The sequence below is a fragment of the Triturus cristatus genome, chromosome 3_1 (genome assembly GCF_964204655.1).
Source record: "Triturus cristatus chromosome 3_1, aTriCri1.1, whole genome shotgun sequence".
NCBI classification, from domain to species: Eukaryota; Metazoa; Chordata; class Amphibia; order Caudata; family Salamandridae; genus Triturus; species Triturus cristatus.
The window spans coordinates 47,150,143-47,438,500 of NC_140583.1; the positions used below are offsets into that span (position 1 = coordinate 47,150,143).

General features: G+C 45.8%; 1 protein-coding gene across 4 annotated transcripts; it reads right to left on the reverse strand.

Moving 5' to 3' along the window:
* Nucleotides 1–49,224: 49,224 nt before the first annotated feature.
* Nucleotides 49,225–182,301, reverse strand: LOC146859669 (embryonic protein UVS.2-like). 4 transcript variants are annotated; one of them, XM_085643423.1, is made up of 13 exons: nucleotides 182,158–182,301; nucleotides 160,744–160,768; nucleotides 157,823–157,888; nucleotides 148,334–148,474; nucleotides 148,114–148,231; nucleotides 135,728–135,903; nucleotides 129,583–129,664; nucleotides 127,640–127,767; nucleotides 124,781–124,896; nucleotides 53,858–54,083; nucleotides 52,208–52,326; nucleotides 51,462–51,684; nucleotides 49,225–49,544 (listed from the first exon to the last, which is right to left on the reverse strand). In XM_085643423.1, exons 1-13 carry the CDS (start codon nucleotides 182,224–182,226, stop codon nucleotides 49,534–49,536), a joined length of 1,500 nt encoding a protein of 499 aa, XP_085499549.1. In that variant the 5' UTR covers nucleotides 182,227–182,301; the 3' UTR covers nucleotides 49,225–49,533. The 4 variants fall into 4 exon arrangements, with proteins under 4 accessions (XP_085499549.1, XP_085499548.1, XP_085499551.1 ...); XM_085643422.1 differs by having other exon boundaries at nucleotides 182,138–182,275; XM_085643425.1 differs by lacking the exon at nucleotides 157,823–157,888.
* Between the last annotated feature and the right edge of the window lie 106,057 nt (nucleotides 182,302–288,358).

Genomic DNA, 288,358 nt, shown 5'->3' on the forward strand with positions numbered 1-288,358 from the left:
CTCTTCCTCATCGGCTACTCTCTCCTCTTTAGATTCAAGTTCATCATCTGTCTTCCCTGAAATAAGTAGTAGCTTTTCTGCTAACGGCCAGGTGCCGCCTATGGACTAGAAGCAAGTGCCAATATCTAACTCAGACTTTCACTAATATAGAGGTGCATTCTCTCATGGAAAATTCCAGCTCGAAACCTGCCGCCCACCAAATTCCTGTACCTCCCCGTGCCAAGGACACGTTCCCAGCCGGCCGGCCTGATGTAGTGTCTTCGGCAGGGGAAGAATACACTCCTTCGATAAGGGCTGGCCTGAACCGGTTCTCTCCGAGCGAATAACACCTCATAACTAAAATATCACCCTTCACCTAGAAATGTCCCAAGCTGCCGGGGCAGAAAGAAAGATGGAGTCTCTCCTGTCTAAGGCCTACCAGGCCTGAATTCAGCACGACTCCATGAAATACCCTCACTATAGGGCAGGTTATCCTTAATACTAACGAATCTATCCCCTAGGCTATGTATGTAAGCCCTGATCTATGGGGAGGAGCACAGGATCGTGTCAAAGTGTCTAATAAATAGGCTCTATTCACTACTCTAATCCTTAGACTTGGATGGAAAGACACTGAAGTCATATTAATCGCTCTACAACACAAGAAGGCCGGGAAAATCGAGCAGTACATTTCACCCTTGACTTCAGTCTATTATACATCCATTAAACAGAACTAACATCGGTGGAAGAATAATATGAAACAAAACTAACTGATCTATGTCTAGTACCGAGTGTACAGAAGTGAAGCAGTGAAGGGATACACTGAATAAAGCAACAGATAGAAATCAAAACAGCGATAGCAATCAAAATGCCACCTAATGTGTGGCGTAACATATGCACGTCCGGTAACCAATTAAAGAGCCAGTCAAACCAGCCCTGATCAATGTGTTTTCTAACTTCATCCGTTAAGTCATGCAACTTATCTAGGTGTGCACGAATGGATTGTGTATGATCAGATAAGTTAAAACAGCAGAGGCCTTCAAAGTCCGAGCAACCATGTCCATGTTTAAGCAAAAGATAATCAATGGCTGCTCTATTTTGCAAAATGGCCCTACGTTCACCCTGGGCGTCCAATAGCAAGTCAGACAAGACTGTAGAAGTATGATTAATAGATTTCACCATCCAGCAAGCCATTTTCCCAATAGATTTGGCATTATAAACCGCCAAAGCAGGAACACCAATAATTGAAACAGCTAGGCTAAGATATTCAGACTTGGAATATAAATGCAAAGATGAGTCACAATCCTCCTGTAACATCATAGTATCTCGAAGCACACGAGAGTTGGCATTTGGATGTGATGAGAACATCAGCAAACTCAGTCTGGTAATGGCACACGGGCCTCCGGAAATGTTTGCAGGGACATATGGCCAGGAAGTGTTACCACATGAGAAAAGCCATCCGGCAGGTAGCAACATCGCACGATAGTGACTGGGAGTAACTACCAAACTATTGCAAGTCATATTGTTCTGGACTGAGACACATGTGGTCGGTGTCCTCTGAAAACACAAAGTCCGTTCGTGAGTTGTGAATGAAGTGGCGCCTCTTAACTTGAGGCGTAGGCATTCAGAAATTGCATTAGGATTACATGTAAGAAAGAAGCATAGGTCACCTCGTGTGATATTATACGTAATTATTTGGGACTGGATGGGGAGTTGCTCATTCGGCAGTTCAGTGCACAAAGGACAATATACATGGGTAGCAAAATCACCCAGGATAATATTCGGACGAGCCTTCGAAACGTTAAAGATACTAATTAAAGTCTCCAGTGAGGCGGGGACAGCAACTAGACAAGTCGCTAGAATGTCATGCACAGATCTCATCGGTGTCAAGCAGAAGTGAGGGGCATCAGTCACTCTCTTGGCCAGTAATGTCCAAAAGTTCGATGACGAATCCCACGCATTGAAGGAACGCAACACTTGGGTTCTCAGTTCATCCCGGGTTGACGGGATCCCTTCTCTCTCGCCGAACCAATCCAAAAGGAGTCCAGTTCCGACACATCCTGCAGCAACAATCCAAAGAATGATCTGAAAAAGAACCAAATACAGGCATTAATCATTCTCGTAAATAACATTTATCAGCTGGGACAGCTTCCCAGCTATCTTTCCCTGGCCTCATAACCAAAATGGTATTGTCCTGACCGGTGGCAATAACCTCTGCTTGTTCAGGGGGATTGTTAGGCGATTGCACCCAAACCCTGGCCCCAGGGTTATCCGTAGAGCCAAAGCCTTTCTGGCCACGTACAGTTAGCAAAGTTGGGGCAGTGCCTTTCAATATCTCGCCACTGAAAACAGGCATAATGAGTAATTGAGCCACTCGGTCAGTGCGGTGTATCAGTAAGTCAATCTCACTGCTATTTAGCAGAAGTACCTTAATCTCTCCCTGATAGTCACTGTCGATGACACCTCCAAGTACCTGGATGCCTTTTACACCAGCCCCGATCTAGGGGCGATCAATCCAAAATTCCCAGGTGGTATATGAATACCAACACCAGTAGCAATGATGACCCGATTCTTACTCTCCAGAACGGTGTCATCCATGGCATGCAAGTCTAAACCTGCCGACCCTGGGGTAGCTCTGCATGGAGTCAGAGCTCCGGGAGTAATTTCCCAATACATCACAGTTTCACTGATTACATTAGGCATAGTCTCAACATTTGGGGGAAACAAACGCATAAGTGGAGATTCAGCATTTAAAAAAGGACGATTATTCAGAATCAATAGTGCTTGTGGTAAAAAGTCTCGCCAGTTTTTATACTTGTCATCTGTTAACTTTCGTAATTGGTCCTTTAACAGGCCATTCAATCTCTCCACCAGGCCCGAGGCCTGCGGGTAGTAGGGTATATGAAATATCCATTCAATATTATTTTCCACACAGAATTCTTGTACCAATCTTCCACGAAAATGGGATGCATTATCAGATTGAATTTGGAATGGCACACCATAATACATCATAATTAATTCTAATGTTTTTATGGTATTCAATTGGGTAGCTTGCTTACATGGAAGAGCTACCAGCAAGCCACTATATGTATCGACAATTGTGCAAACATATTGACAATTCCTACTCATGGGAAGGGGTCCGATGTAATCAATCTGCCAAATTTGAGCGGGCAATTTCCCGCGATGTAAATGGCCTCTAACAATTTGGGGTACCTTACGCTGTCTGATATGTTGACAGACGGGACAATGTAAAATAACATTTTTGATTAGATCCAGGGGAATATAAATTCCTCTATCAGCAGCCCACCTGCTAGTGGCCTTCTCTCCAAAGTGTCCTGCCTTCTGGTGTGCCCATTTCGCCAATCCCGCAATATCAGGATCTTGTCTGTCCACCACTGCCTCAGCAATTTTAGATTTTTCATCTGCAATGTTATGAAAAAATTTGTCAAGGGAGTCTATTGGAGTGTGAGCATCTACATGGAAGATTGTAACAGTACTCTGTGGGAGCATCTCCCAAATCTCTTGCCATAACTCTTTTCCCCACAATTCTTTGGAATGTAACTTCCAATTATGGGAATGCCAAGTTGGCAACCAAACAGCCAGTCCATTGGCAGTTGACCAAGAATCGGTAAAAATATGACATGTACCAGGTAATTCTTGTTTCAAAACTTGGTAAACAGCGTAAAGCTCGGCAAATTGGCTACTCTTCCCTTCACCAGTTGTGCTCAACAGTTTCTGTGTGACCGGATTATAAGACACCGCCTTCCAGTGCCGTGTCGTCCCAATAAACTTCGCCGACCCATCTGTGAACCAAACATGGTTTCTGTCCTCAGCGGACAAATCATCAAAAGGTCTACCCCACTTAACAGGAGACTCCTGTTCTAAAGGTACGGAACACTCACTCTCAGTCTCAGTCGACGGTGCTTGCGCCACTTGCTCATGTAAGGACGCAACTCCTTTCGGGCCCACACGTGCCCTGTCTTGTATGTACCATTTCCATTTAATCACGCTCGCCTCTTGAGCATGCCCAATTCGATGAGTTTTCGGTGAACTCAGAACCCACTGCATAATAGGAATTTCAGGACGCAAGAATATATCATGTCCCAAAGTCAATTGCTCGGTATCCACCAAAGCCCAATAACAAGCAAGTAGCTGTTTCTCAAAGGGTGTATAACGCTCACCAGCATCAGGTAGCTTTTTGGTCCAAAAACCTAACGGTACCTTACTCCTGCCTTGTTTCTGCCACAAACTCCAATTTGCATAAGGGCCTTGCACAGACACATTCAAATCCACATCACCATCACGTACAGGCCATAGATCCATAGCATGTTGAATTGCCTCTTTCGCCAGACTAAATGCATCTTGCTGTTGCTTATCCCATTCAAATGCATTCTTTTTACGTGTAATTCGGTACAAAGGGGCCAATATTTGACTCAAATGAGGAATATGCTGGCGCCAAAAACCAAATAAGCCAATGAAGCTCTGGGCTTCCTTCCTATTCCTCGGAACCGAAAAATCAAGAATCTTCTGTTTAACTTGAGGGATCACCTCGCGGAGTCCCTCATGCCAATTAATACCTAAAAATTTTACAGCTTGGGACGGACCTTGTAATTTATCCGGATTGATCTCCCAACCTTTCTCACGCAGACACTCAATGACTCTATCTAATTGTGTCTGAACATCCTCTTGTGTTTCGCCTTGGATCAAAACATCATCAATATAATGACATATCTGAATTTTGGGATGAACTGGTACCTCAGCCAAATGTTCTGCCACCAGCCGGTGACAAATCGTAGGACTATGCACATAGCCCTGAGGAAGACTTCTAAACGTCATCTGACGCCCGTTCCACGTAAAACTGAACTGTTCCTGACACTCAGGGGCAATTGGAATAGAAAAGAAAGCATTAGCAATATCGATGGACGCATACCATGTACCTGGATGTGTTTGGATTCTTTCAATCAGGGTAATAACATCCGGTACTGCAACAGTCAAAGAGGGCGTGTGTTTGTTCAATTCTCGATAATCAACAGTCATGCGCCAAGAATTATCACTCTTACGCACCGGCCAAACAGGATTATTCCAAGCAGAAGTAACTGGAGTTATAACACCTGCATCAACCAACTCCTGAATGGTGGTACTAATCTCTTCATGACCACCCGGAATACGATACTGCTTCTGACAAACCACTTTGGTCGCCTGGGGAACTTGTATGGGGGGCATCCTTAAACGACCAACCCGTATAGGTCTGGACGAGATATAATGCGTCGTTCCAAATTGGTAACACCCATCATCAAGATGCAACGTCATTCCCTTCAAAATATCAATTCCAATTATGAATTCTAAGAGTGGCACCACTAATACAGAATATTCCTTTCTAGGGATTCTACCTATTCTTATTTCAAGCAAAGTTTGAACTGCAGGGGTTTCTTTTCCTCCTAATCCGGTAATAGTAAAAGGCTGCCCTGTAAACTTCTTTGATTTTCCATGAATAAGAGTGGCCTCCGCTCCTGTATCAACTAATGCTCGGGCCCTTTGGATATTACGATGTCTCCAATAAATATCAATATCTACATAGGGTCTATTATCTCTATGAGCCCATCTGTGTACCGGAGCTTGACCTATTTCCTAGTCATTCTTACTGCATTCTGTGTACCAGGACAAATCAGGATAAAGACTCTCACGTTTCTTAGGTATCGGTACCTCCTGTTCATATCCATTCCCCGTACGGAACGGATTCAAGTCTTCAGTATTATACCGTGGGTTACGATCAACCAAGCTGTGACGATTCTCTCTCCTCCTCAACTCAGGAGATTGATCCCTATCATCTCTACGCCTGCTGTAAGCATGATCATTTCTCCCCCTTTCCTTTTCCCCCTCTCTCTCCCTGTCCCGCTCTCGACGGGGGGACAGATCACGTACAGGACACCGATCATCACGACGATCAGAGCGCCCACGGCGATCGTCATCACCGCTACCATCAGAACAACCACGATCACACTCAGTCGTTCGAACACGCCGGGCACCCTCCTTCCGATCCAAGCCCCGTTTGCGAAACAACTCCCACAAATGAGCAGTAGTCTCACCATCAATGTCCTCCCGACGTACACCATCAGCCAAAAGACCAGTAAAGATATCACGTCTAGTAAATTTATATTCACCAGGAGTACGAGTGTCAGACCGGGGCTGACGTTCAGGTTTAAACCACTCACCCAACTCACCGAGTTGGCGCACCGATTCCAACACCGTAGATAGCACATTACCAGTCAGGTTAATCAACAAAGTCATCATGACCTGCTTGTAGGCGACAGGAGAAGAGCGAATGATACGATTCCGCACAGAAGAAGTCAACATCCCATCAAGCAACCTGTCAGCAGTGCCCAGAAAAATAGCCGTTTTCATCACTTCCTCCTTAAGACGTTGCGCAGCATCACGCAAGGTATACCACGGCTTGTCATTGACAGGCCAGTCAGATTCAGTAGGATACTTCAAATTACAACCCTCAGTCGCCAATTGGAGCAAAGAAATTTGACCACCACCATTATAGTTACGAAAATGATCTTGCACAGTAGAATCCAAACTCAAAGAACAAAATTTCAAACAGTCGCCAGTATCCAGCATAATACCGGCAGCGCCCAGTTCATAAAGGCGCACCATCCATGTGAGCAAGGCCTCACCAGTCCGCTGCCGAAAGCGCTGCAAAATATCACTAATTTCTTGTTGAGTAAAATCTTCTAAACAGTCCAAAGAAACACCCTGCGGAGCATTAGGAGATTGCTGCAACTTCCGACGAAAAACCGGATGCGCAGAGACCACGGGACGAGCATCACAAGGAGCCCGAGCAGTACTAGTAGAGGGACAATCAGTGTAAGAAGCATCGATCCCGCCCGAAGAACAAGCATAATCACGGGGTGCACCATCAGAGGTGCGAGAAGCAGACTTACATTCATGACGGGAACGAGAAAACTCGTGCGTAACAGACTCCTCACCCGAGGAACAAGAGGTACTCGAGTCCCAGATATTACCATCCCATTCATCAGGATTCCAATCTAGTCCAGCTTTCGCCACGACCAGACGCACCTTATGCGTCGAAACTCGACCACGCCTGTTCTTGTACTTATAACGAGCAATCCGCACAGCCGCCCTTTCGGCAACCGTTTGGTAAGTGTCAAGTTTGTCAGAAAGCAACTTATTTTGACATCGCAGTAGAGTATTAGAATTCTGAATCTCAACAAAGTGTGCCTCCACATCCTTAAGAGAGATCTGTAATTTCAACAATCTCTCATGCAGAATCCGATACGCAGACAGAATAACCCAACCTCTGCGCCCCAAAGCGGGAACCTCCTCACCCTTCAATACAGGTGCCGTCTGCAAACAAGTAATCACGTCAGCCGGTTCCGCCGACTCCAAAGAAGAGTTCCAATTTTCACTCAGACCAGTAGAGTCAGCCCATTCACGGGCTAAGGCTCCATAAGGCGTTGAATCCCATCCGGGAATATCAACGGACAATTTAAGAGTAGATTTAGATTTCTTAGAAAACATCGCGAAAAAAGAAAGAAAAAGAAACGCAGAGAAAAGAAAGGAAGAGAGAAAGAGAGAGAGGAAAAAAAAAACTATACACGCAAATATATAAAAAAGAATGCAAAGAAAACCACGCACACACCGAAAGCAAACATAAGACAAACAAAACGCACACAGGTTTCGTAAACAGTTCGTGACGCCAAATGTTCTGCTTGGGTTTTCGGATCAGGTGGAACCCGCTCAACAGAGCCTTTCTAACCCAAACCAGAACGTTACCCCCTCCCTAGGGCCTTTTTACACCTAAATAACCACATATATATGTACCACCTAGGGACAGGGAATGCCTATTATATATATATATATATATCAAGACCTCACAGCCTCGCGATCTCAGACAGACCCAGAACTTCCTACCCAGACGGCAGCCACAGTCTCGCGGTCTCAGACAGACCCAGAACCTCCTACCCAGACGGCAGCCACAGTCTCGCGGTCTCAGACAGACCCAGAACCTCCTACCCAGACGGCAGCCACAGTCTCGCGGTCTCAGACAGACCCAGAACTTCCTACCCAGACGGCAGCCACAGTCTCGCGGTCTCAGACAGACCCAGAACTTCCTACCCAGACGGCAGCCACAGTCTCGCGGTCTCAGACAGACCCAGAACTTCCTACCCAGACGGCAGCCAAATTCTCGCGGTCTTAGACAGACCCAGAACTTCCTACCCAGACGGCAGCCACAGTCTCGCGGTCTCAGACAGACCCAGAACTTCCTACCCAAACGGCAGCCACAGTCTCGCAGTCTCAGACCTCACAGCCTCGCGGTCTCAGACAGACCCAGAACTTCCTACCCAGACGGCAGCCACAGTCTCGCGGTCTCAGACAGACCCAGAACTTCCTACCCAGACGGCAGCCTTAGCCTCGCGGTCTCGAACGGACCCAGTACTTCCTACCCAGACGGCAGCCTTAGCACGAGCTCATCCTATTATCACCGCAGTACACGATAGGGGAATCGGGGTTACTATGTATCAGATCACACAAAGACTATTAGTTGGGCACAACCTGTTCTTTAGTTCGAGGGGCTCTTTTCTCCCTCATTCAGTTACCACTTACCTGATCAGGATTAACATCTGTTCATGTCAAGTTGAATCTGACTAGAAGAATAGGCTATCCTCCTATACAAGGATACACACTACATGCTGACTCACAACAAGCTAAATACTTTATTTAATTGCTACATGCACACTCACAGAATACATCATATATACAACCTGCAAGGAGAGTAAAAGGTTAAGTTATACACTTCAATAAAAAGGGGTCGACATCACCTTAGTCGTATGTAGCCTGTGCTCAATGGTCATCTAGGTTCCCTTCTCGTCTGTGCCTCGGCTTCGCCTGGAAGTCACACCTCCGCAGTCTCGGATCTACTCCCTTCTCCCTCTCCGAGTCACTGGAACCTCTTCCTCATCGGCTACTCTCTCCTCTTTAGATTCAAGTTCATCATCTGTCTTCCCTGAAATAAGTAGTAGCTTTTCTGCTAACGGCCAGGTGCCGCCTATGGACTAGAAGCAAGTGCCAATATCTAACTCAGACTTTCACTAATATAGAGGTGCATTCTCTCATGGAAAATTCCAGCTCGAAACCTGCCGCCCACCAAATTCCTGTGCCTCCCTGTGCCAAGGACACGTTCCCAGCCGGCCGGCCTGATGTAGTGTCTTCGGCAGGGGAAGAATACACTCCTTCGATAAGGGCCGGCCTGAACCGGTTCTCTCCGAGCGAATAACACCTCATAACTAAAATATCACCCTTCACCTAGAAATGTCCCAAGCTGCCGGGGCAGAAAGAAAGATGGAGTCTCTCCTGTCTAAGGCCTACCAGGCCTGAATTCAGCACGACTCCATGAAATACCCTCACTATAGGGCAGGTTATCCTTAATACTAACGAATCTATCCCCTAGGCTATGTATGTAAGCCCTGATCTATGGGGAGGAGCACAGGATCGTGTCAAAGTGTCTAATAAATAGGCTCTATTCACTACTCTAATCCTTAGACTTGGATGGAAAGAGACTGAAGTCATATTAATCGCTCTACAACACAAGAAGGCCGGGAAAATCGAGCAGTACAGGTGTAGAGCTCTGATAATCTGACTCTGATAGTCTGCTGTTTGAGTGCCACATTTCTTTCTCAACTAACTAATTTTAAAGGTGAGTTATGAGTTTGAGAGGGGATGTATGTGGTGATTTTTGAGATAAATATTAGAATTGTGAATCTTCTTCAAAAGTTATGTTTTATATTTTGAGGTTTGGGAGATATTTAACTGTTTTGAACTTGTAAGATATTATGGAGTATGTTTTCACCATAAGTTAATGTGTACTGGTAACAATGAGGAATACTGTTTTGTGCCTACCATCTAACCATGAGTCTGTGTGCAGAGAAGAATTGTTGACAGAGATTTAATTTGTGTTGCTGTTGAAAAGTAAGACTTGCAGTTGAAAGGAAAGGACAGCTTCTTTTTAATTGTGATGGTTAGGATTTAGCAGAAATCACTTTGAAAGAAAAGAGAGGAAAATGGCAACACATTTGAAATTAGCATTAGTTCTGTAAGAATTGCAGTCCCAGGAAAGGGGCAGCCTGTGTTTTGTGCCTACCAACACAGCATGAGTCTGTGTGCATATAGGAATTGTTGTCTGAGATTTAATTTGTGAAGTTGTTGTTCTGTAAGGATTGCAGACCCAGGAAAGGGGCAGCCTGTGTTTTGTGCCTACCAACACAGCATGAGTCTGTGTGCATATAGGAATTGTTGTCTGAGATGTAATTTGTGTTGCAGTTGTTCTGTAAAACATGCACTTGCAGGAAAGGGACAGCTTGTTTTCTTCAAATGTGGTGGTTAGCACTCAGCAGAAAACACTAAAACGCAAATGAGAGGTAAAAGCTAAAACATTTGAAACCAACAAGGTAGATTTCCCTTTCAAAATAGCAAAGGCACAGGTAGTTGCCATATGTTCTGGTTACAATGAGGAATACTGTTTTGTGCCTACCATCAAACCATGAGTCTGTGTGCAGAGAAGAATTGTTGACAGAGATGTTTCAAAGGTGTGCTGAAACTATGCACTGTTACATACATCCCAGCAGTCTTCATGCATTTGGAAAATGGCAACACATTTGAAATTAGCATTAGTTCTGTAAGAATTGCAGTCCCAGGAAAGGGGTAGCCTGTGTTTCGTGCCTACCAACACAGCATGAGTCTGTGTGCATATAGGAATTGTTGTCTGAGATTTAATTTGTGAAGTTGTTGTTCTGTAAGGATTGCCGACCCAGGAAAGGGGCAGCCTGTGTTTTGTGCCTACCAACACAGCATGAGTCTGTGTGCGCACAGGAATTGTGGCCAGAGATGTAATTTGTGTTGCAGTTGTTCTGTAAAACATGCACTTGAAGGAAAGGGACAGCTTGTTTTCTTCAAATGTGGTGGTTAGAACTCAGCAGAAATCACTTAATCTGAAATGAGAGGCAAAAGCTAAAACATTTGAAACCAACAGGGTAGATTTTCCTTTCAAAATAGCAAAGGCACAGGTAGTTGCCATATGTTCAAAACTGAAAATAACCCTTAGCACACATGCACTGTTACATACATCCCAGCAGTCTTCATGCAGTTTTGGAAGTCTCTTTGCTCATCTGTCTTGCACCAGACAATACACAGTCTCCAGAAACACACTCTTGGCACACACGCAGCAGCTTCTCCAACACTCCCATGCGTAGTACTCAGCTCTGTGTGGTGTTTCAGATAGCAGTGTGTAACGCAAACACATTCAACGTCACCAAGGCCTCATTTTCTTTGATCTAGTCTAATCACTCACCCTGTAACACATGGTCATGGTCTCAAGGAGCTGTTAGGACATGTGCTGTTTTCTGCCACTGTAAATGAGAAGGAAAATGTGTCAGGCTGTAACAGTAATTTGGTACTATCCAGGAAAACTGTTTTGTGCCTAAAAACACAGCATGAGTTTGTGTGCATAAAGGAATTGTGGGCAGAGATTTAATTTGTGAAGTTGTTGTTCTGAAAGAATTGCAGTCCCAGGAAAGGGGCAGCCTGTGTCATGTGCCTAAAATGACGACATGAGTCTGTGTGCGCACAGGAATTGTGGGCAGAGATTTAATTTATGAAGTTGTTGTTCAGTAAGAATTGCAGTCCCAGGAAAGGGGCAGCCTGTGTTATGTGCCTAAAATGATGGCATGAGTCTGTGTGCGCACAGGAATTGTGGCCAGAGATTTAATTTGTGAAGTTGTTGTTCAGTAAGAATTGCAGTCCCAGGAAAGGGGCAGCCTGTTTTCTTTACTCCAATTATCCCTTAGCACACATGCACTGTTACATACATCCCTGCAGTCTTCATGCAGTTCTGGAAGTCTCCTTGCTCATCTCTCTTGCACCAGAGAATACACAGTCTCCAGAAACACACTCTTGGCACACATGCAGCAGCTTCTCCAACACTCCCATGCGTAGTACTCAGTTCTGTGTGATGTTTCAGATAGCAGTGTGTAATGCAAACACATAAAAACATCATCAAGGCCTCATTTTCTTTGCTCTAGTCTAATCACTCACCCAGGTTGCACATGCTCATGTTATGAAGTAGCTGTTAGGAAATGTGCTCTTTTCTGCCTCTCTAAATGATAAGGGGCCCGATTCACAGAACAAACTTAAGACTAAATCCTAAACTTAGTACCATTCTGGTATTCACAGAATGCACCTAGTACTTCTGGTATTCACAGAATGAACTTACTACTTTTGCTATTCACAGAATGAACTTAGTACTTTTGCTATTCACAGAATGGATTTACGACTCCTAAACTTACGTCCGCACTCGGGCCGGAAATTCCGGCCCGGAGGCGGAGCTTCCGGCCCGGAGGCGGAGCTTCCGGGCCGGAGGCGGGGCTTCCGGGCCGGAGGCGGAGCTTCCGGCCCGGAGGCAGAGCTTCCGGCCCGGAGGTGGAGATTTCAGCCATAGCTAAATCGGCCGGAATCCCCACCTCCGGGCCGGAAGCTCCGCCTCCGGCCCGGAAGCCCCGCCTCCGGCCCAGAAGCTCCGCCTCCGGGTCGGAAGCTCCGCCTCCGGGCCGGAATTTCCGGCCCGAGTGCGGACGTAAGTTTAGGAGTCGTAAATCCATTCTGTGAATAGCAAAAGTACTAAGTTCATTCTGTGAATAGCAAAAGTAGTAAGTTCATTCTGTGAATACCAGAAGTACTAAGTGCATTCTGTGAATACCAGAATGGTACTAAGTTTAGGATTTAGTCTTAAGTTTGTTCTGTGAATCGGGCCCAGCGAAAATGTGTCAGGCTGTAACAGTAATTTGGTACTATCCAGGAACACTGTTTTGTGCCTAAAATCACAGCATGAGTCTGTGTGTATACAGGAATTGTGAGCAGAGATTTAATTTGTGAAGTTGTTGTTCTGAAAGAATTGCAGTCCCAGGAAAGGGGCAGCCTGTGTTATGTGCCTAAAATGACGGCATGAGTCTGTGTGCGCACAGGAATTGTGGGCAGAGATTTAATTTGTGAAGTTGTTGTTGAGAAAGAATTGCAGTCCCAGGAAAGGGGCAGTCTGTTTTCTAAACTCAAATTATCCCTTAGCACACATGCACTGTTACATACATCCCTGCAGTCTTCATGCAGTTCTGGAACTCTCCTTGCTCATCTCTCTTGCACCAGAGAATACACAGTCTCCAGAAACACACTCTTGGCACACACGCAGCAGCTTCTCCAACACTCCCATGCATAGTACTCAGCTCTGTGTGATGTTTCAGATAGTAGTGTGTAATGCAAACACATAAAAACATCATCAAGGCCTCATTTGCTTTGCTCTAGTCTAATCACTCACCCAGGTTGCAGATGCTCATGGTATGAAGTAGCTGTTAGGAAATGTGCTCTTTTCTGTCTCTGTAAACTATAAGGAAAATGTGTCAGGCTGTAACAGCACTTATCACTTGCTCTACCACAGTAGTAAATGTGCATTTAAATTGCCAATCAAATATTGTTTTCTGCCTAGAATCACACCATGAGGCTGTGGTGGTTAGCACTCTGCACAAATCAGTAAATCACAAATGAGAGGCAAATGGTAAAACATTTGAAATTAATGAAAAGCTTAAAAAATATTTAAATGAATTATAATTACAAAAAAGAATTTTTTTTAAGTTTCTTGCAGGTATTGCTGAGCAACAGTGAAAAAATAAAAAAATGCCTTTAAGGACAAGAAAGAGGAAAGAAAAGCAACAACAAGTATATCTGGACAAAACTGGGGAAAAAAATAGGAGGAGAAGCTTGTGATGGAAAAAAGAAAAACTCTACTGGTAAGAAAACTAAAGTTTTCTTTAAAAATATCTTCAAAAAAAAGAAAATGGCAAAAATAAATGTAAAACAAACAGTGTTTTATGTACAAAGCAACAACAGAGTCAACAGCAAAAAACAAAAGCTAATGTACAATCAGAAGTATGTAAAACTGATTTAACACGAAAATTAAATTTTAAAAACATTAGTCGAAAAATGTTTCAGAGAAGAGTGATGTTAAATTTGCTAAAGGATGTGAAAAAATATAAGAAAAAATCAAAATTTATTAAGAAAAAAAATTTATAGAAAATATTGTAAGTAAGGCTTTGGAAATAAAAAGAAAACTTTTTATTCTAATTTTGAATAGGATGCGTAGATTAGATAAATTAGTCAATGCAATGAAGTCACAAAGCAAAAGGAAAAGAGAAGTGAAAAAAAGTAACTTTTGTAAAGTGTTCTTGGGAGAATGGAAGCACAGTTCAAGTACTGAACCATTTTTTAATGAAGAGAGTTATCTTCAAAGTAATAGTTTGTTGCATGCAGTTGACACCAATGGTAGAGCATATGAAGTTAAGGATGGTTGTGTGATGGAAAAAGAGAAAATAGTCCCAAGAAATGAGGAAGAAGTAATGGCTGCTGAGGCTATGGGGAGACGTCCAAAAGCCCCAGTGTACACTTGGAACTGTAGTAGTATTTGTACTGTGCGTCAGGAATCTATTGATAAATTACGTGACTTTCTAAGAGAATATAGTAAAAAGAGTGTAAAACAGAAGATGAAGGTGCTTCAAACACTAGATCCATGCAGAGTGAGAGAGAATACTGGTTTGCAAGGACATTCTCTGGCTTGTCTATCTAGAAAAGTTTGTAAAAGTGTTTTTCATCATTTTAGGATGCTGGCTGTTCATCATACTGAAATGAGAAAGTTTGTGAGAACATTGTATTTTGCTAAAAGTCCAGCAGTAAAGTTAAATGAGTTAAATAATGCTCTGTTCCGTGGATCTGTATCAGATGTAGTGAAGGTTACCGATGAGATTCAGTTTTGTTACTTCGGTCCAGAACAAGAAAGTGCAGAAAAGGACACAGTTAATGAGGAAAATGAGGAACAGAATGTAGAACTCATTATTACTAAAAATTTTGAGGATGAAATGACAAAATTTACTATCATCTCTAATGAAAGACCAAATATTACTTGTATTTGTTGCCGAAGAAACCATTATAAAATTCAAACAAGGAATGTTGATCTGTATAAAAAAAGTGAAAATGAAGATAATTATAAGTGGAAGGATTTTGCAACATATATATTTCTGGAAAATTGTTTTGAATTGGGTGAAGATCAGCGTATTTGTAAATACTGTTATAATACGTTAGAAGAAAATAGAATGCCGACCAGAGCTGTACATAATAATTTAGAATTGGATGCTATTCCTGCCGAACTTTCTGATTTAAATACATATGAGTCTATACTCATTCAATGTGTTCATCCGTTCCAGACCATAGTACGTATGGAGCCCAAAACTGGTAAATTACCTCCTTCAGATTTACTGAGAGGTTTAAAAGGAAGAGTGGTGTATTTGCCCTTGGATTTGAAAAAAAATATGGAAACTATTGATGCAGATACTTTGGAAACTGAACCATTAGTTATTCTGGTTAATGGTGTACCTACAAAGAATAAGAAGATTTGGCAGGAGCTGGTAGATGTACGGAAAGTACAAAGAGCAAATTTATATTTGAAAAGGAATAGTAAATGGTATGAATCAATTTATATAGATGAAGAAGAAGAAGATTTACAAGAAGACACAGAAACACCAACTGGACAAATTGAAAAAGTGGACAAGTCAAAAGAAGAAGAAATTTATGAACATTTTAGCATACATCCTCTTCATTCAAAAGAAGTTATGGGAGACACTATTGATCTGTTTCAGATGAAGAAAGCAAAAGGAACTCCCGTGAGTGTATGGGAGAAGAGCTTGGAAGCTCGATGTTTTCCTCAGCTGTTTCCTACAGGAAAAGGTGGACGATACGATGAACGTCCAGAACAGATTCCAGCTTCTGAGTATCGGACTACAAGATTATATGCAGAAGATCCAAGATTTCGTCAAAGTATTCCTTATTTGTTTCATCTTTTATTTGAAAGCGACTTGTCTGCATTATCTTATGCAGTAAATCACATTTTAAAAAGTGGAGTACATCTACATAATGTGTCTGCTAAGGATTTTATGGAGAAAGTGCAGCACCGAGATGATCATTTGGAAACACAACTGATCAATCTGATGGCTTGTCAGCGTGGGACAAATGAATATTGGTACCGACGCCATGGAGAATTAAAATGCATGTTACGGAATTTAGGAACTCCTACATGGTTTGTAACCCTAAGCTGTGCCGAGTACGCTTGGGATGATTTATTGGATTTTCTACGAGAGGCAAATTCAAACATTAAAAACATTGAATACAAGACAGCAGGAGAACTGTGCTCATTGGATCCGGTTAATGTTTGCAGATATTTCAATCATAGATTTGAGGCTGTGATGTCCTTCATCTGCAATAAAAAAAATCCACCTCTTGGAGAAGTAGTGGATTTCTTTTGGAGAAAAGAGTACCAAGCAAGAGGTGCTCCTCATATTCATATGCTGTTGTGGATCAAGGATGCCCCAAAATTTGGAACAGATGCTGATGAAGCAGTGTTATCTTTCATTGAAGAATATGCAACATGTGCTATACCTAAAAGCACACAAGAGAAAAAGTTAAAAGAGCAAGTTCTACGTTTTCAAAATCATCGGTGTGGAAAATACTGTCGGCGAAAGTACAAGAGCAAAGATAAATTCTACACAAAATTTCGATTTGGATTTCCACGACCTGTTCTTTCAAAAGGAAGAGTAAAGAGTTTTATGTCAGCTGTGCGACATACTATTACAAGAAAATCACCTAAGAATATCTACAACCTACGAAGAAAAGAAGAGTCAAAATACATAAATGACTACAACCCAGTCATTTTATCCATGTGGAATGCTAACATGGATATTCAGTATGTGGCAGACAATTCTATTGCTGTTGCTCGGTATGTCACATCTTACATCACTAAATCTGAGAAAACAGAATTGAAGGAAATGTGGGAAGAGATTTCTCACGAGAAGACTGTCAGTAAGAAGCTGTACAGTTTCAGTTTAAAGATGTTATCGCATCGAGAAATTGGATCCTACGAATGCTCAGATAGGTTATCATCTGCAAGTCTTTACTCGAAATCCAGAAGAATAATTTGGGTCAGTTTAGGCCTTGCAGGAATGCGAAATCGGGTACTGAAATCTGTTGGAGAAATGGAATATTTGGCTGAGAATGACCCAGAAAGTACAGATATTTTGAAAACAAACATGTTGGACACATATTACCCAAAAAGAAGTCATCATCTTGAGAACATGTGTCTCTATGAAGTGTTGCAGAACTACATTTTTTCACGGAAAGCCACAGAAGACATCAACAATGGAAAATATAAAGTCATTGGTGAGGAAGGATGTTTGGTGAAGCAAACAAAAGGAAGTTTGATAAATCACAGGAAGCTGAGTTGCGACACTACTGACAAAAAGGAATTTTACTACTTGGCTCTTTTACAGCTGTTTAAACCATGGCGTTCAGAGGACGAAATACTGGGAGAATTTCAAAGCTATGAAGATTCTTTTAATGCTAGCAAAGACAGCATAGACTGCAGTACTTTCACAACTTATGTCCAAATGTTAAATGAAGAAAATGAACAGGAAGCAAAAATTGCAGCTGAAGTAGCTAGAGACAGTTCTCAAGACAGCCAAAGTTCAGGAACACTTAGTCAAGATCCCCTAGGACAACCAATCGTAGAAAATGAAGCTGCAGTAGCCATGACTGAAGTAGAAATGGCTATGAATCAAGCACAGGAAGATTCAATAGACTTACTAAATCTGAAACAACAACTAAATGAAGAACAAAAACAAATTTATGAAGAAGTCACCAAAAAAATTGATCATGGATTACTACATGAAAAAAAAACAGTGCTCATGCACATCATTTGAACAAATCAGGATGTATGTGAGTGGACAAGCTGGAACTGGTAAAAGTTTCTTAATAAAAGTCATCAGAAGCTACCTACATCAAAAAACAGCTTCAAATTTGTCATGTGTGGTAACTGCTCCAACTGGGTTAGCAGCCTATAACATAAAAGGAATTACCTTACATCGCTTGCTAATGTTACCAGTGGAGCATGAGAATAAAATAGAATACCACAAGCTAACTGGAGAGGCATGCTTCGAAGTTTCAAGAGTGTTGAAGAAGAAGCAAGTTCTCATTATTGATGAGGTGAGCATGGTTTCAAACTTAATGCTTGCTTTTGTGCATTTAAGAATGCAACAAATTCTTAAGAGAGACTATGACGTATTATTTGGAGGTAAACACATCATAGTTTTTAGAGATCTTTTACAGCTCACTCCAGTTAAAGGACAACCAGTGTTTAATACTGTGACACATGAAGACACGAAGAAGTCATTAGGAAGCATTGGTAATGCGAATATTTGGTCGTTCTTTGAGTACAAAGAACTCACTACCAATATTAGACAAGCAAACGATGAAGATTATGCAAGTATTCTGAAAGATATCAGAATTGGACTACTCACAGAAGTTGGCAAAAAAGTATTACAGAGTAGGATGCTACATAATTTATTTCCAAATGAAGAAATAGTTGCAGAGAAAATATACAAGAACATTGCTGAAAAAAATACTGTAATCTGCTTAATGCCAACACTACGTGAGTGCTCAATATTCAATGAGGAACTTTTGAAATTGGAAAAGGAAGAGATTAAGAAAATGGAAGCAGAGGACAAAATTCAGCATGAAAGAATGACTATTACATTAACAGGCAAACTGAAAAATAAATTGTATTCACTAGAGAAGAACATTTCCAAAACAGCTGGATTAGAAAAAAATCTATATGTTTGCATGAATTGTCGAGTGATTTTAAGGAGAAATTTGGATGTAGAAAAAGGTTTAGTGAATGGAGCTATGGGAAGAGTTGTGGGTTTTATTAATTACCAGAAAAAAGATGGAATTGAATGTTTAAAAATAAAATTTGATCAGCTAGAAGAAGTTAAAGACATTTGTCGTTGTTCAGTTCGTTTCATGCTTGTGAAAGACTTATATGTGCGTAGAAAGCAGTTTCCATTTTCTCTAGCATATGCTGTAACTATTCACAAGTCTCAAGGATTGACTGTAGATAGTGCTTTTGTAAACATTGGTTCTACTGTGTTCAAAGAAGGTATGGCATATGTTGCTCTGTCACGAGTAAAAACATTATCTGGTTTATTTATGATAGACTTTGATGACTCAAAAGTTAGTGCTGATACAAACTGTGTAAAGGAGTATAATAGATTAAGAAGAACCTATGCTCCTCATTTAGGTCAGTATCCTGTGATTGAAAAACATGTTGTTTCTCGCAAAAGGAGATTTGAAAATATCTGTAATGTGGATGAACAGAACAAAAAAAAAAAAATGACAGTGATGTGATAGCAAGGAAAAAGAAAAAGGACAGTGTTGAAGAGGTTATTGGTTGCCATTTTGAAAATAACTCTGGTGTCAACTGCTATGCAAATGTAGTGCTGAATGTTGTATTTTATCTTGAAAAGTTGCAAGAACAGATAATAGTAAATCATGGAAAAAGATTGTGTTCTCTGCTGAGTCTCCTTTATGAGAAGCTGAGTAATGATAAAACTAAAATAGAAAGTGCTTCTGATGTTAGAAATCTTTTAGATGTATGTTCTGGATCTACACAGTTTAAAGAAAATGTCCAGTAAGATGCACAGGAATTCTTAATATATATACTGAGCGTACTTGAAGATGAAGGAGTAGAAGTAGAAAACTTATTTGGTGTCTCTTACAAATGGGAACATTGCTGTGAAAACTGTATGAACACATGCAGTAGTAATGTTGATTCAGAAAGGTTCATATTTTTACCATTACCACAAAGTAAATCAGTGACTTTTAGTAAATTAGTTAAAGATGCCAATCACAACATGGAATGTTCTGAATGTAAATCAGACATGTTTTCCTCGTTATTTTTACAGAAATATGGACAGTATGTAATTTTAATGATGCAACGTTGTAGAGCTGATGGTTCAAAATTGGATACTTTAATAAAGAAGTTTATAGGACAACAATTATCAATTTCTGGAAAAACTTTTGTTACAGTTGCAATAATTTTTCATGAAGGACCTACTGTAACTTCTGGACATTACACAGTTTATCTTAAATGTGAAAAAGGCTGGACACTGTGTAATGATTCCCAATTGATTTTCAAGCAACGTTTGCCTTATGATTTACCCAGTGCTTACTTAATTTTTCTGAAACCTAAATTTTGAAAACTAAAAACTGCATCTGAAGAAAGCATTTTTTGTAATTTTAAAGGATTATAATTGAAGATATCACTTAAAAAGGATTTTGAAATTACTATTTGGCCTAAAGGAAAAGTAATAAAAACAATTGTGGACTCCTTTGACAGAAATTATTTTGGCATGTGTGCTTTTGCGACAAGGTTTAAAGACGGTTTATCTAGAAAATTTATATTCATCTAGAAAAGTATTTGTAATATATATGTAATCTTTCTTTCAAGGTATATTTTATTGAGGATAGTTTTTGGGCTTTTTTTAAACAATCTTTCAGATTGTTTTTTTTTTGCCCGCTGTTAAATGATGAATAGAATTTTTTTCACTATTTTAAGTGAAAATTAAAAAATTCTGAAAACAGCAAAAAAAGGGCAAAAAATGGCTTTGTAAAATATGTAAAAACATGTAATGCTTTTTGAAATGTATGATTGAATATTAATACTTTTTTTCTTTTTTTTCAGAACTAGAAAGAAAAATTAAAAAACGAAATTCAGTTCCCTTGCAAAATTTCAAAAATTTATTTTTTCCAAATAAGTTATTTTTTTTTTAAAAATAAGTGAAAAATATTTGTATTTCTCAATCCTCCCTTTTCATGCTTCCATTTCATCACCTCTCTTTGTACATTAAATTTTTTTTTTTTTAAAAACACTATTTTTTTAAAAACATCCTAGGGTGCGCGCAGGGTGCGCGCACCCCAAAAAACAAAAAAATAAATAAATCCCCCAAAAATTTTTGGGGGTTTAGTTTTTAAGTGGCTCTTGAAAGAGCCCTTGAGTTAATGTAGGGAAACAGGAACAGAAAAACGAAAAAAATGAAAAAACATCTATGGCCTACTGCACTCATGCGCATCAAATTTTCTCTGAATGAGATCAAGACTGGTCTCACCCACAGAAATAAGTCGACCGCAATTAGTGCAGCGTGTGGACAACCTCGCCAAACAAGGTGGTCCAAAAAGAGGTGTGGAAGAAGGCAAAGGCACCACTGCAGAAGAAGTGCTCGCCTGAGCTGCCGAAGATGTGCTCGGCTGAGCTGCTGCAGATGTCGTCGGTTGAGCAGGTGGAGGGTTTGCTCCAGAAGCTCGACGAAAAGATACTGGATGCATTGCCTCAACATGCCTCGTCATTGTGTGTATGCTAAAAGAATATTTCTTGTTAGCATTCCCACGTGATAAGACTTTTTGACACAATGTACAAGTAAATTTCGGTGCATTTACCTTTTTTTGTCCCTCTGGGAAAGTAAAAAACTGCCATATAAAGCTGTCTTTCTGCTTCCTGTTCCTCTGCCTCTCAAGAGTGTCCTGCTCAGTGTCTGAAGATGGTTGCTGTTCAGCCATTGTCTCTCAACAACAGAATAGCTCCTTCTCCAAAGGAATCAGAACTAATAATGAGGGGAGTAGGTGTGGTTTGGGAACAATCTGGAACTGAAAGTACTTCAAACCAATCAAAAGTGATGATTCTTGATCACATGACTTGCCATGAGGGGATTGGGTGTGGTGTTGAAACAATCAGAAACTGAAAGTAATGTTAACCAATTAGAAGTGTTGTTTTATTATGCATATAACCCGAGGTGCGCGCACTGAGCAAGCTCCGAGCGCGCACCTTGTGTTTTTACGCATGCGCGAACGTGTAGGAGCGCATGTGCATACGTCATATGCGTGTACGTAACGCGCATACGTTGCACACGCGTATACGGGAACGTTCACGCGCGTAATTTAAGCGTATGCGGAAGTGAACCGCGTGGAGCGCGTACGACGCACGCACGCATGCGTACGTACGCATACGTACGTACGCATGCGTACTGGGTGCGCGCTCCCAGCGCGCACTGAAACGTATGTATGCGTACGTAAATAACGTACGACGGTATTCATAAAAAACTTACGAAAACGTACTAGGTGCGCGCTCTGAGCGCGCACCCCAAGAATTTATATAAAAAAAAAAGTGGAGAAAAATTAATTGCAAAAATTTAATAAACTGTTCAACTTTATCCTAATTGAAAGTTTAAAAAAAAGAGCAAAAACAAATAAAAGGATACAGATAATGTATAAATGAATACATAGGAATTTTTTTTTATATAAAAAAAAAAAATAATAATTTAATAATTCAAAAATTTGCATTTAAAAAACAATACAAATTCACTGAAAAAACCATAGGTTTCACACACGTTATAGTTAGGAATTAGCATTTAAAAAACCTTGCAAATTCACTGAAAAAACCATAGGTTTCACACACGTTATAGTTAGCTGGACATTTCTCTCATAAAAAACCAATGAAATTCCCCCGTTATAGTTAGTACAGCTAACTATAACTTGCGCGACCGCAATCCACTGCTGATGACCTCACATATTACATCACTCATGACATGGTCAGTGACATCACTCATGACATCACTCATGACATTTCAAATGACATCACTGATGATGTCACTGATGATGTCATCCAGTGAACGTTTAATTTGCAAAAAATTTTATAAATATAGAGAAAGGCCTGTTAAAGAATGAGTGGGTGTACAAGTGTGTAAAGGGATGATTTTCTGTGCTCCTAGTTTGGTATGCAACAGCTGCGCGGTACCAATACACGCGTTACGTCATCTACGTATAGGGTCGCGCCGGCTGTGCGTTCCGTATGCGACGAGTGCACGCTGCCAGGCCCTGTGTTCCATCATAGAAGTATGGTATCGCGCCGGGTATGCCATTCCCTCATTTATTTTTTTATCTCAAAACTATATCTAAATAAGTTTAAAGTGTATATGAGAGCAAGCGATAATCTAAAATATTTTTTCACCTTTATATATTATATATTTCTAACTGTAAATAACTTATATTATGGTAAATATATTTTCTCTAAATTGTGTCGGGTGCGGCCTCCTTGAGCGTTCGGTGCGTGCTTGCCATGTGACCTTAAAAAAAAGCTTTTGATTGGTTCATAACATTTCCCATTGTAACAGTTGGGGGACCCCACCCTTTTTAGTCATTCTCTCTACACCATTTGATGAGAGACACCTCTTCTGCTGACAGAGCTTTTTTGAAAACTTTTTTGCTGTGTACACATATCTTATAGTACACACAACATGCAACGATCATCTTGATCAATAATCATGATCTGTACAATAGCCTTCCACGTGTGATAGCCATGCATCTGAAACGTTACATCAAAAAACAAATGTGTGCTACACGATGCCCCTGGTGTGTGTGTGCATGCATTATTGTGCTGTCTTTCGGCCTGGGTATTGGTGGCTCAAAGGGGTATCATCAGCCACGGGCAGAGTGCACATCCTAGATCACATATGACAAACAGTAAAGAGTAATGTGTAGATTTGTGTTGCAGTATGCTCTGTTGTCAGGCTCTATCAGTATAGTAGTGTGTCATATATGAGACTTTCAGATTCACGTTTGACATGCATTGCTTGACTGTAATGAGCGTTATCACTGTGTATGACGTAGCCTAATGCTGATCCTCCCTCCATCCGAGCACATTCACATGTGTGTGCTTCGCGATAGCAACACTTTGAATAATACCGCACACCATTGACATGCGTGTCTGCACATATCCACAAGCTTGACAACGACATTCAATGTTTTCAGACAGCATCTCATTAGCGATTGTTGCCGTCCTCCCGGTACATGCTACATTAATGTAAATTGAGGATTGTGCGACGTCAAAACTGCAACAGGGACACACACATAAGTATACAATGCCCAGGTCACCGGAATAATTGTTCACACCCCTACTCTGGCCTGGTGTACGCAAGCCCAGCCCACTTTGCGTACGTATAAATAGGATAACCACACCGCAACATGTCCAATTTCTTCCACACTGCTTCAGGTGATATGGCTGCATCCACCTTGCATATCACAATGCGCAATAAAAAAAAAGGGATCCATGAGGTGTACATCATCCTGGCAATCAAAACTACATCTGAATTTTGAACCGTGCTGGCCGTCGTGTTTGGACACAAACCAATGACAGCAGGTGAGCAGTGGGGCCTGCGTGCACAGGGGTTGCAATTGAGCTCAGTGCAGCGGAATGGATGGGGTGCATCAGCCTGGGTGCACAGGTGCAAACAAGCGATGTTGCCGAGCGTAATGATGTGATCTCTGACCTCATTCAGTCACATCTCTCTCTCATTTTAAGGACCTGCTGGACCGTACAGTAGGCTGAGCCAGCAGGCAGCGCTGCCCTACAGACACGTGGCATTGGCTCGTTTTTCCAAGCGGAAAGTTATATACTGGTGTGTCTGCCGACCACTCAAAGATGGAGAGAAAGGGGAGATTCCACAGTGCATCATTGGCCTGGTACCGGGAAAGACCCTGGAGCAGATAATGCACACGACAGCCTTGATGTAAGTCTCTGAGAAACATCCTAGCGTGTTATTGCAGGTGGCTTTGAGTGCGTGACGAGAATCAGACCGGGCCATCGTGAAAGCAGCCTCCACTGCTGCCATGAGGGGAACGGCTGGATTTCTTTCTTTCCCGGCCGTGAGGGGAACGGCCCAATGACACTACATCCCCCAGAGGCCCTTGCGCTCCTGCAGCATCGTCACTGCGCCGGAGAGCGCGATATAGTCGCAGCGGCCCACCCGCAGCGCGGGACGCGCGGGGGCGTGCCCAGGCCGAAGGGCAGGCTCGTCTGCACCCGTCAGCGACCAGAGGAGGCGGGGCTGGGCCAGACATCTTGGCCATTTACAGACTGAAATACGTGAAGAGTGCCCTGAAGCTAATGAATGTTTTAGTCCCAGTACGGCAGTGAGTTAAAGCAGCAAGGTAACTTTGAACCACTTTGTTTATTGAACTCAAAAATACTCTGAAGTATTTTACAGAGGGCCGTGAACAGAGATTGGGGTTTTCTTTCATGATCTACGCCGTCATGGGTAAAAGGAAAACACTCGCTACACAAGGGGGCGCCCAGGGGGGGATGCATGGCGGGCAAAATTGATTCCTTTCTGACCAAAGCCGCACATTCAATCACGCAAGAAATAGCCTGAACTGAGCGAAGGCTATCCATTGAGGCAAGTAAATGTCTCCATAGCCAAAATATTAGCGAGGAGAGAGAACAAAGGGACTCTGAGGCTAACATGGGCCCCTCAGAATGTCCTGTAGTTTTATCAATTTGTGCACCTTTAAGCGAGCCACCCATTTCTGGCGAGTCAGATATACCTTTCAAAATCTTAATTGATAAAACACCACAGGATATCAAAGTGGCCCCGGACCTACCACCACCGAAGAGAAAACAAACTGGTTGTAATAAGCCTATAAGGAAATCCCCACGGTTACAAATGCGGACTCAATTATCTTCACAATCTGATCTAGGTCAAGGGCAGCTATTGGATTCTTTTTTTTTAAAGTTGAAACGTATGATGAAGGCTCTCTTAGTGCCAATAACACAAAAAATAGAAAAAGGAGAGGAGTTGGTTCAAAATGTATTAATCAACTGTAACATTAGCTCTCCGTCCAGGGGGTGGAAATCTTTAGCAAAATAAGTCTCAAACTCATACTGAACCCGTCCTACCTGGTCGAAACTTAAGCATCCCCATTATTCCAGGGAGTAATGGTGGATTAAGTGGCCCAAGTCAGTTAAATACACTTGTAGTTACAGAATCTGCAGCCCAGAATGCTGAGACAGCGCAGGTCAAAGGACTCCTGGATTAACATAGGGTATCCTTACCCATACGTCGTCAGTTTACTCACGACATACCTAAAGTGATGAATCGAAGTATCCTTGACTTACCTCCAGCATCTGCTTTGTTAGTAGCAGTTTTAATAGAGGTTCCCCCTCTCTCCCAAGAAACTAGGCAAACTACCGAGGACTTATTTCACAAAGTGACCCATTGGTGTACAATTTTTTTTATACATGGCCAATACATATCATCTGGCATTATAATGGCCAGAAGAGTGGGATGGATAGGCCAACAAACTAACAAGGCTGGTGTAGGAGATTGCATAGTTTCACATTTTAAAGATCCAGAGAAAGCCAAGATTCTAATAGACAGTGTATCCCAGAGTAATCTAAATTCCCAAATAAATGTAGTCTCACTACAATACTTTTACCCCCAAGACAGTGTGGAGGTTTAATACAAGGGCAATGGCAAATACCACGAAAGTTAGGGAACCCGGAAATGAGCTGCCGTTATACAATAGATTTCAAGCCCTGGCAGAATGCCAAAATTTGGATGAGAATGACTGACTAAAGCAAGCTGATAAATTTTAACAGGCTTCTTCCCTATTTAATAGGATAACAAATTCATCAACATCAGTAACTAAGGTTCATGCTGCAATAATTACTGCAGTCCCAGATTCTCTCCAGTCTCAAAATATCACAGGAGCCAAGTATGGTAAAGTTCTTTCATGGAACATAGCGGGCATAAGGGTTAAAAGAGGAAATATATGTTGGGAAAATGTACACCTTGTTATTGCCCATCAGGAAACCTGGGACGCAAACAACTGTTTTTATTTAGATGGTTTCACCTCATTTCATAAATGTGCCACTCCGTCAAACATGGTCAGAGCGCGAGGAGGTTGATTGTTAATGATTTCACTCAAACTCTCTTGAAAAACATGTTTGGTTAATTTTAAATCTCAGAATATTTTGGCAGTGGAACTGTCTTTTAAGGATCGGCTGACTGTGTTAGTGATACATTTTGCATGAGCTGGAACATTTGCAAGAATTTAAAAGACTTTTTGGAAGATTATGAGGAGGGTAAATCAGCCTATTTTGAAATAATAATTTTTGGGGACTTCAATACTCATCAATGCTTTTCTAAATGTTTTTCAAACAAGGATCAGGGAAATTTTATCTCACCCTTACATCCTTTTGAGCACACATCCTCAGGCAATTTTGCTGAGAGTATTTTAGCAAGTCAAAATTTATGTTGTCTCTCACAGCCGGAAAATATGTCCCCAGTACCCACTTATATAGGAAATGGTAGAGCTAGCACTATTGATTATATTTTAATGTCTGCTTCGTTAGTCCCCTTTACTGAGGATTTATTGGTTAATTGGTCAAGTCTAAGTGACCATAACCCGCTTGCGGTTAACATACTACTTCCTACCACTAAAGTGGGAGAATCAGCATCCTGACTGACAAACACTAATATCAGTACTAAAGATCAGGCTCACAGGCTAAAATGGGAAAGGATAGCCCCAGAACATTTTTTAACCAATTTATATACAGTCTGTGCTCCTGAAATTGAGCTTTGCTTAGACTTTGGCAAACAGGATAGCTCCACTATAAAAGCTTTCGAGAAATTAACAAAACAGATCCAATCAGATCTCACGATTATTGGCGGATCTAGACACCCGAAGGCTGTTAAATGGTTTAATGGAGCATGCTTGGCAAAACACACGGACCTTATATTAGCCCTAAAACACATCCCAAGAGATAAAATAGAAATTAGGGATAAAAGGAAAGCATATCAGATAGCACTTAAAAATAGGAAGAAGGAGCTTAAAGACCAAGCCTGGGATGCACTACAACAAGCAAGCATATTGAAAGACAGTGCAAATTTTTGGTCGGTAGTTAATAGCCCATTCCTTTCTGAAACCCCAAATTTAAATACTGACTGCCTGTTTCCAGCAGATAAATGGGTATCGCATTTTGGAAACATCTTTAGCGATGCAAATTTGACAGCAAAAGAGGAGTTAAGGGAAGGTGGACAAATGAGCACATCACTGTTCGTCAGGGTAGAAGAGGTTTATGATGCCATTGTAGCTACAGCTCGTGGAAAGGCCCCAGGCCCCGATGGGGTACCGGCCGATCTATATAAAGCTGACCCACTTGTATGGGCAAGCATTTTAACCAATGTTTTTAATGCTGTGTCTTCTCAGGGATACCCAATATCTTGGGGGAAAACAGTCATAGTTCCTATTTTTAAATAGGGTGCAAGGGATGAGCCTATATGTTGTAGGCCAATCTCACTTTTAGATTTTGCAGCCAAAATCATGGGAAAAGTCATATTAAACCATTTAACAACATGGCTGGATGGCCGAAATATCATTTCCAACCTGCAATATGGCATTAGGCCAGGTAAAGGGACTTTGGACCAATGTCTAAACCTACACTTAATGGTAGGCAACTACACCATCGCAAAAAAAGGACCAATCCATTTGGCATTTATGGATCTAACTTAAGCGTTTGACTGTGTCAACAGATCAAAGTTGTGGTCCATTTTGAGGGATATGGGCCTCGAACCAGAGTTAGTGGACTTTTTAAATGCCATCCACAAAAATAATACAGAGGTTGTTAGGTATAATAGTAATGGGGACTTGACATCTACCTGGGATGTGAAAAGAGGGGTACGCCAAGGGTGTATCCTGGCCCCTCTCTTATTCACACTATACATAAAAGTCTGGGAGATTCCCTAATAGCCATCTGGGGATACATAGAAGGGGGGGGGGCATTCAGCAGGAGGAAAACAAATTTCTTTGTAAGGTTTTGGCAGTTCCGTTTTCCACGCCCACATACATAATACATGAAGAACTAGGGATGGGATACATTACAGATCAGATTGCTGTGGCTCCACTGATGCGATGGTTGAGAATTTGGGAAAGTCCCATTATAACCTTAAATCAAATGATAATTACTGACTGTTTAGCATTAGATAGAGGCAAAGACATCCCCTGGTTTAGGTATCTAAAGGAACTGACAACTTGGCTAGGTTGCCCTGATTTATTTTTAAGCCCCAAACCCATAGATAATCTTTAATTGAAAATATTAGGCTGCAGTTTTTGTCTAAGCGCCAAGGTTTGAGGGAAGAACAGGTGCTGCAAAAACCATCTGTAAGACGTTAGGTCACATTATCTATGAACAATCAAGTCCAACCTTACTTATTAAGTGTTGGCAAACCTTTCCATCGTTTTATCTTAGCTAGATTTCGTCTGCAGATGGCTCATTGGCTTTTATCTGTACCTCAGGGTTTTTCCAAACCTGGCACTCTGAAACCATGTCTGTGTGAACATTTTTCAGACCAGGATATTATTCATTTTGTCTTTTTTTGTGATTATTATGTCCTTTTACGCAAGAAATTTATACTACCACTGCTTAAAGATTGTCACTTTGTCCAAACCAAGCCAGCCCTATTGTATCTTCAGATGTTAGCATCCCCCTTGGTTTGTTTTGGAGTGGCAAGTTTCCTAACTGGAGCCATTAGGCGTAGGAAAAAAATGTTTTTTTAAACTGATATTAAGGCTTAAAATTTGTTTTTATATGGAGGCCCATAATGTGTTAAGATTTTAGAGATTATCTTAAAATTTTGAGTTTGTCCTATATGCACTTAGCACTTTATATAACGTTTATATATTGTATGTAGAGCAGCCCTTGGCACCCTGTATGGCCGTTAGGAATGACATTTCTGTAGCTTACCCTGTTTGGAGTATTTTTTTTAGCACTTTATACTCTATAAAACCTTTTGCACTTTAAGATGTATTATAGAGAAAGAAACGTGAAGTTTTGTGTTTTAATATGTTTGCCCTTTTGCACTTTGAATTTTTATCTTGAGGACTAACGTGTTATTTTAATTTATGAGCTCGTTTAACTGACTTTGCACTTTATATAACATTTGTACTGTATGCTTAGCAAAACTTTAGCATTATAAGATGGATCATAGGAAAAGCTAATTGTAGTTTTGTATCTTTGAATCCTGCTCACTAAGTTTCTTTTTCGCATGGATTATTATGTGTTGGCTACCCAGCTGATATTAGGATGGCCTCTTTTTAAAATGACATGTAGTTTTGAATGTAATGTTTACTTTTATGACATTAAGTTGTCAAATAAAGCATTCTTGACTGACTGACGTGGCGTTGGCTTTTGGGGCACTTTAGTGAGCTGATTACTAAGTGTACATGCACACAGGCATGCCCAACTGCATTTCACGCCCACATTATCCTTCTAGCATGCGCTCTGTTCCTTTGTATGTGAACGTTGGAATAATATATTATTATTTACCCTTGTGTATTCTTGTGCACTTCAACTCCTCTTTGAACCACGATTACCACTAACAGTTGATAGATCGTACTTCAAGAAGGAAGGATGCACTCAACTGGTGCTCTCTCTTAAGCTTGATATAAACCTTCATTTACCTTAAGACATTTCCACGATTATATTATTTCTCCCTTTTCAGACACTGAGTTAGTTGCACGAAAAAGAACGCAGCAGGTACTCAACCAGTGCTGATGCTCTGGCCTTTCTGACGCCTTCCATCGTGGTATGAAGACACTGTCCCCGACCGGAGACCTGCTGTGCCACCCTGAGCTGCACCCCGGAGTTGGAGCTCGCACCGGCATGTCGTTGGACACACCGGTTGTGGCAGGTGAGCAGTGAAACCTCGGTGAACAGGAGCTGCAATTGATCACAGTGCGGGGGAAGGGGCTGGGGTGCAGCAGCCTTGGTGCACAGGTGCAGACAAGCTATGCTGCCGTCGATAATAATATAAACTCTGGCCTTATTCATATCTCTGTTTCATTTGAAAGACTTGCTGGACCAAACTCTTTCTCAAGGACCCCAGCGTCCCAGACACACGGGTGACTGGAGGTGAACAGTGAGGGCTGGGTGCAGTAGGCTGACGCTCTGTCTCCTCCTCGCTCTGTTCTTTTGACACTCCCTCCCCTTCTCCCTTCTACCCACTCGCTCTCTGTCCCATTCTCACTTTCTTCCTTTCTTTCTGACTACCTTTCTTTTTAGGTCTCGCCTACGCAAGTCGTGCTTGTTACGGCATACGGCTTGTGGGAGTGCGCAGCCACGCTCTACAACCACGAGTATGTGCTTTGAAAAAGAGCAGGATGCGCGATCACGCTTATCGCCAGCACACTCACTCAAGCGCCTCTGAGCACCACTCATGTGCTTTTTTAAATTTTCTTTTAGCGCGCACACACAACTCCCAGGCTTGTTATTTCATTGTATTTATTTTGATGTTTATAGAGCGCCTAAGTGGCACCTTACGAGAACTTCAGGGCGTGTGCTGGTATTGCCTCTTTTCTGATGCCAGCTCATGAGGCTGCCTCTGGTTTCATGGGGTGAGCCAATGGTGGTGAGTTTTAGGGATAGGACCCTCATACTGTGAGCAGGAGCCAGTGTCACTGGGAAGGGTGCCTTGGGTCAAAGGGCAAGGAGCCTTTAGTCTAGTGCAGAGGGCGCTTGCTTGAAACGTACAGTGCGCAGGGCTTTACGTGGACTGGGTCTCTCCTGGTCGTAGACCTGCCAGCAATTAATAAGCATTTGCAATGCAATAGGTCTCGCATTTACGCAAGTTTGGGCTATTTACAATGCAAATAACAATGACTTTTATTTTTGTTTTTGTTTTTAAAACATCAATAAAATGAATTACAATGTCAATAGCTTAAACTTACGTTAATGCGAGACCTATTGCATTGCAAAGGCTTGTTCTCTTAGACATGGCACACATACTTATGTTTCTTTTTTCTCTTGCAGGTTTTGTACGCTGCTTCCGGAGGAGTCCCCCCCTCTTCTTTCATGTTTTACTGTTGTTCGAATAAAGTTACGTTTTTATTTATTTGTGTTGTTTTAATAAAAGTTATTTTTTTTACCAATAAATAAGTCAGTGTATGGGTCTTCTTTTTCTGACAACACTTGTCTGTAGTTTATTGTGAAAATCTGCGGTTGATAGTAGGTTATGAGGGAAAACATTTTTAATTTTGCGGTGCACCTATCAAATATAAACCAACAGACTATTACATAAATGAAGCCTGGGTAATTCTACAATGGCAAGGGTTCTATGAGTGTATCACTTTATAACACCATGAGTACTGCCCAGGTGATTTCAGAACCAATAAGGCACTGCCTAGGGCCACCGAGGCTTCAAGGACTGGCGAGGCCCAACCTGCATATTTAAGTAAAGCCCTGGAGGTTGCCGATCCCCGGTCTTGAGTTGGCCTCGAAGCCCCCCGAACAATTTGTAAACAATACCCGGGGAGATGTGAATCCCCTAGTGTGCGAAACGTCTATGTGCCCTCCCGCGCCTAATTTACATGTGAGATTAAGGTCCCCAGTGCTGCAGAGACCACACAATATAATAATAGGATTGGCCCCGGAACATTACCCACCAGTGGGCTCATTTAAATGAACGGGTGAGATCCCGCTTCATTTTTTTTTTCTCCATTTTTACCATCTGAATCCGCTTTGTTGAAGCGATATGAGGTTTTCCTCCTCTCGCTTCAACGAGACAAACAAGAATTTACTATCACAGGGTGGAAGCAATGCTTTTGCCCTGTAAAAGCAAACATAAATGTCCTGCGGTGAAGAGGCAGAGGAAGCACAAAATCAAAAAATATAAATCCTACCAGAGGTAGGATCACATAGTTTTATCAGCCGATGACCCTGGGATGAGTAGAAACAGCTTCACCAAGAAAACGGGTCTTCAGCAGAACGCAAGCAAGCTCAAAATCTTGGTGAGTGCTACCTTCTTTGTACCTTCTCCCGCTCGTCGCCAAATTTATGTAGTGAAGAGAAAGACAGCAGTGGATCCGATAAATAGATTTATTGCAGGAAAAGAAGACAGCTTAAACAGCCACCTACAGGACCAGACAGAAAGGCAACCATCTTCTCTAGCACCGTGTACAAACTCCCCAAGATTCCCCCATGACAGCCCTACATTCTAACATTACATACTTACATTATAGTAGCATTACATATTAACATTCTACTATGACTTACATTGGAATACTACACAGAGCACATGACTTTACAGCAATGAGCTCATGGTTTCATCAACGAGTCTCGAGACTGGTAGGGGTGAATAGTTCGCTTCCCACTCCCTGTATTGAATAAACGCAAACTAACACTACTTCCACAGGTATGCTACAGTGCCCATAGCGCATCACTTAACAGCAATGAGCTCACAGTTTAATCCCCGAGTCTTCAGACCAGTAGGGGTGAGTAGTTCGCTTCCCACTCCCTGTATAGTATAAACGCATACTAACACTACTTGCACAGTTATACTACAGCAGCCAGTATGCTACAGCACCCACAGCCCATCACTTTACAACAATCAGCTCAGTTTGATTTCCGAATCTTTACACCGCTATGCGTGAGTACTTCCTTCCCACTTCCGGTATAGTATAAATGCACGGTAGAGGTCAGTAGTTCACTTCCCACTCCCAGTATGGTATAAACTCCTACTAACACTACTTCCACAGGTATGCTACAAACACCAGAGCACATCACTTTACAGCAATGACCTCACGGTTTAGGCTCTCGGTTTCATAATCGAGTGTAGCAGCATCTCATCTCAGCATCATGTCACTCTGAGCAACACCGCACTTTCAGTCCAGTAGGAGTGACTGCTTCGCACTCCCCCACAGAAGTTACAGTGCTCCTATCCTCCTGTTTCCTACTCTCTTCGCCCTTTTTCCTCCTTACTCGTTTCAACTGAATCACAAAATGGCTGCCAACAATTTTTAGTTGCAACCGCTCGCACCGCTCCCAGCCGATAAGCAGCAAGCTCGTGCTCATAACGCCTCAGCCAATCAGATGGCAGAATTTCAAAATATCGATATCTGTAAATGTTATCATTTCTCCAAAACTATAGAACAGATTTACACCAAATAAACAAAAGCGTGCTTTCTAGACCAAGACCCTTCTCCTTGCCAAATATGGGGTAATTCCGTTCACCCGTTCGACCTGTAGCCTTGTCTAAAGTTTCCTATGGAAATTGAATGAGAAAACACGTTTTGGGACCTTATTTTTCTTCGGCCCCCACTTGATGAATCACCTCCAAACTTTCAACATAGGAGCTGATATGAACAAAGAATTAGTTTGGAAAATTTCATGAAGATTCATCAAACGAACACGATACTCCATTCCCCAGTAAAAGCAATTTAATTGGTATGCACAGCTTCACTTCTCAGTTACTGCTAGCATGCGACTGTCACCCAACGCGTTTCGTATTACACTTCCTCAAAGGCACAACAGACGAAGGAAGCAAGCCGGGCCAAATCCTCCTTTTCAACCCCATCGTACGCTGATATGCAGCTGCTCTGGATGAGCCAATATGCAATGGTCAGTGGTAGATGAAGTCCGTAGTTACTGTCCCTGGATGGTTGCTTCCTTTAATAAATGCCAAATTCACAGCTCTGCAATGAGCCCCAGGGAGCGAAGTAGCGCTCAATCCATGCACTGTGCTCCACATCGGGCCCGCATTTTCGGAGCTAGTGGCCCCCTTCACATGGGGTGGTGCTTGCTCAGCGGCTGGCCTGCCGCTTTTTACATCAAGGCTCCGTGGGGTGACCAACAAGAAAGCAGCACTCGAACACAACACTCTTTTCCCCCGTAAAAGTAATTTAATTGGTATGCACCGCTTCACTTCTCAGTTACTGCTAGCATGCGACTGCCACCTGATGCGTTTCATATTACACTTCCTCAGAGGCACAACAGTCGAAGGAAGCAAGCCGGGCAACATCCTCCTTTTCAACCCCATCGTATGCTGATATGCAGCTGCTCTGGATGAGCCAATATGCAATGGTCAGTGGTAGATGAAGTCCGTAGTTACTGTCCCTGGATGGTTGCTTCCTTTAATAAATGCCAAATTCACAGCTCTGCAATGAGCCCCAGGGAGTGAAGTAGCGCTCAATCCATGCACTGTGCTTCACATCGGGCCCGCATTTTCGGAGCTAGTGGCCCCCTTCACATGGGGTGGTGCTTGCTCAGCGGCTGGCCTGCCGCTTTTTACATCAAGGCTCCGTGGGGTGACCAACAAGAAAGCAGCACTCGAACACAACACTCTTTTCCCCCGTAAAAGTAATTTAATTGGTATGCACCGCTTCACTTCTCAGTTACTGCTAGCATGCGACTGCCACCTGATGCGTTTCATATTACACTTCCTCAGAGGCACAACAGTCGAAGGAAGCAAGCCGGGCAACATCCTCCTTTTCAACCCCATCATATGCTGATATGCAGCTGCTCTGGATGAGCCAATACACAATGGTCGGTGGGAGATGTAGTCCGTAGTTACTGTCCCTGGATGGTTGCTTCCTTTAATTTATGCTGAATTCACAGCTCTGCCATGAGCTCCAGGGAGTGAAGCCGCACTCAATCAATGCGCTGTGCTCCATATCGGGCCCCGCATATTAGGAGCTAGTAGGCCCCTTCACATGGGGTGGTGCTTGCTCAGCGGCTGGCCTGCCACTTTTTACAGGGGGCAACTAGCTCTGAATATATAACATGACCGCTTGGACGTGCCCTTTGTAGCACTTTATGAACGATGCAATTTACGAATATAGCATCTTTCATCGGACGGCATCTTTGCACTACAGTTGGTAAAATGTACTTCATGAAAGTAATCAGCTCACAAAGAGGTTTAACAGAACCCAAACTCCATGCGTCAACGAGACTGGACACACTGCAAACTAGGTCACATGAATTCATGCGTAATGAGATGCAGGAAGAATTTTCTTCCAAGTCATTTAATTACTGGGATCCATCCGTTAAATCAGCTTGCATCCGCTCACTGCTCAAAGCCTTCCCCCCGCGCAGCTGGCCCAGAACCTCACGCGGACGGACAGACACGGTGCACCCGCATCCTCCAGAGAGGCTCGAGCCAACCTTTTATCATAGTCGCGCTATTTCTTCTCTCTAATCAGGAAAATGTTCCTCACCCCTTATGCACATAGCCACGGAGCACTTTCTGGGAAATCCTGATTTCCATAATACCATACCTCCAAAACATCTCATCTTATCTCTTTTTAATTAAGTGTTGCCTTCACTGGCATTCAAGCAACAGTCTCCTACCCAGACACAAACAATCAAAAAGATATGAAGAAGAACAGGATATTGACTTTGGCTGTGCACTCTGGGTCCATCCACAGCTTTTTGTTTATAACTTGTTTTATTGATTTCACAGATTATAACATAGTGTTTGGCAGGTGTTGGGTGAGGCACTGAGTAGATGTGTCTAAAGGTTGGCTGCTTATCAAAAAAGGCACTGTGGGAAGGTAAGCTTGCTTTGAGAACATTTGGCAGTCAATGCACCACACATTTTCTCCCATATGCAGTATGAAAAGTGCAGTGCGTAATAACACTTTAGATTAGGCACACAAGTATTTTAATGCTTGTCAATATCGGCTGTGCTAGCGGTGTGCATTCTACACACATTTCTGGGTTATTGTTCTCCATCAACAGTGGAGCACATAAGTATAGAGGTGCTTGTTAAATCTACTTAAAGTACCACTCCCAGAGGTATGATGCTGTCGGAGGGCGTGGTCAGACCGGTAACTCCACGAGGAGGCCAATCACAGGGCGGTAAAAGAGCACACCACCTAACACACCAGCACAGATTTTCTCCTAAGTGTATTAAGGTAAAAGCAGTGCATGATGATACTCTGTACCTTCCTAGCAAGTCTTCCTCATCCCATTCTCACATGAGCCTTCAGTCTTCCTTGGTACAGATTTCCCCTATATAAATACAACATGTAACTAATGCACCTCCCAACATGGCACACACAGAACGTCCTGTTGTGAGACCCATAAAAAGAAGCCCCACCACGTATACTTCCTGAGTTTTTTTCTGGATCCACCGGAACATTAATTTCACCCATAACATAAGTTGTGTCAGTTATATTGTTAAATGAGAGTTTGGACCAGCAGCTTTAGCTGCAATCCAGTGATATGTTTAGGTTGCAACAGAGATTAGAGTGTAAAACGATAACTGCCGGCATATAAACATGGAATACATGCCTGCAAAAGAAACAAGCATTGGCATAACCAATAGGTCTCGCCTTTGGGACCTTATAAGTGTTTAGCCATGCAACGGTTGATATTGTTGTACCGAGGATATTGTGCTGCATAACTAAATACTTATAAGGTCCCAAAAGCGAGACCTATTGGCTATGCCAATGCTTGTTTCTATTTTCGTTTGTATGCAAGTCACATGTGAATTGGTCCGGTGAATTCCTCTGTTAATTACCTTAATTTATGCATTGTGCAGTTAGATATGTAGGATTTGTTCTGGTGACTTGAACGGAATTATACATGTATTTGTTTTTGTTTTAGCAGTCTTACATACATATTGACTGTGTAGCGAATCTGTTTACAATGGCTACTTTTCAAGTGATGAGTCATTCATTTGTGACCACATGGGGCCTAGCTGTAATAATGCACTTTGTGGTAAAAATAACGTGAAAAATCTTTTAAAAAGTAGAAACAAATTTACCTGATTATTTAAGACGTTATATGCATGTAGTGTGTTATGTGATCAAGGCCACAGGTTGGGGGCCAAAACACATCATTTTGACCTTGTTTTTTGTGAAATAAACATGCACTTCAGATGGAGTCTGTGCCCGTGTGTTTTTTCTGTGCGGTGGAACCGGGGATCTTTTGGTATTCACTGAGCAAATCAAAGGTTACAGGGATGTTATAGTTAGGCTCACATTCCACTCAATACAGCAGTTATAGTTAGCTGAGCTAATTATAACTTATGACCCAGTATATGACCTCACATATTACATCTCTGATGACATGGTCAGTGACACACTCATGACAAACTGAAATGACATCACTGATAACATCATCCAATGATTGTGAGTATGTACTAAAAGAATGAGTGTCAAACATATATAATGAGGTATGTGACTATGATAGTGCCTGTATGGGTGAGTGAATGGGTATGTGAGTGGTGCATAGAAGAGTGTGTGGGTATTTCATAGACTGTATACATGAGTGAGTGGGTGTGTAAGTTTCTGTGAGTGAGGGGGTGTCAGTAGGGGTATACATAAGTGAGTGGCTGTGTCAGTTTCTCAATGGGTCAGTGAGAGGGTGTGTATGGTTGTAAAAGTGAATGAGTGGCTGTATAGGTGAGTGTGCAGGTGTGTCATTAGTTCTAAATGATGAATGAGATTGTGCATGAGTGGCTGTGTGGTGACTGAACAGGAATATAAGCATATGTATGGGTGACTGAGAAGGTAAATGAGTGCATGTATGGGTGCATGAATGTGGGTGCAAGTGGGTGTATGGGTAAGTAAGTGGATGTGTGAGTGCCAGTATGGTGAGTGAATGGGTGCATGAGTGGGTGTATGAGTGAGTGTGAGAGAGGTTGTATGGGAAAGTATGTACGTGTGTCAGTCACTGTATAGGTGAGAGAGTACGTGTATTATTATATGTATGAGTAAGTGAATGGGTGTGTGAGTATCTGTATGGGTGAGTGACTGGTTGTGTGAGTGACTGTATGGATGAGTGAGTAGGTGTGTGAGTAGCTATAGGTAACTGATTTAGTGTGTGAGTGGCTGTATAACTGAGTATGTAAGTATATGTCTGTATGACTAGACGCGTGAGTGGCTGTACTGGTCAGTGAGTAAGTGCATGAGTGACTGTATATGTGAGTTAATTTTTGCTTTAATGGATGTATGGATGACTTGATATGCAAGTGGTTTTATGGACCAGTGAGTTAGTGTTTATGCGTTTGTATGAGTCTGTGAAATGGTAACTCACTGGTTGTGTGGAAGTAGGTTATGAGATCTTGTACTGAGCTATAAGTGGGTGTGGGAGTGTTTCTGTGGATGAGGTAATCACTTACATCATCAGTGATGTCATTTGAGATGTCATGAGTAATGTCACCGACCATATAATGAGTGATGAAATATGTGCGCTCATAAGCAGTGCATTGCAGGGGCGTAAGTTATAGTTAATGCAGGTAACTATAACAGCTGAATTTCTCTGGGTTTCTTCTAATGAAATGTCAGCCGAAATATAATGTCCCTGTAACCTTAGGTTTTTTTTAGTGAATGTCTACGTTTATTAAATTCGATTTGCTAACTATAACGTCCCTGTAACCTTTGATTGTTTCTGTGAATTTGTGTTCTTTTTTACATTTTAATTTTATTAGTATAACATTGTTCTAACCTTTACTAGTTACCAATCAGTTGAGGCAGATTATAGGTATTATTTAAACATATGTTTCATGTTACCAAAGTAGATAGAAATTTAAAGTCCACAAAAAGATCCAAGATGTTCATCGATTTTCATTATTTTATTTTTCTTTCTTGTATTGTCCAAGTATCATTACAAAACATAACAGCCGACACGTGTTTTGTCCATCCGGACTTTTTCAAGGCTTGCTGAAAAAACAGTGTTTCTCTACGTGTTTATTGGATTAGAAGTACAGCCACTCCTTGAAATAGAAGCTGTGGAGGAAAGCGCCGAGATTGAAACAGGTGTATTATTACCTGCTGGATACGGCGATAATTCGGCCGTGAAAAACCGATTACGACTGAGTGAACTGTTCATTTTACAAGAAAGATACCCATTATAACGGGATATTGACCTGCCTAGCAATAAGACTTAACTAGTGAGAAAAGGAGTGGCTGTACTTCTAATCCAATAAACACGTGGAGAAACACTGTTTTTTCAGCAAGCCTTGAAAAAGTCCGGATGGACGAAACACGTGTCGGCTGTTATGTTTTGTAATGATACTTGGACAATACAAGAAAGAAAAATAAAATAATGAAAATCGATGAACATCTTGGATCTTTTTGTGGACTTTAAATTTCTATCTACTTTGGTCACATGAAACATATGTTTAAATAATACCTATAATCTGCCTCAACTGATTGGTAACTAGTGTGGTGACCTTAGTTGAATACCCTTTGGGTTCTTCGACGGGTCTATTTTTCCTCCTAAAAGCAGAGGGGGAACCTTGGTTTGAGAGCACTATAGGATTATCAGGCGAAAAAGCATTCCTATAACTGATGTGAATGACAAAATAGAAAACGTGTAATGTGGATGTGCATGTAATTTCTGGCTTACTGCTGTTAGGTTCACGTGCGTTAAGATTGTTTTAACCTTTGTTTTTAAACAAAATTACCATAGCTTTTTTAATTACGTTTTCTAAATATATTGTCTCACTACTTTTGTTTAAAATCAATTTTTGTTATTTTTTAATGCTGTAGTATATTGTTTACAGGAAGTGTGCTAAAGACACAGTCTTTGGACAATCCCATAGATTAATATTAGTTTATATACTATAAAAAAATAAAGAATAAACAGATGCAGAATATGACAGTAAAAACTGGAACTATTTCATAGAAAAATAGAATGAGAAGTACGGTAAACGATACAAAAAGAATGAGTTGAAAGCAGTGACAATGATGCAAAAAGGTAGGAAACAATATAGTACATAGAGTTAAAAAATAGATGGCAAAGACTGGGAATCATTAAAAAAATTGGATAATGATAGTACACTGTTTTTGGGAAAATTAAATGAGCACTGTTAATATTTTACATATAAGTATTATAACTGTACTTAAAAAACCTCCATGCTTCTTTGGTTCCAACTCTATGGTTTTTCGTTCCGATCATGTAATAGCAACAAACTTGTGGATTCAATCAGCAGACTCATCTAAAATATTAAACAATTAATTTAGGGGTTTAGGAACTTTATAATTACATCACAGGATTAGGCTGAAGATATTTAAACCTTTTTTAATGTTTCTTTTCAATTTTCTGCTTAAACAAGATGTTTTATTAGTATGCTAATCTGAGGATTTGCGGCATATATTCATCTGTCCACTCCGTTCTGTTGTCATTCTCTATATATACAAGACTTTTTGTTCTAAACACCTCGCCAGTATGTGAGGATTAAGTTTCATGTTTGCATTAGCTTCTTGTGGCTTTCCTTCAACACGTGTGTTCTTCTTTTCTTTTTCTGGTGGTGTTTCACAGGTCTATAATGTCACTTTTATTTCCCTTTTTTTAGGGGGCATAAGGTGATCACAATTTTGTTGATCAGTTATTTTCATCATCTGTATATGATTGATACTGTTTGAGATATTTATGCGCATGTCAACATCATTTGCAGCCTTGAAGAAGTTACACTAGTAACGAAACACATGTTGGCTGCCATCTTCATACGCTAACAAAGAAAGTTCAAGAATGGGACCTCTACGTGTTAAACTGTAAACAGTGTTATATGATGTGAAACAATTTATGTTTTTGGTCTATTTATTACTACTACTCTTTGAGTGAAACATTGTCAATAAGAAATAAATAGGAGTTTTTTGCATAATTGACTCACTAAACTAATATCCCTGTGAGTTGTTACTTTGATTTTGGATAAAGAGATATGCTTTACTATACATGAATAGAAATGTAAAATCTGAGAGAGCCGAGGTCCAATCGTTTTGTCTAATCTAACAGGTGAGTTTGGTTGAACTTCCTTGTGGTGACATCCGTGGTAGTGGGGTGTCGTCTTCCTGTTAACTTGAGGGGCACCATTATTGATGAGCTTCTATAGAAAAATTTGAATTGAACTATTTATGTTTCTTAGAATTAATGTGCTACCTTATATCCCACCACTACCTCTTGTATATATTGTGAATCTGCGGAGTACCTGTCGGCAAATCAGCATCCCTATATATACAAATTTGTTTCAAGCTTAATATCTCTAAAACTATTGAACAGATTTACACCAAATAACAACAAGCAAGATCTGAGTACCCAAAATCGAACTTCCTGCCAAATTTGGTGTAATTCCGTCCAGCAGTTCGGGCTGAAGTCATGTCTTAAGGTCTTATGGGAATTAACATGGCGAAAACGTGTTCAAGGCAGAAGCTGAATTGAGCATCAAACTAGTGTTAAACATTTTGTGAGATTCGTCAAACCACGCCAAAGTTCTTGGCAAATGAAAAAACGCCCTTCCTATGGAAAATACATTCTCACTATAACTGCCTACTGGCGACCGCCAGTAGATAATATCTATCTATCTATCTATCTATCTATCTATCTATCTATCTATCTATCTATCTATCTATCTATCTATCTATCTATCTATCTATCTATCTATCTATCTATCTATCTATCTATCTATCTATCTATCTATCTATCTATCTATCTATCTATCTATCTATCTATCTATCATCTATCTATCTAGATAGATAGATAGATAGATAGATAGATAGATAGATAGATAGATAGATAGATAGATAGATAGATAGATAGATAGATAGATAGATAGATAGATAGATAGATAGATAGATAGATAGATAGATAGATAGATAGATAGATAGATAGATAAATAGATAGATAGATATATTACCTACTGGCTATTGCCAGTAGGTAGTTATATTTAGGACCTCGGTTGACGAATCTTTGTGACATTTTCAAAACTAATGGTGCGCTCTACTCAGCTCCTGTCTTGAACGTTTTGGGGTGATTTTGGGGTGATTCATCAAGCGGGGGCAAAGAAAAAAGGAGGGTCCTAAAACGAGTTTTCCTCATGTTAATTTCCATAGGTAAAAGGAAAAAGGTAGGTCTTGGTCCAGAAAGTGCCCTTTTTTTTAAATGATGTAAATCTGTTCAGTAGTTCCTGAGAAATTAGAAAAAGAAAAGTTTTCCTCCCGAGCACGAGCTGGCTTCTAATTGGCTGCCAACAATCCAAACCAGGAAGAGTTGGCAGTCATCTTGTGACTCGGTTACCGAGTCACAAGAAAACAGTGATAAAACACATTAAAAAACAAGGAAAGGGGGCAGGTTAGAAACACTCTGACCCCCCAGCCCTGCTGAGGGGGTCCCACAGGCATTTTTGTTTTAAAACAGCAGAATTCACGCTGGGTGCTCGAATCCTGCAGAGAAAAAAAAAAGAAAAAACAGGCGCGGGCCCCCACGCTTCGTTATTGTTAAGCCAACGGGTAGGTCAAGTCCCGGCGGCAATCCCATATTATATAGCGGGGGTCCACGGGGCCTCTGCAGCCCCGGGGACTGCCACCTCCTTCAGGCTTCATTGATGATTTGGGGGGGGGGCACGCAGCTCCCCCCCCCGCAACCCCAGGGACCACCACCTCCCCGGGGCTCTCATTTTGTTAAATTAAAATGTGTGTGGGTGCTCAAGCATCCCCCAATGCTCCAGGAACCACCACCTCCCCAGGGGTTTGCCAATTAAATGTGGGGGCACACAGCCCCGCGGCAGCCACCTCCCCGGGGCTCTGAGTTTTAAAAAAACATGTTTGGGGGGTGGGGGGCTCGAGCCCCCTCACATGCCCCAGGGACTACCACCTCCCCGGGGCACTAAATATTCAAATTCAGGGGACCTTTATGGACCCCGGCCCTGGGGACCACCACTTCCCCGGGTGTTTAGAAATGAAGGGAGGGGGGCCGCATAGCCCCCCTCCTGGAGCCCTTGGGGGCCCTGGCTCCTGCAATATCCCGGAGTGCCCACCCCGGGACATTGCCGTTTGCTATGGCAGGGCGGGAGCACGGCTCCCGCCTTGCCATTGCAAACTCTGCTTTGCTTGATTGAAGCGAGAGTATGTAAACCTGCTCTCACTTCAATCAAGCAAAGTAGTATTGCTTTTGCACAAAAGGAGCTGCATGTCTGCAGCACACCTTGTACAAAAGCAATGCCGGCTCCCACAGGAGGCGGGGAGCCGGTGGGACCATGGGGGCATTGGGGCTCCCCACACGGTCCCCAACGGAGAGGCCAGCCCTGAGGGATGGGGTCCCCTGGGCCAGAAGTGGCCTGGGAGGAGGCCACATGGCCCCCCTCCACCGTTATTAAGTGATCAGTGATGTTATTTGAGATATCATCAGAGATGTCACTGACTATGTCATGAAAGATGTCAAATGTAACCTCATCAGCAGTGCATTGCGGGGGCGCGAGTTACAGTTAGCTGAACTAACTATCTATCTATCTATCTATCTATCTATCTATCTATCTATCTATCTATCTATCTATCTATCTATCTATCTATCTATCTATCTATCTATCTATCTATCTATCTATCTATCTATCTATCTATCTATCTATCTATCTATCTATCTATCTATCTATCTATCTATCTATCTCTCTCTCTCTCTCTCTCTCTCTCTCTCTATATGTATATATATATAATAATCCAAAGATGCGGCACTTGGGAAGGAGGTGATTTCAAACAATTCTTTATTATTTACACAGCTCAACCAACGCGTTTCAGCCAACGGCCTTGCTCACGGTTAGTGAGTCCTTCTTCTATGGCACTATATATACACCCAGCTAGCCTGAGTATGGCATTGTGGGAAATGTAGTGCAATCAATACAATGTTGTGCAATTTAACCAAAAGAAACTCGATCTTATATTGTATTTAACAGGTAAATGAATTAGCATCAACGGGTCATGGTATAGTACCTAAAACGCAAAGGTATTCAAACAACTTATAGGTCATAGAACATATTCAGCCTGGTGTCTCTGTATAGTACAAAGTATTGACAAACGGCGGAATATCTGAACTCAGAAAGTAAAATAGGTAAGAGAAAGTACTGTGTAGTGTCAAAAAAGAATCAGTGCTTCAAGTGCATGAGAGAGGGAAAAAAGGGTGAGAAAGAAAAAGAGGAAAAAAGGGGATAAAGGAGACGGGATGAATACTGCTGTCTCAAAATGTCATTGATGGCTAAGGAAAACTGAGTTTATGCCAAGTGCACGTAAAGTTCTTCATCATTGTTCATCCCTTTCGGGGTCTTAGTTTGTAATCTGATAATGTAGCGGGATTCCAACTGTCGTAGTTTTTTAGTTCTATCGCCACCGCGTTCGTTTGGCATGATAGTGTCAATTCCATAGTAGCACATCGCTCGCCAGTCTCCCTTTTGGCATGATATCATATGTTTGGCAGTTGCATATGCAGTATCCTTATTTTTAACTGCTCGGATGTGCTCCAAAATGCGCTTTTTGAGTGGGCAGATAGTACTGCCTATGTACTTGTGACCGCAGGTGCACTCAATTATGTAAATGGCGAATTTGGTGTTGCAGGTTATTCTTTTACTTATGTTTATAGTGTTTCCATTTGGCTCAGCAATGTGTTTCACGTTTTTTCCAATTTTGCAAGCCTTGCAAGAGTTACATTTGGTGAACCCATTTTGTTGTTCAGTTAGCCAGCTGGTTTTTTCTTCCTGAACGAAGTGGCTCTTAACAAGCATATCCTTCAATGATGCTGTTTTTCTGTACGTTACTGTCGGTCTTACTCCAACTAGTTTCCCAATGTCAGGATCTTTTGTGATCAAGTGCCAATGTTTCTTAATTTTGCTCATAATGAGCGCACTCTCTTTGCTGTACGTGGTGATAAACCTAGGAACTTGTTTTTCATCTTCAGAGGTTGGTTTGATTTTGGGCATAAGAGTATCCGCTCTTGTTTTGGCATCAATTCTATTTTTGTTCCGCTTTAAGATGGACTCAGTATAACCTCTTTGTTTGAGCCTTTCCATGGATTCATATATTTGGCTCTCTGCATCTTCTGGTTTAGAGCAGTTACGTTTGAGTCTTATGAATTCTCCAAAGGGAATACTGTTCAACAATGGTTTGGGGTGAAAGCTGGTTCCATGTAGAATGCTATTAGTAGCCGTTTTCTTCCTGTACAGAGTTGAATGGATCTGATTGTTTTCAATGTAGATCAGGGTGTCGAGAAATGGAATCTTTGATCTGCTCATCTCATATGTAAAAGATAGGCCAATGTTGTTATTATTCAGTTTATCAAAGTAATTTCGAAAGTCCCCATCTGTGCCATTCCAGATGAGGAACAGGTCGTCGATGTAACGAACCCATAAAATGATTTTGTCCATCTCTTCCTGATTGTCTGAGTTCCAGGCTACTGTCTTTTCCCACCATCCCATAGTTATGTTGGCGTAGTTTACAGAAAAGGAAATGCCCATTGCCGTTCCACACATTTGTTTAAAGAGTTCTTTGTTGAAACAGAAGATGTTGTTAGTAAGGCATATCTCGATCATACCGAGTAACATTTGTGTGTGCTTCATTTCAGTTATTTTCCTTTGTTTTAAAAAATAGGTACATGCTTGCATCCCCACTTCATGACGTATTGACGTATAAAGTGACACAACGTCTATGGTGACTAGAAGGTATTGATTGTTCCAGGAAGTTCCATCCAGGATCCGTAGGAAGTCACCAGTATCCCTGATGTAAGAGCTCATACTCTGAGCAATTGGGGCAAGAAAATGATCCACATATTCTGAGATATTTTCATATAGTGATTGACATGAAGAGACGATCGGTCTGCCCGGTGGGTGATTCAGGGTTTTATGAATTTTGGGTAAAAAGTAAATGGTCGGTATGACCGGAAATTCATTCGTTAAGAATTTAAGTTCTTCGTCGTTGATTAGGTTGTCCTTGTGCCATCCTGTTAGTTTGGTCTCTAGTTCATGTAACATTTTATTCATCGGGTTGATGGTAATCCTGTTGTAATTTGTGGAATCATTTAATTGCCTATATGCTTCAACTAGGTAGTCCGTGGTGTTTAGCAGTACGGTGTTACCACCTTTATCAGCAGGTTTGATAGTTAAGGTTTTATCTTGCATCAGGTGTTTGATTGCTTCCCGTTCTTTTTTACTTAAATTTTCTCTATTGGTGTTGTTTCTGGTGTTTCTGATTTTGTTTAGTTCTTCGATTACGGCTTCGCTGAATTGGTCAAAGCGGTTCCCTGGTGGTAAAACAGGGCAATACTTAGACTTTCTTTTTAGCCCACTGTTTGTTCTCTTATCTGTTTCAATTGACAGATGGTCCAAAACTTGTTCTTCTGTCATGTCGTCATCTTCTAGATTGTATAGGAGGTCAAAAATAGTTTTTAAGTCGGTAGCTTGATCGATGTTGAGCATCGGATCCGAATTGGATGTCTGGTCATTATTGTGTGCAGGATCAATTGCTGAGTCTTTAGAGGTTTTATTGGCATGAACTTTGGCTAGTTTAAGCTTGCGGATGTATTTATATAGGTCTATTCCCACTTGTGTGTGATCAAAGTGGCTCTCTGGGCAAAAAGATAATCCTTTGTTTAAAGCAGAAGTTTCTTCAGGTGTCAATATATGCTTTGAAAGATTGATAATTAGATTGACATCATTCATTTTCGACTTCGTAGTGGATATTGCCTTTTTGCGTTTTGCGCGTCTGGTTTTTCTAGTGCTTGCGAGGCATTCTCTCCTCGTCCTCTTCCGCGCCTTTGATGCCTTCCGCGGCCTCTTCCTCGTGTTAGGGTTTGGTCTACATGCATCAGGCGCATTTCCTCTAAAAAATTGGTTTTTGGTCCAGGTGTAGCCCCAGTGTGTAGTTCTCCTTCACTGAGGTCTGATTCGCTTGCCGTTGTGCTGCCTGTAGCTCCCAACGTGTTCACTGGGTAATTTTTCTTTAATGTTTCAAATCGTTTGGCAAATGTAAGGATTCTGCCATACCGGTAATCCTGTTCATCTCTAATGAATTTGCGTTTTTTCCGCTCCTGGATTTCATTTTCATAATTTTCTAATCTTGATTCCATTTCTTTACGCAATTTTGTAATTTCCTCCACAGTTTCCGCGGCCAGGATCCGGCCCGTCATGCTGAGCACCCGCTGCCTGTGTGCCCCGGAATTTGGATCCCTTTGTTTGGATGTATATATATATATATATATAAATATATATATATATATGAATATGTTGTGTTACCAACAACGTCCATAGAACGAGGTCGCACTCTGTAGAAGATGTCTCCAGACAAGAGCTTTTATTGTGCACGCGTACACCCGGAGGCCCACTGGAGGGCTTTATTAAAATGAAATATAATTTTGAAGGGAAGGAAATCGAGCACACCCACTGGAGGGCGAAAAAGAAGCACTATTGCACTACATGTTCCAGCATGCCAAGCGGAATTACACTCACCTGAGAGGCCTCACTGACGGGGCTTGAGCAACAAGAACATGCAGTTAATGTGGTGTCTTAGAGGCTGGTGCTGCGACTTCTCTTCACTGCCTGTGAACAAGAGCTGTGTGGCTCGAAACGCGTTGGGCGTTATGAAGATTCCGGATGTAAATGCCAGTTCCACGCGTGCACAACAAAAGCTCCTGTCTGGAGAAATCTTCTACAGAGTGCGACCTCGTTCTTTGGACGTTGTTGGTAACATATATATAAATATATATATATATCTTTATTTAACAAGGAAGCGACATGCTGACGTGCACATCAAGAGAAAAGGCCTGCACTCTGAAACGTGAGGAATCACTTCATTTTATTAAGACAGCACTAGTCTCTGAGAATGGGTTTCAGCATTTGTCAACTCACAAGCGCCATTTCTAACCAATATTTATATGTCCACCTCACATCATATTATAAGTGTTCCGTCAAATCACAATCAGTATTGTGTGAATTCATTTCAATAGGAAGCTTGCAGATATTCATGAGTAAAATATTCAAATTTTGTAATCCATTAACATGGAGATCAAAACAAATTTTCCAACTGCATAACGATGCTAAAAAGTCAAGTGCCGTGTTTTAAAATGTCAAGTGTGACATTTTAAAACACTTGACCTTTTAGCATCGTTATAAAGTTGGAAAATGTATTTTGACCTCTGTGTTAATGTATTACAAAACTTGCATATTTTACACCTGAATATTCGCAAGCGTCTTATTGAAATTAATTCATACAATATCGATTGTGATAACACGGAATACTTATGATATTATGTAGAGGGGCTTGCAGGAGGGACATAGTATTATTTTTATGTTCACCATAATAAAACATCGTGAGATGGACATATAAATAATGGTTAGAAATGGTGCTTGTGAGTTGAAAAAGGCTGATTGAGCAGCTGCAAGGGTATCCTCCCAATGATTAGATGGGTGTGTGTCTAGCCCTGTCTATGGTAGACTGGTTATTAGAAAAACTAGGTATTAAGCTTCTTATGGAATTCAGGAAGAGGTTCTAATGTGGAGTGGAATGTTTTTCTATGCTTTGGGAGCGCTGTTAGAGAACGCCCATCCTCCTGATCTGGATATATCTTCAGACAGTCCCCATCTGACGTCACTTCTGTATATAATGAATGATAATGCCAAAGAAACCCCACCTAAGTTCCATTATTAGTGGCCAGGTCCTGATTCACAGCATCCATTCATCCTTTGTACCTCTTCGAGCTGACACAGACGGTGTGCGTGCACATGCATACATGTGCACAGGCCCACACTTGTGTGCACACACATACACACACCTACCAAAAAGAGAGAACCCAAACAGAAGGGCAGGGCCCACTGTACCAATATAACACTGGTTCTATGCTACATGATCTGCAAAAGAGTCTAACACTTTATTTTATATCTTTATTTCACTTCACATCAGCACAACATTTCACACTTAGTATAATTCAGGAGCCAAATGTCAGGCAGGTTGAGAATACTTGATTCACACTTGGCAACCACTGTTGGCAACATACTTCTTACTACATGTTATAACAACACGGAACAGAACACATGTGATAAGTTCAACAAGAGAGAGAAGCAGGAACATCAAAAACTTAGACTCATTGAGAAACAAATGCAGCACTTAAACCATCCACCCATTCTTTACGTGGAACAGATGTACTTCCTGAGTCCTGGCCTTCTGTGAAGCTGTGGCATGTCAGCTTCTCCTGGGTTAGGCATTCACTGCAAGTAAATATGAGAAAACACTTATACGTTGTTGAAGTGTGAGAAGACTCTTCCACCGACTGAATAGCAAAATTCACTCAGGTTTTCATGATAACCAAGGAATATGTACTGTGCACATTTACTGAGGTGATTATTTGAATATTATTTGATCATTCTAAACTATGAATGGGTTTTATTGTTATTGTGAATAATTGAGCCCAACCCCATGATAGAGCTGGTCAGTAGCACTTTGGGATCATTCAGACCCCAGCAGTCAGTGAATGAAGGCTGCAGGGGCTGCAGAGGCACTGTCTCCACCCATGCCTTGACAGACCACCCATCCTAATTAGCTGTAACAGTTGAAGCCAAATTATTTTTGCTGCTCACAAACAACCCCCATTAACAAACAAACAAAACCAATGTCCCTGACATGCAATGTGTTTTCCCCAATCCACTGGAGACCACTTTTGTTTTTCCCTGCACGATTTTGCGTTTTCTCCCATGGCAGACACTGGCACGGCAGATCTGCTTTGGGAGGCCCACCCTAAATAGAGTAGGTTTAATGATGCAACAAAGACAGAGACATGTGGCCGATGGATTGCAGTCAGTAGAGGCTGCACCAGCAGTTGTCCGACTCCAAATAAGAAGGGGGACTAAGAGTTTCCCCGAGCAGGACCCCACTAATTCACAACAGGACTCCCCCTCGTTAAAACGCTGATACTCTTTGTCTTCCATATTAAAATGGTGGGAGAGGAGGATATTTATTAACTGGCACTAGTGCCCGTCTTTACAGGGCATCGACAGTAGATGCGATTTACTCTGAAATGCCAATTAGCAGCAGGACTGCCATTCCGCCAACTGCTAAATGACCCCATTTGTCTTCCACTGAAAGGGCAATGACACATGTCACTACTACCAGAGTTAGATGGTGGGAGATGAGGCTATTTATTAATTGGCACTAGTGCCCTTGACACATGTCACTACTGCCAAAGTTAGATGGTGAGAAACAAGGTTATTAATTGGCACTAGTGCCCCATGATATGTCACTACCACTGAAGCTAGATGCAAGTGATGAAGCTATTTATTAATTTGCACTAGTGTACCTTGTTATAGGCATCCTCAGGAGATGTGAAAAGGTCCAACAGTAGCTACAACTGTATATGAATGTTTATATGAATACCACACACTCCCAGGAGTGAGTGAGAAATTATTTCAGAGATCTCAGGAATTCAAGAATGTTGTTTTTTATTAGGTATACTTATATGTGTATGTTAATCCTTTTCTGCTGCTACCTCACCAATCTCATTCACTTACAGAGTGGTGCTCATTGATCAGGCCTCGACAATCCTCCACATATGGACCTTGAATGCTGAGTATTTAAGGTCAATTTATACTTGCACACTATAGTTTCTCTGCCACTGCTACCCTATATATTGTGTCTTGCTCTGTGATCTAAATTGGACAGCCATTCACTAATTGACATCACATGTGATTGCCAAGGTAGGACCTTCACAAAGTAAGGTCCCAGGTGTTGGAACTTTGAGTATTGGTGGACATGTGAGTTGTTTTACCTTCCAATGCACTAGGGTCACACCCTTACATCCATTCCGTGTACATTTTGTATCAATATCTTCAACTGATTCCTAAGCCAAGAAAAACAACTTCTTGACCCTTGTAGTTAATGGGTGGAAAAAAGGACCAACGTGTGCTTTTTGTACACACTATATTCTTGCTAGAGCATAGAGTAGCTCTTCTGTGTAGGCTCAGCATACAGCAGAGCGTACAGGCTAACCCCATGAACAGTAAACTAGAGCACATGCCTTGGTTTAACACATGCCTTCTGACACTTCTTCTCAGATAAGAACAAAAAAATCCTGCTGTGCTCAGTCTCAGTGAGGAAGAAACAGTACGTTACTTTACTGCAGATAGACTTACCAAAAGAGTAGGTGGCCTGGAATCCCTTCATGTTCAATGAGCCATCACTGTGGAACTGGAGCAGAAGGGAGCTCCCGGTGGAGGTCACTGGTGGGACTATGCTGGATCCACAGTATTTGCCAATAAGCGGGGAGGTGGTTTTTGCACCATTGAAAATAGACAAGTAGTCATTGGCACATGTTGAATCAGGTTCAACGGCAAAAGATGTGAATGTCAATGAGACCTGCAGTGTGTAAAAGAAGTATATGTTAGCCCTTAAATGATACCTCTGTCATGCCAGCAGGAGGCAGTGTGCCATAAGGATGAAGACAATGTGACAGCTGTTTCTGACCATCTTTTTCATGGCAGTAGGGGGCTGTGTGAGGTATTGAAGGAGAAATATGCATTGGCCCTTATTTAGCATCACTGTCCTGCCAGCAGGAGGCAGTGTGGCATAAAGAAGAAGAAGTATGTGTTTGCCCTTGTTTACCATCGCTGTCCTGTCAGCAGGGACCTCTTGAGTTTTTATACATACAGTTCAGAGGCTAGACACCTTCATCACCCAGAAGTGGCATTTGATCATCTGAGGGCTTGGCAAGCTAGATCAATTTTTTTAACATGGCTCTGATTCCCTGTTCTGGAAAGCCATGATCCCATGGCGCCCTCTCAGTCAGACATTCTAGAAGGTTCTTCATGATTCCAGGATCTACAAGGCTTGCACTCTTATTGTCAGTACTAGAATTAACTTGGATAGCTCCAGCCCTTACCTTGTATCCAGCTGGAGCCATGATGTAGAAGCCACAGTCCATGTTGGCACGGTAAACGTTAGGGAAGTAGGGGGATGAGACAGTACCTGGAGAGCTGGTGAATGTGCCCCCGCATTGTACTGTCAAAAAGGAAAAAAACAATCTTAAGTCCTCTGCAGCATAGAGTACTAGTCACAAGTGTATAATGTTCACATGCACAAACCACAGAACACCATCTCAGCTTTAGCCCTTCAACAACTGTGTGCCGAACCGGAGCCAGGAGTAGGTTTCTGCCTGCTGCCCCTTGCGCACTGTTTCTACCTCAGCTCAAATGTCCCCTAAAATTGTGGTAGATGGCAAGAAATTGAAGGTATTAATGCACATCTGGGAATCACCTGCTGTCATGTTATGAGGTCCTAGTCAGAAAGTATAAATTTACATTAAGGATGTTAAATAGAGCTCATGTGAAAAAGCGGTTCTTCCACTAGAGGACCCCACTATCAGACATCCTTGTCAGTACACTCCGATATCACTAATCATATGTGTACCTATACATTTTGTGCATAGTGTGTTCTATGCCAACCCCGGATTATCAGTAGGCAAGATTTTACAGGCACAGAAAAGAGAAAAAACCACCACTAATCCTCCCCCTTCCCTGGACTCAAGCGGATATGTCAGCGTACTGGGCCCTCAACATCTCCTTGTATTCCATGGTGAGACTTCCATTGACTGAGAAGCAAGCACTTCCTGCATGAAACCTGATGCCAACACGCCCAGCTATCCTGAGAGCACAGCTCACTGGGCATCTACAAGAGGCATTTGCGTCCTCTCTCTCCTGACTGAGACAGCTTCCCACCAAGGACCATACCATTGCTGTAGGAGCCTTTTGAGTCCTTCCTCCCCTCTCTGACAGTGCTCAGAAATCAATGACCATACCATTGCTGTAGGATTCCTCTGTATTCCTCCTCCCTCTCTGAAAGTGGCCTGACACCAAGGACCCTACCATTACTGTAGGAGGCCTCTGAGTGCTCCGAACCCTGTATGAAAGCACCCTGACACCAAGGGCTGTACCATTGCTATAGGAGGTGTTTGAGTCCTCCCTCCCCTGTCTGAGAGTGCCCCAACACCACAGACTGTACCATTGCTGTACAAGTCCTCAGTATTCCTCCTCCCTCTCTGAGAGTGGCCTGACACCAAGGACCCTACCATTGCTGTAGGAGGTCTCTGAGTCCTCCATCCCCTGTATGAGAGCACCCTAACTCCAAAGACTCTACCGTTGATGTAGGAGGCTTTTGAGTTCTCCCTCTTCTGTCTGAGAGCAGCCTGACACCAAGAACCGTACCATTGCTGTAGGAGACCTCTGAGTCCTCCGTCTCCTGAGAACGACTTGACACAAAGGTCCGTATCACTGCTGTAGGAGGCTTCTGCATTCCTCCTCCCTATCTGACAGTAGCTGGACACCAAGGACTGTACCATTGCTGTAGGAAGCCTCTGAGTCTTCCTTCCTGCCTGAGAGTGCCACGGCACCAAGTACATACCATTGCTGTAGGAGGCCTTTAAGTCCTCCGTCTGCTATCTGAGAGCACCCTGACACCAAGGTCCGTGAAATTGCTGTAGTAGGTCTCTGAGTTCACCTCCCTGTCTTAGGCAGCCTATCACCAAGGATCGTACCATTGCTGTAGGAGGCTTTGAACCCACTGGCAGTGATGGAGCTGTCCGTCACAAATTCCAGCAACATCTCATTTCCGGAAGAGGTGAATATCAGGGGCTGCATGGTCCCACACGCTTTGCTGAGTAAGACTGGGGCCGTCTTGTTGTTGCCATCGTAAATTGTGAGGTAGTCCGAGGCGCAGTTTGTGGATGATTGGAGATCGAAGGCATCAAACTGCAGAAGAATCTGAGAAGGAAGAGCATTAAATTAGACATACGATCTCCAGAGTGTCTAAAACTATCTATCCTTCAATTCTTTAAAAGGGTATTATTTTCAGTATATGAAATTTGTACGCGGACTACACAGTGATTATGCATTCAATCTCAGACAATTCCTGAACCCTTTTATCTTGAGTCTTTCATTCATTAACTTCTTCTGTTTGCAGCCTCCTTTGCCACATACCTCCAGTTAAATTGTGTGCTTAAAGAGACACCATCATGTTATCCCTGCTCCTCCTGTCTTCTCTCATGGTGCCTCTAATAGTAACCAAACCTCTGCTGAAGCTCAGGTACGTCTTGTGAAGAAGTAACACACTGGATTTTTGATTGCTTGTGCTAAGCTGAGGCTGGCAGTCAAGTTAAAGGAGCAACAAAGAGAGATACGCTGGTGCAGGCTTCAAGAAACATGGTACAGTTGGTTCCTCACTGGTCTCATAGTGAAGACCCTAGACCTCTGGGGCACTGCCTCTGGATTATCAAGAACCTGTGTTTGTACCTTTGAATGTGAGTGATGCCCAACAGCAGACCATGAAATGCAGAATGTTTCAACTCTTCAGATGAAATCTCACAAAGATTTCCACGTTAGAAATAGAAGTTCATACTTCGTGCAAGGATTGTACAGTAGAACAGAGAAATATCATGTAGTATCACATACAAAGGCAATGTAGCCCGAATATCAACTAGAGAAACATCCTGCGTGTGTATAGCTAAGTATAGATTTACTACTCTCCACGTCACCTCACCATGAACCTATATATATATATATATATATATATATATATATTACCTACTGGCGGTCGCCAGTAGGTAGTTATAGTTAGGACCACGTTTCCATAGGAAATCCGCAACATTCTATTTTGAATAACTTTTGCGCCGGTCGACGAATCCTTGCGAATTTCTCAAAATAGGTGGGGCGCTACGCTCCGCTCCTACCCTGAAAGTCTCGGGGGGATTCGTCAAGCGGGGGCTGAGATAAAAGGGGGGTCCCAAAACGCGTTTTTCCCATGCATTTTTCCATAGGACCTTTAGACACAGCTACAGCCCGAACGGCTGAACAGAATTACTTGAAATTTGGCAGAGAGGTAGTCCTCAGGTCAAGGAAGTGCCTTTTGTAGGTTTGGTGTAAATCTGTTCAGTAGATTCTGAGAAAATAGCCTTTAAATCAATATATATATCTGAGCCAGCTTACGGTGCGCTTACTGTGCGCTTACCGTACGCGTACGGTGGCGTGCGCGAGCGCGATTCTGATTGGCCCTTAGATCTTAGTAAACATTCGAATCGGTCGAAACCAGGAAGCGGCGGCCGCCATTTTCTCTCTCGCACTCTGAGGGGGGAGCTGATAAACAAATACCAAAAACATATAAAGGGGCTGTTTAGACAGCGCCCATGCACATAACCATGTTAGTTGAGTCTTCAAAGATCCCCCAAGGCAAAAAACGGTAATTTTTTATTTTTTGAAAATTTCGCCGATTACGCTTACCGTACGCTTACCGTACGCGTACGGTAAATAATTATTAAAAAAAAAAAACCCCACTCTCTCCACCCCGTGTGCAAATGGTGTCCGAAGGCCACCATTTGTGCATGGCATATAAGAGCACAGCATTTCCCCAAAAAATTTCAACAGATTACCTATCACAAGGAAGCGCATAATATGTCCTCCATGTGCGCACTGTGCGCGAAGCGCATCGTGCGTACATGGCCCATCTAGCGTAACGTGGGCACGCGGTGCGCGTAGCGCACCGCGTGCCCACCGTGCGTGCACGGCACTAACTGCGTAAAGTGGGCGCGCGGTGCGCGAAGCGCACCGCGTGCTCACTGTGCGCGCACGGTGCGTGAAGCGCACCGTGCGCGCACGGAACGAACTGCGTTAAGTGGGCGCGCACGCCACGAATGGCGTAAAGTAACTTAGCATTTAAAAAACCGCACAAATTCACTGAAAAAACCATAGGTTTCACACACGTTATAGTTAGGAATTAGCATTTAAAAAACCTTGCAAATTCACTGAAAAAACCATAGGTTTCACACATGTTATAGTTAGCGGAAATTTTACCGATAAAAAACCAATGAAATTCCCCCGTTATAGTTAGTGCAGGAAACTATAACTCACGCGACCGCAATCTTCTGCTGATGACATATGTGTCTTTATGAAAAAAAAATATTTGTAATATATGTATAGCTAAAAATTTATGGAAGAAGACATGGGCAAATAAGTGTCTAAATACAGTATTAGCATCAGCAGAGGATTGCGGTCGCGTGAGTTATAGTTTCCTGCACTAACTATAACGGGGGAATTTCATTGGTTTTTTATCAGTAAAATTTCCGCTAACTATAACATGTGTGAAACCTATGGTTTTTTCAGTGAATATATATATATATATATATATATATATATATATATATATATATATATATATATAATTATTTTTTTCTTCCAGAAACAAACAGTCCGAATTCAGTGCGTGCTTCGCACAGTAGGTGCCAGGTGTCGTAATTAATGAATCCACAAAGAATCACCGCACTCCTCGAGTCTCAGTTCTTAGTTTCAGTTATTTAATCAGCATCACCACCACCATTTCGACCAAGAAATGGTCTTGTTCACGGTTTACGTGAGTCCATCCTCTATTACATATTCCTGCCATATTAGCCCATTATGAGGCATCATTGGACTTGTAATACTGGGTTGCCAAAGTTCTCTCATGGGGATGTTGTTGTCAAGTTCAATAAACGGGTCTTACTATGTTCAATTCACATATATAGAAACAGTAAAGAAATAATTACATCTTATTTCACCTAGTGAGTTTTGCATAATGTTCATCCCGTGTAATTTTTTCACAGATTAGGAAAAGGTGTTGTAGAGTATCTTTTCACTTCTTTTTATGACATAGTGCACCCTGGAATATCGCTGTAATGCACTGTACGTTTCCCTATTTCTTAATCCCATGTGGACTTGAATATATCACTGTCAGTGCTCCGTATTACTTTACAAGGATATTGGTTATAAAGAGCTCAGTGCTCAGTTGTGCCTTTTCCATTTTCTTAGTGTCTTATACAGGTGAATATGTAACTCTTCGTCCCCGTTGAGGCCAAAAGGAGTCTTTGTTTTAAATCTCATAATAAGACTTGATTCAAGTCTTCTCAGTTGAAGGGTGCGGTTCCCTCCTCTCTCATTTTTCGTTACTGTAGCTATTTCGAAGTATTTGATGTTGCGCCAGTCTGCCGTATGTTGTGAGTGTATATGTTTGGATATTGCATAGTTCATATCTTTGTTTTGGATTGCCCTCAAATGTTCTAAAATTCTGTTTTTCAATGGACAAATTGTTCTTCCTATGTACCTCTGTCCACATAGGTATTCAATCGTATAGATAACATACGAGGTGTCACACGTTATTCTCTCTTAATATAAAAAGTTCTTCCTCTGAAGTCTCTCACTTCTTTAGTGCTTTGACCAATTTTGCAGGCTTTGCATTTACTGCAATGTGTAAAGCCTGTCTGTTGCTCACTGAGCCAATTGCTGGAATTTTCCCTAGAGAAATGACTTCTGACGAGTTTGTCCTTCAAAGACGGCACTTTGCGATAGGTTATCATCGGTCTCTCACCTATCCTATTTCCAATGTCTGGATCTTTTCTAAGGACATTCCAATATTTTGGGAGAATTTTCACAATCTTAGAGCTTTCTTTGCTGTAAGACATAATCATCCTTGTTAAATCTTCATCTTTTTTACTTTTGATTTCTTTGTCTTTGTTGATTAGCGTTGAAGCACGTGTTAGCTTAAGCGCCCATTCTTGCCCATGTTTCACATCTCTATATTTGTATTTTCTGTTCCTGAAACGCTGTTCTGTTTCTTTGAAGACTTCTTGCACTGCTATGTCTTCTGAGAAATTTCTCCTAATCTGAACAAATTCTCCGTAGGGAATGCTTCTTTTCAGTTGGTTCAGATGAAAGCTCAGTCCATGTAGAATGCTATTAGTGGATGTCGGTTTTCGGTACAGTTTGGTGTAGATTTGATTGTTCTTAATATATACAGTCACATCCAAAAAATGAATCTGTTGTTTGCTCATGTTGCAGGTGAATTATAGGCCCACTGTGTTGTTATTTAGAATTGTAAAATATTCTTTGAATTCATCTTTGCTGCCGTTCCAGATCAGGAAGAGATCATCTATATCTCTCAGCCATAGTTATATCCTTGTGGTGTACATTTCATTGTCCTCGTTCCACACTATGAACTTCTCCCACCAGCCCATAGTGAGGTTGGTACGGCTTTGGAGAAAATGAAACTCCCATGGCAGTTCCTCATGTTTGAGCATAGATCTGGCAGTCAAAGAGAAAGATGTTGTTTCTTAGGCATAGTTCAATCATCTGCATAAGCATCTTTGTATGTTTTAATTCTTGGAAGTTCCTTTGTCTTAAGAAGTATTCCACTACCTTTAGTCCTAGGTCGTGGCTGATTGAAGTGTATAATGAAACAACGTCTATTGTTACTAAATAAAAAACATTTTGCCATCCAGTGTTGGTGAGTGTTCTCAAAAAGTATGCAGTATCCTTGATATAGGAGCTCAAATTAGTGACCATAGGTGATAAGAAATGATCGACATAGATAGACATGTTCTCATATAAGGAATTGCAACTGGAAATGATTGGCCTGCCTGGAGGTTTGATCAATGGCTTGTGTTACTTACTTACTGGACTCTCATTATTTAAGAATAGCGCTTCTTCCTCACTAAGGAAGCCTTGTTGCCAATTTTGTATTTCCAATTCCAAGTCAAGAGTTAACCATCTGATAACCAAAGCTCTCAAGGGGTAGCTGTGGAGCGCTGCAAAGGAATATCCAGGAGGGAGTATTTACCACACAAGTCCGTCAGTGAGAATCACACAGGAAAGAGCCACACCAATGTTAGAAAAATACTGCAGTATTTATAACAAACCAACATTAAATTAGTTTGGTATATCTCCTCCCCGGAGATATGCATACACAAAAACAATATCAGTACAACAGGTAAGTAAACACATAAAAAAACACCTAGGCCCCTATGGTGGGGCTAAACTATATACTAAGTAAGCGGAATGCGAAAGGGGTACCTTTACAAGACTACCACCCAAGGATCTGTAGGCCAGGAGCACAGAACCACCAAAGGTAAGTAACTAGGAGTTCGTAGATGTCAGGGTTCAGAGGTGCTACCCCGACTCAGTGTCCATAGAACAACATAGGGAAGTCACAGTTAGGATTTTCAAGATTCAGGACCCTTCCCAGAGGACCCAGAGGAAACCCTTTGAAACCAGGGTGGTTGGCAAGCATCCCCACCTGTGGATACCCAGAGAAGCAGGATACCTACACTAGGGAGCTTGGGTGCATAGGTGTGAAGTCGAGTTTAAGTCAATGGGGATCTTTGGGAGTCCAGCTGCTACCGCAACCTGTAGACCAGGTCAGAGGAACTCAGGTAGGTATTCCGGATGAGAAGCACTTGAGGAAAAAGGATACAGAATTCAAGCCACCCGGAGTCGCCCAGGAGGAACAGAAGCAAAGTGCCCACCCTTCTTGGGGGTACTGCACGGTAGGATGGAAGTATTGGAGTTGCAGCTGTGGAGACCAGGTGACCATGTAGAAAAACAGGAACCATCCACGAGCAGTGCAATGACAGTTGACGAATTGCAGGAGCGTCAGTGGCTGGCAGGACCACCTACAAACCTTGTAAAAGCAGTAGAGGCATTGCAGGGAGAGTTATAGAAAGGAGGACCAGCAAGGTCAAGGGAACTCACAAAGCACAGGTAAGTTAGGGCCAGCACTCAGCAAGCAGGAGAACCAGTAGGAATCAATGGAAGATCCTGGGGGGACCCTCTGCCAGCAGGCATGTGGAGTCACAGGGAGGTCTCAGCAGCACAACAAAGATGGATACCCCTGTTGCAGGAGATGCAGTGAGGACATCACTTTTGCAGCATGGTGATGCTTGAGGCTGGGGCTTTTTGGAGCTCAAAGCTCTACGGACTGGAGAGTCAACAAGCCTTGGCAATGGCAGTCAGACGCGGTGCACAGGGGTCCGGTTCCAGCAGCTCAACGAGGGATTGTAGTCTTACAAATTGCACAGGAGACAGGTCAGGCCTTGGGAGAGCTACCAAACCACCACCTGTTTTGTAGAGCCTTGAAGAGTCCACAGGGCAGCAGAATCCACAGACTGGTTGTCAATGTTGAGGTGCCTGTGGCTGAAGGGGAGTGACACCTTCACTCCAAGGGAGATTCCTACCAGCTGTCCTTAATGCACACTGAGTCCTTGTAAATCTGGAGAATGCATGGCCACTGATGTTGCAGGATGGGTGCAAAGCATGGAGACAAAGTTGCAGTAGGAGACTACGTACCAGGAGCAGTCTTGTCTCTAAGCCAGCACAGTCCAAAAGCGGAGTCCAGTGTCCAGGTGCAGAAGCGTCTTGTGGAGGATACAGAAGATGAGTTTTAAAAGTGGAATCCTTGTTCCAGTCAAATCCAGGGTCCCACCCTCAGGATAGCCCTTAAGTAACCCAGGAAGGGGATTGGACATTTTCTGCGGGGACCCACCTAATGGGAGGCAGGGGGGGATTTCAGGGATGCTACTCTGATGATCTGACCAGTCAGATGCTCCCAGGGGCCTCTGTTAATCTTGCTTTCAAAATGGCAGAATCAAGCAGCTACCTGCTGGAGGTCTGGGCACCTCCTTTGTGTGGTTTCGCACCGGAGTGGAAGCCAAGGGTTCCTGCACTGGTGCAAACCGGTTTATGCAAGGAGGGCACCAAATGTGCCCTTCAAAGCAGCCTGTTGGCACTTAGAAGCACCCCCACCCTAGCTCAGAGTCACTTAATTATAAAGGAGAGGCAGCTACACCTCTCCTATACAGGAAATCCTTTGTTCTGTCTTCCGCTGCCTGAGTTAGGCTTATCAGCAATAGGGCAGAACAATGTCTAGGGTCAGCAGCAGCACTGACTTGCATGCAGGCCCTGCAGGGCTACACAGGAAGACATGGAGGATTCCTCTAAGAAGGCCCTCAGTACATGGTATTATGCACCTAACACTAGAATCAGTGTAATTGAATGATTCAACATGTTTGATACCAAACATGACCAGGTTAGGCGTAGCCATTATGTAGTTGGACATTTCGAGTTTGGCAGTGTCTACTACATACCTTAAAATGGCTTCACTGAACTCAATTTAGAAGAGAGAGCACCAACACTTGGGGCCTGGTTGGCAGGATCCCAGTGTACTACAGTCTAAACACACTGACACCAGGCAAAAAGTGGCAGCAACCATGTCAGAAAGATCCTACTTTCCTACCATATATATACAAACACACACAGAAAAAAACAAAGGTTACAGTGATGTTATAGTTAGGCCTATATTTCACTCGTATAAAACCGTAGAGCTTCAGCAGTTATAGTTACCTGAGTTAACAAGTGTTAAAAATATATACCAAGGTACCACAAAAGCTAAATGAGTATAGTTTGTTTACTACTAATGAGTGATACTTTTTCTAACATATATTATGTGAGTGGCTGTGTGACTGTTTATATCTGTGTGTGAGTGGGTATGTGAGTGGCTGTGTGGGTATTTGACTAGGTGTGTGAGTGCCTGTATTGGTCAATAAGGGGTGCACGAGTAGCTGTATGGTTGAATTAGTGGTTGTGTGACTAACCATATGAATGACTAAGTGGGTTTGAGCAGCTGTATGGGTGACTGAGTAGCTGTGTGAGTGGGTTTATTGGTGAGTGAGTATATGGGTGGGTGAATGGGTGCATGAGTGGCTGTATGGGTGTCTGAGTGGTTTTATGGCTGAGTGAGTGCCTCCGTGAGTGGTTGTACTGGTGAGTGAGTAGGTGTATGAATTGCTCTATAGGTGGGTGAGTGGTGTGTGTGGCTGTAGGAGTCTGTGAGTGGGTGTGTGAGTGGCTGTATCAGTAGCTCAGTGGCTGTGTGAATGGCTCTGTGTGAGTGACTGAGTGTGTAGTTTGGTAGCTGTTTGAGTGGGTGTGTGGGTAAGTGAATAGGTAAGTGAGTAGCTGTATTACACAGTGAGTGGCTGTCTTAGTGGCTGTATATGCGAGTGAGTAGGAGTGTGAGTACTTATCACCCCAGCTAAAAAAGTTAACTGGGGTGGTAGAAGCTTTGTCACATGTGCCGCTCGGGCATGGAAGGAACTTCCTTTCCATCTCAGGAATGCCGCGGAGTTGCTGACATTCAGGAAGGGGCTGAAAACCTGGCTATTTGCTACATAGGCAATTACACACTCTGCTAATCGGAAGACAGTAGCCAGCGCCAGGACACCCTCGGGTAACCGTGCGCTCAAGAAATAAAATTAACATAAAATTAACATAACATAACAGGTATGTAAGTGGTTGTGTGAGTGGCTCTTTTGAAAGGCTGCATGGGTGAGTGACTGGGTATGTGAGTGGCAGCATGGGTGAATAAGTGGGAGTGAGAGTAGCTGTATTGGTGACTGAGTGTCTTTGTGAGTGAGTGTATGGGTGAGTAGGTCACTGTGTGAGTAGGTGTATTGCTTGAACATTAAATACTTTGAAAAAACAAGAAACAAGAGACGTTTGACAAAACAAGAGCAATTGTTTAATTAAAAGTGCAGCTAGGATAACATTTACAGGGATAGGGTCTGAGGACTATCTCAATTTACAGTCGATCGGCCATGTTTTTTTTAACAATTTGTTGAATGTAATAAAACAGGTCAGATGATCCTTTTTAGGTAAGGAATGTGAAACATTGCCTGTGAAACCATAAATGTGGGTATTTGATGAGGAATCCAGGTGGGCCGTGACCTTGTGTGGGCACAATGCGGCCAGTTGGTAACATGTCCAGATGTCTGGCATGGGGAGTGCGTGATCACTGGGTGAACTGTGTGTGCCACTAACCCTGTTCAACGCCAGCCAGCGATATGTGGATGAGGGACCAGGACTACCCTGCGGACCAATAGGTCCCATATCCAGCACCTAGGCGCAAATCACGAATGGCAGAGTCCACACCACTGGTCGCATGGAGAGGAGTAAGAGGAAGATGCGGCTCAGTCCGGACGAAACCTGGGTCACATACACGGAGGTGTCCCAACACGTGGTGCCACTGAACCTGAACTACGCAGGCTGGTTGGGCTGTCCAACCTATGCCGGCGACACTCGGTGAATGGGCCGTGCTGACCGCTGCCTCAGGCCTACACCACAGTTAGGTAGGTCACACATTTGGAACCGACTCTTGATTACACCATGGCAGTGAACGCCTTATAAGGCATAGGACAAGTCACTATTCTCACTTTGATGTGGTGCCAACAAGTCTGTGCATGGCATCACAACCACACGTGTAAGTGGCCCTACGCGGACGACTGCCCTCGGCCTACGCTGCGCTCAAGTGGGTCACAGATTTGGAACTGAGCATCGGTTATTCGAAAGGCAGAATACATGTCATCGCACGCATGGAGAGGTGTAAGAGGATGACGTGTTGCAGTCCGGAGGGAACAAGATCATAGCTATGGAGGTGATCGAACACTACCGACAACTGCCCTTGTGTCACTAACTCTGTGCCTCACCAGCCAACGACATGTGGCTGTGAGCCACTGCTGACTGCTGCCTCCATCCTACACTGCGGTCCAGTGGGTCACAGACTCTTCATTTTGCAATGGCTGAGTTCATATCAGCGTACGGGCATCATCGCAGACAGCATCCCCTCTCAGCCCCAGTGCCACTATGTCTGTTCCCCGACAATCATGGGCACTCTCTGGTCGAACTTTGGTGGCGTCTGAGTCTATGGACTGGGGGCAGTTTTCATCCTCATGTAGCTGATACCTAATTGGTGGTGGCAACAAGGCTGTCGCATTCCACTCCTCCATTTGCTGCTTCCGGATTAAATCAAACCTTTCGGCGTCATGCCCTGGAGGACACCTTCCACTGTCCCCCGATACCCTCCGCAACATACACCTCGGACATTGATGGTGACCCGCACAGGTTGCATGGATCATCTGACTGCACCGCAAGTCACTGTCCCATGGCTGGGTGCCTGTGCCGGCTGCTGTGCATCCGGGGCCACTAACTCTGTGCTGGTTAGGTTCGGGACCCTTTCTTTTGAGATATTGGATGGCCCCTGAAGCATTGGCCGTGGGGTCATCAACACCATTTCTCTGTGGCCCTGCACTCTACGCAGCCTCCGGGCCCAATAGCGTCCCACCGGGCTCACACACCAAATCGAATCCTGACCGGCCCGGACATGGCATCACCGCAGGAGGCACACACCACCACCGCCAGGACCACCTCCAACAGCGATCAGTCGACACGGGGGTCCTGACAGACTTACGGAGTTGCTCAGACCTGTCATAGATGCCATCATCGGCCTGATACCCTGCTCAGCACTCCAGGTGCTAGTGACTCAGTGCACCGCAAGCCATTGTCTGTTACTGATTGAGTTTAGAACTGTGGAGAGGTTTCGCAGTTATGTCACCTCATACAGTGTGGGGGCCCTGAAACGTTGAAGGGGAAGTTGATGCAGGTATGACACACCCCACTGTGTCTGTCGGAGGGACACAATCCAAGACTTTTTCTTCACATGGGCGTGCTCATCTCTAGTGTCCCATCCCCAGTGCACTGCAACTCATGGACACTTCTGTTTGCATGTTGGCTGTCCTCTGTACTTTCTCCGGCTCCCTCCATGTTGCTCAGCAGTTGAATCTTTTATGCATGTGTTTTCTGTTTCTGTTGCACTGGTGTCTAATGTTCAAGTGGTTGCCAGCACCAGACATTCCATGCGGAATGTCTTACACTCCCCACACACCTCCAACACAGGCATCACTGTACATGTGGCCCTGCCAATAAAGGGGCCGGGTGCATGTGCCCGTAGCCCGTTCAACGTGATATCTGTGTGTGTCCCTGTGGTCTTGTTGTATGCATGAGGGCCCTGGGCCGGACACCATTACATTGTGCTGTGTACACCGGATGCAAACGTGTCACCGCAGGCAGAGGGTTGTAGTTTGGACATGTAGCTTTGTCATCACCCACTCAATTCGTAAGGGGAGTGGCCAGGGCTGTTGTATGCAGAGCCAACACGGGTGTGTGACTGCAATTTGAGCGCCCCTGCCCGTGGTTCTGTACTGTGAATGTACAACTGCATGTGTTTCTATAGCAGTGTGGGTCTCCTTAGTGGGGTGTTGGTGGCCCCTGAAGGGTGATGGATACCTACGTATGTGTCCTGGTTCGCATTCCATGGGTTCAGCCCCCACCCACACCTGTTGGGCCACCTCCTTTTGGCATGCAGGAACATGGCATTGGGGTGTGATGTGTGGGTGGGTGAAGTGTCGTGAGCCAGCTGTGCTTGCGGGTGCTTCCTGCTGTGTGGTCTGTTGCAGGCTGGGTGTTCTCTGATTAGCTTAGCTGTCCGGGTCCTGGTGGGGGGTTTCGTGGGATATCCATGTGCTGTTGTAGGGCATTGGTGTCAATGGTGTGGTGGCCCTCTCCGGCATCACTGATGTGTTGTATTCTGTGCTCGGCTGAAGGTGGTGAGTGCCCCACTGCGATGTAAAGGGGAGGTGCATATTGACTTTGAGTTGATATATATGTTGGCGCATTGTGACTGTTTGGGGGTGCTGGATTCTTCTGCGGGACAGTGTACATTTGGTCTACATGATGGTTGTGATGTCTTACATGTACATTTCCATTTCACAGTTTCCGGCTCCGTCATATGTAGTAGGCATGTTTCTGTGCATGTGTAGAGCCAGTTGTGTCCTCTGTTCTGCAGTCTATGCATGTTGTTCCTCGTTGTCGTCAATGTGGGTGTGCTGTTCGTGCTATGTGTGTGCTGCAGTGTGCCAAGGGTATCGGACCCATGGGCCTGGGTGATTGTGAGTGTGCAGTGTACTACGCCTCGTTGTGCATGTATGCCATTGTGCCCACTCCCCGTCCCCCCAAGCCCTGTTCATTGTACTCCCTGTTGATGTTGTGCCAGGTCCTCTCGAGCTGTGTCCGTACTCCCTACTCCTTGCACCATCTCCACACTGATGACTGTGGCCTGGGTTTCCTTCAGCTCCTCCGGTGGCGCTGGACTGCCACCTCTTGTCGCCGTTGCTGCCTTCCTGTTGGCAGCGGGTTTGTGCCTGGTTTAGGTAGTCATGTCATGCTGGTGCCTATTGGCCTCCTGGATTGGCCTCCTGGGCAATCTGACTGCAATCCAGGTGGTCTGATAGTGGGTCAGTTGCTGGTAGTGTTCTGTCACCTTCGTGACGCTGGTCATGTTTTACTGCGGTCTGCACCCCGTCTTCCTCTCCCTCTTCTCCTTGGCCTTCCCTGACCCCGTTGCTGGTAGTCTGTAGGGGTTGTGGGGTTCGAGTTGGCCCCTGCGCTGTGTCAGGGTGCATCTATGTTGCTACGGGCTTGGATTGTTTCTGGTGTTTTTTTTCAGTGGTTTTTATGGTGCATTGTTCCACCAGATGCGTGGGAATTTGCAGACCTGTGGCTGGTTTTCGCTACTTTTTGTACCGCGGTTGGCCTCATCACGTATCGCATTTATGCGGCATAGTGTTGATTTTCACTGGAGATTTGAAGGGTTATCTTGTGACTATCGCATGCTACGGCCTTGTTGTGAATTCCACGTTGGCAAGGGGTTATTCTCCCGCAATGGGCTGCGATATTGAAAGTTGTGTTACACTACACTTGCGGTAGTTATCACAAGTTCTTGTGAATATCCCCCAAGAACTCTTCTTCCCATGCTGTCTGGAATGCCCTGTCTTCACTCTGTATGGATCTTAGTCTTTTGCAAGGCTTGGTAACTGGACTCTAAGCCATTGTGGATCTCTCCAGCTTGATTGTTACTGTGCAGTAAGTGATGCGGACCAGGAATCAGATTTTCCGCCTCATGACCGATGGACTGAAACCGCCTCACAACCGATACCTTCGATGGACCAGCACCGCCTCACGACCGATGGACCGACACCACCTCATGACCGATACCTCGGCTTATGACAAAAGGACCAACTACAGACCTCTGTGAGCAACTCCAAAGTATTGTTATTTGTTTAATCATACAACGTAATGTGTAAAAAGAGAGGCTTGCACATTGTGATTCAACATTTAATTGTATACACACATATTGGCCTTGGTCTATTCCCAGAGAAGCATGTTATAAAAAGGAATTTTTGCAATTATGCTTGCAAGAAGGCAGTTATCCTAATTTGATGGCTACAAGGTACCCCACTTGGCCACATCTAGTTTTGTCTGCTCACCCCAGAGGCAAAAGCAGCAGACACAGTGTCAAATTGTATACATTTGTTACCCAAATGCACATAGAAACTATGCCTAAAATTTTGGGCTTATTTTGACTATAAAACCACACCAGAGCAGTTACACCGTGTAATTTGTATTAACATGGGCTGTTCTGCTTCTTGGAAGAATAGTGTGTCAGGAATCCCCTCCCGCACATGGATTCCCTCCCACGATGCCACTTCCGTGAACCTGGTGCGCTTGGAGGAGAGCGGACTACAACTCCCAGAATGCCCTCCGGCAACAATTGCCTTATGCAACTCAAGAGTTCTGGTTACATAACACCAAGGGTAACGCCTAGTTTTCATGTTATGCAACTCAAGAGTTCTGGTTGCATAACACCAAGGGGAACACCTAGTTTTCATGTTATGCAATTCAAGAGTTCTGGTTACATAACACCAAGGGTAACGCCTAGTTTTCATGTTATGCAACTCAAGAGTCATGGTTATACAACGCCGAGAGTACTACTTAAGGAGAAGATCACTGGGACTCGGCGTTGGATATTCTGATCTTTGCAGGAGTACCTGGTTGAGGTACACGGACCCGTTGGTGAGTTGAGCGGCGGAAGGAACATTCTAAGGAGCGGAGGAGAGGTGCTGGTGTGTGCTTCCTGCCCGTGTCCTGTCCCGTTCTGAGAGCCGTATTCAACGTCATTGGGCACAAGTCCTGTTGGTAGAGCCGAAGCTCCCAACGGCCTGACAATTTGGAGAAAACGAGGTTGGTGCGAGCCGAAGCTCCAAACCCTCGTTCCTTGGGTAAACACACGCTTATAGCTAAGACGCTATCCAGGAGGTGTTTCCGCGTCTTAGCCATCGACACTCGTAGGAGAACTGGGATAGGTAGAGCGGCTGCTCCCATCCATTCTCTGCGCCACCTTGGGTATCATCACTTAAACCCGGATACAAGAGACGCACACTAGGAGGTGTTCCCAGCGTCTTTGTGTTGTGGCAGTACTCTGGGGGATACTGGTAGAGCGGCTGTTCCCAGGTGGTAGAGAGCCCGGCCGGGTGACTCCCACGTGCCCCCCCGTAGATTCCACAACCTTGGAACTACCCTTCACAGCGGTCGAGTGGCATTGTCGGCCACTGCTTAGCACTGTGCCCTCCGTTGGAGCATACCGGGTCCGGTGTGCATGCGGAGGACGGTTAGACGAGCTGTGAATGGGTATCGTACTTTAACTGGTGATTCCAGTACCGGTATTCTTTGTTGTCTGTAGTTGTTTATCTGTTTATTAAATCATCCCTAAACCTCCATTTCTCTGGTCCGTCGTCTGTTTGTCCCAACCCCGAGAAAGCCAGGACGTTACATAATATCCAACCCCTTCCTACACCGACCAAACCCTGGGAAAACATATCCTTAGACTTCATTGTCGGGCTACCAAAGGATCAAGGAAAGACGGCCATACTGGTGGTGGTGGACTATCTCACAAAGATGGGGCACTTCCTCGCTTGCAAAAAGGTACCTTCGGCAGGAGAGCTGGCGTCGTTGTTATTGAAGAATGTAGTGAGACTACATGGCCTACCCAACGTGATCGTGTAGGACAGGGGGTCTCAGTTCACGTCGCACTTCTGGAAAACTTGGTGTTCGGCGTTACACGTCAAGTCTGCCATGTCCACGAGTTATCACCCGCAGACGGACGGCCAGACGGAGCGCCTGAACCAGTCGCTCAAACAATATCTACGTTGTTTTGTAGAGCAAGGGAAGGATGAGTGGGTGGACCTACTTTGGATCGCGGAAATCGCGTACAACAACGCCACACATTGTTCCACCAAGGCCTCCCCTTTTTATGGTAACTACGGCCATCATCCCCGGTTCTTGCCGTTTCTGCACCCGGTCAGGGAAGACAGATTGCCGACAACAGCCAAGAGGGTGGCCCGCATCAAGGAGGCCTTGATGAGTTCTCGAGTTGCCCTGGAGGGGGCTAAAGCCACGTATAAAGCCTTTTCTGATAGGAGGAGAAGGCCTGGACCGGTCTACAAACCTGGAGATTACGTCTGGGTCTCTACACGGCACATGAGATTCAAGAAAAGTAGCGTGTTCCATCCCCGCTTCATGGGCCCGTATAGGATCCTTCGATGCATCAGCCCGGTGAACGTGAAAGTGTGCCTGCCCCAGTCCCTGCGGATCCATCCCGTGTTCCACGTTTCCCTCTTGAAACCCGCGAAGGGGGTGAGGCCTCGTACGCCGGTGTCGGTGACTGTGGATTCGGAGGTGGAGTACGAGGTGGCTGGTATCTTGGATTCCAAGTGGCGCAGGGGCAAACTATGGTATCTGGTGGCATGGAAGGGGTACGGACCCGAGGAGCAGTCATGGGAACCTGCGGCGGGGGTTCACGCTCCTCGTCTGGTATCGTCGTTCCATCGTCGATATCCTTCCTGTGCTGGTCTTGATGGGGGGCGCTGATGGGAGGGGGATATACTGTCAGGAATCCCCTCCCGCACATGGATTCCCTCCCACGATGCCACTTCCGTGAACCTGGTGCGCTTGGAGGAGAGCGGACTACAACTCCCAGAATGCCCTCCGGCAACAATTGCCTTATGCAACTCAAGAGTTCTGGTTACATAACACCAAGGGTAACGCCTAGTTTTCATGTTATGCAACTCAAGAGTTCTGGTTGCATAACACCAAGGGGAACGCCTAGTTTTCATGTTATGCAACTCAAGAGTCATGGTTATACAACGCCGAGAGTACTACTTAAGGAGAAGATCACTGGGACTCGGCGTTGGATATTCTGATCTTTGCAGGAGTACCTGGTTGAGGTACACGGACCCGTTGGTGAGTTGAGCGGCGGAAGGAACATTCTAAGGAGCGGAGGAGAGGTGCTGGCGTGTGCTTCCTGCCCGTGTCCTGTCCCGTTCTGAGAGCCGTATTCAACGTCATTGGGCACAAGTCCTGTTGGTAGAGCCGAAGCTCCCAACGGCCTGACAATTTGGAGAAAACGAGGTTGGTGCGAGCCGAAGCTCCCAACCCTCGTTCCTTGGGTAAACACACGCTTATAGCTAAGACGCTATCCAGGAGGTGTTTCCGCGTCTTAGCCATCGACACTCGTAGGAGAACTGGGATAGGTAGAGCGGCTGCTCCCATCCATTCTCTGCGCCACCTTGGGTATTATCACTTAAACCCGGATACAAGAGACGCACACTAGGAGGTGTTGCCAGCGTCTTTGTGTTGTGGCAGTACTCTGGGGGATACTGGTAGAGCGGCTGTTCCCAGGTGGTAGAGAGCCCGGCCGGGTGACTCCCACGTGCCCCCCCGTAGATTCCACAACCTTGGAACTACCCTTCACAGCGGTCGAGTGGCATTGTCGGCCACTGCTTAGCACTGTGCCCTCCGTTGGAGCATACCGGGTCCGTTGTGCATGCGGAGGACGGTTAGACGAGCTGTGAATGGGTATCGTACTTTAACTGGTGATTCCAGTACCGGTATTCTTTGTTGTCTGTAGTTGTTTATCTGTTTATTAAATCATCCCTAAACCTCCATTTCTCTGGTCCGTCGTCTGTTTGTCCCAACCCCGAGAAAGCCAGGACGTTACAAGTGTTTCAGTTCAGACAGCAGGCATGCTGTGTGGCCACATCATTCATTCAAATGGGAGAGTGTAATTCATAATTCCAGTCTGCAAGGAGGTAATCGCCAACAGGCACAAAACCAGTTCTTTTAAGCCTTTCTCTTGCTTGGCAAATGTGACATGATGTTAAAAACTCCCTAGAAGCCATCTCAGGTTTTATGGGTCCTGCTGAATGTTTCTAATGCGATATATGTATTTACTCTTAATAAATACTGTCAATATTTTTATCTTTACTGAAATTGGTATGTTTTTGACCATAGTTTGCCATCTTTGCCTTGTTTTGATAATCACTCAGTTACCTGCTCTAGGGTCCTCAATCATGCAGAGCAAATCTACCACATGGTGATCAGCAATAAATCTTCTTTCTTACATTAAAGGTTTACGGGATGTGATTTATCAGCTAATAATAGAGTTGGTCATAGCTGTCAAGTGTTCAGACTGCCCATGTGTGACCTCTTCATTTTTTTCAGAGTGCCTATGTGTGCCATTTTGTACAGAGCACAGGGGGAGAACAAAATGACAGGGACAGACAGCACGGGGACAGTGAGAGAAGAGATGGCACAGCTCGAAGTGAGCTAAGATAGTGGGATAGAGTCCATGAAATCAACTGTTCCACGCAGTGATGGCCCAACACAATGAACTATAAAACAAGGCAAATATGAGCCAGCACCTTCAGCTAGAGCTAAAACATCTACAGATTACTAGATATCTCTACTATCAGCTATTTTCCACAGCAAGGACCCAACACCACAGCTACAAACTAGAGGTCATCTCTAGCAAGAGGTTTTGTCCATTGCCCAGGCCTAACAATCACATTGCCAGGATATACAATGGTCCAGAAGACTGGTGCAGGGTCTTTTACCACTGAAGGCATGGTCCACGTACACATACATGTGGCAGTCCATAGACAAATGAACCACATGCATGCATGTCATTAATATAGCCATCTGCACACCCAGGGCAAACAATTCTGAACAGCTAGGTTTTCAGACAGTTCGGCAACAGCAATTTTCCTGATTCAGTTTGGAGTATGATTTCACGTTGGTATTTCATAAAATAATGTGCTTTCTCTCACTTAATTCCCCTCCCAATCCACATTCTTGTCCCTTTCTGCTGCCCCTTAAGCCACTCTTGTGCACCTTGCTTGTCATATTATGTATTATATTATCATGTGCCAGCGTGATTGCTGGTAAATATGAAGCTCCCCCCCTTCACCCAGCCTTACTGACCAAGCTACGCCCCTAGTTGGGTCTCAAATCCACAATGAAAATTTCACAAAAGTGCAATGCTACTGAACAGACATTAAGAAAACAAAAAAACAGACTTTCAAGTAACCAAATTTGGGAAATGTTACAAATATCCCATGAAAACGAGTTGCAGCTCATACACAGAAAGTCTCTTCCTCGTTAGCAGAAAATGTTATGGTGTGAAAAAGCACTGCCACATATAGCTTTGCCCAAATACCACCTAATGAACGTGCACACCTGGAAGCCCACAGAATAATAAAAGGACAACAAAGAAAAATCCCTTCCACAGGAGCTCGCAAGGTACCGAATCCTATATGCTGCACCACATCACCTTGCCCACTCTAACTGCATTTGCGTGTATTATAATATTGTGCACCATACCTGATATGTAAAATAGGTGGCCAAAGATGCTGGGCTGTGGGCAGTGAGGAGGAGAGCAGGCTTGCCTCCTGCTGCAGTCCTCAATGGCGGCAGATAGTGCTGGCTGCAGGCGGCACGGGGAGAAGAGTCTGCATGCAGAAACGTTGTCAGTGAAGGCGGCGGAGAGTGCTGGCTGCAGGCAGTGTGAGCTGGGCAGCAGGAGGAAAGCAGGCTGGCCCCAGGCTGCTGTCCTTAATGGCAGTGGAGAGTTCTGGTTGCAGTAGGCGTGAGTTGGGCAGCGAGGAGGAAAGCAGGCGGGCCTCCTGCTGCAGTCCTCAATGGTGGCAGATAGTGCTGACTGCAGGCGGCGCGAGGACAGGAGGCTCTGGGTGAAGACATCATCAGCAAAGGCAGCGGAGAGTGCTGGCTGCAGGCAGCGTCGGTTGGGCAGCAAGGCGGCACGAGGAGAGGAGGTTCCAGCTGAAGACGTCATCAGCAAAGGCAGCAGGAAGTTTTCCAAAAGGTCTGGTAAAAGTTGGCTGTGAACGTGCACCAGCTGACTTTTAAAGGGCCTTTGCTACCCACCAGTGCCAGGTATGTGACATTATAGAGGCTCTCTAAATACAGAAGTTGGGCTCTGGAAAAGTTGCTATTGCACATGCTCCAGAGGCCAACTCTGAGTACCATGGCTCTAAAGCGTCTCCTGTGTGCATTTAGTATTAAATCCAACACTGGCATCAGTGAGGATTTATTAACATGATCTTTTTGCTACCAAACATCTTAGGGTAACATGAAGCCATCATGGAGCTAGGAAACTGGTAATGACAAGTATCCAGCTCATGTACTCTTTATGGCTTCCCTGTGCACTTAAAATACCCAAGAATGCTCAAATATTGCAGGGTCCTATCTGCTAATGTAGATATGTCCACATTTGAGATAGAGTGCACCCTGACTTAGACTGCAAGGCCTGCAGTAGGGGTGAGTTACCTATATCTCATGCAATGCATGAGGGCATGGCACACAGGGCTGTGTCCCATGTCGACCTTCCGCATTTCTCTGCATGGAGACACACGGCCTGCAATGGCAGTTTGCATGGTCTTGGTGAAGCGACTCTGGGGTGGCACAATTCATGCTGCAGCCCCAGAGGACTCTCTTCAGTACCTATGCCCTTGGTAACAGGGGTACCACTTGCTAGGGTCTTTCAAGGATGGATGAAATTGTGCCAACCACGATACAGTTTTGGGAAGAAAATCTGGCACTGGGGACCTGGTTAGTAGGGACTCAAGGCACTTGTTTTTTTCAGTGAATTTCTAAGGTTTTGTTTTCTAACTATAACGTCCATGTAACCTTTGATTTTCTAAGTCAATTTCTAGAGTTTTTACATTTTATTTCCTACTGAGACCAGTAACCTTTGAGTGTGAATGCAGGAGCATTTGAGTGTCACAATGGGTGTTTGAGTGGGTGTGTGAGTATCTGAGTGGGTCGGTGAGTGGATGTGTGAGTGTCTGAGAGGGTATTGGAGAGGGTGCATGAGTGGCAAGTGTCTAAATTGGTCTGAATTGGGTGTGAGAGTATCTGAGTGGGTTTGCAAGTGCCTCCATAAGTATATGAGTCAGTCTGTGAATGAGTATCTGAGTGGGTGCGTTAGTCTCTGAGTGGGTCTCTGAGTAGCTGTGTGAGTAGCTGTATGGGTCTGTGAGTTGGTACAAGAGTGTCTGAGAGTGAGTTTAAGTATCAAAATGGGTCTGTGAGTAGCTGTGATAGTGGATGTATGGGTCAGTGAGTGGGTGCATGAGTATCTCAGTGAGTGTCTAAGTGTGTCTATGAGTGGGTGTGTGAGTGTCTGAGTGGGTCTGTGACTGGGTATATCAGTGTCCGAGTGGGTCTGTCAGTGAGTGTGTGAGTGCCTGAGTATGTGAGTGGGTATCTAGGTGTCTGTGTGTGTATGTCAGTAGCTATATGAGGGACTCAGCCACGAAGGAACCATCCCTGCCCTTTTGTCCAACAAGAGTCCACAGTTTCGCACAAAATGTCTACCCAGGTATAGTACATCTACTGTTAATTATTAAGTGCTACCTCCTTGGGTAAATGTCCAGTGCATATTCTATACTACAGCTGAGTAATGTAGCATGAGGAAATGTCACCAGTGACTTGTATGAGTTTTAGCAATGTGATTGTTCCTGGTTCATCTTTATCCAGAAATAAGTGTAACATGTAGCCAATAGAGAAGATGGTGAGACTACAAAGAGGCAAATCTCCACCAACCAAGGAACTCTCCTCTTCACTATATGAAGTAAGTTCTTGCTTATTTGATGGAGATGTCCTCATATTCCTCAGCATCAAGAACTCCTCATCAAAATTGGCAGAAAACACGCTGGGGGACCACTTGTTAAGATCTCCATCATCTTGGCAGAAGCCAGGAAGACCTTTGCATACTACTAAGGCAGGTGGGGCCAACCAGGCAAAGCGTTTAAGTGATTTGCACATTTGCATACTCACATTAATTTAATGGGAGAACCATGGATTCTGCTCCCAACACAAGAGAACAAGAAAGAAACCACTTGTTACAGTCACATACAGATTGTGCACCAATAGATCAACAATGCAGTCACCTCCATGAAGGATTTCAGACCATTATTCAATATGGAATTGCCGAGAAAACAAACTTGCTTTGCCTTTGCTGAGCCTATGAGTTAGGATCATTTGACCTTTACAGAAGTAGAATTTCAACAGGGGCACCTGCTATGTTTATACTTGTAAGTGCCTCCCGTTGAGGTGTCATTTCTGTGAAATGTGCAATAGGATTTAACATGGCCCTGCTATAATGTAATGGGGACGCGGGGCTGCACGGCTCCCCTCCCCAGGCCTATTTTGTCCCCAGGATCCCATTCCCTAGAGTCCAGCCAAGTCTCCCTGGTTGCTCTCGAGCCCACCAAGGGGACCCAGTATGCTATGGGACGGTGCGGGGAGTCTCATAGCCTCCTTATCCAGCCATCTCCCAGCCTCCTGCCGGAACCAGCACAGCTCTTGCGCACAGGGGGCTGCTTGAAATGCAGCTCCCTGCATGTGAGAGCAATACATTTATCTCTTTCCCTTCCTGCATGTCTGCGGGCAGGGAAGGAGATGCTTCCAGCAAGCAGTAGTAGTTTGGCAGGTCCCGCTTACTGGAAGTAGAGTATTTGCTTTTACTCGGTGGGAGCTGTCACAGCTCCTGCAAAGCAAAAGCAACAACTGCCACACTCCTTTATTGTGCATGGGAGAGCGCTGAGTATGGCCCTGGGGGTCAGGGGTCTGTGCTGCCCCCTGTCAATATTTTTAAATATAGAACCATGGAGGTGGTGGTCCCCTGAGCATAAAAATGCCTTTGGAAGGGGGCCCCATGCATCCCCCTCCATGTTTTACAAATCTCTGCATGCGCCTGGGGACCTGGCCCAGCCAGGGGCTACATTAAAAACAAGCGCAGGAGATCCCTTTTGTTTTTTCTTTTTTTAAATGCATGGCGATATTCGTGAAACTTTGTGAAAAACACATTATATTCAAAAACAAAAATGCATTTTCCCCTGCTTGGATCCCTCTGCGACCCCAGGACCAAGGCTAGGTGGTTAGGGCAGTGGTTCCCAAACTTTTGACTCCTGAGGACCCCCATTGAGTCACCACTGGAAGCCGAGGACCCCCAAGCAATTTGTAGGATTTCAATTTCAAACATTAAAACAGTCATTCGAAAAAAAATAAACAAACATGTGCACTCAAAACAAATACTCAAATTACTAAGGATTTTAGGGGCATATTTACAAGTCCCTATCGCCATGGGAACGTCACTTTTTGCGATGTTCCTGTGGCAATAGGGGCTTTGCCTTATTTACAAGGCAGCGTTAAGCCACTTATAGTGGCTTAACGCTGCCTTGTAAATAAGGCCCCCTTTCACGCAATGCTTAGCGTGAAAAAGGTGGGCAGTGGGAGTTGCAGTGGGCGTTTCACTCCAACACCCGTTGATTTTGACGCTGCCCTCTATTTACAAGGTCAGCTTAAATAGGAGACCGCACCAAAATTAAGATCGTGAAAAACCTGGTCTTAACTTGGCGAAATGAGAAGTGGCTTATTTCTCCTCGTTTTTGCTTTTTCCAACAGAAAAAGCAAAACACCTTTGATTGTTTATGTTCAGGATGGTGACCCTTTCTGCACATAAACAATCTTTAATAAAAATGATGTTTTGGAACTTCCATGTGTGCTGCATTAGGCAGCACACATAGAAGTGACAAAAAGGCATTACAAAATTGTTCATGTCCAAGAAGTGGGAACATAGCAGCATCAGGATAATGATAGACTGGGAATAAACATATGTTGCTAACTTTTACCATGCAGTTTGCAAGCAGCTCTTTGACAGTTTATAGGACACTGTGCTAGATTACGATTTTCCCTTATGAATTGCACAGTGACAAAAGAATCTCTGTGACAAAATCAGTAGCTAACTGACCTATGCACATAAAATGCTGTTTTTAAAATGCATTGTACACGTTCTTTGCAGTAGGCATATTAACCCTCTGTGTCATATTAGATAAGGCAAAGCTGCCACTAGACAAAACTTTCCTCTCTCTCCAGCAGGTACATTAATCACTGGCATTTTCTTGACACTTTTATAGTTACTGAAACTGCTAATTTTACAAGGAACTTTGCAGTGCTTTTAAAACTGCTGCCTGCGGACCCCCTGGGAATGTGCCACGGACCCCTGGGGGTCCTCGGACCCCAGTTTGGGAAACACTGGGTTAGGGTATTTGTACCCTGCCCTCTTTTCCATTTTTCTATGTTATCTTTTTAGGAATTGGCTGAAGTGTAGGCAGCCAATTAGAGCTCTGCATATTGCTTCCCAAGCTCGTCATTATTCACATGGATTGGCGCTCGTAGATTTACAAATTTGGATTTCCTTTAATTTCTTGAAAACAACTGAACGTATTTACACCAAATAACTGACAAATCTTCAAGCAGCGCCAAAGCTGTAAATTTCACACAAATGGATCCTTTTCGCAGTGCGCTCCACATGGGTGGAGACGTAGTGGGCTGAATCCAAGCCCTAGCGTTAATTTTAAATAAAGGAAATGCTGCACTCTGAAGACTTTGACTGTTCAGAAATGTATTCTATTTCGATTACACCAACGCCCTTTAGCCCTCCTAGGCCTTTGTGACAAAAGTCTATAAACAGCATGTATATAGTGTAAATAGTAAATACATTGTAACGAGCACTACGTTACCCACAATGCCGCATTGAAGGCTAATGTGAAAGATATCAATTGTGCTAAAAGAAAGACTCACCTACCGTGACAAAGGCCTAGGAGGGCTGAAACGCGTTGGTGTAATCGAAATAGAATACATTTCTGAGCAGTCAAAGTCTTCAGAGTGCAGCGTATCCTTGATTTAAAAAATAAAAAAATATATATATATATATTCCACCAAAGGCCCATGTGCTTGAGAGGGCACTCGACGATGCTTTCACCTAACGGTATTATTTGCCTCCTTGCAGCTCGCTTTCTTTTAGTCCAGCATTTTGGCCATGCCCGACGCGTTTCGAGGCAACCACGCCTCTTAGTCATGGGCTTCTCCACAGAGGCACAAAAAGTATCACCTGTTTAACATTCTCCTTTTATTGAATGAAAAGCGCCCCAGTGGGCGTGGCTTACAGTGATGCCGATTGGCATGATGGTTATTGTAGTCCAACAGGTGAGTTTAGTACATATCCTTTAGTAGGCTTGATGCCCCTGTGTAATCTTCGAGCTTGAATTGAATCCTATAGTAGGAAGGACATCTTTGAATGCGAGCTTGATTTAGCATAAAGCATCGTGCTGACACAGACCGGGATCGTGCCTGTCCACAGCCTTCCTTTATGTACAAGAATGGTGCACCTCTCCACGCCTCGGACAGCCGTACAAAATAATATTCCACCAAAGGCCCATGCGCTTGAGAGGGCACTCGACGATGCTTTCACCTAACGGTATTATTTGCCTCCTTGCAGCTCGCTTTCTTTTAGTCCGGCATTTTGGCCATGCCCGACGCGTTTCGAGGCAACCACGCCTCTTAGTCATGGGTTTCTCCATAGAGACACAAAAAGTATAACCTGTTTAACATTCTCCTTTTATTGAATGAAAAGCGCCCCTAGTGGGCGTGGCTTACAGTGATGCTGATTGGCATGATGGTTATTGTAGTCCAACAGGTGAGTTTAGTACATATCCTTTAGTAGGCTTGATGCCCCTGTGTAATCTTCGAGCTTGAATTGAATCATATAGTAGGAAGGACATCTTTGAATGCGAGCTTGATTTAGCATAAAGCATCGTGCTGACACAGAATGGGATCGTGCCTGTCCACAGCCTTCCTTTATGTACAAGAATGGTGCATCTTTCCACGGCTCGGACAGCCGTACAAAATAATATTCCACCAAAGGCCCATGCGCTTGAGAGGGCACTCGATGATGCTTTCACCTAACGGTATTATTTGCCTCCTTGCACCTCGCTTTCTTTTAGTCCAGCATTTTGGCCATGCCCGACGCGTTTCGAGGCAACCACGCCTCTTAGTCATGGGCTTCTCCACAGAGGCACAAAAGTATCACCTGTTTAACATTCTCCTTTTATTGAATGAAAAGCGCCCCTAGTGGGCGTGGCTTACAGTGATGCTGATTGGCATGATGATTATTGTAGTCCAACAGGTGAGTTTAGTACATATCCTTTAGTAGGCTTGATGCCCCTGTGTAATCTTCGAGCTTGAATTGAATCCTATAGTAGGAAGGACATCTTTGAATGCGAGCTTGATTTAGCATAAAGCATCGTGCTGACACAGAACGGGATCGTGCCTGTCCACAGCCTTCCTTTATGTACAAGAATGGTGCACCTATCCACGCCTCGGACAGCCGTACAAAATAATATTCCAGCAAAGGCCCATGTGCTTGAGAGGGCACTCGACGATGCTTTCACCTAACGGTATTATTTGCCTCCTTGCAGCTCGCTTTCTTTTAGTCCAGCATTTTGGCCATGCACGACGCGTTTCGAGGCAAGCACGCCTCTTAGTCATGGGCTTCTCCACAGAGGCACAAAAAGTATCACCTATTTAACATTCTCCTTTTATTGAATGAAAAGCGCCCCTAGTGGGCATGGCTTACAGCGATGCCGATTGGCAGGCATGATGGTTATTGTAGTCCAACAGGTGAGTTTAGTACATATCCTTTAGTAGGCTTGATGCCCCTGTGTAATCTTCGAGCTTGAATTGAATCCTATAGTAGGAAGGACATCTTTGAATGCGAGCTTGATTTAGCATAAAGCTTCGTGCTGACACAGAACGGGATCGTGCCTGTCCACAGCCTTCCTTTATGTACAAGAATGGTGCACCTCTCCATGGCTCGGACAGCTGTACAAAATAATATTCCACCAAAGGCCCATGCGCTTGAGAGGGCACTCGACGATGCTTTCACCTAATGGTATTATTTGCCTCCTTGCAGCTCGCTTTCTTTTAGTGGAATATATATATATATATATATATATGTATATATATATATTCACTGAAAAAACTATAGGTTTCAGGAACGTTATAGTTAGAAATTAGCATTTTAAAAACCATAGAAATTCACTGAAATAACCACAGATTTCAGGGAAGTTATAGTTAGTTGGACATTTCACTCATACAAAACCAGAGTAATTTGGCCCTTATAGCTAGTTGAGCTAAGTATAACTTCCGCCCCCACAATCCACTGCTGATGACATCACATATTACAACACTCATTGCATGGCCAGTGACATCACTCATGACATCACTCATGACATCTCAAATGACATCACTGTGGACATCATCCACGTGATAATCTGATGCACCTCCTCACACCCTAATATAACCTTTGATTATGCCTTGGTGTAGTGTGCGTAGCGGGGCTACGTGGAGTGCCACAGAGTTGGCAACAAACTCAGCCGCCCACCTCCAACCCCCTGTTTAAAAAATGCTTAACAGTGAATTAAAACAATTAAAAAACACACGTACCTCTAACCGTGGCGTCCCCGGGCTGCCCTCCTCCTCTTTCTCCCAATTGGATATAGCTGAAGACAGTCCCTGAAACCTGTGGCTTTTTCAATGTATTTCTATGTTTTTTAAATGCTAATTTCTAAATATAACCTCCTTGAAATCTATGTTTTTTTCAGTGAATTTCTACGTTTTTTTAAATGATAATTTCTAACTATAACGTCCCTGAAACCTATGGTTTGTTCAGTGAATTTCTAAGGTTTTTTAAATTCTAATTTCAAACTATGCCTACAGAAGTATGACATGTGCAGAAAAAGGAAGAAAGGAGAAGAATAAAGCAAGAGAAATGCAGAAAGAGGCAACAGAAGTCCAGAAAGAGGAAGAAAGGTGCAGAAAGAAGCAAGATATATGCAGAAAGAACAAACAGAGATGCAGAAAGAGGCATTGATGCAAAGTCATCCTGTGCCCCGGGCACCCCCCAACTCTTACTGACTGATACTAGTGGTAACTGACTCTGACTGACCCTGGGCTCTGCCTAACCAGGCACAGATCCAGTGCTATGCTGAAAGACACTTAGAATATAGTGAAAACACCTACATACACAGGGTACACTATAGGTTTGGGTACCCCTGTGAATGGCATGATCTCCCCTGTATGGCCCATGTACATAATAGGGCAGGGGGATTAAAACTACCTCTAAGTCCCTAGCATATAAAAGGACATAGCATTTTAGAGGCCAGCGGCCCTTTTCTGCACTTGCATGTGTGCACTGCTGAGCCTGAGGTAAGTTTTAAAGTGACCCTGTGTGTGCAGAAAGAGGCAAGAGAGGTGCAGAGAGAGGCAAGAGAGGCACAGAAAGAGGGATAAAGGGTGCAGAAAGAGGAAAGAGATATGCAGAAAGAAGCAAGAGAGGTACAGAAAGAGGCAAGAAAAGTGCACAAAGAAGCAACAGAGGTGCAGAAGGAAGCAAGAGAAGTACAGAAAGAGGCAATGGAGTTGCAGAAACAGGCAAAAGAGGTACAGAAAGAGGCAATGGAGTTGCAGAAACAGGCAAAAGTGGTACCGAAAGAAGCAAGAGCAGTGCAGAAAGAACCAACAGAGATGCAGTAGGGGGCAAGAGGAGTACAGAAAGAGGCAGGAGAAGTGCATAAAGAAGCAAAAGAGGTGCAGAAAGAGGCAAGAGGGGTGCAGAAAGCAGCAAGAGAGGTGAACAAAGAGGCAAGAGAGGTGCACAAGGAGGGAATAAGGGTGCAGAAAGAGGCAAGTAGGGTGCAGAAATAATCAAGAGAGGTGTAGAAAGAAGCAAGAGAAGTGCAGAAAGAAACAACAGAGGTACAGAAAGAAGCGCGAGCAGTGCAGACAGAACCAACAGAGGTGCAGAAAGAGGCAAGAGGGGTGCATAAAGAGACAAGAGAAGTGCAAAAAGAAGCAAAATAGGTGCAGAAAGAGGCATGAGGAGTGCATAAAAAGGCAAGAGCAGAGCAGAAGGAACCAAAAGACATGCAGGAAAGGGGAAGAAGGGTACAGAAAGAGGGACAAGGGTATAGGAGAGAAGGATCTGCGTCTTATGGTTACCCCCACTGTTTGCTGGTGTTTCACTGTTTTTTTACTTTAGTCTGGCTGGGACCCTGCTATTCAGGGCCCAATACTAGCTGCTTCCTCTCTAAATTGATTGCATGTTCTTTAGGTAGACCACAGATTGGATCCTGAGGTACCCTTGTGAGTCCCTAGTATATGGTATACTATGTACCCAGGGCATAGGTACCCCAGAGGCCGACCAGGGGCTGAAGCATGTATTATGCCACCCCTGAAAGGCCACCCAAAATGACACCACAGGCCTGTTACTGCAGCCTGGGTAAGGTGGTGCATGCACTCCTTACTGAGGTATAGGTTCACTATACCTCACCTATCACTGCACATACAAACCTATCAGTCACTCCTATGGCAGGCCTTAACAATCCTGAGGGCAGGGTGCTTGGTTATATGAGAGAGGGTGCCCAGGCATGAGCTGAGCCCCTCTGCAGCCTTCAGAATCTCTTCTCCGGGGTTGTCAGTGGTGCAGCCTGACCATATACTCTTAAGTGCATTATAACCAAATGGTAAATGCTAACTTTGGACTGGCTACATGGAAACATGTCGTGTTTGGTGTCAAACACCTAGGAGACATGGCAGTACTCGCATACCCGGTAGAAACTTAACAGAGCCCTGGCATCACAAAATGGATGCTGCAGCCACAGACACAAGTCTGGCCTCCTGCTGCTGACCGAAACTCCGGCAGGGGAGGCCTGGAAAATAGGTTTCCTATCACAGGGAGGTGTAACCACCTCCCAGACAGGCTTATGTGTATTGGGGCTGGGTGGGAGCACTCTCAGAGTGCTTTGAAGTCCTGCACTGGGCGCACACTTGGTGTCCCTGTGCATAGTCCAGCTCAAACCGGTTCAGGGGCTTCCAGCCCCTGCTCTGGCATGAAACTGGACAAACAAAAAGGGTGTAGCCACCCCTCTTTCCAAACTCTCCCATTGGTGGGTCCCCAGAGCTAGTCCAACCCCTTCCTTTGGTATAAGTAAGGAACCTTTGTAACCAGAACTTTAGATATCCCAGGACGAAACTCTGAAGCTGAATCCTGGAACTTCGACGCTCTACTAAAGACTAGAGGACTGAAGAAATCTCCCTTGGGGTCAAGGAGTGACTCCCCTGCTTGGCAGGCACCAACAAATCATTTTGCCGGTCTGTATTTCCAAAGCTCCCGCCGGACTCCGAAGTATTTGCAGCCCAGGAAGAGAATTTCCAGACATCTCAGAGGCTGACCCAAGTCCCCAGAAAAGCTGAGACCCACAGCCCTCGTGAGTAGCGTGGAACCAGAACACCTGGTCACCGTGCACTCTTGCAAGTGCATTGACTTCTCAACGTCTCTTGAAGTCGTGCTTGGGGTTACTTGGAGCCCCTACCTCGAGCAGAGAATCTACTGAAGATTGTCAGCCTAGTCACCCCGAGTGACTCGTGGGCCGCCATTTTGTGTTTCCTCTTGAGGTCCCTTCGCGATCCCTGGTCCATCGACTGGTGGGTCCATGTGAAGGTAACTTTCATTTTCCTTGGGCTTCTCTGGTTGCTCCAGACGTGCTCTGACTCCCAAACAAGTGGTAAGTCCCTCAAACCTTTCTGGTCTGCACCGAAGCATATTTCTCCTTTCTGCGTGGGTTGCTGTTGCTAAGGCTTGTTGTGTCCACTCCGGGCACCGACATTGCAACACTCGACATCTTTTGTGGGACAGCTCGAATCCAGCTTCTGGTTGTCCTCGAAGCCTCATGGTCCTCTTGTTTGAAGAGTCAAGCTTCACCTTCTTCACCTGAAACACCCGAAATCGGTGGGCATTCACCTATCATCCTCCTGGTCACTGGCAAGTGACCCAGACTCTGTCCCCTCTGCTTTCAGGTTCTTCTCATCTTCGATCCAGGCTTGGATCTCTTCGGACACTTTGCATCTTCCCGGCACCATCACTTCTTTGCCAGCTTCCATTAAAATCGACAACGCGACCCAACACCATTTTACACCTATGCAGCCGGATTCCCTGGGTGAGGTAACACGCGTAATCCGGTGCTCCCATAGGTGTTCACCCTAGAACTTCCTAAGTCCCAAAGGATTTGGTCCTGACTCACTTCTAAGTGTCCCTAATCTTTAAAAATCTAACCGCGACTTTCCCCATAGAATCTAACACGAGCTCGTGGCTGTGTTCTCACACTGCACATGGCCTCCGTGGGTCCCCTGTGTCACTACCTTGGGTGGTTCCTTGGGTTCCCAGCGATTCTACAGGCTCTAGGCCTTGTGTCTAGTTAAGTCGTGGTTCTTATACCACTATTTTAGTATATGGTTTGGCTCGTCCCTAGGGCCTGACGTGTATTTGTGTTATTTTACTGCCATATTTGAAGTGTAACTTATGTGTTTTTACCTCTAGCCTCATAAAGAGACTAGGAGGGAGTATTTAGAAATAAATACATATATTTTATATATATATATATATACCTGGTGTGGTTGTCTTTCATTTAGCCATTCAAGAGATTATAGACTGGTAAAACAGGCTGCTCTACATTCCTTCAAGACTTAGCCTGAAGGCTGCTCTCCATAGCTACCACTAGGATAGCTTTCAATAAAGGTTGTCTTTAACCTATCATCAATAAGGGGTTGTTTGGACTGGTGCAAGGTGCCCACTATAACTAGTGGACAGCATATACCAGGCCAACTTCGCACATTGGTGTGCAGAGTGTGGGATTTCAGCTTGCTATTGTTTTACCAGATAATCTCAATTGAATGACTAACTGAAAACCACTAAAGGTATCCTAGGTACATATAATACAAGCTTTAGAATACAGTAAGTTCTACTGAACTTAGAGTTGTGTGTTAAGGGCTTAGCACTAAGGGTAGACGGACAACGCCGTTCCGACCACGGAATGTGCGGAGATTTGCTCTTCCGCGATAATAGGTGGAGAAACAGGGCAAATCTCCGCACACTCGGGCATAACGAAAGTTGGCTGCCAGCCTCCTGCCCGTAGTATTAAATACATTAAAAAAGCAATTTTTAATTATCCTTACCTTATCGGCGGCGTCCCCGGGCTTCCATCCTCTTCCAGCGCGTCTTCTTCTGGAAACTGCGCATGCACAGGAGCCCACGCTTGCGCATTCCTTGTCAAGAATGCGAATGCGTGGGCTCCCGCGAATGCGCAGTTCCCAGAAGAAGAGGCGCTGGAGGAGGGTGGAAGCCCGGGGTAGACGCCGATAAGGTAAGGTTATTTAAAAATTGCTTTTTTAATGTATTTAATACTGCGGGTGGGAGGTGGGTGGGAGGCAGGCGGGAGGAGGGATGTGCGCAACGGAACTATGCGGAGAGTGTGGAGATTGGTTGAATCTCCGTGCCTCTCCGTGTAGGTCCCTTACGCACATTACGCCCACCCTTATTTAGCCCACCCTTTCTACAACTCAAGAAAGTTTAGTAGGCCACGCTAGAGTAGGTAGTGCAATACAGCACACCTCACTAGTAATGTCTTCAAGGCCAGGAACCAGTGGGTCCCTGCCAGAAGCCAAAGGGCTTCTAGTTTCTAAGTATGATAACCTCCCATTCTTGGAACTGAGAGCATTATGCACAGATAGGAAACTGAAGGCAGGCAAAAGTCGAACCACCCAGCATCTCATAGAGGTGCTCAGGCTGGATGATCTCAGAAGACCTACAGGTTCTGAAGGGGTAGGCAGAGTGGGTGGGACAGCACATGAGGAAAGGCCTAGGGGTGAAATCCCCATGACCTGACCTCTAATGCTGACCAGGACGATGACAATGAACTTGACCTGGAAAATCCAGCTCCCCTGGAAGGTGAGGGGGTGGGCCACACTGGCCCCCTCTTTGTCCCTCCTGGAAGAGTTGGTGGTGGACCTAGAAGGTCTATATCTCCCTCAGTGGAGTCTAACCATTCTGGTTCATTTATGGGGGCCCCCATTTCCTCTCATAGGAAGGAAACCTCTCAAGAGACTGCTTAAGTTTGAGGCGGCACAGCTCAAAATCAGAAAGCGGCAGGTAGCCCTAGATAAGGAGGCCCTAGAGCTCTACAGACCTAGAAAAAAGATGGGACTAGAGTCCCATGGTGGCAGCAACTTCCCAAGAGATAGGGAGAGGTCTCATGACCATAGGAACATGAATAAGATTGTCCCTCCCTACCAGAGTGGGGATGACATCCACAAATGGATAACTGCACTGGAAAGGGCCTGTAAAGTTCAAAGGGTCCCCCAGGAGCAGTGGTCAGCAATCTTATTGCTCTCCTTTGCAGACAAAGGTAGAGATAAGGGTGTATGTATATTGTGTATGTTGTTTAGGTCCACGATTATTTTCATTTTTCCTCATTTATTTTGCTCACACTCGATTAACACACCCTGATTTAGGAAATTGTGACAGCGGTACCCTTATTTTTGCACCCATTGTCTCCACAGCCTGTCTGTCTGGGGTTATATTCTCTCCCAATTTTTATTGTCTACACTAGATCACTAACTCTATCTGCACTTTTTTCTGTACATTTTATTCTATATTTCTGGTCTGCACACATCTTCTTAAGATATCACATCTGCATTCCCATCTAGATATTACTACCATAGGTCACTGGACATGATCATCTAGCCACCCTGTGGCAGATATAATCTACCGTCCGGCTCAAGGCGTCATTATGGATAAACTACTTACGTTCGGTTTTTCTGATGAGGATTTTGCCTATTTCGTAGGAGAATCTATCTCCGGCAATAGCTCAACCACCTCAACCTTGCAAAACATTGAGGACATCCAGAAATATATATCTTTGAAGAAAAATACCAAATGAATAGAATTGCATGGGCAGTTTATGCTTGAGTACCTAAAGTCTGGAGTCATCCCGCAAGGACTTAGAGTACAAAACATACCTGGTCTATTCGTTCAAATCCACAGATTTCTAGAACGGTGGTCTCTTATAGCCAAATGATGCTCCCGAGACCTCATGATTTTAATTGTTGAAACCACCAAAGAGTTGGTCCAGACACTTCTACAGGAAGTTCAAGAACTGGAAGCCAAAATTAAAAATTGCCAAGCTGTGGAAGAGCCACAAAAAAGCTAGAAGAAGTGGAAAAAGAAATGAACTCCAATAATGATTACCTACTCAGGAGAAAAACAGATAAACTTAAGAAAGACATCAGATTATTTAGCCAAGAAAAAGTGTATCCTTACCTGGCAGATAATTTCTACCATCCAGAACCTAATGGGGAAACACAAGATCAACCCCCACATAACAGACTTCCCAGAAAAATAACAACTTTTTCAGACACTGAAGGATACAACCAATATCAAGAGCAAGGCCCAGGCAGGAACACGCCGGGAAGCTCTAGAGCAGATCGCTCTCCTTGTTTAGCCAGGCGAGGGAACCAACGAACCCGCTGGCGGACCAGATACCAACCCAGGTTCAGGGGCAACTACCAACAGCCACAGAACCAGCAATACCCTCTACATCAGAACTACCAAAAAGGACAGAACATGTATCAAAATCAGGACCAGTACCTGGTAACAAGACATGCATAGTACTGGCGCGACTGAAGGAAATTCCAATTTTTAACCTCAGTAGCCACAGACTAGACCACCCTACAGTAACCCTTTTAACCAAGGGCCTCTCTTTTGTCCCACATTGTAAAATCAACAAGTTTGAAATTTTCAAGGATCTGATGGTCTTTTTTTTAGAAAAATCAGACTTCAACATTTATTTGAAGGACAAGACGATCAAACACAAAATATGGACAATAGGTCAGGCCTAAAGCTGGTATCCACTTTTCTCCCCACCTTGGAGCAAGTGGCACCTGAAATATCCGTCTTTGAACATGTGGTTTTCAATAAACTCACAGCAGCCACAAAATATATCCCTCCACCCAGATTCAATATATATTGCGAAGAACATTCGGCTCTTAAATCTCTCGCCCAAAATAACAACTTAACAATTAAATGTTGTGATAAAGGGGGAGGCATAGTTGTACTAGATAGGGATCAATATATCCTCAAAATGAAATATATGTTAAACATCAAACTCCACTATACCCCCATTCAAAGAGACCCTACCAAAAGAGTGCAGAAACTAGTGCTCCAAATAACGTCACCCACTTATACAGAACCTCATTTGTGAAAAAGAATGGCAATGCCTCAACATCCAACATCCTAAAATAGCAGCCATTTACGGAGTCCCTAAAATACACAAACATAGCCAGGACCCTCAGTACAGACCGATAGTTATCACCGTTCGGTCTGTCACAGAGCCCCTATCCAAGTATATAGACACCATCCTGAGGCCTTTTGTCCCCAAGATTCAATCATACATCAGAGATACAAGAGACATCATAAATAAGGTGGAAAACCTACACTTTAACGCCTCTGTACACACCATGGTCACCATGGATATAGAGGCATTATACTCTAACATTCCACAGACAGGAGCTATCGAAGCAGTCACATGGTTTATGAACACTTTTGAGATTGACTGCCCTAGACAGTTTATCATCGAATGCCTACAAATAGTTCTGACTGAAAACACCTTTGAGTTTAATGGATCTCGCTTTAAACAAATGAAGGGAGTAAGCATGGGGGTATCCTGTGCCCCAACATTGGCGAACATCTACATGGCCCTATATGAAAAACGGTACATCTACAACGAGGTTGCCCCATTCAGTGAATCAATGCCATCATGGTCCAGATTAGGCCTGAGCGGTAAATTCCGTTCCGCTCGCGGAATTCGCGGAATTTAAGTAATTTCGCGTTCCGCGGAGAACGTGGAATTGCCCAAAATGTTGCTTTCTGCGGCTTCGCGGAATTTTTGCTTGTTCGCAATCTCAAAATGCGTGTTCGTGAGATATTTCCCCCCGAGCACGCAAACAGCGGTCGCGAACAGGAAAAAAGCATCGCGAACAAGCAATTCCGCGTGTTCGCGGAATTTCTGCGTGTTCGCGGAGATTTTAAACCATTTCGCGGAGATTTGCGTAACGCGACTATGCAAATTCCGCCCACCCCTAGTCCAGATATATAGATAATGTTTTCTTCATCTGGACAGCTGACACTGAAGACATCATTGAATTTGTATCTTGGCTTAACCTATGTGACATCAATATCAACTTCACAGCCAATTCTAGTAAACACAAGGTGGAATTTCTGGATATTATTATCCAAAATAGAGAAGAGCATTTAGAAGTGGAATTGTACATCAAGCCCACAGCCCCCAACACCTTGCTACACTTCGAGAGTTACCACCCACAGATACAAAAGACCGGCTACGTAAGAACTGCACCAACGTACAAGATTTTGACATCTGAGCAACAGACATGAAAGTGAAATTTGTAGCCCATGGGTCCCCAAACGCCTAGTGCGTGATTCGTACAAACGGGCACAGTTTTATGAAGGCAACACCTACTCACACAACAAGCCAAACAATCTATCTCTAGGTTGGTATTTGTAACAAGACATTCAACCATGAATGAGAAAATTCGCACACATCATCAACTCCAATTGGCAAATCTTAAATGCCACCAGAGCCAAGGGCAGTGAATTACTTAAACCTCTGTTTGCATATAGAAAAAATAGGAATCTTAAAGATCTTAATGTACAACCCCGCATGCCAGGAAAGTCCACCTACACCATCCAAACTTCCATTACAAGCCATACATTTCCCACCGGTAACGTTAAATATATGTCCTGTGTGGCTTGCCAGTTTGAGATTGAAACAAAAGCTTTTTCCTTTAACCCCTTCCCCACTCATGACGGAACCGCTCCGTCATGAGCCACGGTTGCCGTGTGCTCATGACGAAGCGGTTCCGTCATGCCACGACCGTTGGAGGCCGCTCCGCCCACACGGCGCTGTTTCCCCGCCTGTGCGGGGGGACAACGCAACTGGGTGGAGTCATGACGGAACCGCTCCGTCATGAGCACAGCTCAACCGTGGCTCATGACGGAGTGGCTCCGTCATGAGCACAGCGCCACCACGCTGCCCCCCCCGCACCCCCAGCGCTGCGGCGGAATTCCCACCGCAGCGAAGGGGTTAATAACACCAACCTACAATTGAACACATTAACGAACTGCAAAACTTCTAACATCATCTACTTGATCCTGTGTCCCTGCAATAAGGGATATGTAGGCGAAACAGCACGCGCTATATCAACACAACTCACGGAACACAGGTCAGCCATTCGAACCCAAAGATCCAAGCTCCATTGGTAAAACACCATATGGAAGCACAACAAACCCCGGATGACATACGGTGGATCATATTGAAAAAAAATCCGAATTAATACTGCCACCACAAGTACAAACATAGGTAAGTGTAGAGAAGTATATTGGATCTTCTCTTTGAACACCTATCAAAATGGCAGAATAATTAAATCCCATGGGATCATATCATAAAGCACAACACTGGATGAATTGGCCACACAACTGTTAATGGCCTCTATATCTAGCCAACCAGGTTTAGTTGACAAGTTCTTGGCGGAATTCTTTTTTTTTTTGCCTGTGGTCCAACTGAAAAATTCTCTTTTAGTCATTCTGGTCCACCCTCCAAACCTAGCTACACACCTTATTTTGGATCAAGTCTGTCTATGATCACTGACTTTAACTAAATAAGCATTAGTACCAGGCCGTTTCTTTTGCCTATTCTAAGATGGCTGCCATATTTATTTAGATTTTAGGGACGCGGCTGATGTGTAAGTTATAAAGTACAACTCTGGTCGAACTGGCCACATAATGTTAATGGTCTTTTTATTTAGCCAACCAGGCTTTGTTGACAATTTTTTGACCGCATTTTTACCCTGTAGACCAACTAAAAAACGTTCCTTTAGTCATTGTGGTCTACCTTCCAGTCCACACACCTAGCCACACACTTTAATCTGGATTAAGTCTGTCCATGATCACTGGCTTTAACTATATAAGCATCTGTTGGTTCTCTGTGGATCCATCCCTTTGGCTATCAGTATGAATAATTAGTACCAGGCCGTTTCTTTTGCCTGTTCTAAGATTGCCGCCATATCCATCTAGAGTCACGGGACGCTGATGGTGTACACATCCCCGTACACCACTATGAAACATTTCCGGTTCGCATTGTCTGCATCCGCCTGTGCTGGCGCGCTCTTCAATATTGAACAGGGTTTAAATAGCCCTCAGTGTTTATTGTTGGCGAACTCCCTCTGACACGCATTGCGGCGAAGATGGTTTGGACCGGAGGCTCTATGGATGCTCGGACTTTAACCGAACATTTAGCAGTTTCCAGGAGTTTGTCTCTGTTTCAGATCTACCTAAATAGACGGTAAGCATATCGTCGCATCTATTGCTGCCCCAATAAGGTCCGGCACTACCACGTGCCGTCACTGCTATTTTTAACAAATAGGTCCTCACTATTGTATTTTTCTCAATCTTTCTTCTCCTATAGATATCGTGAGCCCATCTTGTTCCCCCCTTCTCTCCCGTATATGTATTATTGCTACCTGTCCCCTATCTGGTTCCACATAGCAGGTATTCTGTTCATCTATTTTATGCATCTATTTTGGTATTTAGTTCATGGGAATTGCGCTTTACTCCCAAGTATGTGTTGCCCCCAAAGGGGTAGGTGCACACACATTGTTTAGCATGTGCACCACTTGCTATTATGCTCAGTCAGTCCCAGCGTGTTAATGAATATATTTACTTTATTTTTTTAATCATATGTAATCTTTCTAGCTTCACATTTAAATTAGCGGCTATACTCATCAGGAACCTACGACCTCAATACACCCCTCAGGTCCATTACAGGGCCCTGCAGATTTAGGTAGGCATTCACCTACTGTATTGTCTGCCTATTACATGTTTACGTTGCTGGTCCTTCTACAACATTTCTACTGTTGTTCTCTAATCGTAGTGGACCCACCACGACACGTTGATCAATTTTGTGTCCTCACTACACACTAGTTTGTGGCCTACTTTGGATCTCATCAACTGGACTGCTTAGGTCCTTAGACTCTTCTCTTTATCCCCGGAGTTGGGCAAACCATATGAGAGGTAATATGCTCTCATTACTGCCAATTTGTTACATCATCTAAGCATAGTTTTACCGTTCACAGGATTAATTTTAATTATTCTTTTGTCCTTAATAGAATCCATTATACAATACCAGCATCGGGCCTTACATTCCCACAAGCCCAGAATTCAAATCTCCTGCAATATCTTATGAGGTAAACTACTGTAATGTGCAATAATAGTTCATTCTGTGGTATCTTTATGGTTTCGGAGACCAGTTTGTACACACCTTGGGGCATATTATCAAGCATGGAGTTAAAATTATCGCCGCTTTACTTCACATCTAACATGGGCTTCAATTGGAATTCCATAGAGCATATTAGAGCATATTATCAAGACCATTATTGCCGTTTTAGCGGCAGTTTTCTGCCGCTTAAGTGGCGATAATGTTATCGCCTGTCTTGATAATATGCCCCCTTATTCTTTTCAATCACTTTGCGTTCTGGAACTCTATGACGGCAATGTGAGTTTTTCACTCTGAATATCATTTCTTCTGTCTCTTACCTCACCCTCTTTTTCTCAAATAAAGACTCTCTATTTCAAGTTCTTTGCCACCTGGTGACGGGAACTAAGTAACACCGACCTGTTAGCAACACCATCAGTTGTTCCCATTTACTTAACATATCTGTGCTGATTTGTAACTAGTGTTTTTAAACTTTTCTCCATTAGTATGTTTTCTGACCCATTATTTGGGCATTAAAATGCAGTAGGACCTTTACATATCATTGATACATGTCCTTTGTTTACATGCACCCTGTTTAGGTTTTATTGTTTATGTACATGGCTTCCTGATGAAGGCGTACAGCCAAAACGTGCGTAGGATACAGATATTCAAGAGCCATGCCAGAAAATGAATGTTTTCTACATTAAATGAAGTGATAATTTTTGTATTTCTTGACCAATATTGAACCATTTGATTTTTTTTTTTTATAAAGACATGCACTATTGACACTGTGAAAAATGTATTGAGTTATGCCTGGATTCATGATAGGAAACATAACCATTTCATGTAATCTAAATGTATCATTATAGTGCAATATTGATCATAGAGGGTGATAACACATCCCCTTTCCTCTTTTAATGTGTATATGAAGAAATTGTTTACATAAATAATAAATAATATTCCAGTGTGTATGTATATTGTGTTTGTTGTTTAGGTGCATGATTATTTTCATCTTTCCTAATTTATTTTGCTCACACTCTATTAACACACCCTGATTTAGGATATTGTGTCGGGGTACCCTTATTTTTGCACACCTAACCACTGAACAATACAGGTTAAAGTTCAGGGATACCCAAAAGGCACAGAATCAAGACTGGGTAGACTTTGTAGATTGTGCTTCTAAGGCTCAGAAGAATTGGTTACTTGGCAGCAAAGTGCATGGGTTTCAAGGATTGTACAATTTGATTATGAGGGAGCAGATCCTTAATAACTGTCAAAACCAGCTGTTTTACCAGTACCTGGTGGACTCAGATCTGACCTCTCCCCAAGAATTGGGAAAGAAGGCAGAAAAGTGGGTCAGAAGAACCAGGGTGAGGCAGAAGGTACAGAACCAATGTGGTGAACCAAAGAAGCAAGATTGTAAAAACTCTGACAAGGGTGAGGAAAAGGGTAATGACCAGAAGTCTTTACAAGGTCCCCAAAAATCTTCTTCAGGTGGGTATTCACAGTCTTACAAGGAAAAAGGCCAAAAGAAACCATGGTGTAAAATCTGTAAACAGAAGACGCACTGGATAAGTGATTGCACCAAGTCCAAAGACTCAACTCCAGCCACCATTGCCCCTAAGGCAACTGTTCCCCCTAGTACAGCTACAATTGGTGGTGGTAATTTTCAGAATAAGGGTGTAGTAGGGTTGACTCTGGGTTCTGAGATGGACTCTGGCCTAGTCAGAGTTCCAACTCAGGCTGTCCTGATCTGTGATGGGGGCATGGATATGTCCCCCTTTGTGAGTCTCAGTAACCTGGGCAAATACAGACAGCAGCCTTTGATAAATGGAAAGAGGCTTTGGCATTCAGGGACACAGGAGCAAGTGTCACAATGGTGACACAAGATGTTGTGGATTCTGGGCAGATTATACTTGGTGAAATGTACCAAGTGACCAATGCTAGCAATGTCAGAACAGACCATTCTCTGGCAGTTGTTAACTTCTCCTGGGGAGGGGTAACTGGCCTTAAGAAGGTTGAGGTAAGTGCCGACCCACCAGTACTGTGCTTGCTTGGCAATGATCTAGAATCTTCCACTTGGGCTGAAGTGGAGCTCAGAACACATGCAGAAATGTTAGGGATCCCTGCTCATGTCTTTGCTGTGACTAGGTCACAGGCCAAAATGTCAAACACTGGACAGGCCCTGGATTCTGGAAGAATGGACCAGGTGCCTCCCAAGAGGAGGAGCAGTAGGGTTAAGGCAGTGCCTTCCCCGCTGAATCAGAATGCAGATCAGTTTCCTCAGGGAGATGATCTTGAGCCTGAAGAAGGAACAGTCCCAGAGGAGCTTGAACCTGACCAGGTTGAGTTCTTGGGGACAGGGGGCCCATCCAGGGAAGATCTGAGCCAGGAGCAGAAAATCTGCCCCTCTCTTGAACCCCTCAGAAAGCAAGCTGCTGATGAGGCTGCTGGGAATGCTAGTGGCACCCATAAGATATATTGGGATAATGGACTCCTTTACTCAGAGAGTAGAGACCCCAGGCCTGGTGCTACCAGGAGGTTGGTTATACCTCTGAAGTTTAGGGGCTTCTGATTAACACTAGCCCATAATATTCCTTTAGCAGGACACCTGGGCCAGACCAAGACTTGGGACAGAATTGTCCCTCACTTTCACTGGCCCCACATGTCTGAAGACACTAAGGAGTTTTGTCGCTCCTGTGTGACCTGCCAAGCCAGTGGCAAGGCAGGTGGAACCACAAAGGCCCCCCTGATACCACTACCTGTGGTGGGGGATCCCTTTGTGAGGGTAGGGATTGACATTGTTGGTCCCATGGATCCTCAGACAGCATCTGGGTACAGGTTTATACTGGTGGTGGTGGACCATGCCACCAGGTACCCAGTGGCCATTCCCCTCAGGACCACTATAGCACCTGTGGTGGCAAGAGCTCTCTTGGGTGTATTCTCAAGAGTAGGCTTTCCTAAGGAGTTAGCATCTGACAGAGATGCAAACTTTATGTCAAGTTACTTAACTGCAACATGGAAGGAGTGTGGAGTGCATTACAAATTCACCACACCCTATCACCCACAATGCAATGGTTTAGTTGAAAGATTCAACAAAACCTTAAAGGGGATGATCAAAGGTCTCCCAGAAAAGCTTAGGAACAGATGGGACATCCTTTTGCCCTGCCTTTTGTTTGTTTGCCTACAGGGAGGTGCCACAAAAAGGGGTTGGTTACAGCCCTTTTGAACTTTTGTTTGGCCATCCTGTTAGGGGTCCTTAGAGTCTGGTGAAGGAGGGATGGGAGTTACCTCTCAAACCCCCTAAACAGGACATAGTGGACTATGTACTTGGTCTCCGCTCCAGGATGGCTGAATACATGAAAAAGGCAACTAAAAACCTTGAGGCTAGCCAGGCATTACAAAAGGCCTGGCATGAAAAAAAGGCTGTACTGACTGTTTATCAGCCAGGACAGAAAGTGTGGGTGTTGGAGCCTGTTGCCCCAGCAGCCCTCCAGGACAAATGGAGTGGCCCCCATACAATGGTTGAACAGAAAGGGGAGGTCACCTACTAGGTAGACCTTGGAACCCCTAGGAGTCCCCATAGGGTACTTCATGTCAACAGACTAAAACCATATGTTGACAGGGCAGACATGGGCTTGCTCATGGCTACAGACGAGGGACAGGAGAAAGAGAGTAACCGGACCTGCTCTCTCAGAACCCTGATGATGGATCAGTAGATGGTGTAGCCTTGGCAGGCAGCCTCACTGTCTAGCATCAAACTGACTGCAGAAAACTTCTCAGTCAGTTTAGACATATGTTTTCTCTGACTCCAAGTCAGACCACCTGGTTCACCCATGAAGTGGACACTGGGGACAGTCTGCCTGTGAAGAATACGATCTACAGGCAACTTGATCATGCCAGGGACTGTATAAGGACAGAAGTCCAAACGATGTTGGATTTGGGAGTCATTGAACCCTAAGATAGCCCTTGGGCTAGTCCAGTAGTCCTGGTACCTAAACCTCACACCAAAGATGGCAAGAGAGAGATTAGGTTTTGTGTGGACTACAGGGGTCTCAATGCAGTCAGTAGAACTGGTGCCCATCCCATCCCAAGGGCAGATGAGCTAATAGATACTTTGGCCTCAGCCAAGTTTCTAAGCACATTTGACTTGACAGCTGGCTACTGGCAGATCAGACTAGCTGATGATGTAAAGGCAAAGACAGCATTTTCTACCCCTAGTGGGCACTATCAATTTGTGGTAATGCCCTTTGGTTTGAAGACTGCACCTTCCACTTTCCAAAGGTTGGTGAATCAAGTCCTTACAGGCCTGGAAGTCTATAGTGCAGCATATCTAGATGATATTGCTGTCTTTAGCTCCACCTGGGAGGATCACCTTGTCCACCTGAGGAATGTTTTGGAGGCCCTGCAAAAAGTAGGCCTAATTATCAAGGCTGCTAAGTGCCAGATAGTGCAGAGTCAGGTTGTGTACCTGGGCCACCTTGTAGGTGGAGGCCAGGTTCAACCATTGTAGAGCAAAATCCAGACCATAATGGACTGGGTTGCTCCAACTACCCAGACTCAGGTGAGAGCCTTCATAGGCATGACTGGGTATTACAGAAGATTTGTCAAGGGGCATGGATCAATAGTGACACCCCTGAATGATTTAACCTCCAAGAAAATGCCCAAAAAGGTTCAATGGACAGTTAGCTGTCAAAAGGCATTTGATGACCTGAAGCAGGCCACGTGCACTGCTCCCATTCTGCAAAGTCCTGATTACTCCAAAAAGTTAATTGTACAAACAGATGCATCTGAGTTGGGGGTAGGGGATGTACTGTCACAGTTGAATGATGAATGTGAGGATCAACCAGTAGATTTCATAAGCAGAAGGTTGATCCCCGAGGAGAAACGTTGGTCAGTGGGAGGCCTTTGCTGTGGTTTGGGCTCTGAAGAAGTTGAGGCCATACTTGTTTGGTACTCACTTCATTGTTCAGACAGACCATAAACCCCTCTTATGTCTAAAACAGAAGAAGGGTATAAACCCCAAACTTCTCAGGTGATCCATTTCCCTACAGGGAATGGACTATACAGTGGAACATAGACCTGGGAGTAACCATGCCAATGCAGATGGACTCTCCAGATATTTCCACTTAGAACATGAAGACTCAACTGGTCAAGGTTAGTTTAATGTCCCTGCATTTGGGGGGGGTTGTGTAGGGGAGTAGTATCTGCTCCACATGGTTACCGCTACTTTTTGCTGCTGTAACAATGTTTTTCGACTTTAGTCTGGCTGGGGCCCTGCTATTCAGGACCCCAGCCTAGCTGCTTTCTCTCTAAATTGATTCCATGTACTTTAGGTACACTCCAGATTGGATTCTAGGGTACCCTTGTGAGTCTCTAGTGTATGGTGTACTATGTACCAAGGGCATAGGTACCCCAGAGGTCTATCAGGGGCTGAAGTATATATTGTGCCACTCCTGGAAAGCCCTCCAAAATGACACCACAGGTCTGCTACTGCAGCCTGGGTAGGGTGGTGCATGCACCTATCACTGCACATAGAAACCTATCAGTCACCCCTCTGGCAGGCCTTATCAATCGTGAAGGCAGGGTGCTTGGTTATATGTGAGAGGGTGCCCAGGCATGAGCTGAGCCCCTCGCAGCATTCGGAATCTCTTCTCTGTGGTTGTCAGTGGTGCAGCCTGACCACATACTCTTAAGTGCATTATAACCAAACAATAAATGCTAACTTTGGACTGGCTGCACGGAAACATGTCATGTTTGGTGTCAAACACCTTAGAATCATACTCACACACCAGAAACTGGTGTGGGAGTATGATCCCACCCTTCTAGAGGGAGAGACATGACAGCAACGGTATACCCGGTACCAACTTAAAAGAGCCCTGGCATCACAAAATGGATGCTGCAGCCACAGACACGGGTCTGGCCTCCTGCTGCTGACCGAAACTCCGGCAGGGGAGGCCTGGACAATAGGTTTCCTGTCACAGGGAGGTGTAACCACCTCCCAGACAGGCTGATGTGTATTGGGGCTGAGTGGGAGCACTCTCAGAGTGCTTTGAAGTCCTGCACTGGGGGCACATTTGGTGTCCCTGTGCATAGTCCAGCTCAAACCGGTTCAGTGGCTCCCAGCCCATGCTCTGGCACAAAACTGGAAAAAGGAAATGGGTGTAGCCACCCCTCTTTCCAAACCCTCCCATAGGTGGGTCCCTAGAGTTAGTACAACCCCTTTCTTAGGTATAGGTAAGGAACCCCTGGCAACAGGACTTTAGATATCCCTGGACGAAACTCTGTAGCTGAATCCTGGAACTTCAACGCTGTACTCAAGACTAGAGGACTGAAGAAATTTCCTTTGGGGTCAAGGAGTGACTCCCCTGCTTGGCAGGCACCTATGAAGCATTTTGCCAGTCTGCATCTCAGAAGCTCCCGCTGGACTCCGAAGTATCTGCAGCCCAGGAAGAGGATTTCCAGACTTCTCAGAGTCCGACTTGAGTCCCCAGAAAAGCTGAGACCTGCAGCCCTCATGAGTAACATGGAACCAGAACTCCTGGTCATGGTGCACATTTGCAAGTGACTTCCCGACGTCTCTCGAAGTTGTGCTTTGGGTTACTTGTAGCCCACGCCCCGAGCACCATCTGCACCGAAGATTGTGGGCCTAACTCCATGAGTGTTCCGTGAGACCGCTTCTTGCATTTCAGCTTGAGGCTCCTTTGCGATCCCTTGTCCGTTGACTGGTGGGTCCCTGTGAAGGCAACTTTGATTTTCCTTGGGCTTCCCTGGTTGCTCCAGACGAGGCCTGACTCCCCACCATGTGGTGAGTCCCTCAGACCTTGCTGTTCTGCACCGAAGCATCTTTCTCCTTTCTGCATGGGTTGCTGTTGCCAAGGCTTATTGTGTCCAATCCAGGCACCGACACTGCAGCACTCAACTTGCTTTGTGGGACAGCTTGAATCCAGCTCCTGGTTGTCCTCGATGCCTCCTGGTCCTCGTGGCTGAAGAGTCAAGCTTCACCTTCTTCATCTGAAATCACCTGACATCAGTGGGCATTCGTCTATCATGCCCCTGGTCACTGGCTAGTGACCCAGACTCTGGCCCCTCTGCTTTCAGTTTCTTCTCATCCTCAATCCAGGCTTGGATCTCTTCGGACACTTCGCAACTTCCCGGCAGCACCACTTCTTCGCCAGCTTCCATAGAAACCGACGACGCGACCCGACACCATTTGTCACCTATGCACCCGGCTACCCTGGGTGAGGTAACTCGTGTACTCCGGTTCTCCCATGGGTGTTGACCCTAGAACTTCCTAAGTCGGAAAGGGTTTGGTCCTAGTCCATCTCTAAGTGTCCCTAATCTATAAAAATCTAACTGCGACTTTCCCAATAGAAACTAACGGGAGCTCGCGGCTGTGTTCTCACATTGCACAAGCCCCTGTATGTCCCCTGTTTCACTACCTTGGGTGGTTCCTTGGGGTCCCAGCGATTCTACAGGCTCTAGGCCTTGTGTCTAGTTAAGTTGTGGTTCTTATACCACTATTTTAGTATATGGTTTGGCTCGCCCCTAGGGCCTGAAGTGTATTTGTGCTATTTTACTGTACTATTTAGAGTGTAACTTATGTGTTTGGACCTCTAGCCTCATAAAGAGACTAGTAGGGTGTGTTTAGAAATAAATACATATATTTTGTATCTATAGCTGGTGTGATTGCCTTTCATTTAGCCATTCAAGAGATTATAGACTGGTAAAACAAGCTGCTTTACATTCCTTCAAGACTTAGCCTGAAGGCTGCTCTCCATAGCTACCACTAGCTTTCAATAAATGGTGTCTTTAACCTATCATCAATAAGGGGTTGTTTGGACTGGTGCAAGGTACCCACTATAGCTAGTGGACAGCATATGCCAGGCCAACTTCTCACATTATTTTGTGGTGTGGGGATTCCAGCTTGCTATTGTTTTACAAGATAATTTCAATTGAATTGACTAACCGAAAACCACTAAAGGTACCTGAGGTACATATAATACAAGCTTTAGAATACAGTAAGTTCTACTGAACTAAGAGTTGTGTGTTAAGGGCTTATCACACCCTTTCTGCAACTCAAGAGAGTTTAGTAGGCCACACTAGAGTAGGTAGTGCAATACACCACACCTCACTAGTAATGTATTCAAGGCCAGGAACCACTGGGTTCCTCAGGGAACTGATCCTACCCCTAGTGACGGAACTGCCCCAGAGGTAGGCAGGCCTGTCCTGGCAACACCTCTGATGGCAGGGGACCTTTCCAATGTGGTACCCAGTCTGGAGCAGGTGACCTGCCCCTGTCTACCCTGCCTCAGTCAGCCCAGGGCTGCAGAGGTCAGGGAGGTCAGTGGACCCCACAGGGCCCCCTGTCCAGAGGAACCCCCCCATCAGCAGATTAGGGGCACCCAGTCTAGTAGCCCTAGCCTGGTGAAACTTCCTCAACACACTGAGGGATCTCCCATACTTTTGTGTAGGGACCTCCCCCACGCAAACCTGGGACCAAAAGGTTTCAAACCTACCCTGTCCCTCCAGTGTTCCACTCAAAGGGACCCAACCCCCAGCTGTAGGCAGCCAAAGGTTGACCCTGAGAGCAAAGTGCAACTCCGTCATGGAAAGAGAGGCATACATGGTGACCAGTGATCTGAGGAAGCTGAGACCAACATTATTAGGGCCTAACTTCCCTACTCAGACAACTCACCAGCCTTTGTCTTTACCAAAACACACCACAGCCTATCTGCTTCTCTTACAAATGGATTCCTAGTACCTTAGGTACACAACAGATTGGATTCTGGGGTGCTCTTATAAGTTCCTAGTATATGGTATACTATGTACCAAGAGCATAGGTACCCCAGAGGCCTACCAGGGGCTGAAGCATCTATTATGCCACCCCTGGAAAGCCCTGAAAAATGACACCACAGGTCTGCTACTGCAGCCTGGGTAAGGTGGTGCATGCACTCCTTACTGAGATATAAGTTCACTATATCTCACCTATCACTGCACATAGAAACCTATCAGTCACCCCTATGGCAGGCCTTATCAATCCAGAAGGCAGGGTGCTTGGTTTTATGTAAGAGGGTACCCAGGCATGAGCTAAGCCCCTCTGCAGCCTTCATAATCTCTTCTACGGGGTTGTCAGTGGTGCAGCCAGACCATATACTCTTAAGTGCATTATAACCAAACGGTAAATGCTAACTTTGGACTGACTGCACGGAAACATGCCGTGTTTGGTGTCAAACACCCTGAAATCATATCCCCACACCAGTAACTGGTGTGGAAGTATGATCCCACCCTTCTAGAGGGATAGACATGACAGCACCGGTATACCCGGTACCAACTTAAAAGAGCCCTGGCATCACAAAATGCATTCAGAAGCCACAGACACGGGTCTGGCCTCCTGTTGCTGACCAAAACTCAGGCAGAGGAGGCCTGGACAATAGGTTTCCTGTCACAGGGAGGTGTAACCACCTCCCAGTCAGGCTTATATGTATTGGGGCTGGGTGGGAGCACTCTCAGAGTGCTTTGGAGTCCGGCACTAGGGCCACATTTGGTGTCCCTGTGCATAGTCCATCTCAAACCGGTTCAGGGGCCTCCAGCCCCTGCTCTGGCGTGAAAGGAAGTGGGTGTAGCCACCCCTCTTTCCAAACCCTGCCATAGGTAGGTCGCCTGAGTTAGTCCAGCCCTTCTTAGGTATAAGTATGGAACCCCTGGCAACAGGACTTTAGATATCCCTGGACAAAACTCTGTAGCTGAATCCTATAACTTCGACGTTCTACTCAAGACTAGAGGACTGAAGAAATCTCCCTTGGGGTCAAGGAGTGACTCCCCTGGTTGGCAGGCAGCAATGAAGCAATTTCCGGTCTGCATCTCCGAAGCTCCCGCTGGACTCCGAAGTATCTGCAGCCCAGGAAGAGGATTTCCAGACTTCTCAGAGGCCGAACCGAGTCCCCCAAAAAGCTGAGACCAGCAGACCCCTTGAGTAACGTGGAACCAGAACTCCTGGTCATTGTGCACATTTGCAAGTGCTTTGATTTCCCAAAGTCTCTCGAAGTTGTGCTTTGGGTTCCTCGTAGCCCATGCCCCGAGCACCATCTGCACTTTGAAGGCAACTTTGATTTTCCTTGGGCTTTCCTGGTTTCTCTAGACGTGGCCCGACTCCCCACCATGTGGTGAGTCCCTCAGACTTTGCCGGTCTGCACCGAAGCATCTTTCTCCTTTCTGCATGGGTTGCTGTTGCCAAGGCATGTTCTGTCCAATTCGGGCACCGACGCTGCAGCACTCGACATGCTTTGTGGGACAGCTCAAATCCAGCTCCTCGTTGTCCTCGACGCCTCCTGGTCCTCGTGGCTGAAGAGTCAAGCTTCACCTTCTTCACCTGAAATCACCCGACATCAGTGGGCATTCGTCTATCGTGCCCCTGGTCACTGGCTTGTGACCCAGACTCTTCCCTCTCTGCTTTCAGTTTCTTCTCATCCTTGATCCAGGCTTGGATCTCTTCAGACACTTCGCATCTTCCCGGCAGCAGCACTTCTTCGCGAGCTTCCATAGAAAACGACGACACAACACCTTTTGACACCTATGCACCCGGCTTCCCTGGGTGAGGCGACTCGAGTACTCTGGTGCTCCCGTGGGTGTTGACCCTAGAACTTCCTAAGTCCAAAAGGATTTGGTCCTAGTCCATCTCTAAGTGTCCCTAATCTTGAAAAATCTAACCGCAACTTTCCTCATAGAAGCAAACGGGAGCTCGCGGCTGTGTTCTCACACTACACACGGCCCCTGTGGGTCCCCTGTGTCACTACCTTGTGTGGTTCCTTGGGGTCCCAGCAATTCTACAGGCTGTAGGCCTTGGGGCATATTATTTAGGGATGGTGATAATTAGCGCGCTTTTTGTTATCGCCGGCTATCGCTGGAACATCTCGCCATGCTAGCGCTGTAATACCAACGCTCAGCGCTATGGCGATATATATTCCAGCGATAGCGGGGCATATGGCAAACATCGCCTAAAAAACAGCAATGTCCCTCCCAAAACAGCGATGATATTGGTGATCAAGGCCCTGTGGCCTTAACCCCATAATCCACCTCCCATGTTAGGTATGCCTAACACAGGAATTTAGCAGACATTAAATTCCTGCGTTAGGCCAGAGGTAGCGAGATTATTATCATCGCTACCCCTCCTTGCTAAGATCGGGAAGCTGCCTTCGCAATATTTTCCCATGTTCTTTCTGTCAGCCACGCCTATTTTGCATCTCATTATCGATGCGTCGCGAGTGGTGACAGAAACGGCAGATAAATCAAGGATACACGCGCTAGCGTGTCCTTGTTTATAATGCAATAGAATTATCGCTGCTTTTCCCCCAAAAACGGGCACTAAAGTGGCGATAAATCTATTGCCAGCCCTATATAATATGCCCCCTTGTGTCTAGTTAAGTTGTGGTTCTTAGACCACTATTTTAGTATATGGTTTGGCTCGTCCCTAGGGCCTGACATGTATTTGTTCTATTTTACTGTACTAGTTGAAGTGTAACTTATGTGTTTGGACCTCTAACCTCATAAAGAGACTAGTAGCGTGTGTTTAGAAATAAATACATATATTTTATATATATATCTGGTGTGGTTGCCTTTCATTTAGCCATTCAAGAGATTATAGACTGGTAAAACAAGCTGCTTTACATTCCTTCAAGACTTAGCCTGAAGGCTGCTCTCCATAGCTACCACGAGGATAGCTTTCAATAAAGGTTGTCTTTAACCTATCTTCAATAAGGGGTTGGTTGGACTGGTGCAAGGTGCTCACTATAACTAGTGGACAGCATATGCCAGGCCAACTCCTCACAGCGAAGATACATGATCAACCCTCACAATGTTTGTTGCATTGCAACCCGGCCTGGAATTGGACGTGAGCGGCCAGACCATTACGCGGATGGCCGGGGCTTTTGATTACAAGTGTGAACGCACATATGAAGAACGTTTAAACAGCTGGAAGTGTGTACAGGGTGTGGGCAGTGAAGTGGCCTTTCATTTCAGAGCCAATTGCCATTCCAAGGTTGGAGGGAGCTCCCTGGTTTGCCAGCTGATGCCCTCTTCCCACCTCAGGCTAAAGGTAGCGCAATGAAGCTGCTCTTAAGGAACGTTTGCCGCTCACACATGTTATTCATACTTTGGGCCATCAGCGCATGTGAGCACACGCTGTTGGTAATTCACTGGCTGATGAGGCAGCCAAATCTGCAGTAGCAACTTGTTCAGTAGTAGCAGTCACTAGGTTTATGACTAAAATTGATGATTATATTTTGGCGGCTATAGCTGCATCGAAGGGGGGAATAGAGTTTCCCCAAAGTTTCCCTTCATGTTATTCATATCACTTGATCCCATTTACAAATATTCAGTCTTTTGAGGATCGGCTGATTCCCAACAAGGACCGCAGACTATCTTTGATCATTGCCGCTCATGAAGGCGTAGCTTCTGCGCAAGCTGGAGTTACAGCGACAGTGTCTCTTTTACAACAAAACTTTTGGTGGCGTTGTTTATATCAACAGGTACGTAAATATGTACTTTCCTGTGACATTTGTCAACAGATTAAGCCTTCTACTGTTACACGTCCACCACATACACAACTTTACATTTCAAATTAACCCTTTAGTTGTATTTATCTTAATCACTGCGGTCCTTTGACATCAGACACTGCCTTTAAACATATCTTGGTTGCAGTGGATTCGTGCACTAGATTCCTTTGGATTTGGTCACGCGGAGTGCTGATGCTGGAACTGTCATAAAAGATTTGCGTGTCTTTGTCGGGACATTTGCCTGTGGCGCCTTTCATTCTGACCAAGGTCCTGCGTTTGCCTCTAAGGCTTACCGGGATGCGATGAAGTCACTGGGGGTGCAGGTGCAATTTTCTTCTCAATACCGGCCTGAGGGCAATTCTGTTGTGGAACGGATGAACCATGACTTAAAGCAATCTTTGACAGCTAGAGTCTTAGGTACTAGCAGGGGTTGGCTGACTCATCTATATGGAGTCCAACGTGCACTAAATATTCTCCCTAGAAGATCTCTGGGTGGGTGGACCCCATACGAAATGCAGATTGGCATTAAAATGTTTGTGTCAGACCTTGATGGCTTAGACATTGTGGCGCTGCTGCAACCTTTGATGTAGATAATCATTGTGCTGTGTTACAGGATCTACAAAAAGCTCATGATTCACAAGTGAAAGCCCAGTTGCCCTCTTCCGCGGATCCAGTGGTGCTGATTCCAGTTTCTGGCTGGCTTCCTAAAGTTGGAGACCTAGTGCGAGAGAAAGTGGATAACAAAAAATAATTTGGTCCATCATACCGTGCACCGGTCAGAGTCCTTGGCTTAAAAAGCACCTACACTGTGATCCTGCCTCTTTTACCTGGTCGTAAGGAGAATCGTTACATTTCTATCGATCATGTTAAGCTACACCATATGGTCAATACTGAACAGTATGCCTCAAAGTATTCCACGCCAAGATCTTTCACTGACTCGGATAGCTTCAACTTTTTCGACTACTCCCCAAATAATGGAGGTGGAGATGGAAACTTCAGTTGATTTATTGCCTGTTTTACCTTCTGCTTCCAACACTGCAAATATTGAGTATGCTTCTCCTCCAGTTGAGGTCATAATTGACATTCCTGAGAGTACCATACACGAACATTCCAATGCTGCACAACCCCCGTTGTTTTATTTGGGGTCCAGTGGTTATTATATGGACCATAACAGCTTTTCTTCTGCAACATCTTCTTCGCCCTCGTCTGTGGCAAAACCCCCTACATGTACCAGTCTTTTCATTCCTGGTTCAAAAAGACTTACCAGTTCTGCCCTGTATATATATCTGGATGGTGCTTATGATGATATTCCTCTTCATGTGGATTGGGTTTGTAACTGTGTTTTTCCTTCTCATTAATAGCTATTATTTCCCCGAATGCTCTGCTGTTGATTTAGTTGACGAAGTTGTGGCTCCTCATACATTGTCACATAGAATGAAAAACGATCAAGCCCTTGTCAACATTTCAGCTTTCCCTGTTGTTGAAGGCATTGTTTGGGATAAAGTATCATATGATATATGTGGCCCGACTGAAATTTTAAACATTCCATAAGGTTTCCGTGTTTCCTTAGGAGATGTTGTTTTGCCGGCCATACACTCTGATGACTGGGATGTTCATGCCGTTCATTCATTGTTCTCTGATTTGAAATATTATGCTGTTTTTGACACTGAAGACTTGTAAACTGTTCCGGTCACGTGACAGACGAGCGGAGCAGAGCGGACGAGCTGACGAGCGGAGTGAGCCTCTGAGCTCGCAGCCCCTGGAGCTGCGGAGCGTGGTGTGTCCAGCCGTCCGGCCCGACCAGCCCAGCACGACCAGCACGGTACGACTAGCCCGGTCAGCCCGGTCAGACCGTCCAGACAGGATCAGCAGCAGCAAGGCAGAAGTACGACGGGGCAGGATCAGGAGTAGGAGCGAGAACATCGGTGAGGCCATCGGTAGCGGTAGCGTAGCAGGCTGGTTGCAGGCTGGGTGTAGGCTAGCTCTTGAACCCGGGCTTTGGTCGTGAGCCAGTTTTTCAAAATATTACGGCCCTATGTGCCACGGGAGCTGGTCATTTCCTTAGCCCTTCCCAGCCTCCCCTGTCTCTGCCCCCCGCCTCCTCCGCCTCACCACCCTCTTCTCCCCAGCCCCATCAGCCTCTTCCAGCAATCATTCCGGCAATCATTTAAACCACCACAGTGGTCATGGGTCATGGGCTGCTGCACTGACCGCGCTACTGGACACGCCACGCCATGCCACGCTACGATGCATCAGTAGGGTATGCACGGCTGCCTTTTAGCAGGCGGCCGCACTAAGTGAGAGCCCGGGCTACCTGCTAAGGCAGCCTGTTAGATCAGGTCTGGCCTGAGTCTGCAGTAGCCTTGTGAGCCCTGCTTGCCAAAGCCATACGTGTACCCGCACCTGAAGCCGTTTCATCAGCCTTAAACTACTTATACTACCTAAAAGTCCGGCAGTATTCAGCTTACAGTTTTACTGTCCTAGGATTGGTTTTTAAAAAAACTGACAACTGAAAAAAACTGACAAGAATCAAGAGTCAAGAATCATTACTTTGAAATACCTCATTACCTCGAGTCACTTTAATCTTGCTGTTACACCCAAGCTTGCCATGCATTGAAACACAGTCCGAGCACCAGCCTAGCTTAGGAGCGCCTACTTCATTGGAGTCCACGCACGACAAGGGACCAATAAGGGAAATCTGGGCGCACTTAGCCCCCAGCCATCTCAGCCATTACAGCATCTGAGTCGTGTCATCCAATTTGCATCAAACAAGGGCCTCAGTCAACACTCGCTGTAGCACACTACAGCGGCCATTAGTTATTTTTTTTAGTTTTGCACTTTGACAGGCCCTTTGGGTTTACCAGTGATAATATTCGGAACATCCAGTGCAGAGTACCCTTTAATTTTGAGTACAAAAAAAACCTCATAGGAAACTGGTTGTTGGTGGTACACCGTCCCCCCCATAACAAGAGCTTCCCAAACTTCTCTAGCCTCTCAACCATGAGATCAGGCCAGGAGAGGAAAACACCATCAAAGTCCATAAAAAAGATTGGAAGGTAAAAGTAATCTCCAATAGTTCGGAAGCATCGACCGACCCTCCTACGCAGTTCCAATCTCAATCATCTGTAAGTCCAACATTAGATCACGATCTTGATTCCGGATATAAATTTAAACTTCGGCAGCCCTCAGGGCAAGAGCAACTCATTAATACTCACTTGCCGCATTCAGCTGTAGGGGGGACGGCCACATCGCAGGAACGTATGAGAAACGAGGTGCTAAAACGGGGCTCAACAGCCCCCACAAACCTAGCGATAAACCAATCCTCAATAAGGGACTATTTTAGGAAGCTTGTGCCATCGGCAGCCCCAAAGAAAAACTCTAGTCCATAGGGCTTTCCCTCATGTTTCTCCTTTAACAAGAGCAGTTGCAACCCCAAACAAAATTTTTATCCAGGCTCTGATCCACGTGGCAGTTAACGAAGGCGAAATATGTCCGCAGCCATTTTCCATAGCAACTACGGAACCAAATAATTTGGAAATTTCAGCAACTCCAGAAGGCAGTCGATCACCTCAAGCCCCAGGACAATCTCTCCCGGATCAACAGTTAGTTCAAACAGAACATGTTTCAACCCAAGTCCTCAGTCTCAAAGAAGTTAGTTCTTCAACTGTCCAGCCCGCACAGTCCCCAAGTCAATTCTCCCCATTACCATCAAAACCATTCATTGTATCTGACAACCAAAAAACAAAAGCCAGCATAATGATTCCTCAAGTTGTGTCTCATCATTATTCCCAACTTAAAAATCCAGTACCAAAAACACAACCAGAAACGCCCACCTCAGGAATTTACAGGGGGAATCAAAAGGGGTCAGGAGACAATTTTACCCTCACCCCCTTAGACCTCTCATTTTTGCAAACGATCAACAAAAACCAGATGCCCATGAAACCTCACCAGTTCTAGATCAAACCGATCTTTGGACTCAGTTACTTCAGACTCTCCAAAACTCGGCAGCCGCCATAACTTACCACTCTGGCAAAATGGACATGCAGGTGCACCTCTTGAATACGCTAGCGGTGTACACCGCTGGTATAGATTAGAAACTGAGGCACTAAATCTGCTCATCACAAAAGCTCAATCCCAAGCCAAATTGATCCAATCAATATGCTGCTGCTCCCCCATCATCGATTCATTATCAACTCTTCCACAATTTCTTTCCCCTGTGATAACAGAAATTAAGAACATACCGTTGACAGGGTCATCAGTCTCACTAACTCCATCCTGTAACATAGTTGAGGGACCATTTGCCACGGAAGATCAGTCCCTATCCATTCCACCGCATTTTACGGAGTTAGAAGACAGCAAAGCAACCCCCACTATTTCAGTTGAAGAACACCACAACACACAGGTTGTCCAAAAGGGAAAAAAAAACATTACGGAAGAGTCGGAACAAATACACAATAGAAACCAAAACACAAAATCCCAGAGACTCGGCCGATATCACTTCAGAGCACGCACGAGAGCAGCAGCTCACCTCAGGTGTAAACCCGAACCCGAATTTAGCACCACAAGTCCCGACTCCCCACAAAGATCGCTGGCAACAAAATATCCATCAAGAGGGTGGGTCTCAAGGACGTGTGTTGCTTTTTGAGCACCCAACGCAAGTAGAATCTGGACCTGGGACATCACCAATAACTGATCCTGCACCAGTAACATCGCAATCGGGAACCCAAAACCCTTTGACGCAGCTCTTAGACACCACCCCCAATAGTCCACCATTAGTGGAGTACAACCCACATGCTCTGCAACATATAGTTATCCAGCCTATCCATCAAAATTTAAAAAAAAGTTCCAGTAGCCACCCACAAACGTCTTCAAGCAGAAGAATCCTTGCTCAGTCATCAATCAATAACCAATGTGAGCTGTTTTCATTATGCGCTGCCACACGTACAACCACACAGGTTTCCATTGAAAACTCAACGAAAAAAAAGTCCCTAACGGATGATAAAGCTCTTAAGCAGCCAAATCCCAACTCAGGTACCATACTATTGCTAACCCCAGAGTACGTCTCAAGAGGCCCCCGCAACATTTTAAATTGTGAAAACATATTAAGACTCTTTAAATCTATTCCGGACTTGAGCACTCTGCAGTCTAACTACATAATTGCTATCCAATTCATTCCATCACTAGGAACCAATGCGGTCGAAATAACCCAACTAACACTGGCAACTCCAGCAATTCGAGAATTGGTTCAGTCAAATGCAGATCAATTAAAAAATTGGGGCGTTCTAATATCCTCATTTAGTGCCCCTCGTTACCCATCAATTTTGGAGACCAATAAGGACCAGGTTTCCAGTGTAAGCCCGGTCCCCTTCTCAGTATTAAAAAAAGCAAGGAGCTGTTCTCCGAAAGCAACCCAGAAGTACAAACCAAGTTAGCCAAACTCGGCAACAGTAGATTGGTCTTGGCTCCCAGGGGCACTAGTTAGAAGCCAGAATGATTGAAATGCTTCCAATCCAGGCATATCAATATGTTCTTGGAACATTAACGGCCTAGGACACAAAATGCAATCAGCAGCTACTAGTGGCTTCTTAAAGGAGCGCGATATCATTCTACTGCAGGAAACCCGGGCAGTCGACAACATACCTATAGAAGGCTATCTCGAATTTGCGTAGTTTGCAACAAGACAGTCCAAGTTCGGTAGGCCAAGCGGCGGCCTAGTTATTTACGTGTCAACCAAACTATCTCTGCATACCAAGCAGCTGAAATTCAAGGAAGATTGGCTCCATGGGTTTTTAATGGGAAGCGGACAGATCGAATGCCAGTTGCTTCTTCTTAACATCTACATATCCCCACGTACCTCAGAGAAAAAGTCCAAATTGGATAGCCTGACCAACATTGTATGTAATTTGCTTAGCGAGGACGGCAGTGTATCAAGTGTAATCTCAGGTGATTTTAACACCAACCTTTACTGTAATTTTTTTGAGGACCCAGAAACTACTCTGCAAATGGTTCCATCACACCTAGTCACACAGTCAATTCCCATAGACAACAGACCATCTAAACTGGGGGAGTACGCAGTCACCCAGCTCAGCAGCATTGGTTACACCGTACTGAATGGTCGTTTCCCCATGGACACACCTCCAGCTTGGACACGATCCGAAGGCCGAACTTACACTTTTTGGGATTTTTCACTAGGGAGCATAGGAATCCTCCCACTGATTGAGAATTATTACATTGCACCACAAGGCGAGAGTGATCATCGGCCACAAATAATAACACTTCTCGCGAAAATCCCGCGCCACCAAGAGCTAGCCTACACCCACGTAGGCACCCACACAGAGAATTTAAAAAGATCAAAATGGTCTGCCGATAAGGCCCCCTCCCTGATGGAAAAATGCAGAGCACTGTTAAGTCAACAACCAGACATTGATTCCACAGCTATTAGCAGCTGGGCAAATTTTACCAACCAATTGTTACACGCAGTGCCTCCAAAGAGGAACACTGGGCAGCAGGTATTTCAACCATACACTTCACCTGCAACAAAAAAATTAAAGCTTCACAGAAATCGAGCCTTTCGGCAAAAAAGGAAGAGCCCAGACAACAAAACTAAATTTCTCAACTATAAGCAAGCTCAAGCAGCCTTCAAGTCCGCCGTACGCAAGGAAAAACGAGAGGCCTCTGATCAATTTTGGCTGACGCTCTTCCATGAAAGCAGGAAATCAAACTCAAAACAAATCTGGTCCCTGGTGAACAGGAGCCAGCGAGGCGGAAACAGCCATGGCACTGCAAACATTGGTGCTGACGAATGGACTCACTTTTTATCCTCTCACTTTAAGATCAGTCATCACAAAGATAACTGCCCTACTTCACCAAGCATAAATAAAGCAATGATACTCTTACCGGAGGCCACAAACCAAACAGGGCTGCGCCCCAGCCCTTTACCCATTACCACATTTGAAGAGCCTGTACACACAAGTAGGAACAACATCAACTCACTTACTGAAAAGTTAACAGCGACACCAGAAGGAATAAAACACAGGATTCTACGCTTAATAAAGAAAACCAGGGCTGATGGCTCACCCGGTCCAAATGGTCTCCCCCAGGCAATGTTCAAATCAGATATTGAACTTTGGTCAGAGCAATTGACCCCCCTGTTTTTGGATTGTCGATCAAACAATGAAGTTCCTGAGTCCTGGAGAGGCACTATCATCCATCCCAATTACAAAAGTGGGAAGAGAAACAACCCCAGTAATTATCGGATGATAGCCCTCCACGACGTGGAGTCCAAACACTACGCCAGTACTCTATTGGAAGATCTCCTGACCTGGGCCAACGAAACAAAGTGCCTCCCATTCAACCAAACAGGTTTCGTGGCCAAATTTGGTACAACAACCAATCTACTAACATTATCGGTCTTAATAGAGAAAGCAACCGTCCAACAAACTCAATTACAATGTTGCTTTGTGGATTTCAAAGCGGCCTTCGACCGTGTGCCCCGGGCCCTATTGTGGCAAAAACTAATGGGCTGGAGAGTTCCTCAATCCTTGTTTCTAGCGATAGTTCAACTCCAATCCAAAACGTGGATAAGAATCAAGCTGGGTGAAGGTTCCCATGTTTCCAGGAAGATCGAGACCAGCAGTGGAGTAAAACAAGGTTGCGTGCTGGCTGCAATTCTTTTTAACTTGTTCATATCAGACCTTTCGCCAATCCTTGATAGCGTCAATTGTCACCCCCCCCCAATTAGATGGAGTTCATATCAGCAACCTCCTATACGCTGACGACCTGGTGCTGCTCAGCCATACGAAGGTGGGCTTACAGAGGCTACTTGATGAACTGCTCCCTTATATCAAAAACAACCTCTTAGAGCTGAACCTATCAAAAACAAAAACAATCACCTTTGGGAAACCTAAGAACACCTCATTACAAGTACCTGGGAATATTTTTAGACTCCAGAAGCTCATTTGCCAAGCAAAAAGAAGCAAAGCACTGGCTTTAGAGGCTGCGGAAACAAAATTGTCAAAAAATCTATTAGTTCCCAACTTTATCCCACTGTTAAAAGTGATGAAGGCAAAAACATCGAACTCTCTGACGTACGGCCAAGAGATTATGAAGGGAACCACAAACATTCTTCTAAACAAACTGACAACCAAAATCTTCAAATGAGCATTCCATCTGCCAAATTCAGCATCACCGGCACAAGTCCGCCTCGGATTTAGCTTACTTGACCACCATGGCGTAAAGGCTGGGGCATTTATAAAGCTTTGAAACAGACTGCGTCAAGCCCGAGAAGATTCACTGGAGGCTAGACTTTGGCAAGAAATTCAGAAAAGTCATGCCAGTCACAGATATCGGCTCCAGTTGGACCAAAGTCTACAATTATTCGGTATTAAGGAATTTTGGGCAACAAACCCCCCCCAAGTTGGCATTAAAGTGAGCTATCAAGAAGAGTGCGAGGTTGTGGTCCTTTCGCTCCGTCAGGGCAACACGGTCAAAAAGAAAACACGCCTGGCCAGTAATCACTAACTTTAATCCAGGAGTCGAATCCCTTCATTTTTCAAGCACCTAGGCACTTTACTTGAAACGAAAGTTCCTGGCGCTGAGGCTGGGTGAATGGCCCTTTTTGAAAAATCTTCCTGAATGGCGCCAGAAAGACCGCGACACCCAATGCAGGTTGTGCGGCTACCACACTGAGGAGTTGGAACATATAGTTTGCCTATGCCCAACAATGCTCTCTTTCAGACATTTATTATTGCGAGAAGAATGGATAAGACTTGGAATCCGATCTTGCCATCAAGCCATAATAGCAGCCTTTAACCCGGACAACACAAAGCTGAATATCGGGTTAACGAAATTTATTATTAAAGCATTAAGCCAGTTGGAAGTTATCGGGGCCGCCAACCCTGCCCCATTATTGTAGTGGGAAACTCCACCATTGGCCATATCAATGGCTTGTCGGTCATAAACAAATTGCTGAGTCGAATTTGGTCTGCGAGACTTTTAACAGCAGCTAATAAGCTAAGTAGAGCTTTAAATAAAAATGTAATCATTGTTTTTAACAATTTTAACAAATGTATCCATTTTAGAAAATGATGTCAGTTCTTTTATATTGTAAGGGTTTTTTATTTACCAACAATAAAGTTTTCAACACACTGAAGACTTGTATTTGAATTCTGCAAATTATGCTGATTTATTCTGTTATCAATATTATGGCCATCAATTTTTACATAAGACCAACACTCTGACACCATTTTTTAATTATACACAGTGGGAACATTGCCCGACACCTTTACAGGGGAGTTCAAACACCCAACAAAGTAAATTTATATATTTTTCTGGGTACAATCTTTCAGATCCATAGCCCTATTTTTATAAACTAAAGATGTCGTCGTGAACTAAGTTTATGTTGACACACACTAAATTAGTTTACTCCATGTCCTTCAGAAAGTATTTGTCCTTAAAGGGTTATGAGCATTGGAAAGATGCAATTGATTTAAAATGTATTTGGAGTACTAAAGATCGGCAAGGCACTGCAGCTTTGCATCATGCATGTCTGATGCAGTTTCAAATTTTATATTTAAATGACACGGTACAACAGAATACTTGTTTTGGTTTAGCCACTGCCAAAAATCTAAATATTTCCTCCATTTCATTATTGGCTTCATATGATACATGGCAAACACACACCAACTACACAATTGAAGATTTGACTGTCATGTTTCAAAATGGCACACTAAATTCTTCTAATATTGACCCCTTGGGATGGTTATCTGGACAACGAGCTCTAATGCATGCCAATTGCGTTTTCTGAATGCCACAAGAGGGTTTACACAAAGTAGACCTGATCCACATTTCTAACATTCCCATAGAGTTACCACATATTTAGTGGGTAAATTGTGTCAGCAATGGTTGGAATATTCCACACTTTCATCTATGAAACAACACCTTTCACTTTTGTCAGGTGACACTGATCTTGCTGATTTCCTTTTAGGTCCTAAATCCCCTCGAACAAAACAGTTTATTTATTCGGCATATAATGAATTTTGGAAACTATCGCAGATGGAAGCTGCGGTGCGTCTCCACCAAATTGACCAGGCTCACTTAGAAAAAGTTCTTGCAGTAGTTGATAACAGCATTAATACATTGTTTTCCCGTATATATACCTTGGATAATATTGCATCATCCATCATTGACATTGTACAATATGAGGTGTCTGTTTTGTATCATAGTCAAAATCAGTATCGCAGCGCCTTGGGGATCTTCTGTATTCTTCACCGAACGGCTGATTCTTGCTGAAGAGGGCCATTTGTGACCCTCCGCTCCAGGTACCCTTTTGGTTTTGCCTGTTTTGTGCTGTATTGGCCCTTCGCGACGATCGCTCCTGGGATGCTGCCTGTACCTGCCTGACTTTGAAATGGTGGCTGAGGTTTCCCTCAATCCGTGTCGGCCCTCATCTCGTCGCAAGATTTGTTTCCAGTGTTATTGCGGATCTCAAGGTTTGCCAGCGATCTCTTCACTCTGTGGCCTCTTGACCCGCTGTAATCTGCTCACTCATTCATTTTGGTCCACAAGTGTAGCAGCTGATGAAAAGGCTTTGACCAGGGTGATCCCTAACACACGTTGATTTGCTGTACTTTACCTGCAATATTGTTGCCACCAACACTTGCTGTATTGGGGTAGCTGATTCCCATGCAGCTAAGTCCAGCAAACTGGCTGTCAATTCCCCCTACAGCCGTGAGGGTCATTCTTAACAGCCCAACTCTCCCTAAAATGACCGCCATGAGTGGGCCTTCCGCAAAAGCACTCCTCCTCCCCTGTTGGGGGGGGATCCAGCTTTTGTTCCCTGGAGATTCAGAGACCGCTCTGAGAGTGACCACAGCGACAAGAGAGACACACTCAGAGGATTGGGAATGGTCCCACTACCACTGGGAGCACAGCACCGTGCACTGTGACCGGCGCTCTCGATGGAACTTCGGACGATGCCCCTAGGTGGAATCCAGAACCTTCTGTATGTACTGTGGTGCCCGAGCAACCTTGGTCGATGACCGGTGGAGCTGTCCTTTGCAGCTACATGAGCTTGGCTCTGGTTCACCCCTTGGCCGTCACCTACCCAGCCAGACATCGGACATTGTTTTCCTCGTCTCCCCGTTGTGTTTCTTTCCCCTCCCCTTCCTCCTCCTTCCATGATTCTTTGTCTGCCTCCCCTGTTCCAGGATGACTTTCCTGTTTACCCTGAATTACTTTCCCCCTTGACGTTTTTTTCTAATGTTTATGCTATGCTTTTGTAACTCATGTATCTACATTATACTGTTCCCTCTCTATGTTATGCGATGCTCCAGCAACTGGTGTAACTTTGTAACTATGTTCTGAAACAATGCCCTTCCTCATGTAACGTGCTCTGATACTTCCGGGTCTAACCAGCGCTATAAAAAACTTTTCAAATAAATAAATCAGTTACGTTCTGTAATGCAGTTTGCTTGGACATTGCAAACACTTAAAAATGGAAAAGTGCCATGGGAATATTTGAACGCTTCTTCACTGTTTTTGCCATTTAATTTGACTGATAAACAGAAATTAATGTGAATGAAAGACGCCACATACACATTGTTACATATTGAACAATTGGAACAGTTACCATTTTCTGTAGCAGAGACTGATTCAGCAGTATGGTTAAGTCATGGGGTTATTTCATTGCCTATTTCACTTTTTCAGTTCACGGCCTGCATGAAGCACTATCCGGTTGGTAGATTTGAGCCCCTCGGCGATACTAATATTCATGAATTATGGTCGTTACCTTGCACCTATAGATGTCAGTGTGTGGATCAGGAAGTTTTCCTTACAGGGGAGCAGTGTGACTCCACAGTAGGACATTCCCTAGTTTGTAAACAAGTTAAGCTTCATGGAGCCTGTAACGTTTCAGCCCCGAATCTGGCTTGTTTTTTAAAAGGTACACCTCTCCCAGCTATTATTCCCGCACTAACTTTGCTTTCAAATGGCAGTTATCTTATTCTAAATAACCATGACTGCTGCAGTTTACGGGCAGACGTCCCGTATATAGTAATAGTTTCACAACATGTTACATGTTGCAGCAAATTCCTGTTTCCATCCTGCATGGTATTGTAGATAGTTTGCTTTGGCCTTCCATTCCAGCTTTGAAAACAGATTTCAATAAACTAAGCAAACTCAAAGCGCTATTATTTCATCAAGAAGTGGCTGTCACATCAGCTGGAGAGACCTTTGAATTGCAGGTGGTGAGAACCGCAAGTGAGATACACTCGCTACTCAACATGAATCTCCCACTCCATTTTGGAGAATTAATACACCAAATATTTAATGCATCTAATACAGAGGGCCTTGCCCACTTTTTAAAACTCATGGAATCCGGCCTTGTTTCTTCCTTTCAGACTATTCTTGGAGTAATACCAGCCTTTATTCATTCTATTTTTTCCATCGCCTTTGGAGGGTTACCCCTGGTGCTCCTGTTGATTTGCGGCGTCCTTGTTCTCCTATTATTGCTTCGCAATGGCTGCTCGATCTGTGGAGCTGCCAAACCTGGTCCAGTTGCAACTGTACCTTCATTGAATGCTGCAGCTTTTTGGGGCTATGCCAGTGAAGTCCTTTCCCATCAACTATTGGCTCACCTTCTGTTATGCCTACTTCACCTATGTGCAAACTGCGTTCCACTGCCTCTCCAATACCACCCACGCTGCCCTGGATTATGATCTTTTATTGGGTCAGTTGAAGGCCCATGACCAGATATGCGGCAGGGGTAGGTGTTTGGTGTGTGATCCCCCACTTGGACCAACAGCGGACATGAGTACCCGTGCTCATAGACGTGCATTTCATCGAAGGTGATGCAGGATGCTGTGACATGCTCCTAACCACCGCTAGAAATGAGGAGCATGTGTGCTCGTACAATCCACTCAACTGGATGGCATACCTTTATATAATGGAAGAAACAGACTTGTAAATGGGGGCTACTTACCCGTGAGGGTCTTAAGACGTTGGGGGAGGTGGGCTGCCGGTCTGACTGGGTTGAGGATCATTTGAAGAGCCAGGTCTTGAGGTCCTTCCTGAATTGGGTCAGCAACGCGGATTGCCTGAGGTGCAGGGGCAGGGTGTTCCTGGCCTTGGCGGTGAGGTAGGAGAACAACCTTCCTCCTGTTCTGGTCTTGTAGATCCTGGGGACGGAGGTGAGGGCGTGTTGGGAGGATCAGATTTGTCTGACGGGTACGTGGAATGTGAGGCAGTGGTTCAGGTATGCTGGTCCTTTGTCGTGTAGAGGTCTGTAGGCGTGTGTGAGGAGATTGAAAGTGACTCTCTTGTTGACTGTGAGCCAGGTGGAGTTGTCAGAGGTGTTGCGTGATGTGACTGTGGCAGGGGATGTGGAGGACCAGACTGGCTATAGTGTATTGGACATTCTGTAGTTTCTTGATCTGTTTCTGGGTTACGGCGGCATAGAGTGTGTTGCTGGTGATGAGTGCATGGGTGACATAATCTCTGGATTCTGTGGGGATCCATCTGAATGTCTTTTGAAGCAGGCAGAGTTTGTGGAAGCAGGCTGAGGAAACTGCGTTGATTTGGCAGGCCATAGTGAGTGATAAGTCAAGTATGATGCAGAGGTTGCGTTCAAGGTCTGTCGGGTGGGGGGAGATCCCAGAGCGGTTGGCCACAAGGAGTCATCCCAGGCTGAAGGGGTGGGTCCCAGGATGAGTATTTCGGTCTTGTCCAAATTGAGATTGAGGAAGCTGTCTTTAATTCAGGTAGCAACGACCTACATTCAACTGTGAAAGTTGGTTCTGGCGGTTGTGGGTTAATTGGTGAGGGACAGGTTCAGCTTGGTGTCGGCGTAGGAACCAATGTTGAGTTTGTGACTATTGACAATGACTGCGACGAGTGCCATGTATACGTTGAAGAGGGTGGGGCTCAGGGAGGAACCCTGGGGTACTCCACAGCTGATCTCCATGGGTTCTGAGAGGAACGGCATTAGTTGACTTTCTGGGTCTGACCTGTGAGGAAGGAGTGGATCCAGTCCAAAGCTTTTTTCGTGGATGCCATAGTCCTGGAGTCTTGTCATTAGGGTGCAGTGGGAGATGATGTCAAAGACAGCTGAGAGGCATAGTAGGATGAGGAGTGCGGTCTCGCACCGGTCAAGGAGGGCGTGGATGTTGTTTGTGGTGGCAAGGAGTGCAGTGTCTGTGCCATGGTTGCCTCGGAGTTCATCGAAACAAATCACATCCTGGAGACCTCCCGATCTGAGAGTTGGGTGTTGATGGCCTTCTCTATGACCTTGGCTGGGAAGGGGAGGAGTGAGATCGGTCTGAAGTTCTTGAGGTCTGTCGGGTCTGAGGAAGGCTTCTACAGCAGGGGGTTGATCTCTGCGTGTTTCCAGTCAAGTGGTATTTTCGATGGAGCAGTTGATGGTGCGGCGAAGCTGGTGTCGATGGCGGCCGCTGCTCTGTGGAAGATGCGGTACAGGCAGGGATTCGTTGGGGCACCTGAGTGGATGCTCTTCATGGTCTTGAGCGTGTCCTTTGTTGTTAGCGAGGTCCAGCACAGCATGTTCTGTTGGGGTGCAGCTTGGTTGTGTGTGATGTGGCAAGTGTGGAGGCCGGGTCCAGGGTGTCGCAGCTGTCATAGATCTTCCTGGTCTTGTGGTGGAAGAAGGTGCCAAGTTCCCGCGGGGAAGGTGCCATTCACTTGGGCCAGCCTCTCTTTTGGGTGCCCTGGTCCTACCCAGGTCACCCTGTTACTTTTGTTGGGGACTGCAGGGAGAGCATCAAGGCCCCTGCGGTCCCTGCTAGCTCCCCACCTTCTACGGGAGATGGCATTGCTTTTACAGAGAGGGAGCTACTGAAAATGCAGATCCCTCTCTGTGAAAGCAATTTTTAATGCTCCAGCTTGCTGAAATCAGATTACAGTTTGCCATAGCGTGGCAGAAGAGGTTCGGCTTTGTCACCGGGGGTGGACATCCTGGGATATAGCAGGAGTCCGCCCTGAGTGGTGGCATTAATCCGGCCCCATATTGGCTCCATGAGAGGGGCAGTGCAGCGCCCTCCTTTCTTCAATTTTGCCCCAGGGAGGTGGCGATCCCCGGGGTTGCGCAGGGGCCGTGCACCCCCGGCATTCCAGTTAGCAAAAGCCCCGGAGAGGTCACTGTCCCTGGAGCTGTGGGGGGTCCATGTGGCCTCCCCGCATTAATGCAAATTAAGGGCCCGGGGAGGTGATGGCTGCTGGTGCAGTGGGGGGATTCACATATGCCCCACATAGTTGAAGGGTAATGTCCGGGGAAGTAGTGGTCCCCTGGGAAGGTTCAAGAGGCACCCCTATTTATAAGTAAATAAGCCCTGGGGAGATGGTGGTCTCAGGGCAGTGGGGGAGGCATTGCGGACCTCCCTTGCAATTATTTGAAAACAAACCCCAGGAAGAAGGTGGTCCCCAGGGTTTCAGGAAACCCCAGGAAGGGGGAGCCTGAGTGCCCCCCTTTATTATTAAAATGCCACAGGGACCTGGTCCACCCGGTGGCAGATTAGTAGCAAAACGCAAGAGCCTGTCGGGATGGGACCTCCCCTCCCAAGAGGCCTAGGGGGTCAGGGTGTTTCTACCCTGTCCCCTTTTCTTTCTTTAAAAAGATTTTTCTGTGACTCAAGCCGAGTCACAATGTATCCTATGGGAATTTCTATAGGGAAAACGCATTTTGGGGCCCCCTTTTTATTAGCCCCTGCTTGACGGATTGTCCTGAATCTTTCAAGACAGGACCTGGAGTAAGCATCTCATTAGTTATGAAAATTTCGTTAGGATTCGTCAAACAGTGGCAAAGTTATTGGCAAATGAAAGCACGCTCTTCCTTTGGAAACTAGCTCTTAACTATAACTACATACGGGTGACCATGAGTAGGTAATTCATATATATATTTATATCGCCCAAAACTGGCTTTTTAAATGCAGCACCTGTCGTGCTTGCAAGTTTGGGGTGAATACCTCGTCTTATTCTTCCGCTTTTTCAGATACACTCATCAAACTCAAGGGACACTATACGTGTTCGCTGTCTATGTTTTAAAATGTGTTTGTGGGTTGAACTACATCGGTAGCACTAAACTACAGGTTTTTACTTGCATACTACAGCACCTCCGTCCCACTGTCAATTCTGATCCTACATATCCCGTTGCAAGACATATCAAATTGGAGCACAATAACAATCTCAATGGGCTCCAATATTTTGTCATTGATAGTGTGCCCATCAATAGACGAGGAGGAAACCGGGAGAAAAAGCTTAGGCAGTTGGAAACTCAATACATTATTGAACTCGACACTAAGGCCCGCCGAGGATTGAACATCTGTGAGGATTTACATCATTTCCTGTAGTTTTGAAATTTAAGTTTTTTAGCCATTATACATTTTTATCTGTTGTTGAATTAGTTCCTTCGATTTTATAACTTTTACCTAAAGTTCTTATCCACCTCTCATGAATTTAGGTTTTAGTTTTTTATCTATGACATTTTGCTGAGGGAACTCAGTTTGGGTTTGATTGCATCTCTGCATTATGTCTATACGACATCAAGTCAGGCATATCTTTGTCAAACTGATACATTGAGTTTCCATTATTCATCATCTACATGATATAATAGGGGGATCCCTGAACAGTATTTCTATTTCTGTCTGTTCTTTTCGGGACAACAGTTTCAGGATCACAGGCAGTAGACCATCCACTTTGGTCTACTTATGATGTTATATGTAGTATCGAAGCTGCTTTTCCAATTAACTTTTTTATTCTCACTTTAGTACCTTTGCACACTTTTTTGCACATTTGCACATTCATTGTTTACTAGGCACTTAGCACTTTAGGCTGGATAGCATCTGATTACTTAAGCACACAATTGATATTTAATCTCCTCATAATATCAATGTGTTTATATTTCGATTTGAGTATTTGTAATCTCATTTTTGCACTTTTGTATATAACAGCATTACTGGGATATTTTAGAATTTTTAAAAACATATTTTTTTTAAATTCCTATATATTCGTAATATGTTCTTGATGTTTACATAATTTAATATTGAGTTGGTGCATTTTATATTTTATGTCATTCAGGCAGGTTATGTTTATATCTAACATTCTTGACTATGATTTATTTGAATTTATGTCATGTAAATATCAATTATGCCTCTAAACGTATTTCCTATTATTTCCCTGTATTTATACATGTATTCTGCTTTATCAAAATATTAAGGCGATAACATTTTCCAGTGCAGTATTTTGCTTATGGCTTTTCCCATACAAAGTATTTCTTCCATGTCTATCGTGTCAGCTGACAGACTATCACGTGGTATGTGGGTTTTCTATATTTGTGTCACTAGCCCGTCATGCGCTCATGTGATCAAGGCCACTGTGTTGGCCGAACGCGTCATGACCGCATTGCACCTTTAAAACTTGGAAAATAAAAGGACATTTTCCGCGCATTGGAGTTGTCCGTTTCTCGTTTCGGTGCCGGATAGCACCATTGAGTGATGATTGAATATATATATATATATATATATATATAAATATAGAGAGAGAAAGAGATTTCTCTCTCTCTCTCTCTGGCGACATATATATATATATATATATATATATATATATATATATATCTTCACTGAAAAAAACATAGGTTTCACACACGTTATAGTTAGGAATTAGCATTTAAAAAACCTTGCAAATTCACTTAAAAAACCATAGGTTTCACACAGGTTATAGTTAGGTGGACATTTCACACGTAAAAAACCAATGAAATTTCCCCGTTATAGTTAGTTCAGATAACTATAACTCGCGCGCCCGCAATCCACTGCTCATGACGTCACATATTACATCACTCATGACATGGTCAGTGGCATCATCATGACATCACTGATGGCATCATCCTTGTGATAGAGTGGCGGTCGCACGAGTTATATTTATCTGAACTAACTATAACGGGGAATTTCATTGGTTTTTTACGTGTGAAATGTCCAGCTAACTATAATATGTGTGAAACATATAGTTTTTTCAGTGAATTTGCAAGGTTTTTTAAATGCTAATTCCTAACTATAACGTGTGTGAAACCTATGGTTTTTTCAGTGAATTTGCAAGGTTTTTTAAATGCTAATTTCTAACTATAACGGGTGTGAAACCTATGTTTTTTTAGTGAATTTGTAAAGTTTTTTAAATGCTTATGTATGTATTATTATATTTTTTATATATTTATTTTACAATAAACTACCTATGTATATAGTTATAGAATGACTGTATCCTGTAATATGGAATGGCTCAGCTCTTTCTTTTTGAATTTGGATAAAGTTAAACAGCATAGTTAATATCTTCTATAAACTTATAAACAGTTTAAAATGTATTTTTTTTAATTAAGGGTTTTTCACGGTGCGCGCACCGTGCTCGCACCGTGCGCGCAACCCGCGATTTTTTGAAAAAAAAAAAAATGTTTTCTTCACCCTTTGGGGTCCTTCAGGGACACCCTGACAAAGGCTAGGGGTCAGGAACTCTCTACCCTTCCCCCTTTTCACGTTCTCCACCTTTCTTTTCACTCTCAAACACAAAATGGCGTCCGACACTACCTGATTTCGACGGATTGGAATGCGCATCGTGCTCGCACCATGCGCTCACCGTGCGTGCACCCCGCGATTTTTTGAAATAGTTTTTTTATTTTTTTCACCCTTCGGGGTCCTTCAGGGACCCCCTGACAAAGGCTAGGGGGTCAGGAACTCTCTACCCTGCCCCCTTTTCACGTTCTCCACCTTTCTTTTTCACTCTCACACACAAAATGGCGTCCGACACTTCCTGATTTCGACGGATTGGAATGTTGACTGACATCTAACCACCAATTAGAATTACGCTCGCGGACATTTGGTGCGCGCACCGTACGCGCACGGTGCGCGCATATAGATATTTATGTACTTTTAACTGCAATTTTCTCAGGAACTACTGAACAGATTGACACCATATATGCAAAAGTCACATTCCTGACCTGAGGACTACCTCTTTGCCAAATTTCAAGTAATTCTGTTCAGCCGTTCGGGCTGTACCTTCGACTAAAGTTCCTATGGGAAAATGCATGGGGAAAACGCGTTTTGGGACCCCTCTTTTTTCTCAGCCCCCGCTTGACGAATCACCCCGAGACTTTCAGGGTAGGAGCTGAGCAGAGCGCCCCATTAGTTTTGAAAATTTCACGAAGATAAGTCAACCGGTGCCAAAGTTATTCAAAATAGAATTTTCAGATTTCCTATGGGAACTCAGTCCTAACTATAACTATCTACTGGCGACCGCCAGTAGATAATATATATATATATATATATATATATATACATGTGATCAAGACCATGGTAACGCGGTCGAAATGCGTCAGGCTGGGCACTTGCTTGTTCCTTACTTGATGCACTTCACTTTGCAATAAAAAAGTGAAATATTTGGAACTCCATACTGTGGTCTGTACCTGCTTTTTACTACTGAGGTGGTAGCAATAAGGACTGTGTTTGTTTCATATATATATACATATACACACTATACACTGACATATACTCTCATTTTTCATGAAGTACCAATAAAATTCCCCTTTCTTTTACAAGTGCGTGGTCTCCAGTTTCGCTGAGAGTGCCGCCGTATCCGCTGGTATATAAATATATATATACAAGTTCAAAGTGTGCTTCAAAGACAGACCACATGGGGGCAGTACACAAAGGTGAGAAAGAATGTCAGTGTAGTTCCCCAGAGGATATGGGCATGTAAGGGTTAACCTATTATTGGACAGTGTATCAGAAGAGAAAACTGGGAAACACAGCTATAGGTTTTACCCCTTGAGAGTATGGTACAAAAATATGGAGTTTAAAATAAAAATAACACAATTTGAACTTGAGTAATGTGTCTAACTTAGTTGTATATATAGTACTATGGCAGGAGGAAAGCGTGACTAGCTTCATCAGCTTCTCTTTGAATGTCGTACCTTATCAGAAGGCACTTGGATGAGGTAGACACAGTTGACGTTGTTTGGGTACGAGGAAGGGTTATTGGTAGATGCCAGGGTGCCAGTCGGGTCAGAGAAAATAGTGCTGCAAACATCTGAAACGAAATATGAAAATGTAAATTCTTTAAATATTAATGTCTTGAAACTACACAATGACCCTGACAGGTAGAGTTTCCTCCCTCCAACGCCTCCTAATGAGAATTTCTCAGTTAGGTTCACTAGTATTTGAAGAGGCATTCTTATACCTCCACCAAGAAGTAGTCCCTTGGCCTAAACAATGATCTTTGTGGCTGGTGCATGTCTTAGCAATGATATGGAAGCACACACAAGAGTATAAGTAGGTTCCAACATCTATAATTGGCACATAGCGATTCAAGACAATCAGCCCAAGCGCTGATAAAAACACAGTAGTGGTAGGATAGGTTTTCGAAAGCATACATAAAAAGAATCTCTGCGAAAGCAAATTATTTTGAACCAAGAGCAAAATATTTCTATCACTTCAGTCTCTCTTTACTGGTCTGTAGTGAGTTGTGTATTCAGATCAAAGGAACATCCATGGTGTACAGAGCTATAAAGCCACTTAACTCCTAATGCAATGAAAACATGGAACCCAACGGTAGGTACATTTTCATACCTAGGAATCCAAAGTTCATACTCCATAAAGGGAACACCTAGGGGCATAGCAGAAATCTAACATTAACACCATCTGAAACACCAATATAAGAGGAAAATTGTGCTCAAATCCCATCAGGTTAAGAATTTTGGGATTCAGTCAGAGGATAAATTATGGCATTTCCCTGTTCACCAAATAATTAATAATCGGATTCCCCCAGTGGATAAATGGAAGGATCCCATCAGTGAATGGATACTGGGATCACGGCATGATATGAATTCCAGGATGTCATGAAAGGGAGAATGATGATTTTCCAACAAAGGGATAGATGGAAGGATACAAACAGTAGATGAATGCTTGGATCCTATAAAAGAACAGTGATGGGATCTCATTGGTGGATGTAGCCAGGATGTTTTGAGTATGTGAATGCTGCGATTCCATTGTGTGTCAGTTGTTCAGTCAAATTAAGGCATTAGTACTTAGATCCTATTAGGAAATATGTCCTGGTATCTCATCAGGAGATCAGTAAGGATCCTGTCAGGGAAAGTGCAAAACAACGCATTGCCTTTGCAATGCGGAAGGAACAACAAATGCGTCGGAACCACTCATTCCATTTACAACACAAGTTGTTACAACGACATGCATTGGGTAAAGCAGCGTTGTACTTTAAAGTCCAACACTTTCCCTAGTGTTGCAGGGACTGGAGTTTGGATTCGTAAATTATACAATTCCAAATTTCAGTTCCCCCAAGTGACGCCTTGCATTGTAAATAGAATGCGTGGTTCAGATGCATTTGTTGTTCCGCCCCGTGTTAAGGAACACATGGGAAAGGAAAGTGTGGTTGTATCAGGTATCAGGTGGTAGACCCGTCAGTAGACTAATACTGAAACTATAGCCACAAATAAATAGTTAGATCCTGTTTACATATGATTTCTGGGATCTAATTAGTAGCAAACTCCAGGATCCACTGAATCTATGCTGGAAGTTAAATACTGGGAACCATAAGTAAATTAACGCTGGGATACCGTCATGGACTGAATGCTGACATCTCACCAGGGATGGATGCTAAAATCCAATAAGAGAATAACTGCTGGAATCCAATCAGGGAATACATCATGGAATCAAATCAGAGAATAACTGCTGGAATCCAATCAGAGAATAACCACTGGAATCCAATCAGTGAATAAATGCTGGGATTCAATCGGGATAAATGTTGGGCTCTTATCAGGGGATACACACTGGAATCCCAGTGGTAGATAAATGCTGGCATCAAGTCATGTGATAAATGCTGGGATCCAATCGTGATAAATGCTGAGATTTCATTCTATCAGCAGGAAGAACAGAGATTGGCGATTGGAGCAGGTTTTAGGTCTCAGCAGTCAGTTGGTCAGTTCTATTTGTCTGCCTTAGCTAAAGATAGTAAAACATATTTATCTTGGCTGATACTGTTAGATTTATCAGCTTCATTCCACACAGTAGACTATGACCTACTGCTTGAATGGCAGCCACTGTGTTGAATGCAGCGCTAGAATGGTTCAGATAATTTACTGACAGAACAGACACAAAAGGGCTTAATTACAAGAGACCAGAGCGTCACTTTTTTTTACGCTCCTGTGGTGCAGGCCTCTCAATAATATCTATGAGGCGACGCAAAGCCTCCCTACATGGCTTTGCATGACCTCATAAATATGGAGTAAGGCAAGTCAGCGCAAAGTGATGCACTGACTTACGCCGCATCAAGAACACGTTCCATGGGCATTGCGGTGGGTGTTCCCACGTAACACCAATGAAATTTGATGATGCCTCAGATTTACAAAATCACTTGGATCTGGGACAGCTCCAAAATCTTACACCTCCCAAGGGCAGGCGGAACGAGGAAAAATGTTTTCATTTCTCCCATTTTTTCTTCTCTCCACGTGTGCTACATTCTGCAGTACATATAGAATGAGAAAAACGCCTCTCTGGATTGTTTTTGTGCAGGAAGGTGTCTGCAAGGGTGTCTACGTTGGTGCTAGGTAGCAAATTGTGTGCCAGCACAGGGGGACAGGACAGGAATGCACCATATTTCATCAATACAAATAAAATAACAAAAAAAGTCCCATGATGAATGATATTGGTGGATATTGAGCTGGAATCATTAAAAATGTAATATTACAGCCTAGGAGGAAAAGATGATGTGACTGTTATTAAGTTTCAGTATCTATCTGTAGACATCCACTCCTTACCGCATTGGTATAGGGTATTGATTTTGGAAACATCCAGGTTGCTAAGCCCAATTCTCTGTCCGATGGGTACGCCAGGATTTGGCTTGGGCACGATGGACGGCTGTCCAGATGTGTTACTGAAAGCAAACCTGGGGAAAGAAAGACATCACAGGTAAACACACAATGTATGTGCAATTATAGTTAATTATTAATACAGTTCATATAAAACACTACTGCAAGTTAAGGTGAGTCTACAGTGGGAACAGGTGAGGGTCAAATATTTTGTGTTTGCTTAAAATATTGCATATCTTAAAATATTGCATATTTAAACTCAATGATTCTCTAGAATTAGCCCCCTGCAGGTCCTGCCCAGCTCAGTCTAAAACGTTTCAGTTCTCCTTTTCATGAGTCTCTAAGCCAGGGGGCAGCACACGCCCACCTCAGTGCCTTTGCCCTCACTTATCATATAAAATACTAAAAAGCACTGATATGAAAAATTCCTCCAGTGGAGTCTCATGACATTTCCTCTTTTGACAGAGGTTGCATCAGCACTGAGGCATCATCCTCATGCAATTCATCAACAATGGCACTTCCACTCCAAAGCGAGTTATTCACCAATTCAGACAACACATAGATGCCCTTCCTCACATGTGAACATTGCACTCTATGGGAAGATGTTCACTGACACAGCCAAGACTCAACTTCCCTTTCTCACTTCATCATCTATGGCAGTTCAACACTGTGGCAACTTCATACGCCAGCCCAGCCATCATTCCGTACCCCGCTTCATATACAGAGCGTTGGTCCTAACAAATCGTGTTCACCAACACAGCCATGATGGTTCTACTCTTCTTCACCCATGGACATTCAACTCTACGGGAACATGTTCACTGACACACCCATGAATATACTGACCTTTCTCACTTTTATCACCTTAGCCACTTTCTGGCACTCATGACACCAACACAACCATCCTTCCACTGCACCTCTTCTATTCTAATAGACACAGTCAGCACTCTGTTGCCCTTCCTCTCATATACAGATTCTAATATGACCATGCTCTGCTACCTGTACCCCCACCACCATCAAATGCAAAATATACACCACCCTCTACTTCCCCGGTCAAGCAATCTCAGCGCTGATCAAAGAGATCACATCAGAATGGGATCAGAATCACTGGGTGTGATTTAGGGTTTGATGGATGGAGAATAAGGTGGGTGGCGGAGGACATAACCTATGCCATCCCAACAGTATTCCATCGCCAAATTTAGACATGACGGCCACCCCAGAAGTCATCTCTGCACATAACAAGGATATCACCATCACAGCGGTTCCTTTCAGTTACTAAAAGGTTTCACCCAGATTGTGGGTGATTCTCCCTGTCCCTCATTGCTATGGGGCATATTATCAACAACGGCGTTAAAATTATCGCCGCTTTAGCGTCAGAAAACTGCCGCTAAAGCGACGATAATGAACTTGATAATATGCCCTGGAAATTTCCCATAGAAGCCCATGTTCTGGTGTCAACATGGGCTTCTATGGGAATTCTCTGCGGCATATTATCAAGCACATTATCGCTGCTTTAGCGGCAGTTTTCTGCTTGATAATATGCCCCAGGTTTTTCCTGGCAGTGATGGACAGGAAAAAAAGATATTACACCATCCACCCTAAATAGGTCTGGCATTGTAATGCCATTCTTCAGATGGCCACTACTACATTGGGCTGTCGGAGGAAGTACTTCATCAACAGAGCCAACAGGGGCTCTGTCAACTGGATACCTAGGGTCTGCCCATCTCTAAATGACGCGGGCTGTCCTAGGGTTTGGCGAACAGGGTAATCCGTCATATTTGCAATGGAGTACACTGTCTGCCTAAATCTAAGTAAGGGTCACTGTCTATATGTAAAAGCCTTTAATGAGAGTTTTAAACAGAACATCTCTTCTTAGCTGAGCATCGGAGACTTACTTCCCATAATGCATCACTGAGGAGTAGTCGTATGGCATGCCAAGGTTGTTGGTGTTTTCTTTGCCGAAGTTGACGGTGTATTCTGTTAAGATGAACAGACGGTAAATATGAGTTAGTGATGACTGAACCTGACATGGCACATTTCAATAAAGAGAAAATCCCTGCTCTATAGGGGGCAGTGCTGCTCTATAGGGGTTAGAAATAGTCTAATGGCCAAAGTGTTACATTTGGAACAGGGGGGGTTGGGTTCAAATCTCAGCCTTGGAACAAGTTTGAAAAGCATGTGATTTATGTTAATTCACTTAATCGCATCGGCATTTGAAATTAAATTGTGTGATTCTAAATTTAAATCCTATTTGATGAAGAGCACCATCTTACTCTCAAGCGAGGTTCACACTGAATAAATACCAAAGCCTCCATCCATCCGGGAGGGGTGTACTGGAGTTTCGGCCATGTTGAAAGAGTACTTACGGTTGTCTTTTTGAAGGGAAAATCATCATGTTTTATCCTTAGGAAAACGTTTTTGCCTCATAAAATGATCCAACCCCCTTGATAATCTCCATGGTGCACCCTTCACCTTAGATTGTATTGTATTTTATTGTAGTTGCATTTATATAGCGCTTACTACCCCTGACAAGGCATTGAAGCAATTTTTTGCTGGGGAGCACAATGATCCGGGCACCCAAGGTTTAGCATTAGTCTTGTGCTCTCAAAAAAAACCTTCCATGCATTTACTCCAGTTTCGTTGAGGAGGAGTAAATTATTAGGAGTTAGGTGTAATCATTTTGGAAGTGGAGGGTATGTGCGTTCTAATAGATGATTAGTGGGATTAATACATACAAGAGGAGATTAGGTATTATTAGTTTGCAGGAATTGCTTTCAAAGCAGAGGTGGTTTTGTCAAAAATTTGAAATAAATGAGGACATAAGCAGTAATACAATAATGAAGATTAAGGCAAACATGCCTGTGACTTAAAATAGGCTGTGCTCAGAGAGAGGAGACACACAGAATATGACAAATAAGGAGATAGGCGGTCAAATGAAAGGTTGAGGGGAGTTTTCATGCAGAGTTTTGGGACTGCAGAGGAGGCTTTTTGAGATGCTATGAAATCGGAGGATGAAGAAACTGCCCACAGAAACACTAACATGTGTATGTGAGATAGTGGAGTGAGAAAGCGTGATGCTCAATGTGCTGTACTTCTCATCTGGGCCCAGATGAAAACACACGCTTTGTGCTTGGGTTTGTGTTACTTTTCTAGTGCAAACCTGATGAAAAGTGTTCAGGTGGGATTTACAATCCAATGCAAATCTCAATTTCCATTCCAAAGTAATGCAAAGTCGCTTTTTGCACTGTCTTGCATTACTTTGAGTCAAAAGGGCAGTCCATGGGTGGTCCATGGGTGGTCCTATGCAACCACCCAGGGGTTTTGACGTAAATCCCTATCTACAACAAATTGTAGACAGGGATTTGGGCCAAAATCCTGCGCTTCCTCGAGGGAAGTGTAAGAAGGTGAAATGTTTTAATTTCTCCTTATTTCTCCCACTTTGCATGTGTGCTGCATTGTACAGTATACAAACAACAATTGAGAAAAGTTTTAAAGCATAGTTTTTGTATTGAAAGGGATGCTGCAGCCCAAAATTAATTTGAACACTTCTGTTTAAATCTGGGCCCGTCTCTCTGTAGCGGGGCACTGTAGTTGTCATTCAATGACCCTCATTATCAACATCATGAAAATGCATTTAAACACACTTTACGTTTCATCCTGTGCAGGAAATTCTATGGTATGCAAAGGACAAATGGTTTCAAATGAGACATTGCTTCAGTTAATCCCCTCAGCAGTAGGCCACGAGCCAGGACCAGCAATGTAGGCCATTGGTACCACTCGGGCTGGGTTCTAACATGAATTGTTTGCAAGGTATGGATGCCTAGAGATGGAAAATATGTGATAGCAAGTTATCACTCTTTGCCTTTTGACTGTTATTATTGGATTAGCAACCATAGCCCAAAAATAAAAATGTTATTCGTATTCTTGATAAATATACAAATTCATCATAATATGTGTAAAAATAAATCTATATCCACAAGATTAGTTAAATTCAATATTATTTAAAAAAAAATAGGATTATTAATTGTAATAATAACAATACAGTCCTTAAAAAAATACCAATAAAAATTAATTGTATTTGTTTTATATTGATATAGATTATATGCATAATTTTCACTTACTATTTCAAATAATAATAGTTGCTATATCTTACATAGGCAATGTATGTCATGAGTGAACATAAACCCAATTGTATCATTCAGATTTGTTGTCATCATCTTCTTCATCTGAATCGGTGTCGTCATTGTCTGCGTCTGTTTGATTTTCACAGACGGGAAGTCTGCACATGACAGTGCACTTGAGGTCATTTAGACTGCAGACACATGTTGGCAGTTTGCCGTTCCTAAAGCAGTTGCTAGTTGATCTAACACAGCCTAAGGTGCTGGCTGCCCCTCCATCCAGTCCACTACCAGTTGCTCTGCTCCCCCGCGTGTTTCCAAATTCCTCCCTCTCCCAATTGGACTAGGTGTCTGTGGATCATTCAGAAGACATCTCTTGCTTATACTTGCTTAAATATTTACACGTTCTGCATGTTTCTTCAGACCGTCCCTGCAAGAGGGAAGTTGACCCTCTATCTCACCCTTCTTTACACAGAATAGGTGATATATCAAGTAATTCACTTGATGAACCAAAGTCTTTGGTGTATACAGCAAGCACGAGAATTGTTCCAATTTGTCCATTAGTTCTTCAGAGAGATCCCATTCATCTCTGAGCTGCGAAAATGTGTCCTGTGTATGTCTGTTAGCAGACAGGATTTTGAATGCACTTACTTTTCCTTTTCCCGCAAATGTGCTTAATGTGACATCCGGTAAACGTATCACAGCTCGACAAACATGAAAGTTATTTTCCCAATGTAAAGGACTCTCACGCATATTTTAATGCCACATCTCAGAAACAATTTCGCCATGATTCTGTCATGGAATCCCAAACACATAATAAACACATTGGTGCCATCTGAGCTTACCATTACTGCCTCATAACCCTCATTAGCAGCGTGTGCAGCATGCAGCAACAACCAACCATCTGATTCTTCGAGTGTACTGTTGAGATCGGGCATTTTGTGGCTCCTTTCAGATGTGATTTTGTAGCATTTATCTTCACAGTTCGCGAGCAGTGTTTTATTTTCAAGTTTTAGAAAATACTCTGGTTCCCTCCATTCAGTAACAAGAAATGCAAGGAGAGCTGTTTTATTCCTTACATGGCTTAGGACTTTCCTCCACTGTCTGACAATCTGGGACGGTGAGATGCTCTGTAACTGGTGCCCGAGTTCTTCCCCTCTGATTGTCCTTTCGCTGTTCTTAATAGACGTCTCATTGTACGTATCAAGCACAACATTAATTCTTTGACTCCTATTTCCTTCCTGCAAAGCCATGGACATGGCAGACATAGCCACCTTACCGAAGTTTGATTCCTCTCCTTTTACTCTCCTAAGAAGAACCATACCATGAATCACCGTGGCTAAATTTCCAGGTATTTCCTCAGAAGGGGGTAATATTTTTCTGCAAGTACGTTGCTAAAACAATTTTGTTTCACTTTCACAAAAGACCTCCTGGAGTTGCTAAAGCCCAGGGTAAAGGTCCTAAGGGACAAGAGAGTACATCCGCCATTTGAAGGTTTGGATTCTGTGCTGTCACAATGATTCAGATAGTGCTTTGTCTGCTTTTATAATGATTATTCTAACATTGCTGTTCACTGCCTTCTTCTTCAAATGTTAGTTTATGTTTTTAGTTTGTTCATTTTCATTGGGTCATTACATTTTTTAATAGGTGGACTATTCTCAAGTCGCTCAAGTTTGAAGTCCTTACAGCACTGTTCACCTATTTCATGTGCCTCCATTATGTTGGATACTATGTTTTGTGATTACTATTTTGCCGTGGATAGACTAATGAGATCATTTGGCCCAACAAATGAGTTTATCCAGCTTTGAACCAGACTAACAGCTCTAGTAATAGTATTTTCGTCTTTATTAATTCGTGACTTATGTAGGTCTGCGTGAGTAAGATCTGATCTGTTGTTACAAACTATTTCTCTTATCTGACACAAAAAGGCGCTCCGTGTTCAGCCGTCAGATAATATGATTTCACAGCACCCACCTTGAGGTTGAACCTTGTCGTACCACCCAGAGTCTGCATGTCTTTGTTGACTGTTACCTCCATAGCTTGATCGACCGACCGGAATTCGTCCAAACGGATTAACATCTGACAGTTGAACTGAAAAGCATCTGATGATGAAGTTGTGGTTTATCTCTAGATGTTTCACTGCAAGTAATGTTATTTCAGCATAGTATATAGGAAGATATCTAGCGTAGTTAATCCTGTCATACGCAAAACACCATGGGATCATGGAGCGAATGGCGGTAAGATGTAAATGCCAATTTACTTCTTGAGCAGCACGCAGCAGAGCCAGCAAGACATATTCAACCATATCCACATACGACATCCAAAATGCAGAGATCCATTCTTATGATGAAGATGTTCCAGGAATACATACCAAAGCTGTTTTACTTCGGCAAAGGCAACATTCTGCAAGAGGTCGTCTAATCTGTTGACATAGGTATTTTGCAAAGTCATTAACATCCTCAATGAAGGAGTAGACTACTTGAATTTTCTCTTTGTAATTCTTCTCCACCCAGGGGGTAAGTTCCAACCAAGACAGTCTCAACATTGCTTCATGCACACAATTGTGTACTCGAACAGCATGATTGTACATACGACCTTCTAGTACTGATGATATTAAAATTATACATATGACTTTTTAGTACTGATGATATTGATCCTTCTGCTATCATATTTGCTTCAATGCAAAGGTTGCAAAGTCCAAATTCTTGAAAGCGGCTCCCAAGAAAGGACATGACATTGCAAATGATGTGAAAGATGCCCATTCGAAGAATGATTCTGTTGTACTTTGCTTTATTCTTTCACACGATCTCAGTTGCTTTTGTGTAGAGAGCTTGATCCATGACCACTACGATTTTCGCCAAATACAATAATTCCCTTATCAGCTCTGACTGTTTCAAAATTTCAGAAACAGTTGTCAACTCAGTTACAAGGGCATTAATGGTGGGCAAGTAGCCAGTAGAATCCTTTGATACACTAACTAGGTCTCTAGTACTGATGTTAAATCCTGTCCAACTTTATATTATCTGTGCAAGGCTAACTTCTTGTCTTGTAACAACCCAGATTATGTTCCTATTTTGTACAAGCTTCAATTGGGCAACACATTCTGGCATGACTTCTGTACTCGTTATCAATGGCTGAGGCCCAGCTCGTTCACCAGAGACATACTTGAACAATTCTTCAGTATTTGTGGTGGTCGATGTTTAAACAACTTGGGCTGCACAGCTATACCATTAACCCGATAAGTTGTGCCCTTACTAGTAAGAGTCTCCTCCATCCTATCAATGTTATCCCTTGCTAAGTTAGTGAAGACATGTGCTGAATGTCGACTGGAAGAACAATTTGCTCATTATAGTAGCAGCAAGTTTCTGAAGACATAAGGCAGCATCATTTTCTTTCATTTGTGAATATGAAATACCATGACCAAGTATGTTCAGAGCACGAATGATTTCAACATTGTCTGTCAACGTTTTATGGTGTATGGGAGCAACAAATGCTTGGGGGGTTTCTGCTGGCCATTTTCACTGCATATATAGTATACTGACTGAATGATTGCATAAATAAGGTGACCCTTTTGGTTGGCTTTGTGTTTTCTGGATCTACATCAAGGTATCTTGGGAGTGGAGTGGTAACACACAAAAGGCAAAGAGTTATGACTAGCTGTCAAATATTTTCCATCTCTAGGCATCCATACCTTGCTAATAAATTATATAGTGATAACTTTTCGGCGTGTGACAATAACGAATATTGATCACCGTTACCAAGACTCAGATTGGTAGAAAAAGTGAGTTAGTAGGTTTCTATGTTCAAATTTTAGCTGAACCAATGAGGTGTTTAAATCAGTGCAAAGGTGTGCCCATCGGGAATCTGAGTTGTATTTAGTTTTCCCTCTTAGTGGTAAGTGGAGCCCGGGGGTGTCACTGACCGGGTGAGATGTACTGCCACATAATGGTCACGTAATTGTCGCGGTCGCTGCGGTTCTGCTCATGGTAGAAGCCCAGAGCGTGGTTCAGCTCATGCTGGATGGCTCCTTTCGACATACATCCCGCGGAGAGAGATACCTGCTGACCTCCTCCTGACTTCCCGATGACCGACCAGCACCTACAGGAGAAGATGAACAAGGGAGATCAATAAATAACTGCAATGGCACCTTTGGAGAAAGAATATTACAATCTTACCTCATATAAGGAATCGGCCTGTGCATCTACTCTCTGACTGTCACTGTCTGTAAGGGAGGAGGGATTCTAGGACAGTGACACTGTGCAGTATAGGTTGTGATAAAAGACCTTGCATGTAAAGTAAAGCTGTGTCATTCTGAACCAGTTTGATTCATTTCTGGCCTTTCATGTGACAGTCTGCCTGTGAGGGCAGATCTACCAGCTGTCCATGGGTAAATCTGTTCAGCCGGGTATGGTGGCTCAGTGGACTAATGCGTCCATTTCAGGGACCTGTGTTCTACTTCATGGTCACAGGTTCAAATCCCGGCGGGTCCACTCAGCCTTTCGTCCATCTGATGTCGATAAAATGAGTACCATTGAGTTGGGTAACAATGAACATCTGTTATTCAGCGCCAAGAGATCTCTGGGTGAACGTGTGCTTTACAAATACACATGTTATGTTATAGCTACGATTCATACTCCAATGAAGTCAGTGTTCCGGTTGTGTGTGGAATGTTACGTGTGTTGTGTAGCTAAGAAAGCATATACATTAAGGGTGCTGTCTTAAATGATGGGTTGCTTTAGGATGTCTTTACCCTTTATAGGCTTATTTCTGCCTCTGGAATCTTGACATGGAGACCTCATGGATCTATGGGTGGGTCTTTCCTGTTAGGCCCAACATTTTTGTTCAGCAAAAGGACTCAAGACCTACTTCTGCCCCTTTGTTGTGATGGCCATTGCCCAGAAAGACCAGTCCAATTAAACATCAGGCATATCAAAGCCTTGCTGATACGTTGCAGCACTTTGTCTGGCACCTTTGCTCTACTGACCAGGAGAATTATAAACACCACCATAATAAAAGAGTGAAGACCCATTCCTGGCTGTAGAAGAGAACAGTATAACATCCTCCTATAGTATAACCCCATGCATGGACTCCAACTGCACTGGCATACTAGAAGCATGCTAGGGTATTGCTTGAGGTTGTATTTTGGTCACTTGAGTAGCTAGGACCTTCTGTGTTTTAGGTGTTCTCTATGGTAACTTCCTTGCATTCCTTTGTGTAAATGCAATGCACATTCAAAATCAACAAATAGCGTTTACTGGGTGTTTAGTTAATTGTGTGCAATCCCTTGTATTGTACCGTGAGTTTCAAACCCTCAACCACCTCCTGGAGCAAGCCTCGGTTACTCACCCTTGCTGCTCTTATGCTTCCATTAGGACAATAGGAGGAACTTAGTGTTAGACCCGGCTTCCTTGACGTTGTTTCTACTAACAATTTGACTTCAGACCTCCCGTTTTTACAGACTTCGTTTCTGCTGCCCAAAGTATTCTGCACACTTTACCACTGCTAACCAATGCTAAGATGGTTGTGGTATTTCCCTAAGTTGTGTTAACATTGGCTTATCCACAAATGGCATATTTAATTTACTTATAAGTCCCTACTAATGGGTACTTCCTGTGCTCAGGGCCTATAAATTAAGTTCTACCTATGGGCCTGTAACACTGTGCCAGCCACTTAAGTAGCCATATAAACATGCCTCAAGCCTGCCATTGCACAGCCAGTGTATGCAGTTTTAAACCACCATGTCTCCCAGGCAAGTTAAAATTCTTGACAGCCCGAAACCTTTTTCTTTTTAATACCTATACATCACCCCCAGGGTAGGCCCTGAACAGCCCAGAGGGCAGGGTGCAGTGTATTTAAAAACAGGACATGTACTTTTAGGTTGTACATGTCTTGGTAGTGAAAAATTCTTAATTTATTTTTCACTACTGCAAGACCTACATCTTCCGTAGGATAACATTGGGATTACCTTATGACATTCTATTAGTGTAATTTCCAAATGGGAAGATATGATTGGTTCAAGTTTGGTGTCTCTGGAATCTTAATTTAAACTGCTAATTTGAGGTGAATTCGGATTTTAAATTACAAGCTTGAAAATGCCTCTTTTAGAAAGTGGGATTTTTTTTGCCTTATCCATTTGGTGCCAGCAGCCTGTCTCTGATCACATGTCTGGGATGGGTGAGAGCTGGGCTTTGTGTATTCCTCCTAGACAGCCACACACAATGAGAGCTTAGATGTGACCTGATTGGCCATCCTGACAGAATGGAAGGGAGGAGCCGGGCACAGCCTCACATAAACCTGAATAGGCAGCGTCTTGTCCACACACTAAGAGCTCCATACACCTCCCTCCCCATGGTGATGCTGGAGCCAGGGCAGAAAAGAAGGGAATCTGTTCACTTCAAATGCATCTCTTTGAAGTCCCCTCAGTTCAAAGGCATCACTGGGTATAAGAACTGGACCTCAGGCACCACAACTTCAGTGTATTTTTGGACCTGTGGATACTCTTCCAGTATACTCCACTGCTATTCTGCTGGACTCTAGCTTTGCTGTGCTGACCTGTTGGCTCCTGCCCTACATAACAGGCTTCCAATAACCTTGCATCTGCACCTGGACTCTGTGATCTGAGTCTACCCTGCCAAGTGGACCCTCGAAAGTGGTGCAACCCTATTCTTGGACCTTTCGGAATTTTGGCCTAATGTGATTACCAGCAGAACCAATACTTCTTTTCTGCTGAGCGGTGTATCTTCCAGCCAAACTGACACATCTCCTCAGCTGAATTTGACTGTGCAACGCTACTTGTCTCCAATCCATGCAACGCTCCGCAATCAGGATTTAAGGTACTTTGTTCAGCTGGCCTAACGTGGTGCTTGTAGCCGGCCTGTGCTCCATTGCGGGCAGCTTGGACTTGTGACTTTGTCCTGATCTGGCATGACCAGATATCTCTTTTGGAGCTTTGTTCTTTTTGGAGCTATTTTTCTCTAAATATTTCAAATTCAATATCTGTGGTTTCCTTGATTGGATTTTAGTTGTTTTGGTCTGGTTTTATTTATTAAAATATTCTCTATTTTTCAAAACCTGGTGTGGGATCTTTTAGTTTGGTGCTTTCACTGTTTGACTATTTGAAGTGTTGCACAAATACTTTACGCATCACCTTCAAGTTAAGCCTGACTGCTCTGTGCCAAGCTACCAGAGGGTGAGTACTGGCTAATTTGGGGATTAATGGTGCCTTACTCTCCCTAGGACTGTGGTTACTGTTTGACCAGGGAACTCACCCCAGTCAACCAGAAACCAAATTTCTAACACTTAGGGGGATATTCACAAGGATCTATATCCGATTTAACGGCACTTTAGTGCAGCCAAAGTCATGATAAATTTACCTCCCCATTCACAAGCTGGCGTTACCAGCCCACAACACCAGTTAACTCATGATAGCAGCCACAAAAAACATCGCCATGGATTACCCCCGCAATTATCGCTAATGAGATGCAGAGTAGGCGTTCCTGTGCCAAAAGCCACGACAACACAACTCCACAACATTCACAATGACCAAACAGAACTGCGATAAGAACACAAAACAGGCGATAAGGTGCGTTAGCAGCAGGAAAATAACACCTGCTCTGACCTGGTGCTAAGTCAAACCGTAGCCTGCACCACAAAAGGGAGCACAGCCCACAGCCACATCGGAAAGGCAGCAGATGCCATGGAGCCACTGGTCATGCGACCTGGACACCCAAGAGTGTCACAACACCCACCGCTACCACCCCAGGACCCCATACAGCACCAGGAACTCCCCTCCATGGACCACCACCCAGGCAGCGCTGACAAAGATAGCGGATCCCCAGGAAACACACCAGCCTCACAGACCCAACACCTGACAATCTTCTTGCCCAGCACAGGCTCAAAAGGACAACCATTGCACTCATCATGACCAACAACGCCCAACAGGCTGATGGCACCAACACAGCAGACAAGCAATATCCCACCCCACACAAACCTGCTGGCTGTGCTGCACCTGTAGGCCCTTGGCACCCCCCAACCAACACCCGCCACAGTCGAAGGAGTCATTCAGCCAGCCACATCCAAGTCACTCACACCTGTCCTTGACATCACCACAGCCTGGTACCCCAGTCCCCATACGTCAAACATAATGTGCAGGATCCGCTGGAGACCAAGCAAGGACCATACGCCATAGCTGGATGCACGCACATGTTGTGGGCAATCCACAGCACACATGTCATACCTGTGCCCCCTGACGACACAGCACACAATCACCGCAACAGAAAGCACATACTCACATCAATGTGCAGGCAACAACCGAACACTGTGTAACCTCCACCAATCTCGCCTCCAAATACCCAGCCACTGTGCATGATCCCTCCATCCTCCGACAGTCCATCAGCAACCAGCGTCCCCAGGATGGCACCAAGGGAAATGCACAGCCCCTTGGCAAGTTCAAAATGAACACCCCACTAACCCCAACTCCACAACCATGCAACTCACAACTCTTGCAATGCACACGTCACAAAAATAAAACCAACATGCAAAACAACATGCCCACCCACCAGATACAACAGGACACCTCACAATGGAAACCTTGGCAAGCCATGAACATGAGCCATCAATGGCATGGCATCTCAGCCACACAATAGCCAATTGTGGGGAGAGGTGACAACCAGGCATCTGTGAAGGATGCAGGAGAACCATGATTGGGAAACTGCACATTGCCAAGAGTGGCGGAGATGTGCTGGACAGACCGCAGTATGCAGAATGCACCCATATCCATGGCGACAAACACCACTGGCGTATGGATTGTAGTGGACAGTGGACGCAACCATGTCACCCTGGCCAGTGGGGGAGTTTGTGGAAATGTTGCCTGTTACGTCTCCCCCGTAAGCGTGAGCAGAGTGGGATGGTCCTCTTCCGGAAAGCCCAACGTCTCTGCTAGGTGGCGCCACTCAACAGACTACGAGACCAACGGGGTCCCCATGAGCAGAGTTGCCTGCGATCTTGTGTGCATGCCGTACCCCGGACCGCTGAACCCTAAACCTGTCAGGCCCGCCCCTGTGCCGCCAGGCCACACTGATCACCTGCTGACACCGGTGTGTGTCACGGTGGGCCCACCACGTGCAGGTGCAAGCACCAAGCCCGAGGCCAGCGACCTTGGCATCCTCCTCAGACTAGGCCTGGGCGGTAAATTCCATTCCGCTGGCGGAATTTGCAGTATTTGGGTAATTTCACGTTTTGCGGAGAACGCTGAATTGCCCAAAATTCTGCGTTCCGCGGCTTCGCGGAATTTTTTGCTTGTTCGCGTTCTCAAAATGCATGTTCATGAGATATTTTCCCCGAGCATGCAAACAGCATTCGCGAACAGTAAAAAAGCATCGCAAACAAGCAATTCTGCGTGTTCACAGAATTTCTGTGTGCTCGCGGAGATTTTTTACCATTTTGCGGAGCTTTGCGTAGTGCGACTGCGCAAGTTCCGCTCACCCCTACCTCAGACCATCACGGGCTCCACAACAGAGGCCCGCTTTAGTCCTTTCTCGTTCACACATTTGGAACTGAGTCTTGATTACACCATGGCAGTGAACATTATCCAAGGCAGAGTTCATGTCACTATACTCCCTTCGATGTGGTGCCACCAAGTCTGTGCATAGCATTACAACCACACGTGTCTGTTGGCCTTCGCAGACTATTGCCCTCTGCCAACTCTGCACGAGTAGGTCACAGAACTGGAACTGAACATCGATTGGTCAACGGCAGATTACATATCTATGCACGCAAGGAGAGGCGTGAGAGGATGACGCGTTGCAGCCTGGAGGGAATAGGATCATCGTCACGGAGGTGATCGAACACCACCGATAACTGCCCTGTTGCCACTAACTCTGTGCATCATGAGCCAACGACAGCTGGCTGTGGGCCCTTGCTGACCGCTGCCCCCGGCCTACGCTGCGGTCGAATAGGTCCCACACACCTTCGAATTCAGCCTCTGTATGTTTATGGAAGACTTCATGTTATTGTACAGGCCTCATCACAGACTACATCCCCTTTCAGCCCCGGTGCCAAGATGTCTATTCCCTAAAACCCATAGTCACTTTCTGGTTGGACTTTGGGGTGACTGAGTCCATGTACTTGGGCTTGTCGTCGCCATCATGGTGGTGATACTGACTTCGTGCCAAAAACGAGGCCGTGGCATTCCAGCCCATCATTTGCTGCTTCCGGATAACATCATACCTTTCGCCTCATGCCCTGGAGGACACCTTCCATTGTCCTTCGCAACACTCCACAACATACACCTCGGACATTGATGAGGACCCACTCAGGTCACATGGCCTATCTGACTGCGCCGCAAGTCACCGTCCCGTGGCAGGATGCCTGTGCCAGCTGCTGTGCATCCAGGGCCACTAAATTTGTGTAACTCACATCAGTGACCCTGTCTGATTGAATATTGGATGACCTCTGTGACGGTGGCCCTGGGGTCATTGATGCCATGTGCATGTGGGCCCGCCCTGTCCGCTGACTACAGCCTCAAATGCGGACCACCAGGGCTCACACCTCAAATCGAGTCCTGACCGGCCCAGACGTCACACCACTGCAGGAGGCACATGCCACCTCCGCCAGGACACCCTTCAAATGCCATCTGCTAGAGTCAAAACTGTGGTCCTGAGAAACCTACGGCGTTGATAAACACCTGTTGTGTATACCATCATCAGACTGATACCCTGCTAGGCACTCGAGATGCCACTGACTCAGTGCCCCGCAAGCCATCGTCCGTTACTGATTGTGTTTTGTGCTGTGGAGAGGCTGTGTAGCAATCTCATCTCAAAGAGTGTGGGAGGCCTGGGACGTTGTTGAGGAAGCTGATGCAGGTCTAACACACCACACTGCATCTGCATCAGGAATACCTCGAAGGGACACAATCCGAGACTTTTTCTTCAAATGAGCGCGCACATCTCTAGTGCCCCAACCACAGTGCACTGCAACTCATGGACACTTCTGTTTGCATGTTGTGTGTCCTCTGGACTTTCTCCATCTCCCTCCATGTTGCTCAGCAGTTGACTCTGTTATGCAGGTGTTTCTTCCATTTTCTGTTGCACTGGTGTCCACTGTTCAAGTGGTTGCCAGCACTAAGCACTCCGTGCGGGCTGGCTTACTCTCACCCCACACACATCCAGCACAGGCGTCACTGTACATGTGTCCCTGCCAAAAAAGGGGCCGGGCGCACGTGCCTGTAGCCAGTTCAACATGATATCTGCGTGTGTCCCTGTGGTCTTGTAGTATGCATGAGGGCCCTAGGACATTACATAGTGCTGTGCACTGCGGATGCAGACATGTCACCGCAGGCAGCGTGTTGGAGCTTGGCCATGTAGTTTTGCCGTCACCCACTCAATTCATAAAGGGAGTGGGCTGGGCTGTCGTAGGCAGAGCCGACGTTGGTGTGTGACTGCTATTTGCGTGCCCCTGGGTATGGTTCTGTACAGTGAATGTGCATCTGCATGTGCCTCTATGGCTGTGTGGGTCTCCTTTGTGGGGTGTGGGTGGTCCCTGAAGTGTAATGGACACCAACGTATGTGATCTGGTTTGCCTTCCATGGGTTTGGACCCCAACCACACCCGTTCGGCCACCTCCTTTTGGCGTGCTGACACTTGGCAATGGGGTGCCATGTGTGGGTGGGTGAAGTGTCGTGAGCCAGTTGTGCTTGCGGGTGCTTCCTGCTCTGGGGTCTGTTGTAGGCTCTGTGACCTCCTCTGAGTAGCTTGTCTGCCCAGGTTCTGGTGGTGGGTTGTGTGGGATGTCCATGGGCTGTTGTAGGGTGTAGGTGTCGAAGGTGTGGTGGTCCTCTCTGGCATCACAGATGTGTTGTCTTGTGTGCTCTGCTGGAGATGTTGCTCGCCCCTCTGCAATGTGAAGGGGAGATGCATGTTGACATTGTGTTGACATGTATGTTTGCGTATTGTTCTGGTCTTCATGCAGACTGTATGACAATGTACAATGTGACTGTTCTTGAGGTGCTGAATTCTACTGCGGGACTGTGTACATTTGTACTACAGGACGGATGTGGGGTCGTACGCGTATATTTCCATTTCACAGTTTCCTGCTCTGTCACATGTAGTAGGCATTTTTCTGTGCATGTGGGGAGCAAGTTGTGTCCTGTGTTCTGCAGTGTCGGCTATGCGCATTGTACCACTTTGTCGTCAATGTGGGTGTGTTGTTCTTGCTATGTATGTGTGTTGCAGTGTGCCAAGGGGATGAGGGAAATGATCCTGGGTGATTGTGGGTGTGCAGTGTGCTATGCCTCGTTGTGCATGTGTGCCATTGTGCTCATCTCCCCCCGTCCCTCCAGTCCCGGTTGATGTTGTGTCAGGTCCTCTCGAGTTGTGTCCGTACTCCCTACTCCTTGCACCGTCTCCACACTGATGACTGTGGCCTCGGTTTCCTCCGGCTCCTCCTGTGTTGCTGGACTGCCACCTCCTGTCGCCATTGCTGCCCTTCTGTTGGCAGTGGGTTTGTACCTGGTTTCAGTTCTCACGTGATGCCGGCACCCTTGGCCTCCTCGATTGGCCACCCCGGCACTCCGACTGCATTCCAGGTGGTCTTCTTGTGGGTCAGTTGCTGGTAGTGTTCTGTAACCTCTGTGACTCTGGTCTTGTTTTCCTGCGGTCTGCACCCCGTCTTCCTCTCCCTCTTCTCCTTGGCCTTCCCCGAATCCGTTGTTCCTTGCTGGTGGTCTGTGGGGGTTGTGGGGTTCGCATTGGCTTCTGCGCTGGGTCAGTTTGCATCCATGTTGCTCCATGCTTTGGCTTGTTTCTTGTGTGTTGTTTCTGTCTTTATTTGTGGTGCATTTGCCCGCCAGACGCATGTATTTGCCGGCCTGTGGCTGGTTTTTGTGGCTTTTTGTACCGCGTTGGACTCGTTGCATGTTTTTTTGCGTCCGCGTTTTGCATTTTTGCTGTGTGGCGTTGGATTTTGTGCGGCCAGTTGACGCGTTATCTGGTGACTATCGCATGCTACCTCCGCGTTGTGAATACTTGGTTGGCACGGCGTAATTTTCCTGCGTTGGGCAGCGATTTTGGAAGTTGCGTTAGGCTACACTTGCGGTAGTTATCACACGTTCTTGTGAATATACCCCTTAGTTATTCAGTTGTAGTGCAATAGAACCTGTGGCCTTGGGATACCATCAGTAAATGACAGTACACACCATTGATGTGGAGCAGTAAGCGCCAACCACTGACACTGCCCAGTAACCACTAACTGCCCAAAAAACCTTATGAAAATTTTGGCAGTTTATTAAAAACAACTGTAAGAAAAGTATCAGACTTCAATGGCCACCGCTGAACTGCCAAGGATCACTTTTGTCAGCTAGGTAATTACAGCATCAGTGAGTGAACACATCCAAAGCATTTTATATTTGAGGGTCAAATGATTCACTTACAGAAATACACCATATACTGAAACAATAAGAGGATCGCTTAGACAGACCCATGGAGAGCACAGTGGTGGGAGCCACATCACAACACTAGGGAATGAACAAAGCAGATAGAATCCAAAAATCAGAACCTCTAAGTTATTTATAGTCCAGTGTAGGTTCAGCATTAAGAGTTTAAAATGTTACATAGAAATGATGGAAATGCGGATCCCCCACACAGAGACCACGGGCCCTTATGGTACATTTTCACTGAGAAGTCAAAACCATTTGGTATTATTTCTTACAAAGATGTGATATCACATGGAAGGTCCATCACTGAGTTCACTTCACCTTGAAAGTCTTTCAATGAGAGTCCACTGACCATGGAACTGAGAGTCCACTGCGCATGAAATGTCTTTCACATAAATTCTACTGCTCATGGAGGGTCATCTCCCACAGAGAGTTTTCAGTCATTGCGGGTCATATCTCTGTAGAGGACCTATCGTTAAGACTCCACAGAGCATGGACAGCCCCTTGATGAGTGCTCGCATCCCAAGGAGGACCATCTCCTACTGAGAAGCCATAGCCCATGGAAGGTATATCACTTAAAATCCACAAACTATGCATGGTCTTTCACTGTGTGTCCACAACACAAAGAGAGTCATCAGCAGTCGTGGAACCATGGGGATCTTTCACTGTGACTCCATAACCCAAAGAGGGTCCTGATGCCCAATAATGAGCCCATGTGGGGTCTTCTACATAGAGAACACAACCCCAGGGGATACCTCGGTATGAGCTCACAGAACATTGATGGTCATTCACAGAGGCACCACAAACCACGGAGGGACTCTAAGTGGTAGTCAGCAGCCCACAGATGATCAGTAACTTAGAGATGTCAGCCCATGTAAATTCATTGCTCATTTAGGGTTTTGCACCATGTTATCAAGTTTTTTTTATATTGACCTCAAAAGCCACAAAGTATAGCCATATTATTCTATACTAAACATCTATACAACCTGAAGATATACATAGCAATATATAGTCCCATTTGGGTGCATTGTGAATCAATTGTTTTGCTGGGTTTTGTACATGTTGTAATTTGTGGATCAGAACGCAGGAAGACCCATTTAGACTGAGTTACAAACAACCAGTAGATTTAATGTCAAGGACTGGACCAAGATCTTCTGGGAGTCAAAAGGCAGAAGGAGGGCACATTTCTGGAATATTTTTAACATAAAATACCTGGTAGATATGAATTTGAAAATTAAAAGATAAATTGGAATAAAAAATCACTCTCAGATTGTGGACTGATTCTGCTGGAATTGATGGGGTATCAAAGAAGCTACACCAACAGTGAGAGGACCATATATCCGGTTTACCAATCTGATGATCTCAGTATTATTCGCTTTACTCTTTAAGGAACAGCAGACCTAAGTCACAGAGGAGGAAAGGGATTCTCTGAGGCTAGATGTCCCACTGGAAGTTTAGCTTTAGTGAAAACACAATGTGGTGTGAACTTGGAACAACAACCACCTTTCATCTCTATACAAGACTTTTTCCAATGCCACAAAAATACAGTGGTGAATGTAACTATATTCACATCACTACCTTTACCCCCTTCTATGCATCTTAACTGTGCTGTGTGAAGATAGAAGGGCAATTTTATGAGAGCCTTGCGTCACGTTTGCACCATACAAAGTGGTACATGAGGGATGTAAGCATCTAAGAGACATTTATTTAGCCATGCAAAGCCAGATTGTGTGCCCTTGAATGGCTTCATAAATCTGAAGGTATGCAACGCAGCGCAAATCGGTGTGTTGCCTATTCCTCTGCAAGGGAGGCATTCCATGGACGCTGCGGTGGGTGTCTCCACGCAAATCTCATAGTTTTGTAAACATTCCCAGATGTACCAAACCTGGTAAACCTAGGAATGTGTCAGAAAAATACGCCTACCCAGGTCAGGTTTTTCCTCTTTCTATGTGTACTCCATTCTGCAGCACGCATAGAACGAAGAACACACCTCTATGTTTCCTTCTGTGCAGGAAGGTGTCCCTTCCTGCACAGAAACAATCCTGCCTACTACACAGGCACCCCTGCATCATAACATGGGGAAAGGAAATGAATGTGCTGCATTGCTTAAACACTGCACATTCCTGCTTTTTCCCAGTGAGTCAGGGCAGTGCAGCAAAGTGACTTGCTATGGTGGCCTGCACCACTATTTTCATAAATAGGCGCCAAAGTGTTCTACCTTGGGTCCTATGAGATCTGGAGATCATGCACATTTATTTGCCTTGTCCTTTTACTATCAGGGAAGATTACACAGTCTGTGTGATTGATCCCTTCTGGTGTGTTGCTGACTATAGGATCAGTCCTTAGAGTGTCCTGTGCTCTTACCCATCTATTGGTTGGAACTGGAGGTAATCAGGCTCAGTGATGGATCTGGCCTGATGCTGAATATAAGGATCAGTCCTTAGGGTGCCCTGTGCTCATACACCCCCTTTCCCCCACCACAAGCAGTATCTGGAGGTAATTAGTCTATGTGATAGATCTGTTATGATGCTGAATGTAGGATCAGTCCTTAGTGTGCCTTGTGATGTTACCCATCTGCAGACAGGGTCTAGAGGGAATGGGTCTATCTGACGGAGCCCTACCAGCTGTGATGCTGAATGTAGGATACAACCTTAGGGTGCCCTGTGCTCTTACTCATCCAGATGCAGGGTTTAGAGGTAATGAGTCTGTCTGATGGTACCCTACCTGGTGTGAAGCTGAATGTAGGATCTGTCCTTAGGGTACCCTGTGCTGTTGCCCACCCACAGAATGGACCCGGAGGTATTGAGTCCCTCTCATGGAGCTGTACCTAGTGTGATGCTGAATGTGGGGTCAGTCCTTAGAGTGTCCTGTGCTCTTACCCATCCACAGGCAGGATCTGGAGGTAATCTGGTTCTGCCGTGCGGGTCACAAAGCTGATACAGGTCATTGTTGCAAACACACTCATTGCATTTTTAATAGCAGCCAGATCTTGTACACCTGAGAGACAACAGAGGAAATGAGAGGATGACATAAGTTCCAAAAACATGGAAAGGTATCTATGAAAGACAATGTTGAGCCTTGGTGTAAAAGTGAACTCACTGTAAGTGGGACTGAGGGTGTAGGGCACACGGACGGTCCCATCGCTGGATTTAGGCCAGAAGCAGCTGTTGTCTGGACATACGAGGGCATTGCGGCCTGGGCGGATGGCAATGTCCCCTTCGTGTACCAGCTGTGAGCTGCCTACAACAGTAAAATACAGCAACAGTATTCAGTGTCTGTTATAAACCGGAAGGAACAAGAGCACACGGAAGAGAAGGCAGCTGATTTTAGACCTAAAGCGCAATGTCAAGATTTTTTTTTTAAATACACAAATTCACCCAGGTGGAGGACTTTTTTTTTAAATACACAAATTCATCCAGGTGGAGGACGATGTGGCCATTTCAGATACATCAAACCAAAGCGAACAAATGACCCTAATCACTGAAAAAAGGCCTCAGCACACAGGCAAGGACAGAGAGTGATTGCAGCTGCTGATATTTACTGGGAATGGTTTCCTGTTATCTTAACCCCTTCAGTGCCCATGACGAGCTGGACTCGTCATGGGCTGCGGTGGTGCTGTGCCCATGACGAGTCCAGCTCGTCATGAACTCCGCCCGCTAATACAAAGCGCGGCACTGGGCGGGGAAAGGGGCGGGCATGCAAGGGGTTAAAATAATTTATTAAGCGCACGTTCACCAAACTGTTTCTTGGCGCTGAGCGGGGACCGTTGCTCGGACAGAAACAGTGGAATTAATTGTAATCCGGTGCAAATAGCCATGTTTTGAGGGATTTCCTGAACTTGGGGTAGGAGGTGGCCAGACGCAATTCAGGAGGAAGGGGCTTCCAGAAATGGGGTGCAAGAGCCGAGAATCTTAGGCCACCGTGTGTTTTACATTCCTACAGTGTTGTCATCTTGTCATATCAGGAATTATTTATGGCACCACTAAAAGCAATCCTGGCTTACCATAATAGCATGGAGCATATGAAGACAGAATTTCCTATTAACCTGTGTGATCGTCAACTGCCTTCTAAGTGCTTTCTATCTTCTCTCAGCAAACACCAGCAACGACATCACACATGTTGTAAGACGCAGCCATTCCACCCTGTCACCACGCTAGAATCCGTGTAATTCTTCGTCCACACATTTGTATTGATTAAGGACCAGATGTATGAAGACACCGGTTTGCGATTTCCTAATTGCGAATCCTTGCGATTCGCAATTAGGAAATCGCAAAACGGCATGCATGAAAGTGTGTTGAACACTTTCTGTGATTCCTAGGGGACCGCCAATGACCTACCTCATGAATATTAATGAAGTAAGTCACAATGTCCAACCCCACTAGGAATCGCAAAATTCACAGCGATAGTGGCCTGCTGGGGTCAGCAGACCACCATGTCCGTGATTGTTTTTAAATAAAGCAATCTTTTTTTCCTTTAATTTTTTGAGAGTAGGCAATGGTCCATGGGACCACTGTCTGCTCTTAAAAAATGCTTTAAAAACATTCACAAAAGGGGGAAGGGTCCTTTGGGGACCCCTTCCCATGTGCAAATGGGTTACAACCTACTTCAAGTAGGTGGTAAAATGAGAATGTTTTGTGACTGCATTTCGGTCGCAGAACATTTATACATACCAACGCGATTCGGTATTAGAAAGAGACGCCCTAAGCATGCCCCTTCCTAATAGCAAATCGTAATCCCATTTTGTGATTCCGTAACATGTTACTGAATCGCAAAATAGGCTTTGCAACATCTGAAAAGCATTTTTTGTGTCGTAAATTGGCCGATTCTCCAAATTAGCCCATTTGCGTTCTCAGAAAGGCTTGATATATCTGGCCGTAAAGGATTATACATGTCATTATCTGTGTCACATACAAGTATGAACCAATGTATAGAATTCTTTGAATATTCACTAACTGAACTAAACCAGCGAGCAGATTTGATTTACACAATTCGTACCACACAAATGTTAGTTTAATTTTCCTTGATTTGATTGTATTAACACAATCCTTCAAAATGTATACCAGTGTGGGCCAATCATATGCTCTGAATAACAATAGTAGTAGTGTGGTGTTAACATGATACGTATCTGTATGTTGTTACCAAATGTTTCTATGATATTGATTTAAAATGTGTTTGGGAGGACTTTCTTTCCAAAAATGCATTTCTTTTTAAGTGTGTTATTCCACTTATCTATATGTTTTTATGTTTAAAACGTTTTTATTGAAACAAAACAAACCATGGGGGAGGGGGATAGCAGGTTAGGGTACATATAAGACAATCAAAGAAAAAAGGTGCAACTCAAGAGGGCTGTCGATGGATAGCTCGATGGGCCAGGGGAAAAGCACAGTAAATGAAAGGCTAGAAATGCAAACTGTGGAATCCCTGCGTGCATATCCAACACCCCAAATCTGAGCAATGAAAGCCAGCAGCAACTCGACAAAGCACAATCCACCCCCCCCCCATCCCCCAACCCCCCAGTAAAGAAAGGAAGGAAAAAAAAACAATACCCCACCCCCCCCGTCCTATGGTCCCGCGTCAGATTAGTCCTCACCAAGAAGCCCCGCACCCCCCCCCCCGGAGGCCTCTGTCTCACATGTGATCTAGTCCGCCGGTATCACCGGCGGCGTCAGCCTGAGAAGCCTAAGATACCTCGGACAGGTGAGCTCCCGGAATTCGGTGGACAGCAGCGCTAGAAAGGGTTGCCACAGCTCTTCAAATTAGTCTATTTCCCCCGCCACCGTGAGCGACAGCTTCTCCATTCCCAGCACATGCCAAAGCCTATGCAACCAACCCGTGATGGAGGGGACAGTGTTGGTGCGCCAGTGGATAAGGATGTTCTGGACCGCAGACCCCAGCGCAATCGCGATCTGCCTGCCCCTGCGGGACTTCAGTGGGTACATTAGGTCATTGGGGAGGCCCAGCAGGACATACGCCGGGAAGCGCGGCAGCTCTATCCCAAAGTGCTTATCCACCTCATCCAAAACTTCCTTCCAGTAAGCGGTCAGCACGGGGCAATCCCAAAGAATGTGTGAGAGGGTACCCTCCTGCCCGCAGCCCCGCCAGCACCCCTTGTCAGTGTGTTTATGCATTTCATACAGTCGCTCCGGGGTGTAATACCAATAAGTGGACACCTTAGTGAAGGTCTCCGTAAGGCCCGTGTGATATGCAGAGTGCCGCGCCCGATACGCAATTTTGTCCCATTCCTTGTGGCTAAGTGTCCTACCCAATTCCCTGTGCCAGCGCTCCCTCCCCAGATTGTAATAGTGAAACGGCGGGGGTTGTAGGTACTTGTACAGATCGGTAATTAGCTTAGCGTCAGAGGTCCGGGTAGCCAGCCACCTCTCATACGGTGTAATTTGACGAGCCGCGGTGTCACGCACCTGGGGCTGGAGGGCCCAATGCCGAACCTGCATGTAGCGCAATCTGTCCAGCTCCGTCAGGCCGAACTCCTGGCGGAGTTGCTGAAACGGAATCACTCCCTCCGGGCCATAGATCTGGAAGAGCGCCCTGCAGCCACCCTGCACCCAATGGGAGAAAACTCCCGGCTCCATCCCTGGGGAGAAGTCCGGGTTGCCCGCTATGGGTGTGAACGGCGAAGGGAAGGTGGTGAGGCCCCGAGCCTCACAGACTGCGTCCCACACCCGCAGGGGGACCCGCGTAATAAAAGAAGCGTAGAGGTTAAGGGGGCGGTGCGCGCGGCGCAAGAATGGAACCTCTTTTAAAGTGCGGCCCGCCACTGCCTGGTCTTGAAAGAGCCAGTGTTTGTCGGACTCCCACCTGCTCCACTCCACCAAATATCGCAGCTGTGCCGCCTGAAAGTACTTACGGAGGTCTGGAATACCGAGGCCCCCCGCCTCCGGAGCAAGCGTGGAGAGGACCCTCTTCATTCGTGGCTTGCGGCCCTGCCAGATAAAGCGGGAGATGTCAGCCTGCATTTGTCGTCTCAGCCCACCGGGGGCTGGAGAGGGAGGGCCCGGAAAAGATACAGTATCTGGGGCAACACCGTCATCTTAACCGCCGCAATTCGCCCCAACCAGGACAGTAGGCCTTTGCCCCAGCGACCAAGCTCCTCCTTGATCTTCCTGCTGAGGAAGGCATAGTTAGCCGTAACCATCTCCGGTAATGTGGGCGCCAGCAGAATCCCCAAGTATGGCACCGTGGAGGAGGACCACTGCATGGGGAAGAGTCGCTGAAGGTCCCTCCTGGTGTCCGCAGCCAGGGACACGTCTAACGCCACCGACTTGCTCATATTCATTTTGAAGCCGGCCACACAGGCAAAGGCGTCTAGTTCCTGGAGGCAAGCAGGCAGCGACCTCCTAGGGTCGTCCAAGGTCAACAGGACATCGTCCGCGTAGAGACTGACAGTGTGGACATACTGGCCCATCCGGACCCCAACCGCATCCGGGTTATCGTGAATCCTCTGAGCAAACGGCTCCATGTAGAGGGCAAACAAGAGCGGCGAGAGGGGGCAGCCCTGCCTCGTGCCGCGTTCGATGGCAAATCCACCGGAGCTGCACCCGTTGACCCGCACCGACGCTGAAGGATGCTTATAACAGTTGAATACCATGGTGCGGAACTTATCCCCGATTCCCAATTTCTTGAGAACCAGCTCGAGATACGGCCAGTGAACTCTGTCGAAGGCCTTCTCCGCGTCGACGGACAGCAACATCCGCTCCCCCGGGATCCGCGAGGCCTTCTCCAGAACATGCGCCACCCGCTTGGTATTGTCAACCGTCTGTCTGCCGGGTACAAAGCCAGCCTGGTCCGCCTCCACCAATCCGGGGAGGTGTGGACCCAGCCTGGACGCTAGAATCCCTGTATACAACTTGAGGTCGACATTTAGGAGCGAGATGGGTCGATACGAACCGCAGAGGGCCCGGTCCTTCCCAGGTTTCGGAATTACCGCGACCGTCGCCCTCAGGAGATCCGATGGGATGGCTCCCGGTTCGGAAAAGGAATTAAATAGCCGAGTAAGGACAGGGGCCACAGCCGTGCAAAAAGTCTTATAAAACAAAGACGTGTACCCGTCCGGGCCCGGGGCCTTACCATGCTTCAGCCGCGCGATAGCGGAAATCACCTCCTCAACATGGATATCCCGCTCCAGGTGGACCGCCTGAGCCGGATCCAGCACTGGAAGGGTCACCGACTCCAAATAGCCTTCGGCGTCCCGTGGCGAGGAGGGCTCCTCCGCATACAGCGCCTCGTAGAAGCCGCGGAAAGATTCCGCTACCGCTGCGTCCCCGGAGACTACCACCCCGTCCGTGCCCACCAGTTCCCTCACGACGCCACGCTGTTGCGTGACCCGGAGCCGGTGTGCTAGAAGCTTGCCACATTTGTCCCCCCCAGTGTAGAAGGCGTGTTTCAAGCGCAAGGCAGCATACTCCGCCCTATCAAGATCCAATGCCGACAGGAGCTTCCTCGCAGCCTTCAACTGCCTCCACACCCTTGGCGCCCCGGTGCGTCGGTGGACCTGCTCAAGCTCCCGGACCTGAACGGTCAGCTCGTCCCTCTTCCGTTGCCGCTCCCTACTTTCAGCTGCGGAGATAGAGATAAATTCCCCCCGGAGGACTGCCTTCAATGCCGCCCACTGTGTCGCCTGCGAAGTGTCGGTGTTGCTATTGTGAGTTAGGTAGTCCTGTATGACCTCCCCAATACGCTGCACTACAGACTTTTTGTGTAAAAGGGTATCCCGGAGGCGCCACACCCCCCGAGAGGGGGAGGCCGCCGGCCACTGGAAAACGCCGGTGACTGGTGAATGGTCAGACAAGGTCAGGACCCCGATGTCCGCCGCCGTGGCAGCGGCATGCATCGGTCCACTCACCAGAAGGTAGTCCAGCCGTGAGTAGGTTCGATGTGCGTGTGAAAAGTAAGAGTAGTCCCTATCCGTGGGGTGCATGGAGCGCCAAAGGTCGTGTAAGTCCATTTCCGCAATCCGGGCCTTCACAGCCTGGGACAGTTCACCCGTCTGCGGGAAGCGCTGCGCCGATCTGTCCATCACAGAATCGAAGACAATATTAAGGTCTCCCCCCACAATGACGTGGCGGTCGGGGGAAGCAGTGACATCCACCAACACGGAGTCTAGGAAACGCTCTTGGTGGTCGTTTGGGCTATAAACGGAGCCGACCGTAAACGCTATGCCCCCTAAGCGCATGCGATACGCAAGAAGCCTCCCCTTCTGTTCAGCACACTTATACAAAACCTCCCCCCTAAAGGAGCTCGCTAGAAGAATGGCTACCCCCGCCGTCTTGTTCGCTGCCGAGGAGAAGAACTGGGTAGGGAACTTAGCAGAGCGCAGCCTATGGCAATCCCGGGACAATAAGTGGGTCTCCTGTAAAAGGCAAATGTCCGCCTGCGTCCCCTCCAGCAAAGATAAGATCGCTCTGCGCTTCACGGGGTTATTCAGACCCTGAACATTAAGGGTCACTACCTTTAGGGCCGACATTCCTCTCGGGGATCGGGAGCGCCGTGCAATGGGCAGGGGATCAGCGGGTGGGGCGCGCGGGGCAGCCGCACAGGACAAGCCATAACATACCAAGCGTGGGCATGGACAACATCGGACGGGACCTCCCCAACCCCAGAACAACCCCTACACCCCCCCAAAACACAACCCTGGCAACTAGCCAAACGCAAACTCAAACACCCCATTGTCCCAGTCAAGCCCCAAAACGGGCAAGTCCGTAGAAAAGAACGAAGTGGACGTCCAGCCACTCACCTCCAGCCGCTCCCCCCGACCCCCCCGCCCCGTACCCAGCATTTAAAGAAGCTAAAGGCATCTCCCCCCGGAGTGAGTATTAGGCCGTCAAGGCCACGCCGGTGGAGCCGGCCGAGTCCCTGGCCGCCGCCCTCAAAGCGTCGGCCATGTCCGCCCTGATGGTAGGGGAATCAGGACGCCCTGCGCTGGCCGCTGATCGTCGCCTCGCCGACCTCCGCCGGCTCCGTCTCTCCGAGGCCCTCCACGACGGTGTAGCTCCTTCCTCCTCCGCCGCCGTAAGCCCCAAGACTCCACAAATGTCCTGCAAGGAGCGTAGCTGGTGTAGCACCCCGTTCCATCGAAAGATCCGGCGGAAGGGATGACCCCAAGAGTACGGCGTCTCGTGTTCGCGCAAAAAGTCAGTGGCAATCCTGAAGGACCTGCGTTTCTGCAGCGTGATGGCGGAGAGGTCCTGGTAAAGCGCCACCGGCCGTTCCCGGAAAGTCAGGGGCTGTTTCCTGCGGGCCTCAGTCATGATGCGTTCCTTCAGCGGGAAATCGGGCAGGAAGGCCAGAATGTCCGGTGGAGGTGCCGATGATTGGCGCTGCCGGCCAACCCTATGTGCCCTATCAATGCTAATGGGGAAGTCCGCAGCTTCCCCCAGGATCTCTCGGAACAGGTCCCGCAGGTAGCTCCCCAGATCGGACCCCTCGTCTGCAGTCGGCACACCACGCACTCGAATGTTGTTCCTCCGTGATCTGTTCTCAAGGTCCTCAGAGTGGGCCTGGAGCTCAACACACTGCTCCCGGAGGCGGAGAACGTCCTGTTGAAGATGGACTATCTCCTCCTCCCGGCGTTGGGCCTCCGTCTCCACCGTTTCAACGCGCTCGCCAAGGCCCTCCACTTCCCTGCGCACTTCCCGGACCTCGCTGGCCACCTCCCGCTTCAGTGTCTGGAAGTCCTCTCTGAGGGAGCTAAACAGTTCCTCCATAAAGGTCCTCGTGACGGGTGGCTCCCCCCCAGTCACGTCCGCCGAGGCCTGGGAGGTCCCCGGCGAAGGCTGTGTTCTGTCCCGCAGTTGCTGGGCCCTGCCAAGCATGTCCGGCAGGGTGCGGTCCCCCTTCTTCGAGCCTCCTCTTCCAGACATCGCAAGCACTACGGTCGGGCACTGGTCCAGCCGCCCCAGGGATGCCTAGCTGCTGGCAAGCACTCGACGTGGGTGTCCCCCCACAAGCAGGGTCGCTGCGTCACAGGTGACAAAATGGCGGTCCAGCCCGGTCACCGCCAGCCGCGGGTGCCCATCCGAGACAGGAATGGAGGCTGCAGTGGGGGGTTCCTCATCAGCACATCCCCCAAAAAGTCAGCCCGGCAGCAGCGGCGGTCACATACATCCGCCAGCAAGGGCTCCGGCGAAGGCCAACACCACTGATCCCACGGGGACAAGATGGCGGCAGGGCGAGGCAGGGCAGAGCGACCAGGCCCGGCGACACCACCGGGGCCCCCAAAATGCACAGCAATCAAATAGGTTCCACCGCCGGTTTCAGTCTGTCACACGCAGGGGCCCAGATGGTCCGACCCCAACAGAGAGTCCGCCGTACTTCGGCCAAGGGACAGGGGCCTACACAGTGCGAAGTGTCGCCGACACAGGTCTGAGTGCCAAAGCACCCGTCCTAAGTCTTCCGCACCGTCGGGTCCCCTCCCGCAGGGCTCCTTCACCCTCCGTCGAGCGACGGGCCAGATTCCCTCCAGATCGCAACTTTCAGCACCAGGCCCAGCCGGGGCGCCCGGACAGCACTCCGATGCGCTCCGCCTCTCAGGCCCTCCTTCGCTCCTCGAGCTCGATCGGACTTTTTGGGGGCTTCCCCCGAGGCGATCAGAACCAAAACGGCAACAACGTGCGCACCAGGTGCTCCGCCACGCACCTCTTCCACGCTGAGCCTCAGCGGGGGGAGAAAAGCATAAGAAAAGGGCTCAAGCTTGGCCGGGCCGGAGGAGCTACGGGAGGAAGCGTCCGCTCACCCCGCCATCTTGGCCACGCCCCTATCTATATGTTTTTAAATGGATGGCATCTGTTCCCAGATATACTACATTAGTAAAATATGAGCCAATGATTGTGTATTAAGACCAGATTGAGATGGCTGCTTCTATCTGCACTACAGCTGCAGAGGCAGGCCTGAGACATGTTTAAAAGCCTACTTTAGTTTTCTGCTGCCCAGTAGTAGAGACTAATGTATAGGGGTCCGGTGGCTCAGTGGACTACAGCGTCCACTCTAGGGACCTCTGCTCAACCTCATGGTCACAGGTTCCCATCCAGGCAGATCCACTCAGCCTTTCATCTGAGGTCGATAAAATTAGTACCATTGAGTTGGATAACAATGAACATCTGTTATTCAGCACCAAGATACCTACGGGTGAACGTGCACTTTACAAATACATGTGTTAGGTTTTGTTACACCCTGAATATACATAGCACCAGGGACTTATAAGTAAATTTAATGTGCCAATTACGTGTAGGCCAATGTTATTATGTTTTAGGGAGAAAGCAGAAGCACTTTACCACTGGTCAGCAGGGAAAAAGTTCACAGAGTCCCAAATCCGATGGGTTAAGAACAGGATGACAGAGGAAGACATGAAACTAGAGTGACCCTGCAGAAAGGACCATGTCCAGGACCTTGGTTGTCTTTGGTGATGGTTGTGAAGACACCTGGGCGCAGGCTACCAGCTGACTATCTTGTAACAAAGTATAGCGCCAAGAGGCCTGAAGTTTTCTATTACCTTTGTTCTCTTTGGTGATGATCTGGAGGGCATCTGAGCTCAGGCTCAAGTCTAGTGCCCAGAAGCCGGAGGTTTTCTCTTACCTTTGTTCTCTTTGGTGATGATCTCGAAGACGTCTGGTATCAGGGGCTTCTCTGAATCCCGGGTGTCTGAAAGACAAGGCACATTCCCAGCTTCACATCAGCTGCTAGTGCACAGGAATAGGCGGATTCAGAAATCAATTACAAAAGATGAAATATTAACTGGATCCAAGTGTGCATCTGAATTTTCTTTGCACAAAATGCGTATTTCTGCGAAATCAAACATATTCATGCATATTGTGTGGGAGGGGGTGAAATGCGCAGAGCCCTGTAGGTGCTAGGATATATGTAGCAAACAAGGAAAAATATGCATGTCCATCTTTCTTATGGGGCAGGAGCTCCTAAAATGTGTAACTTTCTAAATTCTTTCCCAGATACCGGTTGTAAATACACAATGGAGTCGTTCGATCAACAAATTGCTCTATTTCTATCAACCAGCCAATGGGTTTTGGTGCCAGATGTATCAAGCTTTTTTGAGTTTGCAAACAGGCCTTTGCAAACGCAAAAATATTTCTCAGATGTAGCAAAGCCTATTTTGTGATTCGGTAACATGTTACCTAATGGCAAAATGGGATTATGATTTGCTATTAGGAAGGGGGGTGTTTAGGGCGTCCCTTCTTATTACCTCATCGCATTGGTATGGACGTATGACAGTACTTTTTGGCATCCATACTATGGTACTACCACTAGGTTACCAATTTTTATTGTCTTCAATTCATAACTTTTCTCACCAGCTTATTGTTCCGCCCTTTTTCTCGTTTTAGAATTCGTTATACACGCTATTTTCCTTTTTTAGGCTGACAGTGCCCTCTGAGGTCCACACCCACCTATCATACTATTCATACCTACCGATCAGCTGGATATTTAAGAGGTGAGAAGTAGCCTACACTATTACGTAATCTCACCCGTGGTTTTTCCTTACCTGAGATTTATAATTAGTGAGTTCCATTGGTACTTGGGCTTCTTTACTGTTCACACTGGACGAAGGCCCTTTCCAGTTCACCTGCTCATTCATCTATAGAATGACCTCTCTCAATAGTTTGGGGTAAACAACATTTCTGATATGAATACTTTTTTCCTTTCCATTAATTGGGAGGGTCTTTGTATTCTATGGGTTGGGCTATTTTACACTTTTAGATATGACTATTTTACATGTTTTTGATGTAAATTTTCTCTCCCATTGTACACATAACAATACTGTTTTTGTTTGTGAAATTTATATCTATATTTGATGTGAAATTGTGTATTTATTATGATTATGTAACATATTTGTTTTCAATTCTTGGGCCTTGTTGGTGTTTCCCTTATGGTTGTTTTATGTATGTAATATTTATGTGAGGTTTTGTTATATGAGTCTTTTTGATGTATGTTATGTGGTTTTGATGTTACGTTTTGTTTATAATTGTTACAGCTCTGACGAAGTTCCCTCTGGCAAATTGGGAACGAAAAGCGTTTGCTGTGTGCCAGTTTTAAAGATTGATTAACTAAAAAGAAGTCGTTTTTGAACAAATTTTGCTTGCTTGGTTGACTCTGCAACGAATGCATCTTCCATTTTTCTAGAAAATGTGGCCACTATTGTCACCTCCGGACAGCGGGTGCAGGAAGGGATTGCACCACTCTCTAACATATTGTACACAAGGATTGGATGTGCTTGACCTTGGTCTGCCGTTTGTTCTTTTTCTGTTAACTCGGTATGTATGAATGTTTTGCGACAGAAATGCGGTTGCAAAGAATTCACATTTTACCACCTACTTCAAGTACCCATTCACAGATGGGAAGGGGTTCCCAAGGGACCGCTTCCCCTATGTGAATGTTTGTAAAAGCATTTTTTAAGAAAAGGCAGTGGTCCCACGGACCACTGCCTACCTTAAAAAATTGAAAGGAAAACATTTAATTTTTCTTTTTGAAAAGCATCGCGTTTTCCTTTAAGGCAAATGGGCTACTTTACAAAAAAAAAGATTGCTTTATTTTAAAGCAATCACAGACATGGTGGTCTGCTGACCCCAGCAAGCCACCATCCTGTGTTTTTTGCAATTCCTAGGGGGTTGCACATTGCGACCTACCTCATTAATATTTATGAGGTAGGTCATTTGCAATCCCCTAATCGCAGAGTGTTCAACAGACTTTCATGCATGCCATTTTGCGATTTCCTAATTGTGAATCGCAAGGATTCTTAATTTGGAAATCGCAAAACAGTGTTTTCATACAGCTGGCCCTTGGTCCTCTGTCAGTGTTTCTCCCATTCTGACTTTCCTATCTTGGCAACTTCTTTTTGCGCATGCAGTCTGTGATGTGAATGCTCCCCCTTTTCATCCTCACACCTCGAGACTCACAGGGGCATTATGTTAATGCATATGACAATCATACTCTGCATCCCTTTGTAAATCCACAAAAAGTGTTTTAAACGCATATAGGGGCAGATTTATGAGCCCCTTGCGCCTCATTTATGCCACCGTTGCGTCACTTTTGTACCTGTGCAGGGGGGGCGTTCCGTACAAGATTTCACTCAGTCACTTTTAAGGCCATGCTGCGTCAAAACCCTGCGCCTGCTTGAAGCAGGCGTAAGGATTGACGCAGCATGTAAGGGATAGGGCACCCCCGAGCCTTGCTGGAGCTGCTTCGCGCTTGCGACGCAACTCCAGCAATGCGCCTCCTTTCCGACAGGAGATGTGAAACACATCTGCCCATGCGAGTGCCACGGTGCGCACCATTGTAAATGCGGCGCATCAATGGTGGCGCACGGATGGGCAGATGCGTCGTAACTCTTCTGGCGCATCTCTGCTGATTAGCAGAGATGCGCCAGACGTCATGAATCTGCCCCTAAGTATATAGTACACAATGCAGCCACTCCCCATGTCCAGCGCTTCGTTAAGTAGAGGAGCTATGCTCAAGTTCAAAGATATTCTGATTAAAAAAGTACTTACGATTTTTCTCCAGTTCATAGGCATTCTGCAAAAGAGAAAAATTGCATTTTAATCACCTAGTGTAGGTATGAGGATTGTAGAACATTAGGGAAACATAAAGCCATGTTTTGAAAGATGATATAAGATGTAAGTTGAGCTGTATGTCAAAATATTGAAACAACAAATCTCCACCTGTAACGGTGTGAGCTGCAGGACATCCCCTTGCACAGTAGTCGCATCACGAATGTGGAACTCTCTCCCTCTGCATATTAGACAGACTAAGCTGTAACTCCCATTCAGAAAGAGTCTAAAGACATGGCTCTTCCCGAGGGTCGAGTAATTTGAGCTCTTGGGTATTGTGCATAGGATATGCCGTTCTGCCTAGTGTTAACAGAGCAAGGTGCAGCGCCAGGATACCCGCAGGGTGACTGCCGCGCTATATAAGTTCATATATAATACAATACAGTATCGTCAAGGTAAGAGTATATTGGGGAGTGGAGATTTACTGTTCCAATGCCCCCTTGTTGACTTCCCTTGTTGATACTGTGCAGCTGATATCTTGCACTCAGTATTACTGCGGATCGATATTCAAGCGCCCATACTGTGGTACAACACTGTGGCTCCTGGCCTGGTTTGGCCCCTTGTTTCACACACTCTGGGTTGCACAGGTGTCAAGGGTGAAGTCTGTGTTTCCTGCACCTATTTGGATACTGACAACTGCTGAAGGAACGTTTCGGAGAAAGTGTCACAAGAACAAATGGCCTTCAGCAGCACAGATGGCTCCGAAGATGTACAGAGTTCACTATAATGTAACAGAAGAGTCTATGGAGCGGTCCTTGAGGTACCTCAAGTAGAACCATCTGATGCCCGCACTAATCCTGATGTGGGTGCAAACTCCTCTTTGTGCCCAAATCGGAATTTAAACGTGCATGCGAACTCCATACTCGCAGGTTTTTGACAAGCACGTTTTTTTCCCTGTAAAAAGCGGCAAACATTGTGTAGGCACACTTCACAAACTCCATGTTTGTGTTCCCAAACATATTTATATCTGATTTGTGTGATTTAGGCATCACCTCCCATTCCGAGACCCCAAATGCAGAAAACTGAGCACATTGTACAATAGCCATACATCCACCGTGTAAACACCACACTAAATACCCTACCACACAGTCCCACTGCACACAATGAGCTCAGTTTGATGCAGGAATTACATGGCCCAATAGGAGGCGCGAACATCTCGGTCGGATGCAGGCCCAGAATGATGACCTTGGCCCTACAAAATGTCATGGGATATTCACTGCAACCACCCCTCCCAAATTCTTACTCCTTATAGGATTTGAAAAATAAGCTCAGGTGGAAATCAGTCTTTCACAGTCACTTCAAATTTGATTGACACTTATCACCTGTCCAGGTGAGCTGACCTCTATCCCAGCTTGATCCTTATGGTGCCCCCAGCCTGCTAGACCGATACCACACAAATGCTCATGGAAGACCCTCCTGCGCCTGTGATGTGCCTCTAAGATTACGGTCAGTGTCTAGACACATTGTGCAGATAACAACGGTGCAGCTGCACCAGGGGTGCAGGAAGTGTGAAGGCCTTGCATATGTAATACTGTCACTGAGTAACGCTCCTGTGCAGATGCACTCTCTGTGAAGCACACCTAAGAGGCATCACATATATAGAGGGTTTTTCAATCCTGCCACTTATATACTCTCCTGTACAGGTGCACTTGCAGTGTAGCACACCTGAGAGGCCTTACATGCACTCAGGGCTATGTATTAGTTTCAGTCATATACTCTCCAGTACAGGTGCACTTGCAGTGCAGCACACCTGAGAGGCCTTGCATGTATTCAGGGCTATGTGATACTTTCACTCATGAACTCTGCTTTACTGGTGACCTCTCTGTGAAGCACACCTGAGGGGCATTACATATACACAGGGCTGTGCAAAACGGTCACTCATATACTCTCCTGCACAGGTGCACTAACAGAGCAGCACACCTGAGAGTCATTACATGTGCACAAGGCTGTGTACTACTGTCACTGATATACTATCCTGCGCAGGTGCGTGCTCTGTGAATGTATGAAAGTAGGATCTGCTTTCAAGTTTACCTCCACTTTTTGCTGGTGTCATTATGTTTTCTGACTAGTCTGACTGGGATCCTGCTTATCAAGACCCCAGTCTCTGTACTCTCTCCCTAAATTGGACCATGATGAATACTTAGGTACATTCCAGATTGGCTACTGGTGTATATTTGTAAGTCCCTAGTATATGATACTAAGGTACCCAGGGCATAGGTTCATCAGGTTTCCCCCATTGGCTGAAGCATGTATTATGTCCCTCATGGGAGACCACTCAAATTGTGACTACAGGCCTCCCATTGCAGTCTTTGTCAGCTGGTTCTAGCATCGCTTACGACAGATATACGTTTTCTTATATCTGAGGTCACTACACTTAAAAACCTATAAGTAACCCCTAAGGCAGGCCTTTCAATCCTGAAGGCAGGGTGCTTGGTTATAACTGTGAGGGTGCCTCTTCATGAGCAGGACACGACTACAATTCCTGGAGTCCATTCTCCAGGCATTGTAAATGCATCAGGCCATTATGATACATAGAGTGGCCATGCGCCATTACGAGATGGCTAACTCTAAACTGTCACGAACCCTGGCGTGTTTGGTATCAAACATGTTGGAATCATACCCCAACACCGTAAACGGTATTCAGAAGAGCTCCTGAGACCAGACATCTTCAAGTTCATCACCAAAGAGAACTAAGGTAATAGAAAACCTCGGACAGCTGGGCTCTAGACTTGACCCTGAGCTCAGATGCCCCTAAACGGTATTGGAGGTATGATTCCATGCACTGTGGGGCTTCTCCAGGGAGCCCTCCATGCTCCCTGTACCAGTCTTCCAGACCCGTACAGCAAGCTATGGCTGCCGCCGACCAGAGACATGATTTTTTCCTCCTGCTGCTGAGCCAAGCTCAAGCAAGGGAAGGTAGGACAATAGCTTTCCTGTCACAGGGAGGTGTGAACACCTCCCAGACAGGACTTAGTGTATTGGGCTGGGGTTGGGGCGCTTGCCAGTGCCACTAGACTGCTATGAAGGGCACATTTGGTGCCCTCCTTTCAAATGTCAGCTGGAACCAGTTCAGGGACCCTTTGGCTCCAGCTCTGGCACAAAACTGGACAAAGGACATGGGAGTATCCTCCCCACTGTCCAGCCCCTCCTCTGGGAGGGACCCCTGAATCGTCCCAACCCTTTCCTTAGGGTACTTAAGGGCTTACCTGTGGGTGGCACTTCAGATTCATCGTGGGACAAGATTCAGATCTGAAACCACTTCATCTTTAACTGTCTGGGCACCTTGGACTTCGTTGGACTTCGCTGTGGGAACCGAGACTGCAACTGTGAAGACTCCAACTAGCAACAAACCTGCTGCTCCTGGTCTCGTCGTCCTGCAGTCTTCTGCGTCATCTGTGCCTGTGCTCCATACAGATTCTTCACCAGGCCTGTGGACATCCAAGACACCTAAAGGAATCTCCCTAGGAGTAAAGGAGTCCCTCCCCTGCATCTGCAGCCATAGCAAGGAAGGTGACCGGTTTGCTGTTCCTGAGCTCCCGTAGACTCCGAAAGGTTCAGCAACACAGGTGGTGTTTCTGCAACTCCCTTGAGGCCTGCACTGTCTTCAGAGCAAGTTTGTTGCCAGTATCCCTCGTCGGAACCGCTGGCGCAGAACCACTGTGCACCACATCGATTTGCCACTGCCAAGGTTTGTTGACTATCTCCTCCAGAGATCTGTGGGCTCCAAGAATCTCCAGCCTCCATCTCTTGCTACCAAGATCTTCAGCCTCACTGCATCTTCAGCACCGTGTGCCTGAATCATTGGTGAGCTGCTCGAGGTCCTTTTGAGACTCCTGTGCCTTTGGCCTGTGGGACCTCTTGAGGGTCTTCTTTGGTTCCAGTGGGCTACCCTGTTTGCTCAGGGCCTTCTCTGACTTACCTGCTCGTGGTGAGTTCCTTGCACCTTGCAGGTACCAACACTGCACCAATTCGTCTGCCTAGTTTCTTGCCGCTGCCAAGGCTTCTTGGTGCTCCCGCCAGACATCGACCCCCTAGCTCTTGACATCCGACATGGCACAGCTTGTGAATGGATCCTGGTTTTGCACTGCGTTGCCTGGTCCGAACAGCTCAATCCAAGGTCACCGTCAACTCTCCTGCATCTTCCGACATCAGTGGGCATTCGTCTTCCGTGCCTCCTGTTAACTCCTGAGTGGCATAGACTCTGCTTGCAGGTACCTCTCTTCCTGAATCCACCTTTTGGTTCCCTCAGACTCTTTCACCTTCTTTGCCAGATGCATCTTCATGAAGTACTCCACTGAGGTCTACGGCGCTTCTGACGTCACTTCTTACCTATGCACCTACTTCCCTGATGTATGTATCCTGGTTCCTGGGATATCCATGGGTGGGGTGACACTCCAACCTTCCATCTTCCACGGGGTTTCTTCAGGGTCCTCTCGGAAGTGTCCTTCGTCTTAAAAACTGCAACAGCGACTTACCCATTGACTTCTATTGAGCATGCGGTTGTATTCCTACTCTTCACACGGCCTCCATGAGGTTACTGGATACTTACCTTGGGTGGTTCCTTGGGTCCCCAGCTCTTCTACGTCTTCTGGGTCCAGTCTCAACTTGTGGTTCGCATTCCACTTTATTAGTATATGGTTTGGTCTCCCCTGGAGACCACTGTGCATTTGTGCTATTAACGTGTGCTATTACTGAAGTATTGTGTGTATTGTGATTATATCTCCGGGGAGGAGATGTTGCAATGTGTTAGTGAGTGTTTATGATAAGTAAATATATTTATAACTACACTGTGTGGTTCGTTTTCACTTAACCTACACTATATAATTAATACTGGTAAAACAAGCTGCTGTACACTCCTTCTGGACTAAGCCTGAAGGCTGCTCTCCACAGCTAACATTTAGAGAGCTTTCTATGGCTGTCTAAGACCACTAAAATTACCGCAAGGGTTGCCTGGAATAGTGCAAGGTGCTTCCCTTAAATATGTGTACACCCTAAACTAAGCTAGCCTCCTACAGTGAAGCACACCTGAGAGGCATTATATGCATACAGGGCTGTTGAATACTGTCACTGATATACTCTCCTGTACAGGTGCTCTCAAATCAATATAACTTTATTCGATTGTAAATAATAAACAATCATAAAAGTGTAAAATAGCAAAACGTTACAGTTCATTAAAAAGGGAATTAATAAAAAGTCACATCATATGGAAACACATTATCATGGGTAAGAATAGGGAAAGATACCATTTACACGATAATCCTATTTCTAATAGAAATCACTTTCTTTAAGTACAATGTAATTGTTGCAACACAGAGGGAATTGTCCAACCGCTGAATTTCATACATGGCCGGGCGGCATTGCCGGTGCCCGATCTCTCTTAAAAAAGGTAATAATTGGACAATCCTCATTTGATGGTAAAATTTACAAAATAAAATAACATGCATTGTGCTTTGGGGGGAACTTCCATCACAGGGACAGGGAGGTAATACATGAGACCAATTGTTAACTAATGGGAAGCTGACCAATCTGTGAAACAGTCCCAACCTAAAACGGGTTAATATAAATCTGTCGTAATTACCCGTGACATGGATCAAATAGGGTTGAATGTTAAAAGAAGTTAAGATTAAATGGTGATTTAAAACAGTGGGTTTTATGATCTCAGCAGTAATTCTTAAGGATTCTAGAAAGAGCAAACCCTCTTTTTTGAGCTCTTTCCGTGAAATAGCAAGCATGGTGTTGGAAGGCGGACCTTGGGGAGTCGGAGAGACCACCCAGAGGGGCCCTCACACTGCACGAAGTAGCCGAGCGCTGCTGAGAAGCCTCCGGGGAGATCCTTCTCCTATCAGGTACTAGCACAGTAACACCACCACACAGGACTCAAGGAGGTTGTCTCAAGACGAGCAATTCTTTATCAGCACTTAAAACGGGATCAATATTTATACAAAAGGGATCAAGGGATCCACAAAAGTCTCAGTGTCTCTTTAGAAGGGAAGGGGTAGCGGGACAGTCTTTGGCAGGAGCTTGGGACGAGGGTACCTGGGGCCCAGTTCTTATCCTCAAGCTGGAGGACCTCCGGATCTCGGAGGGGTCGAGCCGCGACGGCGTCCGTAGGGCTCTGGCGTTCCGTTCGTGGAGGGCCGCAACCAGGTCAGCGGGGCTCTCAAGATGGTTTCTGTTCAGCTCGAGCCGCGACGTCGTCAGCAGGGCTCCGAGGGAGGTTTCAGCGAGGTTGGGCCGCGACAGCGTCAGCAGGACCCCGATGTTCCGGGTGGCTTCAAGGTTTCAGCAAGAAGGAGCCGCGACGCAGTCTGCAGGGCTCGTGGTGGTTTCAAGCAAGAGTTCTTCTCCGTAGGGTCGGCCGCGATTCGATCAGCAGGGTTCTCGACTCCGGGATACAACTGCCGGTCTGTTGCGGGGTCGCCCCAGATATAGGCCTGGGGTCCTTTGATGTCCGGACCCTTGCGCCCGGGGGGCGGAGAGTTGGGAGCGGGCAGACGCCCAGCAGGGGAGGCGCCCAGCCCAGGAGAGATGGAGGCCGATCGCACCTCGGTGTGTGGGGACGGTTGGGGGTCCCATCGATACCGCCCTCCGCCAGGGGCGAGGAAGTGTTCACGTGATACCCGCTGGCCAGTTCCTGGTGCCTCAATGTCTGGGCCTTGCTGGGGCCGAGGCCGGGTTGAGCGGGGTCATGTGGGCTGGTGTCCAGGGTCACGTGGCAGGTAACAAAATGGTGGAGCCCCGAGGTGTAGGTGACCTCGTGCGGCTCGAACGGGTGGCCCGTGGAGGCCAGGGCGGGGAACGGGCCCAATCCCAGGGAAGTCAGGACCACGCCACGAGGCCGGGTCCAACAGGCGTCCCCCCCAGCCGAAGGCAGGGAGAGTCACCCATCTCCTTGGGGATTCTCCTCGTCAAGGCGGAAGAAGCGGGATAGGCCGTCAGCGTTGGCGTGGTCATTGCCGGGCCGGTGCTCAACAGAGAAGTCCATCCCTTGCAGGGCAATGGACCACCGCAGCAGCTTGGGATTCTCGCCTCTCATTTGCATTAACCACCGCAAGGGCCGGTGGTTGGTCTGGACCCGAAAGTGGGTACCGAAGAGATAGGGCCGGAGCTTTTTAAGGGCCCACACTACTGCGAAGGCCTCGCGCTCGATGGTGCTCCATCGTTGCTCCCGGGGCAGCAGCCGTCGGCTGATGAAGGCCACTGGTCGGTCGAGTCCCTTCTCATCAACCTGAGACAGGACGGCCCCGATCCCATATTCGGAGGCGTCTGTCTGCACGATAAACTCTTTACTGTAGTCAAGGGCCTGGAGCACAGGGGCAGTGCACATTGCTGCTTTGAGAGTCTCGAAAGCTGATTGGCAGCGGGGAGTCCAGTGCACTTTCTTGGGCTGTTGCTTCGAGGTGAGCTCCGTGAGCGGCCCAACAATGCTCCCATAGTCCCGGATGAACCGCCGGTAGTATCCGGTGAGGCCCAGGAAGGCCCGTACAGCGGTCTGGGTAGTGGGGGGTTCCCATGCCTGGATGGCATCGACTTTTGGCTGGAGGGGGGCCACCCGACCGCTTCCCACCTGATGGCCCAGGTAGGTCACCGATCCCTGGCCGATCTGGCATTTGCTGGCCTTGATCGTGAGCCCGGCCCTCTGGAGGGCGGCCAGGACTGCTTTGAGGTGACCCAGGTGCTCAGCCCAGTGGTTGCTGTACAAGGCAATGTCATCCAAATAGGCCGCGCTGAAGGCCTCGAGCCTGGCCAAAACCTTGTTTACGAGTCTTTGAAAGGTGGCCGGGGCGTTCTTCATGCCGAAGGGCATCACCTGAAAGTGGTAATGCCCATCAGGGGTGGAAAAGGCGGATCTTTCTTGGGCGCCGGGGGTGAGCTGGATCTGCCAGTACCCGGCGGTGAGGTCCAGCGTGCTCAGGTAGTGGGCGGACCCCAAGCGGTCGATGAGTTCGTCGGCCCGGGGTATAGGATGGGCGTCCATCTTGGTCACAGCATTCAGGGCTCGGTAGTCTACACAAAATCGTAACTCCGGGGGATGGCCTGGTGCGGCGGCCTTCAGTACCAGGACGACAGGGCTGGCCCACGGGCTGTCGGAGGGCTCGATGACCCCGAGGGCCAACATCTTCGCTACTTCGGCCTGGATGCATGCCCGTACTCGGTCGGGTACCCTGTAGGCTTGGTGTCGCACGGGGGGACTGTCCCCGGTGTCGACGTCGTGGACGCACCAGGGGGTCACCCCCGGGGTGAGGGAGAAGAGGGCTGCGTAGTCCTGCAGCAGTTGTTGACAGTCGTTACGCTGTTCCGGGGTCAGGGAGGAGGCGAGTTGGACACCCTTGATGGATCCGTCGTGGACGTCGTTCTGCAAGAGGTCGGGTAGGGGCTCGGAGTCGTCCTCGCCCCCCTCGTCGGTCGCCAGTAGCAGGCTCAGTTCGGTCTGGGCAAAGTGGGGTTTGAGCCGGTTAGCGTGTAGAACCCGGAGGGGGTTCCGGGGAGACTCCAGGTCGACTAGGTAGGTGACGGGTCTCTTCTTCTCCACCACCTTGAAGGGCCCGGTCCACTTGTCCTGGAGGGCGCAGGGCTCAACAGGGGCCATGACCCAGACTCGCTGGCCTGGCTCGAACTCGATTGTAGAGGTGTTCCGATCGTACCATCGCTTCATGTCCTCCTGGCTGGCCTCGAGGTTGGCTTCGGCCATGGCTCGGAACTTGCGGGTCTGGTTTCGTAGGGTCAGGAGGTATCGGTAGACGTCAGGAGGGGCGCCTTGGAGCTTCATCTCCCAGCCCTCCTTGACCAGGCTGAGGGGTCCGCGGACCGGATGCCCATACAACAGTTCAAAAGGGCTGAACCCCAGGGACTTTTGCGGGACCTCCCGATAAGCGAACAGGAGGCATGGCAGTAGGACATCCCATCTCCGCCGGAGGGGCTCTTCCAGGCCCTGAATCATCCCCTTTAGGGTTCTGTTAAAGCGCTCGACCAGTCCGTTCCCCTGAGGGTGATAGGGGGTGGTGAATTTGTACGTGACCCCGCACTGTTGCCACAGGGACCGCATGTACTTGGAGATGAAGTTTGTGCCCCGGTCGCTAACCACTTCGCGGGGAAATCCCACTCTTGAGAAGATTCCCATTAAGGCCCGGCCCACCACGGGGGCCGTTACAGTTCTCAGCGGGACAGCCTCCGGGTACCGGGTGGTGTGGTCCACGAGGACCAGGATGAAGCGGTGGCCCAGGGCGGTCCGGGGGTCCAGGGGCCCCACGATGTCGATCCCGACCCGTTCGAACGGGGTGCTGACGGCTGGAAAGGGCTGGAGGGGGGCCTTGACCCGACCCCCCGTCTTCCCGCTGGCTTGGCAGGTCTGGCAGGACCGGCAGTGGTTGTCCACGTCTCTCCGCATCCGGGGCCAGTAGAAGTGGGTCACCAGACGGCTGTAAGTTTTGTCTTGCCCTAGGTGTCCGGCGAGGGGCACGTCGTGTGCCAGGTTGAGAAGGAACTCCCGGAAGTGGAGGGGGACCACCAACACGCGGCTGGCCCCGAGTTCTGCCACTTTCTGTTCACTGTACAATAGGCCCTCGGCCCAGTAGACCCAGTGGGTGCCGGTCTGGTCACCGTTGGCTTGTGCGGACGCCTGTTGTCGGACCCCTTCGAGAGAGGGACAGGACTGCTGTTCTTGCTGGAACTGCTCTCGGGTGGGGCCACCTTCGTGGCGCCATTGTGCAAGTTCTGGTAGGGCGCCGAGGGAAGCGATCTCTTCGGGGGAGGGTTCAGTAGGTCCAGTGTCGGTGTCCGCCTCCCCCTCGCTGCAGGCGGGGGGTAGTGCGAGCCCCACGGGCTTGGCGGAACCGGAGGCCAGGGACGAGCGGGAGGCCTGGGCGGCCATGGACCGGGTGATGGCGCAGGCCCATTCGGATAGTCCCAGCATTCGGAGGTGCTCTCGTCGCTCCACTTGAGCCCAGGGGGAACTCTCTAGGTCATTCCCCAGGAGGCAGTCCACTGGTGTGTCGTCGCCGACAGTCACCTTTAGTAGGCCTGTCACCCCTCCCCACTCGAAGGGGACCAGGGCCATCTGGCACAGGCTTTCGCTGTTGTCGGCCGTCCGGACGGGACACAGCACATTGGGTAGGATTTGTTCGGGGGTCACCAGGTGGCAGCGGACAGCGGTGACACTGGCGCCGGTGCCGCAAAGGGCTTCGGCACGTCGTCCATTGATGGAGACCTGCTGCTGGTATTTCTGGGTGTTGCTTGGGATGGGTGTGCGGGGCACCATTTCTCGGCTGCCCAGGCAGACCAGGGACATGGCCGCCGGCTCCCACTCGGTGGTTCCTCGGTCGAGGGGTTCTTCCTCCTCCTCTCCTTCCCCCAGGGCGGCGGCCGCCAGCTGTCGGGGCGGGGGCCCGCCGGCCCCGCTTCTTTGGTTCAGGGGGCAGACCGGATCGCTGGCATAGTGCCCGGTTTGTTGACAGCCGTAGCAGGTTATTGGGGGCCGTGGTCCGGTTCTGGCTGGGGTCGCTCCTCTTCGGGCTAGGCTCGGGGAGAGGTGTTGCTGAGGCGGCCCTTGAGGTGGGCTCCGAGGGGCCCCGGCGGGGGGTCCCGGTTCCGGTTCGGCCCTCCCCCTCCACCGCGTTGGCGGGGAGGTCCGGTGGGGTTCCTCTGGTACTCCCCCATCGAGTTCCGGGGGACTCGGGTGTTGACCCATCGATCGGCCTCGACGGCGAGTTTTCGTGGGTCCGTCATCTTGCTGTCGAGGAGGTGTTGCCTTAGTTCCACGAAACAGTTGTTGGAGAGATGTTCCCAAACAATGAGGTCGACCAGCTGCCCGTAGGTGGTGACCTTGCTACCCTTGATCCACCCTTCTAGGGCCCGGCTGAAAAAGTCCACATATTCCACCCAGGTAGTACCAGGGATCTTCTTGCAGTCTCTGAACCGCTGGCGGTACATTTCCGCGGTTAGCCCGTAGCGGATGAGCAGAGCCTCCTTCATGTGGTCGTAGGAGGTCATCACCTCTTCTGGCAGCTGGAGCAGTGTGTCTCGACCTTCACTAAGGAACCGACCCCACAGGCCGGCACCCCAGTCCTTTCGGGGCACCCGATGGGAGGTCATGGCCACCTCGTATGCCTTGAACCATTGTTGGATGTCGTCATTTTTATAGTACTCCTTGACGACATCTTTAGGGATATGTACCTTGGCTTCGGCAGGCGGTAGGGTGTCTCTATTACTGGGGGTGTCGGTCCCCCCTTTCTTTGCCTTGAGCTCGAGCTCTTTGAGACTTCGCTCGTGTTCAAGGGTCAGTTTCTTTTCTTCCAACTCTCGATGCCGTCTCTTCTCTTCTATCTCCTCTTGTAGCCGTAGCTGCTCTAGGGCCAGTTTCTTTTCCGCCAGCTGGAGTTCGCCGTCCAGCCGCAGTCGTGCGAGCTCTAGTTCGTGGTTCCGGACCTTCTCCCGTTCTCGTATCTCCTCTTCGGAGAGGCCGGTTTCTAGGCTGTTTCTTCCTCCGGTTGCCGGAGTCGGTGCGGTTGATGTGGCCACCGTCAGGGGCAGGAGACCTTCGTCCTGGGAGGGGCCTGCCTCGGCCTCTAGCCAGGTCCTCAGGGCTTTCTGCATCTCTTCTTTGGTACCTAGGCCGGTGGTCGCAAGGCCCTTGTCCTTGCAGAACTGTTTCATTTCTTTGTGCGTGTATTCCTCCAACCGTTCGGGCTGGAACTCCGTGGTCGCGTTGTTTTCTTGGTTGCTCATGACTTCCGTTTGTCTGGATGGGTAGCTAGTGGGTTACTGGCTTGTACGTACTGCGTTCGGCTCGGATCCCGTCGCTGGCCACCAAATGTTGGAAGGCGGACCTCAGGGTGGTCGGAGAGACCACCCAGAGGGGCCCTCACACTGCACGAAGTAGCCGAGCGCTGCTGAGAAGCCTCCGGGGAGATCCTTCTCCTATCAGGTACTAGCACAGTAACACCACCACACAGGACTCAAGGAGGTTGTCTCAAGACGAGCAATTCTTTATCAGCACTTAAAGGGTACGGGATCAATATTTACACGAAAGGGATCAAGGGATCCACAAAAGTCTCAGTGTCTCTTTAGAAGGGAAGGGGTAGCGGGACAGTCTTTGGCAGGAGCTTGGGACGAGGGTACCTGGGGCCCAGTTCTTATCCTCAAGCTGGAGGACCTCCGGATCTCGTAGGGGTCGAGCCGCGACGGCACCCGTAGGGCTCTGGCGTTCCGTTCGTGGAGGGCCGCGACCAGGTCAGCGGGGCTCTCAAGATGGTTTCTGTTCAGCTCGAGCCGCGACGTCGTCAGCAGGGCTCCGAGGGAGGTTTCAGCGAGGTTGGGCCGCGACAGCGTCAGCAGGACCCCGATGTTCCGGGTGGCTTCAAGGTTTCAGCAAGAAGGAGCCGCGACGCAGTCTGCAGGGCTCGTGGTGGTTTCAAGCAAGAGTTCTTCTCCGTAGGGTCGGCCGCGATTCGATCAGCAGGGCTCTCGACTCCGGGATACAACTGCCGGTCTGTTGCGGGGTCGCCCCAGATATAGGCCTGGGGTCCTTTGATGTCCGGACCCTTGCGCCCGGGGGGCGGAGAGGCCGGGTTGGGAGCGGGCAGACGCCCAGCAGGGGAGGCGCCCGGCCCAGGAGAGATGGAGGCCGATCGCACCTCGGTGTGTGGGGACGGTTGGGGGTCCCATCGATACCGCCCTCCGCCAGGGGTGAGGAAGTGTTCACGTGATACCCCCTGGCCAGTTCCTGGTGCCTCAATGTCTGGGCCTTGCTGGGGCCGAGGCCGGGTTGAGCGGGGTCATGTGGGCTGGTGTGCAGGGTCACGTGGCAGGTAACAAAATGGTGGAGCCCCGAGGTGTAGGTGACCTCATGCGGCTCGAACGGGTGGCCCGTGGAGGCCAGGGCGGGGAACGGGCCCAATCCCAGGGAAGTCAGGACCACGCCACGAGGCCGGGTCCAACACATGGTATGAGGTTTTAGAAAATAATCCAGTTTATCAATGTCACTTAAGAATTTTTGTACGTAATTCAGCCATGGTATCCTCGAATGTCCGTCTAATTTTAAAACATCTGCCAGTATGGCTCTGTTGAGTTTGGGTTCTTCTTTTGTCCATACCCTATGCCAAAGCAATACCGGTTCCAGCTTGATAAGGTTGGATATAAAGGGGAGTCCCAATTCCGAGTGACAAATATAATTAGAGGAACTCCTAGGGACAGCGAGGATACATTTTAGAAAAGAATTTTCAAGAATCTGGAGCTGAGAAGTATCAGCGAAAAGCCCCAGATCCCACTACCATACATTGCGGCAGAAACGCATTTGGCTTTATAGATCTTAATTAATTCAATAGGTGGTCTGGTGCCTAATTTCCTCGTGAAGGATCTAAGGGCGGCAATAGCACGGTTCATTACCAATCTTTTAGCTGATATAGCCTCGCCCCAAGCATCCTTCGCGGTAAATAAAATGCCCAAGTAGGAGAATTGCTTCGTACAAGATAGCTGCTGGCCCTCAATAAATATGGTCTTTTTAATTTTTGCACTTCTACCACAGCGCATGATGAAAGTTTTTGATATATTGACTCGTAAGCCCAGATCTTTCATGAATAGGGCAAAGTTCTCCACCATGCGTTGTAGACCCACTTGAGTGCGGGACGTTAGTGCGGCGTCGTCCGCATACATTAATAGCGGTATTGGACGACCGGCTACATATGGGGGGTCAAAACTTGTGTTGCACAGGGCTTTCTCCAATCCATTAATGTATAAATTAAAAAGGAGTGGTGCCAGGACACAGCCCTGCCTAACACCGCACCTGATAGGGATTTTGCCCGTGCATTCTCCCTTTCGTCCAAAACGAACCCGAGCGGATGCGTCACTGTAAAAACATTTAAGAAAATAAATAATATTTTCTTCGACCCCAATTTGATCCAGGAGTGTCCATAGTTTAGAATGAACCACACAGTCGAAAGCGGCTGAGAGGTCAACAAAAGCCACAAACAAATTCTCCCTCTTAGCCCTGATATACTTCCCGGTCAACATTAATAAGTTAAGGCCCTGTTCCACGGTTCCCAGACCGGGACGAAATCAGTATTGTAGGTCGGATAAAATAGAGTTATTCTCAACCCATAAAAGTAGACGGTCCAGGATGACATGTCCAGCTATTTTGGTATAGGAGTCTAAAAGGGAAATGGGTCTAAAACAACCCTGGTCAAGTCTATCCCCCTTTTTATAAATTGGGACTATTATCGACTCCACCCAAGTGGGCAGTAAGTCCGTCCTACAGCTGGCGTTAAGCACCTGAACCAAAAGCGGGGCCCACAGAGACGGAAGAGTCTTAAACACGTCAATAGGTACGCCATCAGGGCCGGGGGCCTTCCCACCCTTACTCATTAGTATAGCCTTTTCAACCTCTTTTAAGCAAAACTGCATATTGCCCAGGAGAGGGTAATCCAAAGGTTTGCAAAGAGGACAAAACAGGCCGTCACCCTCGTACACGTTGGAGAAGTGATCAATCCATTTGTCCTCTGGGATAGCTATCTCGATAGAGGGGCGGACCTCTTCTGTAAGAAAGGGGTTTCTAATAATTTTCCAAAACCGTGCACAGTCATTAGTGACCGAAGCCTGGTGGAGCGCTTCCCAGGATTCTTTCCTTAACTCATCTTTTCTCTTTTTTAATGCTAGTTTATAGACTTTCCTAGCTCTACGAATATCTTCTGTGCTCCTAGGGGGGATAGCTAGCGTTTTCTTTAAGTGTGAATATGCTCTAGTGCAACTAGAGTTAAACCAACCATCCCTCGGTGTGAAATTGCATTTGCATTTCCTCGTTAGGGAAGATTTAATTTCGTCACAGATTGTCGAAAAGGAAGCAAGGATATTATCTGGTATAGCATCTTCTGTGAGACAAGTCAGGAACTCCGGGACACATTTGTTTAATACGGAAGTTAATACTTTAGATTGGTCAACCTTACCCCATTTGAGTGTGTAACCATTGGTACGACCAATGGTCAAGTTTTCCCACAATATATCCCTGTCACTACTATTAGAAACAGATCCCTTGGGAATGGAGATGGTTAGGCATAATGGGAAATGGTCGCTTAGCGCCATATCGGATACGTTAAAGTTAACAATCCTTTCCGCATGACGAATTGTAGTTAGTGCAAAGTCTATGGTCAAAGAGCAACCACGGCCGTTAAAAGTTGGTGGAAGGGGGAAGGGGTTTGTGCAAATGTCATTTAAGAAGCCCAAATCAAATTGACCCAGAAATTCATTATAGTGTTCTCCTAAGTGAGAGTGATTAAAGTGTAAGGAACTCACACCATCTTCTCGCCCTATGATACATCTTTTATCGGTTACCATATTACACAGAGTACAATTAAAATCTCCCAGGAGAAAGATCATCAAATTGTGTCCAAAAGATTTTTCTTGAAGGGACACTAAGTTGGCCAGTTTATTGAGTATAGTAGGGGCCTCCTCCAGGGGAAAATTATTATAAAAATTGATCAAAGCGATCGGGGTAGTTGAGGTGAAAACCAATATCAGAAGTTGAAAGTAAGGATCTTTGACTGGCTCCAGAACCTTTAATAAAAGCAATTTGTTGGATACATAGGTTGTCAAACCTCCGTTAGCTCTGCCGTGTGCAGAGTTCACTACTGGAGTGTGGAACGTTATGAACCCGTTGATGTGAACTGGGTCCCCTATCCATGCTTCTTGGAAACATAAAAGTTCTTGCTGGTAAATGAAATTTTGCCATAATGGATTACCAATTTTGGATTTGATTCCAGCAATATTCCAAGAGCAGATATTACATGTTAAAATATCAGTCGAGGGGCAAATGATAGGAGCCAGGGAAGTATCTATCCTCAATGGTAATGAACCACTCACTCTTGGGTCTTCAATACACTCGGCCAACATTGCATCCCCTCCCAGAAATCCATCAATTCCAGAACACAGACTGGCCATGCTGGGTTCACCATTGGTAATAACCGGTGGATCAGGAGGCAACACGATGGTCATTACAGGTAGCCGGGGGCTAAATGGGGCATTAATTTGCTGTCAATCATTATTGTCCAATCCACTAAGGGTGTCAAATCGATTGGAAATTGGGATTGCAAATCTCCCTCCCTCTAATTGGCCCTGGGTAGGGGGTAAAGGACAAAAACCTCGCAATCTTTCCTGGCGGGGGGACGGATAAAAATAGGCAAGTGGTACAATATTTACATGGTCTGTGAGAAGTTGGCCTGAAAAACAACTCTCTAGAATATCATTAACCAGAAGAGGTGACCGGAAAGAAAGTATCACGCAGTCCCCTCTCAATGATTTGGGGGATGAACCAATCCATGCAACTCTTCTGGCCATCTTAAAATTGGAGAACAAAGCACCGTTTGACCCAAATTTGACTGATAAGAAATATAAAGATTTATTTCTCAGGGTTGACCAATGTTCGCGTACGTTAGGAAGAAGGGGAGGGACATTAGCTAACACCACAGTGTATGGTAAGGCCTCCGGAGGCAGGTTTATAATAGGTAACCTAGGTGTAGAAATGGCCTCCCTAACATCAGCAACTGCCCCCATGACGGATGGAAGTTTGTTTGGAGGAATTAAAGAAGGCCCTGGTATCCCTAACCCCATCATGTCGGGATTTTCCAGTCTGGCGGATGACTGCTGTACAGGAATTTCGACCAATTGAGGTAGTGTATTAGGGTTACCTTTCGCCATGGACAACAGATTGTGTGGTACAGGGTCGTTTGCCCGTATAAGATGTGGTTCCACCTTAATTAAACCTTCCATATGGGTGACCCTGGCTTCAATTTTTGATAATTTCACCATAATGGGTTCCACAAGGGTCGTTAGTAATTTCTCCATTTTCCCCCAGAAACCCTCCCCCGTTAACGGGTCACTTATAATGGTAGTAGGGGGAGTAACTAAGGTATTATTAGTGACCTTTTTCCCTTTTTCAATAGGTTTATTGGTAGTGATACGTGGTTTGTGAGGTCCCTTTCCCTTTGTGTTTGTCGAGAGTGTCCCCTCCTTAGTGCAATGATTTTGTTTCCTCTTCGCCTTTTGACCTCTAGTTGTCATACGTAGTGGGTCATTGTTGGTGATCTGTTCGGATCCAGAAATTACAATTGGGCTTACAGATGATGCTACTCCCACCTCAACTATGGGGTTCTCATGTGAAGAATGTTCAGAAAGTTGATCACTAGGGAAGATAACAGGGGACAAAGATAACCTAGATTCCGCAGGTATATGATCTAATTGTGCCAGCGGAAGGGAAATTGAATTGTCCCCGGGTATTTGCGAAGAACGAACTTCAGGAAGTCCAATAAAGGACGGAACTATTAGCGACTCCTGTAAATTAGAGTTAAAAATTGATTCATTGTTGGCGGAAAGGGGGGGAAGCGTGCCCGCTGGGAGAGAGAGACGCCTCTCAGTACTTTTCAATGGCTGATGAAACCCCCCCAATGGTCTTTTGCAACATCCGATCGATGGCAGTCAAGCTGGGAAGGGGGGTGTTAACAGGGTTTACAGGTTGCGGGACATTGTGTACAAGAACAGACCTATGCTTGCCCATTATTAATAACAACAATGCGATTATTGACACAAGTAATCAAACAATAACGCCAGAGATAGGACAAGGCCAAAAGTCACTTACTACAAGGATTGATAGCAAATATTGCAAAAAGTCCAGCCCAGTGGTGTGGCCCTGCCACGGCCTGCCCCGGACGGCCACAGACGGCCCACCCTTTGCCCTGGCTTAGCCCGCGCGCGATCCCGCGACGCGGGGTGTAGAGCCTCCGGGCGCTGGAGAGGTGACGCTGCTTCCGGGGTATGGGAACCGGGGAGCCTGGGTGTTGTAGTCCTCTCTCGCCCTCCCTCCACACTGCGGCCACGAAGTTGTCAAGTGTGGCGGCGGGAGGGAGGGGGGACACAGCAGGAGGAGCAACGGTGGCGGGGCACAGAAATGAGCACAATTGTAGATGCAAAATCCAGCAGGGACAGTTTAGGTAGCCTGGGTTACACAAAATTGCATGTCCCAGAATGCACCAAAAAAAAAAAAAAAACACATGGACATGAAAATACGGGTAGGTGAAAGAGTTTAACCAGGCTTGAGAGTGAGGGGGGGAAATCAGATCTCAGGGGTTTCCTTACTTTCCAAGTTCCTCGGAGAGCTGGTACTCGTCTGTGAAGCGTGTACAAGTAGCTGTGGACGTCATGCCGACTCCTCCGGGTTGGTGATGCCGCCTGGGGCGAGGCAGGGTGTGAGCAGTACCAGGTGCGGAGCTAAGCAGGAAACGGCGCGGGAGAGCGGGCTCCCTCTCCTCTCTCAGCAGCACCCCTGCACCGCGGCTGCTTCCTGTTGCTGCTTTCACTCCCCCTCAGCCTGCTTTGCGATTCCCGGCACGATGTTTCTTCTGGCGTTATCTCGTAATGTGCCCCACACCAAAGCCTGTCCCTTCTGTTGTGTGCAGCGTGCTGTGGACTGTACGAGGTACGATGAGAACAAGAACTCTCTCCTGCCAGGTTTGCATGCTCTCCGATGGATATTCTACCGTGAAACATACCTGGGAGGCATCACATGCGCACAGGGCTTTGTAAGACTGTCACTGGTATACTCTCCTGCATAGATGCGCTGTCTGTGAAGAACACCTTAGAGGCATTACATGTGCACAGGGCTGTATAATATGGCCACTCATATACTCTCCTGTACAGGTGCCCCCACAGTGGAGCACACCTGAGAGGCACTACTTGTACAACGGGCTATGTGATGCTGTCACTTATATACTCTACTGTACAGGTGTGCTCTCTGTGAAACACACCCTCGAGGCATCACATGTGCACAGGACTGTATAATACTGTCACTGATATACTCTGCTGCTCAGGTGCAGTTACAGTGAAGCACACCTGAGCTATGTTACATGCAGTGTTGCCAGCCTCGGATCGGAGGTGGCGGGCGGAGGGAATGGATACAAAAAATAATTTACCTTCAGTTCGCCGCCACATGCCTCTCCTCTGTCCTCTTCATCTGCACTGGCAGCACAGGAAGCAGACTCCCCCAGCCAATCACAACACTGCATGACCAGAGTCATGATTGGTCTGAGCGACCTGTTTGGCTGCCCAGGCACTGTCTGGGAGCCTCGGCATGTTTTCCACCAGGCTGTGCAACATAGCCATTTGGAGAACATGGTAAGTGCGCATGAATGTTTGGCCGGCCAAAGAGGACCAGCCAAACATTCATGCGCACTTAGGAAGTGCAAACTACTCCTTACTGTGCTCAGCCCCGCCCTGCCCTGGCTCTAGTCCTGCAGAAAAAAAAATTATAATAACGTTGTGCTATTATCATTATATTTGTATACTTGCTCTGCTCCAATAGCAGTGGGGCGACGCTCAGTTACATGCGCACAGGGCTATGAGATACTGCCACTCATATACTCTCCTGTACAGGTGGAACCTGGACCTATATATTATGGTTACTGTGGTACTTGGCTCTTCAGATGCATCCACAGTCAGGTGAGGTACATCAGAGAGGCTTTATGTGCACATAGATCTATCTAACACTATTACTGCAGCTCTCACCTGCACAGGTGCACTTACAGTGATGCACACCTGAGAATCTACACCTGCACAAAACCATAAATAACACTAATACTGCAGCTCTCACCTGCACAAGTGTACTTACAGTGATGCAACCCTGACAGTGGCGGCTTGCATAGGGTGTGCTGTGGGGCAGTGGGGCGTACTAATTACTTTCCTCAGTTCCATCGTATGTCCAAGTTGGCTACCCTCCACCCTACCCCTCCCTCGCCCCTCCTGACCGCCCCACAGCATGCCCTATACAAGCCACCACTGACACCTGAGAGTCTACAACTGCACAGAACCATATATAGCACTGTTACTGCAGCTCTCACCTGCACAGGTGTACTTACAGTGATGCAGACCTTAAGAGTCTACAGCTGCACAGAACCATATATAATACTGTTACTGTAGCTCTCCCCCACACCTGCACACAGCTATATCTATGATTGATAAAGGGGTTTCGCCTGCACGAGTGTACCTACAGCGATGAACACTTGAGAATCTGCAACTGCACAGAACCATGTATAACACTGTTATTGCAGCTCAGCCTGCACTGGTGTACTTACACTGATGCACACCTGAGCGTCTACAACTGCACAGAACCATATATAACACTCTTACTACAGCTCTCATCTGCACAGGTGTAAACACCTGAGAGACTACAACTGCACAGAACCATATATAGCACTATTACTGCATCTGTCACCTGCACAAATGTACTTACAGTGATGCACACCTGAGAGTCTACACCTGCACAGAACCATACCTAACACTGTTACTACAGCTCCCCTCTGCACAGGTGTACACACCTGAGAGTCTACAACTGCACAGAACCATATATAATACTGTTACTGCAGCTCACACCTGCACACAGCTATATCTATGATTGTTAAAGGGGTCTCGCCTGCACGGGTGTACTTACAACGATGAACACTTGAGGATCTGCAACTGCACAGAACCATATATAGCACTGTTACTGCATCTCTCACCTGCACAGGGGTACTTACAGTGATGCTCACCTGAGAGTCTACAACTGCACAGAACCATGTATAACACTGTTACTGCGGCTCTCACCTGCACAGGTGTACTTACAGTGAGGCACACCTGAGCGTCTACAACTGCACAGAACCATATATAACACTCTTACTACAGCTCCCATCTGCACAGGTGTAAACACCTGAGAGACTACAACTGCACAGAACCATATATAGCACTATTACTGCATCTGTCACCTGCACAAATGTGCTTAGAGTGATGCACACCTGAGAGTCTACACCTGCACAGAACCATATCTAACACTGTTACTACAGCTCCCCTCTGCACAGGTGTACGCACCTGAGAGTCTACAACTGCACAGAACCATATATAATACTGTTACTGCAGCTCTACCCCACACCTGCACACAGCTATATCTATGATTGTTAAAGGGGTTTTGCCTGCACGGGTGTACTTACAACGATGAACACTTGAGAATCTGCAACTGCACAGAACCATATATAGCACTGTTACTGCATCTCTCACCTACACAGGGGTACTTACAGTGATGCTCACCTGAGAGTCTACAACTGCACAGAACCATGTATAACACTGTTACTGCGGCTCTCACCTGAACCGGTGTACTTACAGCGATGCACACCTGAGAGTCTACAGCTGCACAGAACCATATATAGCACTGTTACTGCGGCGCTCACCTGCACAGGTGTACACACTTGAGAGACTACAACTCCACAGAACCATATATTTAAGACAGTTACTGCAGCTCTCACTTGTGTCTGGACTCAGCTCTACATACCATTGTTAAAGGGGTCTCACCTGTACAGGTAAGCTCCAGCAGGTGCTCACCAGGCACACTGCGACCAGGGCCCATCCTCTGCTGTCCATCCTCGGGTTTCTGGAGCAGTGCTCAGGTTACCAGAGGTCAATGTTTCTTCCTTCTGGGAGATGCTTTGTTGACCCCAGACCAGTCCTTAATATACCCAGAAGAAGCTGAGCATCCGCCAATCAGCTCTCAGTCCCAAGGATGACACCTCTTTCTGCACAGGTCACAAGGTGTGTCTGTCCTGGAGAGGGTGCCCTGGGATCGACTCTGTGCCATAACCAAGGTAATAATAAGCAGCTTTTAAGTGTGGTAAATTTGGTTTGTGACAGACCGTGCGTCGTGTATTCTTTCAGTAAGAGGGTGAATTTGTGATTGGACACAGACGCACCTCCAAGGGTTTGGCTCCTCAAACAACAACTAAAGTCCTCGAGACACCGAAAGATTCGGCTTGGAGAAGCTCACAGGAGACACAAAAAGTGCATCCAATGAGCTGGACTTGCGTCTGAAGAGAAGATTTATTTTTTCAAGCTCTGTAGATGGGTCAGAGTTAAACAGTTGTAAATTGAAGGCAGGGTGGGAAGATGAAAGGAAGAGTGTAGGAACGAAAGGCAGAGTTGGTGGACAAAAGGCAGAGTTTTTGGATGAGAGGCAGAGTAGTGGGAGGGGAGGAAAGGAGGAGTTGGAGGATGATAGGGAGGGTGGGAGGATGAAAGGAAGAGTGTAGGAACGAAAGGCAGAGTTGGTGGACAAAAGGCAGAGTTTTTGGATGAGAGGCAGAGTAGTGGGAGGAAAGGAGGAGTTGGAGGATGATAGGGAGGGTGGGAGGATAAAAGGGAGAGTGTAGTAACGAAAGGGAGAGTAGTGGGATGAAAGGCAGAGTAGTGGGATGAAAGGCAGGAGATGAAAGGTATGGTGGGAGGATGAAAGGCAGAGTGGAAGGTTGAAACGAAGGGTGGAAATATGAAAGGCAGGTTTGGAGGATGAAAAGCTGGATGGAAGGGTCGATGAAAAACATAGTAGAGGCTGAACGAAAGGAAGGGTGGCATGAGGAAAAGAAGGGTGGAAGGCTACATGGACATACAAAAGGTACAAGGCTGTGGACAGATGGAAGGAAGGCTCGAAGAAAGAGTGAAATGGTGAAAGGAAGGGTGTAAGGATGGTTTCACCAGTGACATACAACCTTGCACCCTCACGAAGGCAATATGGTGCCCCCTCCTGAATTACATACCTCAATCTCAGCTCAACATCTCCCTAATAAAACAATTCCCACTCGGTGCATGAGAGCCCGCCCACTGCCTGCTCACTGTTCACCAATCAGCACCTTCTTTAACCTCCAGTCATTTGCTTTCCTTCATAGAGCATGGTCTCTTTCGTTTTATAGGGGTAGGCTTAACTGGTGTAATTATAACCAATAACTAGTAATCACAGCAAAATTACTGGATATTATGCATCATTACATGAAGAGCGTAATCCAGCATTACTCAATCGGAAGTAGTTGCGTAATTTCAGCAATTTCCCATCACAAGAGTAATGCGTAATTATTGAAATTACTCCAGTTACTGTAGGCTCATTGAAATATTGGCCAGGCCTAGGTTTTTTCGTAGTGTTTGATATATTTTCTTTTCTTTTTATAGATAATTGTGGCTTCTGTTTTCTGTTTCCTTCTGGTGTATTGTTTTCTCCCATAGTGTGTAATATCTTTGCCTGATTTCTTGTTTTCTTAAAAGGTGCACAGAGTAATTTTTGTGGGTGCCTTGACTCACGGCCTGTGTTGCTTTATTTTTAGAGGCATCCTGTGCTGGCTTGTGCCTATTCTATTCCTCAGCCTTTTGCTGCACAGGGAGTCATACACGGCTCTGCCAATGCACCTCAACACTGACATACAGAACCTCTAGCTGTGTCAGTACCGGACACAGACATAGCTCTGCCAATGCACCTCAACACTGACATACAGAACCTCTAGCTGTGTCAGTACTGGACACACACATAGCTCTGCCAATGCACCTCAACACTGACATACAGAACCTCTAGCTGTGTCAGTACTGGACACACACATAGCTCTGCCAATGCACCTCAGTAGTGATGTGCACAACCTCTAGCTGTGTCAGTACCGGACACACACATAGCTCTGCCAATGCACCTCAACACTGACATACAGAACCTCTAGCTGTGTCAGTACCGGACACACACATAGCTCTGCCAATGCACCTCAGCACTGACATACAGAACCTCAAACTGTGTCAGTACTGGACACACATATAGCTCTGCCAATGCACCTCAACACTGACATACAGAACCTCTAGCTGTGTCAGTACCGGACACACACATAGCTCTGCCAATGCACGTCAGCACTGACATACAGAACCTCTAGCTGTGTCAATACCGGACACACACATAGCTCTGACAATGCACGTCAGCACTGACATACAGAACCTCTAGCTGTGTCAGTACTGGACACACACATAGCTCTGACAATGCACGTCAGCACTGACATACAGAACCTCTAGCTGTGTCAGTACCGGACACACACATAGCTCTGCCAATGCACCTCAGTACTGATGTGCACAACCTCTAGCTGTGTCAGTACCGGACACACACATAGCTCTGCCAATGCACCTCAGTAGTGATGTGCACAACCTCTAGCTGTGTCAGTACTGGACACACACATAGCTCTGCCAATGCACCTCAACACTAATATTCATGCACATAGATTTTCCAATGCACCTCAACACACATGCACAACCTCCATCGGCTCTAGTACTGGACACACAGAGCTCTCTCACACACATAGCTCTGCCAATGCACCTCAGCATTCAAATACACATCCTCCGACTGTTCCAGTACTGGACACACACAGAGTGTTCTGCCAATCCACCTCAACACTGACCTACACAACCTCCAGCTGTTCCAGTACTAGACACATGTACAGCTCTGACAATGAACCTCAACACCGACCTACACAACCTCCGGCTGTTCCAGTACTAGACAAATGCACAGTTCTGCCAATGCACCTCAATACCGACCTACACAACCTCTGGCTGTTCCAGTACTAGACACATGCACAGTTCTGCCAATGCACCTCAATACCGAACTACACAACCCCCAGCTGTTCCAGTACTAGATACGTGCACAGCTCTGCCAATGAACCTCAACACTAACCTACACAACCTCCAGCTGTTCTAGTCCCAGAAACCCACATAGCTCTGCAAATGCACATCACACCGACATACATAACCTCCGGTTGTTCCAGTACTAGACACATGCACAGCTCTGCCAATGCACCTCAACACTGACCTACACAACCTCCGGCTGTTCCAGTACTGGACGCGCACATAGCTCTGCCAATGCACCTCAACACTGACCTACACAACCTCCGGCTGTTCCAGTACTAGACACATGCACAGTTCTGCCAATGCACCCCAACACTGACCTACACAACCACCAGCTGTTCTAGTGCAGTACACACACATGGCTCTGCCAATGCACCTCAACACTAATCTACACAACCCCCAGCTGTTCTAGTGCAGTACACACACATGGCTCTGCCAATGCACCTCAACACTAATCTACACAACCCCCAGCTGTTCTAGTGCAGTACACACACATGGCTCTGCCAATGCACCTCAACACTAATCTACACAACCCCCAGCTGTTCTAGTGCAGTACACACACATAGCTCTGCCAATGCACCTCAACACTAATCTACACAACCCCCAGCTGTTCTAGTGCAGTACACACACATAGCTCTGCCCATACACCTCAACACTAAACTACACAACTTCCAGCTGTTCTAGTCACCCAAACACACATAGCTCAGCCAATGCACCTCAACACTGACCTACACAACCTCTGGCTGTTCCAGTTCTAGACAGATGCACAGCTCTGCCAATGCACCTCAACACTGACCTACACAACCTCCAGCTGTTCCAGTACTAGACACATGCACAGCTCTGCCAATGCACCTCAACACTGACCTACACAACCTCCGGCTGTTCCAGTACTAGACACATGCACAGCTCTGCCAATGCACCTCAACACTGACCTACACAACCTTCGGCTGTTCCAGTACTAGACACATGCACCACTCTGCCAATGCACCTCAACACTGACCTACATAACCTCCGGCTGTTCCAGTACTAGACACATGCACAGCTCTGCCAATGCACCCCAACACTGACCTACACAACCTCCGGCTGTTCCAGTATTAGACAAATGCACAGCTCTGCCAATGCACCTCAACACTGACCTACACAACCACCGGCTGTTCCAGTACTGGATATACACATAGCTCTGCCAATGTGTCTCTGCTCTGCTTTAAGGCCAGCGTCCACCATAGTTTGGGACTTGTGCCTGCACATAACTGTGGCAGTTGCACCCCAACCATAAACTTTTGCACTCATGCTGTTCCCATATCCCTTTGGTAAATATCTTTTTAACAGATGGCATCTGCCTCTACTGGTAGCTGTCCTTTCATTTGAGTCACTTCAATTGCTACATACATTTGAATTACTAAGGGGCACATGCATCATTGTGTTTTGCGGTTGCAAAGGGGCAGATACCCTAAATCTGCCCCTTTGCGAGTACAATTTTTACATTTGGGATGCATCATCCCTAATGCAAAAATCGCTATTTAAGTAATCGCAAAATTGGCGATTACTTACATTGCAATTGCATTTAGGCAATCGCAAATTGCGATTCGCTAAATGCAATTCAACAAAAAAAATGTGATTTCGCTTTTAAGAAACGCCAATTATCAACAACATAAAATTGAACGTAATTTGCGAATACTTTGAAAAATGCACAAAAGTGCATTTTTCAAAGTCCTATGTTGCACACACACATGCCCTTGGGGCATGTGTGTGTGCAACATATTTTTTAATTGCACTTTCAGGGGTGCATCAGGGTGTCCTTTTGGCACCCTTGCACCCTTGAAATTGCATGCGCAATTTGCGAGTACCTATGTGGTACTCGCTATTTGCGCATGCAATTTTCATTGATTTGTATGGGCCTCTAGGCGTATAGGAATGAATGGAAAGCCATTCCTTATTTGCGATTCGTAATTTGCAAGTTGCAAATAAGGAATGCATAGGAATTACAAACTTATTTGCGATTCCTACATGCATAAGGAATTGCGATTCATAAATTATGATTTCTTAAAAATCACAATTTAGGAATCGCAAGTCCTAAGTTTGATGCATGTGGCCCGAAGTGTTTTTGGGACATTGCTATTTTGTAAATAATTGCTTTTAGCCATAAAAATTGTCAGTTTACAAGTCTTTATATGATTTTTATTCTTAGTAAGAGAGCCTTTTTGTAGGCTTTCTCTTATTTCCATTCTCTGCAGTGTCTTTGGCTCCACTGCAGTTTTACTCAGTGTAACAGTTCTTGACTAACACTATCGATCACTGCTTGTAGGTCTCACTTCTTGTTGCGCAGCCCCATGCTTTCAGTGTGATTCTCACACCCTAGCGTATAGTTTCATTTATTCAGATCTTGGAGCATAATATAAACCCCAGATCTTGGCACAAAGCCTCTCTCACTGGTGTAAATCTCAACCCTTGTTGAACAAGTCCCTCTCTGTGGGTTGTAGCCTCACACCCTGGAGTAAAGAATCCTTTATTGGATGTGAGTTTATATTCTTGGAGGACAGTTTCAATTACTGTTTGTATGTATCACATCTACGAGCACTATCTTACATTTTTTTAAGTCATACATCCTGGGGCATTGACTAACTCTATTGATGTGTGTCTATCATCTTGGTGCACAGTCTCACTCATTTTGTGTGACCCTCACTCTTTGGAGCAAATTGTCACATAATGGATGTGTGTCTCGCACATTTTTCTCACTCATTTGGTGTGAGGTACACGCCTGGTGAAAGCCTCACCTATTAGATATGTATCCTACACTTTAGAGTGGTCTTGTGCACCAAATGCATGTCTCACATCTTAGAGGAAAATCTCATTCTTGGCCATTATCAATGGTCAAACCCCTTGCTCTGAACTCTTATTATCAGTTTTCCACTGCACAACCTCCACTGTCTCAGTTCCAGCTGATCATTAGACCACTTTTGGAGTGAGAAGAGCCAACGGCGATAATTCAAAAAATGTTTCTGATGCGATCAATACACAAAGGAAGGGTTTCTCTAAGAAAGTGTGCCTAACGTACAAGTTACTTACCTTCGGTAGCATAATATATGGTAGAGACACAGTCTAGCCACAGATTCCTTTACCTTTGAATCCACCCCAAGTGCCAGTCTAGATGTGGAATTTTTTCAGCAATACCTCTGCGCGCCGGGAAACAGCATCGTACAGCTCCGTGATGACGTTGTCTCCGGATATAACATTAATGGAGCCATATATGTCCCCTTCGGCGCGCAGACGTCAGTTTCTTCCATTAAAATTTCTGCAGCAGAACGTGGAGTCACTCTAGAAACGGGCTGTGGAAACAGTGCGCCCAAGAAAACCAATTACTAACAAATGATCCGATAAGATACAAGATGGCAGTGGTAATAACAGGCTGGCAGAACCTCTGTTAAGTTGGTAAGTTATCAGAACCTCTTTTAAGTTGGTAAATACAATATAGAGATAAGTATAGTGTGCTCAAATGAATAGACACTATGCCATCATAGTAGACCACATTATTATATGGAAAGTGAAATTTCCACATATATACAGATATTTTTTACAATTCAGAGCACAACAACAATAATGAGTCCATATGTAGACAGTATTTATAGCCTGAAGGTCTGTTGACACATAGGTTGATAGATGGCGTGCACAGCCGACACGTGTTTTGTTATGTTGATGACTTTTTCATGGCTTAATATCGTTGTGAACCCTGTTTGACCTTTTCTAATGAGGGTTTTAACCTCAAGAGCCCTCTTTTGTGCATGGGAGGAGTATGTAATAAGTACAACCCCTAAGAGGTCGAGGCTTTGGGTGGACCAAGTCTCAGGTCTAGTTGTGACCTTCCGTAGAAGAGGCTGATGCTCGTGATGTTGTTTTCTTGAAGTCTTTTCTTCACATTAAACCAAGAGGTGAAATACAGACATTCACGAGCATCAGTTTCTTCTACCGGTGGTCGCAACTAGACCCCATACTTGGTCCACCCAAAGCCTCACCCTCTTAGGGGTTGTATTTATTTCATACTCCTCCCATGCGTAAAAAGGGCGGTCGCCGCGGCCGCCGCAGTGCTGGCAATGGTCCAGGTACTTGCCGGTAACATCCGCCCCTACGTGTCACTCCCTGTTTGGCTGAACGCCGTATATCTCTTTGCGTCCCTGTTATAGCTTTAGGGAAAGTTATGGTTGATATTTGGGGGGGTGGGAGATAGACCGCTTATGCACAGTTGGGTATTGCATGGCGTGGGTGGGGTGAGAGGGCTACTTGTTCTGGTTTCACCGTGTGCATGTACAGGATAGATATGGCAGTTGACATCAGATGGCTTAGTAAGCTGCGGTCAACAAAGGCAAATAAAAACAGGCACAAATGACGCAAAGCAGCACAGGGCATAGATACACTGATAGAATGCATTTTATAACCTGGCATGTAAGAGGTCTGAATGATTTCAGAAAACTGTGCAAGATAAGGGCCTATCTAAAAAGACACAACATTGATGTGGCTCTGCTTCAAGAGACGCATTTGGCCCCAAACAGCCGCATGCTTACCAGGAGGAGGCTCCTCTGTGCATTGCAGGCGGCTGGATTCACTCCCCATGCCAGAGGGGTAATTACCTGGGTTTACCCAAAACCAGGGATCTCTCTAGATGAACAAGAGGCAGATCCTAATGGCAGATATGCTATCTCTAGGTGCCATGGGAAAGGCTTAGACTTATAGGTTGTCAATTTATACGGCCCGAACTATGATGACCCTCAGTTTTATAAGTCATTATTTACACATATACGAGGAAGTTTGTCACTGCCTCAATTATGGGGAGGTGACCTAAATTGTGTGTTAGCCTCCCTTCTGGATAGATCAGGGGACCCCCTAGTTGCCTGTCAGCTGCAGCAAAAACCATATGCAATATAGCTTCCCAGTTGGACTTGAGTGATGTCTGGAGAGCCAGGTCCCCTGGGGTGGGAGGGTTCACGCACTATTCAGCCCCTCAGGACATACATACCAGAATAGATTAGTGGCTAATCTCTGGATCGCTGCTGCCTCGCGTTCACGAGTGCACGGTGCTGCCTGCTCATTCTCCGATCCGTCCCCGATTATATTAGAGGTGAAGATCCCAGGTGCTCCGCTCCCCCTTTTGCGTGGAGATTCACCCCGTACTCACTACTAGACGAGCTGGCTACAGCAATGACAGAATTCTTCGACATTAATTTAGTCTCGGTTGAACTTTTTTCCACAGTTTGGGAGACATTTAAACATATAGGAGAGGGGTAGCTATAAGTAAGCATGTGGGTGTCCCACGCTCCATTAGGGGCAGACTTTCATCCCTTGAAGGCCAACTGGGGGAGGACGGGGGCCCATTACGTGACCCTATTGCAATCGCTAACAGGTTCAGCAGGTATTATGAGTATATATACAGTTCCTAGATAGTGGCTGATGACGAAACCATAATAGATTACTTAGAGCACGTAAAACTACCCTGGCTCACCAACAAGCATAGAGGATATTTGAGGAGGCCTCTGGACTCCAGTGAGATCCAGATGGCTTTGAATTCCATGCGAGAGGGAAGTGCTCCGAGTCAGGATGGACTCACAGTATCCTTTATAAGGCCTACACAGAATTATTTGTCCCTCATCTGAGCACACTGTTCGAAGAAATTGGCGAAACGGGCATTGTGCCGCACACTATGAGGGAGGCCTGAATCGTAACGCTGCTCGAACCTGGAAAAACCCTGAACCATTGCTCGTCCTATAGGCCGCTCTCGCTCCTTAATGTGGATACAAAAATATTCGACAAAATACTAGCTAATAGGCTTACGCCACTGCTCCCGACTTTAATACGCCCTGAACATGCAGGTTTTGTGCCAGGCTGCACGTTAACGTACAATCTAAGGACTGTGTTCGGGGCCATACAACATGTCAGACCAGATGTTAAGGCAGCCACAGTATTCTTAGACACAGAAAAAGTGTTCGAATCTGTCGAATGGCCGTTCATGATGGCAGTACTGAGGAGGCTGGGTGTGGGTGACATTCTCCTCCGAGTGGTATTGGTACTGTACAATGGTACGTGCTGGGGATGTTATCACATCTCCCTTCAGGATATCTCGAGGCATCAGTCAGGGCTGCCCTCTGTCCCCGCTATTGTATGCCATTGTGGCAGAGCCACTGGCATACGCCCTCAGAGAATACCATGGGCATCAGGGTTTATAAATCTTATAATATCGGCAGACACAGATGATTTGCTGCTGTATGGTAGGGAGCCAGCTGAAAACTTGGCACCGATAATACGCGAGGTAATAAGATTTGGAGGGGTCTCCGGGCTAAATGTTAATTGGAATAAATCTATCATTTTCCCATTAAACCTGATTATGACACCATTTGAGTTAGAATTCCCTCTTCCGTGGTCAACTGAGCCAGTATGTTGTTTGGGTCTACAGGTACACACAGACTCGGAGTTAGTCATAAGGGACAATTACCGCAAGGCCATAGCTAAGCTCAAGGAGGACATAGATAGGTGGATTGGTCTTCCGTTGTCATTAGTTGGCTGGGTATCCCTGATGAAAATGGTTATATTACCTAGATTCTTATTTCTCTTTATCAATGTTCCAATGGTCATTCCGAAATATATTTTCAAGAGACTGGGAGCGCTGGTGGTAAGGCTGGCATGGGCTGGTAAGAGTCTGCATGTTAAAATGGATACGCTCACACTGCCGTATTCTATGGGGGATCGTGGGGGCCCCAGATCTGGAGCTCTATTATAGAGCAGTTCAAAGCTCACATGCCTATTTTTGGTGTCATGGCCCGCACACCCTCCTACATCTTCAAATTGAAAAGATTGTAGTTGAACGTGACTCACTCCCCCGGCGACTGTCCCAACCCGCTAATAGACGTAATGGAGTGCTGGACTAAATTTGATGGTGCATGCATGGAACAACTTGTTAAAGAAGCACGCTGGCACACTATTGTATTTCCCCATTCTGCCAGTGGAATGGTGTCAGTGGCTCCCAATGAGTGCAGAGAACGAGGTGGTCGGTCCCTTAAGGCTATTCAAATCCACACCTTGGGTGACTTATTTTTGGAAGGGAGGGTCCACACGTGGGACAAGGCCACTACAAACTAATTTATACACGAAGGAGTTTCTCGCAGTACAAACTCCTAAATGCCTTCTGTGAATACCGAGGGCCAGATTCACAGAACTAACTTAAGACAAAATCCTAAGCTTACTACCATTTTGGTATTCACAGAAGGCACTTACTCATTTCGGTATTCACAGAAGTCATTTAGGAGTCCTAACTTTACTACTCCGAAACTGAGAAAAATCCTAACTTTAAGACTTTCGGTATTCACAGAAGGCATTTAGGAGTCTTAAAGTTAGGAGTCCTAACTTTACTACTCCTACACTGAGAAAAGTCCTAACTTTAAGACTTTCGGTATTCACAGAAGGCATTTAGGAGTCCTAAAGTTAAGACTCCTAACTTCTGTGAATACAGAAATGAGTAAGTGCCTTTTGTAAATACCACAATGAGTAAGTGCCTTCTGTGAATACCAAAATGGTAGTAAGTTTAGGATTTTGTCTTAAGTTAGTTCTGTGAATCGGGCCCTTTATGACTGGAACCTGTACCGAGGTTAAAAAAAAAATATCCTAACACCTCCAATTTGTGCTGGATGGGGTGTGGGCTTCTGGGCAACTTCTGTCATATCTGGTGGTACTGCCCGACGATCCAGAAATGTTGGTGCAAATCAAGGACATATGAGGCTACCTGATCCCAGAGACTCCTGCATTTGCACCATAGGGACTGCAAGATAAAGGTCTGCAGTATCAAACTAAAGGTGATATAGCTATATTGTGGATCTGCCTTGGAGCAGCCAAACTTGCAATTGCAGCTGCATGGAAGAAACGTGAGGCTCCAGCTCTGATGCAAAGGCCCGCCCGCCGATGGAGGGCACTTACGATGGAGAGAATGGCAGATATATTTAGGGACGAATTCAAATACTTTGAATACTGCTGGGGCCCACTAATAGCCTACCACTCACGGGGCCTACCTTTGGTGGCCCATCCCCCGACCACAAGGGCACTGCATCTCTTCCAGTTCTGATTCTCTGATGCATTGCGTTGAGTTGCTCCGCTGACCTTACACTTCTCCACACCCAGTTGACTCCAAGACTAGATGTCACCCTCCGCACTCGACCCCAAATGAATGTTTTTGAATAATGTCCCTTAGTTTTTCTTTTTTCCTTTCCTTTAGTTTTAATCGGGGATGGGGTGGAGATTGGGGAGGGGGTCCAGGGGAATGTTAGCTATCTTGATATGTCAGAAAGAGTGTTCACTTTTGTTAAAAATGTGAGCACAGCATCATTCCCATATATACCTTGCAACTGTATACTCTGTAGAACCAAGGTGAAAATAGTGGGAAATGTTGGGATGCATTGTTTGTGATTCATGGAAAATGTAAAAAAAAGGAGTTTGGGGAAAAAATCAAAATAATGGGGGTTACACGGGAACGCTCTGTACCATCCATAGAATGGCCCATGATCGCAGAGTAACGCAAAGCAGCGCTTTGAGCTGATTTGAATTACTTTCAGCCGACTTTCCAGCCTGAATAAGTTATGCACTGGAAAGTACATAAAAAAAATAATTATAATTTTCCGCAGGATTGTGTTACTTTTGGGATGGAAACCCATTAAAATGTTTGTAAATCTGCCACAAATGTCTTTGTATCACCACTCTCCAGTGCCCCTCTGAACTCCCTGAAATGCTTTAAATGGGCACAGTTCTACATTAGAAGTTAATGGGATTCTTACCTAAAAATGCTCATTTACAGGGGCACCCCTGAGAGATTTGAACTGCAAACACACCTAGACAACCCTGTTTTTGAGGGTCTGAATTGTGCACATACACTCACACTGAGGTGCACCCGGGGGGCTTTACATGCACACTGTTAAGGAGGCTCCCATCTAGGTGGACAAGCCGGCGACCAACAGTGCCGTATGGCATTGAAGCTCTAAATAACACTGTGATGAGTGTTGTGTTGTGGGCCCTAGACCCACATGCTAATCAATGACCGACACAGACACATTGGCTATCACAATTCAACTGCCCACAAGCACGTGCACCCGGGCCCTTTTATTGACAGGCTCACGTCACTCGTGACGCCTGTGTGGGATGCGTGTGGGGGTGCAAGTGTGCCCACTCTCATAGGGGAGTGCCTATCAACTCTATGACTGTCGAGACACTAGAACGTATTGCGCAGGACATAACATTGAGCTCCAACGACAATCCTGTGCTATCCGTGCCCTGATGCTAGCAATCGTGCTACCGGGGCATGTAGTGGCTATTTCTGAACCACTTACTTTGGATCCGCTGCATGAAAAAAACGGGAATGCCGGGTGGCCCAGCTTCTCCTCGGAGGGCCACGGTGATAGGAATGCAGGTGAGCCTGAGGTGCGGAGGTCGTTGTGCCTCGCTGGGGTGCCCACTCTCACTCGCTGCCCGGCCAAAGCTCCCTGCCTCCCTCCTCGGCACGTAAGGTGGCTGACAACCACGGCTCTAATTACCACTGCCTGCTTTACTACTCCGGACCACTGCTGTGGCCTATTATCACGCAGACTGCCACTCGACAGCCAACAGGTGTTGTGTTGTGTTGTGGGCCCTAGGCCCACAGCTACTAAAATGAGTGCCGCAGACACATTGAGTATGCTTTGTTTACTGGTCATCAGCACGTACACTCACTTGCATAGCGGCCGTCAGCATGCTTGACTGTACTGCGTGAGTCTTGACATGCTCATTCCTTATCATGCAGGCACTGTCCTTGTCACTGTAGGGGAAGTGGTACTCACACAGGACACAGCACAGGCCGATATACTCTTCCCTCGCCTGCGGGGAACCAATGGGCAGAGATCTCCGCTCCTCTCACCTGTGGGCACTTGGGCTGCCAGAGGGCGGACGTATCTTCTCACCCCTCACTGGCGTTGCAGGTGCGGGAGGAAAGATCTGCTTTTGTGGTCTTAGTTGGTAGTGTCAAGGCACCTCGAGCTGGTTGCAATGCTTTTCTCCCTTTCACAGCTCTCAGCAGCTGGCAGCAGGTGCAGGGCTGTGAGCTACACTCTCCTTCATAATGAACAGAAAAGAAGCGGACAGCACACACGCTCATCGCCATTGTTGTGTTGTGGGCCCTAGTGACGCAGACACATTGAGTATGTTTAGTTAACTGGTCACAAGCACATGCACTCGGGCCATATCATATGTTGGATGGGTGTGAGTGTGGCTAGCCCTCTAGACAGTGGCTGTTAAAACACTAGACTGTGTCAAGCAAGACACAACAAACAGGTAATGGGTACCCCAACTCCTCCCCGGAGGCCCTGTGCTGACAAAGGTCACGGTGAGCCTGGAGAAATTCAGCCATCGGACAGTGGTGGGTTTCCTGTACAGGCTCCCCCTGTCCAGCCATTCCACTCACTTATGCAGCCCACCACTGTTAATAAAGAAACTTGCCTCTGTGGTGGGCTGTACTGGGCCCCCATTTGCCACTAAGGTCTAAATCCGACATGAACGACCACCCAGCAGCACTCCCTCTTCAAGGTGTGCCCCACGCATTGTTTATTATGGTATTGTGTGTCCATTGCCACCCCCAGGCCCTTTTTATGTTTTCGCTGCACAACGCTTGCGCTGTGCTTGTGAAATCTATTCTTTTTTATATAAATCTTAAAAGGGGCTTTCATCCTGCCCCCTTGCTTTCCTGGCTTTTCATTGACTCCTGCATGTGCCTTTTACTCCATTTCTATTGGCTGTCACATATTTTCCTGCATTTACCAATTCTTATTCTTGGCCTGCTTCTCTTATCAGTTTCCCATACCCAAAACACTGTTAATATCTGCTTTGGTGAAACTATTTTTTCATAGAGTTTTGCCTCTTCTGATTTTTTGGCTTGCGTGACACTTTAAATTAAATTACCAGCTTTATATAGCCCAATTTATTACCCGGCGAGATTCATTGATTTGCCCAGATTCACAGGCTCCCCAGCTCTTGAGTCAATAGCCCATTTATCGTTTTTTCACCGTTCTTCGCATGTTATGAACTACATCCAGGATATTGTCAATGTTAGTGTGGGTATTCTGTCCTGTGCAGCAGACATTTCTGAGCCAGGCAGTCTTTCTACAACATTTTGGATCACACAGTTTCTGGGCAATAAATAATCCTCTGTAGCTTTACTCTGTTGTACCTGTACACTACCAAAGCAGGACATGTCTAGTACGTATTCTAACCAGCCAATTTCCCAATCACAGTATGTTGCGAATGTTGCACTAGTGAGACTCGCACCATGATCCTCAGCTCTCGAATCAACAGCTCAGGCTGCTTTGTTCGGGCAGTGTAGGGGGTCGTGCTGGGGCTAGTGTTACAGGGTTTAGGGCAGTGCAGTGGTGTATACGGAGTGTAGGGGGATGTGCTGGGGGTATTGTTTCAGGTTTTAGGGCAGAGCAGTGGTGTTCGGACAGTGTAGGGGTCATGCTGGGGGTAGTGTTTTAGAGTTTAGGCCAGTGCAGTGGTGTTCGGGCAGTGTAGGGGGTCGTGCAGGGTGTGGTGTTTCAGGGTTTAGGGCAGTGCAGTGGTGTTCGGGCAGTGTAGGGGGTTGTGCTGGGATAGTGTTTTAGGGTTTAGGGCAGTGGAGTGGTGTTTGTGTAGTGTGCATCACATGCGCTACATGGCTAGGCAAGACCTAAAAAGCATTGAACCAAGATGGCTGCCAACTCTTCCTAGATTGAAGTGTTAGCAGCCAATTAGAGCCAAGCTTGTGCTTGTGTAGTTAGGTCCCTCCCAGATATATAAAGATTTGTTTCCCTTTAATATCTCAAAAACTACTGAACGGATTTACACCATGTAAAAAAAAGGTTGCTTTATGAACCAAGCTCTACCTTTTTGCCAAATTTGGTGTAATTCCGTTCAGCAGTTTCAGGTGTAACCGTGTCTAAAGTTTCCTATGGGAAATTGATTTTTTGACCTCTATTTTTTGAATTTCTCAGGAACTACTGAACGGATTTACACCATTTAAAATAAAGCTCTCTTACTGAACCAAGGGCTACCTTTCTTCTAAATTTGGTGTAATTCCGTTCAGCAGTTCGGGCTGTAGTCGTGTCTAGATTTTACTATGGCAAATAACATGGAGAAAACGTGTTTTCGGGCCCCCCTTTTTTCTCGGCACCCGCTTAGCGAATCACCCCCAAACTTTCAGGATAGGAGCTGACCGGAGCGCGACCAATGTTTTGAAAATTTTGCGACGATTCGTCAACCGGCGCCAAATTTATTGGGAAAAGAAAAAACGCTTTTTGAATAGAAACAAGGTCCTAACTATAATTATAACTATAGTCGCCAGTAGGAAATATATATGTATATATACATATATATCAACACTCCAAATCCTCCTTATATAAAGGAAGTAAGCACTCACGGGAGACACTCGGAAGGATTTTAGTCCGATTTTGAATCGGAATAAAATCCTTCCGAGTGTCTCCCGTGAGTGCTTACTTCCTTTATATAACGAGGATTTGGAGCGTTGATGATTTGTGGACTGCACCGCCACAGTGAGAGCACCCGCCCGAGAGTGAATTCCCGTAAAAGGTGCAACTCGAGCCTATATACATATATATATATATATATATATAGATATATATAGGGCATGGCGGACTCTATATCTAACTAACTCAATGAACTGTAACATATGAATTACAGTGTTCTATTGCGTATAAATGTGGTTCTGATTGACATTTTCACCTAAATATACTGCCACTATACTGTTAGATATTATCACCATACCTAAATGTGACGTCACTTTAAGCTTTGTGTTTTTTCCAGTGAATTTCAGGGTGTTTTGATGTAACGCAAGATCTTATTGCCTTACCCAAACTTTGTTGGTGGCCATCCCTCTGCCACGCACGGCTTTTGGCCATGTGTGCTATCCCTAAATGCGTCAGTCAAGCCCCTGAGAGTGGCCAACCACCCACAGACACCATCCCACATTTTTCTTCTTTTTATTTTTTGTAATTTTAGCCCAAAGGTGGGTCTCTGACTGGGACCACCCTATTAGGGCCAGGGGGTCATGGTGCCCCCTGCCCCCTATTACTTTATATTTTTTAAGTTTCAGGACATCAGGACCGAGTTACTGTGTCCTGTAAGTTGAACTTTGTATGTTGCCCTGCCAGGTTTATATGTGTCCCAGTGGGTGCAGACCCCGCTCCTAAAATATTCTCTTATTGTCACCCCACTGGATCAAATTCACACGGAATACGCTTTGGACTTTGGACGATGCCCCTACTCAGTTTTTTTTTTTATTCAGTTTGTTTAAATTGCATGCCACTGTATCCTTAATGTTTGTCAGCAAACAAAAAGAGAACTTAAATTCAAACATATCTCGCAATCCAATCCTTATAGGGCCTAGGCAGCCTGCACATCTTCTGAACCACCATCTCACAGTGTGGGGTGTCACCGTATCATACAACTCCCTTCACCTTGTCACCCAGGGCACAAGCACTTGACAGGAGGTCTGCATCTTACCCGTATAGAACGGAGCACAGCACTGACGTTAAACATCTTTTAAACATCTTTTGACTGTGGCTCTGGAAAAACATCCGTCTTCCATTTTTATTTTAAATTTGGACCCTCCTCTCCAGCCTGGCATAATAAATCATATCAAGCGAATATTTTGATGTTCAGAAAGCCCCCCAAAAAAACATATCTGGCCCAAAAGATATTAAACAAGCTTATTTTCATTTTAGAGAGCCGGTAACTGGGAGCGACAGTCCACTCAGAACCCCCGACAGTACACAGTGTACTCGTACCTTCAACACGTCACCCAGAACTGCCACAGAGACCAACAATAATAATGTTGGCAACTATGCAGTGCAGACTCAGCACCAATGCGAATACTCTCTCTGCCGCCCCTCCTGTAGAACCCTTGCCTCTATGCTCCCTGTTTCGAGGGGGGTCTCACAGAATCACGGGGCTTTGAGTGTCACGCATCTAGGGTGAGAGCATTGGAGAGGGTCTAAATGTACAGCGACAGCCGAAGTTCTTCATGCCATGCTGGCCTCGGGCTCTTTCAGTGAGAGAGCCATGGATGTTTCTGAGCAGTTTGTGAGGGAGTTTTGCGGACTTCACACTCGGTGGCTGTCGGGATGAGTGTGCCTGGGCTAGGACTGCCAGAGGTAACTCATTCTCTCTGAAAGCCTAGCGTCCTCGTCAGATGTTTCAGATTGTCATGCACTCACCGGGGTATCTGTTGTAGAGAGCGAGAGGGCGGGTGGGAAACTCCTGAGGGAGTGCTATATAGGGATGTGTAATGTAGTGCCTTTTCCCCAAGTTGTTGTGCCCCACAGATGACACTACACGTGTTTAAGGAGGAACGGGGGTTTATTACCAAAATTTAACTTCTCAACACGAGCGCCGGTTCGGAGCTCCGATCGCGTTTGAATCGGCGCGCTAGTGCCGATTCTAAAATGGCCGCCGCCGGAAGTCCGCTGACGTCGCACGTAGTCCGCGCCGCAGACTAGACCGCAACACCACATCTCCCTCCTTTATAAACACAACATACCAAGTCCCTCCTTCACACTTGAACAGTCTTACTTGTGGTCCAGGCTGAACTCTTCAAATCTTCGTGGCAGCATTATTCTCCTCCCGCAGCGTGTTCTCCTGCCTTCTGCGCCCGCGGTCGGGGTGGTGTCCACCCCACTCGGGAACGCCGCTCCACTCGCTTCTCGGAATACAGGACCACCCAACTCCGTCTCTTCCACTGTCTCTTGGTCACTTAGTCCTTGTGTCCTGACTCCACCCTCTCTCGGGCTCCAGGTCCCCTGAGGGGAACTCCCTACTCCTCCTTCTGGTCTTCTCCCTTCGCCTTCTGCCGCCGGTGTGGACCTGGCCCTTTCCGTGCTGTTCAGTTCCGTTCTCAGCTCTGTCTCGTCGGCTCTGGTACACCTTGCCATTCGATCTTGGGCCCATATCTTTCCGTCGCTCAGTAAGGCTGATGTGGAGTAGGGTTCCACTAGTTGGAATGGGGGCGTGAATTTGCTGTCCCCCTTCCTCCCGGGTGTTGGTAACTTCACCCTCACCCACTCCCCTCTCTCCAGTGCTACTTCCTTGGTGTTATGCCTTGAGTCGTAGTAGTTTGTGTACACGGCTTGCGCTCTTTCCAAGTTCTTGCGCACCACAGCCGGTGACCAATGACTCTGCACTGTGAGCTTCTTCCAGGCTACGTTGTCTCTGGTGAAAGGTTCTCTCACTCTCAGTATTCGGAACGGGCTGTAGCCTGTGGAAGCGGGAGTTATCCTGTATGCCCATAGAAGTCTCTTAAGTTCCTTCTCCCAGCTTGTGCCCTGACTGATGGCCGCTCGCACCGACCCCATTATTACTCTATTGAATCTCTCTACCGCTCCATTCCCCGCGGGGTGGTAGACCGGCGTGCGCCTGACCGTTATTCCATTTCTGTCCATGAAGGCCTCCCATTTGGTCGACGTGAACTGTGGGCCGTTGTCGCTTAGGATCCCTTTGGGGATGCCTTCTCTGATGAATATGTCCGTGAGGAATCCTAAGATGGTGTCTGTCTCCGCGTTCTCATCCACGTGGACTTCTGGCCACTTCGAGTACCTGTCGACGACCACGGTGAGGTACTTCTGGGTACCACTGGCATCTTGTATGGGGCCTAGGACGTCTACTGAGATTTCCTCCCACGGATTTTCCGGACATTCAAAGCGTCCCAGCGGTGGACGCAACACCCTTTGTGTCTTGTCTGCATTGCTGCACTGTTCACACGCTCTGACATGTCGTTCCACCGCGAGGTCCAATCCTGGCCACCAATAGTCCTCCTTTACTCTTCCCTTCGTCTTCACAATTCCCAAATGCCCTTCATGGGCGATGGCCACCACTCTAGGTCTCAACGCCAGCGGAGGCACCACTTTGTTACCCCGGAACAGAAAACAGGGGTCGTCCCCCAACGACAGTTCTTCTCTGACCTCCCAGTACTGTTTGAGTTCTTCTCCGAGTAACCTCTTCTCCGGCCACCCTTGCGTCACATATATTTTGACTGCCTTCACCTTCTCATCTGACTCGTACTCTTCTTCCCACTCCTGCCTGCTGATGGCTTTCTCGTGATCGCCCATGAACGCCACTGCGTACTCTGCCCAATTTTCTGCGTCTTGCGTCTCCGCAGATTCCTTTGCTGCTGCTCTGCTTAGATAGTCCGCTACTCTGTTCCCGGTCCCAGGTATGTACTCCACGTCGTACACGTAGTCGAGGAGTCGTAGCGTCATCTTGGCGATTCTTGGTGTTGCGTGCTCATGGCCGTTGGACGTGAGTACCTTTACCAGTGGTTTGTGGTCTGTTCGCAAGAGGAATCTTCCTCCCCACAAGAACTGTCGGAACCTTTCCACTGCCCACACCACGGCCAGCATTTCTTTTTCAATTACACTGAACTTGCGTTCATTGTCCGCCAGCGTGCGGGACGCAAAGCTGATTGTGGCTGTCATTCCTTGTGTGGACCTTTGAGTTAGCACCGCCCCTAGGCCTCGGTCGCTCGCATCCGTGGTCAGTACCGTGGGTGCCGTTGGGTCAAACCCTTGAATGGGTACTGCATCGCATATTTCTCTTTTCATCCTCTCGAATTCCAGCTGTTGTTCCTCCTTCCATACAAACGCCGTTTTGTCCTTCAGGATCGACCTCAGGTGGTGTGTCTTTGAGGCAAAATGGGCTACGAACTTGCTGTAGAATTCAGCCATCCCTAAGAACGTCCGGACCTCCTCCTTGCTTGAGGGTGTGGGTGCATCCCTGATGGCTGCCACGTTGGATGATTTGGGTTTTATGCCTTCCTGGCTGATTTCATGCCCCAGGTACGTGACAGTTTCCATTCCAAACTTGCACTTGTCCCACTGGGCTGTAAGCCCATTCTGCTTGAGTACTGCCAGTACGTCTGCTAGCTTCCGGTCATGATCTTCCCTGGAGGTTCCCATCACCAAGATGTCGTCCTGGAAGAATTGGATTCCCTCCATCTTGTTGAATAGCCGGTACATTAATTTTTGAAAAACTGCTGCAGCAGAGGCAAGCCCGAACGGCATCCGTAGGAATTTGTAGCACCCAAACGGTGTTATGAACGATGTGAGATGGTTGCACGATTTGTGGAGTGCAATCTGGTGATATGCGGACGTCAAGTCTACTGTGGAGAACCACTTGGCGCCCTTGGTCTTGGCTAGCATCTCGTTGATGCGGGGAAGAGGGAACTTGTCCACCACAATGTTCTTGTTGAGTTCCCTGAGGTCCACGCATAGCCTCACCTTCCCGTTCGGCTTCTGCGCAACAACCAAGGGGGCCAGCCATTCCGCATTGTCGATGGCTTCGATAATCCCGTTGTCCTCTAATCTCTGCAGTTCCTCTTGTACCGCCTCCCTGGTGCGGAACGGGATGTTCCGCACTTTGTGGGACACTGGTCGGGCTCCCTCCTTCAGGTTTATTTTGTGCGTAAATTTGGTTAACTTCCCTATATTGTCTCTGAAAACCTCAGGGAACTCCTCCTTCCACTGCCGTGCTCCCACTCCTGGGTCCTCTTGTTATGTTATGTTATGTTATGTTAGTGCTATTTGTATTGCGCACGGCTGCTCCAGCGAAGGAGCGTCCCGGCGCACCGACAAGGTGGCGAACACAACACAACTGGGGAACAGAAATAATTATTAAGAAATTGGGGAGTGCAGGATTTAACAAAGCTCAGAAAATAAATGAGTTTTAGCTGCCTTGCGGAAGGAGAGCAGGTCACCAAAGGTCCGGAGTTTCAAAGGGAGAGCGTTCCAGAGTGCGGCTGCCCGCACCTTAAAAGAGCGACCCCCCACCCGACTGAGTTTGAACCGAGGGGCTACCGCTAATTCTTGGTCTAGCGAGCGCAGAGTGCGGCCCGGGATGTAAGGGCGCAAGAGTTGGTGCAGTAAGGGAGGTGATAGGCCCTTCAGAATTTTGAAGGAAAGGCACAAAACTTTAAAGTGGATCCGCTGCCTAACGGGTAACCAATGCAAGGCTCGCAAAGATTGACCGGCCGAGCAAAACCTAGGAAGACCTATGATCGCTCTGGCCGCAGCGTTCTGCACTCTTTGAAGTCGGGTTAACTCAGCCTGGTTTAATCCTATAAAAAGGGAGCTGGCATAGTCCAGCCGTGCCAAAACCGTTGCTTGCACCACCAATTGACGAGTTGCGGCATCGAAGTATTTAAGGGCAGGGCGCAGATTGCGCAGGATGCCGAAGCAGCAAGCCGCCGTCCTTTTGGTGTGGCCAACGAAGTTGAGGGAAGGGTCCAGCCAAACACCAAGGTTTTTGATCTCCGCAACCGGAGTGGGGGTCGGCCCCAACTCAGAGGGCCACCAAGTATCTCCCCATAGGTCCGTCCGCTTCCCAAAGATCATCACCTCCGTTTTTTTGGCGTTTAGTTGGAGACAGTTGGACGTCATCCAACCAGCCACCGCCCTGAGTCCTTCTCTGAATCTTGGGGCATCCACCCCCGAGTCCCCGCTGATCGTGACCGCTAGCTGGGTGTCATCTGCGTACGACACCATGGTCATACCACAGAGCTTCACAACCTCAGCCAGCGGCCTCACGTAGATGTTAAACAACGTGGGGCTCAGTGAGGAACCCTGTGGGACCCCAAGAGACAGACGATGACATTTGGACTGGTAGGGCGGGGACGCCACACAGAAGGAACGATCCCTGAGAAACGAACGGAACCACTGGTGTGCAGCGCCGATCACCCCTATCTCCTCAAGACGTTGCAGGAGAATGTCATGGGAGACCGTGTCAAAGGCGGCGCTTAGGTCTAACAAAACAAGCGCCGCCGTTTGACCTGCATCCAGAACTACCCGAAGGTGCTCGACCATAGATAACAGTGCTGTCTCCGTACTGTGGCCAGCCCGAAAACCATTCTGGGTGTCGTCCAGAATGTTGGCACGCAACAGATGACCAGAGAGGGCGGTGTTGACATGCGCCTCCGCGAGTTTGGCTGGCCACGGGAGAAGTGAAATCGGGCGGTAGTTCTCCGATTTTGTAGGGTCGAGAGATGGTTTTTTCAAAATGGGCATTACTACCGCATGCTTCCATTTCAAAGGCACTTGGCCTGATGATAGCGACGTGTTGATTAAGTCGCAAACCGGGCGAGCAAAAACCTGGTCTCTGAACATAGGTGGCTTGAGCGGGTCGTCCGGCGACCCCGACTTAACTCGGAGAGCCAAGGCCGTGTAAGACTCCAAAGAGAGAGAGGGGAGAGAGTCTAGCACCACCTGATCCAACCGGATGGGAGGCCCCATACTGGTTTGTGCAGTGGAGGAGGGGAAGGCCCTATATATGGTCTGGACCTTCTCCAGGAAGAAAGCCGCCAGCGCTTCACAATGAGTATTGGAGCTGATGGAGTTACCGGCCGGCTTCCTTGCCACAAGGTCTTTAAGGGCCTTAAAGATGGTTTTAACAGGATTCCCACTATTGCGAAACTCCAGAGCGTAGTATTCAGCCCGGGTTCTACAAACCGCGCGGTGATAAGACTTGACCGCAGCCATATACAGGGTTTTTTTGCTGCTGTCATACCTCTTCCTCCAGTCTCTCTCTGTACGTCTGCAGACACTTTTCAGAGCCCTCAGATTGCCATCATACCAGGGACTGGGGGCGCGGGAGCCACACTTACTGGAAACCATCGGGATAAGGGAGTCGAGGGCCCTGGTTACCCATCCGCAGAAATGGTCATAACCAGACTCCACGTTCTCCACTGCACCCAGCGGGTCGTCAGTGAGAAGGCGGTGGAGATCTTCCGCCTTTAATTTGCTCCAGCGCCGTCTGGGCATGGCTCGCAGTGGCACCTTAAGTGGGGCTTCATCAAGACTACAGTGAATGGTCACGAGTGAGTGGTCTGACCAGGTCAGGGGGAGGGGGGGGGCCACTGTAATCCCTTCTAAGTTAGAAAAAAAGGGGTCCAGAGTGTGGCCACCACTATGAGTGGGGTCCGAGACCAGCTGGAACAATTGAAGGGCCTCAAGGTCCGCCACCATCCCTCCCACAGAAGAAAGACACAAAGTGTCAAAATGGAGATTCAAATCACCAATGATAGAAAAATTGGCCGACCCTACTGCTAGTGAACTAACCGCCTCAGGGAGAGCCTCTCGAAATGCCACTGAGCTACCAGGTGGACGGTAAATCAGCAATCCTGACAAGGTAAAATGCGGAGTAACCGCAACCTTGAACAGGGCACTTTCGCAGCCCGTGATGTTCTGCACACTCCAGGCGCAAGAATAGCACGATTTAACAGCAAGAGCGACGCCACCCCCTCTCGAAGAGCGGTTGAGCGTGTAGATGGAATACTCAACGGGGAACGCCAGATTCAATACCGTAGAATCGGTGTCTTGCAGCCATGTCTCTGTCAGACAAAAGATGTCAGGGGGGTCATTGTCCACAAGATCAGCAATATCCTGATAATGCTTGACCGCCGATCTGACGTTTAAATTCCAGATGGTGAGATGTCGCGAAGAGACCTTACTGCTTATGGCAGGCTGCACTATACAAGACCCCAAACAGGAAGGGGCTTCGAGTAGCCAGCCGCCACAAGCACAGCGATGGGGGCCACACAAAGGGTCACCGCGGACTTCGGCGCAGGGAGGCAGACAGGTATTAAGTGCCAGGAGACTCTCCCTGGTATACATAAGCATGGTTAGAGATGCACCTGATGTCTTCCATCATGAGCACTTGTACGCGTCCTCCCGGGTTCAACTTTATTCCTAGTTTTCCTTGGTCCCTCCATCCTAACACTGACGGTCCTTTTTCTGCCACGTACAGTTTCCCTTCGCACGTTCTACCCTTGAACTCGAAGGTTAGGGGGCAATACCCTACCATCGGTGTGGGTTCCCCTGTAAATGTCACAGGATGGATGTCCGTGGGACGCAGTTGGTGTGATGTAACCGGTGCAAAGTCTTCCTCCCATATCTTCCTTCTTATGATCGTGTAGGGCGAACCTGAGTCTGCGACCATTGTGAATCCTACTCCCCCAATATTCATGTCGCATCTTGGTTTCTTGTCGACCGCACCGTCTACCCCCAATATCTGATCCTCTATCATCAGGATCTCTTCGTCTTCCTCCTGGCTTTCGGCCTCATCATCCTTGCCTGTCTCCTGGGCCACGTACTTCACTTGCTGCCTTGGTGATTTCCTTCGGCATACTCTCTCGTAATGGCCCATCAGGCCGCAGTACGTACACTTAGCTCGGAACGCCGGCACCCTTTGTCGTTGGCGGCATGTCTGTTACTGCCGCATGTGTTGGTGCTCCCTTGTCCCTGTACCTGCTGTTTCGTGCCCCGGGTCGTGTACTTCCTGTACGTCCGCGTGTTGTGTTGCTCTGCCGCCACCTGTCCCTCGCGGCTCTTCCCTTCCTCTATCCTGCACACCGCTTGCTCAGGAAGACGGTCTTTCTTAGCCGCCTCCGCACACCTCTTGGACATTTCCGCCTTCTTCACCATGGCCACCACCGTCTTAAGGGGTGCGTCTCCGTTAGCCCACAGCTTTTCCTGGATGGATGTGTTCACTGTATGCATAATTATTTGGTCCCTGATCAACTCTTCCTGGAAAGTCCCAAATTTGCACGTCAAGGCCAGCTTCTGTAACGCCGCCACATACTCGTCGACCGTTTCCCCTTTGTGCTGCGCTCTGTGGTAGAAATTGTACCTGTCGATGGCTGTGCACACCGCCGGGCGGTAATGGGCGTCCAGATCGTCAATCGCGTGTTGAAACACATTATTGTCCCCTACGGGACGCACTTCCTTCACCAGGTCGTCGTATACTCTCTGACCCGCCGGGCACAGGTGGTGTAGGAGTATCCTCTTCCTGCGCGAGCTCGGGAATACTGCGTCGCTCTCCTCCTCTAGAGCGAACAGGTAGTTCATGAAATACCGCTTCCAGTCCTCCCACGGCATCTCCGGGACTCCCACTTTGGTTAGGAAGGGTACTGGGTTCGGCAAAGAGGACAATACGGCACTCATCTTGCCTCCGGCTCCCTTCCGCCGCGTAACTGGACTCGAACCACTCGACACGCTGGTACCGCTGGAGCCCCCTTCGCCTGGGTCGTCGTCCTGGCCGGACTGTCCGCTTCCTGCGTATCCTTCTGCGACCCCCGCCAGGATGTATGGAGTTGCCTGACCACGTGCACTCCGGTGACGCTATCCCTGCCTGCTGGGCTGTCTTGGGTTCCTCCGCCGCTGTACTGGACCAGGCTGGGGCTGGGACCCATTACGTCCTGCTGCGCCCCTTCCGCCGCTCTCCGTAACACTGCCGCGCTCCTGCTAGGGTGGTGGTGACTTTGGTTGCAGTCAGCATGCACCACGTGGTATAATTCTGGAGGCAGCGCAGGGCCGTTTCACCTCCTCGTCGCCATTGTAATGTAGTGCCTTTTCCCCAAGTTGTTGTGCCCCACAGATGACACTACACGTGTTTAAGGAGGAACGGGGGTTTATTACCAAAATTTAACTTCTCAGCAGGAGTGCCGGTTAGGAGCTCCGATCGCGTTTGAATCGGCGCGCTAGTGCCGATTCTAAAATGGCCGCCGCCGGAAGTCCGCTGACGTCGCACGTAGTGCCCGCCGCAGACTAGACCGCAACACCACAGGATGGCATACTGGACGTGCCTCAGTACCGCGGCCCACAGCAGAGCCCGCTCAGCATCTTCTCTCCAGCAGCACCCGGACCTCGGCACCACCTGTGCACAGCATGGCCAGGATCACCCAGAGTCCCAGCCGTACTGGCCTCTGTAAGTCACCAGCTTCCAAGGCCTGCATCTCATCGGGACATGCAGATTCACAGCCTCAAACATATTTATTATCAAAATAGGGTAAACATCCGTTGGACTGTGCAACATATTAAATTACAGGGGTGTAGTAGGAATAAAAGCTGGGCACCTTTTATCATACACCGCACACAAAGCAGGGCTGTGGAATCGAATTTCACTTCTATTAGAAATAGCCCGATAAGACCTTTATTGCTGAGTTAGCGACACATATTCTGACGATCGCTAGGTATCACCCCTAAAGCCTGATTCACTATCGCCATTGCGCAGAAGTTAGCGGGAGTTTTCACCGCCATTCCCTGAAACTTTCGCCTGTTAGCAACGTGTTGGTGATATGTCACTAACAAGGTGATAAATATCAGGGATAGACGGCGAGAACAAAACTCCCGCTAACTGGCATTAGCGATAGTAATTGCCTGGTCTTGATAATATGCCCCCAAATGTGCCCCCAGTGCAGACATCAAAGCACTCTCAGAGTGCACCCACCCAGCCCCAATACACTAAAGCCATTCTGGGAAGTGGTCACACCTCCCTGTGACAGGAAACCTATTGTCAAGCCTTCCCCTGCCAGGGTTATGTCCAGCAGCAGGAGGGCAGACTCGTGTCTCTGGCGGGTAGTATCCATCTTCATGGCAGGGTCGAGAAAGCTGGTACTGGGTGTACCGGTGTGTCGCATATGTCCCTTTAGGAGGGTGGAATCATACCTCCCACACCAGTTACTGGTGTGGAGGTATTGATTCTAAGGTGGTTGACACCAAAACACGACATGTTTCTATGCAGCCATTTCAAAGTTAGCATTTACCAAGTGGTTATAATGCACTTAGGAGCACATGGTTGGTTGCATCACAAACAACCCCGGAATAGAAGTTCCGAAGGCTGCAGAGGGGCTCTGCTCATGCAGGCGCACGCTCTCACATAAAACCCATCACCCTGTTTTCAGGATTGAGAAGGCCTGGCATAGGGGTGACTGATAGGTTTATATGTGCAGTGATATGGAGTAGATATAGTGAACCTATAGCTAAGTAAGGGGTGCATGCACCATCTTACACAGGCTGCTGTAGCAAACCTGTTGTGTCATTTTGAATGGTCTCCCAGGGGTGGCATAATACATGCTGCAGCCCCTGAGAGGCCTCTGGAGTACCTATGCCCTGGGTACATAGTATACCATATACTATGGACTTATAAGGGTACCCCAGAATCCAATCTGGAGTGTACCTAAAGTACAAGCAATCAATTTAGAAGAAAAAGCAGCTAGGCTGGGGTCCTGGATAGCAGGATCCCAGCCAGACTAAGTCAAAAACAGGGAAACATCAGCAAAAAGTGGGGGAAACTATAAGAAGCAGATCCTACTCTCCTACAATTCTCTTGCTTCTTTATGCATATCACTTTCTTGTTTCTGCACCCATTTTGTCTCTGTCTGCACCTCTCTTGTCTCTTGCTGCACCTCTATTGCCTCTTTCTGCACTACTCTTGCCTCTTTATGCAACTCTCTCTTGCCTCTATCTGCTCTTCTCTTGCCTCTTTCTGCACCTCTCTTGCTTCTTTCTACACCTCTCATGCTTCTTTCCAAACCTCTCTTCCTGCTTTGTGCACCTCTATTGCCTCTTTCATCACTTCTCTTGCTTCTTTCGGTAACTCACTTGCTTCATTTTACACCTCTCTTGCCTCTTTCTTCATTTCTCTTGCTTTTTTCTGCACCTTTCTTTCTTTTTCTGCACTTCTCTTGCCTCTCTTTGCACTTTTCCTCCTATTTCTGCACGTCGCTTGCTTCTTTCATCACTTCTCTTGCTTCTTTATGCACCTCACTTGCCTATTCTGCACCTCACTTGCTTCTTTCTGCATTTCTGTTGCTTCTTTCTGTACCTCGCTTGCCTCTTTCATCACTTTTCTTGCTTCTTTATGCACCTCACCAGCTTCTTTCAGCAATTCACTTGCTTCTTTCAGCATTTCTCTTGCGTTTTTCTGCACCTTTCTTCCTCTTTCTGCACTACTATTGCCTCTTGTTGGACTTGGCCCTTCTGGCAGGTTCACCCCTGAACTTTTTTGCTTTTACTGGTGACTTGGTGATAGTGGTTCTTGGGTTTCTGCGCACTTTCCCTGTGTCCCACGGTAAAGTGCGTGCGCACTCTGAGTGCATATGGTGAGATAGGCCTGCCCTCCCATAGGAATGCATGGGGAATGTATGTGTCCCTGGTAGTTCCTGATGCGTGGGGTGTGCAGGCTCGAGTTTGGTATGTGTGGACTCGGGTGATTGAATGCTGCGTGATGATGCGTGCAGCGTGCATGTAGCTAGTATGGAAGTGCCACTTCTAGAAGTGGGCACTTCGGTGTGCAGTGTAAAATGTGTGCCTTGTCTGGCGATTGGCTGGTTGAGGTCATGTGACGGGCTAGGGATTCCCCAGAGTCAGGATGAGTCACCCAGTGGTGAATGGGGAGATCAGCAGCTAGATGCGTGGGAGGAGTACACCTGGGTCCTGAATAGGGCAGGGTTTTCCCCACACAATGCTGGCTCCGCCCCCTGTGGAGCGACTGACGACCCTAGCCCTGCCAGTGAATAGAGTGAGGGGCTGAGCACATCAAGGGTGCTCCCCAACCAGCTGCAACTGGTTTTCCCCCTCACCCTGAACCAAGAACAAAGGGTTTTAGTGTATAAAAATGGGGCTGTGTCCCCACAGAAACTGTTCTGCTTTTTGGATCCTGACAGGAGGGGGCTGCTGCTGCTGGAGGCTAGGAGGAACCGCCACTTGGGACTGCCTCCCTGCCCTGGAGGGCCCAGTGAGCTGGCCCCTGGCCCAGCCTTGCCCCCTTCCTAAAACTTTGCTGGACCTTCTCTTTTTCTTTTATTCCCCCCAAAGCGCCTGGAAGCGCTTTCATTTTGACTTACAGCGCTAGGAGCGCTTGATCTGGGACTTTGCTGAAGCCTCCAGCGCCTGGGAGCACTGGACTCTCCTTTAGCGCAGAAAGCGCTTCCACCTTTGCCCTTAGCGCCAGGAGCGCTTTATTTCTGATAGCGGGTGCCTACCCCGCATACTGGTACCATCGCGGGTGCCTACCCCGCGTTATTAAGGAATTAATATCCCCAGCGGGTGGCCACTCCGCCAGGGACCTTCCCGTTCTCGCTGAATCGTGCTAAGCGGGTGCCTACCCCGTTTTATTGTTCCTTGGAGGGAGCCCACCCCTCGTTGCTACGAAAACGGAAGAAAGATCACCGCCGCGACCCGGGCTTGGCCAGGAAGCCAGGCAGCCGCGGTGAGGACGTGGGCGTGACAAAACCGGAAGTCCGTGCTGACGGACGCGGGGCTCCCGTTAGGTCAGGGAAGCCCCGCGCCGGGAAGAGGAACGCCACCAAAAGGAGGAACCAGCGGGAGCGGGCGGGAGCCTACCCCGCGCTCCCGCAACCCAGAAGTGCTGCCACTGAAGAGAGCCTCCCCCGACAAGGCCACCGAAGAGAGCCTCCCCCGACGAAGTCCGGTGAGTGGGGCTCTGGCCTGAGGGGGGGGCAAGAAGCAGCCTAGGTGGTTGCTGAGCGCTAGTGGCGCTCCAACATACAGGGGCAGTTGTTTTACTGAGAAAGAGCGGCCCCGGAAGGCAGCGGGCCGCTCCAACATTGGCCCCCACTCTTGGTTTCAGAGCCTGAAGGCTCTAACGGGGCACCTTTTTTTATTGAGCCACGAGGCTCTAGGGGGCATTTCCTGTTGTCTTGAGCCCACGAGGCTCCAACGAAGGGGGCAGAAAGGTTAAAGAGCCTAGAGGGCTCCAACGTCCCCCAGATTGTTTGTTTAGAGCCAAGAAGGTTCCACAGGGGCTTATTGTTTTCAGAGCCCAAAAGGCTCCAGCGACTTGGGGGTATTATTCCTCAGAGCGCCAGTGCGCTCCCACGTGGGTCATATGTGGTTAATGGCACAGTAGTGCCCAAGGTCATCTCCCCAGCTGCCCAGCACTTAGTGGGCAGCTGCAACGTTTAGGTGGTGCCCTGTGCGCGCGGGTTTGCGCAGCCTGCGCCGGCGCGCCCTGACTTTGCGGGACACAGGGCGTCCTAGCCCCTACAAGGCCAGTTGGCCTAGGGACTGCCACAGGTGGTGGCTTATGTGAGTTCTTGCGCAATTGTATTTTCCCTGGTGTTTACACCTCTGAATGTGCTTTTATGCGTCATGTGTAATGTGCTTTTACCCCTACAGGTATTGTGATACTTAGGTGGTTTTTCTCCTAGTACAGGTGGTACTAGTGAGGTCCTGGTTCCCTGCGCGATATTTTCCTAAGGTGGTTAGGGTTGCGTAGGTGGTACTTACCTGATACCAGTAGTTACTGGTTGTGTGCTATATATGTTCTATTTTTAGAGCTACAGTGATTGTATGTGCTATGTTCTAAAGTATTATTCCTACGTTCTAAGTGCTATTTCTACAAAGTGCTAATTCCTGACAGTGGTCCATGTGGCCCTGTCCCCTGTATATACAATCCCTTGGAAATTCTGCCCGTGCCTGTTGGCACATTGTAAAGTGTGTGTTTTTATCTAATGTGTTTTGATATAATACAAAGGTTATTTTTATATAATACCTTGTGTGGAGTTTCCTTTGTGGTGGGCCTTGGGTGTTGTTGCTGGGTGCACGTGCAAACGCTTTACACATTGCCTCAGAGATAAGCCTGACTGCTCGTGCCAAGCTACCAAGGGGGTGAGCAGGGGTTATCTTTGGCATGTACCTTCCTTGCCCTGACTAGAGTGGTGGTTTCTGCCTGGCTTTGGCGCAAGCCCTAGCCAACCAGAAATCCCATTTCTAACACCTCTTTACAGGGACGTTACAGTTAGGAATTAGCATTTAAAAAACCTTAGGTATTCCCCGAAAAAAACACAGGTTTCTGGGACATCATAGTTAGGCGGACATTTCACTCATATAAAACCTCACTTGCTTCTTTCTGTACCTCACTTGCTTCTTTCTGCAATTATCTTACTTTGTTATGCACCCCTCTTGCCCATTTTTGCATTTCTCTTGCTTCTCTCTACACTTCTCTTGCCTTGTTCTGGACCTCTCTTGCATCTTTCTGTACCTCTCTTGCTTCTTTCATCACTTATCTTACCTTTTTCTGCACCTCTCTGGCCTCTTTCTGCTCCTCTTTTGCTTCTTTCTGCACCTCACTTGCTTCTTTCTGTACCTTTCTTGCTTCTTTCTGCATCTCTCTTGCCTCTTTCCGTACCTCTTGTGCCTCTTTCTGTACATCTCTTGCCTCTTTCTGCACATCTCTTGCTACTTTCATCACTTCGCTTACCTTCTTTTTGCACCTCTCTGCCCTCTATCTGCTCCTCTCTTGTTTCTTTCTGCACCTCACTTGCTTATTTCTGTACCTTTCTTGCTTCTTTCGGCACCTCTCTTGCCTCTTTCTGCACCTCTGTGCCTCCTTATGTACCTCTCTTGCCTGTTTCTGTACCTCTCTTGCTTCTTTCCGCACTCCTCTTGCTTCTTTCGGCACCTCTCTTACCTCTTTCTGCACCTTTCTTCCTCTCTTGCCTCGGCTGCACCATACTTCCTCTTTCTGCACCTTCAATTGCATGTTTCTGCACTTCTCTTGCCTCTTTCTGCACCTCTCTTGCCTCTTTCTGCACTTCTCTTGCTTCTTTCTGTTCCTCTCTCAATTCTTTCTGCACCTCTCTTGCTTCTTTCTACACTTCTCTTACCTCTTTTTGAACCTCTCTGGCTTCTTTCTGCACCTCTCTTGCCTCTTTCTCCCTCTCTCCTGCCTCTTTCTGTACCGCTCTTGTGTCTTTCTGCACCTCTCTATTTTCTTTCTGCATCTCCCTTGCTTCTTTCTGCACTTCTCTTGCTTCTGTCTGTACCTTCCTGACTTCTTTCTGCACCTCTCTAGCTTCTTTCTGCACTTCCCTTGCTTCTTTTTGTACATTTATTGCCTCTTTCTGTACCTCTCTTACCTATTTCTGCACATTTCTTCCTCGTTCTGTACTTCCCTTGCCTCGGCTGCACCTCTCTTGCCTCTTTCTGCACCTCTATTGCTTTTTTGTATTTCTCCTGCTTCTTCAGCACACCTCTTGCTTCTTTTTGCAGCTCTATTCGTTCTTTATATCCCTCTCTTGCCTCTTTCATCACTTTTCTTGCTTCTTTTTGAACCCCACTTGCTTCTTTCAGTACCTCACTTGCTTTTTTCTGCAATTTTCTTTCTTCTTTCTGTACTTCTCTTGCCTTTGTCTGCATGTGTCCTGCTTCTTTATGCACTTCTATTGCCTCTTTCTGCACCTCTTTTGTCGGTTTCTGTACCTCTCTTGCCCCTTTCTGCCATACATTCCTCTTTCTGCACCTCTCTTGCCTCTTAAATCACTTTTCTTGCTTCTTTCTGATCTCACTTGTCTCTTTCTGTACCTCTCTTGCCCCGTTCTGTGCTTCTCTTGCCTCTTTCTGCACCTCTCTTTCTTCTTCCTGAACTTCTCTTGCTTCTTTCTGAACATTACTTGCTTCTTTCTGCACCCCTCTTGCCTCTTCCTCACCTCTCTTGTCTCTTGTTGCACCTCTATGGCTTCTTTCTACACTTCTCTTGTCTCTCTCTGCAACTCTCTTGCCTCTTTCTGCACCTTCTATTGCTTCTTCCTGCACTTCTCTTGCCTCTTTCTGTACTTCTCTTGCCTCTTTCTGTACCTCTCTTTCCTCTTTCTGTACTTCTCTTGATTCTTTCTGTACCTCCGTTGCTTCTTTCTGTGTCTCTCTTGCTTCTTTCATCACTTCTCTTACCTTTTTGTACCTCTCTCCTCTTTTTGCTCCTCTCTTGCTTCTTTCTGCACCTCACTTGCTTCTTTCTGTACCATTCTTGCTTCTTTCTGCACCTCTCTTGCCTCTTTCTGTACCTCTTTTGCCTCTTTCTTTACTTCTCTTGCCTCTTTCTGTACCTCTCTTGTTTCTTTCTGAAACTCTGTTGCTTCTTTCTGTACTTTTCTTGCTTCTTTCAGCACCTTTTCGACCACTTTTGGCACCTTCTATTGTGTCTTTCAGCACTTCTCCTGCCTCTTTCTGGACTTCTCTTGCCTCTTTCTGCACCTCTTTTGCCTCTTTCTGCAATTCTCTTGCTTCTTTCTGTATCTCTCTTGCTTCTTTCCGTACCTCTCTTGCTTCTTCCATCACTTATCTTACCGTTGTTTGCACCTCTCTGGCCTTTTTCTGCTCCTCTTTTGTTTCTTTCTGCACCTCACTTACTTCTTTCTGTACCTTTCTTGCTTCTTTCTGCACCTCTCCTGCCTCTTTCTGTACCTCTTTTACTTCTTTCTGTACATCTCTTGTTTCTTTCTGCATCTCTCTCTTGCTTCTTTCTGTGCCTCTCTTGCTTCTTTCTGTACCTCTCTTGCATCTTTCATCACTTCTCTTACTTTCCTTTTGCACCTCTACGGCCTCTTTCTGCTCCTCTCTTGCTGCTTTCTGTACCCCACTTGCTTCTTTCTGTACCTTTCTTGCTGCTTTCTGTACCTCTCTTGCCTCTTTCTGTACCTCTTAGGCCTCTTTCTATACATCTCTTGCCTCTTTCTGCACATCTCTTGTTTCTTTCTGCATCTCCCTTGCTTCTTTATGCACCTCTCATACCTTTTTTGGCACCTCTCTGGCCTCTTTCTGCACTTCTCTTGCTTCTTTCTGTATCTCTCTTGCTTCTTTCTGTACCTCTCTTGCTTCTTCCATCACTTATCTTACCATTGTTTGCACCTCTCTGGCCTTTTTCTGCTCCTCTCTTGCACCTCTCTTGCTTCTTTCTGCACCTCTCTTGCCTCTTTCTGAACCTCTTTTGCTTTTTCTGTACATCTCTTGTTTCTTTCTGCATCTCTCTCTTGCTTCTTTCTGTACCTCTCTTGCTTCTTTCTGTACCTCTCTTGCATCTTTCATCATTTCTCTTACCTTCTTTTACCTTCTTTTTGCACCTCTATGGCCTCTTTCTGCTCCTCTCTTGCTTCTTTCTGCACCTCACTTGCTTCTTTCTGTGCCTTTCTTGCTTCTTATTGTACCTCTCTTGCCTCTTTCTGTACATCTTTTGCCTCTTTCTGTGCATCTCTTGCCTCTTTCTACATCTCTCGTTTTTTTCTGCACTTCTCTTGTTTCGTTCTGTACCTCTATTGCTTCTTTTTGTACCTCTCTTACTTCTTCTATCACTTATCTTACTTTTTTTGCACCTCTCCGGCCTCTTTCAGCTCCTCTCTTGCTTCTTTCTGCCTCACTTGCTTTTTTCTATGTACCTTTCTTGCTTCTTTCTGCACCTCTCTTGCCTCTTTCCGTACCTCTTTTGCCTCATTCTGTACATCTTTTACCTCTTAATGCACATCTGTTGTTTCTTTCTGCATCTCTCTTGCTTCTCTCTGCACTTCCCTTACCTTCTTTTTACACCTCTGGCCTCTTTCTGCTCCTCCCTTGTTTCTTTCTGCACCTCACTTGCTTCTTTCTGTACCTTTCTCGCTTTTTATTGCACCTCTCTTGCCTTTTTGTGTACATCTTTTGCCTCTTTCTGTACATCTCTTGCCGCTTTCTACATCTCACTTGCTTCTTTCTGCACTTCACTTGCTTTATTTCTGCAAATTTCTTTCTTCTTTCTGTACTTCTCTTGCCTCTATCTGCATTTATCTTGCTTCTTTGTGCACTTCTATTGCCTCTTTCTGCTCCTCTTTTGTCTGTTTCTGTACCTCTCTTGCTCCTTTCTGCACATTAATTCCTCTTTCTGCACCTCTATTGCCTCTTACATCACTTTTCTTGATTCTTTCTGAACCTCCCTAGCATCTTTCTGCACCTAACTTTCTTCTTTCTGCGATTTTCTTGATTCTTTCTGTACCTCTCTTGCCTCTTTCTGCACTTCTCTCGCTTTTTCTGCACCTGTATTGCCTCTTTCTGTACCGCTCTTGCCTCTTTCTGTATCTCTCTTGTTTCTTTCTGAATCTCTTTTGCTTCTTTCTGCACTTTTTTTGCTTCTTTCTGCACCTTTTTGACCTCTTTCTGCACCTTCTATTGTGTCTTTCAGCACTTCTCATGCCTCTTTCTGCACCTCTCTTGCCTCTTTCTGCACTTCTCTTGCTTTTTTATGTACCTCCTTTGCTTCTTTCTGCACCTCTCTTGCTTCTTTCATTACTTCTCCTACTATTGTGTGCACCTCTCTGGCCTCTTTCTGCTCCTCTCTTGCATCTTTCTGCACCTCACTTGCCTATTTCTGTACCTTTCTTGCTTCTTACTGCATGTCTCTTGCCTCTTTGTGTAACTCTTTTGCTACTTTCTGTACATCTCTTGCCTCTTTCTGCACATCTCTTGTCTCTTTCTGCACCTCTCTTGCCTCTTTCTGTACCTCTCTTGCTTCTTTCATTACTTATCTTACCTTTTTTGCACCTCTCTGTCATCTTTCTACTACTCTCTTGCTGCTTTCTGTACCTCTCTTGCCTCTTTCTGTACTTCTTTTGCCTCTTTCTGTACATCTCTTGCCTCTTTCTGCACATCTCTTGTCTCTTTCTGCACCTCTCTTGCTTCTTTCTGTACCTCTCCTGCTTCTTTCATTACTTAACTTACCTTTTTTTGCACCTCTCTGTCATCTTTCTACTACTCTCTTGCTGCTTTCTGTACCTCTCTTGCCTCTTTCTGTACCTCTTTTGCCTCTTTCTGTACATCTCTTGCCTCTTTCTGCACATCTCTTGTTTCTTTCTACATCTCTCTTGCTGCTTTCTGTACCTCTCTTGCTTCTTTCTGCACATCTCTTGCTTCTTTCATCACTTCTCTTACATTCTTTTTGCACCTCTCTGGCCTCTTTCTGCTCCTCTCTTGCTTCTTTCTGCACCTCACTTGTTTCTTTCTGGACCTGCCTTGCTTCTTTCTGCACCTCTCTTGCCTCTTTCTGAACATGTTTTGTCTCTTTCTCTACATCTCTTGCCTCTTTCTACATCACTCTTGCTTCGTTCTGTACCTCTCTTGCTTCTTTCTGCACCTCACAGTAACCCCTATGCCAAACTCAGGCATTCAAGTGATTAATTTGTCTAACTTAACTTTGTCACAGGATATGGTGTCTGTTTTGGGTAAGGGGATGGGTTTTTGCCATACCCCCAAATGTGATATGGCAAATGTCAAAATAGACCTGTATAGGTTTATCCGAAATCTAAAATTGAAAAAAAAAATTGGCAATAATTCCGTGAATAAACCAAGAGAGTCAAACAGAGAAATGAGTGTGGGTAATCAATCTATCCAAGACATCAGAGACACTATGTTACTCCTGTCAATTACGGAGAATGAACAGGATCCTGTTACATTGGGTCAGGTATTGGAAGAACTAAAATGCAGTACGGACACTAGTGTGGATAGTGGCCTTAAACTCAAATCTAAATGGACACCACAACTTCCTAGTGGCATTGTAGTTTTCCATAGACGTATCATTGGTGAGCTGAACAAATATGAGGATGCTATGAGGAACAAAAACAATAGTCTACCCACTATTAATAATCTCACTAAAGGCGAACAGTTGGCTCTCAAAATGTTACGTTCTAATGATAAAATTATAATTAGAGAATCCGACAAAGGTGGTAATATTGTCATTATGGAAAGATCTGACTATGAGGCTGAAATATTGAACCGACTTTCTAATGATTTATGCTATGTAAAATTGGACATTCATCCTATATTTGACATAACACGCATTGTCAATTTAGAACTTACCAAATGGCACACTAGGGGTTTATTAAATGATGACGAATTTGCCTACTTGAGAATTGTGAAGCCACGCTTCCCTTGCCTTTATACGCTCCCAAAAATCCATAAAGATGCCTCTAGACCACCAGGGAGACCTATTGTCTCTGGTATGGGTGGACCTATGGAAAGGATATCTGAATTTGTAGATTTATTTCTGCAACCATATGTTCTGAATTTGGCCTCCTGTATCAGAGACACTAAACACATTCTTAATGTTTTGATGGATTTGACTTGGGACACTTCAATGACACTAGTAACTTCAGACGTGGTATCCCTGTATACAAACATCCAACATGAGCAGGGGTTACAGGCTCTAGAGTATTTTTTATACAAACGACCAGTGGAATTATTGGAACACTAGGATATGCTGATTTACATGTCACATTTGATTTTGGAACACAATGTGTTTTTGTTTAACAACGAATGGTACAGACAGAAATGCGGAGTAGCTATGGGATCAAAATTTGCGCCGTCCCTGGCATGCTTGTTTATGGGGATGTTTGAAATGCTGCACCTTTGGGGTCCCAATGGTGCTAAATGGCAGGAATATATTATCTACTACGGAAGGTATATAGAAGATTGTCTTATTATTTGGATTGGTAATGAGTCAGAGTTGCGGGATTTCTTTGAATATATGAACACCGATCTCTATAATATGTCCTTCACTATGTCATCGAGTCAGGAAAAAATAGTATTTTTAGATACTGAACTCTTTGTGGTAGATGAGAAAATAAATAGCAGACTATATAGAAAAAGTACCTCCTGCAATTCTACTTTATTTGCTACCAGTGCCCATCCTAAAGCCCAAGTAAATGCCATACCCTATAGTGAAATATATAGGGCACGGAGAAATAACAGTAGGGAGGATGATTTCCCTAGTTGTGTAACCGTTATGGAAAAACGCTTTATGGAAAGGGGTTATAACAAGGATATTATTATTCAAGCTAAACAAAGATCATTGAAACTATGTAGAAAGGATACCTTGAAACAAAAAACTAAACACAAGCTTAATAAGACACAACACTTGAAGCTAGTGACTGATTACCATCCCAGGTCCCATAAGATCTATAATATCCTTAAGAAACACTGGCACTTATTGACCTCTGACCCCACATTATGTGTCCATCTAAGCAGTAAACCTAGTATTGTATATAGGAGAGGTACGACCATTCACAATTTTATTAGCTCAAGTTATCCCAGAAACACTAAATCTGACCGCACCTGGTTGCACAAACTTAATATAGGGTCCTTCAAGTGTGGACATTGTAGCATGTGTAGGTTTGCAGCTCATGACATTAAGGAATTTGAATACAATGGCTCAGCTAAATACAAAATATTACAACATATTGACTGTTCAACCAAATTTGTGGTATATGCAATTCGGTGCAAGTGTTTGAAGATATATATCGGTAGTACGATTAGATGTCTTAAAGAAAGGATGGCCGAACACTTTAGAGCCCTAAAGAACGTTGACCTCAGGTATCCCCTGGCCAACCATGCCAAGGACTGTCCAAGCCAGAAAGGTAGCTTTTCCTTTTCTTTTTCTTTTCATGGCATTGAAAATATACTGTCTGACAACCGTGGGGTCAATAGAGAACTTAGAGTCCGCCAATGTGAGGCAAAATGGATTTTAATATTGCGGGCTGTGGAACTGGGGCTCAACGTTGACTCAGAGCTGCAATATTTCCTGGGCTGTTAGGCTTTTTGAATGTATTACCAAAATTGTTCTATTAGTGAATTGGATTTCTTGAGTCATAAGCTTAACCCCTTGTTATGATTGTTATGGGGTTTTATGGCTAACAATTGTCATAACGAATGGGGTCATATGTTGTTCATCTAACTGCATTTATAACAAATACGGGTATCATAGGTGTTACCCTTTACAGAATGTCAAATGCTACTGTTACCCTTTGTTGGGTCTGTGCCTATTCCTAAATATACATTGTGTTTCTTTTGGCATTTCTGAGCTAGTTAGCGTAGCGTCTCTCTGTTTCTTTTGTTCTCTCTCTCCTCTCGTATTCCTCTTTAATGTTCTCGTAATATTAAATGACACTCTATTATGCATTATCCTGCACCCGGGTTCAATCCAAACCAGCAATTCTAGGCTTACACACAAGTAACTGATTAGAATATTAAGATCATTTGATTAAGGAATTAGTAAGTTTAATGGCCGCTGTTGAGTCTCTTTTGGATTAAGGGCCTCATGAATTAAATAGAAAATGTTATCCGTTGTGACTGATAACTACTGATATTTGTGGTTTTACTCTGTAAGTTAATATTTTTACTGAAGGCTAATGATTGTGGGTGATTTTGTTGTTAAATACTTACTTGCTTCATGATGGGTTAGAAATTAAACTACAATTCGGACATAGTAACATCTTTTCCGTAACCCACTCCAAAATGGCGCTGGCTAAGTCTATGGTTAGAGGTATGAGTATTCCCGTTAGTCCCTTTTCGGTTTTGAAGAGCACTCGCCTTCAATAAATATATAGAAAAAACATGGCGCTGTCGCTAGATGCCAGTATAGTGTGGCAGGATACGCCTCTACCCTCTGCCTCGAATTTGGAGGTAAGATTCTGACATTCAGACTCCGAGTACCCCTATGTGCCTTCCTTTGTTTTTTATACATTAAATAAATATTGGTATGGGATGTTCTGAGTGCTAAACGTCTTGAAGTTGATTTTTGGTTAGATTGATAAGGACCACTCTCGACATCATATTTCCTTAAATAATGTTGATGTTGTCGTTTGGTTCATGGTTAGGACTATACTGGTTTTATGAATGCACTTAGATATACTTTTTAAGTATATATATATGTTTTTTAGGTAAAGGAGCACTTTGCAAACGAAGAATTCTGTTGGGCGGGATGTTATATAATTTGCCAACCCTTTTCACTATTTCCTATTAAGAAAATCGTTATTTGGAACTTTGGTGAGTGACCTATGATTTTATGAAACTGGCGTTTGTGACATATCTATATATGTTGTCACTCATATTGTAGTTAAGAATCATTTGGGATTAGCGTTTGATTTATTTTCTATTTCTAGTTTGATTTCACTTCAATTGGGTGTTCTTACACCTTACGGAGTATTTAGTAGGCCTGGGCGAAGCACTACGCTACGCTCGCGTAGTTTGCGAAGTTCGCGCTACTTCGCGCTACGCGAACTGCACGTAGCACAGTGCGAACACGCGTAGCGTAGTGTTGCGTAGTGCTGCGGTCATTTTTTGCTTGCTCGCGGTCCTCAACGTCAAGTTGGCGACCGCGAGCAAGCAAAATGACATCCTGGCGAGACTTTTTCCTTGTTCGCGATCGCGAGCATGGAAAATAAACCTCCCGGCGAGATTCCCAACGCGAGAAGGTCAGGTTTCTCATTGCGAGGGGTCGCGTATGCTCGCGACCGCTCGCGATGAGAAACTACCAGTTCGCGTTGAGAAAGCTGCAGCTCGAGTAAAAATCTACTCGAGCAGCAGAAAACTACAGCTCGCACTGTGCAAGATGCCATTTTCAATGATTGCACAGTGCCGGTTGCTTGTCCGCACTGTGCAATCATTGAAAACAACATCTTGCACAGTGCGAACATGTTACTTCGCAGTTCGCGAAGTGCTACGCGTAGCTCGCGTAGTGCGAACTTCACTTTGCGTAGCTTCGCGAAGTGCTACTTCGCGAACTACGCCCACCCTTAGTATTTAGCCTAAGGTATTTTGCTGTTTGGTACTCCTTTGATGGTTTCTTGTTTATACAGCTGGCATTAAATCTGGTGTTTCTTTTTAATTCATTCTACTGTGGTGGTTTGGGTGACCCTTACACTTTACGGTATAACTCGGTTTCTTCTCGAATTTCTTTGATCTTTATGACTTTTCTATAAACACTGGTTATCCTTTGTTTGGTGGAGGATTATAACTCGTTTAGTTTGAGATAGGTAATAATTGGTAATTGTGTTGTATATCTGTTTGTTACAGCCCTGAGGAAGTCTTTTGGAAAACTAACCATAGACGAAACACGTGTTGGCTGTTTATTTCTAAGATCGAAAGAATTAAGAATAGAACCTTTTGCTCAATATAAGTGATTCGAAGAAAATCTCCTTTACGAATGGACTTGGATTATTTCTCGTCCTGATAATTAAGCTTTTGCTTAAACAAGTCTTCTAAGGACAATGACAGAAGTTGTAAATAAAGATTGTGAACGAAGATGAACATCGGACAATATTTCCATCTATTTTTTTTTTTTTTTTTTTTTAACGTTTCAAAAACCTTTATTAACATAGAGGAACATTACAAATAGGATCGCCTTTCTGGCACATTTCAGCGCAAAGGTTCCACTCCGCGTGCGGGAAGTTGATGTCACCCATACACAGCCGTTTAGCCGACATCCCGGGGGACCGGCGGCGTTGCTACAATCATGAACTGAGAAAAACCCCGAGCAAGGTCGCGGCGCCAGCCAGGGCCGTGTCCGCCCCATACCTTATGGTAGCGAGCAATCGTTAAGCAGGGATACCCACGTACACCTCACAGCCCGCCCGCCTGGCACACCCCCTGAGTGTTCCAGCCTTATCACTAAACCCTCCTGCCCATCCCGTCTACTACGCATTCACTGTCTCCTCCCGTCACACCGCTGCCCATTCCCGCGTCTGTCAACTCGCAGTCTAGGCGTACCCAATAGGAGCATCCTCCCTCAGTCGATCAACATACACCCTGGCAATACACACATACTCGATGCAAGCCATTCAGCCAGCCAGCCCAATCAGACCTGGGACGGACCATTCCCCATTCCACACAAGCAGGCGCCCACTCCGACTCAGTCCCACAGGCAACCTCACAAGCGCGCGCCCTCGGTATCCCGTTCACATCCAGTGTCCCCCCCAGCTAATACCGACACACTGGGTTCCCCGTTCTGTGCCCCCCTCTGACTGTCCAACTCAGGGTCCCCGGATACCAAAGACGTTCTGTACAGCCCCCAGAAATTCTTGGGACGGCTTTTCGGTGGTAACAATTCACTGTATATATCCGCCTGTGTGCTGCAGTACAGCATGTCACTGGCCCATCGCTTTTTAGTGGGTAGTTGTCCTCTCATCCAGCAAATCACCACAACTCTTCTGGCTATTAACAGTGCCATTTCCGCCAGGCGGCGCAGCGCCTGCGGGAGGGGTCTGGAGTACCCCAGCAGCGCCAAGGATGGGGTAGGGAGAATCTCCACCTCCAAAATCTTACTTAGTTCTTGGAAAATCTCCGCCCAGAACCTGGCGACCCCCGGATAGTGCCAGGCCATGTGTATAAAATCCGCAACAGGGAAGTGGCAGCGCTCACACTCCGCTGTCTGACGCAAACCGTACCTATACAATCTTTCCGGGGTGTAGTATATGCGCTGCAGGAATTTAAAATGCACCAATCTGTGTCGGCTATTTAATGACACCTTCTTTGTGCTAGCGCAGCAGTATTTCCACATCTCATCTGTGATCTCCATATTTAGATCTGTCTGCCAGGCAAGTCTCGCCGCAGCACACCGGCTTACCTCACGCTGATCCCCCAGCCCCTTGAGTGTCGTGACCAGTTTGGCCGACACCGTGGTTTTTATAACATAAGTGAGTTCCGGGACCTCCGGAGGCTCCGCCAAACCCGGCCCCAACAGGTCCGAGAGTGCACTGCGCACCCTGTGAAACTGAAAACGCTGTAGGAGTGAGGGAGCCGGCTGCACAGATCCAATCTGTTCCCACGTCTTGGCCACTCCGTCAGCAAATAAATCCTCCATCCGAATAATGCCGAACTTGCTCAGCACCTGCAGCACACCCTTCTCTCGCAGCGGGGGGAGCCACATCGCCCACTCTACCGGCAGCAACGGAGAGTACAATATCGCATGACCCCGGGCCTTCGCCAATGCCGACCATGCGTGGTTCGTGGCTTTGAGGGAATCTAAATTTCCCACCCTGCGATCCGCCGGCAGAAATACAGTCGCAGGCAAGGGAAGCGGGTCCGCGAACAAACGCTCGAGAATCACATGGGGAACCCCCGGGTCAGCATGTATCCACGTGTGCAAGTGTGCCGCCTGGGCGACTCTGTAATACCTTTCCAGGTCCGGAGCCGCTAGCCCCCCCAGTTCGTACGGTAGTGTCAACACCTCCCATTGGACCCTGGGCTGCTTACCGCCCCAGGCCAGGCTTATTAGCGTTTGGGTCAGCTGCTTGAAGAAGGCCTTGGAGAGCACAACCGGGATATTATTGAACAGGAACAAAAACCTCGGCAAAACCACCATTTTCATGATGGCTATTCTGCCCAGTAGCGTCAGGGGGAGCCGATTCCACCTTTCCACATCCTCGACTAACTTGGTGTATGCCACTCCGTAGTTCTCCCAGGGGAGCACCTCCGGATCCCTGTGGAGCTGAATCCCCAAGTACCGGACCGCGTCCGTCGTCCACTGCAGTGGATAATCCATCTGGAATGGCAGCGTTATCGGCGTCAGCGGAAACGCCAGCGATTTGCTCCAGTTCACCTTAAGGCCCGACAGGGCCCCAAACCGAACCACCTCCCTCAGAATGGAGGCAAGATTCTCCTCCGGGTCCCTCACATACAGCAGGGTATCGTCTGCATAGGTCGAGATGCCAATCTGATAGGTAGGAAAGCTGATGCCCTCGTATCTATGGTATTCCCTAATTGCGCAGGCCAAGGGTTCCGCCACCAGGGCGTATAAGAGGGGTGAGAGGGGGCAACCCTGTTGGGTGCCTCTGCCGATATCAAAGGCGCCCTGACCCGATCTCCAATTCTTAGCCTAGCGGTGGGATGGAAATACAATGCTCCAAGCATCTGCAGGAAAGGCTCACCCAGCCCAAACCTACGAAGCACACGCACCATGAATGGCCACTCTACAGAGTCAAAGGCCTTTTCCATGTCCAGGAAAATTGCCAAGGCCTTGCTCTCCGGGCGTACGTGCTGCATGGTTCCCAAAACCGTTCGGATGTTGTATGTGAGGCTTCTGGCTGGGATAAAGCCCGCCTGCTCCGGAGCCACAAGCTCCGGAACCAGCAGCGCCAGGCGCGTGGCTAGGACCTTAGCATACAACTTAGCGTCCACATTAATCAGTGAGAGCGGTCGGTAGGACCCGCATAGGTTAGGGGGTCTCCCAGGCTTCGGGACAGTGACCAATAGAGCTTCTCTCATGGTTTCCGGCATACAACCCTCCTGACAGATATTATCAAATAGCGTGATCAGGTGCGGTAGGAGCACGTCCTTGAAGGCCTTGTAGAAGGCCACTGGCAACCCATCGGCGCCCGGGGCACTGCCCGACCTCATACCCTCCAGTGCCTCCAGGATCTCATCCTGTTGTATTGGCAACATCAAAAATTCCCTCTGGGAGTTAGACAAGAAGGGCATTTTTATGTAGCTGAGGTAGTCATCTATTTCCTCCTCCATATGCGCAGATTTAGATGAATAGAGTTCAGCGTAGTACTGTCTGAATTCCGCCACAATCTCCTCTTTGTCCGTGACCACTGTGCCTGCAGAGGTAACAAGTTCGTCAATTACCAGGGGCTGTCTGCTATTACGCAATATCTTTGCCAGCAAGGAGCCCGGGCGCTCGCCCTCCCCGTACGAACGGGCGGTAGCATACTTGCCCAGGTGCTGTACCTCCCTGTCTGCTTCGCTATTGTATTCCGCAACCAACTAGCGAATCCTAGCTTCAACCCCTTCATCCGGGGACCGCTGTAGCTGCTTTTCAAGCTGCACTAACTGCGTCTCTATGGTCTGTAGACGCTGGCGGATGGACTTAAGGACACCAGAGTGTTTGGCCATGGCCATGCCACGTATGTAAGCCTTGAAGGAGTCCCATACCGTGGAGAAACTCTGTACTGAACCCAGATTCTTATCGAAGAAAAATTCTGTCTTCCGCCAACTCACCCCTGAAGACCTCATCCAGCAGCGAGTAGGGCGGCAGTCGCCAGGTGAATGGCGGGACCCGTTTGGCCGGGGCCTCCAGTATCAGCAGCAGGGGGGAGTGGTCCGAGAGTGTACGCGGGAGGATCACGCACCCCTTAACCACCGCTAGTAGGGTACGCGACACCAGCCAATAGTCAATTCTAGTGTGCACGTCATGGTACGCGGAGTAGTGTGTATAACCCCTTTACCCCGGATGTTTGTGCCGCCAGGCGTCTACCAGATCGAGTCTAGTCAGCTCCGCCTGCATGCGTAAGGCAGCCGCCGCTGGGCGTCTCAAGGTCCCCGAAGAGCGGTCCACCGATGGGTTGAAGGTGAAGTTGAAGTCGCCCCCCCACACCATCCTCGCGCGCTCATATTGTCTACAGAGCGCCGCCAGCGCGGCGTAAAACTCCGGATTGTCAAAATTAGGACCATACACGTTGACCACCACCAGTTCATGGCCTTTCCCTGCACATCTAGTGATTAGGTAGCGCCCATTCGGATCAGCCTCCAGCACCGTCAGCTTTAAATTGGATCTCGGGTTTACCCAAGTGATTACCCCCCGGGAGTGCGTCGTAAAGCCAGCCGCCGTGCTAGTGCCTGCCAAGCCCCGTGCTGAAAGCATTTTACTCCCTAGTGGGAGGTGGGTTTCCTGTATTAGTGCTAGGTCAATGTGTTGCCTGTGTAAATAATTAAGCACTTTCCTGAGCTTGCGAAAGTCGTTCAGCCCCCGTACATTCCACGTCAATGCTCTCAGAGTACTAATAGTGCTTTCACCATTCGCCACATTAGAGACTGCCATCAGTGCACCTACATTCCATTAGTACCGCCAGGAGAGTGTCCACGCAGAGTGCCACCAACTGGGCAATACCAGGCATCCACGACCAAAGCAGCAACGATACAGCAGAACACAAATCACTCAGTGCGTCACGCGCCCCTCCATCCTTTAACTCAGAAACTCCCCCAACATCATTCCCCCCCACCCACAGCCGACCTCCCCCAACCTGGCCAGACAGGACCCTGAGCCCACCCCCCACCCCGCAAAACCACACCCATGCCTCGTAAACATGTCCCCAACCAGTCCCAACAGGGACCTCGTAAAGCAGCAGCGTGGGGGCAGAGACAACCAGGCACTAAAACTCACTCCACCAGGTTGCACCTTAAGATTACGGTGTACCCCCCCCACCCTGCCCACAGATAACGCCCTGCGCAAGCCGCCCTGTTTCCGCCTCCATGAGGCCAAGGGGGGAATCCCATCCACACCCACGAGCGGTGGGGCCGTGCGCCCCACAAATGGAAATCTATGCCTCCCGGGAGACCCGAGGCACCCGCCCACCCCCACCCCGGTTAACTCAGTTCCATTCCAGTCAAGCCAATGTCTTTAACCAATCCCGGAGGGGAGGAGGCGGCTCCCCAGGCCCCAGGCCAACAGGCCCGCAGCCGGGCGAACTCTATGCACTTTCCCCAGAAAATGCTGGACTGCAGGTCGCCCAGAATGCATACATGCCCAAAGTATCAGAAAGGTCTCACCAGTTGGCAGCAGCGCAATCTTCGTGTGCAGCCACACCCATCGCCGCCGGACATGGAGCTCCAGGAGCCCCATCCATCTCCATGGAATCAAGCACCCCCTGACCAGCCAGCTGAACAAACCAGGTCCATCGCACTGTAGGTCCGACCGCCCACAGAGGGCTAGTCCTGCTCCTCCAAACGCGAGGCCTCCTCCGTAGTATCATGTTGGCTCCGCGGGCTGCTCCGGTGCTCTCTGGACCAGTCCTTCAGGGATCTCGGGTCAGAAAAGAAGTGGGAGCGGCCCTGCCTGTTAATCCGAAGTCTCGCAGGGTATAACATCGCATAGTCCAGGCCGAGGTCGCGAAGTTGTTTTTTATATGGAGCAAATTGCCGTCGTTCTTCCTGTACCTTGGCCGTGAAGTCGGGAAAAATGGATATGTCCATACCCTCAAATTGGAGCTTGCCCTTTTCCCTGGCCACCCGCAGGGCCGCGTCCCGGTCTCTGTAATTCAGCAGCTTTGCGATGATAGGTCTTGCCGGCGCCCCCGGTCTTGGGCGAGGCCCCAGCGAGCGGTGAGCCCTTTCAACCACGAACATGGGGGAGAACACTTCCTCCCCCAGCAGGGTCCGCAGGAGCTTCTCCACGAATAGTTCCATCCTCCCGGTTTGCGTCGTCTCCGCAACACCCATGATGCGGATGTTCGATCTCCTCGAGCGGGCCTCCAAGTCCTCTGCCTTGTCCTGGATGACCTGGAGCAGTCTGTTGATTTGCTTCCGATCCGAGTCCCACTCCGTCTGCGCGTCCTCCACTTGGGACACCCTCTTTTCAGCCATGTCCAGCCGCTCCGAGTTCTTGTCCACCCGCTCCGACATGCGGTCCATACGGTAAGTGAGCGCGTCTAGCTTGGCGTCAATCGTCGTCAGACTGCCCTGTAGACCCTTCTCCATCGCCACCAGCATGTCTCTGAGGTCCGCTCCCGCGGCGCCCCCCATGGCAGAGCTACCTGCGGTCGACTCCGTCCCCTCCGCGCCGGGTCCCTTCGCCTTACGGGGATCAAACGATATTTTGGGTTGCGTCTTGTCGCCTTTCCCCATGGCGGCTGTCAGCGTCCGGAGCACCTCTAGGCCAGGCCACCCCAGACAGGCCCAACGGTCGATCCAGACGACCCCCGGGGCGCCGCCCCAGCTCAACAGCAAAGGGATATCACCCCAGAGCCTCCACCAGCACAATCAGGAGTGACGCCCGCGGCCAGCCAGGCCGCCCTGCGGCAGGGCCCACCTCACCTACGGATGCACCATGTCCCGGCCCTACGTTCAGCTCCTGGTACAGTCCCCTCTGCTGCGCCAAGGCGGGTCTCCGCAGACCGCCCGCCCCAGCCCCAGCACCGTGCCAGGCAGGGGGGTACCTCCAAGTGTCCAGTCAGGCAGTCAATGTCCTCCGGGGCGTATCTCCGACCAGCGAACCTGCATCCCTCGGCGGACCGCTCCTGAAGTCGCCACCAATCCGCTGTGCGCTCCACAAGGTGCCACGGGCGTGGACGCGCTCACCGCCACACACGAGGGCGCCCGGGGCCGCACGCCCACCACAAGGGCCCAGGGGCTCTTCCAGCCACCCCCGTCAGGGCACAATGTCCGTCAAATCAGTGGAGATGGAATCAGGCCCCAGGCAGGGTCCCCCGGATGCCCAGCCGGTTGCACCGCGCCGTGTTAGTCAGGCCACTGGACGCAGCACGCGCACAGGCCAGGCTCTTTCACTGTAGGGGTCTCTGCAGGCAGCGCCGTCCTCCGGAGCCGATCGCTCCGCGATTTCGCCGGCCGCAAAAGTATCGGCATCCAAGTCCGGCAGCACAGGCTCGCCGTCGCTTCTGGGGCCGCACGTCGCGGCACGCACGCTGGAAGGCACACTAGGGCAGATCGGGGATGTTGGCCCCGCCCGCCAGCCGCGGCTCCAGTCTCCGCGGCGGCTTGGACGGCTCCTCCACTACCCCGAAGGGCCTCACAGCAAGCCCCGCTCGGTGGAGGGAGGACTCCCCCGTCTTCCCAGCGAGGCGGCTCTGCGGCAAGGATCGATGGACGGATCTAATGCGGGCAAAGGCGAGGAGCTCCGCACTCAAGCGTCTGCCATCGCCGCCGGCAAGCTCCGCCCCCTCAATATTTCCATCTATTACACAGAAACTCTTGATTCTGAGAAACTTCTATGAACTGTAATTGAAGTTTTATATGTGCAAAGATTGCTCAGGGAATTATTATTTCTTTGAATATTTACAATTGCTAGCAATTGTAGGCAACAGCGTTGGGTGGTGGCTGTTTTTTTCCCTTTGATGCATAATTGTGATAACTTTGTTCTCTTACTGTTCTAACCACTATATGCTTGCGCAGGATATACCTCACTACCTGTCATTAAGCTGTACTAATTTTGAGGTTCCTGCAGCTCTAGTGGTTCCCCATTAGGGTGTGTAATATTAGAGAGAATGTGTTCTAGAAATGAAAGAAGCAAAGTAGCGGAAGACTTGTTTAAGAACCTTCATGCAGGTGTTTCAATTAACAAAGCTGTTATTTCGGGCAACAAACCAAATGAGGGTTTGAAAGCTTCTTTCCGTACCTCTCTTGCTTCTTCCATCACTTATCTTACCGTTGTTTGCACCTCTCTGGCCTTTTTCTGCTCCTCTCTTGCTTCTTTCTGCACCTCACTTGCTTCTTTCTGTACCTTTCTTGCTTCTTTCTGCACCTCTCTTGCCTCTTTCCGTACCTCTTTTGCTTCTTTCTGTACATCTCTTGTTTCTTTCTGCATCTCTCACTTGCTTCTTTCTGTACTTCTCTTGCTTCTTTCTGTACCTCTCTTGCATCTTTCATCACTTCTCTTACCTTCTTTTTGCACCTCTATGGCCTCTTTCTGCTCCTCTCTTGCTTGTTTCTGCACCTCACATGCTTCTTTCTGTGCCTTTCTTGCTTCTTATTGAAACTCTCTTGACTCTTTCGGTACATCTTTTGCCTCTTTCTGTACATCTCTTGCCTCTTTCTAAATCATTCTTGCTTTTTTCTGCACTTCTCTTGCTTCGTTCTGTAACTCTATTGCTTCTTTCTGTACCTCTCTTACTTCTTCTATCACTTATCTTACTTTTTTGCACCTCTCCGGCCTCTTTCAGCTACTCTCTTGCTTCTTTCTGCACCTCACTTGCTTCTTTCTATGTACCTTTCTTGCTTATTTCTGCACCTCTCTTGCCTCTTTCTGCACATGTATTCCTCTTTCTGCACCTCTATTGCCTCTTACATCACTTTTCTTGTTTCTTTCTGAACCTCCCTTGCCTCTTTCTGCACCTCACTTTCTTCTTTCTGCGATTTTCTTGATTCTTTCTGTACCTCTCTTGCCTCTTTCTGCACTTCTCTCGCTTTTTCTGCACCTCTCTTGCCTCTTTCTGTATCTCTCTTCCCTCTTTCTGTGCTTCTCTTGCCTCTTTCTGCACCTCTCTTGTTTCTTTCTTAATCTCTCTTGCTTCTTTCTGTACTTTTCTTGCTTCTTTTGGCACCTTTTCGACCTCTTTCGGCACCTTCTATTGTGTCTTTCAGCACTTCTTCTGCCTCTTTCTGCACTTCTCTTGCCTCTTTCTGCACCTCTCTGGTCTCTTTCTGCACTTCTCTTGCTTTTTTATGGACCTTTCTTACCTTTTGTGGCACCTCTCTGGCCTCTTTCAGCTCCTCTCTTACTTCATTCTGCACCTCACTTGCTTCTTTATGTACCTTTCTTGCTTCTTTCTGCACCCCTCTTGACTCTTCCTGCACCTCTCTTGTCTCTTGTTGCACCTCTATTGCTTCTATCTACACTTCTCTTGTCTCTCTCTGCAACTCTCTTGCCTCTTTCTGCAGCTTCTATTGCTTCTTCCTGCACTTCTCTTGCCTCTTTCTGTACTTCTCTTGCCTCTTTCTCTACCTCTCTTTCCTCTTTCTGTACTTCTCTTGATTCTTTCTGTACCTCCGTTGCTTCTTTCTGTGCCTCTCTTGCTTCTTTCATCGCTTCTCTTACCTTTTTGTACCTCTCTGGCCTATTTTTACTCCTCTCTAGCTTCTTTCTGCACCTCACTTGCTTCTTTCTGTACCATTCTTGCTTTTTTCTGCACCTCTCTTGCCTCTTTGTGTACCTCTTTTGCCTCTTTCTTTACTTCTCTTGCCTCTTTCTGCACCTCTCTTGTTTCTTTCTGAAACTCTCTTGCTTCTTTCTGTACTTTTCTTGCTTCTTTCGGCACCTTTTCGACCTCTTTCGGCACCTTCTATTGTGTCTGTCAGCACTTCCCCTGCCTCTTTCTGCACTTCTCTTGCCTCTTTCTGCACCTCTCTGGTCTCTTTCTGTACTTCTCTTGCTTTTTTATGGACCTCTCTTACCTTTTTTGGCACCTCTCTGGCCTCTTTCAGCTCCTCTCTTACTTCATTCAGCAATTCTCTTGCTTCTTTCTGTATCTCTCTGGCTTCTTTCTATACCTCTCTTGCTTCTTCCATCACTTATCTTACCGTTGTTTGCACCTCTCTGGCCTTTTTCTGCTCCTCTCTTGTTCTTTCTGCACCTCACTTGCTTCTTTCTGTACCTTTCTTGCTTCCTTCTGCACCTCTCTTGCCTATTTCTGTACCTCTTTTGCTTCTTTCTGTACATCTCTTGTTTCTTTCTGCATCTCTCTCTTGCTTCTTTCTGTACCTTTCTTGCCTCTTTCTGTACCTCTCTTGCATCTTTCATCACTTCTCTTAACTTCTTTTTGCACCTCTATGGCCTCTTTCTGCTCCTCTCTTGCTGCTTTCTGTACCTCACTTGCTTCTTTCTGTACCTTTCTTGCTGCTTTCTGTACCTCTCTTGCCTCTTTCTGTATCTCTTTTGCCTCTTTCTGTACATCTCTTGCCTCTTTCTGCACATCTCTTGTTTCTTTCTGCATCTCTCTTGCTTCTTTATGTACCTCGCGTACCTTTTTTGGCACCTCTCTGGCCTCTTTCTGCACTTCTCTTGCTTCTTTCTGTATCTCTCTTGCTTCTTTCTGTACCTCTCTTGCTTCTTCCATCACTTATCTTACCGTTGTTTGCACCTCTCTGGCCTTTTTCTGCTGCTCTCTTGCCTCTTTCTGCACCTCTCTTGTTTCTTTCTGAATCTCTCTTGCTCCTTTCTGTACTTTTCTTGCTTCTTTTGGCACCTTTTCGACCTCTTTCGGCACCTTCTATTGTGTCTTTCAGCACATCTTCTGCTTCTTTCTGCACTTCTCTTGCCTCTTTCTGCACCTCTTTCGCCTCTTTCTGCAATTCTCTTGCTTCTTTCTGTATCTCTCTTGCTTCTTTCTGTACCTCTCTTGCTTCTTCCATCACTTATCTTACTGTTGTTTGCACCTCTCTGGCCTTTTTCTGCTCCTCTCTTGTTTCTTTCTGCACCTTACTTGCTTCTTTCTGTACCTTTCTTGCCTCTTTCTGTACCTATTTTACTTCTTTCTGTACATCTCTTGTTTCTTTCTGCATCTCTCTCTTGCTTCTTTCTGTACCTTTCTTGCTTCTTTCTGTACCTCTCTTGCATCTTTCATCAATTCTCGTAACTTCTTTTTGCACCTCTATGGCCTCTTTCTGCTCCTCTCTTGCTGCTTTTTGTACCTCACTTGCTTCTTTCTGTACCTTTCTTGCTGCTTTCTGTACCTCTCTTGCCTCTTTCTGTACCTCTTTTGCCTCTTTCTGTACATCTCTTGCCTCTTTCTGCACATCTCTTGTTTCTTTCTGCATCTCTCTTGCTTCTTTATGCACCTCTCGTACCTTATCTTACTTTTTTTGCACCTCTCCGGCCTCTTTCAGCTCCTCTCTTGCTTCTTTCTGCACCTCACTTGCTTCTTTCTATGTACCTTTCTTGCTTCTTTCTGCACCACTCTTGCCTCTTTCCATACCTCTTTTGCCTCATTCTGTACATCTCTTGCCTCTTTCTGCACATATGTTGTTTCTTTCTGCATCTCTCTTGCTTCTCTCTGCACTTCCCTTACCTTCTTTTTGCACCTCTGGCCTCTTTCTGCTCCTCCCTTGTTTCTTTCTGCACCTCTCTTGCTTCTTTCTGTACCTTTCTCACTTTTTATTACACCTCTCTTACCTATTTCTGTACCTCTTTTGCCTCTTTCTGTACATCCCCTGCCTCTTTCTGCACATCTCTTGTTTCTTCCTGCATCTCCCTTGCTTCTTTATGCACCTATCATACCTTTTTTGGCACCTTTCTGGCCTCTTTCTGCACTTTTCTTGCTTCTTTCTGTATCTCTTTTGCTTCTTTCTGTACCTCTCTTGCGTCTTCCATCACTTATCTTACCGTTGTTTGCACCTCTCTGGCCTTTTTCTGCTCATCTCTTGTTTCTTTCTGCACCTCACTTGCTTCTTTCTGTACCTTTCTTGCTTCTTTCTGCACCTCTCTTGCCTCTTTCCGTACCTCTTTTGCTTCTTTCTGTACATCTATTGTTTCTTTCTGCATCTCTCACTTGCTTCTTTCTGTACTTCTCTTGCTTCTTTCTGTACCTCTCTTGCATCTTTCATCACTTCTCTTACCTTCTTTTTGCATCTCTATGGCCTCTTTCTGCTCCTCTCCTGCTTGTTTCTGCACCTCACTTGCTTCTTTCCGTGCCTTTCTTGCTTCTTATTGCATCTATCTTGCCTCTTTCTGTACCTCTCTTTGCCTCTTTCTGTACATCTCTTGCCTCTTTCTACATCTCTCTTGCTTTTTTCTGCACTTCTCTTGCTTCGTTCTGTAACTCTATTGCTTCTTTCTGTACCTCTCTTACTTCTTCTATCACTTATCTTACTTTTTTGCACCTCTCCGGCCTCTTTCAGCTACTCTCTTGCTTCTCTCTGCACCTCACTTGCTTCTTTCTATGTACCTTTCTTGCTTCTTTCTGCACCTCTTTCTGCACATTTATTCCTCTTTCTGCACCTCTATTGCCTCTTACATCACTTTTCTTGTTTCTTTCTGAACCTCCCTTGCTTCTTTCTGCACCTCACTTTCTTCTTTCTTCGATTTTCTTGATTCTTTCTGTACCTCTCTTGCCTCTTTCTGCACTTCTCTCGCTTTTTCTGCACCTGTCTTGCCTCTTTCTGCACCTCTCTTGCCTCTTTCTGTATCTCTCTTCCCTCTTTCTGTGCTTCTCTTGCCTCTTTCTGCACCTCTCTTGTTTCTTTCTGAATCTCTTTTGCATCTTTCTGTACTTTTCTTGCTTCTTTTGGCACCTTTTCGACCTCTTTTGGCACCTTCTATTGTGTCTTTCAGCACTTCTTCTGCCTCTTTCTGCACTTCTCTTGCCTCTTTCTGCACCTCTCTGGTCTCTTTCTGCACTTCTCTTGCTTTTTTATGGACCTCTCTTACCTTTTTTGGCACCTCTCTGGCCTCTTTCAGCTCCTCTTTTACTTCATTCTGCACCTCACTTGCTTCTTTTTGTACCTTTCTTGCTTATTTCTGCACCACTCTTGACTCTTCCTGCACCTCTCTTGTCTCTTGTTGCACCTCTATTGCTTCTTTCTACACTTCTATTGTCTCTCTCTGCAACTCTCTTGCCTCTTTCTGCACCTTCTATTGCTTCTTCCTGCACTTCTCTTGCCTCTTTCTGTACTTCTCTTGCCTCTTTCTGTACCTCTCTTTCCTCTTTCTGTACTTCTCTTGATTCTTTCTGTACCTCTGTTGCTTCTTTTTGTGCCTCTCTTGCTTCTTTCATCACTTCTCTTACCTTTTTGTACCTCTCTGGCCTCTTTTTACTCCTCTCTTGCTTCTTTCTGCACCTCACTTGCTTCTTTCTGTACCATTCTTGCTTCTTTCTGCACCTCTCTTGCCTCTTTGTGTACCTCTTTTGCCTCTTTCTTTACTTCTCTTGCCTCTTTCTGCACCTCTCTTGTTTCTTTCTGAAACTCTCCTGCTTCTTTCTGTACTTTTCTTGCTTCTTTCTGCACCTTTCCGACCTCTTTCGGCACCTTCTATTGTGTCTGTCAGCACTTCTCCTGCCTCTTTCTGCACTTCTCTTGCCTCTTTCTGCACCTCTCTGGTCTCTTTCTGCACTTCTCTTGCTTTTTTATGGACCTCTCTTACCTTTTTTGGCACCTCTCTGGCCTCTTTCAGCTCCTCTCTTACTTCATATAGCAATTCTCTTGCTTCTTTCTGTATCTCTCTTGCTTCTTTCTATACTTCTCTAGCTTCTTCCATCACTTATCTTACCGTTGTTTGCACCTCTCTGGCCTTTTTCTGCTCCTCTCTTGTTTCTTTCTGCACCTCACTTGCTTCTCTCTGTACCTTTGTTGCTTCCTTCTGCACCTCTCTTGCCTCTTTCTGTACCTCTTTTGCTTCTTTCTGTACATCTCTTGTTTCTTTCTGCATCTCTCTCTTGCTTCTTTATGTACCTTTCTTGCTTCTTTCTGTACCTCTCTTGCATCTTTCATCATTTCTCTTAACTTCTTTTTGCACCTCTGTGGCCTCTTTCTGCTCCTCTCTTGCTGCTTTCTGTACCTCACTTGCTTCTTTCTGTACCTTTCTTGCTGCTTTCTGTACCTCTCTTGCCTCTTTCTGTATCTCTTTTGCCTCTTTCTGTACATCTCTTGCCTCTTTCTGCACATCTCTTGTTTCTTTCTGCATCTCTCTTGCTTCTTTATGCACCTCGCGTACCTTTTTTGGCACCTCTCTGGCCTCTTTCTGCACTTCTCTTGCTTCTTTCTGTATCTCTCTTGCTTCTTTCTGTACCTCTCTTGCTTCTTCCATCACTTATCTTACCGTTGTTTGCACCTCTCTGGCCTTTTTCTGCTCCTCTCTTGCCTCTTTCTGCACCTCTCTTGTTTCTTTCTGAATCTCTCTGCTTCTTTCTGTACTTTTCTTGCTTCTTTTGGCAGCTTTTCGACCTCTTTCGGCACCATCTATTGTGTCTTTCAGCACTTCTTCTGCCTCTTTCTGCACTTCTCTTGCCTCTTTCTGCACCTCTTTTGCCACTTTCTGCAATTCTCTTGCTTCTTTCTGTATCTCTCTTGCTTCTTTCTGTACCTCTCTTGCTTCTTCCATCACTTATCTTACCATTGTTTGCACTTCTCTGGCCTTTTTCTGCTCCTCTCTTGTTTCTTTCTGCACCTCACTTACTTCTTTCTGTACCGTTCTTGCTTCTTTCTGCACCTCTCTTGCCTCTCTGGCCTCTTTCAGCTCCTCTCTTACTTCATATAGCAATTCTCTTGCTTCTTTCTGTATCTCTCTTGCTTCTTTCTATACCTCTCTAGCTTCTTCCATCACTTATCTTACCGTTGTTTGCACCTCTCTGGCCTTTTTCTGCTCCTCTCTTGTTTCTTTCTGCACCTCACTTGCTTCTCTCTGTACCTTTCTTGCTTCCTTCTGCACCTCTCTTGCCTCTTTCTGTACCTCTTTTGCTTCTTTCTGTACATCTCTTGTTTCTTTCTGCATCTCTCTCTTGCTTCTTTATGTACCTTTCTTGCTTCTTTCTGTACCTCTCTTGCATCTTTCATCATTTCTCTTAACTTCTTTTTGCACCTCTGTGGCCTCTTTCTGCTCCTCTCTTGCTGCTTTCTGTACCTCACTTGCTTCTTTCTGTACCTTTCTTGCTGCTTTCTGTACCTCTCTTGCCTCTTTCTGTATCTCTTTTGCCTCTTTCTGTACATCTCTTGCCTCTTTCTGCACATCTCTTGTTTCTTTCTGCATCTCTCTTGCTTCTTTATGCACCTCGCGTACCTTTTTTGGCACCTCTCTGGCCTCTTTCTGCACTTCTCTTGCTTCTTTCTGTATCTCTCTTGCTTCTTTCTGTACCTCTCTTGCTTCTTCCATCACTTATCTTACCGTTGTTTGCACCTCTCTGGCCTTTTTCTGCTCCTCTCTTGCCTCTTTCTGCACCTCTCTTGTTTCTTTCTGAATCTCTCTGCTTCTTTCTGTACTTTTCTTGCTTCTTTTGGCAGCTTTTCGACCTCTTTCGGCACCATCTATTGTGTCTTTCAGCACTTCTTCTGCCTCTTTCTGCACTTCTCTTGCCTCTTTCTGCACCTCTTTTGCCACTTTCTGCAATTCTCTTGCTTCTTTCTGTATCTCTCTTGCTTCTTTCTGTACCTCTCTTGCTTCTTCCATCACTTATCTTACCATTGTTTGCACCTCTCTGGCCTTTTTCTGCTCCTCTCTTGTTTCTTTCTGCACCTCACTTACTTCTTTCTGTACCGTTCTTGCTTCTTTCTGCACCTCTCTTGCCTCTTTCTGTACCTCTTTTGCTTCTTTCTGTACATCTCTTGTTTCTTTCTGCATCTCTCTCTTGCTTCTTTCTGTACCTTTCTTGCTTCTTTCTGTACCTCTCTTGCATCTTTCATCACTTCTCTTAACTTCTTTTTGCACCTCTATGGCCTCTTTCTGCTCCTCTCTTGCTGCTTTTTGTACCTCACTTGCCTCTTTTTGTACCTCTTTTGCCTCTTTCTGTAAATCTCTTGCCTCTTTCTGTATCTCTCTTGCTTCTTTCTGTACCTCTCTTGCTTCTTCCATCACTTATCTTACCATTGTTTGCACCTCTCTGGCCTTTTTCTGCTCCTCTCTTGTTTCTTTCTGCACCTCACTTACTTCTTTCTGTACCGTTCTTGCTTCTTTCTGCACCTCTCTTGCCTCTTTCTGTACCTCTTTTGCTTCTTTCTGTACATCTCTTGTTTCTTTCTGCATCTCTCTCTTGCTTCTTTATGTACCTTTCTTGCTTCTTTCTGTACCTCTCTTGCATCTTTCATCATTTCTCTTAACTTCTTTTTGCACCTCTGTGGCCTCTTTCTGCTCCTCTCTTGCTGCTTTCTGTACCTCACTTGCTTCTTTCTGTACCTTTCTTGCTGCTTTCTGTACCTCTCTTGCCTCTTTCTGTATCTCTTTTGCCTCTTTCTGTACATCTCTTGCCTCTTTCTGCACATCTCTTGTTTCTTTCTGCATCTCTCTTGCTTCTTTATGCACCTCGCGTACCTTTTTTGGCACCTCTCTGGCCTCTTTCTGCACTTCTCTTGCTTCTTTCTGTATCTCTCTTGCTTCTTTCTGTACCTCTCTTGCTTCTTCCATCACTTATCTTACCGTTGTTTGCACCTCTCTGGCCTTTTTCTGCTCCTCTCTTGCCTCTTTCTGCACCTCTCTTGTTTCTTTCTGAATCTCTCTGCTTCTTTCTGTACTTTTCTTGCTTCTTTTGGCAGCTTTTCGACCTCTTTCGGCACCATCTATTGTGTCTTTCAGCACTTCTTCTGCCTCTTTCTGCACTTCTCTTGCCTCTTTCTGCACCTCTTTCGCCACTTTCTGCAATTCTCTTGCTTCTTTCTGTATCTCTCTTGCTTCTTTCTGTACCTCTCTTGCTTCTTCCATCACTTATCTTACCATTGTTTGCACCTCTCTGGCCTTTTTCTGCTCCTCTCTTGTTTCTTTCTGCACCTCACTTACTTCTTTCTGTACCGTTCTTGCTTCTTTCTGCACCTCTCTTGCCTCTTTCTGTACCTCTTTTGCTTCTTTCTGTACATCTCTTGTTTCTTTCTGCATCTCTCTCTTGCTTCTTTCTGTACCTTTCTTGCTTCTTTCTGTACCTCTCTTGCATCTTTCATCACTTCTCTTAACTTCTTTTTGCACCTCTATGGCCTCTTTCTGCTCCTCTCTTGCTGCTTTTTGTACCTCACTTGCCTCTTTTTGTACCTCTTTTGCCTCTTTCTGTAAATCTCTTGCCTCTTTCTGCACATCTCTTGTTTCTGTCTGCATCTCTCTTGCTTCTTTATGCACCTCTCGTACCTTATCTTACTTTTCTTGCACCTCTCCAGCCTCTTTCAGCTCCTCTCTTGCTTCTTTCTGCACCTCACTTGCTTCTTTCTATGTACCTTTCTTGCTTCTTTCTGCACCTCTCTTGCCTCTTTCCATACCTCTTTTGCCTCATTCTGTACATCTCTTGCCTCTTTCTGCACATCTGTTGTTTCTTTCTGCATCTCTCTTGCTTATCTCTGCACTTCCCTTACCTTCTTTTTGCACCTCTGGCCTCTTTCTGCTCCTCCCTTGTTTCTTTCTGCACCTCACTTGCTTCTTTCTGTACCTTTCTTGCTTTTTATTGCACCTCTCTTACCTTTTTCTGTACATCTTTTGCCTCTTTCTGTACATCTCCTGCCTCTTTCTACATCTCACTTGCTTCTTTCTGCACTTCACTTGCTTTTTTTCTGCAAATTTCTTTCTTCTTTCTGTACTTCTCTTGCCTCTATCTGCATTTATCTTGCTTCTTTGTGCACTTCTATTGCCTCTTTCTGCACCTCTTTTGTCTGTTTCTGTACCTCTCTTGCCACTTTCTGCACATTTATTCCTCTTTGTACACCTCCATTGCCTCTTACATCACTTTTCTTGTTTCTTTCTGAACCTCCCTTGCTTCTTTTTGCACCTCGCTTTCTTCTTTCTGCGATTTTCTTGATTCTTTCTGTACCTCTCTTGCCTCTTTCTGCACTTCTCTCGCTTTTTCTGCACATGTCTTGTCTCTTTCTGCACCTCTCTTGCCTCTTTCTGTATCTCTCTTCCCTCTTTCTGTGCTTCACTTGCCTCTTTCTGCTCCTCTCTTTCTTCCTCCTGAACTTTTCTTGCTTCTTTCTGCACATCACTTGCTTCTTTCGGGACCCCTCTTGCCTTTTCCTGTACTTCTCTTGCCTCTTTATGTACCTCTCTTGCCTCTTTCTTTACTTCTTTTGCTTCTTTCTGTACCTCCTTTGCTTCTTTCTGTGCCTATCTTGCTTCTTTCATTACTTCTCTTACCTTGTTTGCACCTCTCTGGCCTCTTTCTACACCTCTCTTGCCTCTTTCTGTACCTCGTTTACCTCTTTCTTTACCTCTCTTGCCTCTTTCTGCACCTCTCTTGTTTCTTTCTGAATCTCTTTTGCTTCTTTCTGCACTTTTTTTGCTTCTTTCTGCACATTTTTGACCTCTTTCTGCACCTTCTATTGTGTCTTTCAGCACTTCTCATTCCTCTTTCTGCACCTCTCTTGCCTCTTTCTGCACTTCTCTTGCTTCTTTATGTACCTCCTTTGCTTCTTTCTGCACCTCTCTTGCTTCTTTCATTACTTCTCCTACTATCGTGTGCACCTCTCTGCCCTCTTTCTGCTCCTCTCTTGCATCTTTCTGCACCTCACTTGCCTATTTCTGTACCTTTCTTGCTTCTTTCTGCACGTCTCTTGCCTCTTTGTGTAACTCTTTTGCTAATATCTGTACATCTCTTGCCTCTTTCTGCACATCTCTTGTCTCTTTCTGCACCTCTCTTCCTTCTTTCTCTACCTCTCTTGCTTCTTTCATTACTTATCTTACCTTTTTTTGCACCTCTCCGTCATCTTTCTACTCCTCTCTTGCTGCTTTCTGTACCTCTCTTGCCTCTTTCTGTACCTCTTTTACCTCTTTCTGTACATCCCTTGCCTCTTTCTGCACATCTCTTGTTTCTTTCTGCACCTCTCTTGCTTCTTTCTGTACCTCTCTTGCTTCTTTCATTACTTATCTTACCTTTTAAAGCAACTCTCTTTCATCTTTCTACTACTCTCTTGCTGCTTTCTGTACCTCTCTTGCCTCTTTCTGTACCTCTTTTGCCTCTTTCTGTACATCTCTTGCCTCTTTCTGCATCTCTCTTGCTTCTTTCTGTACCTCTCTTGCTTCTTTCTGCACATCTCTTGCTTCTTTCATCACTTCTCTTACATTCTTTTTGCACCTCTATGGCCTCTTTCTGCTCCTCTCTTGCTTCTTTCTGTACCTCGCTTGCTTCTTTCTGTACCTGTCTTGCTTCTTTCTGCACCTCTCTTGTCTCTTTCTGTACATGTTTTGCCTCTTTCTCTACATCTCTTGCCTCTTTCTACATCTCTCTTGCTTCGTTCTGTACCTCTCTTGCTTCTTTCTGCACCTCACTTGCTTCTTTCTGTGCCTTTCTTGCTTCTTATTGCACCTCTCTTGCCTCTTTCTGTACATCTTTTTGCCTCTTTCTCTACATCTCTTGCCTCTTTCTACATCTCGCTTGCTTTTTTCTGCAATTCTCTTGCTTCGTTCTGTACCTCTATTGCTTCTTTCTGTACCCCTCTTACTTCTTCTATCACTTATCTCACTTGTTTTGCTCCTCTCCAGCCTCTGTCAGCTCCTCTCTTGCTTCTTTCTGCACCTCACTTGCTTCTTTCTATGTACCTTTCTTGCTTCTTTCTGCACCTCTCTTGCCTCTTTCCATACCTCTGTTTCCTCATTCTGTACATCTCTTGCCTCTTTCTGCACATCTGTTGTTTCTTTCTGCATCTCTCTTGCTTCTCTCTGCACTTCCCTTACCTTCTTTTTGCACCTCTGGCCTCTTTCTGCTCCTCCCTTGTTTTTTTCTGCACCTCACTTGCTTCTTTCTGTACCTTTCTCGCTTTTTATTGCACCTCTCTTACCTTTTTCTGTACATCTTTTGCCTCTTTCTGTACATCTCCTGCCTCTTTCTACATCTCACTTGCTTCTTTCTGCACTTCACTTGCTTTTCTTCTGCACATTTCTTTCTTCTTTCTGTACTTCTCTTGCCTCTATCTGCATTTGTCTTGCTTCTTTGTGCACTTCTATTGCCTCTTTTTGCACCCCTTTTGTCTGTTTCTGTACCTCTCTTGCCCCTTTCTGCACATTTATTCCTCTTTCTACACCTCCATTGCCTCTTACATCACTTTTCTTGTTTCTTTCTGAACCTCCCTTGCTTCTTTCTGCACCTCGCTTTCTTCTTTCTGCGATTTTCTTGATTCTGTCTGTACCTCTCTTGCCTCTTTCTGCACTTCTCTCGATTTTTCTCCACCTGTCTTGCCTCTTTCTGCACCTCTCTTGTTTCTTTCTGAATCTCTCTTGCTTCTTTCTGTACTTTTCTTGCTTCTTTCTGCACATCTGTTGCTTCTTTCATCACTTCTCTTACCTTCTTTTTGCACCTCCATGGCCTCTTTCTGCTCCTCTCTTGCTTGTTTCTGCACCTCACTTGCTTCTTTCTGTGCCTTTCTTGCTTCTTATTGCATCTCTCTTGCCTCTTTCTGTACATCTTTTGCCTCTTTCTGTACATCTCTTGCCTCTTTTTACATCTCTCTTGCTTTTTTCTGCACTTCTCTTGCTTCGTTCTGTAACTCTATTGCTTCTTGCTGTACCTCTCTTACTTCTTCTATCACTTATCTCACTTTTTTGCACCTCTCCGGCCTCTTTCAGCTACTCTCTTGCTTCTTTCTGCACCTCACTTGCTTCTTTCTATGTACCTTTCTTGATTCTTTCTGCACCTCTCTTGCCTCTTTCTGCACATTTATTCCTCTTTCTGCACCTCTATTGCCTCTTACATCACTTTTCTTGTTTCTTTCTGAACCTCCCTTGCTTCTTTCTGCACCTCACTTTCTTCTTTCTGCGATTTTCTTGATTCTTTCTGTACCTCTCTTGCCTCTTTCTGCGCTTCTCTCGCTTTTTCTGCACCTGTCTTGCCTCTTTCTGCACCTCTCTTGCCTCTTTCTGTATCTCTCTTCCCTCTTTCTGTGCTTCTCTTGCCTCTTTCTACACCTCTCTTGTTTCTTTCTGAATCTCTTGCTTCTTTCTGTACTTTTCTTGCTTCTTTTGGCACCTTTTCGACCTCTTTCGGCACCTTCTATTGTGTCTTTCAGCACTTCTTCTGCCTCTTTCTGCACTTCTCTTGCCTCTTTCTGCACCTCTCTGGTCTCTTTCTGCACTTCTCTTTCTTTTTTATGGACCTCTGTTACCTTTTTTGGCACCTCTCTGGCCTCTTTCAGCTCCTCTCTTACTTCATTCTGCACCTCACTTGCTTATTTTTGTACCTTTATTGCTTCTTTCTGCACCCCTCTTGACTCTTCCTGCACCTCTCTTGTCTCTTGTTACACCTCTATTGCTTCTTTCTACACTTCTCTTGTCTCTCTCTGCAACTCTCTTGCCTCTTTCTGCACCTTCTATTGCTTCTTCCTGCACTTCTCTTGCCTCTTTCTGTACTTCTCTTGCCTCTTTCTGTACCTCTTTTCTCTTTCTGTACTTCTCTTGATTCTTTCTGTACCTCCGTTGCTTCTTTCCGTGCCTCTCTTGTTTCTTTCATCACTTCTCTTACCTTTTTGTACCTCTCTGGCCTCTTTTTACTCCTCTCTTGCTTCTTTCTGCACCTCACTTGCTTCTTTCTGTACCATTCTTGCTTCTTTCTGCACCTCTCTTGCCTCTTTGTGTACCTCTTTTGGATCTTTCTTTACTTCTCTTGCCTCTTTCTGCACCTCTCTTGTTTCTTTCTGAAACTCTCTTGCTTCTTTCTGTACTTTTCTTGCTTCTTTCGGCACCTTTTGGACCTCTTTCGGCACCTTCTATTGTGTCTGTCAGCACTTCTCCTGCCTCTTTCTGCACTTCTCTTGCCTCTTTCTGCACCTCTCTGGTCTCTTTCTGCACTTCTCTTGCTTTTTTATGGACCTCTCTTACCTTTTTTGGCACCTCTCTGGAATCTTTCAGCTCCTCTCTTACTCCATTCAGCAATTCTCTTGCTCCTTTCTGTATCTTTCTTACTTCTTTCTGTACCTCTCTTGCTTCTTCCATCACTTATCTTACCGTTGTTTGCACCTCTCTGGCCTTTTTCTGCTCCTCTCTTGTTTCTTTCTGCACCTCACTTGCTTCTTTCTCTACCTTTCTTGCTTCTTTTTACACCTCTCTTGCCTCTTTCTGTACCTCTTTTGCTTCTTTCTGTTCATCTCTTGTTTCTTTCTGCATCTCTCTCTCTTGCTTCTTTCTGTACCTTTCTTGCTTCTTTCTGTACCTCTCTTGCATCTTTCATCAATTCTCTTAACTTCTTTTTGCACCTCTATGGCCTCTTTCTGCTCCTCTCTTGCTGCTTTCTGTACCTCACTTGCTTCTTTCTGTACCTTTCTTGCTGCTTTCTGTACCTCTCTTGCCTCTTTCTGTATCTCGTTTGCCTCTTTCTGTACATCTCTTGCCTCTTTCTGCACATCTCTTGTTTCTTTCTGCATCTCTCTTGCTTCTTTATGCACCTCGAGTACCTTTTTTGGCACCTCTCTGGCCTCTTTCTGCACTTCTCTTGCTTCTTTCTGTATCTCTCTTGCTTCTTTCTGTACCTCTCTTGCTTCTTCCATCACTTATCTTACCGTTGTTTGCACCTCTCTGGCCTTTTTCTGCTCCTCTCTTGCCTCTTTCTGCACCTCTCTTGTTTCTTTCTGAATCTCTCTTGCTTCTTTCTGTACTTTTCTTGCTTCTTTTGGCACCTTTTCGACCTCTTTCGGCACCTTCTATTGTGTCTTTCAGCACTTCTTCTGCATCTTTATGCACTTCTCTTGCCTCTCTCTGCACCTCTTTCGCCTCTTTCTGCAATTCTCTTGCTTCTTTCTGTATCTCTCTTGCTGCTTTCTGTACCTCTCTTGCCTCTTTCTGTACCTCTTTTGCCTCTTTCTGTACATCTCTTGCCTCTTTCTGCATCTCTCTTGCTTCTTTCTGTACCTCTCTTGCTTCTTTCTGCACATCTCTTGCTTCTTTCATCACTTCTCTTACATTCTTTTTGCACCTCTATGGCCTCTTTCTGCTCCTCTCCTGCTGCTTTTTGTACCTCACTTGCTTCTTTCTGTACCTTTCTTGCTGCTTTCTGTACCTCTTTTGCCTCTTTCTGTACCTCTTTTGCCTCTTTCTGTACATCTCTTGCCTCTTTCTGCACATCTCTTGTTTCTTTCTGCATCTCTATTGCTTCTTTATGCACCTCTCGTACCTTATCTTACTTTTTTTGCACCTCTCCGGCCTCTTTCAGCTCCTCTCGTGCTTCTTTCTGCACCATTCTTGCTTCTTTCTGCACCTCTCTTGCCTCTTTGTGTACCTCTTTTGGATCTTTCTTTACTTCTCTTGCCTCTTTCTGCACCTCTCTTGTTTCTTTCTGAAACTCTCTTGCTTCTTTCTGTACTTTTCTTGCTTCTTTCGGCACCTTTTCGACCTCTTTCGGCACCTTCTATTGTGTCTGTCAGCACTTATCCTGCCTCTTTCTGCACTTCTCTTGCCTCTTTCTGCACCTCTCTGGTCTCTTTCTGCACTTCTCTTGCTTTTTTATGGACCTCTCTTACCTTTTTTGGCACCTCTCTGGAATCTTTCAGCTCCTCTCTTACTCCATTCAGCAATTCTCTTGCTCCTTTCTGTATCTCTCTTACTTCTTTCTTTACCTCTCTTGCTTCTTCCATCACTTATCTTACCGTTGTTTGCACCTCTCTGGCCTTTTTCTGCTCCTCTCTTGTTTCTTTCTGCACCTCACTTGCTTCTTTCTCTACCTTTCTTGCTTCTTTTTACACCTCTCTTGCCTCTTTCTGTACCTCTTTTGCTTCTTTCTGTACATCTCTTGTTTCTTTCTGCATCTCTCTCTCTTGCTTCTTTCTGTACCTTTCTTGCTTCTTTCTGTACCTCTCTTGCATCTTTCATCAATTCTCTTAACTTCTTTTTGCACCTCTATGGCCTCTTTCTGCTCCTCTCTTGCTGCTTTCTGTACCTCACTTGCTTCTTTCTGTACCTTTCTTGCTGCTTTCTGTACCTCTCTTGCCTCTTTCTGTATCTCGTTTGCCTCTTTCTGTACATCTCTTGCCTCTTTCTGCACATCTCTTGCTTCTTTCTGTATCTCTCTTGCTTCTTTCTGTACCTCTCTTGCTTCTTCCATCACTTATCTTACCGTTGTTTGCACCTCTCTGGCCTTTTTCTGCTCCTCTCTTGCCTCTTTCTGCACCTCTCTTGTTTCTTTCTGAATCTCTCTTGCTTCTTTCTGTACTTTTCTTGCTTCTTTTGGCACCTTTTCGACCTCTTTCGGCACCTTCTATTGTGTCTTTCAGCACTTCTTCTGCCTCTTTCTGCACTTCTCTTGCCTCTCTCTGCACCTCTTTCGCCTCTTTCTGCAATTCTCTTGCTTCTTTCTGTATCTCTCTTGCTTCTTTCTGTACCTCTCTTGCTTCTTCCATCACTTATCTTACCGTTGTTTGCACCTCTCTGGCCATTTTCTGCTCCTCTCTTGTTTCTTTCTGCACCTCACTTGCTTCTTTCTGTACCTTTCTTGCTTCTTTCTGCACCTCTTTTGCCTCTTTCTGTACCTCTTTTGCTTCTTTCTGTACATCTCTTGTTTCTTTCTGCATCTCTCTCTTGCTTCTTTCTGTACCTTTCTTGCTTCTTTCTGTACCTCTCTTGCATCTTTCATCACTTCTCTTAACTTCTTTTTGCACCTCTATGGCCTCTTTCTGCTCCTCTCCTGCTGCTTTTTGTACCTCACTTGCTTCTTTCTGTACCTTTCTTGCTGCTTTCTGTACCTCTTTTGCCTCTTTCTGTACCTCTTTTGCCTCTTTCTGTACATCTCTTGCCTCTTTCTGCACATCTCTTGTTTCTTTCTGCATCTCTATTGCTTCTTTATGCACCTCTCGTACCTTATCTTACTTTTTTTGCACCTCTCCGGCCTCTTTCAGCTCCTCTCGTGCTTCTTTCTGCACCTCACTTGCTTCTTTCTATGTACCTTTCTTGCTTCTTTCTGCACCTCTCTTGCCTCTTTCCATACCTCTTTTGCCTCATTCTGTACATCTCTTGCCTCTTTCTGCACATCTGTTGTTTCTGTCTGCATCTCTCTTGCTTCTCTCTGCACTTCCATTACCTTCTTTCTGCACCTCTGGCCTCTTTCTGCTCCTCCCTTGTTTCTTTCTGCACCTCACTTGCTTCTTTCTGTACCTTTCTCGCTTTTTATTGCACCTCTCTTACCTTTTTCTGTACATCTTTTGCCTCTTTCTGTACATATCCTGCCTCTTTCTACATCTCACTTGCTTCTTTCTGCACTTCCCTTGCTTTTTTTCTGCACATTTCTTTCTTCTTTCTGTACTTCTCTTGCCTCTATCTGCATTTGTCCTGCTTCTTTGTGCACTTCTATTGCCTCTTTCTGCACCTCTTTTGTCTGTTTCTGTACCTCTCTTGCCCCTTTCTGCACATTTATTCCTCTTTGTACACCTCCATTGCCTCTTACATCACTTTTCTTGTTTCTTTCTGAACCTCCCTTGCTTCTTTCTGTACCTCGCTTTCTTCTTTCTGCGATTTTCTTGATTCTGTCTGTACCTCTCTTGCCTCTTTCTGCACTTCTCTCACTTTTTCTGCACATGTCTTGTCTCTTTCTGCACCTCTCTTGCCTCTTTCTGTATCTCTCTTCCCCCTTTCTGTGCTTCACTTGCCTCTTTCTGCACCTCTCTTTCTTCCTCCTGAACTTTTTTTGCTTCTTTCTGCACATCACTTGCTTCTTTCTGGACCCCTCTTGCCTTTTCCTGTACTTCTCTTGCCTCTTTCTGTACCTCTCTTGCCTCTTGCCTCTTTCTTTACTTCTTTTGCTTCTTTCTGTACCTCCTTTGCTTCTTTCTGTGCCTATCTTGCTTCTTTCATTACTTCTCTTACCTTGTTTGCACCTCTCTGGCCTCTTTCTGCACCTCTCTTGCCTCTTTCTGTACCTCGTTTACCTCTTTCTTTACCTCTCTTGCCTCTTTCTGCACCTCTCTTGCTTCTTTCTGAATCTCTTTTGCTTCTTTCTGCACTTTTTTTTGCTTCTTTCTGCACTTTTTTGACCTCTTTCTGCATCTTCTATTGTGTCTTTCAGCACTTCTCATGCCTCTTTCTGCACCTCTCTTGCCTCTTTCTGCACTTCTCTTGCTTCTTTATGTACCTCCTTTGCTTCTTTCGACACCTCTCTTGCTTCTTTCATTACTTCTCCTACTGTTGTGTGCACCTCTCTGGCCTCTTTCTGCTCCTCTCTTGTATCTTTCTGCCCCTCACTTGCCTATTTCTGTACCTTTCTTGATTCTTTCTGCACGTCTCTTGCCTCTTTGTGTAACTCTTTTGCTACTTTCTGTACATCTCTTGCCTCTTTCTGCACATCTCTTGTCTCTTTCTGCATCTCTCTTGCTTCTTTTTGTACCTCTCTTGCTTCTTTCATTACTTATCTAACCTTTTTTTGCACCTCTCTGTCATCTTTCTACTACTCTCTTGCTGCTTTCTGTACCTCTCTTGCCTCTTTCTGTACCTCTTTTGCCTCTTTCTGTACATCTCGTGCCTCTTTCTGCACATCTCTTGTTTCTTTCTGCATCTCTCTTGCTTCTTTCTGTACCTCTCTTGCTTCTTTCATTACTTATCTTACTTTTTTTGCACCTCTCTGTCATCTTTCTACTACTCTCTTGCTGCTTTCTGTACCTCTCTTGCCTCTTTCTGTACCTCTTTTGCCTCTTCCTGTACATCTCTTGCCTCTTTCTGCACATCTCTTGTCTCTTTCTGCACCTCTCTTGCTTCTTTCTGTACCTCTCTTGTTGCTTCTTTCATTACTTATCTTACCGTTTAAAGCACCTCTCTGTCATCTTTCTACTACTCTCTTGCTGCTTTCTGTACCTCTCTTGCCTCTTTCTGTACCTCTTTTGCCTCTTTCTGTACATCTCTTGCTTCTTTCTGCACATCTCTTGTTTCTTTCTGCATCTCTCTTGCTTCTTTCTGTACCTCTCTTGCTTCTTTCTGCACATCTCATGCTTCTTTCATCACTTCTCTTACATTCTTTTTGTACCTCTCTGGCCTCTTTCTGCTCCTCTCTTGCTTCTTTCTGCACCTCACTTGCTTCTTTCTGTACCTGTCTTGCTTCTTTCTGCACCTCTCTTGCCTCTTTCTACATCTCTCTTGCTTCGTTCTGTACCTCTCTTGCTTCTTTCTGTACCTCACTTGCTTCTTTCTGTGCCTTTCTTGCTTCTTCTTGCACCTCTCTTGCCTCTTTCTGCACATCTTTTTGCCTCTTTCTGTACATCTCTTGCCTCTTTCTACATCTCTCTTGCTTTTTTCTGCACTTCTCTTGCTTCGGTCTGTACCTCTATTGCTTCTTTCTGTACCTCTCTTACTTCTTCTATCACTTATCTTACTTTTTTTGCACCTCTCCAGCCTCTTTCAGCTCCTCTCTTGCCTCTTTCTGTACCTCTCTTCCCTCTTTCTGTCCTTCTCTTGCCTCTTTCTGCACCTCTCTTTCTTCCTCCTGAACTTTTCTTGCTTCTTTCTGCACATCACTTGCTTCTTTCTGGACCCCTCTTGCCTTTTCCTGTACTTCTCTTGCCTCTTTCTGTACATCTCTTGCCTCTTTCTGCACATCTCTTGTCTCTTTCTGCACCTCTCTTGCTTCTTTCTGTACCTCTCTTGCTTCTTTCATTACTTATCTTACCTTTTTTTGCACCTCTCTGTCATCTTTCTACTACTCTCTTGCTGCTTTCTGTACCTATCTTGCCTCTTTCTGTACCTCTTTTGCCTCTTTCTGTACATCTCTTGCCCCTTCCCGTGGCCAATTCCTGGCCCCGGGGACCCCATCCCGCGGGGCATGGTCAACTTTTTTTTATTTTTATGGAGGGGGCTGCATAGCCCCCCTCCACAGGCCATTTATGACCCCATCCCCTGGGGCCGGCCTTTGCATTTTTATTTTAATTTTATTTTAATGGGGGAGGGGGGGCTGTATGGCCCCTGTCCCGGGCCACTTCTGGCCCCGGGGACCCAATCCCCCAGGGCCTGGCCACCTCTTTGGGAACCGTGGGGGATCCCCAATCCCCCCACGGTCCCAGCCGGCTCCCCGCATCCTGCGGGAGCTGGCATTGCTGCTTCCCATGTGGAAAAGCAATCTGCTTTGCTTCATTGAAGCGAGAGCAGGTTTCCCTGCTCTTCCTTCAATGAAGCAAAGCAGTTTGCAATGACAGGGTGGTAGCCGCAAAGCTCCCGCCCTGTCATTGCAAACTACTGTGTCCTGGGTTGGGCACCCCTGGACACTGCAGGAGCCGGCACTGGGGGGTGGTGGTCCCCAGGGCCATCATTGGCTCCAGGGGGGTGCGCGGCCCCCCTCCCACCACTTACAAAGCCCCGGGTGGTGGTGTTCCCCGGGGCTGGGTGTCCCATCACGGACACCCCCAATTTTACTATTTAGTGCCCTGGGGAGGTGGTGGTCTCCGGGGCGTGTGGGTGGTCTTGAGCTCCCCCATACAGGTTTTCTTAAAATAGTAAAATTAAGCCCCGGGGGTGGCAGTTCCTGGGGCCTGGGGGGGCCTTTGAGCCCCCCCACCCATTTCAATTTGTAGCCCCGGGGGGGTGGTGGTCCCTGGGGCTGGGGGCCCTCTGCGCCCCCCATTAATATAATATATTGCCCCCAGGACTTGGCCCCCCTGGGGGCTAATTATAAACGAAGCACAGAAGTCCGCGCTTCTTTTTTTTTCGGCAGCGGGATGCGCGGATCCTAAGCGCATCCCACGAATTTTAAAAAGCAGGCCTAGGGGGTCAGGGTGTTTCTACCCTGCTCCCTTTGCGTGTTTTGCACAGATTTTTTTCACTGCTTTCTTGTGCCTCGGTTCCACCGAGGCACAAGATGGTTGCCAACACTTACTGGTTTGAAGTGTTGACAGCCAATTTGCATAAAGCTCGTGCTTGGGAGGATCCGCGTCCCTAGATATATATGTGTTTTTACTTTTGAATTCCTCATCAACTACTGAACCGATTTACACCATTTAACAAAAAGGCACGAGTCTGAACCAAGGACTACCTCTTTGAAAATTTGGTGTAATTCCATTCAGCAGTTCGGGCTGTAGCTGCGACTAAAGGTTCCTATGGGAAATTGCATGGGGAAAACACGTTTTGGCACCCCTCTTTTTTCTCGGCCCCTGCTTGACGAATCACCATGAAACTTTCAGGATAGGAGCAGACCGGAGCTGGCCAAATGTTTTGAAAATTTTGCGAAGATTCGTCAATGGGCACCAAAGTTATTGGGAATAGAATGTTGCGGATTTCCTATGGAAAATAGGTCCTAACTATAACTACCTACTGGCGACTGTCAGTAGGTAATATAAGATATATATATATCACCCAGGTAGGTAGTTATAGTTAGGACCAGCATTTCAGGCATTTTTTGTTTTGACAATACCTTTGGCGCCGTGCTTGACGAATATCCGCAAAAAATTAACAGAACTTCCCCATTGTGATTCAGCGGTTGTGTTGAACGTTTTGGGGTGACCTGTCAATTGGGGGCCGAGAAAAAAGGGGGTCTCAAAATATGTTTTCTCCATGTTATCTATTGGGATTTTTTTTTTTTTTAACACAACTACATCCTGAACTGCTGAATGGAATTACACCAAATTTGGCAGAAAGCTAGTTGCTTTTTGTAATTTGTTGTAAATCCATTCAGTAGTTTTGCGATATCTAACTTGAGGTGGACTTGCGGATCCACCTAAAATTTGATTGGCTGCCAACACATCAACCAGGAAGTGTTGGCAGTCATCTTGGGACTCAGCTTTAAGCCTAGTCCCACAAAAAAGTACAAAATAAAGAAAAGGGGGCAGAGTAGGAATAGCTTGACTCCTAAGATATGGTGAGAGGTCCCTCAGTAACTCTTCTTGGATGGTACCTTGAGTCTGCGGCAAACTTTTAGAAAAAAATGCGGGCTCCTGTGCATCTTTTTTTAAAGCCACTGGGTGGACCAAATCCTAGGGGCATGAAGGAGGGGGTGCATGGGCCCCCCTCTTGTGCTTATTCAAAGCCCCGGGGACCTCTACCTCCCCAGGGCAGTCAATATTAAAAATATGGGGGCCCGCTCTGCCCCCCACAGCTCTTGGGACAGCCACCTCCCTGGGGCAATATACACTCAAAATGCGGGGTCCCGCTCGGCTCACCCACTCCCCCAAGGACCGCCACCTCCCAATACAAAGTTCTTTTAATGAAAGAAGGCGCATTTGCAGAGTGGTGGGGAAAAGGGGCTTGGCCTTTGACAACCTCTTAGTAATCAAGCTATGTGGGTCTTACTGGAGGTATCTGGGGGAATATATGATGTTAGAACTAATGCCTTTTTACCAATGTGTTTTTGCACACATGTATTGCAGAAGCATTAGCCCGCCAGTCTTTGGATTGAAAACCATTTAGATGGCACTATGTGCTTACCGGCTTTAAAGTCCTTTTGAAAGAGCTGCATATTAACGCTTTTATTCGTACCGATTACCATTTGAAAGACAAATGGTACTTAGGTAAAGGAAACATTCTTTCTAAATGTGCTGTTTGTAACTTAAATAAACCTTACCCTTCTCCTTACAAGATGATTTTTAGTCAAAAGGTCGTCTCCACTTTTGTGATATGCTTATATTAATTAAACAACAGAATTCCTATGTTTGTGCACAATGCACATATGCAGTATAGGTATGGACTTGTAGTCCTACCTTACTGTCTAGAAATGCTGTGTATTGTTCCCCAAAGCAAAATGGCTTATCTAATTAACCGGTACGGTAAACATTTCACTAATGAAGATTTAAAAGGAATACCTCCTGCCATGCTTGAATTAGGATGGAAAAATGCATCTGAAAACATGTTTTGTTTTAAAAAAATATATATTATTAGTGAAATTGTTCAAAAGTCAGCCGGCCACAATTTTGTTGACAGGTGTGATATGTCAGTTGCTGCCTGCTGACTGAACTGTACTACACGTTTTTGAGTACTCCTGTGAGGAAATGACTTCCACCATGTGCCACTGCCATGTAATGGGTAAAGAAAGCTCATTATTTTACAAACACGATGACATTAGGTTCTGCATAATACATTTTATAAATACATATAAAGTTATTTTTCCTGCATTTATTACAGTACAAAAGAACAACAACATAAGTAAGTACAGTCAACTGTTAGCAAACCAGTTTTTTTACAATAAATATTAAAAGGGAATTATTTTAAGAATAATAAGCATAACATTCTGGACATGTAGTGTACAATATTGTGAGGGACACATCTTTCTCAAAAACGCAAATAAGGAAAGGAATTTTACATGTAGGCCCCCATTAGGATGGTGGGTGGACTTTAGTCCGTCCGCCACCCTAGCGGTGCTGGGACCGGCCGTCATGGGTGCGGCGTTCCCGCACCGCAGATTAGGATGCGACCGCCACCCTGGCAGTCGCATCCCACACATTTATCACTGTGGCGGGTGGTGCTGTAAGCAGCACCCGCCACAAAGACAAATGTGCATGTTGTGCATTGCCAGACAGAATGTGACAGGCACCGCGCGGTGCCTGCCACCGTGTGCTTGGCAATGTAGGGGTGTAGCATAGGCATCGCCGCCATGGAAAGGCATCCACCGCCAGACATCCCGATATGGATGGTGGTATATTCTAGACATCGCCACCATATGAGGCCCGAGTTCCGCCCGGCAGGCAATCGGTACGACTGCCTGCCTGCTGAAATGCGGCGGACGGTCTTTCTGTCCGCCGCTGTGACCCCCGCCATTGCAATGTGGCGGGGGGTGAATGGAAGGCAGGCGGGGAAAGATGTCGGGCAGATCACCACTGCCGGTTGGGCAGTGGCGATCCGCCCAACATCATAATGGACCCGGTAGTGTGGTGATACCCAACAAATGTGTGAATTATTTGATCTGTAGCTAGCCCTTATATTGGATCTACAGCTTGCCAATATAGGTATGGTACTAATGTAAGTCTGCTCCCATAGTAATTCAGATGATATTGTGGAAAGTAAAAAGAGACAGCTAATTGATTTTATATTTTGTATAGACCAGCCATGTTTAGTAACTAAAGGTTTTTTCCCCCTAATGTTATGGCATTTTAAACATGCCTCCAGACAGGTGGCATAACTCAGGGCAGGTGCTGGACAATGACGATGGGGAGTGTTATAACTCCAGAGGGTGAATAACTCCACTTACACCTGCGCGATCTGATGTAGAAGCACACCTATGAGCCAAGAGAGACAACCAAAAGCAAAGGAAACAACTGCGTTTGGAGGTCCCGCAAAGCTGACACATAACATGGCACCCGCCCTGTGGATGACACACAACCCACATCATATGTGGATACCAGCGCTTGACTCACTCAACTACAAAACACTGCTGTTTGAGTGTCTGATTTCTTCTCCACGGCACTCTTTATGCCTGTCCCCAAAATTGCGCCCGTGACTCTGTTCTTAGCACTCTCAATTCAGAGTTATGGCCTTATAACACCAACATGGCTGCCACAGTGGTTGCTACCATGTTGTGCTACTACTCTGGGAAAAAAAACAGACATCAACCAGAACTCAAACCTATCCCCCACCCGGCGTACCCATCAGGATATTGAATTTGTGAAATTACCTCCGACCGTAGAGACCTAGCTATTTATCCGAAGCTCGGTGGAGCTACCTGTTAGCTAAAGAGGAGATGGGTGTGGACTTCCTCTCGGCCGTCATCTACCCAGCCGGACTTTAGACGGCTTTCCTTTGTCTCTCTGTCGTCCCTCCACCCAACACCTTACTCTACCCCCCTACCTTTCTAGGCTCCATCTATCACGTCTTCTATACTCTTTGAATGTTTTTCAGTTGAGACCTAGCTATCTGGCCAATGCCTGGTGGAGCTACCAGATAGCTATAGAGGAGATGGGCTGTGGTGTTGCCCCTCAGCCGTCACCTACCCAGCCGGACTTTGGGCAGACTTTCCTTCGTCTCTCCTTTGTATCTCCCTCCTGCCCATTTACCCTACCCCCTTACCCGTCTACGCTCCATTTATCTCATCGTCTATGCCCTTAAATGTTTTACTAGTAACTGATGTAACTTGTAACTGATGTCATTTTGTAACATTGTGGAACCTAATGTAAAGGGCTCTGATACCTCCGGATCTAGCCAGCGCTATATAAAACTCATCAAATAAAAATAAAAATAAAATAAATAACTCAGGGCTATTTGTGGACAGTGATCGGGATGTGACTTCAATTCCAATTCTGCTAGGGGCATAACTCAGGGCAGGCTGGGAGCAGGACAATGACTGGGAGCACAGATTACTATACTAATTCTGAACGGGGAAATAATCAGGGTAGTTGCAGGACAGTGACCAAGGGCATAAATTACTATTCTAACTCCACAGGGGGCATAACTCAGGGCAAATGGATGACAGTGACTGGAAGCATTGATTACTATTCTAACTCTGCAGGGAGTATTACTCAGGGTAGTTGCAGGACAGTGACCAAGGGCATAAATTACTATTCTAACTCTGCAAGGGGCATTACTCATGGCAGGTGAAGGATTGACCGGGGACATGAATTACTATTCTAACTATGCATGGGGTATTACTAAGGGTAGGTGCAGGACAGTGACCGGGGGCATAAATTACTATTATAACTCCACAGGGGGCATAACTTAGGGCAGATGCAGCATAGTGACCAGAGGCATGGATTATCGTTCTAACTCTGCTGTGGGCATTACTCATGGTAGGTGCAGAAGAGTGACCGGGGGTATACGTTACTCTTCTAACTCCATAGGGGGCATAACTCAGGGCAGACGCAGGACAGTGACCAGACAAATTAATTACTATTCTAACTCTGCAGGGGGCATTACTCAGGGTAGGTGCAGGACAGTGAAAGGAAACATAGATTACTATTGTAAGTCTGCAAGGGGTGTAACTCAGGATAGGTGCAGGACAATGTAGAGGGGCATTAATGTCTATTCTAACTCCACCAGGGGAATAACTGAGGGCAAATGCAGGACAGTGACTGGGAGCCTGGATTACTGTTCTAACTCCACAGGGGGGCAATACTCAGGGCAGGTACAGGACAGTGACCGGGGGCATAAATTACTTTTCTAACTCCACAGGAGGCATAGCTCAGGTCAGATGCAGGACACTGACCAGAGGCATGGATAACTATTCTAACTCTGTATGGCGTATTACTCAGGGTAGGTGAAGGACAGTGACCGGGGGCTTAAATTTGTAACCGGCCAGTGTGTGAGTGTGTTTGTAATAGTGGGCCAGCATTTGCCTTGGCTGAGCCTCCCCAGGTGACCAGGAGCCATTTTGTAAAGGCTGTGTCCATATAGGCCTGTTTGAGTTCAATGTTTTCCAGGCCTCCTGCTTGTTGTGAGTGACCATGTGGCTGGCAGCCAATTTGTGGTGGCAGTTAGTGTGTTTTTGCCATAAGCCTGCATGTCTTTTCCTTTGTTACTCTTGGCTTATTGCTACCATCCATTGCCATTTGTCAGCTGCAGCTTCCTGAATGCTGCATCCCACGTGATGCACAATGCCAAACTGTTACATTTGTATTTTTGTTGTTGTTCTTCTAATTTCCTATCCTTCCTGAGTGTACTGTACAGTATACCATGAAAGCCTTTATTGTAGTCAAAGTCTCACAAATGGCTACACTGTATTGTTAATTGTTTTAATAATTGAGGTAATAGATTTAATAATATTAATTAATAACACTAACAAGTGTGACCACACACTAAGTTATGTTATATTTGTATGGACTTCAACAACAATGAATGCCACGTTTCATTGACGTTCTTCTTGCGTCTTTGCTTTTAGGTGCACAAAAGAGGAGGAGACAACATCATCAATTGCACTGCCAGACAGAAGGTCTACGTACAACGTCATGTGACGTGTGACCACAGAGATCTCTTCAACTTGTGCTTCTGCTTGCTGACATCTTCAAGATGGCCCCAAAGAAAGGTACCAGGTCCAGTACCAAGAAAGTTGCCAGTGGGAAGAAGGCACTGCCACTTAAGAAGATCAATATGTCACCCAAGACCTTTTTTGGGAAACCAAAAATTGCACCTGCAGCAGCAGTGTCCAGGGAGCAAGCTGGGAACAGCACCCCCGCATCAATGGACCCACCCCACCAACCTAGGCTCAAGCCCATGTCTGTCACAGAGGCATCCAGTCTAATCACGAGTCCAACGCCAACGAGCAGTGATGTTGAAATTGACTTATCGTTATCGCAAAGTAAGATGGGAAAACCAACATTGTGGTGCAACCCTGAGGAAGCATGTGCTGCAACCCCACGTTCTGAAGTGGTAAAAGCTTAACGTTAGAGCAAGCTTGCCACTGTACAGGGACGTTCTTCTGTAGGCAAACTGAAGGCCAAATTTTATTGCATACAGATGACTACAGAATGGAATCTTTTTTAGAGGACATCCAGCCACTTGTGGCGAGAAAACAGCAAGTCCAGTTTAGAATGGGCATTCTGCCACTCCGTGTACTCACCCGTAAATGGACACACTCTTCTTTACTAGAGAATGCCCAGCTTGCAATTGGGAGGAAGAGACGGAACTTCATGTCTTTTTCTTTTGTCTGGGTTATACATTAATAAGGAAGCGCTGGCCTGTCCAACTGTTCAGGAATTTGGGGTTTGTTCACTGTGCTGAGGCATTTAGAGTTTTGAAGTCAAACACGCGTAAGCTCATTGTTTTTGCCGTGTCAAAATTTCTGACTTCAATGTGGCGTAGACACATGACTAGGCCTGGGCCAAAATTCTGTTTCGTTCGCGGAAATTGCGAAAAAAGCGCGAAAATGTCAAAATTTCCGCATTCCGCAGCTTAGCGATAATTTGTTTCTTGCTCGCGCTGTAAAATAATACATTGTCGCATGCGCGTGATCGCCTTACCTGAATCCCCGCGTTCGCCGACAAGTTTTCCCGATCCGGTCGCGTTCTCCACGAGATGTTGGATTGTTGGTAGCCATATGCGCTGTCTCGCGACAGTACGCGCCCGCAGTAAAGTCATGCGTCACGCGATCACGTCTTTCTTCTCGCGATCATGCACCGCGAGACAAGTGAAAACAAGATGGCCGTGCCCACGAGAAACCGCATGGGTAAGTTGGCGAGCCGCGACCACGCAGAAAATACCGCGAATGGCCGGGAAAAAAACTTCCGCATCTTCGCGATATTGCCGCGTGTTTGCGGAGATTTTTAACATTTTCGCGATAATTTTCAAAAGTGAATTTCGCAAATTCCGCCCACCCCTACACATGACTTTTGTAAAATCGTTACTTTAGTTGTAATTCTCTAGGGTTTTTAACCTGTATTTTTAAATGTATTAACTGTTTTAACCCTAAAATGTATTTAGTTTTACTTTTTATATGTGTGTATACAGTTTGTATAGTTTGTATTTCAAAGGTATGACTCTGATTGCTGCTTCAACTATCTCCTCTGTATGACCCGTGCTGAAACTATTCCCATAGTTGTGTTTTTTATACTCATTGTTCTTTGCACAGTATTTATCTTGAACATGCACTTTATTGAGCCGCCGGATATGGAACTATGTCAGTGCCTAGTTACAGATCGAGATGTAATTTAATTGATTACCTTTTTTGTCTATCCCATTGAAGCAGATGCTACAGGAACAGCTGAAGGGGGCATCTGCAATGTATGCAGGTGTGAAGTAAAAAAAGAAGGGTATGTGTTGGTGAAGAGCTTAACCCTTCGCTTATCTAAAAATACAAGGATGCAAAGAGGCATTGTGTCATCCAACCATTACATTTGTGCCACAATTCCAGACCCACGGTACAAACCATTTTACTACACACTTATGTTCCTTTTTCAGACGGGGATGTTGCCAACTGCAAAACTTGGATAGCTGTGGAAGCCAGTCAGCTAGAAAAAGAATCGGTGGGAATTAGAGGCCTGCTACTCCAGGGCACAACAAGTGCTGCAGGGCAGCTGCCTTCAAGTTCATCTTCAGAGCCTGAGGGCAGTGCCGTAGGCTCACAGCAGCCAAAACCACCAACAACACCAACAAGAACATCAACAACAACAAGAAGAACAGGAGCATCAGCCCCAAAATCGGCACAGGAATGGTTTCTACAGCAAGGGCATAAGTCCAGTGCTGAGGCAAAGGCATAAGAGGCTGAGCAAAGCGGAGCACCGATGCACATTAAGCTGATGGTCCAGGCCTATCTGGATGACTCAACAGAGGTTTACTCTGCTCTAAACCCATTGCTGTATTGGTATGGGAAAAGGCGCCAATGGCCAGTGCTCAGCAGGCTGTCGATAAACTATCTGGCTTGCCCTGTCGCAAGTGTCTCTTCTGAGTGTGTTTTCAGTGCTGCTGGTGCCGTTCTGACAGTGAGAAGGACCAGTCTTTCACCCCAAAACGTGGAGAGGTTAACCTTGATCAAAATGAATCAGCACTTTATACAGCCAGATTACACCATACCTGAAGTAGTACAGCAGGAAGATGAAGACAGCGACTCAGGTCATGGTAGTAGTGTGTTAGGTGACCGACTTCTGGGTGAACCACTAGAGTTTGAGGACAAGCTCTACTTCCCTGACAACTAGGCTTTCGAGTTACAATATTTCTTGCTTTGACACCCCCAAAAAAGCCCCCCAAAAAGAAATAGCTAAGGAATATTATTTACTTTTATTATTTGTGTGTGTCACTGTCTTTCTGGGTTGAATCACAACAACTCCATCACCACCATCTTACTCTTTTATTGCCGGAAATGTGTTGCAACTGTGTGCGGTCAGTGAAGAAGTAAGTTATTTCCTCTGAGTCCTGACTTGCCCTAAATCCATTTCTTTCAAGCCAGATATAGGATGGAGAGTAGTACAACAAATGTGAAATGTGTGCCTGCCTCGGGTTCCTCCAAAGAACCTGACTATATATCTATCCTCCTTTCCGAGCCTAGAGGGACTGCCCGGGAAGAACAGTTAAATGATGGCATGCATTGCACGATGAATCTGACTGATTGGTGTTTGTGCTGTTGTGCATGATGTCTACTCTCAGGAATGGTGGGAATCAAGAACACCTTTTCGTCGTTATTCTCATATCAGTTCACAACGTGAGTAATCAGAGACACAGAAAAGTTTAAAATGATTATTTTAACTACGTGCTCTAAGATGCAGTACTTTGGCTAACATAAGCAGACAAATGATCAGAAATAAAACCATCAGCATTGTTACAGTTCCATAGAAAACAAAGGGAGAAATCATATTATAATTATAGTGGCAAGAGGTCCTATAATACCTTGTGTACCAGCCTCCCCTGGCTAATAAGCTAGTTTTATATAATAATAGAAGGTCTCTAGGTTTGAATGGGGAACCCCATACCTCAAGGTCAGCTTAGGTGAATCACATCACAGGATCAGCACTGCTCTCTGTGTCTGGAAATGTTTTCTTCAAGAGTGCCAGCGTCATGCATGCAATGCAATATTAAAGGCACCCGAGTTTCAGATATTTGCAGCTGTGTGCTTGTTGTGTCTAGAGCGTTGGCCGATCAACCTGAATTCAACAGCATACATTGTTATTTGACCTTGACGGTTTCTGCACAGAGTGTTCAGACTAAGGTTGCGGTGTATGTCTAGGGATGTGAAAAACAGACCGTTCTCATGTGAAGAAAAAGCAAGCAAGCAGTTTCACTTATAATAACAGCTACATATAGTGTTGTGTGCAAAAGCAGCAAAGTGGCAATATGGCGTTTAACTTCTAAAACGCTTATGCTAACATAGCAATGTGCGCAGGCAAAACCCTGTCTTCACTACAGTGGCCTAAAAGGTAAACAACAACAACATCAGACCTACATGTTTGTGTAGTGGTGGAGGCGAGTGTGGTGGTATGACTGACAGCGGTGCATTGATTTTGTTACTTAATTTGGAAAATGCTATGTTGCTGTGTGTGTGTGTATGTGTGCTCAGTGCTGTCTGGTTCAAAGTCTAAGCTAAATGGAGGTTTGGTGGGCAGGCCTTCTCCTGTTGTTGGAGGTAACTGCTGGAAACAGAGTAGACATGATTTAGCCATGCCGCTTGTGAAAGTTTTCTTGTTGCACTCCTCCTTAATTTAAGCAGTTTAACTTTACTTTACTCCTTGATTTTTTAATATCCTTTTTGTTTCTCCATCTACACTCACAGGCCGGCCTTTACACTGTGCTATACAGATGCGTATTCTGGTTTTTGAATCCTCTGGTTTGTTAAGAAGGGGTAAGGGTACCTTGGGTGTTTGTACAGCCCCAGTATGATTCCCCAGCGGTCGAATGTTGTTCTGGTTGCGTATATCCTGTCCACTAGTTCCTTTGAGGACCAGGTAGTCAAAGTCTCTTCAATGTCCGGGGTTTCCGGGAAGTAATTAAATTCCACGGCTAAAAGATCATGCGATGGTATTCCTTTTAGTTCTGGAATTTCTTTGAACAATCTTAAAAGATTCCCTGTGTTTAGTGTGTCCTGCCTTCCTTTTGTGCAATAGTCTGGTACAAATGTCAACTTTAATGTATTTTCCCTCAGGTTACTTTCAGTGCAACTGGCGCTTCCCGAGCTTTCCTCTTTTTCTACCTGTATGTTTTTGGTATTCGAGATTTCATTATCAATGTGTCTTTCTTGACTTCCTTGTTCTTTGCACATCTGTTCCTGCAAAGTGTCCGACTTGTTTATTTCTTTAGTCTCTTGCTCTGATTTTCCAGCTTCTGTATGTAACACTGGCCCTTTTGGCTCGCTTTGCTGGTTGGTAGAGGGCATCCTACATAATCTGCCTTTTCTGTTTATTGTGACTTTTATTGAGTTTTGACTACTTTGTTCTTAATTGTCTGTTATCTCATGTGACTTATTATCTTATGTTGTTTCCATTCTTTCTGGTTTTACTTGTTTTTTATCCCCCTTTCCCCTCCTAGCTGTTTGCCATCCGTTCTCTGATCTGGTACCTCTGTCGTCTTCGGATAAGATCCTTGACACAACCTGCAAAGTTTTTTCGACCCCTTCTCTCTTTTTGGTATTTTGGATTTGATTTAATTGCCTTGATTTGTCCTCCTTTTCCCTACTGGCAGCTTGAGCTCCGTTATCTGGATTGGAGCCTCTGTCTTCTTTAGGTCTTGTTCTTATTTGGGCCTGCAATGGTTTTTCCGCCCCTTCTCCCTTTTCAGTATGTTTGGTTTGTTCTAATTTCCTTTTTGAAATTCCAGGTGTTGCCGCGGATTCCGCGGTCAAAACGATAGTTAGATGTTTTGTGCAGTATCTGATTCATATTCTCTTTGTTAGTAATGGCCAGAATACTCTGTAAATCAAAAATGAGAGGGGGGGACAAGGAGCTTATTAGAAAAAGGTCCTGAACCAATGCTCCCAAAGTCAGTACAAAATCACAATGGATGGTTTCAGTTCCTATAGGTAGAGGGGGATACAGCCAATAGTTATGTGCTGTAACAAGAAGAGGGGAAGTCTCCTGGGATAGGTGAGTGTGCAAAGAGAAAGGAAGGTACTCCTTGGTTTGGTACGTAGTGCCCTCACACACCCTTTTGAGTGTATAGCATCATCATCGGGCAAAGTTGCTCCTCGTGGGGGTGGCGCTGCAGTCCCTCACGGGCCCCTAGGGGCTCTCTGGCGGAGATCTTTTAGGAGTTGCCACAGTTGTGATTGAGGGTGTGTGGGAAGAAAGTGCTAGTGAGTGTAAGTTAAAATGGGTCAGGAGGCCCTGACAACTTTATTCGTAGGACCCCTGATCCAAAATAAAAATCCACGGGGATGGAGATGCACGTTTGTGCCGTTAGGAGAGGGGAAACAAGACCAAATAAATTCCCACTTCTCTCAACCCGTGTAGTGTGTAATAAAGTGCAAATTTTAAAAGGGGGTCGACATGTTTCGCGCTATAATTTGGTCCCTAAAGGATCCTAGAGCGCTTCATCAGGACCAGGTGGAGAAAAGAGAACGGGAATCAGGTAAAAACACCCTGTATTCCTTCGTATAACCTAGATAAGGTATATGACAATAATAGTCTAAGGACCCGTAGTTATACTGATGTCCTTAATCACAGCCTAAGAGAGGAGACAAAAAAAGGGGGGGGAGGGGGGGGGGGTAGAGAAGATAAAGCAAAAACATTAAGAGCCCAGTGACATATTAGTTACATATGGTACTGTAGAAAAAAGCTCAAAGTCACAAGTGCACAGTCTGTGCCCAGGTGCCATATGCATGAAACTAGTGAAGCGTCGGTGCGTCTTCGGTGAAACATGCATCGCAAAAAGAAGATACTGTGGGGTGCCTTCTACCTAAATACCAGAGAGCGGCAGTGTACTAAGTATTCAGCTGTGGTGAACTTGCACAAGGTGAACTGTGCCGCATCGGAGTAATTGACTAGTTCCGAATGGTGATGGTATGCTGCAAGGGTGATAGATACCTACCATCTGGTGCAATATCATTGTAAACGGTGTACACCAGTATGGTAACTTGAAGCGAAGAGAGGGAGTGACGCTGGTTAGAGTATGGACCCCTGCTGAAATACAGATGGACACAACATGCCTGGAGAACGGGCACTAGCGTGAATACAATTAAAAGTACTGGGTTAGTGTCGGAAAAACGGTATACACCGTAACCAGTGTGGAATAAGACAATTATACAAATGCAGTAATAATATACACTCAATGACAAAAAGCATACCCTCCCAGGATCGGAGAAGGGCTCCGTCCGTCGGGTGTACCGCGGGGTGAGGCTAAGAACAACAAATAAAAAGGGGGGACCATATTACAGGGAGAGACCCCAGCGGTATAGTCAGGAACCAAAACAGCGTCCTATGTAAAGAGGAAGAATTACTTACTCAGGATACAGCCTCACGTAACCGGAAACCTACCCGTCCAGCGGTACTGCCGGTAGCATACTGAGCCGGGAAGCAGATCTCCATAAATACCGATCTCAGCGCGGTTGTGGGCTGAGGCGGTGGCGTCATTACGTAGCTTGAGGAGAGCTAGTCAGTCTATTTCCGAAATGGGGCGGCCATCTTGGAATGGTCAAAGGAAGTAACGGGTGTTGAAGTAACACTATGTGACCTAATGGTGGTACTAAGCCTAATCCAATAAACACTCAACCCGGGGTTAGTTTCTTGAAACCCAAGTAACAAGTGACTCTGTACCCTGTTTATAAGGGATCAGTCAAGATAGCGTGATGGAGCTAGTCAGTCTAATCCCGAAATGGGGCGGCCATCTTGGAATGGTCAAAGGAAGTAACGAGTGTTGAAGTAACACTATGTGACCTAATGGTGGTACTAAGCCTAATCCAATGAACACTCAACCCAAGGTTAGTTTCCTGAAACCCAAATAACAAGTGACTCTGTACCCTGTTTATAGGGGATCAGTCAAGATAGCGTGATGGGCGGAACCATGTAGGGGTCAAGAGTAAGGATAAAGCCTATGTAACGTATCTGAGTATGAGGCTGGTTAGTATGTTGAAAAAAGGGGAGGCGGCCATAGTGGAGTGGTAATAGGAAGATACAAGCCTTATGGTCACACTGTGTACGCTGCATGTAGTTCAATGCCAATTCGAGTCATAACCAGACCTAAATGAGAGTCTGACCTATTGTAAGAAATCGGTCCAAGATAACATGCGGAGCGGGCCCAAGTGGCGGACAAAATAGGGGGGGGGGGGCTGTTCATGTTCTGTGTCTAAGTACGAAATAATCTTACTATAGAGGTAGTCGCCAGTGCAGACAGGTATAACATAATATTTCTGCACCCTGTTCCTTAAGTTCTATGATAGGATGTAAACGCATGGGATTACCTAAGTGTGACAACAGGGTTGGAAAAATGCGTTATGATCCACATGTTAGGATAGGATGGGGATCCCTCAGAAGGTGTGCTTTTGTACAGTACCTATAGAGGTATTGTGGGATGTAGTGCATGATTCTTTGTGAGATGTTAGGTCATTGGCATTCTTTGCTAATGGCTATGGTTGATAGTATGGTTCATAGTCTCAAGAGAATGTTACAATGAGATGTGTGTGCTTCGTAAGGTTCTTAATATATCTATCCAGAGTGTCAAGGATTAGTGTGATAGGTCTACCCAGGGTATATCCTCGTTCAGTCCACATTTGTTGCTCCTGAGTTTGAACACCCATCGTTGTTCCTGTTTGAAAAGTGTGGTGGCTGACCACTGGGAGTTGGATTCGATGATAGTCCAGTGCAAACTTTCTGGAGGATGGTTCTTTTCCAGAAAGTGACTCTGCAATCTTGTGGCTGTACGTTTGCGACGGATGGTGCTCTTATGCTCCCCGATTCGGACCATCACTGGTCTGGTAGTCATGCCAATGTACTGAGAGCCACAGGGACAGGTAATCAAGTACACGCAGTTCTTAGTATTGCAGTTCGTGTGCCGTGTCTGTTTTCAGAGCCTGGGAAGTCCCAAGTCGAGTTCCTTGGTGGTGCTTGTCTGGGGGCATGCTGCACATGAGCCACATGGATAATGCCCAACCACTGGAGGTAAGTTCCATAGTGTGGGTTGAATCTGAATAGTTTTCTTGGGACGTGTGTGCACTAGCATGTCCCTAAGATTCTGGGTTCTTTTGAAAGAAAAGAGTGGTTTTCGACCTGGTTGGAACTGTCCAGTTTCCAGGATCTTCCAATTCTTCTTGTTTTTCTGAATCTTATTTGAGTTGGGTGTGTAAGATGTGACACACGTCAGAACGTCTGTGGTGGGTTTATCTTTTATTTCAAGTAGGGCTTCTCTGTGATTGTTCCTAGCTCGTTTGCGGGCTTGTTTCACGATTCTCTTTGGATATTCTCTTTTGATCAGACTCTCAGTTAGGGTGACCGCTTCTTTTTCGTATTCTGTGATAGTATTACAGTTGCGTCGTAATCGAAGAAACTGGCCCACCGGTAAGTTGTTTCTTAAGGACTTCGGGTGGTGGCTTTGGAACAGGAGGAGACTGTTCCTGTCAGTCGGTTTCTTGTAGTTAGTGGTCATGAGAGACCCGTCTTTCAAAGATATGAGAAGGTCTAAGAAAGGAATGGACTCCGATGACAGAGTGCCTACAAAATTTAGGAATGGATTAAGAGTGTTGATCCATGCGAAGAAAGCACGACACCTCTCTTCGTCTCCTTTCCAGAAGATGATGATGTCGTCGATGTACCTTCGCCATAATAGAATGTTGTTGTTGTAAGGGTTGGCGTCTGTCAGGATATGTTCTTCTTCGAAGTCCGCCATGTACAAACAGGCCAGACTCGGCGCGAAGGTGCTCCCCATGCTGGTGCCCTGGACCTGATGGTAAAGTTGTTCTTCAAAAGCAAAGTAATTCTCTTTCAATGCAATAGTAGTACAGTCACAGATGAAAGTGACAGGTGTGTCGGATGGCCATGGGTTCACGTTACGGAGAACCTTGTCCAAGACTGTGAGAGTAGCATCTTGGGGGATGTTCGTATATAAAGCCTCCACGTCTAAGGTGACTAAGAGGGTAATTGATTCTGGTGTTCCAAATTGTTCAATAAGGTTCAGGACTTCTGTTGTGTCTCTCAAGTAGGTAGAGGTCTTAGTTACCAAAGGGCGTAAGAATACATCGCAGAATTTGCTAAGTGGTTCTAACAGTGAATCGATCCCAGATACAATGGGCCTTCCAGGTGGGGGGGTAATCCCCTTGTGAATTTTCGGTAGACAATAGAAGTACGGAGTGCGGGGGTACTTGTTCATAAGGAATGAAGCCTCATCCTTGGTTATCCAACCTTCTGCCTCCGCTTCCACAGTCAAGTGCTGTATCTTGGTGGAGAGACGTGTAGTCGGGTCTTCTTCAATTGGTTCATAATACCTAGTGTTGGAAAGTTGTCGTAGGCATTCCTCATCGTAGGTAACCTTATCCTGAATGACTATGGCACCTCCTTTGTCAGCTGGCTTCAGAACGATGGTCTTGTCCTCTGTCAGGTTTTTTAGAAGAAGTCTTTCTTCTTTGGAAAGATTGTTGAAGGGGCGGGTAGTGGTTATGTTCTCCACCTCTTTCAGAACAGCCTTTTCAAAAGTCAGTACCTCATGCAAGGTCATTGCTGCGGTGGGAGTAAATCTAGATTTATTCTTGAGACCTGAGCCGGCAGGTGTAGTCTCTGGTTTGTCTTGAAAAAATGCTTTTAGGCGCACCTTGCGAAAGAATTGGTGGAGTTCTTGATGTAAGATAAAGTCGTCTTCCTTAGGTGTTGGTACAAATCCTAGGCCTTTTTCCAGAAGGCTACTCTCACCTTCAGTGATGGGTCTCGAGGATAAGTTCACCACTAGGGTCTTGTTGTCTTGCTTCGTAAGACCATTGGTTCCGGATCCTGCCAGTGGACGGTCTTGTTTCCTCCTCTTCTTTTGCCTCTGCCTCTGCCCCTCCCTCTGTTGAAAAAAGGGGGGGGAGGATTCTGGTATTGCTGGTAGTTATGTATCGGGTTTGGTCCCATGGGGCCGTTCCATACGGGTTGGGGACCCATCCATGGTCCTTGATACATTGGTGTAGGGAACGGATGTGCAGGGAAGCCATGAAACAGTGGTGGTGGTGGAGGCTGGTGTCTGTAACCGCCTCTCGGTTTCTGATGTCTATTCTCATAGTTGGATTCATTGCTTGAAGAGCCAGAGCTTCCAGAATAGTTGCTGCTCGTGTCTTCTGTTGAGGTGTCCATGTTCGGAAAGACATAGTCATCTTTGGTATATGGGTAGATTTTTTCTTTGTCAAACCTCTTGACATCCTTTTGTAACTGATTGATTTTTTGTTTCGTGAGATATTCTTTGTGTTCATTCATTTCCAGATTTATCTCAGAGAGTTTCGATTTGAATGCTGTGATCAAAATGCCTGTCTTCAATCTATTCTCAGACAGGTTGATCTGGACAAGTAACTCGTCAGACAGGCGCTTTGCTGTATTGATGATCAATATCAGCCAGTCACGTGTACACTTCCAGGATATTCTTGACCATTCACGCCGGAATGTCAGATCTTCCAGGAATATCCTTGGGGCCAAAGTTATCAAAAGGCCATTGGGGGCGATATTTGCTCTAAGAAATTCCGTCATGATTGTTCCATGTAAGGCTGTTTTAATCTGGAGTTTGCGCAGATTTTGAAGCGACCTCCAGTCATCATTGCCACTGCCCGAAGGTGCACTTCCATCTTCTGCTAGTAGTGATGGTGCTCTTAGGATCTCAGCAACCATGTCGTCATCAAAGCTAAGGCCTGGGTTGTTCATCGTGTCCCAAAGATGTATGATGTCAGTCACGACCGTCAAAAATAGACCAAAGGTAGAAGGAGGGGAAATATGTGTGCCAAAGTTAGAGAATAGAGGGTTTTGTTGTCCCACGGCCAACAGCCGTACTAATAGTAAATCAAAAATGAGAGGGGGGGACAAGGAGCTTATTAGAAAAAGGTCCTGAACCAATGCTCCCAAAGTCAGTACAAAATCACAATGGATGGTTTCAGTTCCTATAGGTAGAGGGGGATACAGCCAATAGTTATGTGCTGTAACAAGAAGAGGGGAAGTCTCCTGGGATAGGTGAGTGTGCAAAGAGAAAGGAAGGTACTCCTTGGTTTGGTACGTAGTGCCCTCACACACCCTTTCGAGTGTATATCATCATCATCGGGCAAAGTTGCTCCTCGTGGGGGTGGTGCTGCAGTCCCTCACGGACCCCTAGGGGCTCTCTGGCGGAGATCTTTTAGGAGTTGCCACAGTTGTGATTGAGGGTGTGTGGGAAGAAAGTGCTAGTGAGTGTAAGTTAAAATGGGTCAGGAGGCCCTGACAACTTTATTCGTAGGACCCCTGATCCAAAATAAAAATCCACGGGGATGGAGATGCACGTTTGTGCCGTTAGGAGAGGGGAAACAAGACCAAATAAATTCCCACTTCTCTCAACCCGTGTAGTGTGTAATAAAGTGCAAATTTTAAAAGGGGGTCGACATGTTTCGCGCTATAATTTGGTCCCTAAAGGATCCTAGAGCGCTTCATCAGGACCAGGTGGAGAAAAGAGAACGGGAATCAGGAAAAAACACCCTGTATTCCTTCGTATAACCTAGATAAGGTATATGACAATAATAGTCTAAGGACCCGTAGTTATACTGATGTCCTTAATCACAGCCTAAGAGAGGAGACAAAAAAAGGGGGGGGGGTAGAGAAGATAAAGCAAAAACATTAAGAGCCCAGTGACATATTAGTTACATATGGTACTGTAGAAAAAAGCTCAAAGTCACAAGTGCACAGTCTGTGCCCAGGTGCCATATGCATGAAACTAGTGAAGCGTCGGTGCGTCTTCGGTGAAACATGCATCGCAAAAAGAAGATACTGTGGGGTGCCTTCTACCTAAATAACAGAGAGCGGCAGTGTACTAAGTATTCAGCTGTGGTGAACTTGCACAAGGTGAACTGTGCCGCATCGGAGTAATTGACTAGTTCCGAATGGTGATGGTATGCTGCAAGGGTGATAGATACCTACCATCTGGTGCAATATCATTGTAAACGGTGTACACCAGTATGGTAACTTGAAGCGAAGAGAGGGAGTGACGCTGGTTAGAGTATGGACCCCTGCTGAAATACAGATGGACACGGCATGCCTGGAGAACGGGCACTAGCGTGAATACAATTAAAAGTACTGGGTTAGTGTCGGAAAAATGGTATACACCGTAACCAGTGTGGAATAAGACAATTATACAAATGCAGTAATAATATACACTCAATGACAAAAAGCATACTCTCCCAGGATCGGAGAAGGGCTCCGTCGGGTGTACCGCGGGGTGAGGCTAAGAACAACAAATAAAAAGGGGGGACCATATTACAGGGAGAGACCCCAGCGGTATAGTCAGGAACCAAAACAGCGTCCTATGTAAAGAGGAAGAATTACTTACTCAGGATACAGCCTCACGTAACCGGAAACCTACCCGTCCAGCGGTACTGCCGGTAGCATACTGAGCCGGGAAGCAGATCTCCATAAATACCGATCTCAGCGCGGTTGTGGGCTGAGGCGGTGGCGTCATCACGTAGCGTGAGGAGAGCTAGTCAGTCTATTTCCGTAATGGGGCGGCCATCTTGGAATGGTCAAAGGAAGTAACGAGTGTTGAAGTAACACTATGTGACCTAATGGTGGTACTAAGCCTAATCCAATGAACACTCAACCCGGGGTTAGTTTCTTGAAACCCAAGTAACAAGTGACTCTGTACCCTGTTTATAAGGGATCAGTCAAGATAGCGTGATGGAGCTAGTCAGTCTAATCCCGAAATGGGGCAGCCATCTTGGAATGGTCAAAGGAAGTAACGAGTGTTGAAGTAACACTATGTGACCTAATGGTGGTACTAAGCCTAATCCAATGAACACTCAACCCAAGGTTAGTTTCCTGAAACCCAAATAACAAGTGACTCTGTACCCTGTTTATAGGGGATCAGTCAAGATAGCGTGATGGGCGGAACCATGTAGGGGTCAAGAGTAAGGATAAAGCCCATGTAACGTATCTGAGTATGAGGCTGGTTAGTATGTTGAAAAAAGGGGAGGCGGCCATAGTGGAGTGGTAATAGGAAGATACAAGCCTTATGGTCACACTGTGTACGCTGCATGTAGTTCAATGCCAATTCGAGTCATAACCAGACCTAAATGAGAGTCTGACCTATTGTAAGAAATCGGTCCAAGATAACATGCGGAGCGGGCCCAAGTGGCGGACAAAATAGGGGGGGGGGGCTGTTCATGTTCTGTGTCTAAGTACGAAATAATCTTACTATAGAGGTAGTCGCCAGTGCAGACAGGTATAACATAATATTTCTGCACCCTGTTCCTTAAGTTCTATGATAGGATGTAAACGCATGGGATTACCTAAGTGTGACAACAGGGTTGGAAAAATGCGTTATGATCCACATGTTAGGATAGGATGGGGATCCCTCAGAAGGTGTGCTTTTGTACAGTACCTATAGAGGTATTGTGGGATGTAGTGCATGATTCTTTGTGAGATGTTAGGTCATTGGCATTCTTTGCTAATGGCTATGGTTGATAGTATGGTTCATAGTCTCAAGAGAATGTTACAATGAGATGTGTGTGCTTCGTAAGGTTCTTAATATATCTATCCAGAGTGTCAAGGATTAGTGTGATAGGTCTACCCAGGGTATATCCTCGTTCAGTCCACATTTGTTGCTCCTGAGTTTGAACACCCATCCCGGTGTTGTTAGCAGGGCTAAGGGATGATGTTTCTGGCGTTGGTGCGGAGACAAGCCTCTCTCTCTGTCTGGCTGAGGCGTTTTTGATCTTGTTTTTATTATTTTTGCTTTTGCTTACATTCGCCTGCCGAATTTTCCCAGATCTCATGTTTCTTTATTCGATATTGCCTTGTATGTTGGCTTGTATCTCCTTGGGGGCACCTCTGGTGACCATATACAGTTGTAATAGGTGGTGGGATTATACAGTTGCAATAGGTGATGGGATTGGCGTTGATGTAACCCTGCGTTGCTAGTGCTGCGGCCTGATCAACCTAAATCAGCCCTAAAGGTTTTTGCCACTCCTAAATCAGCCCTAAAGGGTTTTTCAGCTCCTGTCACGTTTAAGAGTGCCTCCTCGAGGGAGCCTTGCGAGTCCTGCCTCATTTTGGGTTTTCCTGCTGTATTGAACAGCCTTTCCAATGCGCGGCTCCTGCCTTATTGAATCAACTTTCGCGGATTCACTGTGCCAGGCAATGTTATTTCGGCACTGGCAACCCTCTGATGTGTGGTTAAACATTTTTTTTCGTCACAGTATCACTCTCCTCGTGGTTCCTTCCGCAGTCCAAGTCCAATCACCTCACCTCTGGTGATGGGGGGTAACTTAGCATATTTTCTTAGTTTACATGGATTAACATCCTAATCCTCTGTTTAACACTTCTTTTTGCATACTCTCGTAAAAATAAATTGCAATATGTCAATAGATTCCTGTAGAATACTTCAAATACTGCTACAATCCCACATATATACAGGAGCTTGTGTACGTTTTTCTTGAACTTCTTCAGCTATTACTACTTCCACATTACAAACAACCATTTCTTCTTTTGGAATGGGACAATCATCTTTCATCTCATAGCATCGACCAGTAGTATCAACTAAATACACTAATGCATTCTGTTGAAAGTAGCTTTCTTCATTAAAAAACAGGCTCACTAGTAGAAGTGTGCTTCCATTCACCAGTGAAATCTTTACAAAAGTTACTTCTATTAAGAAGTTTTTTATTTTTGCTTTTGTCTTTCATAAATGTCATTATTTTATCCAATGTTCTCATTCTCTTCAATATTAAAATAAATAATTTTAATTTCAAATCAAAAGCACTATCTACTACACTTCTTAAATCTGTTGCTTTTTCTTATACGGTGCTGATCTTCTTTTATACTTTTTCCAATTTTTTAATAAATTTTGAATTACTCTACTCCAAAATATTCGTACACTTATCTGCTTAAATAGGTTTCCTCTTCTTGTAACATGTGTTGTTTTTCCAAAAACTAATGTTTTTAAACCATTAGAAATGTCGTTCTCCTTCTGATTTTTTGCAAAACTCTTCTTTTTCCTTTCATTGCTATAGTCTATCTTTAATTTCTCTGCAACTGTTTTAAGAAAGTGTTTAGTGCTCTTACCAGAACAAACTGAGTAACATTTTCATCTTTTTGTACGTCAGTCACTTTACTTTTATTTAAGTAGGTCTGTTTTTCTGTTGTCTTCTCTTTTCATGTTTTCTTGCCATCTTGAATTTGTGATCCAAGCAAAATCATTTTCTAAAAAACAAAGAACAGTTTCAATATTTTGTTACATAAATTAACTATTTTGAATTAATTACATATAAATACTGATATTAACTATTAAGCAATTAATTACAATTACTTTGCTATTCTCTTTATTACCAATAAAAAACAAAAGTGTAGAAACAAGCAAGAGAACTGCAGAAAGAGGAAAAATCGTACTGAGAGAGAAAGGAAAGGGACAGAAAGAATAAAAGTTTAGAAACACCTAAAAGAAATTCACAAAGAACAACACAGCTACTATAAAATGTGAGAAATTCAGAAAGACACAAAAAAACTGCTCAAAGAGATAATAGTGGTGAACAAAGAACCAGCACAGGTGCACAAACATGCAAGAGAAGTGCAGAAAGACGCAAGACTGATGCAGAAAGAGGCAAGATAACTGCAAAACAGGGAACACAGGTACAGAAATAGGCACGAGGGGTGAAAAACAAGCAAGACAGGAGCAGAAACAGAAAAACAAAAATGCTCAAAGTTGCAACAAATGTGCTGGACGAGAGAAAACGGGTGCAGAAACATGCGATATGGGTGCAAAAAGGGGCAAGATGACAGACAAAAGAACCAACGGAGGTGCCGCTAGAGGCAAGACAAGCGCAGAAACAAGCAACAGACATGTTTAAAGTGGCAAGACGAGTGCAGAAAGAATCAAGAGATCTACAGAAAGAAAGGTGAGGTGCAGAAAGACGGAACAGAAGTGAAGAAACACGAAAGAGAGATGTGGAAAGAAGGAAAAAGAGCTGCAAAAACAGAAATTAGGCCTACAAACTGAAGACAAATAGGTGCAAAAACAAGGAAGAAAAATACAAAAACAAGCAGCAGAGCTCCAGAAACACACAAGAAGGATGTAGAAACAACACAAGTGTAGAAACAAGGAACTGACATGCATAAACAGTCCAGACAAGTGTGCAAACTAGTAAGAGAACTCCAGAAATTCAAAACACCAATCTTTGCAAATCTCACCATACTCCTCAAAGCATGAATGCATGTGTTTGTGCCTTTTGCTAGTGCCATCATACATCTATTTGTATATATTTTTTATGTATGATGCCACTAGCAAAAGGCACAGAGATATGCATGCATGCGTTCAGGAATATGGAGAGACTTACATTAGTGATATGTGAAGGGTTGCTGCTTTATATATGGCTAGGCCAAAAACTCTGAATAGTCGCTGAATAGTGAAGCTACAAGACAAAACGTAGGTTGAAAACATGCTGGTGATGAAGCGGGTAGTACAAAATTTTGTATACCCCCTCCCAATTTGCGTGTGCATACTAATAAGAATAATGTATTAATTATAATAATATTAATGTGTTTGCATCAAAACACTAACCAACAATACTAATAAATGAATTGCACGTGGGATTGCATTTTGCATGGCTAAAATAATTATTAATTAATATATGTACGCATACTAATAATTAGAAAATAGAATATTGCATGATATATGTTGCTTTTGTGATGTTAATTGTATGTTGCACCAGATTACATCATTGGGTGAATATACGCGCTTTAAATGTTGCTACTATGCTAGATAATTACATACACATAGGGGAATTAGTGAGGGTTAAACATTTTATTCATTATTTCTATGCTTTAGTTACTTTTTGTGTTTGTTTCGCTTAAGTTGACCATTTGGGCCTTCGATAAAATGGCCGACAAAGTACTCGACGAGACGGCTACCATTCCACGAGGTTTCAGACCAAGTGCGCATGTCTTAATTTACCATTCAAGTGGCCTCCAGATGACCTACCCTGTCTGTACCAGAACAAGGACACGACTGGTGTTACGCCAAGAACTTTAACAATGGACAATTTAGACATCTGGATGGATCATGACTGACAGTGTGACATCATTTACTTTGGGAAAACAAAACGAACGATCTTAAACAACCAATCAGAAGAATCCAAACTAAGCAAATGTTAAATTTTGACATTAATTTTATTATAAAATGTCGGTAGACTAGGTAGTTGCGAGCGAGCTTTTCTTTTCCTGACGTTATGCTGACGGAGAGGACGACGATACTACAGGACAGCTGTTTCCCTGAATCTTTGACGGACTGAATTGCTGCCCAATTTTCTGATGAATCAAAGACTCTGAATTTAATGGGCATTGGTTGATGTGTACGCGCTTATGGTCTCGACCCAATCTTTGGGACTGTAGCGTGCTGCATGACTACTTGATTGACTTAGAGGACGACTATTAGCAAGATTAGGTAAATATGGTGTTCTGTGCTTTGAATAATGATGAATTGAAATTTTGCAATAATTAGATAAACAATATTACTGATTAACAAGCAGATGTGTTGGGTTGTTTATTGAAATGAGTATGATTTGAATGTAGAATATAGAGGATTAAAATCAACTCACCAAAACAACTATTTAGATTCATTGACCAAGTGGACGGGATATCTAAGGTTCTGGGTTTGGAATATGTTGGATTAAAGGTATTTAGTGTTTATGTAATTGAAATTTCTTCAGGTATTCCTTTAACGTCAGCGTTTGGAAAAATCATCTCTCCCTAAGTGCAGATCAGTGAAGAATGTTAGTATGAGTGTTGGTGTTATGGGTCCCACCAATGAATGCATTGAGTGAATGTGTTAGTGTGATATTTGGTCTGTGACGAAGGGAGGATTTGGGTTTCCACGCTGCATCACTGGCAGAGGGATTAGTTTGTACAAGTCTGTGGGAAGGTACACTAGAAGTACGCCATAAAAGGTTTGGTGTATTATTGAAATGGAAAGTGCAATCTCTCTAGTTGAAAAGATTGCATGGTCTTGCGACTGAGTTATATTTCTACTTGTACATCTATTTTCACATGTCTTTAACCTCACTTTTGTCTAGCAGCTTCACTACTCAGCAACTACTAATAGTGTTGGGCCTATCCAAATATAAAGCAGCAACCCTTCACATGTCACGGTTGCAAGTCTCACCATATTACTAAAAGCATGAATGTGTCTGTGCCTTTTGCTAGTGGCATCTTACATAAAAGAAACATACAAATAGATGTATACCTGTGTTTTATAGAATAAGATCTTCCCATGCATAACACATGTGAAAATACATGTCGAAGTATAGACATACCTCTGCAAAGTCGGATTGGTAAGACGGACACTCGGGCAATGTACAATGGGCCGGTATGTAAGTTAAACAGTGTGCCACTTTTTTGTGTAGCATGGAAGCCGATTGGGACTTTATTTGTGCTGTTCAGATGCTGCCCAAAGCCCAGTGAGGGCCTAAGCGGTAATTTTCGATGCAGAAGAGCCTCTGTTACCTTCTTTTTACAAACGGGGAGGGAGGAAGTGTAGGGTGGGGAAGTATGGAGGGGGTCGAGGGAGGTATCATTCCCGGTCTATTGTTGTGCAGGCCTAGTAATATATGCAGATTGAGCAAGGGCAGGGAGCCTGAGAATTACCTTCACTTTTATTCAGGTGTGGTTCACCAGTGTGAACAAATCCGTGCACAAAGTGTGGAGGCAACATTTGCATTTCTTTTATATCTCCCTGAAGTTAATAAAACATGGCTCTTTTGAAGCCCCCCCGTATTTTGCGACAAGGCGCTATCTGCAAATGTGCGCCATTTCTTTTACTTTGGCCGGGCCGATTTTGGATCCCAATTCAACCCTGTACCTAATTCACAAGAACATGCAGTCCTTTCAACATAACGGACTGCACTCCTAATTTCACAAAGACACCTAAATATATGCAGCGTACTTCAAGCGTACCTTTCCACAGAGTCATACAAAGAAGCCTAAACACTAATACCTCTGTCAGCATGTCTTAAACCTCACTTTTATATTGCAGCTTGACTATTCAGCAACTACTCAGAATCTTTGTACACTTCGTATCATATTTCAAACTTCACACTTTTGTAATCATTTGTAATCTGCAAAAACTTACCGGAGCCCTATACTTGCGGACCTGTTGGGGGCCTCGAACTCTGCCCTGTGCCCCGGAATCATTGCAGAAGCACCTGGGCTCGCCGTGCTGCGCTTCTCCCCTGCTGCCGCTGATCAACCTCGCGGCCGAGTGCAGGGGAGACCACATTGCCCAGGATCCCTAGCGCACATCCTCGCCATCGTCGCGCCTGGAGGCGTACAAAAGGTCGCACCTCCCTTGGCAGAGCAGGAAACGCTGCAGAAACTTACCGGAGCCCTATACTTGCGGACCTGTTGGGGGCCTCGAACTCTGCCCTGTGCCCCAGAATCATTGCAGAAGCACCTGGGCTCGCCGTGCTGCGCTTCTCCCCTGCTGCCGCTGATCAACCTCGCGGCCGAGTGCAGGGGAGACCACATTGCCCAGGATCCCTAGCGCACATCCTCGCCATCGTCGCGCCTGGAGGCGTACAAAAGGTCGCACCTCCCTTGGCAGAGCGGGAAACGCTGCAAAAACTTACCAGAGCCCTATACTTGCGGACCTGTTGGGGGCCTCGAACTCTGCCCTGTGCCCCGGAATCATTGCAGAAGCACCTGGGCTCGCCGTGCTGGGCTTCTCCCCTGCTGCCGCTGATCAACCTCGCGGCCGAGTGCAGGGGAGACCACATTGCCCAGGATCCCTAGCGCACATCTTCGCCATCGTCGCGCCTGGAGGGGTACAAAAGGTCGCACCTCTCTCCGCGTCGCGGGACGCGCGCGGGCGGTGCCGGGTTAAGCCCGGGACAAGGGCGGGACCGTCTGTGGCCGTCCGGGGCCGACTGGGGCCGGGCCGGGCCTCATCTCTTGGCTCTTGATATTGGGTTAGTACGGATTCTTCCATATTGACATTTACTGGACAATATTTATTGTTGTTATTCGGATAAGTTAACTACCTACCCTGTATGGCACGCTCCATTGATGGAATAGAGATAAGCTCTATTTTCTGATCGGATAATCTTGCCTACTGCTTGATAGTATTAGATTTACCTATTTACTGTACTTTACTCGCTGCATCTGCTAATTGAGGAAATGATGAAACGGGGAAGGAAAGTTAAAGTTAAAACTCCTGTTACACGGTCATACACCAAGTCACAAGCTATAGGTCCTCAACCATTACCCACGCTGACTGCTATTGACAAGATGTTGCAGCAGACTATTGGTGTTGTGGCCAACGCTATTGAGAACACTGAGAGACGGCTCTCTATTACACCATCACTATGTATTCCAAGGCAGGAAAGAGACACTTCAGCCACTATGAGTGAAGCATTGGAGGCCAGCTCCTACATGACATCATCTTACATAGATCTGCCCTGTAGCCAGTTGCCTACAGAAAATTCTAAAGATCTCAATGGCAGATCCATTATTCTGACCTCCCCTCTTGCTGCAGAGAAAACGATGGATGCATACAAGCCTTGTCCGAGAAATAAGAAATATAGTGCCCCAACTAAACCGAGTAAAAATACCCATACAAATCATGACCTGGTGACGCCATCTAATAATCTACTCGATTCTACGCCAGGAATACCATGTTGGGTTGCTAATATGGTCTCAGACTTACAAACGTCCTTGGAACGGACAATTATCACACAACTTAAGTCCCTGGTATCTAAACTTGACAAACTGATCTTTATGTTGAATACCAGAGGCGGAGAGAAAACTGAGGTAGCTAACTCACAAAGAATTCCTGTGTCCCTTGCTACAGTAGCCCAACAACACAATGTTCCCCGTAATTTAGTAGCTGGAAATAACACTTCACCAGCACAGATTGTAAATATGGGAGTAATTTTAGATACCCAAAGACCCATACCCACCCCACTTCAAGACTTCCCTAGCACTGGTTCTCAGCAAAAGAGTAGTCAATCTACAAAAATTCTGGCAAGTACAGCCGATAAAGTTCTGACTAAGGCAAAACAAGGCGAACTGAGGAATAAAATTAACACACCTATGAAAGGGAATATGAAATTAGGAACTAATCCCCAGCAGTTGCCAACAATAAATTTACCCCCCGAAGCCCAACATTTTGTTGTCGCACTTGTGGGCGTACCACCCCTAAGCGAGGGTAAAAGAGAAAAGGAGGATGAGCTAAAAAATAAGTGCATCCAGTGGCTCACGGTAAACAGACCCCTACCAGGAAATATTTCAGGTGAAATTTTACTGGCTAGAAGAGTGGGCTGGATTGGGAGGAACCCAAAGACTGTAGCAGGGGATGTAATAATATTAAACTTCAGGGACGCCACTGCTGTACAACATATATGTAGTATCGATACTTACAGACAAAATACCCAAATATCTGCACTACACCTTTCATATTTTTACCCTACCCCTAGCTTGGAACCACACCACCCTAGAGCCAGGTTTCCCAACAGGGGGCATTACCTCTCATCCTGTAACCCGGAAAATAGAGGAATATACAGAGAAGGTTGGCCTATCCGTACCTCCCTCTTCCCGCTTCAATCACATTGGAATAGATTCAGTGTATTGGAAGAGGTAGATTGACTTAGTTTAGGCGTAAAACCAGACCAACAAGTCATTAATGAAGCCTCTAGCCGGGCAAGGACCTTAGAGGGGAATATCCCATTAATAGACCTTACAAGCAACCTGCAAATTGATCAGATACCTGAGGGCAGGGAAAATGATAAAAGTAGCTTGGTCGCTGAGAGTTCTGATGATTTGAGGCGAGGCTGTATAAAATTGGTTTCATGGAATATAGCCGGCCTAAAAAATAAACTGTGTACCCCGGATTGGGCTGCATTTCTGGCAAAATTTGATATTTGCCTAATGCAAGAGACCTGGGCATTGGAGGATAGCATCAGTTCGACTTTTGCTACCTACGATATTTTGGCAACATCCACAGGTAAAGGTCGCCCCTCTAGTGGATTATCGATATGGATAGCTACGCATTTGGGAACCCAGGCCGTGCAAATATCAACAAAATCCCTGGATTTCCAATGTGTTTTATTAAAACCTCCAGATAATCCTCCAGTAGCATTAATAAATGTCTAATCGCGACCAATTAGAAACGGCAAAGAATCGGCCACATTTAATGATTTGGCCTCATTTATCTCAGGGTTAGATCCTTCTATTTCTATAGTTCTTGGTGGGGACTTTAACTGTCAATTCGAACCACTGGGTGGGGTGGACCTGGGTGAACAGGACGAAGTAGATGCGCTATGGCGCATTCCAGATCCCGATATTTCCCCAGTCAGAGCCTGGACACCTTTGGTGTTACAAGTAAAATCCTTCTCCCTTGCAATGTCCTTACGGGCATGCAACGGGAGAATGGACTCTGACCGCCCAGCAATAGGAACATTTAATCGGACAGGTAGGGTCTCTATCATTGACTATGTAATGATAGAAGCTAAAAATTGGGATAAGCTGAAGGACTTCAAAGTCGAAAAAAGGCAGGACAGTGATCATAACGCGCTGGTCTTAACTTTGAAACCAGGGTCTTTCGGGCTAAAAAACCCTGAGACTAAACTAATTGTGGCAACACCCCCCTTCGTATTAACTAATAATCGCAGGATGGTGAAATGGCCCCACTTGGCAAAGTCACCTTCACAACTTGCAAAAATCTATCAAACAGCTATACCCTTTATAACCCAGATGGCTGCCGAAACTGGGCATATACAGGTAGTGGAAATACATAAACAGCTAGTGACGGCGCTGGGAGATGTCTTTTATCCTATAGCTAGAGCAAAGAAACACGTGTCTAAAGCCTATCCTTGGTATAATAGCGCCTGCAGAAAATTAAAAAAGAAGCTCCTTGCAGCAATCAAACTAAAAAATAAGCTCAATATCAGAGATGCTAGACAAGCATACAAGGAGGAATTGTCAAAGAGTAGGTTGGAATGGGAAGAAGAGAGGTGGGAAACATTGAGGGATGCCCTAGTGTCAAAAGACGCTAAACTTTTCTGGGCATTAGTGAATTGCACTACAAGAGATAGCGGGGAATCTTTTCTGCCAAATATTGCTCCCACAGTGTGGGAAACACACTTTGCCACACTGTACTCTTCCCCCGCGGTCGCAACTTTGGAGCGTCCGAATAGGGATATGGCAATGCAATCAGATGACCAACTCTGTACCCCACTGGATATAGACCCCACATACGAGTGTCGACTGCAGGAGCCTTCAGACTACGGAGATCAGTTTGGCCACCTAGGCACCAGGATGCGGTTGACTTTTGAAAGTGTTGAGAGTATTTCAACCAAGGAAGTAGAATCCGCAATTGCTAGGCAGCCCCCTAATAAAGCACCAGGTCTCGATAAAGTGCCAGGTGATCTTTTTCGCTCCCAACCCAAAATATGGGGACCCTACTTAGCTGTATTATTTAACGCAGTTCTGTTAGGAGCAAATCTACCAGACACCTGGGCCGGGGCTGAAATTGTCCCTATCTTTAAAAAAGGCTGCCCCTTAGCTCCCTCAAATTATAGGCCGATAAGCCTACTGGATACTACGCAGAAACTTATGGGCCGGATTATATTAGATAGAATACTTGGGTGGGCGGAAGAGAATAAGATAATAACTACCTTTCAGTCAGGGTTTAGAGCTGGGATCTCGACTCTGGACCAGCTTTTTAGATTACAGGTCCTGTTCTGGAAGACCGTAAGTTTGGAGGGCGGTAGCCTTTACTTGGTCTTCGTAGACTTACGGGCCGCTTTTGACCTCGTGCCCAGAGAGAGTTTATGGAGGGTCCTGGAAGATCTAAATCTCCCACCCTACTTGTTAGATGTCCTGAAGTATTTTCATAAAGGGAACTACGCACAGGTACGTTGTGGGAAAAATGGTGAACTCTCGGACCGCTTTCCCGTTACTAGAGGAGTACGCCAGGGCTGCGCCCTGGCTCCCACGCTTTTTAGCCTCTATATTAACGGTTTGGTGGGTGACCTAGATAATGTCAAGAATAGCGATGTCCTTCGGTTGTCATCTGGACGGGTGCATGCTTTGATGTTCGCAGATGACACCTTACTGTTGCCTCGAACCTCTACAGGCATCCAGAGGGTATTGGACGGTTTTGTAACATTCTGCGCTTCGCGGGGGCTTGAGATCAACTTGGAAAAGACTAAGTTTATGATCTTCGGCCCCCCGAAACGCACCCGCCCCTGCCCAGTCTTAAATGGCATCCCACTTGAAAGGGTTGGAACTTTTGTTTACCTGGGTGTTACCCTGACTGAAGATTTCGGTTGGGGCCCACAGGTGGTCAAATCTGCCCTGAGGCTCACACAGATAGCGGCTGGTATAAATAAATTTCAAAGAAAAACGCTATTCAAACCAGTCTCCCCTGGTCTTGAAATATATAAGGCCCAAGCTAGACCTGCTGCAATGTACGGTGCAGAGCTCTGGGGACATACCCGTGTATTGACCCTCTCTAAGGTCGAACACACATTTATTAGAAACCTGCTAGGGCTCCCCCAGAGTACCCCGTTGACACCCCTGAGACTAGACCTAGATCTAGAGCCTATCTCCGAACTCCTATCGAGCAGGCCTCTCCTGTATTGGAGAAGGTTGTGGACAGCACCAGAGCTCGATGCCTATAGAGCTGAGTTTTCAGCAATCTGGGATCAGCTGAAGGGTAGAAATATACCTTGGCTATCCCACATTAAGGCTGTACTATACCAGATAGGCCTTCCCCAATTATGGGAGACTCCTGAGGAAAGTTGCACAGTGGTAAAGAGAACGGAGTTGCTGGCTTTATTTAGACAGTATAACTTGGCTCGGCTATACCGCCTATCATCCATGGGTAGACTGACCGCAGAATTCCTGCAAATAAAATTGACACCCAGCAGGGAGGAGTTCTTAGATTTGATTCAGCCCCCATGGCAAAGAAATTATATATCCAACTGAGGTACGGATGCCTTCCGATTGGGGAGTTGACTTGTAAGTGGATGGGAAGAGGAGAGGGAATTTGCCCCGTCTGTAACAAAACCAAAGAAGACCTTGCCCATGTTTTATTTTTCTGCACTGCATATAATGAAATACGTAGATCCTGGCTTGTGCCATTGGGCAGAAACCTGGGCCTAAAACAATGTGCCCAAGCTTGCAGGATTTTACGTTATGATACTTCTCCCCTCATTGTGTTCTCTGTCTCTCGCTTCTTATATGGCGAAGAAGGTCTACCCTGACAAATTAATTAATTAATCAATTGTTTTTAATATTAATGAATTCAATTGCTTATTACCCTTTCTTTGATGACTTCTGTTTAATAACTTTTTATCTTGAGTGTCTAATTATTTATGTATTTTATCTTGTATGTATATATTTTACTTGTGCTTTTATGGTCATCGACCGAAATAAAGCTATCAAAGAAAGAAGTAATCTTTTAAAAAAATGACTTTCAAACTTATAAATATCACCACATAGACTGAACCACTACTCAACAATACATAATACACCTTATAAATTTGTAACTCACCTCTGTAATCGTATTGCAGAATATCAAATATCAGAAAAGCATGAAAATTTTTCTTTTTCACACAATAAATGTCATGTAGCACTCTCAAGGTAACACCAGTAATGGCAAACTTTCCCTCTCTTTCTGCACAGAAATAAATGTGAGTAACAAATCAAATTTGTTCCTTCAATATTTCAAATTGTAAAACACATTTCTATTGTTCACTCATATTAACCCTTTCTAACTCTCTTCTAAAAGTGCCCAAACTCGCACAGTAATTTTGTGGAGTTGCGACTTGCTATGGAGCCCAGAACCATTCGAGAGTTCAAAAGCCTATTTCCAATAATACTACTGCTAATTTTGAACAACGCACTTCTTCTAAACATACTACTGATTTAGAAAAACTAACTTGAATAGCTTATGTTGTCCACAGGTACATCTGAAGAATAAGCAGTATCTCAGCCATTGTGGAAGAGCAGTTGGGAGAGGTGACATGATAGGCAGAGGTGGCATAAAGTAATGTGAATGGGAGGTGTGTTGACCACATCTGGGCGATTGGCACTCAGTGTGTACATTGTGTTCAGAGCCCATTAGGTAAAAATACACTAGAACAATAAAGGATCATCGAAATCAAGTGTTATGTTATATTAAATTTATAAAGCGCTCAGCTACTCAAAGTGTCCCAGCGCTTACTCCAGAAAAGGTGAACTACACATACATCAGGAACTAAAAGAGCAATGTTTTAAGCTTTTTCTCTAAACAACAATGGGTCTTCCTCTATGGGACACATGGGGGAGTCATAGAACCCAGTCATTTGGTATTGCGGTAAAAGGATATGTAACAAACAGTGCACAATCTGTCAGGGGAGAGAGGAGGAAAAAGACTAAGTGGGGAGTTGTCAATGGCAGAGGTGTAAGCGGTATCTAGGGCATGCATATCCCCTGGGATGATCCAGATTTGGAGGTAGAGGATTGTGGTGTTGTAGAAATGTGTGAGAAAGTGCCTCTTTTGACATGGTTAGCCCCCACATTTTGCCTGGAAAAGAGTTGATTGAAAGTGCACAGGGTCCCTGCCAACCAGGTACCATGTGCCAGAGCTCCTTCCCTAAACTGTACTTATTGATTTTACAATTGCCACCACTTTAGCTCACATATAAGTCTCCAGTAAAAGGTACCCCTGGTACCAAGGGCGGAGTGACTAAAGAGGGTCCTTAATGGCTGCAGCATGAATTGTGGCACTCTACAGGACCTCGCCCCCGAGCCCATGCACACTGCAACTGTAGCCTGCATGTCTTGGTGCAGGCAAAACTGAGTCGACATGGCATACATTCATGCATGATTATGATATAAGTTGTTTGGCACTACACTGAACTGTGTGATAATCCCCCCCTTATTTCATTGAATAAACATTTGCTACAGTGGCCCCTGAAGAAGGGATATAGGAGCAGATGCACCAAGCCCGCATTTTGCGATTTCTAAATAGCAAATTTTACCAATTCGCTATTTAGAAATCGCAAAATGCAATGCATGTAGGATTCGCCAAAAAAATGTGATTCCTTAAAATTCCTTAACTGGAACTCGCAACGTGCAAGTCGCAATTAAGGAATTGATTCCCATTCGTTCCTACGGGCCTGGAGGCCCAAAGGAACATGCATTTTGAAGGCGCGAACAAGCAAAAACGTCCGTGAAGCCACGGTTCGCAGAATTGTTTGCAATTACATATTCTGCGTGGAACGCAAAATTACCCAAAATCCGCAAATTCCCCGAGCAGAACGGAATTTTGAATATGTACTTACCCAATGGGATGGTTCCCACTACTGTAGACTGTAAAACCTGGGGGGTAGCTTTTGCCGCAGTCTATATTTTATTTGATTTTTTTATTTAGAAAGTTTTCTATAGCTTGAACATGACCACCGAGGGGGCATTGTTGTTCGACCTTGCACATAACTTTCAGTCAAAGTCCCAGGGACATGCAAAGAGTGAATGCAGCAATGACTTCTCATGTGAAAGCAGCCATAAAAAAGATTTCAAAAAATAAAGGCGTGAAGTAACATGTGAAAAGCAGCAGGCAGGCTGCAAAGTGCTCATGCTAACTTAGTGAAGATGACAATGTCCTTATGGGCCACGAGACACCTATAGTTATTGCTGATGTACATACATCCTTAGGATGCAATTATTTGAGAACCAGACCTACTAAACCTCCTCTTGGCAAGCCTAGTCCAGACAAGAAAGCCAAGCAAACCCGAGAGTTTGTTAAAAAAAAATTGGATAAATCTAAACAACTGCAGAAAGGTAAACCTCGTGGGGGTTTACCACCCCTGGAGTCCTCTGGGAGGTACTACGATTTTTGTGATTTTCATGATTGCTCTAAACTCAAGACTCCAGACAGATATCAGGTTCCTGATACACGCTCTTCTCGTTCTTTTCAGGAACTGTCTGACAAGCAGTATGACAGAGGAGAGTGATCAGATCGCAGAGAAAAGAGAACATGCAGTCACACAAGGACACACAAACCTCGTCTGATGTGAAAATAAAGAAGGATGAAATACCTCTTCAATCTAAAGCCCCTTTTCAGAAAAAGAAAGTAGCAGCACTTACTGCTAAATATGCCACAGACACTGAGAACCCTCCTCCGGAACAGGAATTGGGCGGTGACTCTCCTCAACAGCACAGCAGAAATCACCATAGTCCGCTGGAATATTCAGGAGTTTCTGGAAGTGAAAACAACTGATATTTTTATTAAACCCAGACAGGCACGTAGTCCCTACTGACAGATTATTTGATCTAGACATCAAATTGAGGGTGGCATACAGTGCACCATTAAAGCAATTTTCTGTGAAAATGTAACCCTGTCTTATTGTAGTGTATTTCCTATATCCGTGATAGGCTCTACGCATTGGAATAACATACACTATAGATTTGACATAGGACTAAGGTCAGTATGTCTCTATCGAGTATATTAAACTTAATTACTTGTGTGTGCCAGCTAACTCAGAGCTCACTAGAAACTTCTCGAATATAGAAGAAGGGCTTAGTCTCTGACAACCGCATAAACATGACAACTTTGTTTCCTTTTAGAATCGGAACAGTCTCAAAATCGTGGAAACAACAGATAACAGTTTCACTCAGTCAATCGGGCATGCTTCGTTTCTACAGAGTTGCACAGAAATAGAGAGACGAGCATTTCAATAAAAGGGTTTAGTAAACAGACTTATTTCTCTTGCAAGAGATATGAATTGCTACAATCGTAAGACATACTGCAAAGTACAATATGTACGAGGTTACCAGTAAGATAAAATTATACTGCAATTGCATGGTTTGTAGCTATGACATATCTTAATCAAATACATACATAAATAACATAAGCTAAAATGTGATACTCATCTGATGCTTCTAAATTGTTCTACCCCAGTGTACCTAACCTAAGTGCAGTACAAGGTTTGAAGTAGGTGCTGTTTCTAAAGTATAGCGAGCTATATTTTAGTTTAGCCAAGAGTTGCCAAAAGTTTTTCTAAGTTCTAGTCAACTCCATACCTGAGAATGAGAGAGGTTGGAATCTCTTTTTTGAACTCGATAGTCTAACCCCCTGCAAGGGAAGTCAGAGAGCACTGGAGCTGGATTCTCTGCGAGGAGGATGGCAGCGTCAGGTCAGTGCATCCGGCTGGGACTCGATCTCCTTCCGAACTTTCCGTGGCAAACCGGGTAGTCTGGGTTGGATCGAATCCTCCAGGAACCGCAATTTGCCAGGGCAAGTGCTGGTATATTTATACCTTGTAGGTGTCTAGGAATGCCAGTATTGACGTAAAAGTCGGGCAGAGGAACGTCATGAACGAACCCCTAAGAAATAGATGTTCATGCATACATAATGAGTTCTTGGAGAAATCAATATTCAAGCTGAGGGAAATTCCTAAAGGCTTAAGGGTCCGGTTTTCCAAGAATTCGTTGTGACGTGGATGGACGGATGTAGGTGGCCATGCCTGTATTAGGTTTGTACGGACAATGTCTAAATAAGGGCCGGATTTCTATGTACAAATAAGGGCAATGTGAATTGTACCAATATAAGGGCATAAATCGGGAAACCTATATACGGAATCTAAATCTGCACACAACACCCACTCCAGTTTCGTATGAACAACGTTACTAAATCCTAAACATTCTAAACATATCTTAAAACAGAGTATCGCATGGGTTTGCTAAAATAAGCTAAAAACGTATCTAAAACATATGTTCTAAAAATACATTACAAAATCATTGCTATGCATAAAGTGTTGTACATATTAAAGCAATGTTTCATTCTAAGCATAGGATTACATTGGAATGCTAAATTAATGAACCAAAATACATATATGTAATGAAATGGTTCGTAAATACAGAAGAAAATGGGCTGAAACCCTTTCATATCATAAGTCAAAATGTTATTCATGACTAGGTGGCATACTGTCCCTGGAAGTGTTATCAAAGAATTCTGTTCTCTAGGAATAGTTCTACTATAAGCAGATTACTGTGCCAAAAAATGCAAAAAATACAAATTTGGAAAAAAATAATTAATCATAGGAAAAAAAGTTCCAAAGTCAGTAGCATGTTTGAAAAGGAATGAAGGCCAAATTCAGAGTCGCTCTGGAACACTGCGTGCTTGATTCAAAAGTCAGTGTGTGGGGAGAAAACATAAAATGTTCTAAATTTGTAGA

Coding starts and splice junctions, on each gene's coding strand:
- LOC146859669 (XM_085643422.1), bottom strand. CDS start 182,212: ATGGGCCCTGGTCGCAGTGTGCCTGGTGAGCACCTGCTGGAGCTTACC. Junction 148,232..148,333: donor CACCCTCAGTCCCACTTACA/GTGAGTTCACTT, acceptor GTTGTCTCTCAG/GTGTACAAGATCTGGCTGCT. Junction 129,665..135,727: donor GTGGCAGTACATCTCACCCG/GTCAGTGACACC, acceptor TCATCTTAACAG/AATACACCGTCAACTTCGGC.